Source organism: Triturus cristatus, chromosome 4_1, assembly GCF_964204655.1.
Source record: "Triturus cristatus chromosome 4_1, aTriCri1.1, whole genome shotgun sequence".
Lineage (NCBI taxonomy): Eukaryota > Metazoa > Chordata > Amphibia > Caudata > Salamandridae > Triturus > Triturus cristatus.
Window position 1 is genome coordinate 890,930,077 of NC_140585.1, and position 288,358 is coordinate 891,218,434.

The 288,358-nt window shown below is 46.9% G+C and overlaps 2 protein-coding genes across 10 annotated transcripts in view; both read left to right on the top strand.

The window, feature by feature from the left end:
- The first annotated feature begins 51,758 nt into the window (after window positions 1–51,758).
- Window positions 51,759–211,901, top strand: LOC146855740 (uncharacterized). 8 transcript variants are annotated; one of them, XR_014981381.1, is made up of 8 exons: window positions 51,759–51,904; window positions 81,828–82,190; window positions 139,501–139,803; window positions 146,364–146,666; window positions 180,542–180,631; window positions 210,254–210,279; window positions 210,855–211,035; window positions 211,222–211,588. XR_014981381.1 is itself a non-coding variant. In XM_085653649.1 (7 exons), exons 1-7 carry the CDS (start codon window positions 51,847–51,849, stop codon window positions 211,240–211,242), a joined length of 1,164 nt encoding a protein of 387 aa, XP_085509775.1. In that variant the 5' UTR covers window positions 51,759–51,846; the 3' UTR covers window positions 211,243–211,901. The 8 variants fall into 8 exon arrangements, 6 of the variants coding, with proteins under 6 accessions (XP_085509775.1, XP_085509776.1, XP_085509777.1 ...); XR_014981382.1 differs by having other exon boundaries at window positions 81,831–82,190; XM_085653649.1 differs by lacking the exon at window positions 210,855–211,035 and having other exon boundaries at window positions 211,222–211,901.
- Window positions 211,902–257,114: 45,213 nt separating this feature from the next.
- LOC146855741 (NACHT, LRR and PYD domains-containing protein 5-like) overlaps window positions 257,115–288,358 on the top strand; it is a 376,900-nt gene continuing 345,656 nt past the window's right edge. Inside the window, exon 1 of one of the 2 annotated variants that reach the window (XM_085653656.1) lies at window positions 257,115–257,320. The gene's annotated coding sequence lies outside the window, so the exon portion shown is untranslated. The remainder of the gene's footprint in view (window positions 257,321–288,358) is intronic. The other variant, XM_085653657.1, reaches the window with a different exon arrangement.

Sequence of the window (288,358 nt, forward strand, 5' to 3'; positions counted from 1 at the left end):
TTAGAGGAATTTCTGGAACACTATGGGGAAGGCAGACAAGCTTATCATGGCACATTAATTTTAGGGGATTTTAATACTCACCAATGCTGTCTTAACTGCATTTCCATGATGGAGCAAGGGGATCGTTTACCATCGACAAACCACTTTGAGCACACACCATCAGGCATTTTTATAGAGGGTCTCCTCCGAGCCTATCATTTTCATTGCTTACAACAAACAGACGTGCCCACTTTGGTCCCTACCTATGCAGGAAGCGGCAGCCCTAGTATTATTGACTACATCATACTCTCAGCACCATTAGCCTCGGTTGTGGAAAACCTTAGCGTCTCTTGGAACTGCTATAGCGACCATAACCCTCTTACATTCGGAGCTGTCTTTTTCTGCCGCTCTAAAAGGGCTGGCGGCTAGCCACATCTCTAACACAAACATTAGCACTAAAGATCAAGAGAACTCAGGCTGAAGTGGGAAAGGATTACCCTGGAAAGTTTCCTAGACAACCTGTATGCTGTCTGTGCCATAGAGATCCAAGCATGTATGGACTCGCATGATAGAGCTATTCTAGAGGCGTTTGACAAAATAACTAAGCAGATAGCATCTAACCTAACCATTGAGAGCAGGGTAAGATACCCGATGATCAAGAGGTGGTTTGGCGGCACATGTTCTGAGGCCCACAAGGAGTTAATGCAGGCTCTAAAGCAAAATCCGAGGGATGTAGCATCAGTCAGGAGTCGTAGGAAGGCTTACAAGCTCACAGTTCTGGAGAGGAAGAAGCAGATAAGAGGGCAGGCTTGGGAGGCCCTCGGTTAAGCAAGTGTCTTGGCTGACAGTGCCAAATTCTGGTCGATGGTCAATAGCCCTTTTTTCTCCGACACACCGAATTCTAACATAGACTGTACAATATCTGCTGAGCACTGGGTACAGGACTTTGGAAATATCTATAACTGCACTAATTTAGAAGAGCTTGGGGGACAAATGGTTATTGGTTTAGCTAGCACTCCTCTCCACTTCAGCGTAGACGAGGTTTATAAAGCCATCAACTCAACATCTGGAGTAAAGGTTCCAGGTCCTGACGGGGTGCCTGCAGACCTATATAAGGCCAACCCCACCGTCTGGGCAAAGATATTAGCTCATGTTTTTCATGCAGCTTGTTTCTGTGGCTTTCTTCCCTCGTGGGCAATGGTGGTTACCATCTCCATTTTTAAAAAGGGTGCACGGGATGACCCCGCCTATGATAGACCGATCTTGTTTTTAGATTCTGCTACTAAAATAATGGGGAAAGTGATATTGGATCATCTAACAGTGTGTCTTGATCATTTTAATGTTATCTCTGATTTACAGTATGGTTTTAGGCAGGGTAAAGGGACACTGGATCAATGCCTTAACCTGCATCTAGTGATTGGAAAGTACATTCTTGCTAAGAAGGGAGTTTTACATTTGGCTTTTATGGATTTAACATCAGCTTTTGATTGTGTAAATAGGTCTAAATTATGGTTGATTTTACGCAACATGGGCCCAGATATAGAATTGGTTGCTTTTTTATACACTGCCCACGAACAAACTATGGCCACGGTTAGATGTAATGAAGATGGCGGTCTGACAGGTTCCTGGGCAGTCAGGAGAGGGGTTCGACAGGAGTGCATCTTGGCCCCCTTGCTGTTTACGATTTATATGAACAAGTTTGGGGATTCTCTAATATCCAGCTGCAAAGACATCCCCAGGGCTGGCACCAAGATGATCCCTGCACTCCTGCATGCAGACAACACGGTCCTACTTGCCAGAACCGCTGTGGGCCTCCAACAATTTTTAAATGGTTTTATAGCTTTTATGGACTCATTAGACTTGACCACAAATTTAACTAAATCACACACTAAGTCTATAGGCTCCTGAAAGGCTGCCAAGGCGAAGTTTTTCCGCAAAGGGGCAGAGTTGACTAAAGTGCCCACTTTTCCATATTTAGGGGTACTATTAGATGAACAAGAGTCTTAGTGTGCACAGAGAACACTCAAAAAGAATGTTTTAGCTAGAGTGGCAGGGGCACTTTGCAAAAGGATTGGGGCCAAACCCTCTCCCTGCCCTGCTGAAGATCTATAAAGAAAAATGCATTCCCATGGCCACATATGGGTGTAATGTCTGGGGTCACAAGGATGTGAAAGATATCCAGGGGGCTGAGAGCAAATTTATGCGTAAACTCCTTGCAGTCCCGCCAGCCACTCCAGCATTTATTTTACACGAGGAATTGGGGGTGGGGTATATCGCTGACCAGAAAGCGGTTGCCCCACTGCTGCGTTGGCTGAGAATCTGGGCCTGTCCCACCTCAAAATTGAAATCAACTTATAATCTCGGACTGCACCATGCTTGAGGGGACTTTACACATTCCCTGGCTAAAATATATAATGCAACAGACAAAATGGTTTGGCTGTCCCACCCTGTACCTGAGCCCTGGGCCTTTGGGCTAAGTTGCCATCAGGGATATTAAACAGCTGTTCCTGGACAAACGGCAGGGGTGCAGGGAAGAGAAGGAGTTAGCCAAGCCCTCCTTGAGAAGGTTTGTCACACTGAGCCTGAGCCAACAGATACAACCGTACCTACTCCTTGTGAGCCAAGCGTATCATCGCTTTGAGCTGACCAGATTCTGTTTGAATTTGATCCCCTGGCTACTGGCTTTTCCTCAAGAATATGCGAAACCTGGCACACTAAAACCCTGCCCATGTGACAATTTTTCAGAGCAATACACCCTACATTTTATCTTCTTTTGTGACTACTATGACCCCTTGCGTAGAAAGTACATACTTTAGCTGCTCAGAGATTGCCAATTTGCCTAAATCAGGCCTGCACTATTATATCTGCAAATGGTGTCTTCTCCAATGGTCTGCTTTGGGGTGGCGAGCTTCCTAACAGGGGTCATTAGACACAGAAAAAAGTTGCCGTTGTAGTAGCCAGATTGTTTCTCCAGGTAGTGCTCAGGGCCTTACTACGCGTCAGTATGTGCACTATATGTTATAATACCTATAGCAATTCGTTTATGCTTAGCACTGTTGCACTTTACATAATGTATCCCTTGTGGTCCAAAACTTGATCCCCGGAACAATAACTCTGGCCGTTTTTATTGAGCTATAAAGATGTTCTTATTGTATTTATTTATGTGATTTAGGATTTATGAACTGAATGTACCTTGATGAAATGTTTTCTTTTTAAAATTGTCTGCTTTTATGGCTTTTAGTTACTGAATAAAGTACTTTTTGACCTTGACCTAGTAAAATCTATTTCTCCCAATAGAAAATAACTCATTATGTGTCAATGCTGCTCTCAATACAGCCTCCCTTACCTCTGCATTTTACTGAACAATTAAAACTGTACTAGTCTGATATGATCTCCTTGTAGACAATCCTTATGGACCCAGCCCATGACTCAGAGACGGCTATGTCTGACAGTGATATACACATTTCATGCACTCTGTCTTTACCTTTAGTATTTTGACGGTAACTCCAATGACTGAAAGGCTCTGCTTAATGGTAGTTCCCACTTTGGCATCAATACTATTCATCTTAAGTGACACGCGCAGTTCAAATTTCCTAGGGACATATTATCAAGCCTATATTGAAGCCCATGTTAGATGTGAAGGACATCTAACCTGAGCTTCAATTGGAATTCCATAGAGCATATTATCAAGCCCATTATCGCCGTTTTAGCGGCAGTTTTCTGCCGCTAAAGCGGCGATGATTTTATCGCCTGTCTTGATAATATGACCCCTAATTTTTTTCTTTAAGGAACCGGATAACTCTTAGGGCAGTCCCAGAGCTCTAATTGTGTTCCATCCAAAGAGGATACATTCTGTAGTACAGCTTCAGTAATTCAAACATCAATGTTTACACCCGCAGCAACAGCTGCCTCAGTTGTATTAATTTTAGTACATAGTTCAGCAAGGAAACCATTGGAACCATTTCTGGATTTGGCTTTTGTCTTTATCACCAGTCTTTCAAAAGAAGTAAAAGGGTAGCTAAGAAAAAGAGAGTGTGGAATGGGAGGCGGAGTTGTGATCCGTGCATTGGGAACACAGTAATGTTCATCCTTGGCGTGTGGAGTTTAGAAAAGGCACCATTATCAAATGCCCTTTCCTCATGTCATTGATGAGGGTGAATAAAGGAGCCCTGCACCTTACTATTGTCTTATCATGATTGCACACCATAGTCAAGCTATGTGATGCTATTCTACAGTGTACATACCTGTAATTTGTAATTTTGATTTAAGCTTGAAACATATTATCTGAACATTTATGTGAACTTCCGCTCATTTTTTCACTTGGAAAATAATAAATAGAAAGTTACAAAAATACGTCTGTGTTCCTCACAGCACCATGGTGGAGCCAACAACTGCTATAATTGTTTGGCTGCGGACTACAGCAGTACGGGACTCAAAGAGAACTAGGGTGTGCTTCTTTCTTTTCCAAAGTTCACTCAGGTAGTTAGGAAAGCAAATGTGCCCTGCCGGTGCCCTGCCTGTGCAGTATCCCTTGTTGCAAAAGAGACAAAACAAAATAACAAATAGGGAATTCAGTCCCCCGTTCATTTGCGTTTTCCTAGACTTCCTTGCTCTTTGCACCTAGATTGCCCACCACAGCATGCAGAAGCTGTATATCTGCAAATGAGCATAAAGGACTTTAGGTTCCCACTGAGTATGTTGTGATTTATAAACCTCTTCAATTCATAGGCTGTGCAATCCATGCACAGGCCGCACCCCATGTTGCTATTGAACATGCAGCAAACAACGGAGCTTTGTATGACTCACATAATTTGCTTATTTTACCTTTGCCTTTCATGTACCCCAAGGCGTAGCTTGAGTTAGTCTAGTGAAACTGCTTTGTGAACAAATCTGGTAAAACCACTGGTCTTCAAACTTCATATTGCCACTCCTCTGTCCTGATGATGTCACAACAGAATCTGTCAGGCCTGGTAGACGGCCATTTCCTAAATTTAGTGGCACCTTATACATGCTCTACTCCATGGTTGCGTTCAAGAATTGCAGAAGGACTCTGGACCACATGTACAAAGATTGCGGTTTGCTATTTCCCAATAGCAATTTTTTTGTGACTCGCTATACGGAAATCGCAAACAGCTATGTACAACAGTGTGAATCACACTGTTTGCAATTCCCAGTAGGTCTCAATTGACCTATCTCATTAACATTTATGAGGTAGGTCCCATTTTGCAACCCATTGGGAAGCACTAAAAATACGGAGATGGTAGCCTGCTGGGTGTCTGTGTTTTCTTTTAATTAAAGCAAATATATATTTTTGTAATGCATCCTGTTTTCCTTAAAGGAAAACAGGGTGCATTTCAGAAGGAAAAATAAAACGTTTTTGTTTATTAGGTCGAGCCTCGACAGCGCTAGCGCTGTCTGCAAGCCTTGTTGTATTTCTTCTGTGAGCTTTTGGCACACCTACCGATTGCCATTGGTTGTTTGTCCAGTCAACACAACTAATCAGAGGAAAGCAGTCAGCTTGTTTATTGCTTGTGCTCCCCTCTGCTAGACCTGAACGTGCCTCTTATCTAAGAAACTCTCGTAACCGAGTGAAATCGCAACACAACAGTGGGCACAGTTTACTTTTCATGGCTCTTCTATTTAATTTTCTCACCGTTGCATGTCGGGCAGTTTACGGAGAGGGACGTCTTTTCATGTAAGAGTGCGTTCTGTTTATTGGTCGCTTTTGGGTTTAGGTAGCAGGAATAGAATGTAAATTAAAAGAAATGCATCATTTATTAATGAACATTGGCCCAATTTAAGTTGCTGGCCGCATGTCATGCACAATGACATCCTTAACTTCATGACGAGGCCGTCTTATTGAACCAGACACCTGTGACTTCCGGCTGGCATTTCAGGCAGGCTCGTTCAAACAGTGAGGTGTGTTTTGGCCCCGACGTTGTTTAGTCTCTACATCAATGGTCTTGTGGACCATTTAGCTGAGGTAATTGACAGTGATGCCCCCAGGCTGGCCTCTGGCTGAGTGCCCGCTCTGATGTTTGCGGATGACACTCTGTTGTTATCTAAAACATCATCGGGCATTCAGCGTATCCTGGACGGCTTTGCAGTATTCTGCATTGCTCGAGGATTGGAGATAAACTTGGACAAAACCAAGTTTATGATTTTTAACCTCCCGAAGCAGACCCGTCCAAATCCTATTCTTAACGGGTCTGCGCTTGAGAGAGTTAAGACCTTTGTCTATCTCGGGATCAGCCTAACGGAGAACTTTGACTGGGATTCCCAAATTTCGAAATCAACGCTCAGGCTGTCCCAGATTATGGGGGGGATTAATAAAGTCCAACGAACTTCGGATTTCAAGCCGGCAGCTCTGCTATAGAAATATACCGATTAAAAGCCAGAACGGCCTCATTGTATGGAGCTGAACTCTGGGGCCATAAAAATATATCCAAACTCCTCAGGGTTGAGCAGGGTTTTATGAGAAGCCTTTTGGGTTTGCCGCTAAATACACCACTTATTCCTTTGCGATTTGACCTGGGGCTGGAACCAATTGAAGATTTAGTAGCTGTACGGCCCATGCTCTATTGGAAGAGACTCTGGTCAGTGCCTGAACTGGCGTCATACAGAGAGGAATTCCTAGAGGTCTGGGCTCTTATAAAAAATAAGAATATCTCGTGGTTACACCACATTAAGAACCTCAGCATACAGATTGGCCGGATTGAGTTTTGGGAGTCCCCGGAGGTGTCCTGTTTAGGGTTACCGAAACAGCAACTCATAAGTCAGCTGAGGGAACAGAAACTTCTTGCCCTACATCGATCAAGCACCCTGGGGAGACTTTCTCAAGAGTATCTCTTAGTAAAAGCTGACCCGCGAGCAGAAGTCTTTTTAGACGTAATTCATCCACCGCTTGCGAGGAAGCTTTATGTACAGCTAAAACATGGCAGCTTACCACTCAGGGCATTTACCCATAAATGGGCACAATCAGAAAACATTGCTTGCCCGGCATGTAATTACAACCGAGAAGATGTATGCCATGTTATGTTTTTCTGCCCCGCCTATCAATCGATAAGAAAACATTGGTTGATTCCATTATGTAGGAATCTTGGGTTTAGACATTGTATACAGGCATGTAGGGTCTTAACATATGATACTCATCCCCCTGTTGTTTTTGCTGTCTCCCGTTTTTTACTGGGTATGTGGCGAAGGAGGAAAAGTTTCGAGTAAATATAGCCACCCTTTTTTATTATTTACTCTCTGATAACTTTACAGTTTAATCTTTTTTTTAAACTCTATATCAACTTGCTGTTATTTATTGTTTTAATAATCTGTGCACTTCTGTATGTATTTTATTTGCACTTTTATGGTCTATGACCGAAATAAAGTTATCGAATGAAAAGAAATGCATCATTTATTAATGAACATTGGCCCAATTTAAGTTGCCGGCCGCATGTCATGCACAATGACATCCTTAACTTCATGACGAGGCCGTCTTATTGAACCAGACACCTGTGACTTCCGGCTGGCATTTCAGGCAGGCTCGTTCAAACACTGACCCTCAGTTGCTTCTCTCATAAACCATACGAACTTCTGATACCGCGTCCAAATGCCAGAGGCTTCCAATGATAATCGACAGACATCCTTGGGTCTCGTTTACCTTCCTGGAGCTGCGAGGTGCGTTCAAGCTGTTTTGCTTTGCAATTTACAAGCTCTGGCTGCTTGAAGCAAAGCTTTGAGAGAAATCTAGGCATCGCGGGGGACTTGTCCTCGAAGTGGGCCTCCCGGAAGTGGTGGTGAACAGCAGCTGCATGATCAGCCCACATACCCCCTTCATTTCCTGGCGCTCCCCCATCCATCGTGAGCAGACTTCCACCAAATACATTACCCGCTGGGCTGCAAATGGGTCATTCGGACGCCCATGGCAGGCGGACAAACAAGCCTTGTCAGCTGCTGTGTCTGGGTTTATTGGGGGCTGTTGAGAAAGAGGCACGCTGGTGATTCCCCCACACCCCGAAAAGCTAGACTTCAGACGTGGTGCTTATCTAACAAAACGGACACCTTATCTCGGCTGAGCTGGTGGCGTGCACCATGACAAGACCGCCCCCTTGAAACAGAAGAGCGTAGACTTCTGTCAGGAAAATGAGCGGATGGTGACTCGTTTCTGGCCCTAAAGCTCTGAGCCCTGCTTCCCGGCTCCATGTGACATGTCTGTACAGAGAGCAATCGGAATAGAGAGGGCCTTCAGCCCTTGTCTTTCCACAATCACCTTACTGATCAGTGTATACGTTCGTTAGGATCAGCCAAGCCTCACTACTTTCCATACTCACGCGCTGACATGCCTTTGGTGGCAGGCGCAGGCCTCGGTAAGTTTGCCCTGAAGCCCTGCCATAGCTGGCGGTGCTTCCCGTATGCTCTTGGATCCCAAGGCAGGGAGCGCACCTGGCTCGTGGCTTTGCTAGCCGGCTGGCAGTGGCAGCTTGCAGGTTAAGCCCTCCCCTGAGCCCTGCTTCCAGAATTCGGACACATTCATGATTGGAGCCCGTTTATACCAGCTGTTTCCTGCTGTTTCTGGGGCCCGGAGGTCCCGCGAGGGGACATAAACCCCTCAGAGGTTTGATGTGTTCTGACACTGTCAGCAGCAGGAAGGAGGTGTGGGGGTGGTACCAGGCTATCACCAGCTGCAAACCTGATGTTATATTTTACTCGAGCTTGCCGCCAATGACTGCCCCTTTCTCTGCAGCCTCTACATAGGCATTTAAAATATTTATTTGCAGATAAATCATTAAATCATGCCAACACGCTCAATTACAGTCATTTTGTGGGCGATTCACCTGTAATAAAACCTAACACAAAACCTAATGACTTGTCACAAAAAATATATAAAGCAAAAAAATGTGGCCGGTAATTCCATGTTCCTGCTTTTGTTGCATGTCCCACCTCTTTAAAATGCACAGTCAAAACAAAGAATTCCAGTCACTCTGAGTTCTGAGTACACTGCACTGATAGTTTATCATTGAATCATAACTGTAAGTCTACAGCCAGGGCGTATAAACAATGCTTTAGAAAGCTATTTAGCTGCACGGAGTTCTGCGGCTCGCATACCCGCCTGATCTACAAAACCTTAGCCTGCCAGCCTGAACACGGAGTGGGCATTTAGTGCTAACAACCTGATCCTGATAGCCGCATAATGGAGACAAACTAAAGTGTTGAGGAGTATACTTATTCCTATAACCCGCTGTGTTTAGTATGTCCACCTTGATTTCTCTGCACTCTGTACACACACATTCCAATTGCCGCATTCTCTACATTCCATACACACTCATTCTCATTGCACCATTTTCTTTAGTCTTGGTGCGCTCTCAATCCCTTTACACAACTCTGTACTGCATGTGAACAACCATTCACGTCTTCACAGTCTCTAGGGATAGACTTTCATTACCCCACTCTTTACAGTCTGTTACTTTCAATACCCACTCTTTACAGTCTGTTACTTTCATTACCCCACTCTTTACAGTCTGTTACTTTCATTACCCCACTCTTTACAGTCTGTTACTTTCAATACCCACTCTTTACAGTCTGTTACTTTCATTACCCCACTCTTTACAGTCTGTTACTTTCATTACCCCACTCTTTACAGTCTGTTACTTTCAATACCCACTCTTTACAGTCTGTTACTTTCATTACCCCACTCTTTACAGTCCGTTACTTTCATTACCCCACTCTTTACAGTCTGTTACTTTCATTACCCCACTCTTTACAGTCTGTTACTTTCAATACCCACTCTTTACAGTCTGTTACTTTCATTACCCCACTCTTTACAGTCTGTTACTTTCATTACCCCACTCTTTACAATCTGTTACTTTCATTACCCCACTCTTTACAGTCTGTTACTTTCATTACCCCACTCTTTACAGTCTGTTACTTTCATTACCCCACTCTTTGCAGTCTGTTACTTTCAATACCCACTCTTTACAGTCTGTTACTTTCATTACCCCACTCTTTACAGTCTGTTACTTTCAATACCCACTCTTTACAGTCTGTTACTTTCATTACCCCACTCTTTACAGTCTGTTACTTTCACTACCCCACTCTTTACAGTCTGTTACTTTCATTACCCCACTCTTTACAGTCTGTTACTTTCAATACCCACTCTTTACAGTCTGTTACTTTCATTACCCCACTCTTTACAGTCTGTTACTTTCATTACCCCACTCTTTACAATCTGTTACTTTCATTACCCCACTCTTTACAGTCTGTTACTTTCATTATCCCACTCTTTACAGTCTGTTACTTTCCTTACCCCACCCTTTACAGTCTGTACGCACTCAATACCAAGCATTGGTGCCTTGCAGCTGCTCCATTAAGTCCACCAGCGCCATCCTCTTCCGGTAGGGCTGGCAGCCATGAAATTAAATCTGACCATTTCTTGATCCTACCTAAAGACTGCAGTGCACCAGCCAAAGCTGTTCTTTACAACAGAAAGTTTGTTTCTTCGGGTGTCGTAGATGTGTCCAAAGTTCACAACATGCCTTTGGAGAGGCATCACCTGTTTGTAAAACATGTGAATGATGCCCTCCAGACAATAAAGGACAGTAAAAAGACTGCAAAATCGTTGGGCACCCTTCAGCACTACCAGCATTTCTAATCCTACCTGCGCCAGGCCTGCGGCCAGCGGAGCGCTTACTCTTTGAGAAAGTTTCACACCAAGAGCCAAAAAGACTCCTCTTAACAGATGCAATTTTCTTTTCAGTATGGGCAGCAGCAGCAGGCCACCATCAGAACACCGCGTAAAGGGCGAAGTGCCTCATTTAGTAGGACTAGTACCACGCTAGCGGCACCTGACTTCCCAGGGTATGTACCCCAAACATCCCATAGGAGGGAGGGTATAGGCTTTTAGGCCATACTGCTATGATATCACCCCATATCACTGGGTTCTGAATATAATCTGGTGAGGAAATGCAATAGATATTTTTCGCCAAACCACTGATGTAGTCCTTCAAAAAGGAGCAATATCTTCATCGGCAGGCTAAAACATGCTATTGAATCCGGGGCAAACTCGCAGACACACCGTGACTTTTATTTGAGGTTGTTCTTTGCAAAAAACTCAGGAATAGAACAGCATCCTAGATCTTCAGGCGCTCAATATGTGCATCAAACAGGAAAGGTTTACGGTGGTCAACCTCCTCGACATCATTTAGTCCTTCAAATCAATGGTGGGGAGTTCATGGCTTCAATGAACATGAAGGATACACATTTCCACATTTGCACCATCGAAGTACCTCTATTTCACTGTCTATGGCCATCCCTACCAGTTCAGGATGCTAACCTTTGGCCTCCTCCATGAGCGTTCACCACATGCCTAGCCCACGTGCAGTCCCCCTTCGACGTATGGGTGCTCCTTTCCATGAATGACTGACTTCTGAAGCCTTCCAGAAAGAACAGGCATCTTGGGTGGTCACCATTGCGTCTGCTACACATATTGGTCCTCACCCTCAGTGAAATAAAATCCATTCTCACTTCCAACATCCAACTACTATTCTTCAGAGCTTGATTCTTCATGGACCCTCTAAAGGCCCCACTTAAGAGCTAGAAGAAAGTCTTTTAGCTCTGGCTGAAGATCCACTCTGCAGAAAATCGCAATTCGAAAAATACAAGGTCCTGTTGAGCATGGTGGGATCATGCATTCTTTTGATCCCACAATTTCATTGTGGGATGTGGACACTCCAAAAATTGTCAACAAAGCCAGTGCAACAAATGTGTTTGGGCCACACAGAACGACAAGGAACGAGTGACATGGTGTTAGGACAGCACTCCCATTTTCACGCCACATTATAAACTCCACTACATACCACTCCCAAAACACAAAATACCATTCCACATAATTACACTACATGACACACAATCCCACTCCACATAATTCCAGTACACTCAATACCACATAATTACTATCCACATAATTCCATTGCACACCATGCCACATAATTCCAGTACACAAATCCACTCCACACCACACAATTTCACGCCACACTATTACACAACTAACTAATTTAATCCAACCCATATAATTCCACAACACACCACATACATACACTCCTAGCACATGAGCAAAAAACATTGCCATTTACAATGCCAATAGCTCCAATAAATACAAGACCTATTGGCAGTGGCGGCTCCTCTGCTAAGGCGGAGGACAGTTACCCCACTGCTTTTGAGCAGTGTCACTACAGGAAAAATAAAATGATAATAACTCCCAAGTTATTATTATTTGTTTTTTCCATGTTGCAGCAGCTTTGTGGGCGTGGTGAGCGGCACTGCTCTGCTCACAGAGCAGGGGAGGGGAGGAGTGGATTGGACTCCCTAAAGTGCGCATGAATGTTTGGCCGGCCCTCTGGGACCGGCCAAACATTCATGTGCACTTTGATTGTTCCGATGCAGGCTGAATTACATCCTGCATGGAGAACAAGCCCAGACTCCCATTCTCTGGCTGAGCGCCGATCCATGGTAAAAAGTACCTGCTTAAAACTATGAACGGGACAAAGATTGCAAATTTCCAAGCGCATGAAATTACATCCATCTGGTATCACAGGCTGTTACTCAGTCATCCCCATAAACACATTTATACGATGATGTTTCACATTAAAAACCATACATTGCAATGCAGTTTTAGTATACAACTCATAAACACAATACACTACATCTAATAACCAATAGATAGAAGTCTTTAATCACAAACAATAGAATTTCTTTTAAAAATAGTAGATTGAACACATTTTTATGACAGAGAATGACATGGAAGATCTCAATATTAAAAGTGATAGGAGGTAAGCTGTTTGAAGATTAGCAGTCACACCTCCATTCTTGTGGCCTAAAGTGCATGTAAAATCTTAAAGTGCATAATTGATCGGAAAGGGACTTTGTCACACTGGCAAAAATAACAATCTTAAGCAGAGACGCTTTCCATTGAGAAGACCAGGAAACAAGGTACCAAACCCATAGGGGAAATCAATATACCCACATGAAGGATGTTCTGGATTTGTGAATAAGTCGGGAGTGCCCACAAAGTTACTTTGATTCTTTCTACGTTTAAATAAAGGGATATTCAGTGCATTGTCCACAGACAGAGCATCCCACCGGACAGATTTAGAGATCCCAGCAGTTTCTTTGCACTAAATTGAAATCCTTGCATTCATCGAATCTTCTCATAAACACCATATGCCCAGTGCTACACGAAGAAGGAGGTTACATTAAGTCTAGGGAGGCCCAGCGGTCTTCCAATTAAGCAGTTTTTCACAGCCGACAAAGGTGTAATAGACATTGACCACAAATTCCTGCACCATACATTCAATTTTCAACACTCTTTGTCTTGTGTATGCAAATCATAGCATTGATCAATTCCCCCTAACTAAAAGCCACAAATGAAAACAGCGCCATCGCGGATTTTAAATCAAACCACAAACAAACTCCAGCCCCAGAGAAATAAAAGATATTACAGATTTCAAGCTGGTGGCATTCACATAAATAGGCTTTGATTTGGTATTCTTCAACTGATAGTGAACACCATGGACTTCTTGATAACGACTAAAAGCAAACTGCTGGAGTCCCTTCACTCTTCTAGAGATTAATACAGCGTTATATGTGGACAATAATAGTCATATAGGACCTACCTATATCGGTGATGAATCTTCTCCTGTCCAGCGTTACCCAGCTGATTTTTGATGGGTGGCAAAAGTACAAAGAATAAATAAAGATACCTTTGCATTCTGTATTTATCTATCTTGTGATGTTTACTGCACTTCAGAGACAGAGGTCAAATGTTAGACTATGTCTTCTGACAAATTGCTGCTTATTTTTTAACGTGGGAATTGGTTTTTAGGAACTCCTGCACTTTGCATTAAGATAAAGAAATTAAAGTGAATTATGTGACAACCTTGAGAGGTACAATGCATAAGAAAGGAAAGTTTGTAGGTTGTCAGGCATTTGTAGCACAGCAAAATGTAAATATTTGTAAATGAACAATACACATTTAGCATTTAGGAAAGCAACATTGAAGCACATTCTTTTTGTAATTTTGTGCGATGGGAACAAAGATTTTAATATGATCAGAAAAAATCAAGACACTTTACTTGGTGAAGCACAAATGATAAATATTCTCTGAAACCCACACATTATCAATTGTGTGCACTAAAGTTTTATTAGTAAAACTGCATCTCTGTGGAAATGTAGTTGCAATTTCAATAGAAAATGTACTGCCTGTAAATCACAGAGCAATACCACATGATGCTTTAGTTACATAAAAAATGTGCCCACCTCATATCCATTAAAGCTAGGTGAGTCGCGAAAGTTGCCATTCTAAAAATTGGGTCCTAATTCTAAATAGTTTGGGAAGCCCTACTCTAGATGATTAATGTATAATCAAAGCAGAACTCACCTGAACTGACCACACCATCGTACACTTAACCATCACCGACTCCCAGCACACAATCACCAGGCAGCAGATCTCTTCCCACCGCTACTGGAGCAAGGCCACCAAAACTCATTGGTCACAGACCCTCACCACCTCCCAACCCGAGGCCTCAACAGACCTTAACCAGGCCATCCAGAACTTCACTGCCTGGACCATCGACTGCACCGACAGAGTCACCCCACTGAAACCTACAAAAAGCAACAAGAGCTCCAAACATGCCAGCTGGTATACTCCAGAACTCAGGACCACCAAGCGCAACTGTCACCAACTGGAGAAGTGATGGCACACCACCAAGAATCCTGCTGACAGACTAGCTCACAAAACAGCCCTCACCAACTATCACCAGCACATCAAAGAAGCCAAGCAAGCAGTCATCACCACCCGCATCCACTCCGCTGCAAACCACACAAAGGAATTTTTCAAAATAGTCAAAGAATTATCCAACTTGACAGCCATAGTGAACACCATCCACCCCTCCCAAGCACTCTGTGACATGCTCTCAGACTACTTCCACAGCAAGATCACCAACATCTACAACAATTTCTGCATCTAGCCCGCCACCATCAACCCCAACAACCTCAAGTAACTAGCAAATACCAGCCAAACCATCACCACCTGGTCACCGCTCACTGCCTTGACCTCTTCAGCCATCATGTCTTCCATGAACTCCGTGGTGCCCACCGACCCCTGCACCCACCATCTCTACAGCCTTGCAATGAACCCAATCAGCATGCAACTCCCCAGCATCCTCAACACCTCCATCTCCACGCCAACCTTCCCGGACAGATGAAAACACGTAGACATCAGACCCCTCCTAAAGAAAGTCTCCACTGACCCCAACGATCTCAAAAATGATCATCCGATCTCCCTGCTCCCCTACTGGGCCACTGTTCTTGAGAAAGCCATCAACCAGCAGCTCACTAAATTCCTGGAACAAAACTATCTACAGGACACCTCCCAATCAGGAGTCCGTGCCAGCAACAGCACTGAGACCTCACTGATTGCTGCCGCAGACGACATCAGAACACTCCGCGACCTTGGAGAAATGGTGGCCCTGATCCTCCTCGATCTCTCCGCAGCTTTCAACACAGTCTCCTACAACACCTTCATCAACAGACTCTACAACATAGGCATATAGCAAGTCACCCTCAAGTGGATCACCTCTTTCCTTACAGAGTGCACACAGAGCATCTGACTGCTTCCCTGCACATCCACACCTAAAGACATCATATGTGGGGTACCAGCAGGATCACCCCTCAGCCCCACCCTGTTCAACATCTCCATGACCCCCTCGCAGATGTCGTCAGATTCCACTTACTCAACATAATCTCCTACGCAGATGACACTCAACTGATTCTCTCGCTCACCGAGTACCACGCCAACGCCAAAACCAACTTCTGCAACAATATGACCAGCACAGCCAAATGAATAAGAGACAACTGCCTCCAACTCAACCCTAACAAAACTGAAGTACTGATATTTGGGAAGAACACCTCCACATTGGACCATAGCTGGTGGCCTACAGAACTCGGACCCACACTTACCGACCATGCACACAACCTCGGCATCATCCTCAACAGCCAACTGACCATGAAACGACAAGTAACCGCTGTTGCCTCTTCCTGCTTCCACACACTTTGCATGCTCTGTAGAATCTTCAGATGGATCCCAAGCAACACCAGAAAGACCGTCACTCAGGCCCTCATCACCAGCCACCTCGACTACGACAACGCCCTCTAAGCCAGCATCTCCATCCAGCTCCTCAGAAGACTCCAGACCATACAGACTGCTGCAGCCAGACTCATCCCAGACCTCCCCAAATGAACCCACATCGCCCCACTCACTTAAGAGACCTTCACTGGTTCCCCATCCAGAGAAAATGCCAGTTCAAGATCCTCATGCACGCCTACAAAACCCTCCACAATCAAGGACCTGCCTACCTCAACCATCGACTGAACTTCCACCAACCCACTAGATACCTGCGCTCCTCTTCACTTTCCCTCGCACACACCCCCTGCATTCGCTGCACCCGCATCTGCGGCCGCTCCTTCTTCTACATCACATACAAGACCTGGAACAATCTCCCCTGCTGGCTGCGAATGCCCCCCTTGCTGGCAGACTTCAGAAAGAGACACAAGACTTAGCTCTTCGACAGAGACCCAATGCCCAGTTACCCCTGGGGGTGACAGATTTGCACTTTACAAATGCTGATTGATTGATTGAGAGAACCTCTCTTTTTTATGATGACAGTGGTACCATAAAGCCCCCATTAGAAGTATGACATCACCACTTAAGTGGGCTCAATCAAAATTACACTTTCTGTTAAGCCTCTTATGTCACTCACCATCATGCAGTGCACGGTAATGCTGTTGTTAGACCTGGCCCTTTTTACAGGTTTACCCCAAACCTTTTGCCTCCTAGTTTTCTGTTTTTGTTGGCTATGGGACTCTGGGCACTTAATTGCTGCTGATCAGTGCTAAAGTGCACATTCTTTGCTCTCTGTGTAAATTGTGATTATGATTGGTTCTCAATGATTGGCATATTTGATTTACTGGTAAGTCCCTTGTAAAGTGCACTAAGTGCGCCAGGGTCTGTAAATCAGATGCTACTAGTGGGCTTGCAGCACTGGTTGTGCCACCCACATGAGTAGCCCTGTAAATGTATCTCTAATCTGCCGCTGCAGTGTCTGTACACGCAGTTCTAACTGCCATGTTGGCCTGGCAAGTGCACCCACTTGCCGGGCCCTAACCTTCCCTTTTCATACATGTAAGGGACCCCTCATATAGGTACAAGGCAGCCCTGTGGTCAGAGTGCAGTGTATGGGAAAGGTAGGACATGTAGTAGTGTGTTACATGTCCTGATAGTGAAATACTGTGCATTTCTTTTTTCACTGTTAAAATGCTGTCTGTTCCATTGGCTAACATGGGAGCTGCCTTGTAACATCTTACAAGTGTAACTTGCCATTGGGACAAGATGAGAAATTGAGTTTTGGCTCTCTGAACTAGAGTAAAGGTGGTTTTTAAATTGTGTGTTTAAAATGACACTTTTAGAAAGTGGGTATTTGCTTGCTTTACCAATCTGTGTGCCTCTGCCTGTTTGTGTGTTCACCATCTGGTTTTGGAGTGACAGGAGCTGGGGATGTGCATTCACTCTAGGCAGTCACATGGGTAGGTGGTGAGGTGTGTTCTGCCTTGCCTGGGTGACTCATGAATAGGCTGTGTCTCCTTTGCACAATGCTGTCTCCATCCCCTGTGTTCACACGGGGCCAGGGAGGACAGAACTGGTTTGTCCTGAGCTTAGAGACTCTGACGCAAAGAGAACAATGGGAAATGAATGAATGAATCTGCATTTCTAAAGCGCATGGCTACCAGAAGGCCTCCCAGCGCTAGAAGCGGAGTCATCATAGAGTTGAAGACTGTCTTACGGAAACAGAAAGGTTTTCAGAAGTTTTCAAAAGGTCAAATAGTTATCCTCAAGACAAATATGATCAGGCAAATGGGGTATATGTATGAGACCTTATACCCCAGGACTTTAGACTACTTCTGTAAACAAGAGGACTCTGCCAAGAAGAAGAGCGGGAGATCTGTGTGACAAGCGCTACCTTTTCTGTGTGGGGGTGGGTTGGCCTGCAGTTGCTGCTTCTGTCTGTGGCAGAGGAAAAGGACTGACTCTTTTGGCACTGCTGTGCTATCCTGCTTGTGAAGAATCTCTAAGGGCTTGTGTGTGCTTACCTCCTGTTGGAAGTCTAAGGGAAATCAAAGACTTCAAGAAAGATCCTTGCTGGATTCCAAAGTAACCTACATGGAAGGAGAGCTGAAGAGCTGTGTGAGGAGCACTACCCCTTCTATGGTGTTAGGGGTGGATCCGCTTGCAGTTGCTGCTCCTGGCTGGAGCAGGAGGAGGACTGGACTGTTCTTCCCATTCGTTTTATAAAGTAGGCACGTGGTGAGCGCTTTCCCCTGGTGTCCTGGTCACTACAGAATTTTCTGTGGGTGAACCGGTGTGCCCCCAGAAGCGCACCCTGTCCAGTGCCTCCTGGGCACAAGTAGGCACCTGTTCTCGTAGCTGAGGCTCTGAGCAAATCGGCGCTCCCATCAGCTGTGTATCGTTTAGTGACCTGAGTTGATCTGCCAGGGCCACGCCCACGCCACAAGCCAAGCAAAGAAGAAACTCCTCGACCTGGAATTCTCATGCCGGTTCAGGGAATCCTGGGTGCTGACTATCGGACCACTGAGGCCACCTCTACAAAGTGAGGGAAGCCAAGCCTGGTCTGCATGCTCACATATGGAGGCCGCTGAACCAAGGTAAGACGGGAGTTGCTAAGGAGGCATTGCCGTGCTGAGTTGTCCTGGGACTGGCCGAGTCCCCTGGGGCGGTTGTGGGGAAATGGAGGCTGTTGTGCGGCTGCACTACTCAAATGTGAGCAGCTGTCTTTTCCTGATTTAGGCGTGGGAGACGCAGCAAGGTCACCCTTGGTGCCCGAAGGCAGGTGGGTGTGTTCCTGAGCACTCAGGGGATAGTTAATCTGGATTTGTGGCATTCTGGGTAAGTTTTCAACACAGGCACGCGGTTGGAAGTTTGCCACGGGTGGGGAAAGCCCTGCAATCTCAGAGTAAACCACCTCACAGGAGCACCGGTGCACAAGGCTCCGAGATTTCACAGATAGTCATTTGACATACCTTGGGCTCCCCCTTGCCGCACTGCTTTTCCAGGCCTCGAGGGTCTGGAATACCATATGGTGATTCATGTACAATGAAATGTGGAAATTTATCTATTCTGCTCCTAGTCTAAAAGTCTGCATTTTATGCCTTGATGTCATGGTTAAGGCTGGGCGGCAAACTCCGCTCCGCTGGTGGTTTGTGGAGTTTTGGGCACTGCAAAAACTCTGCAAGCCACCGCGTAGCAGAGTTTAGTACCACCCCAAGCCCTGAACACACCACCTAGACAAGCTACATTCAAGCTATAAAAAAGCAGCTTGAGAAGCAGAATTTAAATAATAAACGTACTGGCATTCAGAACGAAAAAGACACACAATTGATGGACGGAATGCAGAACAAATCAAAACAGTCACCCCGAGTCAAGAGATCTGGGTTAAATCTATCATTCTTTTGCTCACCATGCCACCCCAGTTTATACCTGGCCATATGCAAATCAGTCTTGACTCTGTGCCTCATGGGAACAGTCCAGCCCGAACTGCCAAGCCAGGTCCTCCCTGGACCGGAAACAAGCATCCTAGAACCAGTTTCGGGGTTTCACCCCTCTTCAGCCAGGATAGCTTGACTTCAGTGGCACCGTGAGCCCAGGACCCATGTCTCGGCATACCTGGCGCACTTAGGGCGAGAAAGCAAAAGACACACAATTGATGGACGGAATGCAGAACAAATCAAAACATTCACCCTCAGTCAAGAGATCTGGGTTAAATCCATAATTCTGTTGCTCACCATGCCACCCCAGTTTAGACCTGGCCATATGCAAATCAGTCTTCACCCTGTGCCTCATGGGAACAGTCCAGCCCGAACTGCCAAGCCAGGTCCTCCCTGAACTGGAAACAAGCATCCTAGGACCAGTTTCTGTGTTTCACCCCTTTTCAGCCAGGATAGATTGATTCCAGTGGCACAGTGAGACCAGGACCCACGTCTGGGCATACCTGGCGCACTTAGGGCGAGAAAGCAAAAGACACACAATTGATGGACGGAATGCAGAACAAATCAAAACATTCACCCCTAGTCAAGAGATCTGGGTTAAATCCAGCATTCTTTTGCTCACCATGCCACCCCACTTTTTGCATTTCGCATTCAGAATGAGGCTTGGAATGCAGCCACCTTCTTATTTAAATCCTGCTTCTCAAGCCTCTTTTTAGATATGCTTGAAGATTGCTTGTCTGGGTGTTTCAGGCGTCGTTTTGAAAGAGCACGTTCCTAAATACTGACTGTGCAGAAAGCTTGGGTTCAAGCGGTGCAGCGCAAGAGTTTGTCAGCGTCGAGGTAATATATCAATACGAGACCTGTAGAGCATTACAGCAGCCTCCATCAGCCTCAGAGTGGCAGTGTCTGCTCAGCTCCACACAGCATTTGTGCTTCTTGCTAGCTCCCTCAAATGTAGCGCTGCATTGCAGCAGCCTGCAAGACTATTGCCCAGTGCACTGTTTCTTCTCCTTTACTACCATCTGCTGCATGCAATGCAAATGGGATCTAGTGGCCTGCCCTGAGCCCTTCATTCTCCTCTGCAGAGCTGCTAAAAAATCCATCTTCTTGGCCACCTTCTCTTTCCACTGATGGATGGGATGCTGTGTCTTCAACTAAATCTGCAGTGGTCTCCAGTCAACTCTGATCAGCGTCCTGTTAAGATTAGAGAAATTAAGAGAATGTGTCCTCCGTGAGCCCCTTGACTTCTCCTCTACATATGGCTAGCATTGATCTGACCAGTGCCCTGTTAAGTGTTGTAGGTCTTGGCATTTCCAAACCAAACACCACTGTTTAAAAGTGGGTGAGTTTCTGTCCTTTAGCTTTTTACAGAATTTGCATGAGGTAAAGTTACTTTAATGGGGCATATTATCAAGGCCAGGTGATAAACTTATCGCCGCTTTAGTGTCCGTTTTCGGGCGTAAAGCGGCGATAACTTTATTGCCTAATCAGCAAGGACACGCTAGCGCGTGTTTTGCTGACATAGCCCCCGTTTCCAGCATGCCTAACTTTGCATCGCTAATGAGATGCAAAGTAGGCGTGGCTGTGAAACCAACCAGGGGAAATATCGCGAAGGCAGCTTCGCGATATTATCAAGGAAGGGTAGCGGTTTTTTAAATCGCGTTAAGTATGCCTTAACGCAGGAATTTAACTTCTGTTAAATTCCTGACTAAGGCATACTTAACAATGGGGGGTGGATTGTGTGGCTAAGACCACAGGCCCCTATCTTCAAGGGTATCGCCGTTTTCCATGGAATATCGCTGGAAAATCATCGATGTTCCATGAAAACATCACTATTGCTAGGATAATTATCGCCATTGCCCTGAGCGATTGCATGGCGATAATTATCTGCGATAGCGGGCGTTAAACATTTTAACGCTAAGAACGGCCAGCGATAATTATCGTTGGCCGTTGATAATATACCCCATAGTTAATACATGTATGTGTAGAAGATTAGCCATCTTGTGGTCACCAACCTCAAACCTGTAGCTGAAATCATATGTATTTGATGCAACAGCGACATCTAGTGATCAGTGTTATGAACTGCAGATAGAATAGGAGTTTGTGAATTTCTTTAGGGTGACATGAAATTGATCATTAATAAATAAATAAATATACTCCGCCCGCGGAACTCTGCGGAATTTTGCCGAGTTTTTCTGCAACTCTGCGTGATTCTGAGGAGTCACACTCCGTGAGCTCCGCCCAGGCCTAGTAATGGTTCATGTTGGTTTATACCTTTCAATGAGAGGATAAGGAGTATTGTTTTAGGGGCTACATAATATGTGTGCCATGATGATATTGTGATGACGTGTGAAACTTATATGTAGTTACCTATTTGCACTGCCTGTATTGTAATGACAACTGCCTAGTGGGCAAAGTAATTGTGATATATGTGTTTTATATACAATATATGAGATATTTTTATATACTACTGCGTGGAGTCTCTTTGGTGGTGTATTTATTGTGTCACTGGTGTGTGTGTTGCGCAAACGCTTACACATTGCCTCAGGTATAAGCCTGACTGCTCCTCCAAGCTACCAAGGGGGTGAGCAGGGTTTATCTTGTGTGTGTAACTCCCTCACCCTGACCAAAGTGGTGGGTTCTGCCTGGCTTAGGTGCATAACCTAGCCAACCAGAAACCCTATTTCCAACATTTGTTGTCAGCGGTGAGGATAGGACTTGCATTTGCACAGTAACACAGTGACTCATTGTTGCACCACAAATTCTGCACGTAGACCAGTATGCAACCTCATACATTTTTAAGTTTTTCTATTTTTGTGACACCTCTTGAAAGTCAGTCATGTCTCACCCAGCAGTTGTTGTGGCAGAAAGTGCATTTGAAATTGGGAAATTATATTCCTACACAATGTTAGACTTAAAGTAGTTTTGTAAGGATCTAGGTTAGGTTATCACCAGAGGAGCTCTGCCTGGAAGGGGGAGCTATGGGATGCCTTGATGGCTTTTTGAATAGCCAAAGCAAACTGGGAGGATTGAGGATGATGGCGCGGAGCTGGAAGAGAAAAACCCGCTAGGGGGTTTTGAAGCTCAGGCCTGGCAGCTATGTATCCTCTAGGAGTGCATCCCCAGAAGTTCTAGAGGACAGACAGAGAGCCAGGGAACATGAGTTCGAACTTGTAAGGCTTCAGATTAAAAAGTTTGAAATAGAACAAAAGCAACAAGAGAAAGGAAAGGAGAATGCCCTTGCCCCGAAAGAGAGGACCCTTGCTTTGGAGGAAAATAATTGCTTTTGTAACATGAGATAAGAAGGAGAGATTTGGAGCTGAAGCTGGGAGCCATGAGGGCAGACTCCAGCTCAGAGGGTGGCAGCAAAGAAGTGATGTCTAGTGCTAAGGGAGAAGTACACACGCCCAGAGAAATGGCACTTGACTTCAAGGAGGGGGTTGGCATACACCAGGGACTTCAAGTTTATGAGAAAGTTTCAGTCGTGTGCAGGGTCGCTGAGGTGGATTGGGGAACCGGCACAGGGGATCATATTCCTAGTAGAAGGAGGGACACTCTTCTAACTCTAGATGAGAGGTGCAGGGAGAGGGGTACCCCCATGGCAGAAGCCCTGTATGTGAGAATGGGGACCGCACAGAAGAGTGTGGGTTGAGTTACAGAAACACTGACTCACCAGTCTCTGGAGGGTAATGTGGGATACTTTTGCAAGGCACTGGATGGCGAGGTGAAGGGTAGCGTGTTTAACACATGTGAGGGGCTGAGTGACTCAGTTGTTGGAGAGCATATGTTCAGTCCCTGTTTTCCAGACCTATGCCAACACCCTGACTAACTTGCACTGGAGGCGGACCTTTTGGTGGTCTCCAGAAGGTCTGGAAAAGCTTTTGGGAATTATCCTGAAGGAGCTGGTTCAGGTTTTGCCTAACCAGGTGAGGTAGGGGAGGTTTGTAGCGACCCAGATAGGTCCCAGCTTAGTGGGATTGGTGAGGGGTCCCATATCCCATATCAGAGTAGAGGGACTGGGGGTGGGTTGAGTCCCAAGGTGCCCAGAACCCAGTCCCAGAGCCTGCTTGGTTTCATGAGTGAACGCCAGGCGGAGGACTAGTCTGTACAGGGAGGCCATCCCCTGAAGGGGATCCCAGGGAGTCAGGTGAGCTGAGTGCCGCTGCTGTCACAGGTGACCCACCAGTTCTGGTGTCTGACAGTACCACTCCAAGTGGGAAGGTGCATGAGTCCAGTGAAAGGGGTTAGGGGGGAGATAGTCCCCAGTGGGCGGACCAGTGGGTCAGGGATTGCCAGCTCAGAGGTCAGAGCACCCCAGTACTGACCCTGGTGAGGCCAATTCTGGCCTGGGGGTTCTTCATGCACTGTCAGGTGGACAGGAGGCTGAAGATCTGCTCCAGGCATACTCTTGTACAACTCATGAGGAGTGTGTTTCCCTTAAGGGTGTAGGTGTGCTCCCCCGGAAGTCCTGGCTTGCCAGGCACAGGTCCAGCCTAAGGGTACAGGTCCGTGGTTGGAGGGCCAAGCTCAGGGTGTCCCCCCTGACCTGGAGGAAAGGGCGACTACTAGCAGTGCCCCTACCGGTTTGTCTTCTGGGGTATCCCTCTGAGTGGGAGGGTGCAGAGCCCCAAGAGGATGGGCAGGGAGAGGGAAGCCGCAGCCCTGACCCCTATCCAGCCTAAGGGTACAGACACTAGGCTGGTGTATCAGTTGCAGTATAGCACTAGCTGATGGGAGAATTGTACAGGACACCTGCCACAGGTGCCCTTATAATTCTGGAATCTGGATTTGCGCAAGAGTGCCGTTTCAAGATGGCCGCCCCTCGCTGAGCTGGGCGAAATCGGCCCATTTTTGATGAATAAATGCCGATTTAACACTGCCATTTTTATTTTTTACATGAAGATGACGTTTAGCAAAAGGAAAGCGCTTTGAACAGTACCTTTTGGAGCCTGGTGCATTAAGTGTGGCTGAGATTCATTGTGGTGAACTGCTCCCCGGTGGCTGGTGTGCTTCTGACCCAGGAATTCCTGTCAGAGGGGTGGAGAGCAGCTTAGGAAAGGGTGAAGCTGAGGCCTAGGCCACTCCCACAGCTGGTTTTAGCTGCTGCACTCTGATTATTCAGGCTGTTTTCCTCATTTATCAATATTGTTCTAACAATATTGCTTTTGACTGCTCCTTTTTTGCTGCCTACATTTATTTCACTAATATTTATGGATGTAAAGCAGTCACACAGTATGTCTTCTAAACGAAAACAAAATGTTTCTCCACCACCAGTTAAATCTAAATTAGTGCATATTAATGAACCTTCATTATCAACTTCATTGGAGGAACTTCAAGCTGTGCGTTCTAATACTGATAATATTGAGACTGAGATAAAAAATGTACGTAAAGATATGGCTGGTCTTTCTATGAAGGTCTCTGACAACGTCATTAAAATTCAAGACAATAAAGTTAAAATTGACCATCTTATGCTCATTGCAGCCACAATTAGTCCATGAGTAAATTGCTATTAGATTTGGAGAATCGCAATAGACAATATACCTTGTGAATTTTTAATTTAATAGAAGATGTGGAAGGTAATGACTTCAGGGTCTATCTAGAAAACCTAATTCCTGGTCTTTTGCGTTTTAAGTTTCCCGAAAAATTTTAAATTGATAAGGCGCATAGAATCCCAACCCAAGACAAGATAAGCCTCGTCAAATGATTTTCAAAGTGTTACGTCATCACCGTCTAATTTTACTAAGAAAGGCTGCCAGAGATATCCCTTCGTTAATGGTCAATGGAAATAACATTTTCATCCATCAAGACTTTGCTAAAAAAACTGTCAATATTCGTAAAGGAGTTACAAACCTTGGTCCTAAGCTATGAAATGCTGGTTATAAATATGGTTTGTTTGATCTGTCTACTATGCGAATCTGGAAGGATGGATTTTCGAAATCTTTTCAACATTCTGAAGATCTTCTCTGTTTTCTGGATTTGCAGTCTCAGTCATCGATGGAAACAAATGAAGCTACCACATGAATTCATTGTTGCTTGATTTTTACTGCCAATATGTTTAATTGATTGGAGTAATCTTTTTGGGCATGTTAAGTGGCAAATTTTTGAAATGCGTGTGTGCGATTCAGAAGTTCTATATATGTTTCTATGCTGTTTGGTTATTATTTTTGGTGTCTGTTGGTGTCTTTTGTGTCTTTTATATATCAATTCTCGAGCTAATAGTCTTTTTCTAATCTATCTTTTTTACCTATTTTCTTCTCTACCTTTTTTCTTTTTTCAAAAAGTTAAGTGGTAATGGTATTATAATTGTTTCATTCAATTTTAAAGGCTTTAGGCACTCTGTTAAACGTACTAAAGGTTTAGATTATTTAGCGAGGTATAAAGTGGATATGTGTTTAATTCAGTTCTATCCTACATAAATAAAAAATGGGTTGGTAGTGTTATTTCATCTCCAGCTCTCAATAGGAAAAATGGGGTAGCAATTTTCTTTTGCAAAACAATTACGGGGCCGATTCCGATCCTGGAAAAACCGGGTACGAACCGTCGGTCGGATCGTTTTCTCCGTCCGACTCGTACCCGGGAAAAAAACATTACAAACATGCAAGTACGATTCGCACGGAAACACCATTTCAGTACGAATCGTAAAAAACACCGACCGACGAAAAAATACATACCAATGTGATCCGGGACAGCGCCGACGTGACGTCGGGACGCATTCAGGCGGCGTTTCACGAACCAGGAAGTACGATTCGAACCGACAGCAGTCCGGACGGCAATATTTTTATGGCACCCAAAAAGTGCCGGAAAAGCGAAGTACGCCGCAATGCGAGCGGAATTGGGGGCCCGGTACGTGCCGTACCCCCCCCAGCCCCCTGTATGTACGCGCCGAACAACCCCCCAGCCCCCGTATGTACGCGCCGAACAACCCCCCAGCCCCCCGTATGTACGCGCCGAACACCCCCCCAGGCCGCGGATGGACGCGCCATACCCCCAGCCCCCCCGCGGATGGACACGCCGTACACCTAGCCCCCCCTGCGGATGGATGCGCCATACCCCCAGCCCCCCCGTGTATGTACGGAGCGTACCCCCACCCCACCCATGTATGTCTGGTGCGGACCCCCACCCCACCCATGTATGTCCGGTGCTGACCCCCACCCCACCCCCCGTATGTATGGTGCGGACCCCCACCCCACCCCCATATGTCCGGTGCAAACCCCCACCCCACCCCCTGTATGTCCGGTGCGGACCCCCACCCCACCCCCTGTATGTCCGGTGCGGAACCCCACCCCACCCCCCGTATGTCCGGTGCGGACCCCCACCCCACCCCCGTATGTACGGTGCGGACCCCCAGCGCTACGCGTACATACGGGGGGCTGAGGGGTTCGCTCCGTACATACACAGGGGGCTGGGGGTACGGCGCGTCCATCCGCGGGGGGGCTAGGGGTATGGCGCATCCATCCGTGGGAGGCTGGGGGGACGGCGCGTACATACGGGGGGCTGGGGGGGACGGCGCGTACATACGGGGGGCTGGGGGGGGACGGCGCATATGCGAGCACATGTCTCCATGGTTGCTATTGAAGTTCACTCCGTGCGGTGTTTTTTCCATACGGTTGTACAATCGGACGGACGGGATGGATCGTACTTGCGCGCTTGGACTTCAGTTTTCCGATTCGTACGTAAAATCGTCCGGGGACGTGTCAGACACTTTTTCCGACCCGAGGACGTGTGGGGGAATTTTCCCAATGCGATTCGTATGTATTTTTTCCCATGCGAATCGTACTTGCCAATTTGTACGGTACTTGTACGATTCGGACGGAAAAAAATCCGGATCCGATTCGTACGGGGAAAATTTTTCCAGGATCGGAATCGGCCCCTACATGTTCAAATTTTGCATAAGCATTCTGAACCGTAGGTACTATAGGAAGGCTCGTTTTAAGGTATTGGGAGGTGCATGGGGGGTTTGGAGGGCTATCTCAAAGTTTTGCAGAATTCCCAAGGTAAACCAATATCTTCATTTATATAACTCCAGTTTATTCCCACAGATGGCAGCTGATAGGAATTTGCAGGTATGGGAAGATTGAGGAATTAAGACATTAGGGGATATAATGAGGGGAGATGAGATTTTGGGGTTTGAGTTGCTGCAGTGCAGTGTCGGTATTCCTTCAAAACATTGGTTGTTGTATGTTAAATTAGTATGTTGGCTGAAGGCATTAAGACCAAGGATATCATCGCTAGCTGAATTCCCCATTGTAGACCTGTTGGTTAAAGGGTGCAAGAAGATAAAAGATATTTATATTTTACTTAATGGAGAAATCCAAGATGATTTAGAAAAAACGGAATCTGCTCTGGCTATAAAATTGGGAAATCCCGACGTTGATTTGGATCTGGCCCTCCTTCTGAATAAGAAAATATTCCGCTCCACCAACTTGAGGGCACAGCATTACAAAACCTTGTTTAACCTATATCATACGCCCGCTAAGCTATATGCTTGGGGGGTAAAGGGAGATGATAGCTGCCCCAGATGTAAGGCTGGTCATGCAGATTTGCTCCATATGTTTTTCAATTGCGGGTCTTTGGTAGGAATTCAGAAGGAGGTAGAAAAATTCTGGGAGGGGCTGCTAGGCCAAAAAATCGATTTATCCCCTACCCTTATGGTATTAGGCATTGACGATAGGTTAAAATTGGGGAAAGCTGAGGAAACTCTGGTTTTCATCTCCGTTTCAGTACTTCGGATCTTAATCTCCGCAGGGTGGAAGGATACCGTAGCTCCCTCATTCCAAATGTGGCTTTCCAGACTACTGGGTATGCATAATATAGAGATCTCTCTGTATGCACAGAAAGGGAAGAAATTAGGGGATTTCGGGGAAAGTATCTGGGATCCGATTTCGAATTGGAGGGAGGCCAGAACTAGAGAGGAGGAGAGAATTTAGAATTTTAAAATGTTGTAAATAAATTGGATTTATGGTTCCTCTTCCCACTATAGTTGGCTTTAAGAAGACAAAGGATGTACGGTTATGGTATTATTTGAATTTCGAATTCTTACGCTGACGTTTTGATGCAATTCTATGTTAATATGTACAAACTGCAAATAAAAAATAAAAAAATAAAAAATAATAAAAAAGCATTCTGAATCGGAAGGTTTTTTTATTATAGCTAAGATCAAAATCGACAGTAAAGTTTTCAACCTAATTAATGTATATGGGCCCACTAATGATGACCTGGAATTTTGGTTAAGATTTACATCAGAGGTTCTAAATTTAGGCAATGTTCTTCTGATTATTGGAGGAGATTTTAATCTTATATCTGACCCTCTACTAGATAGAATATCTCAAGCTAAATTTCATCCTCCAAAGGCTTTTTTCACGCTTAAAGCATTTTTCAAAACTACCAAAATGGTTGATATTTGGCGTCTACATAATCCTACTGACAAACAATTTACTTTTGTCTCTCACCCTCATGACTCTTATTCTAGGTTGGATTATTTTTTAATTTCTTGTAATCTAATTTCCTCAATTTCTAATCCAGAAATTCAGAATACAGATATTTCTGACCATGCTTTAATCTCCTGTATTTTATGCAATGAGTACAAATGAGATAGTCATAATCGTTGGCGTATGAATACCAATATTGTTCTTAATGAAAAGAATGAACCTAGACTTTTATCGGCTATTAAAGATTTTTTTCATTTAATGATGATGGCTCCACATCTGTTATTAATCGTTGGGATGCATTTAAAGCATAGATAGGAGGTGAGGCTATCTCCATTTTGGCACATGAAAATAAGTTATTTAACACAACAATTGATGAATTGGGAAACCAGATAGCTAAATACGAACAACTATATATTACTTCTAATAAACTCCTATATAAAGAAAAATTACAGAAACTTCGTTATAAATGGAATTCTATTTTAAGTAATAGAGCTGGAGTACAAATTTATAGTAATAAAGCTAAATGTTGTTTTAGCGCAAATAGGTCTGGTAGGATGTTAGCTAACTACCTCTGTATTAAAAATGACTAAAATCAAATTAATGCTATTCATTCCCTAAATGGCTCAATTGCTTTATCCCATGATAAAATTCATGAAAGAATTCATGAATTATTATTCAGACTAATACAATAAGCCACCTTCTTGAGATACAGCTCTTATCGATAATTTTTTGAAAGGTTGTGGGTTACCTAAAATTTCACAAAGTGATGGAACTAAATTGAAACTCCCGATTACAATTGAGGAAATACTTTCAGCTATTAAATCCCTTAAGTTAAAGAAATCTCCAGGTCCGGATTGTATTTCCGCAGAATTTTCTAAAGAATTTTCATCACACCTCTCATCATATCTGCTTTCTTTATTTTCATAGTTTAGCGATACTGTGTCTATGTCCAGGTCGTTTTATGAAGCTCTGATTATTGTCCTCCCAAAACCAGATAAAGACCATTCATTGGTTATCAATTACCTTCATATTTCTTTAATAAACCAAGACTGTAAACTGTATGCTTAAATCCTTGCATCTAGGTTAGCTTCCATACTTTCTCCTATTAGCCATACTGGCTTTATGAAACAGAGACAGTCATCAAATAATATTAAACTATTATTTCACACAATTGAAACTGGAGCATTATTTCCTGTTCCTGCTGTAGTTCTAGAATTAGATGCGGGGAAGGCTTTTGATAAAATTCATTGGAAATACCTTTTTCGCTCCCTGTATGCATTCAATTTTGGATCCTTATTTATCCTTATGATTTCGGCACTCTACTATAGTCATTCTGCTAACCTTTCTATTAATGGTATACTTTCACAGAAGTTTTACCTTTTTTGAGGAACCAGTCAAGGTTGCCCATTATCTCCATTACTTTTTCTTATTGCAATCAAACCCTTGTTAACTGCTTTTAGAAAATGCTCCGAAGTTGAAGGCTTTCAAATAAACAATGTTACTATTAAAACGTCAACTTATGCTGATGATATTCTTTTATATATTGCAAATCCTGAATCTTCCATCCCTCCGTTGCTGAATCTAATTGGTGTTTTTTCTACAATTTCAGGTTATAAACTTAATTTTTTTCTGTTAAATGTTCATTGTTCACCTGATATGCTTACTAATAAAGAGATTCTTTAGCAAAAAGATAAACTTAAATACTTGGGTACATTATTTGCCAAAAACATTAAGCAAACTTTGTATCTAAATTTTGAGTCTACTTTGGCATATATTAAGGTCAAAATTCATAAATTGTCCTCTTTGTGATTATCTCGGTGGGGAAGAATAGATGCGGTTGAAATGATTTTGGCTCCTACATTGTTTAAGATTTTGTCAATGATTCCTGTTCAACTCCCTCTCAAATATTATTAAGATATAGACAAAGGTGCCGATCACAATCCGGTAAAAACCGGGTACGAACCGTCGGACGGAGCATATTCTCCGTCCGACGCGTACCCGGTCGTCAAAATATACAAACATGGAATTACGATTCGCACGGGTACACCATTACCGTACGAATCGTAAAAAAGACCGACCGAACAAAAAACACCTACCAATGCGATCCGGGAAAGCGCCGACCTGACGTCGGGACGCACGCAGCCAGCCATTCACGACCCAGGAATCACGATTCGCACCGACGTCACCCCGCACGGTGAATATTTTGCGGCACCCAAAAACTGCCGGAAAATCAGGACGACGCGAACAAGGACCACCAGTACGCGACGGACAGACGGCGACGCGAACAAGGAGGACCAGTACGTGACGGACACACAGGACGACGCCACCAAGGAGGACCCGTACGCGACAGGACGACGCGATCAAGGAGGACCCGTACGCGACAGGACGACGCGAGCAAGGAGTACCAGTACGCGACGGACAGACATGGACCCGAACCTACGAGTCATCCCTGCCCTCATAGCAGTACACCTCCTCTACAGGTTACGACGCAGACGCCGCAGAAGGTCAGAATAACTAAGGGAGGGGGGAAAGTGGGGTGGGGTGGGGGTGGCACTACCAGGGCAGGCCACAAAACAACCACATGAGTGACACACTACACATGGCCTGGACATACCTGACTCCCATGCCCTGGTCACCACGAGGGGGTGGGGGCGTGTCCTGATAATCCAGCGACCGCCACAACGGAAGTCCGTCACCACGCGAACCGGCAACACAACCAGACAGGTACGTCCCGTACCCACGCCTGAAGAGCGTGGGTACGAGTCGGACCACGCCCACACACGTCACCCCAACAATGGCGGGACGGATCGCACCCACGTGGCAAAGGCCTGGGTACGGGCCGCACAAACATCACATAGCGTGGGGACGGATATGTACGGACCCTACCCCCACCCCGTATGCAAGGAGCGTACCCCCCAGCCCAACAGTGCAAGTACGACCCGTACCCCCACCCGCGGACGTACGGAGCGTACCCCCAGCCCAACAGTTTAAGTACGACCCGTACCCCCACCCGCGGACGTACGGAGCGTACCCCCAGCCCAACAGTGTAAGTACGACCCGTACCCCCACCCGTGGACGTACGGAGCGTACCCCCAGCCCAACAGTGTAAGTACGACCCGTACCCCCACCCGCGGACGTACGGAGCGTACCCCCAGCCCAACAGTGTAAGTACGACCCGTACCCCCACCCGCGGACGTACGGAGCGTACCCCCAGCCCAACAGTGTAAGTACGACCCGTACCCCCACCCGCGTATGCATGGAGCGTACCCCCCATGCCAACAGTGTAAGTACGACTCGAACCCCCACCCACGAATGCAAGGAGCGTACCCCCCTGCCCAACAGTGTAAGTACGACCCGTACCCACACCCGCGGACGTACGGAGCGTACCCCCAGCCCAACAGTGTAAGTACGACCCGTACCCCCACCCGCGGACGTACGGAGCGTACCTCCAGCCCAACAGTGTAAGTACGACCCGTACCCCCACCCGCGGACGTACGGAGCGTACCCCCAGCCCAACAGTGTAAGTACGACCCGTACCCCCACCCGCGAATGCAAGGAGCGTACCCCCCTGCCCAACAGTGTAAGTACGACCCGTACCCCCACCCGCGTATGCATGGAGCGTACCCCCCATGCCAACAGTGTAAGTACGACTCGAACCCCCACCCACGAATGCAAGGAGCGTACCCCCCTGCCCAACAGTGTAAGTACGACCCGTACCCACACCCGCGGACGTACGGAGCGTACCCCCAGCCCAACAGTGTAAGTACGACCCGTACCCCCACCCGCGGACGTACGGAGCGTACCCCCAGCCCAACAGTGTAAGTACGACCCGTACCCCCACCCGCGAATGCAAGGAGCGTACCCCCCTGCCCAACAGTGTAAGTACGACCCGTACCCCCACCCGCGTATGCATGGAGCGTACCCCCCATGCCAACAGTGTAAGTACGACTCGAACCCCCACCCACGAATGCAAGGAGCGTACCCCCCTGCCCAACAGTGTAAGTACGACCCGTACCCACACCCGCGGACGTACGGAGCGTACCCCCAGCCCAACAGTGTAAGTACGACCCGTACCCCCACCCGCGGACGCACGGAGCGTACCCCCAGCCCAACAGTGTAAGTACGACCCGTACCCCCACCCGCGGACGTACGGAGCGTACCCCCCATGCCAACAGTGTAAGTACGACTCGAACCCCCACCCACGAATGCAAGGAGCGTACCCCCCTGCCCAACAGTGTAAGTACGACCCGTACCCACACCCGCGGACGTACGGAGCGTACCCCCACCACACCAGTGTCAGTAGACACGTACCCTCACCTCTAATGCAGTGTGCGTAACCCCACCGTGTATGTGCCAAGCGCACATATCCAGAAATCGGAGGTGTGTGTGCAGAGTCCACCCAGCAGTGTCCAGACCCAGGAGGGGTGGGTGGTGAGTCCTCCCAGCAGTGCCCAGAGACAGGAGGGGTGGGTGCAGAGACCTCCCAGCAGTGCCCTGAGACAGGAGGGGTGTGTGCAGAGTCCTCCCAGCAGTGTCCAGACCCAGGAGGGGTGGGTGGTGAGTCCTCCCAGCAGTGCCCAGAGACAGGAGGGGTGGGTGCAGAGTCCTCCCAGCAGTGTCCAGACCCAGGAGGGGTGGGTGCAGACACCTCCCAGCAGTGCCCAGAGACAGGAGGGGTGTGTGCAGAGTCCTCCCAGCAGTGTCCAGACCCAGGAGGGGTGGGTGGTGAGTCCTCCCAGCAGTGCCCAGAGACAGGAGGGGTGTGTGCAGAGTCCTCCCAGCAGTGTCCAGACCCAGGAGGGGTGGGTGGTGAGTCCTCCCAGCAGTGCCCAGAGACAGGAGGGGTGGGTGCAGAGTCCTCCCAGCAGTGTCCAGACCCAGGAGGGGTGGGTGCAGACACCTCCCAGCAGTGCCCAGAGACAGGAGGGGTGTGTGCAGAGTCCTCCCAGCAGTGTCCAGACCCAGGAGGGGTGGGTGGTGAGTCCTCCCAGCAGTGCCCAGAGACAGGAGGGGTGGGTGCAGAGTCCTCCCAGCAGTGTCCAGACCCAGGAGGGGTGGGTGCAGACACCTCCCAGCAGTGCCCAGAGACAGGAGGGGTGTGTGCAGAGTCCTCCCAGCAGTGTCCAGACCCAGGAGGGGTGGGTGGTGAGTCCTCCCAGCAGTGCCCAGAGACAGGAGGGGTGGGTGCAGAGACCTCCCAGCAGTGCCCTGAGACAGGAGGGGTGTGTGCAGAGTCCTCCCAGCAGTGTCCAGACCCAGGAGGGGTGGGTGCAGAGTCCTCCCAGCAGTGTCCACACCCAGGAGGGGTGTAACACATGTGTGTGATGCCACAATTACCCACATCCATACTGCCTACAAGGGAACATGTCCCCATGAACTCATGTCAACTGACTCCACACACAAGTACAGTGATCACCAAGGATGCCACGATTGTTGCAGGTGGAGACATGGCCATGCATGCATGGCCAAAGTAGAAGGGCTCCGTCACACACACAGCTCATGTACACACAGCTCTGCGCTAAACATTGGGAACACCCTGCAGGGAAGAAACTGGGTACACAGAGGAAGGAATACACCCTGGGACAATTGAACCATGCAGTAACTGCTGACATGACCTAAGGAAGTTAGCCAACACCTTGTGATGGCACACAGATCCTAGGGTGGCCCCAAAGAGCAGAACACTACTACAAATCCCACACACCCAAAGCCTTAAACACCACCCAAAACAATGTAGCAGCCCCACCAACACCAATACCACCATAGCAGGAGTGTGATAATGAAAAAAAAAATAAGCTTTAATCAGCATGAGCACAATGTCCGTGGATCAACGGCAGTTCAAAGTCAACAAAGGCCATAGGGCAGTCAATTATTCCCAGCTGCATGGGGGACACAGTGGGATGTGTGTCCCCTACCTTGCCTGCACAGTCAAATGCCATCGTCTTCCATACTGGTGAGGGCATCAGGGGGGGGGGAAGCAACAGGCACCGCAGGGACATCAGGGCAAAGGGGCGGCGTTGTGGGTGCAGGGATGGAGGACTCAACCACAGGGGGTGTGTCATGGCCAAAGGCGGAGGCCAGGATGGCACTACACACCTTAGCAAGGTCCTCCCGGGAGTCCCCTGCACCCGAAGTGACCTCAGGCCCCAAGGAGGGGGGGGGTTCAGAGGGATGGGTTGCAGCGCCACCGGGGGAGGGTGGAGACAGGGGGGGAGACTCAACCACCCTGACCGAGGACTTCCTTGACCGCTTGCGTGGTGGCGTAACTGTGGGGCTCAGGGACAGAGCGGCCATGAAGGAGTCCTTGGGGGAGATGTGGCCAGGAGAGCTGAGGGGAGGGGATTTGGAGGGAGTGGATTGTGTGGAATGCGGACTCCCACTCTGGCTGCGTGTCACACGTTTGCCCCCCGACCCAGTGGGTGTGCCTATCTCACCCTGTGTGTGCGTGTCAGGAGGAGTGCGGTGGACCTTCCCTGCTGGTGTGGTGCCTGTGTCTGTTGTGGTGGGTGCATGCCGACGTCTGGGTGTACGTGGGACAGGCATGGAAGTGGGAAGTGTGGATGGGGCAGGGGTAGGTGGGGGGAGGTCGCGCTGCAGGAGACCCACTGCTGCAGTCAGTGTGGAGTCTAGGGACCTCAGCAAGTTGCGTTGGTCAGCCTGCAAAGAATGAATGCCCTCCAAGAATGCCTCGATGTTGGTGAGGGTTTTCCCGTGGGAATGGAGGACATTCAGGATCGCAGCCTGACCAACCTGCATTTGCCGCTGGATGTCCATAGACTCAGCATTGGCGGCAGCAGTGGAGACAGGGGCAGGGGGTGCGGTGCCTGGCAGGAATGAGACATGCGGTGACCGGGCACGCTGGGAAGGGACACGAGCAAGTGGGAGGCGGTTGGTGGGAACTGAGGGGGCGGTGGCAGGTGTTGTTCCACTGTCAGCTGCTGGTGCAGCCTCCGCCAACCCTGAGACATCCTCCTCGGACCTGTCAGCTTCGTAGTCTGATGTGCCAGTCGACAGGTCCTCGGCCACACTATCCTCCGCCTCTGTCCCACTCGATGTGCCAGCCCCGATGTCACGGCTGCCACTGGTGCTCGGTCCCTCCGCCTGGTCCGTGTCCATGTCTCCCTCTGTGTCCCCCGACGATGCTGTGGGCAGGGTGGAGAGACAGAAATTAATCAGACACCTGTACACATCTGTCACATGAGTCCAATCTACATAGTCAACATTGCATAGCCTGAAGAGGCAGATCCCTAACATCTGCAAAACAAGGTACCGATGTAGGGCATGAAACACAGTTGGTTGAGCCACCATGCCACTGAAATACCATGGAGAGCATGAGACAATAGCTGATGACAGGAAACGGAGTCTGACATAGCACCCAGGCCCTGGGGACAATCCTGCACTGCCTCTGCACCACACAGCGTTTGTGAAAATACCTATGACCAGGGACAATATCCATGAACTTGAGACACATGCTGCATAGGTAATGCTGCAAACATGCCCAACATAACTCGGTCACTGCACCTTGCGTGTGTGTCCAGTAACATCACACACTGTCCAGACCCAGCAATTAGGAATCTGGATTTGACACATAGGCATTGCCCGCCCCAAGCAACCCCCACACGATGCTAATTGCTGAGACACAGGTGGCACCAACATCTCATAGTCTGGGTGATAAACACAGTGGCAGGCAAAAGGCTAGATTGGACGCAAAACAGCAAAGGTGCGCCTGTACAAATAATGAGGTACCAGTGCCCATCCTCAGATGAGTATAACAAGACACACAGGCACTGGCAACTGTGAGTATGAAGAGGGACAATCAGGTCAGGCTGCACAGTGGACACCTGTACATAATAGCACGTCTATATACATGGTGACAGGGGACAATGGCACAGAGCACAACCTACGCTGTAGACAGTGAGAGTGTCCACGTTGATGATGACACAAACAACACTGAGGATAAGGTGCCCCAGGGGACAGTATTGGGCACGCAACTACATGCTACTGAATGGCTGAATGGGAATGACTGCTACACACGTCACCATCCCTGCACTATGCGTAGCGCACACTCATGCACATCATGTCACAGGCCACTACATAGGACATGCGCGCTGTAAGGCATGACACATGAGAGACCAACTCCCATGTCTGGAGCCAGCATCAGTGCCAACTGACATGGAACCCACATGCAGTGAACTTGACAGTTCACAGGCAAGGTCCCACAACCTGTTACCCACCACCACCACCCATGATGCTACAGTCATTGTTCTCGTGGACAAAGCGCCAGCCTACATTACCTTGTGAAGGAGTGACTACACACAGACCAGGGAACACATTGCAAGGAGGGGAAGGGTGGCAGGGGCGCAGCGCTACACTTGGGCAAACTGGATGGGCACAGCACCTTTAAACCCTGCCAGTGAATTAATGCCACTGTGCCCTTACAAATGCCGGTGACACACAACAAACGCACATGTACCTACCCCCTTCCGCCTGCTGCATCGCCTGTAAGCGCCTCTCCAGGTCTGGAAAGACCACCGGCAGCACACGCCTGTGGAGGTGGGTCAGACGGCGGCGGCCGCGGTTCTTGTGGCTCTCAGGTGAGTCCCCCAGCAGGAGCCGTGCAATCCTCCGCGTCCAGCACCGGATATCCTGCCAGCGTTTCCTCACCTGGGACAGGCTCCGCCTCCGACCATCCACACGCCTCACGGCACTGACGGCGGTCAGCCAGATCTGCTCCTTGGCAGAGGCGCCTACCTGTGAGGAAGTACAAGTGACACCACATCAATACACCAGCCACATGTCACAGAGAGACATATGTGAACATAATAGCTGGTTACTACATGGCATGTAATGCAGACAACGCATTGCACCTCTGTCATAGGGACATCATCCTCTGGTGAGGGAAAAGGCAGTACGTGCCATAGTGGGTACTCAGGTGGAATGATGGCAATGTCACAATCAATGATCAAGGCTCACACTGTGCATCACACCCACCCCTCCTGTCTCAGGGCACTGCTGGGAGGACTCCACACCCACCCCTCCTGTCTCAGGGCACTGCTGTTAGTGATAGGTCCCCACCCCTCCTGTCTCAGGGCACTGCTGGGAGGACTCCACACCCACCCCTCCTGTCTCAGGGCACTGCTGTTAGTGATAGGTCCACACCCCTCCTGTCTCAGGGCACTGCTGGGAGGACTCCACACCCACCCCTCCTGTCTCAGGGCACTGCTGTTAGTGATAGGTCCCCACCCCTCCTGTCTCAGGGCACTGCTGTTAGTGATAGGTCCCCACCCCTCCTGTCTCAGGGCACTGCTGGGAGGACTCCACACCCACCCCTCCTGTCTCAGGGCACTGCTGTTAGTGATAGGTCCCCACCCCTCCTGTCTCAGGGCACTGCTGGGAGGACTCCACACCCACCCCTCCTGTCTCAGGGCACTGCTGTTAGTGATAGGTCCCCACCCCTCCTGTCTCAGGGCACTGCTGGGAGGACTCCACACCCACCCCTCCTGTCTCAGGGCACTGCTGTTAGTGATAGGTCCCCACCCCTCCTGTCTCAGGGCACTGCTGGGAGGACTCCACACCCACCCCTCCTGTCTCAGGGCACTGCTGGGAGGACTCCACACCCACCCCTCCTGTCTCAGGGCACTGCTGTTAGTGATAGGTCCCCACCCCTCCTGTCTCAGGGCACTGCTGGGAGGACTCCACACCCACCCCTCCTGTCTCAGGGCACTGCTGGGAGGACTCTGCACACACCCCTCCTGTCTCAGGGCACTGCTGGGAGACATCAGGCACCCCCCCCCTGGTACCCCCCCGACAGTACATGGCATGTGTGTCACACCGGGTCACAATGCCTGAAGACACAGTCACAACATAGGGACAGTCTGTGGCAGTGGCCTATGCACTCACCTGATACCCTGGTCGCCCATACAGCATGGGGTACTGTGGGAGGATCACATCCAGCAGAGCCATGTTCTCCTCCAGGGTGAATGGCTGTGTCCTCTCCACAGCCCTTGACATGGTTCCAGGGAATCAGTAGCAGCAGCTTGGTCGACAAATGCAAAGATGTGCAGGCAAGTAATCCCTCATGGGACCTGGCTGCCTTATATGTGGCCTTCTGCCCAGTCTCATGCACAGGAGTACAGAGTGATTGGTCACTCACATTTGCATCCTATGTTTCCACCAATCCCTTCAAACCTAGCAGTCTGTGGGTTCTCTATCGGTTTCATTCTCCTGCATGATGTCAGCCCCACAAACACATTGCAACAAAGTAGAAGAATTCCAACTGACTTCTGCTGTGCACCTTCCAGAACAAAATCGAAATTTGAACCTGGTCGCCATGACAACCAGCATGCATGTAGGCCTTAATACTTGTCCCCTATGTAATTAGGAGAATCACACACAGGTACGGTGCGTTTCCGGGCCCTAGGGCACCCCAAATGCATGGCAACGGCCCGTACATGCATGCCGACGTTCAAAATCACTATGGGTCTGCACGCGTATGCGTACACGTAGTGGTACGGACCGTACACACGCATGTACGCTCACTATCACTATGGGTCTGCACGCGTATGCGTACACGTAGTGGTACGGACCGTACAAATGCCTGTACGCTCACTATCACTATGGTTCTGCACGCGTATGCGTACTCGTCGTGGTACGGACCGTACAAATGCCTGTACGCTCACTATCACTATGGGTCTGTGTACCCGTAGTGATAGTGAGCGTACATGCGAGTGTACGGTCCGTACCACTACGTGTACGCATACGCGTGCAGAACCATAGTGATAGTGAGCGTAGATGCGAGTGTACGGTCCGTACCACTACGTGTACGCATACGCGTGCAGAACCATAGTGATAGTGAGCGTACAGGCATTTGTACGGTCCGTACCACAACGAGTACGCATACGCGTGCAGACCCATAGTGATAGTGAGCGCACAGGCATTTGTACGGTCCGTACCACTACGTGTACGCATACGCGTGCAGACCCATAGTGATAGTGAGCGTAGATGCGAGTGTACGGTCCGTACCACTACGTGTACGCATACGCGTGCAGAACCATAGTGATAGTGAGCGCACAGGCATTTGTACGGTCCGTACCACTACGTGTACGCATACGCGTGCAGACCCATAGTGATAGTGAGCGTAGATGCGAGTGTACGGTCCGTACCACTACGTGTACGCATACGCGTGCAGACCCATAGTGATAGTGAGCGTAGATGCGAGTGTACGGTCCGTACCACAACGAGTACGCATACGCGTGCAGAACCATAGTGATAGTGAGCGTACAGGCATTTGTACGGTCCGTACCACAACGAGTACGCATACGCGTGCAGACCCATAGTGAGAGGGCCGTACACTCGCATGTACGCTCACTATCACTATGGGTCTGCACGCGTATGCGTACTCGTTGTGGTACGGACCGTACAAATGCCTGTACGCTCGCCATCACGATGGGTACACATACGGCAGCACTCCCACAGTGATTGGGGAACATACACAGGCCCTCTTAGCAGCAGTACGCCGGTTTGTACACATCACTGTGGTGATAGTCGACACACAGGTAGGAATAGGGCGGACATACTTGTCCATGGATGGACATACTTGTCCAGGAATGGACATCAAGGCATCGTCTGTGCATTACTACATGTGTGGGGCACAGGTGTGACAGGCTGTGATGTGGAACATGCCTCCTGAGTGGAGGAGGCACCAGATGTATGATGAGATGTGTACAGGTGTACTGTGTGAGGGTGCAATGTGTGCCAGGCATGCCCTTGACTCCTTTGACATGTGTGCATGTCGTACTGCGCACTTGGGGTGAGCGTCACTGGCATGGCACGGACACCAACACACGGAAGTGTCCCATGATGCCCGGTACAGGGGTCATGACACCTGACTTGTCACTACCCACAGTGCACAATGTGACTATGTCATTTATGTGTCCGGGATTTACATCAGGTTGATGTTGTAGCACCCTCAAAAGATGCAGCCGTTGCAGCAACCAACATGTGTCTGTGTGTAGATTGTCATTGCACACTGTTCCGCACACCATGCCACATGTGGTATCTGATGTGAGGTGCACATGTATGCATGGGACACGGAGTAGCGTGACACGGCCATGTCAGCATCCTCACAAGGAATGTGTGGTGAGTCATGACATGTGCACCTTCATGGCAAGGTGTGTGGGCAGGCCTAGTGTAATGTCATGTGACCTGTGGCTCCGGTGTTCCGCTACCAGTCTCTACAATCGGCATCCTACTTCTGCTGATGTGTGTGTGTATGTCACTTCTGTCTTGCGTCGGGCTGTTCACTTGCACTGGGACACAGCTATTCCCATGGCGTGGCATGGGGAGGTTCTCAATCACCGTGTGTAGCTGGGTCTTGGAAGGAGTGTCACCTTGCATCCATACGTGTCCTGGGCATGTAGCACATGCCTGACTCCCTATGTGGCATGTGTGTATTGGCAGATTTACATGTGCTCAGTAGACATGAGTTGTTCTCGTAGTGCACTCACTCTTCCTTGTCACTTCCAAATTACTGCAGAGCGCCTCCTGTTGCCCGAAGAATTCCAGACTTGGCCACCATGCAGGAGAATGACAGGATCCGGCTCTACCGCTTCACCCAACCGTTGATTCTGGAGCTGACGGCGAGACTGGCACCACACCTGCAACCGCAGCACAGGTATCCTACGGCACTGACACCCCAGCTGAAGGTAATGGCTGCCCTACATTTCCTTGCCACGGGTACCTTCCAATATACCATAGCCCATGTTGGTGGCATGTCCCAGAGCATGTTCAGCGGTGTGCTGCATGATTTCTTGGAGGCCATGTTGATTCACCTGGATGACTTCATCAAGTTCCCAACCCCTGAACAGATGACTGAGGTCAAACGTGGTTTCTATGCCCTGGGAGGGATGCCCCATGTCATTGGGTCCATAGATGGGACACATGTAGGTTTGGTACCACCACACGCACGGGAGGTGGCGTACCGCAATCGGAAGCACTACCACTCCATCAATGCCCTTGTGGTGTGTCTGTCCAACATGGTGATTTCACATGTCTGTGCTCATTTTCCAGGATCAGCACACGATGCCTACATCATGAGGCGTAGCGGGATGCCTGATATGATGATGCAGCTGCGCAACGAACGTGCATGTGTTGTTGGTGGGTACAGTCTGTCTGTCCTGTATTCTGTTTGGCCGAGCAGCACTACCGCTTCGCCAGTTCTAACGATATCCATGTGCTTTCCATTTAGGGGACGCTGGCTATCCCAACATGCCTTGGCTGCTGACACCTCTCCGCAACCCCATCACGCCGGCCCAGCTCCGCTACAACACCGCCCATGGCCGGACAAGGCGAGTGATAGAGAGGACGTTTGGCATGCTGAAGAGCCGATTCCGGTGCCTCCACAAGACCGGCGGCGCACTCCCATATGCCCCGGCGAAGGTCTGCAAGATCTTCATGGTCTGCTGCATGCTGCACAACATGGCAGTTGAAAGAGCTGTGCCCCTCATCCTGGATCAAGATGACGAGGACCATCCACCCGTGGAGGACGAAGGGCTTGGCAATGGGGCTAGTGATGTGGAGGATGTGGAGCCTCAAGAGGACATCCGGACTCGGCTCATACGCGACTTCTTTGCTTAGTGGTGAGTACCAGGGTCTGAGTGTGCACGCATTGGTCCACGTGTGGCATGCGTTGTGATGTGTGTCTCCACCTGCATGTATGGCACGTGGGTCAGAGGTGTGTGTGGGTGTGTCACTGGAGTGATGGTGGCAGTGATGGTAGTATTTCCCCAGACATAATTGTGACCTAGCATGTTGTCATACATACATGTGTCGAGTACATGCACATGCAAGTGGCTGTGCTTCTTGTGGCTGACTTCTTGTGTGTCTCTCTTCCCCAGGTACCTGCGCATGCCGTTTGCTGGTTGCATTGTTGTGGCACTGCTATTCCTCATGGACATGGCATCGTGGGCTGACTCAGCGTTACAGGCACGGACACGTTTGGAAGTCTCCATGGGGTAAGGGATGCATCTGGGGTGTATTGGGTGTGGCAGTTGTTCACGATGTGTGCACACTGCCCCGGTCGGGGTTTGGGTCCTCTGCAGACATGTGGCATCCCCATGGGACACGACATGCAGCTGGGTACACCTGAATAGATGGGCTGCCTGGTTGTCAGTCATCAGTGATGGGATGGTGGATTGTGATGAAGGCATCAATGTGTGTGACACTGCCCTCGGACACATACGGTTAACATTGTCTTGACATGGCGTGGGACTTCCACATCAGCGGATGTATGGTGTATGGCAGGCTCTCCGTGAGCAGCTGTGGGTATTTAGCTATTATCCGACACTTGTGTGCCAGTTCCATGGCTATCACGCATTTGTGCTGCAGAGTGGGGTGCCAGTGTTGGAGCCACATGTTACTCCACATGATGTGTTCATGTGTACTTCAAGTTGCCTCTGCAATCCCAAACACATGACTATTAAAGATGTCCCTATGCCTCCAAGGTGCCTCTTCTCAGTCAATGCTGGTGTGTTGGCACGGTGCATCCTGCATGTCTGGCATGGTATTCCCTGATTGTGGCTATGTGTCAATGTGTCGAGTGGCAAGATGCAAGCTGTGTGTGTGTGCTGAGACTGTGTAATGGGCATGATGTCCATGACTGTGTGGGTATTGTGACATGTGCCATCCCCATGCATCCAACGTTGTCCATGACCCCATTCTCTGCATCCACCGGACTCAAGCTTGCAGGACATGGTTCTGCCACCTGTCTACACGTACCTGGGTGCCCCCCAGGACACGGGCCAGGATCCCTGACCTCTGCGCATGACTGTTGCTGTACTCAATGTGTCTGTCAGCAGGGTTGTTCGGCCACCCCCTCAGCTGGTTCTGACCATCACGGGTGTGTATGGTGCTCCATGTCTGTCTTGCCTAGAAAACTGTGACCCATGTGTCCTGTGCCAGACTCAGGCCCCAGGGTGTGGATGGTTGAAGTGAACAGATGACTCAGGCATGTTTAGACTGTACAAGACACATGTTAGGTAATAATGCTACCAGCAGGCATCAACTCATGATAGTGTGATTTATTATTGGGGGGGGGGGGCCAAGTGAGGGCCTTTCCGGGATTAGGGAATCCAAAGTTCAGTAGGGGAGTTGGTGTCCTTGCCATTGGAAATCCTCAGAGTCCATGCCACAGTCTTTGTCAACATTGGTCAGCCAGTGACCAGCAGGGCCATGTGGCAGAGAATGTCTCTTGATGCTGTGATGCTGTTGCTCCAGTGGGCCAGGTGCCAGGCCAGGTGTCCTGGGAGATGGTGATGTAGCAGCCACCCTCACGGTCCTTTCCGTGGACGACCCGGCTTCCTGCGGGGAACCTCAGCAGCAGGCCGTGACGACGTCTGGGATGCTCCGTCGGATGTTTCCTCCTCCTCCTCATGATCCCTCCCTGTGGGTGGTGATGTTCTCCGCCTTCTGGCACAGGGAGGGTCGGCCATGGTGTCGGCCATCCGACGGAGTTCAGCGTGAATCCCCTGGGACGCCGTCACTTGCTCAGCCTGTCTGTCCTCCATCCTCCGTTGGTGTAGCTGTAGACAGGCTATTAGCTCCGCATGTTGCTGGGCCTGCTGGACCTGCTGGACCTTGATCCCCTCGAGGACGGACACAACCTGGGCCATGCCCGTGGTGTCCTGCCGGTATGAGTCCAGGATGTTACGGACATGTGAAAATACCGGATCCCCAGCCAACTGGTCAGGCTCGCGCCTCCGCCGCTCTCCACTCCCACCACCCCTGCCCACTTGCGTCTGGCCTGCACTTGTGGGCACATGGGGTCTCCGGGACCCCTGAGGGGTGGCATTGGCGTTGTCGCCTGCCTCCTCCTGGGTGCCCGGGACACCGTGTCCCTCCTGGCGAGCCTGGCTGCATTGTGGTGTTGGGGCAGGGATCCTGGGTGTCTCCTGGGATGTGGCAGGAGTGGGGGTGGTGGTTGGCACGGTTGTACCTGACGCAGGTGCTGCAGGTGGTTGGACACCAGAGGGGCCAGGTCGGTCGGGGTCGTCCGCAGAGTGGTGAGAGTGGTCGCTGCCGGTGGGATCGGTCTCCTGCAGATCCGGGTCCTGTGAGTGTTCCCCCCCAGTGTTGGGGGGTGCAGCACGACGTTGACCTGTGTGTGAGAGAGACAATGTTACTTTTGATCCATGCAACATCCATGTTGCATCCGTTACAAAGTTGGCACATTTCCTCTTGGAATTAGGATCTGTCTTGCATTCCACTCACAGTGCACTTGTGCATGTGTGTGTCCCTTGGGCACCAATTTGGCCCCTTTAACTATGTGTGGCACAGTCTTACTTGCTGCGTCAAGTGTGACTGCAGTCAGCAGTGGAGTGTGCATGTGTGCCGAGCTATGCGTTTGCGCCTTCCTTGTAGCACTGTACATGTGCACATGGAGTGGATCCACACACTCATATGATGCAGGTGGCTGTCCTTGTGCTCGTGTACAGGTTGTGACATGGCCCTGCGTTTTGCCATGATGAAGAGGGGGGGTTCTGGCACTGGGCACCCTTGTCTACATGCACGCAGTCCACCTGCTGACGAGCAGACATTCCCACACACCAAAGGACTGATTTGCTCTCCCTGTGTCTCCCTCCTTCTCTGTCCCCCTCTCCCTCCCTCTCTGTCCCCCTCTCCCTCCCTCTGTGTCCCCCTCTCCCTCCCTCTGTGTCCCCCTCTCCCTCCCTCTGTGTCCCCCTCTCCCTCCCTCTGTGTGTCAGCCTCCTCCCTCTGTCCATCTTCCTGTGTCTCCCTCCCTCTCTGTCCCCCTCTCCCTCCCTCTGTGTCCCCCTCTCCCTCCCTCTGTGTGTCAGCCTCCTCCCTCTGTCCATCTTCCTGTGTCTCCCTCCCTCTGTGTCCCCCTCTCCCTCCCTCTGTGTGTCAGCCTCCTCCCTCTGTCCATCTTCCTGTGTCTCCCTCCCTCTCTGTCCCCCTCTCCCTCCCTCTCTGTCCCCCTCTCCCTCCCTCTGTGTGTCAGCCTCCTCCCTCTGTCCATCTTCCTGTGTCTCCCTCCCTCTCAGTCCCCCTCTCCCTCCCTCTGTGTCCCCCTCTCCCTCCCTCCGTGTGTCACCCTCTGTCACCTTGGCCCAGCTTCCTGGGCACACACTGTTAGCAGATCTTTGAGTGGCCCTTGGCCTGTTGATGTGAGTTTGTTTCTGATCTCCAGGCACCCATTTTGTCTGCTGTGTGTCTGTGCGCTGCTGCTGTGGTGGTGTGTGCTGCCACTCTTTCACACTGTTGGCTGTTCATTAGCTGCTGGCATGTGCAAAACAGTGCCTTCACCCCCATGTGTTGATGCAAGGCATCCGCCATTTGCTGGCAAGTCATTCCTGTGTTGGGACACAGTGTTTGTCTGGCTGTGACCTAGGCCATATGGGCAGAGGGCATTGTTGTCTGCTTTGGAGTCGCACTATGTGATTCTTGGTGCCCACACTCCCGCCATCCGGGTTACCGTGTCATGTGTTGTTGTCTTCTGTGGCCTGTGACTTGACATTGTCCAGCTGGGTGCATGGGGCATGGTGGCAGCAGTGGCATGTGCCTGCTCATGGAGTGTGGTTGAGTAATGCGATGGCTTGTGGTGTTTGCGTGCCTGTTATTAATTTTGGTTGTGGTTGCAGTTCCCCCCATGTGAGGTGCGTTGTTTGTGTACTCACCCGGGTCTCGGAGTCCTTCTACTCCTTCAACTGCCTCCACCGGCAGTATGGCCATCACCCTCTCCTCCCAGGGATGGTACTGTACGGGTCTGCGGGAGGGCCCTCCTCCGGTGGCGTTGGCCTGGTCGTGTTCCTCCTGTCTCTTGGCTCTGACCCTCCTCCGCAGATCGTACCACCTGTTCTGGCAATCCTGCTTGGTCCTCCTGGTGTCCGCAACAGCATTCACAGCATCGACGATGGTCTGCCACATGGCTGTTTTGGCTGCCTGGCTGGTGCTTCTGACCAATGTTCCAAAGATCTGTGGCTCGACTCTGAGGATTTGATCAACAAGGACCTCCAACTCTCGGTGACTGAACTTTGGATTCTTGGTAGTGGGCATGGTGAGGGGTGTGGGTGGGGATGGTGTGGGTGTGGGGGGTGTGTGGATGTTGGGGGGGGGTGTGGATGGTTGTGTGTGTGTGTGAATGTGATGAGAGGGTGTTTGTGAGGGTGGTCGTGTGAAGGTGTGCAAGTGTAAGATGTGGTGTCGCTTGTAGTCTGGTTCTGTGGTGTCTGGCAGCAGTGGGTCTGTTGCAAAGGCTCATGGTTTGTGTGTGTGGGCCCTTTTTATTGGTCCATGGGTGGGTGTGGCAGTGTTTGAATTTTGGGTGGGTGTGTTATAAGGAGTGGTGGTGTATTGGGCCTCTGTTTGTTTTTGACAGTTGCAGGTCAGTGATTGTGTTATTTTAGTGGTTGTTGGCCATGTTTAGTGGCTGTGTGCCTTGCGAATGGTGTATTGTTGAGTTGTTTTGTTTTGTCCTTGTTGTGTACGTGCGTTTTGAGCGTGTGTACGGTGTGTACATGGGCCATTTGGTTGTACGATTTGGTCCTTGTGTGTGGCTTTGTACGACTCGTACATGCGGTTGTGATGTTGGGGCATGGGGTGCGCTCCGTACTTAGAAGGTTGTGTTGGGGGTGCGCCAGGAACGTACTGGGGTGGGGGTACGACTGGAACGTACTGGGGTGTTCATAGACGGTGGTACGACACGTACAGGGGTGGGGGGGTGTACATAGACGGTGGTACGACACGTACTGGGGTGGGGGGGTGTACATAGACGGTGGTACGACACGTACTGGGGTGGGGGTACGACTGGAACGTACTGGGGTGTACATGGGCGGTGGTACGACACGTACAGGGGTGGGGGGGTGTACATAGACGGTGGTACGACACGTACAGGGGTGGGGGGGTGTACATAGACGGTGGTACGACACGTACAGGGGTGGGGGGGTGTACATAGACGGTGGTACGACACGTACAGGGGTGGGGGGGTGTACATAGACGGTGGTACGACACGTACAGGGGTGGGGGGGTGTACATAGACGGTGGTACGACACGTACAGGGGTGGGGGGGTGTACATTGACGGTGGTACGACACGTACTGGGGTGGGGGTACGACTGGAACGTACTGGGGTGTTCATAGACGGTGGTACGACACGTACAGGGGTGGGGGGGTGTACATAGACGGTGGTACGACACGTACTGGGGTGGGGGGGTGTACATAGACGGTGGTACGACACGTACAGGGGTGGGGGGTGTACATTGACGGTGGTACGACACGTACTGGGGTGGGGGTACGACTGGAACGTACTGGGGTGTACATGGGCGGTGGTACGACACGTACAGGGGTGGGGGGGTGTACATAGACGGTGGTACGACACGTACAGGGGTGGGGGGGTGTACATAGACGGTGGTACGACACGTACAGGGGTGGGGGGTGTACATTGACGGTGGTACGACACGTACAGGGGTGGGGGGTGTACATTGACGGTGGTACGACACGTACTGGGGTGGGGGTATGACTGGAACGTACTGGGGTGTTCATAGACGGTGGTACGACACGTACAGGGGTGGGGGGGTGTACATAGACGGTGGTACGACACGTACTGGGGTGGGGGTACGACTGGAACGTACTGGGGTGTACATGGGCGGTGGTACGACACGTACAGGGGTGGGGGGGTGTACATAGACGGTGGTACGACACGTACAGGGGTGGGGGGTGTACATTGACGGTGGTACGACACGTACTGGGGTGGGGGTACGACTGGAACGTACTGGGGTGTACATGGGCGGTGGTACGACACGTACAGGGGTGGGGGGGTGTACATAGACGGTGGTACGACACGTACAGGGGTGGGGGGGTGTACATAGACGGTGGTACGACACGTACAGGGGTGGGGGGTGTACATAGACGGTGGTACGACACGTACAGGGGTGGGGGGGTGTACATAGACGGTGGTACGACACGTACAGGGGTGGGGGGGTGTACATAGACGGTGGTACGACACGTACAGGGGTGGGGGGGTGTACATTGACGGTGGTACGACACGTACTGGGGTGGGGGTACGACTGGAACGTACTGGGGTGTTCATAGACGGTGGTACGACACGTACAGGGGTGGGGGGGTGTACATAGACGGTGGTACGACACGTACTGGGGTGGGGGTACGACTGGAACGTACTGGGGTGTACATAGACGGGTGGGGGTATACATATACGGGGGTACGTGTCGGACGTACGGGGGCTGGGGGGAGTGTTGGGCGCGTATGCGGGCACATGTCTCCATGGTTGCTATTGGTGTTCGGTGCGGACGGTGTTTTTTCCATACGGTTGTAGGCTCGGACGCACGGGATGGATCGTGATTCCTCGGTCGGACTTGGATTTTTACGTTTGTAAGGTAAATCGTCCGAGGACGTGTCGGACACATTTTCCGACCCGAGGACGTGTGGGGAATGATTCCCGGTGCGGGTCGTATGGACTTTTTACCATGCGAATCGTGATTGCCAGTTCGTACGGCACTTGGACGATTCGTACGGTAAAAAGACCCGATACGAGTCGCACGGGGGAATTTTTTACCGGATCGTGATCGGCACCAAAGTCTTGTCTAATTTTATTTGGAATAGTAAAATGCTACGGTTAAGCTACAAAAAATTGAAACTGTCTAAAATCAATGGAGGGTTTGGATTACCAAATTTTCTAAAATATCATAAAGCTTTTATTTTAAAACAAAGTATTTTATGCTTTCAAAATTTGGAGCATAATAATTCACCGGCATGGCTATGTATTGAGCAAAATTCTGTATCACCTTTTCCTCTAGCTGCTTTGCTTACATTGTCTAATTCTTCTGTTTTTAAAAAACATAAATCAGTAATATTGAAATCTGCTAGATTGATTTTACGTGATTTAGATTCTATTTTTCAATGTTCTATTTCTAATACATTGAGTTTATCACTATGTTATAACCCATCAGTAAAATTAGTTCGTCAAACAAATTTTTGGTATTCATGGATAAAAGCAGGCATTTTGTACTTTAAAGATATTTATCATAATAATAACTTTTTGAGTTTTGAAGACTTACAACAAAGATTTTATTTACAACCATCAGATACTGTTAAATATGAATTGCTTTGTAACTGTATTATTGATTCCTTCCTGAAAGGCTTTCCTTTTGCTGTTTATTCTAATTTAGAAGTGTATCTCCAAACAATCGTGCCCTCTCCCCATATAGTTTCATTACTATATAATAAAGTTAAATATTTCTGATGGAGATAATATCAATTTTCTTGCTACCTTTTGGAATACAGAATTACAGCTGTCCTTTCCTTTGGACTCATGGAGGAAGGCATGGTTGAATTCTATTTCAGGTTGGGTGCCTGTAAGATTATACCAAACTAACCGCTATATACTTTTTAATTGTTTATGGACCCCTTTAAAATTATATAATGCCAAACTTTCATCTTCTTCTAATTGCTGGAATTGTTCTTTAGACGTTGGATCATTAAGACCTATGTTATTTGATTGTCCCTCTGTTAAGAAGTTTGGGGATAAAGTTTGGCAAAGAATTTCTTGTATATTGAATATATTAGATACCTTGTCATATGAATTATTATTTGCAAAGCCTCTTCTCTCACTACTAAATTGTCTTTATTGAATAGCAATTTTTTTGATTTTTTAATGTCTGCAGCTGTGAAGTCAATTACTGCTATTTGGAAAGAATCTTCTTCTTTATCTGTTCATGCATGGAGAACCTGGATTATTTTTACAAGAAAAGGTGCTAATTTGAGTTTATCTAGTATTAATCATAATAATCCGAACTATTTACATTTTTGGAAACCAATTGTTGAATATTTATTGTTGAATCCATAATATGTACAAGTTTAATTATATCTTTGTGTAGTATGACTTTTTAGCTTCAGTAGCGCTGTAATCTATTCCTATTGCTGTATGCTGTTGTCCTTTTTATTTTTTATCTGCAGTGATATCATTTAGTTTTGTTGGTACTTTGTATTATACTCTTGAATTTCTTCATTATAAAATTAGAATGTTTATCTTTATTCATATTATAGTATTGGAATAATATTTGTACCTTTTTGGAGCACTTTTTTGTTCGTTACCTATTCTCGAAAAATCTAATAAAATATTTTGAACACATAATTCTGGAATCTGGGGAGGGTGCAGAGCCCCAGAGGGGAGAATAGGGTGTGGGAGAGACCACCCCAGTATTCTGTCCAGCCTCAGGGTACAGACCCTGGACTAGTGGGCCAGTATCAGGATGCCAACCCTGAACTGGCAGAAGGGAGAATGGACAAAGGGTGCCAGGTGCCACCCCCTCTCTCTGATGCCATATGGGCTAGAGAGCCCTGAGAGGCATGAGGTCTGGCTCTCATCACTGGCAGCTGTCAGTGGCTACTGTGACTTACTGTCCTGGTGTCAGAACTAGGGCGGTGCGCGGTCTAGGGCCCGCCTCACCTCCCTCGGTGTTGCTGTTCTTAGACATCAGCGACAAACAAGACTTATGCCTTTTTGTGCAAAGAAGTGCTGTGGACGTGCACATGGCGCTGTACTTACAACTCATTGGTGGTCTTGGTGTCATTATCGTGTGTAATGAAGATTCTGCTATTGTGTCTTCTTTTAATATGCTGCAAAAACGAACAGTATTCATGTCAGTATATTTTGCTGTTGCTTGTGTTTGTTTTTATTTTCTTTGCAGGTCGTGAAAACATCACCAAGAATACAACTCCCATGTTGCCTGGTGCGTGCTAGAGACGCGCAGACCTGAACGTCAGCGGACACGCACTTCCTTCCGTGCTCACTATTCAGTGTCCTCGCCCATGGAAGGATCGTGGCTCTCTGAGTTCCCTTTGAAGGTTGGTGAAAAAGGGGCCTTTGGTGAGTCCGTTTGCCTATCTTGAGGTTGGGGCCTCCTTGCTTATATTCTTAACGAGGCCGTTTGATGTTGAAGCGGTATTGGTGTTCTTTTCTCTGAATCGCTCGTAGCGGCCACGCCCCTTTTTATTCCGGTCAGCATTTCTTTCGGTTTGCGGTCTTTCGAACTGCCGCTTAATAGTCTAGAGACATTGTTTGGGCTTTGAAGAGTCTAGTTGAGAAAATAACATGTACAATTGGTGAAAGTTTACTTGATAACGCATTTTGGTGAATATCGTCATAGTCACTTTCCGTGTTTAAGGTGCTTTCACAAAATCTGAAGGTACTAAGTTCATGAAGGCATAAAAGCTCAATTATTCGGATTTACATTGTGATTCATGTGTAGTAATGCTCAAAACATTCAAACTAAGAAAGTGTTTAATATAAGGAGTGCATTTAAACGTCACGTTGCAGTACATGCAATTTTGTTTTCTTTTTCTTGTATGCATGGGTATTGGATGGGTTAAAGAGCCCTAATATGTGAATGAGAGGTTTTCTGTTTATTTATTGGCAAAGATAATTGTGTGAACATTCTCAATAATAATGCGAGATGCATTGTGATTTTTGATTTATATGGTAGCACAAATTGTTTAGGTATTGTATATTGTTTTTTGTTATAACCTTTTTTCTTTCAGATCTCCCTCCCTGCAGTTCCCTACCCAAAATTCCTTCCCCTCGCTTGATCACATCAATCCTCCGTTACACTTAAGGTCGGAGTTGGTGGTATCGAGAGGTGGGCCCCTCTGTTCATCGCTTGCAGATTCCGAGGAAGCCGCTACTCATGACACCTGGTGGACAGAGTTGCCCCTGGGAGGGAGACAGGAGTCAAACCCGGGGGTGGAGCGGGCCACACCACTGTGTTGGCCAGTAGGGTACTGTCTGCCTTCTAGAACACATCTGTGAGCAAAGTAAGTTTAGGTGCTGCACAGATGGGATCCACAGGTTAGGAGAAAAGTTCCCCAGGGGTTAGCTTAGTGGGCCCTGAGAGTATGGACAGAGGGATGTCTACGAAGCTGTGAAGTCTTTACCCTGAAGTCTTTTCCCCGCAGAATGTTACCATGCAGGTAAATACCATGCAAGTAAGTACTAAGCAAGCTTCATAGGTTGGGTACAGTCAAAGGGAGTTAAGGGATTTTTAGGGTTCGTCACAGGAAGAGGTAAAGAGAGGTAAGGGGGGAGGTAGAACTAAAGAAAAATAAGGGTTATTTAGGGTAAAGGGCAGAAAGAGGTAATACACACACACACACACACTCACATTCACATCTAAATGATTATATGTCGTCGTTATCATCATATATATTTATCTCTGATTCACAGAGTGATCTATTAAAAACATAAAATCGAGGCAATCTAAGCCAACAGAAACACACATCATAAAATAATTTTTAAAAACACAAGAAATCAATACGTATAAAACAACAATAATCAATAAATAAATATTAGACTGAACGGATGAATAATTGAAAAATACATCAAGGGTCACCACCCTATGGCTGACCTTGATTGTTTCTTATGTAAAATTTACAATAGAAGAACATATAAATTCATCATGCAACAGTGTGCTTGATTAAAACCTCTACCATTCAACAGAGGTTTAATAAAAACGTTCTTGGGGAAAATGAAAAACCCACAAAACACAGCAAAGTGTAATGTATCTTGTGAGCGAATACAGTCGCAACACTGGATCTTAAATTCTTAATAAGATTAAGCGAAACCTAGTTAACAGGTATCAGTGCTTGCTGCCATTAGCAAATATTAGACAGGCCTCTACATATGCTGCAGTCTTTAAGAGTACAAAGCCCCTAACTGTGCATTTGCGTAATTCCCCCCCTTCTCTATCTGCTACTCTAGATGAGATACAAGCCTGTTTGGGCCATGACATATCTTTCCTTGCTAGCTGCTCATGGCAAGAAAACAGAGCAGGGTGGCCTAAAGCAATGAACGTGGTCTTAACACAGTTAATCCATGGGATAGACAAGGCCTTATCTAGATTTAGACAACCTGATTACATTTCAGTTCCTTTTTCGTCCAGATAGAAATCCACTTAATCAGTGGGCGGAGAGCGAGGTTGTCAGAGAGATATGAAAGCCCAAGCTCTTGATGGGCGATATAAGAAGAGGTACCAGCAGATAAACGCAGCAAACCACTAGCTAATCGAATTTCCACCTGTTGCAAGGTGGAAAGCTCCTTATAATTCCAGATATCACTCCAGTAGCCTGCGAATGACATGCATTTGGCCCTGTATATTTGAAGCATGGCTTTTACCATCCTAGTTCCTAAATTAGAGGCAAAGTCAAAGACCAAAGCAGTTGCCCTACACAAAAGATTTTCCTTCCTAGTCAGAAGTGGTGCCCATGAGCCAGCACGGTAGTGCTGTACTCCTAGACAGGAGAAGGTATCCACTTTAGAAATGGCTCTACCTTGAACAAAAGACAATTAAGTCTTAAGGCCTGGGCAATATTTTTATTTTGCTGTAATCGGAGTAATTTCAGCAACTATGCATGACTCTTTTGATGCAAACTTACGCAACTACGCAAGCTTGAATAATTAAGAGTAATTTGGGGCAAAAAACCTACCTTGGGAGCACAAGAACAATGAACTAAGAGGGAGAGAGCGTCTATTAGCTACTGCTGTTTGTATCCTGTATCATTTAGTGCTATTTACGTAGCGCAAAATGCATCTTCGGGCCAATCCAACACCGTCTCCCACAGCACTCTCGCAGCCAGATTCCATGACGCCGGCATGCAAGGAAACGTCCTTGACTAGATCCGCTCCTTTCTCACTGGCAGAACCCAAAGATTCAGACTCCCACCCTTCCTCTCTGAACCCACAGAGAACAACTGCGGAGTACCCCAAGGATCCTCGCTCAGCACCACGCTCTTCAACATCTACATGGCCCCCCTCGTTAGACAGCATGGGCTCAGCATAGTATCCTACGATGACACCCAGCTCATCCTCTCCCTCACAAAGAACCCTGAAGACACCAGACTCAGCTTCCAGGAAGGCATGAAAGTCGTCGCAGCCTGGATGAACAACAGCTGCCTTAAGCTCAACTCGGGGAAGACAGAGGTCCTCATCCTTGGACCCTCCTCCGCTGCCTGGAACAACAACTGGTTGCCTTCCGCCCTCGGAAACCCACCCACTCCATCAGACCACCCCTGAAACCTCAGCATCATCCTAGACTCTTCCCTCACCATGACCCACCAGATCAACGCCGTCGCCTCCACCTGCTTCAACTCACTCCGCATTCTCCACAAGACCTTCAAGTGGATTCCCCCGAATGCAGAAAGACTGTCACCCATGCACTCGTAACCAGCAGACTGGACTATGGTAACACCCTCTACGCTGGAATCAACAAAACCCTGCTACACAAGCTCCAAACCATCCAGAACACCGCAGCCAGACTCGTCCCCGGAACCCCATGACGCGAGCACATGACCCAGCACCTACGAGACCTACACTGGCTCCCCATCGAGAAGAGAGCAACCTTCAAGCTACTCACTCACACCTACAAAATCCTCCACAACATCAGACCCAAATACCTCAATGAAAGAGTCTCCCTCTACGTACCCGAAAGGAACCTCCGCTCCGCCGACCTCGCCCTGGCAGAGACCCCACACATCCGCAGAACCAGAGCAGGCCGAAGAGCCGTCTCCTACGTCACAGCAAAGACCTGGAACAAGCTCCCAGCCAACATCAGATGCTCCCCCACTCTGCACACCTTCAGGAAGAGCCTCAAGACCTGGCTCTTCAAGTGATCTAGCAGCACCCCCCCCCGCGCCTTGAGTGGCGCGCTTTATAAACCCCTGATTGATTGATTGAATTTTGAGTGCAAGAGTGCATCTTGTGCTAAGAAAATAGAGCTAAATGCTGGATTATGCTTCTCACATAAATACACTTAATTTCTAGTGCTTTTGTGGTAAATACACTTGGGGTTATGCCCACCCCAAGTCTTAACAGACCTGACCCCAAGTCTTAACAGACCTGGGGTCTGCAACCATAACAAATTATTTTGAATAGTTAGTAGAGAGCTCCAGTGTGTCCATAAAACTAATAATGTTGTTTAACTGCCACTGTAAACTGAATGAATGCTGTTCTTCTCAATAACACTGCCTCTTCTACATACAGCATAGTAGATATAAAACAACTCCCAATGCATGATAAATCAATTCTATCTGCCTGTATGACCGATTCCGTATTATTAATGTAAAGGGTAAGTAAAAAAGGTACACGAATGCATCCTTGCCTTAAGTCACGTTTGAAAAGAAAGAACTCAGTAGACGAAACATTAATATCACATCTCACTACTGGAGACATATTAATGCGCAAATCCCATAAAAATATCAGTCAATCCCACTGCATTACGCGCTAACGGTCAACGCTTTCTAATGCCCGTGGTGTAAAGGTGCACGTGGAAAGCCATGAATGGTAACATCTGTTATTTTGTTTAAATCGGTCAAGGAACAAAGCATAACAAATCAATAGAATCCTAGGCAAACATAAGTGCTTTCTGGGTGAAAACCGTGATCCAAGACCCCTTCACCTACAGCTGTGAAAGATCTGCTGAGATGTTATGCCTCTAGAACCTCTGTGGATTAGTTAAGTGGCTGTTTTAAGTAGTCATGCCTGTTTACGAATCCGCATTCTCAGAGAGAGACAAATGCCACGTCCCCGGCGCCAGGCTCCTTTCTATTTACGTTGTAGTGGAAAGTAATATTATTTTGTCTTATCTGAAAAGTGCACGCTATAAGCAAATTCAACCCCAGTCTTAGACTGGTGGAGAGTGGACAGAGGAAACCAAATTATTTTGTACAAGCACAACGTTTCTTCTAATTTGGTTGCACCTTGAATGGGTTTTCTTAACCACAGTTTCCCCTTAGTGACATATTCGAGCGACTCATGTTTCTCCAACCACAAAGGCCTTCATAGGTTTTGTTAAATATTTGAAAAAAAAAACAAATGCTATCAACAGTGTTAAGTGTGCAGTGTTGTGAAAGAAATGGCGAAAAGCGCAGGGCCTGGTGTACTAAGTTATGGTCGCAAACCAGTATGTGATAATTGCACATGGAATGGTTTGCGAATAGATCTTCACTTTGGGCCAGATACATCAAGTATTTTTTGCCTTTGCAAACGGACGATTCGCAGAATTGGCCATTTGCGAATGCAAAAAAATGCCTTTCTGATGCAGCAAACCCTGTTTTGCGATTTGGTAACCTGTTACCAAATCGCAAAATGGGTTTGCGATTCGCTATTAGGAAGGGGCGTGTTTAGGGCGTCCCTTCCTAATACTGAATTGCATCGGTATGCATGAATGTTTTGCGACCGAAATGCGTTTGCAAAACATTCGCATTTTAACACCTACTTCAAGTAGGTGGTAACCAATTTGCAAATGAGAAGGGATCCCCAAAGGACCCCTTCCCCTTTGTGAAGTTTGTAAATGCATTTTCTAAGAGCAGGCAGTGGTCCCACGGGCCACTGCCTGCTCTTAGAAAATGAAAGGAAACGTTTTAATTTTCTCTTTTGTAAAGCATCCCCGGGCTGCTTTACAAAAAAAAAGATTGCTTTATTTAAAAGCAATCACGGACATGGTGGTCTGCTGACCCCAGCAGGCCACCATCCCGGTGATTTAGCCGATTCCTAGGGATCGCAAGTTGCGACCAACCTCATTAATATTCATGAGGTAGGCCATTTGCGATGCCCTAGGAATCGCAGAAAGTGTTAAACACACTTTCATGCATTCCATTTTGCAATTTTCTAATTGCGAATCGCAGGAATTCGCAATTATGAAATTATAAAATAGATTGTTGATGCATCTGGCCCTAAGTTTTGGGACTGAGGTACTAAACGCTTAATCAGAAAAAGTGCATTCACAGGAGGTCACAAAACGCCTGCGAGTGCCAGTAAAAACAAGAACTGAAGGCCTTAGAGGGACGGCAACAGGGCCGGACTGGGAACCAAAACCGGCCCTGGCATAGTGCTCAACCGTGCCCCTCCCCCCTGGGGTGGGTTGGGGGTGCCGCCAAGCTCTTTGCCAGGGCCTGTTTTCGTCCGATTTTGCTACAGGGTCGATTTTGCAGCTTTGCTGCAAAAACGGCCCTGCAACAAAAACGGCCTCCAGGGGCCCAAAACCGGCCCCCACTCGTGCGGCTCACCGAGGGATTGCCCGGTGCCCGCTACGGCCAGTCCGGCCCTGGACGACAAACCTCCATCCCTTGTGTTCACTTTGTTTTCAACTGGGCATTTTTATTAAACGTAGCCCGTCCTCTTTACCAAGTGTACTTGAAAGGTATGAGGTCCGGCAGAGCATTCATTGGTCCACTGTCTGCTTCCTCCGGCCCCTCTGGGCAGGTACTGATCAATGGTTTATGACTGCATTTGCAGTCTAGCACAATTGGGATCTTGCGCTCTAACTCACAAGTAGGAGGGGACACTAGAGGTGGGCGTAACTGGCGTAATTCTCTCTAGCATAATTTATCGTAATTACTTCAAAATTACTTGTAATTGTGCATATTTACACGAGAAGCGTAATCCAACATTTAGTGCTATTTTGTTCGTTCAAAATGTACCCTCACATCCAAAATGGGCCAGAGAATGCATTTTGCGATAAGAAAATAGCATTAAATGCCACAGGGCATGAAAATAAGTAGCCAGCAGCCGCTCGCTCTCTCTTAGATCAGTGCTCCTGTGCTCCTGTGGTAGGATTTTTGCCCCAAATTATTCTTAATTACTCAAATTAGCGTAATCACAAAATTATGGTAATTTTGCATCACAACAGTAATGTGCAATTACTGAAATTACTCCAATTACTCCGGCATAATTAACATTTTGCGCAGGCCTAGGGGACACCCCTTACATACCCCTTCCTCTTTGTGATTTGGAACGAGCCTCAAAAGATGTAAGTTGGAAATACTAATTCAACTCAAAGTTTAACTTTAGTAGACTGCAAGACAGCATTTTGGGATCACAAAGCATGTGATTTTGAGAATTACAGACTTTGCAACAACAAAAAACTGTTGAACCTTGTCACTGTGGTCTGTGCTGCTTTTTTACTACACTAAATCCGGTGTGTGAAAACACAAATCCGCCGCATACCAAGGAAACAATGGCCTTTGTTACCTCTTGTTTGCAAACATTAACAGATTTGACATTTCTAATACCGAATCTTCAGTTTGAAACATTTAGAAGCATATTTTGTCCGGTGAACTGAAAACTGCTATTATTGGTTCTCAGAGATACTTTTGAAGTGACTCAGAAAACGAAAGTCTTTTTGCCACAACCTCATACCCGCTTTCCCACCTTCCACCCCCAATATCTCTTTGCAGCCCCCATGAGTGCCCCCCCCCCCTTCATGGTTCAAAGAATTGTGTATCTGAGCACGAAATTGCCGGACACTGATGTGCAATGTGTGGTTACCCTGCATCTTAGCAGGTCTCAGAGATCAGTGTGCCGCAACCATCAACATGGAAGGAGCGTGTATTTCTCTCTTGCTGCTGCTAGAGCTGGCCCTCTCTGCAGGTATGGTTCCTATATGTGTTTTGTGAAAAAAGCCATAGACAATAGGTCCGAAGGGGACACCTTCTGTTCGAGTTCAAAGATGTATTTTTTTTAAGTCTTCAAAAGCTGAACAGCACTTATACAAATATTTCCCTATTTAAGGCCCAGGGGTTGTGAACGATCGCTCCACAGAGCTGGTATACTCCAGTACAATGTGCGAGTTCCTCATTCCCGGATGGGCCTGGCACAGTTTTGATGATCCGGATATAGGGTGGATATTTACGCCCCCAGTGAATATAGAGGAAGCAGGCGCGTGCCGGCTCCGACATGTTCACCGCCCCCCAAGCACAAAGGGTGGAGAGATGAAGGTGGAATGGAGACAGAAGACAGAAGAGCGCAGAGCCATAGGGATCCAAGGTGGAAAACCAAAAGGAAGGCCTTAAACAACCCATCCGAGGGAGTCTGAACTTTATGCCAGAGTTTACTTTTATTCCCGTTGAAGAGGTAAACTATAAATGTGGCTGAGATGTGATCATTCTGGACAGTGTAGCTCTAAGCACCAAGGAGCCAGGGTTCACTCCTGCAAGATTCGTTTGAGTAAACCTGAAGTTGCCGCAAATAGATGTGAACGCAGATGTGTGTGGGCTTAAGGGTGAATGTGGGAGTGAGACATATACTGCCGGTGGGGGAATTAGACCTAAGGCAGAACTCTTTTTTGTAACAATAGTAATGAATGCGTGTCGACTGCGAGATGTGTACGTGCACATAAATGTAGTGAATTCACACGTTTCATGTATTTACTTGTTTTAGGAATTGTGACGCAAAAGGTATGTTTTAAAGATAATTTCCCCCAAAAGACACTTACAATAGTGATTTAAATGCTTGGAATTTCCTTTGCTTCATGAGGTAACCGGGTAGTACTCCAGTTGAAAATTAATTATCCGGAGCAATCTGCATGCAATTATTTAAGTTGCATTGAGCATAACATATATATATATATATATATATATATATATTATATGCTTGTCCAATCAGGAGCTGAGGTGTTAATTGCCGCTCTGCCTTCGGTGACCGTGGCCCTGAGGTGGAGTACGGCTGGTGTCCCACTTGCCTCCAGGAGGAGACCGTCTGCCATATTTAGAGCTCTCCAGCAGGCAGTTGGCTGTCCTCCATGCCTTCAGTGTGTCGGCTGCTGTAGTGACTCGAATGAAGGCAGTGAAGCTTTGCAAAGCAGGAGCCAGCTTTCTTACACCCAATTGACAAACTGCCAAGTTGGAGTTTATTCTTGAAAAACAAAAAACAACGATCCTAATGCGCATGGCAGTCCCGGGCAGGTAAATCAAGCTGGTGCCCTGATGAACTAGTGCAGGGTGACTGACTGTCCTTCTGACCTGCGCCAGGCAGGTTGTCAGGTCAGAGATTTCTGATGGGGAGTCTGCTAAGGCTTTGCTGTACAATATCCAGCACTTCCACTGAATTTATTTAGATTGAAGAAATCCAGGTTTGACGGCAGAAGCACTGTTGAGTTATACTTGTGCTCTCACTCCACTAAACTCTGTATGAGACCCTGTGTCCTAATTCACACTAGTTGAACCTAAACTGGCATGGTACTCTTGCTGCACCTCACTGACAAGGCCCTCGATGTTAAAAGGGGCAAAGTTATATATTTTTGTTCCTGATTATAGCGGCTGTGGCCTGGCTGTTCAATCTTTAACATGCTTTGTGGGTCAGGACCAAGAATCAATCAATCAGTAGATTTGTCAAGTGCTTCATTTCACCCATGTGGGACTCCAGTCGCTGGCAGGGTCCAGTTGATTAGCCAAATAGCCAGGTTTTCAGGAACTTTCGGAACTCTGGAAGTGATGGGGAGGTTCCTAGATGAAACGATAGCTCATTCAATGTCTTTGCTGCTAGGTATTATAAGGAGCGACCTCCACATCTACTATGTCGGAGGGTTAGAGAAAGGGAAGCAGAAGTGTCTAGTGGGATGATGGAAGTTCAGGCGGAGGTTCAAGTAGGTGGGTCCGCAGTTGTGTAAGACCTTGTAATCATGGGCCCGGTGCTTGAACTAGCATCTTTTCTGTACAGGGAGCCAGTGGAGTAGTTCCCTGGGGGCGATGTTGGTTCGTCTTGGGAAATCCAAGATGAGTCTGGCTTAGGCGTTCTGTATTGTTGGTAGTCATCAGAGGAGGTGAGCTGTGATCCCTGCGTAGAGTGTTGCCATATTCCAGTCAGCTGGAAATGAGGGCCTGGGTGATGGTGTGTCTCGAGCTTTGTGGTAGGCATTTGAATATCTTATGAAGGATGCAGAGGATGAAGAAGCAGGAGGAGGAGATGAAGTTGACCTGAATCGTCATGGTTAGCTTATTGTCCGGAATGATACCTAGGTTCCAGCGTGGTCATGGGAGTAGGTGTAGGTCTGAGTTTTGAGGGCCACCAGGATGAATACCAGGAAGAGCTTTTGGTTCCAAAAATCAGCACCTCTGTCTTGTTTCTGTTGAGCTTCAGGTAGTTGTACTTCATCCAATTGGCGACGTCTGTCATGCAGTGGTGGTGTCTTTGAAGACGGAGAGGATGAGTTGTGTGTTGTCAGCATAGGATATGAAGTTGAGTCCATGGGTTTTGGTGATGCTGGCCAGAGGTGTCATATAAGTGTTGAAGAGGGTGCGGCTGAGCGAGGATTCTTAGGGTAGGGTGTTGACTTCTGCATGTTTCCAGTCTTCGGGGAAGGTGGCTGTGGCAATTGAGGTGTTGAACAAGGTGGTGAGAACTTGGCTGATTCTGGCTTTGCCTAGTTTGCCTAGTTTGAAGATGTTGTAAGGGCATGGGCCGGTTGGGGCCCCTGAGTAGACCAAGTTCATGATGGAGGCAGTGTCCTGTGAGAGAGAGCTGGCTCCATTCAGTTAGTTGGATGTCTGTGGTGGCAAGGGGTCGTTGTGTTGGTTGAAGAAGTTGTGGCCTTGGGCTGGGATTTGGAATTTCAGTAGATGTTGTGCAAGAAGATCGCAAGGTTGTCACAGAGTTCCTGTGAGGGGGTAATGTTGTTTGTTGCAGCTGGAGAATTCTTTGAGGATGTTGAAGAGGTCTTTGCTATTATTGGAACTTGATTTTATGCATGAGGCTAAGGCCTTTTACTTCAACTCTCAACTGTGGTAGAGATTGTGCACCATCTCCTTTCCGGTTGTTTACAGTGTAGTTTAGTGGTTCTGAAGTCTTCAGTGTACCAGCTAGCCTGCTTGGTGGACCTTCTGTAGGGGTTGTTGCTGATGGGAGAAACGTTGCTGGAGCAGTTGGTGATCCAATTGTTAACGTTTCTGACATTCTGGTCTTATGGAGGAGATGGAGGAGATGGGTGGGTGGTGTTGAGGGCGTTGATCCATGTATCCTTTGAGACTTTGCTCCAGCTGCGGCATTGGGCAGACTGGGGTGGGGAGGTCCATGAGCTGATGATCTTGAAGTGGACAATGGAGTGGTCGGTCCAGGTGAGTTCTGTGGTGTGGCTGTTCCTGATGCGGCTGCTGGACATAAAGACGGGGCCTATGGACAAGTTGGGTAAGTCCGATGTTCATACTGTTGAGGAGGTTGGTAATGTTGATGTCATTGTGGTTGTCGAGATGGAAATAGAGGTCGCCAAGAAAAATGTAGTTGTTGGAGTCTATGGTGAGGGGGCGATGAAATAGACAATGAAGTTGCAGATGGCTGAACGTGGTGCTGAAGAATGGAAGGCGAGGGTGCCTCTGATGGAGGTTTTGCTGTCTGTTTGGTGTCAGAAGTTGAGGTGTTTAATGGCTGGGGTAATGTCGTCATTTGTAATGCTGCTTTGGATGGATTCCTTGTGTATGATGGCGATCCATTCGCCAGGCTTGTTGATGCGGTTGTGGTGGGTGATCTTGTATCCTTCGGGTATTGCAGTGGTGATATCGGGCTAGGAAGTTGGAGTGAGCCAGGTCTCAGTGAGGAGGAGGACGTTTGGTGTGAGGGTGGAGACAAGGTCCCAAATCTCGGTGGTTTGTTTGCATAGTGAGCGTATGTTGAGAAGGGCACACGCAAGTTGTTTTTTTTGTTCAGGTGATGTCCGTGGTGTGTTCGGGGTGGGGCTGGTCAGTGGGCAGGTGTGTGTGCTGTTGCAGGTGAAGTGGCAGTTGGTGCAGGTGAAAGGACCTACTGTAGTGCATGGGTTGGTGCAGTATTTATTGTAGTGTCCTGGGTCGAGAGTGTATAGCTCTGCGATGATGTATCTGTGGAGGATGGGAGGGCTAGGGTACGTGGCACTAGGCACAGTCAAGGTGTGGATGGGCGCAGACAGGCTTGCCCTTGGTGTGCCAGCAGCACTCCTGCTGTGCATGCCTGCTGCGCAGTCACACTGCAGCCTGCATTAAGTAGGTGCTGGGTTGGGCAGTGCTTCTGTTGGAGGGACAATAGTGAGCGGAAACAATCAGGTGGGAAAGCCCAGGCAGTGACAGTCAGCCACGGCCCGTATATGGCTTGCCACCGGGCGGTGACGTGGGGCGGGGTAGGGGCAGGGTGGGGGGTTGTAAAATGCAGCATACGGACGATTTCAGGTAAGTAACGGAAAAAAAAACGAATTTTGTTGCGCGCGCTGCATCGCATTTGGCGATGGAGCGCGCGCAAGCAACGAAATTCATTTTATTGTTTATTTTATTGTTTATTGTATCCCCACCCCAGTCTGAAAATCCAACAAATCCAACACCTTCCGCCACCTAACCCAAGTCGTTGTAATGACTTGGGTTGTAATGGCATGCAATGTAACAATGCATTGTTGTAACAACTTCAGTTGTAAATGATGTGTTGTAAAGGTTGTTTCCTCCCTGCACCAATGCTAATAGTAACCTGAAAAACAAGTCAGTTTTTATGTCCACTCTTTGGGTGGCCTGGGTTCCTGTTATACATGAACAGCATTATAGTTTATTAAATCAAACGCAAGTCACTTTTTGTACATTGTGCATCCTGATGTCATGTATTTTGAGGTCCTCTTATATGTGATACTGAAGAAAAATAAGGGAAGTGAAATAACTACCTAGGATCACATTATTTGGTTAAGTGGGGAAGCTGGGATTAATGCCAGGTTTTCTTGTTTCACATTGTGCATTTCAGCCATTAGATGTATATGCTTTGCTTTATCTACACCCACTTTACCACCACTTCCCTTCCTCCCTTAAAACCCCAACCGCCACCCTGCAGTCATCAATGTGGCCCTCGTGCCAAAGTTTTTGGCCCCAGGGAAAATATCTGTGAGTATCCATGAATTTTGCGAGATCCCGCTTCAAGGATGCGCCAGGCAGCGACTGTTCTGAGGAAGCTGTGGGCAGTGATGCAGAGGCCTACATCGTCATTGAGGATGTCATTAATGAGGGGTTTGTGAAGTGAAGCTCTGCTTTGAAGATGCATCATGAACTGGTAGTTCCAAAGAGGCTGCGGGGCTGCAATGAGGAGTCCTGCATCTTTTTCGAGGATATAGTCGACAAGAGGCTTGCGATGCGAGGGCCTGCATCAGGATGCTTCACGCAGCAGTGGTTTCAAAAAGGCTGTGGGTTGTGATGCAAGGTTCAGTGTCGGGGATGCATCACAATGCAGAGGTTCTGATGCACAGCTGCAAAAAGATGTGTCGCTCTGCCTCAGTTCTGCCCACAGGACCACAGCTGGGCTGGCAGAGCACCTTCAGGTCCAGTTCCAAGGGCCTAGGACTGGGGGGGCACCACTTGGTGGGAAGGACTCAGAGCAGACTGAATCCACGTGCTGTGTTCACAGTGCTTGGTTGGAACCTTCTCTTTACCTGAGGCTATGATCCGGAGGCCAGCCAACTAGCCCTTGGAGCCACATTGGTAGTTCTGGGTTCAAGATGCAGGTCTAGTCTTTTCACTCAGCCAGCAGGGCAGCAGAGTAGAAGCCATTCTTGCAGAGCAGCACAGCAGTCCTTCTGAGTCTTCCACAGGTCCAGACTCCAGAGGTGTACTCAAGAGTTGGGTCTGCGGGTCCATTATTTATACCCTGTGCCCACTTTGATGTAGGAGAAGATTCTAAAGGTTTCCACCCCATGGGTGTCTGGAAATTCCTGCGTCCTTGCCCGGCCCCACCTTTTCTGGGGCCACAAAAGATTTGTGTCAAACCCTTTGTGAGTTTGCCCAGGCCTTTGTGATGTGCAAGTGTGGTAGGTGACAGCTCCTCCCCCTCATCAAGTCAGGGTTGGCCCATCCTTCCAACACCTATCTTCCCTTTGGCTCACTGTCTGAGACCAATTCACAAAGACCAACTGCCAGTTACACCTAGTCATGTGGCCCAGGATACAGGCACCAGGCACAAAATGGTCGGGACAAGAACATGGCAACTTTCCAAAAGTGTCATTCTCAGAATTTCAACCTAAAATCCGACTTTACCACTAAAGAGGCCTTTAAATTGCAATCCTTTAAACACCAAACCCGATATGCCTACCTGCTCCTAATTGAAAGTTATCACTTCTTTATTGAAATAAGTTAACCCAATGTTATACTATGGGATGAATCATCTGCACCACCACCAAAGATGAAACCACACCAATCACGGAACACCTGAACTTCCAACTCCAAACCGGTGACAATGCCACCATTAAAGGCACCCTCCCATACGGACCCTCAGGACCTCAAACCAGCCTCAGCAACGCCTTCACAGAATTCATTACCCGCTCGCCATCGAATAACAACACTACATCCTCCTGGGAAACCTCCACTTCCACCTGGACGACCCCACAGACACCAACTCAACTGACCTCCTAGAATAAATGGACAACTTTGAACTCACACAGCTGGTCTCAGACCACACACGCAGAGGAGGACACCCACTAGACCCCATCTTCACATTCAGCAACAAAGTCAAATACAGCCACACCACGGAACTCACCTTGTCCGATTACTCCAGCGTCCACTTCCACCATTGCTGGACCACCACGCAGCCCCCCCAACCACCACAGCATCCCCTTCCACAGCTGGGCCAAAGTCACTCAGCACCAATGGACCAATGCTCTCAGCATCACCCAGCCTGACATCTCCACAAACCAGAATTGAGTAGTAGAGAACTTCAACGACTGGATCAGCTGCGCAGCCAACTGATTCGCCCCCACCAAACAAGACAAAATGCACAGACCCACCAAATGAGCCAGCTGGTACATCCCAGAACTAAGCGTGTTGAAACACAGATGGAAACACCTAGAGCAAAGATGGTGCACCAGCAGAAGCGGCATCGAGAGAGCCACCTTCAAGTTGACCCTCAACACCTACCACCACCAACTCAGAGACATGAAAAGGGAGACCCAGGCAAACTGCATCAAGGCTTTACACAAAAAGAAGGGGGAGGAGGATAGCACCTTACTTCGACCTCTTCAGGGTAAATATCAACACACAGAAAGAAGTAAGGCTCCCGAAGTCACAAATTTTATTAAGTGATAATCTAAGGTAAAGGTGTTGCAAAGTACAATACTTTGTAAAAACGTCCCTCGCCCACAACGAATTGTGGCATGCTTCATCATAGGGCTGCTGCGACACCTCAGCACAGACCAACGCTTGAGGCGGAGCAATGGGTGGGGAAGACAGTACAAACAGAAAAGGAAAAAAGGATCCAAAAAAAATAGTGCAGATTATAAGTCTAAAACTAACTAAGGGATATCCTCGTAATAGTTTTATACCTGGACTCCCCTGTCCAGATTAAAAAGGTAATTCATACCCTAGGATGGTGGTGAAGTGAGTGTATTACCCAACACCCCTCCGTTCTGAATAAAGGTCGACATGTTTCTGCCAGAATCCGTGTCTCTACTGGCATTCATCAGAACTGTCGGACCCCTATTCTAAATTCCCTTACTGCCAATATATCACTGGTATAACGGATTTCTCCAGATTACTCCACCTGTACTTAGTGGTAAGGTCCAGTAAACATACTCCTATTAGGATCTGTAAATGGAAAGAATAAAACATACAAGTGAAAAGAGTTCTTGTAGAAATGCATAAACGAGCAACAAAGTGAATCAAGTGACTAAGTGCTATATTTGCTACCCTTATTTATTTATAACCCTTTTGGTGCAAAGTGGCTGTACTAATCATTATAACATCACCGCTAGTGAGGGAACAATGCCCTTTCTTGATAGTGATTCCACAAATGCAGGTATCAGAAAAGAAAGCAAATTGTGCCTATATTAAAACAGGTATAAACACACCTACTCGTATTATATAGGAAATAATGCCCACAACAGTAGTCATGCCAAGACCTTAAAAACTATGAGCTTAGGTGCCTGTGTCACACAAAACCACTCGGTGCATCTTACTGAGTTTCACTGCATATATCGCAAGAACTGGCACGAGGGAAGAGGGCGACCCCCTGTAGTCACACACTAGTTGGAGAAATTGTTGTTAGGTAGGCAACGTTAGATTCAGGCAAATGCTCTTTCTTCCATGTGCTGCACACATCCTGTCTCACATAGAACTATAGGGCTCTCGGGTGACAACCCTTACACAGGTACGGTAAAGCAGTCTTGGTTCCTCCCAGCCACTGGAATTGTCAACCGGCCTGTTTTAAGTATCGCGTTCACATCCTGTTGCCACAACTGAGTGCCCGTATTCAAGCCTCCCATACCCCTCCTTATGTTATCAAGGTTGGTGTGCCTTCACTATGTGGTCCCTCCTGGTGCCATGCAGGTACCCGGCTCCAAGCCGCGAGGGCCCTTGTATGCTGCCTAACTTCCCATCACGTATGCCACGGGGCGTGTGAGTGTGATGTCGCGCGCACAAGCCCCGTGACACACGCCCGCTGCGCACCAAATACACTCACTTCACCACCATCCTAGGGTATGAATGACCTTTTTAATCCTGATAGGGGAGTCAAGGAAGAAAACTATTATGAGGATATCCCATAGTTAGTTTTCTTTGATCCTTTTTTCCTTTCCTTTTCTGTGTGTTTGTATTGTCTTTCCCACCCTATTGCTCTACCTCAAGTGTTGGTCTGCAGGTAGGCGTCGCAGCAGCTGTATGATGCTGTAAGTGAGGGCAGTTTTTACAAAGTATTGTACTTTGCTATACCTTTATCTTAGATTATCACTTAATACAATTTCTTTCTGTGTGTTGATGAAACTGCATCAAGGCCATTGCCAACCTGACCAAGGAACTCTTCACCATCATCAGAAAGTTCACCTGCCCCCGAGAACTTGATCTCTGCCTCACAGGAACTCTGCAACGCTCTAGCAGAACACCTCCACACCAAGATAGCCACCATATACAGGAACTTTGCCCTCCAACCCACCGACCTCCTCAGCCTCCTCACCTCCATGAAGACTACCAGCAACCACCTGCGCACCACATGGGATCAACTCAGCACACCGAACACTACTGCCTTAATGAACTTTGTCCATTCAGGAGCACCCTCCAACTCATTCCCCCACCGACTCTTCAACCTCTGAAGTGACAAGATCAGCCACCAGCTTACCACCATCCGCAATGCCTCCATCACCACAGCCACCTTTCTCAAGACCAGGAAACACTCTGAGGTCAAACCCTTCCGCAAGCAACCCACTGCAGACCCCAGTGATCTCCAGAACTACTGCCCCATCTGCATGCTCCCGTTTCCCACTGAAGTCCTAGAGAAAGCCATGGACCTCCAACTCACTGAACACCTGGAGAGAAACAATCTGTTAGACCCATCCCAATCAGGATTCAGAGCCAACCACACCACGGAGACCGCCCTAATTGCCATGACAGACGACATCCTCACCCTACTTTAGCTCACTTGTGACTCTTATGTATCATGCTATGCTGAATAATGTGTTAGAGGCTGGCTTCATGTATAAGTTTGAGCTTCAAAGTTTTCAAGAAAGTGCAGCTGACGTGTTTGAAGGCTGCGGGGAAAATGTGGTACGGGGTTCAGTCCCATTTGGGGATATTGTATTATAGTAATTGGTCACCAGTGTGGAATTCATCTTGAACTCCGGAATGTTTACTGGACAGCCTTGCAAATCCCCTGAAGGACTCTGGAATGATGTTTTAGGGTAGATGGTGGAAGGGAGTAAGGATCTTCCTTTGGATACTTGAAGGATATTACTGATGGTTTAAGTTCTATCAGATATCTGCTCTAATCAGAAATCAGGGGTGGACGGATGCTGGAGTAAATTCTATGGAGAAGAATCTTCAGGATCCGTAACCAAGAAAGAAGGAGGTATCATGCTGGTATGGATATCTGGTGGCAGCTGCAGAAGAAACCATGAGACCCCGCTCATCTGGTCTGGGAAGGATGCTTGACAAGTGTGGAGTTGGAAGAGTCATGGCAAGTATCTATAAGCATGCTTTATTATCCCTCCCGCTGTCGGTGGCCGGTCGAGTAGCGCTGCTGAAAATGGTAGCGCTGCCGCGATTGCTTTATTTCTTCCGCACTTTACCGATCTGGATTCCGGCTTCCTTTTTTAAGACGCTCCGGGCGCTGATGACAGGGTTCATTTGGGGAATGGGCAGACGTCGGGTGGCGTTGGCCACTCTGATGAGACCGAGGTTGGAGGGGGGGCTGGCAGCTCCAGACTTTGAATGGTATTATTTGGCGGCGCAGCTGCAGTGGCTTACACAGGCCGTGGCACGCGAGTTCAGAGGCCCGGAGGGCCCACAGGGTATGATCATCCCTAGACATGTGCTGTCATTCATTATGTTACAGCAAAAACTCCAGTTAGACCAGCTCACACTCGAGGAGCACACGCTTCGGCTCTGCTGGATCCGCAGTCAGAAACGAACGGGCTTCGTGGCCCCATATGTCCCGGAAATTCCTCTGGGCATGTGTACGGCTCTCCCACATGGCGGAGACTGGTCGGCATTGGCGGGCTGGGAGGAATGTGGGGTTCACATGCTTGGGGATCTATATAGAGACGGGGTTTTATTGCCATTCCAAGAATTGCAGAGGGATTTTGACTTGCCGAGGGGGGACTATGTCCTTCATTCTGCCTTGGTGGCCGGGATTCGGAAACACTGGAGGGTGGGGCTGTCGGAACCCCCAACGTCCTTGGGATGCCAGTACGTCGTTATGGCGGCAGGCACCGCGAAGGCCATCACCTGTCTCTATGGGCGGCTGTCCACGGAAGGGCTCGCGCCCCTGGCGACCCTGCGGGAGAAATGGGAGGGGGACCTTGGTAGGCCTATCCCGGAGATGGCGTGGTTACAGCTGTTGCGGCGACCCTGGAAGGGCACACGCAACGCTAGATTTCAACTGGTCCAATTCTACACTCTCCACAGAGCCTACTTACCTCCGGCAAAGATTTTCAGGTATTTCGGAGGCTCCTCATCGGGCTGCCCTCGGTGTAATACGGAGGGGGCTGACTTTGGCCATATGTTCTGGTCCTGTCCGGGTCTGGGCTCTTACTGGGCGGATGTGGTGGCGTGTCTGAATCAAGTGATTGAGCGTGAGCTGGCAGTGGACATGGGAGCTTGCCTTCTGCTTTGGTTCCCGCACACCCCCCATACAAAAATCACGAGCAAATGTATCGATTTGGGGCTGATAATGGCAAAAAGGGAGCTTACCATGCACTGGAAGGCAAGAACGGGGCCGAGCATTCGGAGGTGGAAGGCGAGTTTCCTGGTTTGGGCGGGGACTGAAGGGACGCTTCACCTACAGTTGGCCAGGCGTGCTTCTAATGACAAGGCGCTAGATGCTGCTAGGGTGTGGGGAGCTTTGGTGGAGGAGCTTCGTTGCCCGGGGGAGCAGGAAGAGGAGGGTGGGGATAAGGCGCGCATGGCCCAGAATATGGGGAGTGAGGAGGGACCCACTGGGACTGCCGGGGAGACTGCTCAGGAGGAGGCCGCTTGAATATTTTCCGAGAGACATCGATATTTGTACAATTTCTTAAGATGTGCAGAGTAGTCGAGCCGCGGGGTGGTATGCATGTGGGTGGCAGCGTGCAGCCTTTGGTCCTTTTGAGAACACTGATGGGGCTCGTCCCATAATTCCGAGTTTGGCTCCCTGGCTGCGTGGGGCGCTATGCGTCTCGCCGGGAGGGGGGTCCGATGCGGGCACACTGACAGGGGGGGTGGGGGTAGAGAGGGGGCGGGGTGGGGTGTTAGGGACGACAATGCTGCGGAACTACTTTCTCCTGTACTGTCCTAAGTTGCCTAGTTCTCTTGCACAAGATTACTGTATGTAACGCTGATTTCATGCTGCAATAGTTGGGGAAAAAACCAATAAAAATTGTTTAAAAAAAAAAAAAAAAAAGCATGCTTTATTATGTGAGTAAATCCGCCACATTAAGGATAAACCACTTCTTCACTTTACACAGAGCTTATTAGACCCCAGCAAAGCTGGCTAAGATAAGAAGAGATAGGGAGTCCAAATGTAATGGGTGCAGAGCTTGAGAGGTGGATGATATTCACATGTTTGCCAGCTGCCCTGCCTTGGAAAGCTTCTGGAGGAATGCAGGTAAGACAATCTCTGACATCCTGGGATTGGAAATGGAGGTAAGACCCACTTTAATTTTGTTTGGTATGGTACAGCATGGATTTGGATCTGTGGGTCTTTCGAAGCCTCAAAGCCAGCTGATATTTTATTTGATCCTCATGGCTAGGAGGGAGATATGCAAAGTGTGGTGCCAACCCCTACCCCAACTTGGAAGGAGTGGTGAAACTCAGTGAGATATTTCAGGGAATTGGACAAGAAGATTTTTTGGAATGAGGAAAGTAGAGTCTGGTTCATTTTGGAATTTGTTGGAATCTGACAGAAAACCATGATGTCTGACGATTATACCGCGTGGTACCTTGGCGCAGACATTGACTGAAAATAGACCCAGATAAAAGCCAGGGGGCAGATGAGATTGGGAGGGTGTTTGCTTATTTGAAGTGATATGAGGACAAAACAAAAATGACATCCGCATCCTACTCAACAGAGGAGAATCTGCTGCCCTGATCCTCCTTGACCTCTCCACAGCCTTTGACACCGTCTCCCCCCACACACTCAGCAAACGACTACACCACATCAGAATCGAAGAAGAATCCCTTAGGTGGATGGCATCTTTCCTCAAGGGGCACACCCAGAGAATCCGCTTCCCCCTTCACCTCACAACCAAAAACGCACCATCTGCGGCATCCCTCAAGGTTCATCCCTCAGTGCTACCCTCTTCAACATCTACATGACGCCGCTAGCAGACATCGCCAGAGCCCGCAACATCAATATAACGCTGATGACACCCAGCTTGTCCTCTCGCTCTCAGCAGACTCCGCCACCACGAATTCCAGCTCCCAAAACTGCATGAAAAATATCTCCGCCGGGATGAAGAACAACTGATTGAAGCTCAACATGGACAAAACCAAAGTGTTGATTTTCAGCAGCCACACTTCCCCCTGGAATGGTTAGTGGCCATCAGAACTTGGACCCACCACCCCACCAAAAGACCATGCCCGGAACCTCAGCATCATCCTGGACAGTAAACTCTCCATAAAATGACAGGTCAACACCGTCTCCTCAGCCTTCTTCCACACTCTCTGCATGCTACACAGAATCTTCAAATGGCTCCCCATCAGCACCAGAAAAACAGTGATGAAGGCCCTCATCACCAGCTGTCTTAACTACAGCAACACACTCTATGCAGGCACCACCAGCAAACTCATGAGAAGACTCCAGATGATACAGAACACAACAGCCAGACTGATCCTCAACCAGCCCAAAAGGACACACATCACCCAGCACCTGAGAGACCTCCACTGGCTCCCAACACAGAAGCGATGCCGGTTCAAGCCACTGACCCAAGCCTACAAAGCCCTCCACAACCAGGGGCCTGTATACATGAACCATCGCCTAAACTGCCACCAACCAACCAGAAACCTCCGCTTTGCCTTCCTCGCCCTCGCACAGACTCCGCACAGCCACTGCTGCCACTTCAGAGAACACCCCTTCTCCCACCTCACTGCAAAGTCCTGGAACTCCCTCCCCCTCCCCCTCCGAACATCACCCTCACTGACAGACTTCAGGAAGAAACTCACAACCTGGATTTTAGACTGAATCCTGCAGCTCAGCGCCTGGATACCCTCACCGGTTATAAGCTGCGTGTTGGAGCCGGCCTCGTGGCGTGGTCCTGTTCCCCCTCGCTAAGCCGCACGAGGTCCCATGCACCTCAGGGCTCCTCCATTTTGGATTATACGTCACTCCACGTGACCACCTACTTGACCCCGCTCCACCCGGCCTCGGTCCCAGCGAGGCCCGACATCGAGGTGCCAACCCCTGGCCCGGGGGATACCACGTGAACCCTTCCCACTCCCGGCGGAGGGCAGTATCGATGGGACCCCCAACCGTCCTTCCACACCTAGGTGCGATCGCCCCACAGCTCTCTGGGGCCTGGCGCCTCTCCTGCTGGGCGTCTGGCCGCTCCCTACCCGGCCTCTCCGCCACCCCGGGCGCAAGGGTCCGGACATCAAAGGGCTCCAGTCCTATATCTGGGGCGACCCGGCAACAAGACAACAGTTGTATCCCGGAGTCGAGAGCCCTGCTGATCGGATCGCGGCTGACCCTACGGAGAAAGACTCGTCCTGAAACTACCCCCTGAGCCCTGCTGACGATGTCGCGGCTCCACCGTGCTTAAAGACCTTCACGAACCTTTGGGGCCCTGCTGACGCCATCGCGGCCCGACCTTGTTGAACTTGCCATCAGAGCCCAGCTGACCTCGTCGTGGCTCGACCGAAGCGGACCTACCACCGGAGCCCTGCTGACTGTGTCTCGGCTCGACCCAAGCGGAACTACCATCCGAGACCTGCAGACGCCGTCGCGGCTCTCCACGTCCGAGCTACTTTGAGGCCAGCACGCAAGGTCTGGCGCAGAGCCTCCCCGTACCTGGCTGGTACTGAGACTGACCCGCTACCCTACCCCCCTAAAGACATTGAGACTCTTCTTGGATCACTCGATCCCACTGTAAATATTGAATGTGCTACCTTTGATAAAGAACCAAGATAAGCAACTGATACAGAGTCCTGTGTGGTGGTGTTACTGGGCCTAGTACAATCTCAGGAGAAGGACCTCTCCTCGGAGGCTTCTCAGCGGCGCTCGGCTATAACTTTGCGGAAGGAAGGTGGCCGGAGCAGTCCCCCCGACTCCCCGGTGGTCCTCCCTCCAACATTTGGTGGCCAGCGACGGGATCCGAGCCAGACGCAATCGTACAAGCAAGTAACGCAACCACTACCTAACCAGACAGAAAGAAAGGAACCATGAACGACCAAGAAGCAACCATCGCCGCAACCTTCCAACTGGAAAAGCTGGAAGAATACACCCACAAAGAACTGAAACAATTCTGCAAGGACAAAGGGATCCCAACCACAGGATTGGGCACCAAGGAAGAAATGCAGAAAGCCCTGAAAACCTGGGCAGAATCCGAGACCACTCCACCTCGAGCCGAGGGAACCGCGGCCCGGGGCGGAAACCTGCCACCGACCATAACCCCGACAGATGGGGGACGAAGCATCCTGGAAGCCGGCCTGTCCCACGAGGAGATGCAAGAACGGGAGAGGGCCCGGACACACGAAATGGACCTCGCCCGACTCCGGCTGGACGGTGAACTCCTGCTGGCAGAGAAGAAACTAGCCTTGGAGCAACTCCGGCTTCAGGAGGAAATCGAAGAAAAAAAACGGCAGCGAGAACTAGAAGAGAAACAGCTAACCCTCGAGCACGAGAGGGGCCTCAAGGCACTCGAACTGAAATCCAAAACAGGGGAGACCGGCACCCCCGGGGCCAGGGACGCTCTGCCACTAACCGAGCCGAAGGTTCATATCCCGAAGGATGTCGTCAAAGAATACTACAAAAACGACGACATCCAGCAGTGGTTCCGAGCCTACGAGGTAGCCATGACCTCCCATCGGGTACCCCGGAAGGATTGGGGTGCCGGCCTATGGGGGAGGTTCCTCAGCGAGGGCCGGGATACCCTGCTGCAACTCCCCGACGCGGTGATGACCTCATACGACTCACACGCTACGGACTATCAGCAGAGATGTACCGGCAGCGCTTCCGGGACTGTAAGAAGCTCCCCGGTACCACATGGGTCGAATACGTGAACTTCTTCAGCCGGGCCTTTGAAGGGTGGATAAAAGGGAGCAAGGTCACCTCGTACAACGAACTGTTCGACCTCATTGTCTGGGAGCACCTCGCCAACAACTGCTTTGTGGAACTAAGGCAACACATCCTGGACAGTAAGCTGACCGAACCCCGGAAGCTCGCCGCCGAAGCCGACCGATGGGTCAACACCCGGGTCCCCCGGAACCCCGTGGGGGACTACCAACGGAGTACCACGGGACCTCCTCGCCAGCGGGGCGGAGGAGGGGGGTCCCACCGCAGTCGAGACTTCCCGACCGGGCCGCCGAGAAGCCCGCCACGAGGCCAAGCCGCCAACCACACGTCCCCGACCCTGGTCCGAAGGGGGACCCCCATCGCCAGGCCTGGACCCCGACCAACAGTGACCTGCTTCGGCTGCCAACAGACCGGCCACTATGCGAGCGACCCGGCCTGCCCTGTGAACCGGCGGAGCGGGACCGCTGGGCCCCCTCCCCGACAAATAGCCGCCGCAGCCCTGGGGGAAGGAGAGGAAGAGGAGGAAAACCGCGAGGACGGGTCCCCCGAGTGGGAACCAGCTGCCATGTCACTCGTATGCCTGGGCCCCCGAGAAATGGTGCCCCGGGCTGCCATCCCAAGCAACACCCAGAAGTACCAGCAGTGGGTCACCATCAATGGACAACGGGCCGAAGCTCTCCGGGACACTGGGGCCAGTGTGACCGCTGTCCGATGCCACCTGGTGACCCCCGAACAAATCCTGCCGCATGTCCTATGCCCTGTCCTGACCGCGGACAACACCGAAAGCATGTGCCGGATGGCCAGGATCCCCATCGAGTGGGGAGGAGTGTCAGGCACCCTCAAAGTAACTGTCCGTGACGATGCCCCGGTGGACTGCCTCGTGGGGAACGACCTAGAGAGCTCCCCCTGGGCCCAGGTGGAGCGCCGAGAGCATCTGGGGATGCTAGGGCTGCCCGAGTGGGCCTGCGCCACCACCCGATCCATGACCGCCCAACCTGCCGCTGCCGCGGCCCCCGACAAGCCTACGGGCCCAGAACCACCACCCTCCTCCGGCACGGAGGAACCTGACGATGAGGCCGGGCCATCCGAACTTCCTCCCGACGAGGCCGCCTCCCTCAGCGAGATCCCCGAGCTGGCCCAGTGGCGCCACGACGGGGGCCCCACCCGCGAACAATTCCAGCAAGAGCAAAAGGCCTGCCCGTCCCTCGAGGGGGCCCGACAGCAAGCGGCCACCCAGGCCTCGGGGGACACCACAGGAACCCACTGGATCTATTGGGACAATGACTTATTGTATAGCGAGCAGAAAGTCGCCGAACTGGGAGCCGGCCGGTTAGTTGGTGGTTCCCCTCCGATTCGGAGAGTTCCTCCTGAACTTGTCGCATGACGTGCCCCTCGCCGGACACCTCGGGCGAGACAAAACTTACAGCCGCCTAGTGACCCATTTCTATTGGCCCCGAATGCGGAGAGACGTGGACCATCACTGCCGGTCCTGCCAGACCTGCCAGGCTAGCGGAAAGACTGGGGGTCGAGTTAAGGCCCCCCTCCAACCATTTCCAGCCGTCCACACCCCTTTCGAACGAGTAGGGATCGACATCGTGGGGCCCCTCGACCCCCGGACCGCCCTGGGACACCGCTTCATCCTGGTACTGGTCGACCACGCCACCCGATACCCCGAGGCCATCCCACTCCGCACTGTGACAGCTCCAGTGGTGGGCCGGGCCCTGATGGGCATCTTCTCCAGAGTGGGGTTCCCCCGAGAAGTGGTGAGCGACAGGGGTACGAACTTTATTTCAAAATACATGAAATCCCTCTGGCAACAATGTGGGGTCACCTACAAATTCACCACCCCTTACCACCCCCAGGGGAACGGACTGGTCGAGCGGTTCAACAGAACCCTGAAGGGAATGATCAAGGGTCTGGAAGAGCCCCTGAGGAGGAGATGGGACGTCCTGCTGCCCTGCCTCCTGTTCGCCTATCTAGAGGTACCACAGAAATCCCTGGGCTTCAGCCCCTTCGAACTATTGTATGAGCACCCCGTCTGAGGGCCCCTCAGCCTGGTCAAGGAGGGCTGGGAGGCGAACGTCCAAGATGCCCCCCCCGACGTCTACCGGTACCTCCTGACCCTGCGGAACCAGACTCGGAAGTTCCGGGCCCTGGCAGAAGCCAACCTCGAAGCCAGCCAAGAAGACATGAAACGCTGGTATGACGAAAATGCCTCGACCATCGAGTTCGAGCCGGGCCAGCAAGTCTGGGTCATGTCGCCCGTGGACCCCTGCGCCCTGCAGGACAAGTGGACCGGGCCCTTCAAGGTGGTTGAGAGGAAAAGCCCCGTCACCTACCTGGTCGACAGGGAGTCCCCGAGGAACCCCCTCCGGGTCCTACACGCCAACCGGCTCAAGCCCCACTTTGCCCGAACTGAACTAAGCCTGCTGCTGGCTACCGACGACGGGGGCGAAAGCGACTCCGAGCCCCTACCAGACCTCCTGGGGTCCTCGGGCCAAGACGGCTCCTTGGAGGGCGTCCACCTCTCCGCCACCCTGACCCCAGAACAGCGCCATGACTGCCGGAAGCTGCTGCAACCCTTCGCTGCCCTCTTCTCTCTCACGCCCGGGGTGACCCCCTGGTGCGTCCACGACGTGGACACCGGGGACAGCCCCCCGGTGCGGCACCGCGCCTACAGAGTACCCGACCGAGTCCGAGCCTGCATACAGACCGAGGTCTCCAAGATGCTCGCCCTCGGAGTCATCGAGCCATCAGACAGCCCGTGGGCCGCGCACCTAGGACACCTCGGAGAAGTCCTGGCCGCTCTCCAAAGAGCCGGGCTCACAATTAAGGCCAGCAAATGCCAGATCGGTCAAGGATCTGTGACCTATCTGGGCCACCAGGTGGGGAGTGGCCAGGTGGCGCCCCTCCAGTTAAAGGTCGATGCCATCCAGGCGTGGAAGTGCCCCGCAACCCAAACCGCTGTCGGTGCCTTCTTAGGCCTCACAGGCTACTACCGGCGATTTATTAAAGATTTTGGCAGCATTGTGGGGCCCCTTACGGAGCTCACTTCCAAGAAACAGCCCAAGGCGGTGCACTGGACGCCCCGCTGTCAGACCGCTTTTGAAGCCCTCAAGGCGGCCATGTGTGCTGCCCCTGTGCTACAGGCCCCCTGACTACAGCAAGGAATTTGTGGTGCAGACCGATGCATCAGAGTACGGGGTCGGGGCGGTCCTCTCCCAGACGGACGCCGAGGGCCTCGACCGACCTGTGGCCTTTATCAGCCGCCGACTGCTGCCACGAGAACAGAGGTGGAGCACCATCGAGCGGGAAGCCTTCGCTGTGGTATGGGCTCTCAAGAAGCTCCGGCCCTACCTTTTCGGCACCCACTTCAGAGTCCAAACTGACCACCGGCCCTTGCGGTGGCTAATGCAAATGCGGGGCGAGAACCCCACGCTGTTGCGATGGTCCATCTCGCTGCAAGGGATGGACTTCACCGTGGAGCACCGGCCCGGCAACGACCACGCCAATGCTGACGGCCTGTCCAGATTCTTCCGCCTCGGCGAGGAGAACCCCCAAGGAGATGGGTGACTCTCCCTGCCTTCAGCTGGGGGGGACGCATGTTGGAGCCGGCCTCGTGGCGTGGTCCTGTTCCCCCTCGCTAAGCCGCACGAGGTCCCATGCACCTCAGGGCTCCTCCAGTTTGGATTATACGTCACTCCACGTGACCACCTACTTGACCCCGCTCCACCCGGCCTCGGTCCCAGCGAGGCCCGACATCGAGGCGCCAACCCCTGGCCCGGCGGATACCACGTGAACCCTTCCCACTCCCGGCGGAGGGCAGTATCGATGGGACCCCCAACCGTCCTTCCACACCTAGGTGCGATCGCCCCACAGCTCTCTGGGGCCTGGCGCCTCTCCTGCTGGGCGTCTGGCCGCTCCCTACCCGGCCTCTCCGCCACCCCGGGCGCAAGGGTCCGGACATCAAAGGGCTCCAGTCCTATATCTGGGGCGACCCGGCAACAAGACAACAGTTGTATCCCGGAGTCGAGAGCCCTGCTGATCGGATCGCGGATGACCCTACGGAGAAAGACTCATCCTGAAACTACCCCCTGAGCCCTGCTGACGACGTCGCGGCTCCACCGTGCTTAAAGACCTTCACGAACCTTTGGGGCCCTGCTGACGCCGTCGCGGCCCGACCTTGTTGAACTTGCCATCAGAGCCCAGCTGACCTCGTCGCGGCTCGACCGAAGCGGACCTACCACCGGAGCCCTGCTGACTGTGTCGCGGCTCGACCCAAGCGGAACTACCACCCGAGACCTGCAGACGCCGTCGCGGCTCTCTACGTCCGAGCTACTTTGAGGCCAGCACGCAAGGTCTGGCGCAAAGCCTCCCCGTACCTGGCTGGTACTGAGACTGACCCGCTACCCTACCCCCCTAAAGACATTGAGACTCTTCTTGGATCACTCGATCCCACTGTAAATATTGAATGTGCTACCTTTGATAAAGAACCAAGATAAGCAACTGATACAGAGTCCTGTGTGGTGGTGTTACTGGGCCTAGTACGATCTCAGGAGAAGGACCTCTCCTCGGAGGCTTCTCAGCGGCGCTCGGCTATAACTTTGCGGAAGGAAGGTGGCCGGAGCAGTCCCCCCGACTCCCCGGTGGTCCTCCCTCCAACACTGCGCTATACAAGTACCATGTGATTAATTGGCGGAGGCAGACCTTGCAGCAGTGCAAAACAGATTTAAGAGTTTATCACTACCAGGACATGTAAACGTTATAAGTACATGTCCAACTTTTTTTAATACAGTGCACCCTGCTCTATGGGCTACTTAGAGCCTTCTCTAGGGTGACTTGTGTGCAAAAAAGAAATGTTTAGGCCCTGCAAAATGTATTTTGCCAGGTCAAAATGGCAGTTCTAAACTGCACTCACAGGCTGCAATTGCAGGCCTGAGACATGTTTAAAAGGCTAATTAAGTGGATGGCACAATGAAGTCTGCAGGACCACTAGTAGCATTGGATTTACTAGCCCTGGGTACATGTGTTACCACTTTATTAGAGGCTTACAAGTAAATTAAATATGACAACTTGGTGTAAGCCAATGTTACTATTTTTAAAGGAGAGAGAACAAGTACTTTAGCACTCATTAGCAGCGGTAAAGTGCACAGAGTCCTAAAAACCAAACTGAACTGGTTCAGAAAGCAGGAGGGTGAAGGCAAAACATTTTGGGATGTCTCTGCAGAAAGGGCCATGTCCAACAGGTAGCCAGGACAAATACAGAGGTGCCACCAACCCCACCAGCCAATATCCATTACAAGTGTGAATCAACCCCAAGACACCAGCAGAAGTATCGGATGCTTTGTTTTTGGGTTTTTTGGCATGTCGAGGGGTTGATTTTGTGGATTACTCCAGTGAGGCACTGGGTGGCTGAGTGAAGGGCAGCAAAATAACTGAATGTCATCAAGCATCACTGGCTGTAGAAAGAAGTTGGCTACAAATCCTCCTGGTGGAGTTGAGACACTTGTAATTTCCTACAGGAAACATTTCCCTCAAGTTATTGCTACAAAAGAGGGTTTCATATGATTCGGAATAACAGGGTCCACTTACTTTGTCATACAAGGCTATTGAATTTTGGCTTATTTTTGTTTAAAATATCATATTGACACTAAAATGTGTGTGTTATCTTCACGTGGCATTAGATCCATTTACTATTAGCAGTTCTTGGGGAGGACTATATGAAGGTCAAATATGTCTTAACGTGTAAGAATCTTAAAATGGCGTACTTTCCTGTTCATATCACTATAGCAGCCAAGGTTCATGTTTCATTTTATGTACCTTATTGTAGGTAAGTGTATATTGGCAGGTATGTACCAGTTAGCATGGCAATAAGCCAACGTTATTTCTCAGCCCTGTCTCAAAAACATCTATTTCTGAGGTTGAGGTTGCCAAACTCAGCAGCGTTGAGCTAAGTGTTTGTGAGATCTTTGACCTAAAGTGCGTGGATGTCCCACTGGGTTCTTAGTGCGTTTCTCTGTATTTAACACATTAGTATTCTCAGAGTATGACAATGCCGCAAAGCTTGAATGCTTTAATGTGGCATATATGGGTGTTGGTCTGCTGAAAACCCAGCGAGATAGCTCTGAATCCGTGACTAGTGGAGGAAGAGAAGGGATACGGTTCGTGATAGCAAACTCTGAGGCAGAGTGTCTGCAAGAGGGGGCTCCTGTGGTGCAGAGGCGGTGCTCTCCGGGGAGATGAGTATTCAGATATTTTATGAATTGTAGGAGGTGTGAGGGAGGACGGATGACTTTCAAGTTGCACTATGATGTGACATGCAGCTAATGTTCTGCCTTCTGTCCAGCAGGGTCTCAGAGCGCCATCCGTGTGAGCCAGCCTGCTGCCCTCACTGGAATAAAGGGAGACTCGGCGGTTCTGATCTGCACGTGCCAGGGACGAAACATTGACACCTTCTCCTCACAGTGGGATCTCTATCGCAGGGACACGCACATACACACGTGGACTGCCACCGCGGTCAACAGTGACTCGAGAAGAGCAGACGAAAAAGAGAAAGCTTTTGTTTCCCAGCCTGGAAACCGTACGTCCCTCCTGGTGATCTCAGACCTTCAGGTCAGTGACGCTGGCACCTACATCTGCTCAATAAAGACCATTATACCACCACCCACACTGAATGGGAAAGGGAACGGAACCGCGCTTAGAGTCATCGGTGAGTATTAATGCCAAATACTACGTAGGGAGAACTGCAGTAAATGTAATATAATCTGCTTATGGGTATTGATATTTTTGTTAGTTCATACATTAGTTACGTTGCGTGTGTGTGTGTATTTGTGTGTATTGTGTAAAAAGTTAATGATGGCAACCCTCAAGGTAGCAGACCTAATTCAACTCCTCACAAATGTATTGTTAATGAGATAATACATTACACAAATCTTCTGTCCTTTTTCCCCTCCAGTCAAAGCAGTAGTACTGCAACATCATCTGTACTTGGTTCTGAACGAAATGACATTTCAGGCTCCAAAACAAGACACCCCGAATGCACTTGTGGCCGGCATTAATTGCGGGCGGGGGTACGTGGGAAGGGGGAGGTAAACTTAATAATTAATAAATAATTTTAAAAAACGTACCTGTCCGCGGGTCCCGCATTTTCATGGCTCGGGCTCCTGCTTCTGCTCTCCTCTCCTGCCTCCAGCAGGAACAGGAATCAGGCAGCCTCCCTCCCCTCACCTAAGCCAATCACAACGCTGCAATGGCAGTGTTGTGATTGGCGGGGACGTCGCCCAGCCAGGCGCCTATGGGGAGGCCATTTTCTCCATGTAGGCTACATTGCAGCCGGCATGGAGAAAGGCCAGAATGCGCATGACTGGTTTGGGTGGCCCCAGAGGGCACCAAACCAGTCATGCTCACTAAGGAGTGGGCACACCCCTCCTCCCCTGCCCAGCCCTGCTCGTAGAAAAGCCCCACCCACCCGCCTGCAACCAAACACTTCTGCTTTCTTGCAGTGCGAGAAGCAAGAACATTAAATGGTAGTTTTACCATTTTATGTTTCTGATTCTCGCGCTGCGAGAAAGCAGTGGGGTGATGCTCCTCCGTCCTAGTGGAGGAGCTGCCCAAATGTTCTTGAAGTTACAAAAGCACAACAACATAAAATCAACATCGAGAACACCCCACTGCTCCTGCTGGATGGAAGGTAAGTTCAAGGGTCTCAATGCATAATGGCGACTGGGGCAAAGGGCAAGATCCAATGGCATCTAGGCATCTGGGGCTCATTTCCTCGTACAGTACTTGAAGGGGCAATGCATGGAAGGGTAATCAGTTAAATCCCTATTCATAATTAGAGGTTGGAATGAAATTGTGTGGCCCCGTTCTTCTGGTTTTTGTGAGCAGTGAAGTGCCGCAATACACTGCTGGTCAGGGACATATTTCTCCATAGCTTGCTTTGCACCTTTACCTTTACCTTTGGCAATCATAGACTGCCGTAGGAGAGTAGGATTAGTGCAGGTGCACTTCTGATATAAGCTACCTATGAATGAGGGATACATTGCGATGTGCACCTACTACAAACTGTGGTACTCCTCGACTTTGGGAGTAGATGCATAAATCAGTTTGACCCACACAGTGTTACACATGTTCATCCAGGTTTCTGTCTTGAAGGCGATGTCGGGGTCGACGGAGTCGAGCAGGTCCCAGCTCTCCACGGCGTGTTTGTGGAGGTAGCATGTGTTGAGCAGGATACAGTTGAGATGCTCGGGTTCGATGTTCGTCAGTTGTGCAGTGGGTGTGGCTGGTACGCGGTGGCAGGCAAAGGTGCAGCTGCAGTTCCGGCAGGAAAATGGGCCTTGGGTGTTCATCGGAAATGTCTGGCAGCAGGCGGTGTATTGTCCAGACTTGAGTGTGTGGATGGTGCTGGTGTCATATCGGTGGATGGTCCAAGAACCAGGGTCAGTGGCGCTAGTTGCAGTCCAGGCATAAACAGGCTCAGAAGAGCTTGCCTTTGGCGTGCAAGCGGCGTGGCAGTGCAGCGAGCGCCATGAGTAATGTGAGGACAGCTGGGAGGTGGGAAAGCGGGAAGCGGTGCTGGAGGGGGGCAGGGCCACTGGGGACGAGCAGGGACACAGGAAAAGGTGCAAAAAGGAGAGAGGAGAAAGTGAAAAAAAAGCAAGCAAGAGAAAGAAAAGAAAAGAAAGCCAGAAGGCAGAGAGATAGAGGGGAAGAGTAGAGCAGAGAAGCTACTCACTGAACCACCAGGGATGAGGCAAAGGCGGGTGGAGGAGGGCATTGAAACACTGACCAGAGGGTCAGCAGCTATGTGGGAAGCAGCTACCAGGTGGAGCTGTGCAGGGAAGAGAGCAGTCCACTTACAATATCAGTAGTATAAGTGACAGAATATTCACCTGGCTCTTAGCCAATCACAGGAGTCTCTATTGTTTTGTGCTTGGGACATAGAGGAATGATTGATGACAAGGACTTTTTAAAATGTATTAAAACATTTCATATGGTGATTTTGCAAGAAACGTGGGCCCAAGACGTGATAGATCTTCCAGCACACTTGCGCTTTAGTAAGCCAGCGATTAAAACAAAAACATTGGGCTGTGCCGCTGGAGGGTTGGCCTGATATGTAGCAGTGGATCTTAACTCAGAATAGAGGAGATCAACATTGACCACCCTAATCTGCAAGCAGAAAAGGTCTGGGACTATAACTTACTTACCAAGTGCACTCCCCTTGTTGATTATTAATGTTTACATCCATCCACAGTAGGAAAGAAAGGAAGAAACCATTGAAACTTTACTGAGTTTTAGATCTATTCAATTTGCAATGAATCCAGTGCCTCACGTTCTTATGGCCAGGGATTTTAATCTGAACCTGCTCCAGGTGGTGTCCAGGGACCAAATAGCGGAAGCAATTGATCAGATATGGCATATTCCAGCATACAATCATTTAAACAGAGAAAAGATGCATGCGGGAAGCAATTTACGAGCAATATGGAGCATCTGGGCCTGAGAGCCCTGAGCGACCGGGTGGTAACGGCTCACTCAATGCATCAAATTCCACTCAATGCATTCCAAATCTGTCATAGACTACACCTTAGTGTATCTTCCTCTTTCATATGGTGATTAATTATGAATTGGGAAATTGGCTGGAAAGTGATCACCAACTGCAAATGATTAGACTAAAATTAAAATTTTCCTCGCACTAACAGGTTCCGCTAGACATTGGTTATCCCAAAATGACCAACTATTAAAAAAACTGCTGTGGTCGGTAGCATGCATCAACAAAATGGAACATCAATCCAGACTCCAATGGGAAAATTATGTGAAACAGCTTTTAATTCCTTCTATCAGAAGGCTCAATTTTCAAAGCTTTTATTGTAAAGTCAAGTTGTCTGCCATAAGGCAAGAACCACTACAGCCTCAGTATTACTGCGGCCCAGGAAAACATCTACCCAAGTAATAACAGCAAGAAAGAGGCTGAATCATGCTATAAGAAATAATTCAAATAATTCAAATTCGAGTGTACAGACTGAGGTCCTACCAAAACTAAGAATGCTATATAAAAAGCTGTATGGATCACAGCAAAACCAGAAGTAGATCAGTATTGGTGCAAAATCCTGCTTTCATCCAGGCGTAAGGATGTCAGATAATTTTGAAAATTAGGGAACCAAACTAACAGCTGGAAGACTCATCTTTCATCATCAACTGTTTCAGAAGCCTCCTATAGACATCATTTAGAGGAAATGTATGGGGGTGTGGTCACAACTAAGGCTTCCCCAAAAGCTGGCATCCAAAAGTGTTATGGGGTAGCTTCTCTCAAAATGTTTTCATCAGATGAGGTTAAAAAATCATCTGCAAGAGTCATGGAGATGGGGCCTGGGCCATAACGGTCTTCCACAGGTGCTTTATAAACAGAATGCGCAATTCTGGGCAGCTAAGTTGGCTATTTTATTCAATTATATACTCCATAACCAAGAAATGCCTGATAGCTGGATGGGATCAATTCTGGCCCCAGTACATTAAGCTGGTCAAACCTCTCTACCCTCTAATTATGGGTTGATTGCCTTACTGGATGGAGAGGCAAAGTTTTTTGCAAATTGCCTCCTTACCAAATTAACGACCTTGGTGGAGTCCAAGTCCCTGGTGCAGAGACACCAGACAGGATTTCTAAAGGAAATTGTTCTATCCACTAACATTCAGATGCTGGCTTTAACAATCGAACAAGCAAGGCTCCACTCAGCAAACCTCCACTTGTGTTATGTTGACTTTCACTCAGCATTTCGTGCAGAGAAATATCCTATGGGCAAAGTTGACAAACTGGGGAATTTCTCCTCTCCTCCTTTGAGCAATCCAACTATTGTATACGGGCACTTGGATAAGACTTAGGCTGGGCAACAGTTCAACAGTTTCCCAAAAAAAACCCTACAAGGAATGGTCTAAAACACAGCTGTGAATTGGCCCACCTTCTATTTAATTTATATCTTTCCAGTGTCACCCCTGCTCTGAACAGTGTTAATTCACATTCTCCGACTGTGGTTGGTTTTAAAGTCTCTCTTCTGCTGTACGCTGATGACATTGCCTTGATTAGTTATTCAAAGGTGGGGCTTCACTGCTTAATTATTAAAACTGATCAGTATGCTGCGGATCATGGGTTAAAAGTCAACTTAAATAAAACCAAAACCATGCTTGTTTCAAGGGAAAGAGCTTCTCCACCAACATTTTATATAGAAGGGCCAGCGCTGGAATCAGTATTAGAGTACAGATATTTGGGGGCGATTTTTAATGCCAGAGGCTAACTTAAGAATCAGTTTGCTGCAATTTTAAGAAGGAATAATTCATTAGTTGTTGAGTTTACCTTACTACGGAACTCTGTAAAAGGCTTGTCTCTTCAGCCACTCCTGCAAGTAATGGCTGCTAAACATGCCCCATCTTTGACGTATGGTGTGGAGCAGTGGCGTAGCAAGGGGGGGCAACCTGGGCGTCACAAGTCTTTGGGGCGGTGGCCTCCCCCGCTCTTATCTGCGGCTGCTGCGGGTCGCCAGCAACCCCCTCTCACCTGCCGCTGCGGCCACCTTGGGAATCGCCAGCAACCCCGCTTTTACATGCTGCCCCAAACAAAGGGACTGCCATGTGCGCCACATGGTCTAGTAATGCCACTGCTGTGGAGATATAAAAGGAAAAGCTATATCATAGACACCGTGATGGTAGGAACTTTTCGTCACCTGTTTAATTGCCCTCGACAGGCTTCTGCAGTCCAAATTCATTTCGAATTTGGCCTCAGGAGACAGAATATAAGCAGCCTTGGAGCATATTTGAAATTTTGCTCTAAATGAAAAAGTTATACAAGATCTAGGCTTAGTACAATTGTGTGGGAGGCAAAGCGTGATCCTAAAAATTCTTCAGCACATGAATATTTTGAATTGGCTGTATCCACCTTTAAGGCACAGAAACTGTGGGCTTTATCTCTTTCTCAAATTGCATTTAATAGAATCAAAAAGGTTTCATCTTTGATGGATAGAGAGCTGTTAGCAAATAGCACCCATGCATGGATGGTCATCGCTACATGTGGTCCCTTAATATTTCTAAATACCTGGGAGGCTTGAATGGACTAAATCCAAAATTAAAGCTTCCGCGATTCCGGGTTGGAAACTTCCAATTTCACTTTAATTCACCAGCTTGGAAGAGGTAGACTAAAGAAATTTCATGCTGTCTCTGTAGTTATTATACGGAAGACATTTGCCATATTGTCTGCTGCTGCCCAGCCCTAATGGAAGAGCGTAAGAGATTGTTGAGACAGTATTTTAACCATAACATTATACACACATGTTTGCAAGCAGTTACAGCTTGTCTTCAAGGAGAAGACCTGAGATTTACTGGTATTTCTTTTAAATATATGTCTACTGCTGAGAGCAAACTTGGAAAGTGCGAGCTGTAATGGCCGTTGATAGGGGCACAAGAAGACTGTATGAGGTATAGCCACAATGAGTTTGTTTTTATTTTGCAAAATGGGCTTTTTCTGATGTATGATTAAATATGATGGTTTTAACTATGATTAATATATAGTATTAGGATGAGAAAGGATTCCATCAAAGGCACATCACACTTTAATAATTATCTTGCTCAAACTAAATTGTGTCTAACCAATAACAGTGTCAGTAGCATACTCTATGTGCAATGGCATTAAACAAGGGCAACAAGGCTTATGATATGTAAAAATGGTAGATAGGTGCCCTTTTAATTAGCTTTGGAGCATGATTGAAAGCACTAAATATGTTGGTTTTATCCATGATTATTATTTAGTATCAGTATGACAAAGGTTTCCATCAAGGCACGTTGCACTTTATTGACTATTTTCACAGATCAAAATGTGGCTTAATCAACAACAGCATAAATAGGAAACCCTAGGGGCAATGGGTCTAAATACGTGCAATAAGAATAGATCCATGAAATGTAATAACTGTAGATTGGTGCCCTTATAACTTGTTCCTACCTTGAAGCTTTGAATCTATCATAAAGGTTTTGAATTGTTTCAAGATGTTATTGTAAAATGCCATTTATTCATGATGTGTTATATGGTGATTTAATTGTGTTATATTTTAAGTTTTATTTAACTGAACAATAAAGTATTCAATCATTCATTCAATTTGGTGTAAGTTTGTTCAGCGGTTTGGGCTATAGTCCTGTTCAAAACATTAAAAACCCCTATATACATAACATAGAGAAAACGCAATTTGGGATCCCCTTTTTTCTTGGCTCCCGCTTGATGAATCACCGCAAAACTTTCAACACAGCAGCTGAACTAGAAAGGGGATGTTTTATGGAAATTTCGTGAAGATTCGTCATGTGACGCCAAAGTTATTGGCAAAACAAAAAACACTTTTCCTATGGAAATTTTGGTCTTTACTATAGGAACACACATATTACCTACTGGCGTTAGGACCATATTTTCATAGAAATAGCGTTTATGACTTGCCTACATCTCCGGTGCCGTTTGACGACTCTTCACAACATTTTATAAAAAAAGTGTCATATTGGGTCTTGTGCGTGAAAAGTTTTTGGAGTATTCCGTCAAGCAGGGGCCAAGAAAAAGGGGATGGGTAAAAAAATAGTGTGTTTCCCATGTTAATTCCCTTAGACTGTTTAGACACGCCTGCATCCTGAACCTCTGAATGAAATTACAATTGCTGCAGGAAGCTAGCTTTTGGTTGACAGATTGTGCTTTTTGTTATTTGGTGTAAATTCAAATCAAATTTGTATATCTGCGATCGTGGATAATTCACAGCAAATTTGCAACAAATCAAGTATGCGTGCACCAAGAGTAATGCCGTGATTGGCTGGTTGCAACCTGAGCGGACAATTACAGCTGCCATTTTAGTTAATCCAAACAGTCCCCCGGGCCCAAATGAAATGGAAGAACCTGGCATAAGGGTCAGGTTGGATGTCTCCTGACCCCCTGGGAGGAACGTAGGGATCTTTCAGGGACCTCAGGTGTGTACAATATATCGCTAAAATGTTTTTTTTCGCGGGCAACATTTGCGAATTTCCTGCTATCATCAGTGCACCCCGTGTAATGTTGCTGGAAATTCCCGAATATCGGTGAATTAAAAAAAAATACATTTACAGCCCCACTCAGACAATGATGCACCCACTTACAGATCCATTCACAGACTCATGCACCCACTCACAGACTCATGCACCCACTCACAGACTCATGAATCCACTCACAGACTCATGCAACCACTCACGATCCCCTCACATACTCAGACACCCACTCACAGACTTATACACTGACTCACAGACTATTGCAATCACTCATAGACCCACTCTGAGACTTATGCATCCACTCACAACCTACTCAGAGACTCACACACCCACTCAGAGATCCCCTCAGATACTCATACACCTACTTATAGACACACTCAGAAACTCACACACCAACTCAGAGACTCATGCAGCCACCAACAGTCCCACTCAGAGACTCATGCACATACTCACAGACCCGCTCTAAGACTTATGCATCTACTCACAGACCCATTCAGAGACTCATGCACCCACCCAGAGATCCACTCAGATACTCACTCATCCACTCACAGACCCTCTCTGCAACTCATGTACCTACTCACCCACCCACTCAGACACTCATGCACCCACTCACAGACACCCTCAGACTCATGTACCCACTTACAGATCTACTCATGCACACACCCACTCAGAGATACACTCAGAGACTCACGTCCCCTCTCATAGACACACTCATAGACTAATGCATCACATACACCCACTCAGAGACTGATACACCAACTTACGGATCTACTCAGACACTCATGCACCCACTCACAGACCAACTCATAGAATAATTCACCCACTCACAGACACTTACAGACTCATGCACCCACTCACAGACCCACTGATACACTTATACTCACTCACAGAGCTGCTCAGAGACTCATGTAACCTCTTACAAACCCACTCACAGACTCAGGCACCCACTCACAGACCCATCCATAGACTCATGCACCCACTCACAGCCCACTGATACCCTTATGCACCTACTCACAGACCCACTCAGACACTCACTCACACACCCACTCACATTTGCACTCAAAGACTCATGTACCCATTCAAAGGACCCACTCAGAGGCTTATTCAACTACTCACAGACGCACTCAGAGACTCACACACCCACTCACAGTCCCACTCAGAGACTCAGGGACCCACTGATAGACCCAATGAGAAACTCATACACCCCCTCACAGTCAAACTCGGAGACCCATGCACCCACTCACAAACCAACTCAGAGACTCATGCACCCTCTCATACAGCCACTCAAGACCCACTGAGTAACTCATACACCCACTCAGAGACCCATGCACCCACTCACAGACCCACTCTGAGACCTATGCACCCACTCACACAACCACTCAGAGACTGACACCCACTCATGGTCCCTCTCAGAGACTCATGCACCCACTCACAGGCCCACTAAGACTTATACACCCACTTACAGACCCACTCAGAAACTCATGCACCCACTCACAGACCCACTAAGAGATTCATGCATCTACTCACTCAGCCACCCAGAGATTTAGACCCACTCATGGTCCCACTCAGAGACTCACACATCCACTTACAGACCCACTCAGAGACTCATGTGCTTACTCACAGACCCACTGATACACTTATACACTTATGTACCTATTCACAGACCCACTCATGTACCCACTCACAGATGCACTCAAAAACTCATGTGCCCACTCGTAGGCCCACTCAGAGACTTATGCACCCACTCACAGACCCACTCAGAAACTCATGCACCCACTCACAGACCCACTCACATACTCACACACTGACTCACATTCCCACTCAAAGACTCACACACCTACTCCCATATCTGCTCAGAGGCTCATGCACTCACTCAGAGGCTCATGACTCTCTCACAGACCCACTCAGAAAATGACACATCCACTCAGAGACCCTCTCAGGGACCCATGCACCCAGTAACAGATCCACTTAGTCATCCATGAACCCATTCACAGACCAACTCAGAGACTCATGCACCCACTCACAAGCCCACTAAAAACTTGCACACCCATTCAAAGAGCCACTGAGATACTCATATACCCACTCAGAGACTCATATACTCACTCAGAGTCCCACACACTCACTCACAGATGCATTCAAAGACTCATGCATCCACTCACAGATCCACTGAAACACTAATGAACCCACTCACAGTCCAAATCAGTCCCACACACTCACTTACAGACCCCCTCACCGACTCATGTCTCCACTCACAGACCCACTAAGAGACTCATGCACCCAGTCGCAGTCAGATACTCATGCACCCAGTAACAGACCCACTCAGAGACTCAAGCACCCACTCACATACCCTCTGAGAGACTCATGAGCCCACTCAGATACCCACTCACACACTCACTCACACACTCATGCACCCACTGACATACCCACTCAGTGATTCATGCATCTACTCACAGACCCACTCAAACATATGCACCCATTCACAAACCCACCCATACAATGATGCACCCCCTAAGAGACCCACTAAGACAATGATGCACCCACTCACAGACCTACTCAGAGACTCATGCACCCACTCACAAACCCACTCAGAAACTTGCACATCGATTCACAGACCCCCTGACACACTCATCATGAACCCACTCAGAGACTCATACATTCACTCAGATATGCACTCAGACACTCACATATAGTCTCATAGACCCAATGTAATTCTCACACACCGTGACAGAGCTTCTGAGAAAGTTATGCACCCACTGAGAGACCCACTCAAACTCTCATACATGCACTCACAGACACACTTATTTAGTTATGAATTTTGAATGCGCTGGTGGCTATTGAATGTCTGCTTTTGGTTTGAGAATTTGTGACGTATTCACGAATATCGTGACTTCATCCAAAATATTTTAAATTAAAAAAATATATATCTATAAAGTAAATGAACAACATTTTGGGCAATAGGGTGGCTCTGAGAAGAGCCTTTGTATTTATTGTTTGTTTATGACAGCTACACATAAGACCCATTGAAGGGTTTCAGGTTGCTGAGAAACACCCTGTTGCCTTCGTCTGTGAAGTGAACTCTATTACTTCTATAGATTCCATGCATGTCGAAATGCAGGTTGTAGTGGTAGATAGAGCCCATGTTATGGTCTCTGAGGAATGCAAAAACAGTTTTATTAACATGTTTCCTGGCTCTGTCAATCTGTTGGCACAATTGATTAGACCACTTCCATTTCTGTCTTTGGCATTTGCTGGAGTACACCAAGACAATGTGAGGGAAAAGTGTAATTAATAGTGCAAAGGTATCCTTCATTAGGATTTCCAGTCCTACCCCAGTCAGTGTGCCTAGGTCATTACCACCACAGTGAAAAGGGGCGAGGGTGAAAGCCCTACTTAAAAAGCCCTATCTGGACCCTGCAGATTTGGGCAACTACCGCCCCATATCTCTTCTGCCAGCTATAAGCAAGGTGGCAGAGAAACATGTCAACCTGACCCTCTTGCAGTTTCTTGAAACCCACAACCTGCTCCACTCTTCTCAAACCGGGTTCCGACCCCGCTGAAAAAACAAACCCGCATTACTGGCAGTAGTAGAGGAAAGTAGGAAACTTCTTGACTCAGGCGGCCATTCTACTCCTAGACCTGAGCGCCGCATTCGATACGGTGAATCATTCGATTCTGATCCGGCGGCTCAGGAGCATGGGAGTGGATGGCACGGCGCTTCACTGGCTATCCTCCTTCCTGGAGGGTAGAACCTTTCAGATCTTTGAAGAAAACATTGTATCCAAGCCCACCCACATGCTGAGTGGTGTGCCACAGGGCTCATCACTCAGCCCGACTCTTTTCAATGTCTATGTGTCCCCTCTAGCAGCCATAGTAGCCCCCCATGGAATCTGGATGATTACCTACGCTGACGACACACAATTGGTGGTGAGGCTAAATCAAGCAGACCTAAAAACCCATACCCTTTTTACCTGTCTAAAAGACCTCTCAAGCTGGATGGACGCCTCCCAGCTTAAGCTGAACGCAGGAAAAACTGAGATCATGATACTGGGCAATACTCTCAGTTTCAACCCGAGCTCTATGTGGCGCCCTAGCATGGGTCCAGCCCCGGTCCCGAAAGCAGAAATTAAGAGCCTCGGTGGTTGGACCAGGACCTGAGTCTTAGGACACAGGCTAGGAAAACGGCAGCCCTCTGCTATGGTCTACTTAGAATGGCCTGAAAGGTCCTGCCTCTCCTCCCCTTTGAGGCTAGGAGAGTATTGGTCCAATCACTTATTCTCTCGAGATTGGACTATGGGAATGCTCTGTACTTGGGTGCCCCATCTCAGCAGTCACGTAACTCCAATCAGTGCAGAACAGCGCCGCCAGACTTCTGACAGGAGCCACCAATAGACTATCAGCAAAACCCGCTCTCCGCTCCCTCCACTGGCTCCCGGTTCAGGAACGTATTAGATTGAAGGCTTTGTGCCTAGTACATAAGTCAATGCAGGGACTTGGCAGACCCATTAACTCCACCATGGTATGTCCATATAAAGCCAATAGGAATTTTCGATCAGACGATCTGTACATAGCAGAGATCCCCAGGATCAAGAGATCTAGAAGTGGCGGTAGGCTATTTTCCTACAATGCCTCTAAACTCTTGAACTCCCTACCTCTACACCTGCGCACAGTCTCTAATCACCTGGCTTTCCGGAAGCAATTAAAGACCATGCTGTTCCCTTAGCCCTTCTGTCCTCCCGTGTCAGTTACTAGCGCTGGGACGCCTCTGGGTAGCAATGCTCTCTATAAATGCCCTTCCATTCCATTCCATTCCAGTGCACAATCATGAGGTCAGGGGGTTGGGAATCCACAATGCTTTTAACCAAAGGCAGCAATTGTGCCCACTTCAACCCTCTATGACCAATCAAAGTAATGTCCACAATAGCCAAAAACAAGTCCCTGTCACTACCACTCTTTCTAGCAGACTCTCTGGCCCAAAAGACATAGCTGTGGCCCACAATCCACACGCTAACCATTTTGAAGTGAAGCAGCAGTAGCAGACAGGAGAAAGATTAATCAATCAACCAGGATTTATAAAGCACAGTGAATCACCCGATAGGGTATCCAGGTGCTTGTGGGCCCGGAGGCTCATTCGAGCAGTCAGATCTTGACGGCAATGCAGAATTCCAGAAGTGAGGGGATGGTCTGTTCTAGGTCTTTGCTGTGATGTGGGAGAATGAGTGTCCTCCACTTCTGCTTCGGTAGAGGCGGGGAATATGGGCAAGTGAAAGGGAGGTGGAGTGGAGTCTTCTCGATGGTTGGTGGAAGTTCAGACAGTGGTTATTGTAGGCGAGTCATTGGTTGTGTAGAGCCTTGTGTGCGTGGGTCAGCATCTTGAATTGGCATATGATCTGTATGTGGAGTCAGTGGAGATTCCTGAGGTGGGGTGTGATGTGGGTTTATCAGGGAAGGCTAAAACTAGAGCTGCATAGGACAGTTTGGAAAATGAAAGGCAGTTATAATGGAGGTGTGCTCCAGCTTTAAAAACAAAACCATAGTTGATTGGATGCTGTGAATATGCCGGTGAATAAAATTAGGTAGTGTCTTGAAAGGATAAGTAAATAGATCTATGATTGGTTCTGGTAAAGATAAAAAAAGTGTAAAGCAGACTTGGATACGTTTTTTATTGTGTACAGTAAACCACATCAGCTGCAGCTCATTTTGTAACTAGTATGGTCCTTCTAGAATGTGCTGTGAACTTGTGAACTACTTGTTCTAGTGGGTTGCACTGGAGACTGCGCTAAGAGTGTATTGGGGGAAGGGTGTTAAAGAGAGAGGTGTGTGTTTTTAGAAATTAGAGGTGTTTAGACCGATTTTTGCTTTATAAGGGTTTAATTTCCTAATGAGGGGTTGCTAATAAAGTGCACTGTAGTTTTAGAGTCATAAAACTAACATGTTAAATATTTTTTTGGTCTCCTATTTTTTTCGCGAATTTGTCACGTTGATTGTGACACAGTTGCAAATATGCATAAATACACAACCATATTTGACGTCTTTATAAAAGTGTATGAAAGGGTTAATACATACTAGCCATTCAGAAGTGGAGTAACAAAACTAAAAAATGAAAGATATGTTTTTGTTTGCTGCCTTCCATACTATCAGAGAGTGTAAACTTGAAGAGGTTGACATTAATGGTTGGTTTGGTGTTGAGTAGTGTGCCATTTTTAGGTCTCGCCTGAGCGAGCACGCATGCGCTGCCCTGCGGGGCTTTCAGTAAGGGCTTTAAACTCTGAACACACGCTTGTGCGTGTTCTGTTTCTCTCATCATCCGGTATTGGCCTTTGCATGTGTCTTTCTTAGAAAGATAGCATGCAATTGGCCAAAGGCAGGTGCATGTCCCGCCGTCTCTTTCCCCTGGCTAGGGAGCTCGGGACCGAGCAGCAGCTTGGCCGCGTGCCATCTGTTTTTAATTAGCAGCGGCGGCGCTCGGTGTGCCAGATGGAGGGTAGGCTGCATTCTAGTCTCAGGTTACTTTCAGGGCTACAGGAATCTACCCAGAGATGCTGGGATTCGATCTGCTAGCTCCTTTTACAACTTCAGTTCTGCCTTCTCTTCCTTATGTCCCTTTTGTTCAATCGCCGGCAACGTGTTCTAGTGCTGTCTTTGGGCACTTACCAAAACATATTGGTGGATGATATAACTGTGATCCTTCTTTAAAGGGTATCTTCGACATTCAGTGACGTTTTGTAACTATTTAATGAAAACTTGTTGGGGGCTGAAGCCTGCACGTAAATTCAAAAAATCATACTGTTTAAGAGCGGTTTGCAGTCCAACAAAATAGTTCCTAAGGAAAATATAGCCTGCTAGAGTCCGGCCCAGCTGGCACATTAAACAGTTTTTAAAGTGCACATAAAGGCAACTGGTAACCTGTCCGGGAGGGCGGCTAAGAAGCCATGTGTGTTTCAAACCTATGTCAGAGGCCAATTAAGTTAGGTTACATACACTTGCTTTGTAAATTCATCTCGGCCTAGCCTTCAGTTGCATATACATGCATTGCAAGAAATGCGTCTGACTCGTAGTGATAGTAAAGAGTAGTAGAGCGACTAAAGATTGGAGGAATTCATGTTCTGTTTTCTTTAAGATGAGAACTTTAAAAGGCAAGTATCACTGTGTTATTACGTTGCACTGAGTGGTATTACGTGGAGTGTAGTTTAATTAGACTCAGTAACGTGGTGACATCTTCTTCCTAATGGTGTTGAAAGAGTCTCGTAAGGTGGGAGATGCCACTTAGGGAAGAAAATGACAACTTACATTTTTCTTTTACCATAGTCGTTTTGTGCTGATGTAAAATGTCTGCCACAATTGAGTCAATAAACTTTGTAGCTCAGTGTGCAATTCCGGTATGATGTGGTGAAGCGGGGTTGCTTGTGCTTGACCTGTGTTATTTTTAGTGTTAGCAGCCCTCGCCCGCCTTTAACCCTTACTTCAACTCAGGGACTTAACGCATGATACCACTCAGTACCACATAATCACAAGGCACAATTACACTCTAGTCAATGCAACATAAACCCACTCCACATAATACCACTCGGTGCCACATAATTACACACCACATAATTACACTCTACTCAATGCAACATAAATACACTCCACATAATACCAATCAGTAGCACATAATTACATGTCACATAATTGCACTCTATTTAATGCAACATAAATAAATCCACATAATCACACTGTGCCACAGAATTACACACCACATAATTACACTCTACTCAATGCAACATAAATGCACTCCACATAATACCACTCAGTGTGACATAGTTACACGCCACATAATTACACTCTACTCAATGCAACATAAATACACCCCACATACAACTCAGTGCCACACAATTACAAGCCACATAATTACACTGTACTCAATGCAATATAAACACACTCCACATGATACCATTTAGTACCACATAATTAGACGCCACATAATTACGCTCTACTCAAAGCAACATAAATACATTCCACATAATACCACTCAGTGCCACATAATGATATGCTACCTAATTACACTGCACTCAATGTAACATACACTCCAAATAATACCACTCAGTGCCACATTATTACATGCCACATAATTACACACTACTCAATGCAACATAACACTCAACATAATACCACTCAGTACCACATAATTACATTGTATTCAATGCAGCATAAATACACTCCACATACCACTCAGTACCACATAATTACACACCACATAATTAAACTCTACTCAATGCCACATACACCCCACATAATACCACTCAGTTCCACATAATAACATGCCACATAATTACACTCTACTCAATGCAATATAAATACACTCCATATAATACCACTCAGTGCCACATAATTAAACACCACATAATTACACCCTACTCAATGCAACATAAATACACTCCACATAATACCACTCAGTACCACATAATTACACATCACATAATTACATTCTATTCAATGCAACCTAAATAAATACACTCCACATAATAACACTGTGCCACATAATTAGAAGCCACATATTTACACTTCACTCAATGCAACACAAATACACTCCACATAATACCACTCAGTGCCACAAAATTACACGCCACATAATGACACTCTATTCAATGCAACATAAATACATTTCATATAATAGCATTGTGCCACATAATTGCACGCCACATAATTACACTCTATTCAATGAAACATAAATACACTCCACATAATAGCACTCAGTGCCACATAATTACATGCCACATAATTACACTCTAGTCAATGCACCATAAATACACTCCACCTAATACCACTGTGCCACATAATTACATGCCACATATTTACACTCTACTCAATGCAACATTCACTCCACAAAATACCACTCAGTGCAACATAGTTACACGCCATGTAATTACACTATACTCAATGCAACATAAACACACTCCACATACCACTCAGTACCACACAATTACACGCCACATGATTACACTCTACTCAATGCAACATAAATAAACCCCACATACAGCTCAGTGCCACATAATTACATGCCACAATTACACTCTATTCAATGCAACATAAATACACTCCACATAATACCACTCAGTGCCACATAATTACACCCCACATATTTACACTCTACTCAATGCAACATAACTTCACTCAACATAAAACGACTCATTACCACATAATTACACGTCACTAAATTACACTGTTCTTTAAGATGAGAACTTTAAAAGGCAAGTGTTACTGTGATCCAGTTTAATCACAAGGCAAAATTACACTCTAGTCAATGCAACATAAATACACTCCACATAATACCACTCAGTAGCACATAATTACACGTCACATAATTGCACTCTATTTAATGCAACATACACTCCACATAATAACACTGTGTCACATAATTACATGCCACATAATTACACTCTACTCAATGCAACATAAATGCACTCCACATAATACCACTCAGTGTGACATAGTTACACACCACATAATTACACTCTACTCAATGAAACATAAATACACCCCACATAACACTCAGTGCCACACAATTAAAAGGCACAAAATTATTCTCTACTCAAAGCAACATGAACACACTCTACATGATGCCACTCAGTACCACATAATTAGACGCCACATAATTACACTCTACTCAATGCAACATAAATATACTCCACATAATACCACTCAGTGCCACATAAATATATGCTGCCTAATTATACTCCACTCAATGCAACATACACTCCAAATATTACCACTCAGTGCCACATAATTACACTCCACATAATTACAATCTACTGAATGCAACATACAATCCACATAATACCACTCAGTGAAACTGAATTACATGCCACATAATTACACTCTTTTCAATGCAACATAAATACACCCCACATAATACCACTCAGTGCCACGTAATAACTTAACATAATTATAGTATACTTAATGCAATACAAATACACTCCACAAATACCACTCAGTACCACATAATTACACACCATGTAATTACACTCTATGCAATGCAACATAAATACACTCAACATAATACCACTCAGTACCACATAATTACACGTCACATAATTACACTGTATTCAATGCAACATAAATACACTCCACATACCACTCAGTACCACATAATTACATGTTACATAATTACACTCTACTCAATGTCACATACACTCCAGATAATACCACTCAGTGCCACATAATAACATGCCACATAATTACTCTCCACTCAATGCGACATAAATGCACTTCGCATAATATCACTCAGTACCACGTAATAACACGCCACATAATTACACTCTACTCAATGCTATATAAATCACTCCACATACTACCACTCAGTACCACATAATTACACACCACGTAATTACACTCTACTCAATGCAACATAAATACACTCCACATAATATCACTCAGTACCACACAATCACATGTCACAATTACGCTCTATTCAATGCAACATAAATACACTCAACATAATACAACTCAGTACCACATAATTACACACCACATATTTACACTCTACTCAATGACACATACATACACTCAACATAATACCACTCAGTACCACATAATTACACATCACATAATTACACTCTAGTCAATGCAACATAAATACACTCCACATAATAACACTGTGCCACATAATTACAAGCCACATAATTACACTCTACTCAATGCAACATAAATACACTCCACATAATACCACTCAGTGCCACATAATTACATGCCACATAATTACACTCTATTCAATGCACCATAAATACACTCCACCTAATACCACTGTGCCACATAATTACACGCCACATATTTACACTCTACTCAATGCAACATACACTCCACAAAATACCACTCAGTGCGACATAGTTACACGTCATGTAATTACACTATACTCAATGCAAAATAAACACACTCCACATACCACTCAGTACCACATAATGTAAATTTTCCACAGCCTGATGAGCAGAAAATCTGGATTTTATTAAGGACACGGAGGCTAAGATTATGCAATCTCCTTTTATTGCCAGCTCACACAGCAGCAACAATGGGGACTTATACATTCACTTATGTACTCAGTAACTGCAAAACAACAATGGATTTAGGCCCAGATCTCTGTACAGGGGTGCATGTATATCATTGTTCTGTATTCTGTCCATCAATAGTTATTTTTGCATTCATTCAGCCACTTACATACTTATTTTTAAAGCACTAGAGGTACTAAAACAGACCAGTATATTCTGGCACACTTACTTAAACATGTGAAAGCACTTGTACAGGTACACTCATACACTCACTCAGATATGTAGGCAAATAGTGACACACCTTGTCATCCATCTAGACAAATAGGCCTTTAAACATTGGTGAGGCCTACTAGTACAGACCTTGTTTGTACACTCTCACTGCCAGGTCACTTAGCATGTAAAAGCCATTTGGCAAGTCTAAAATCCACATTTTAGTATACATAACTCTCCTTTGAGATATGCAGTAGGTATGCCATAAAGTAAAGTGCTTTGTGCTTAAAAGATTGAGAGATTTCCTTTTTAGTTTTAAGAACTTAGTCATGCACTTGCACACTCCTATGCCAAGCACTACATAGAGGACACCACCCATAATGAAACTGATATACACCTTTCCAAAGTACACAGCCTCTTTCTCACCCAGTCACAGAGTGATAGAGAAACATATACGTCAACTCACGTACTCAGAATCTACGGATCTATGCACCAGTATCAAAGGCATTTGGAGACATACCTACATATCCATCTATTCCCTAACACAGGTATTAAGGTATTTGTTCAGCCATATACATACACATCTAGAGAGCCATTGAAGTACTAAAATAGACAGCCACAAACCGGCACATTTCTTTAAACATCTCATGGCACTGCCATACCAGTACTCTTACACTCCTTCAGATATGTAGGCAAATAATGACACAACCACATCATCCACCTAGCCAAATAGTCCTTTAAACATGCGTGAGGCCTTCTAGTTCAGATCCTGTCTGTGTAATCTCAATGCCAGCTTAACTTAGCATGCAAAAGCCTTTTGGCAAGTCTTGTATCCACATTTTATTACACATAACTCTCCTCAGAGATATGCTATAGGTATGCCAATAAAGCATGATGCTTTGTGCTTAAAAGATTGGGAGGTATCCTTTTGAGTTTTAGGAACTTACTCATGCACTTGCAGACCCCTATGCCAAGCACTACATAGAGGATACTATCCATAATGCAACTGACATGCATGTTTCCAAAGCATACAGCCTCTCTCGACTTCACTCACATACTCAGAATCTACTTATCTATGTAGGAGCATGAAAGGTATTTTTAGACATACCTACATACCCCTATATCCCCTAACACAGGCACTGAGGTATTTGTTCAGACATTTACATACACATTTAGAGAGCCATTGGGGTACTCAAACAGACAGTCACATACCGGCACACTTATTTAAAGATGCCATCGAACAGGTGTACTCCTGCACTCACTCAGATATACAGCCAAGTAATGACACAACCAAGGGGCATATTCACAAGGAGCTATTGCCGAATTAACGGCACTTTATCGCAGCCAAAGTCGTGATAAATTTACCTCCCCATTCACAAGCTGGTGCTAACAGCCCACAGCACCAGTAAATCCATGATAGCAGCCACAAAAAACATCGCCACAGACGACCCGCGCAACTATCACTAATGAGATGCAGAGTGGGCATTTCCGTGCCAAAAGCCGCGACAACATCACACCTCAACATTCTCAACGACCAGCAGATCTGCGATAAAAGCACAAAACAGGCGATAAGGCGTGTTAGCACCAGGAAATCTACAGCTGCTCTGACCTGGTGTAAAGTCAGACGGCAGCCTGCACCACAAAAGGGAGCACAGCCCAGGGCCACATCGGAAGGGCAACAGATGCCATGGAGCCACCCATCATGCGGCCGGACACCCAAGAGGTCCACAACACCCTCTGACACAACCCCAGGACCCCAAGCCACTCCCGGAACACCCCCCCGGACCACCACAGATGCAGCGCAGACAAAGACAGACAAAGACAGCAGACCCCCAGGAAGCATACCAGCCGCACAGACCCAACCTCTGACACCACCACTGCAAGGACCACCTCCAACTGCCATCTTCCAGAGTTGATACGGTGGTCCTGACAGACCTACGGAGTTGCGCAGACCTCTCGTGGATGCCATCATTGGCCTGATACCCTGCTCAGCACTCCAGGTGCCAGTGACTCAGTGCACCGCAAGCCATTGTCCGTTAGTGATTGAGTTTTGTGCTGTGGAGAAGTTGCACAGCTATGTCACCTCATGCAGTGGGGAAGATCAGGGACTATGATGGGAAAGATATGTCAAGTGTGCATACGGGATATTGCACAGACAATGGGAGGGCAGGACTGCGGACGCAACTGTCACCTCAGGCAGTGTGGGAGACCTGGGACGCTGATGAGGAAGTTGATGCAGGTGTAACACACCTCACTGCATCTGCATCAGGACTAACCCGAAGGGACACAATCCTAGCAATTCCTTCACATAAGCGCGCTCATCTCGAGTGCCCTTACCTCAGTGCACTGCAACTTACTGAACCTCCTGACTGAATATTGGGTGACCTCTGTCCTTACTCCGGCTCCCTCCATGTTGCTGTGCAGTTGACTCTGTCATACATGTGTTTTCTGTTTCCGTTGCACTGGTGACCAATGTTCAAGTTGTTGCCAGCACCAAGCATTCCGTGGGGACTGGCTTACACTCACCCCACACACATCCAGCACAGGCGTCACTGTACATGTGGCCCTGCCAATAAAGGGGCCGGGCGCACGTGCCCATAGCAAGTTCGACATGATATCTACGTGTGTCCCTGTGGTCTTGTTGTATGCATGAGGGCCCTAGGCCCTAGGACATTACAGTTTGCTGTGTACATCGGATGCAGACATGTCACCACAGGCAGCGGGTTGGAGCTTTAACATCTAGCTTTGTCATCACCCACTCCATTCGTAAGGGGAGTGGCCAGGGCCATCGTACGCCACGCCAATATGGGTGTGTGACTGCTATTTGCGTGCCCCTGGGCGTGGTTCTTTACAGTGAATGTGCACATGCATGTGTCTCTATGGCAGTGTGGGTCTCCTTTGTGGGGTGTGGGTGGTCCCTGAGGGTGATAGACACCAACGTATGTGTTCTAGCTCACCTTCCATGGGTTCTGCACCCACCCCCACCGTTGGGCCACCTCCTTTTGGCGTTATGACACATGGCATTGGGGTGCCATGTGTGGGTGGGTGAAGTGTTGTGTGCCAGCTGTGCTTGCATGTGCTTCCTGCTCTGTGGTCTGTTGCAGGGGCTGTGTTCTCCTCTGAGTAGCTTGTCTGCCCTGGTCCTGGTGGTGGTAGCGTGGGATATCCATGGGCTGTTCTAGGGTGTCGGTGTCGACGGTGTAGTGGTCCTCTCCGGCATCACAGATGTGTTGTCTTCTGTGCTCTGCTGGAGGAGTTGTGTGCCCCTCTGCAATGTGAAGGGGAGCTGCATGTTGACATTGTGTTGACATGTATGTTAGCGCATTGTTCTGGTTTACATGCAGACTGTTTGGTAATGTACATTGTGAGGTGCTGGATTCTTCTGAAGGACAGTATAGATTTGGACTACATGACGGATGTGAGGTCGTACACGTACATTTCCATTTCACAGTTTCCTGCTCTGTTAGATGTGGTAGGCATGTTTCTGTGCATGTGCGGAGCCAGTTGTGTCCTCTGTTCTGCAGTGTCGGCTATGCACATTGTACCACGTTGTCGTCGATGTGGGTGTGCTGTTCTTGCTATGTGTGTGTGCTGCAGTGTGCCAAGGGGATGTGGGACATGATCCCGGGTAATTGTGGGTGTGCAGTGTGTTACTCTTCGTTGTGCATGTGTGTCATAGTGCCCATCTCCCCCCGTCCACCCAGTCCCTGTCTGTTACTTTCCATGTTGATGTTGTAAGGTCCTCTCGAGCTGTGTCTGTACTCCCTACTCCTTGCACCATATCCACACTGATAACTATGGCCTAGGTTTCCTCCAGCTACTCCTCTGGCGCTGGACTGCCACCTCCTGCCACCGTTGCTGCCTTCCTGTTGGCAGCGGGTTTGTACCTGGTTTAGGTTGTCACGTCCTGGCGGCGCCTCATGGCCTCCTCCGTTGGCCTCCTCGACACTCCGGCTGCATTCCCGGTAGTCTGCTTGTGGGCCAGTTGCTGGTAGTGTTCTGTCACCTCTGTGATGCTGGTTTTGTTTTCCTGCGGTCTGCACCCCGTCTTCCTCTCCCTTTTCTCCTTGGCCTTCCCCAAGCCCGTTGTTCCTTGCTGGTGGTCTGTGGGGGTTGTGGGGTTCGCGTTGTCCTCTGCGCTGGGTCAGCGTGTGTTGGAGCCGGCCTCGTGGCGTGGTCCTGTTCCCCCTCGCTAAAGCCGCACGAGGTCCCATGCACCTCGGGGCTCCTCCATTTTGGATTGTACGTGACTCTACGTAACCACCTACGTGACCCCGCTCCACCCGGCCTCGGTCCCAGCGAGGCCCGACATCAGGGCGCCAACCCCTGGCCAGGGGGATACCACGTGAACACCTCCCCACTCCCGGCGGAGGGCAGTATCGATGGGACCCCCAACCGTCCTTCCACACCTAGGTGTGATCGACCCACAGCTCTCTTGGGCCTGGCGCCTCTCCTGCTGGGCGTCTGGCCGCTCCCGACCCGGCCTCTCCGCCCCCCCGGGCGCAAGGGTCCGGACATCAAAGGGCTCCAGACCTATATCTGGGGCGACCCGGCAACAAGACGGCAGTTGTATCCCGGAGTCCAGAGCCCTGCTGATCGGATCGCGGCTGACCCTACGGAGAAAGACTCATCCTGAAACTACACTCTGAGCCCTGCTGACGACGTCGCGGCTCCATCGTTCTTAAAAGACCTTCACGAACCTTTGGGGCCCTGCTGACGCTGTCGCGGCCCGACCTTGTTGAACTTACCATCAGAGCCCAGCTGACCTTGTCGCGGCTCGACCGAAGCGGACCTACCACTGGAGCCCTGCTGACTGTGTCGCGGCTCGACCCAAGCGGAACTACCACCCGAGCCCTGCAGACACCGTCGCGGCTCCCCACGTCCGAGCTGCTTTGAGACCAGCACGCAAGGTCTGGCGCAGAGCCTCCCCGTACCAGGCTGGTACTAAGACTGTCCCGCTACCCTGTCCCTACAAAGACATTGAGACTCTTTCTGGATCACTCAATCCCACTGTAAATATTTAATGTGCTACCCTTGATAAAGTACCGAGATAAGCAACTAATACGAAGTCCTGTGTGGTGGTGTTACTGGGCCTAGTACGATCACAAGAGAAGGACCTCTCCTAGGAGGCTTCTCAGCGGCGCTCGGCTATAACTTTGCAGTAGGAAGGTGCCCCGGAGTGGTCCCCCCGACTCCCCGGTGGTCCTCCCTCCAACATTTGGTGGCCAGCGACGGGATCCGAGCCAGACGCAATCGTACAGGCAAGTAACGCACCCACTACCTAACCAGACGGAAAGAAGGGAACCATGAACGGCCAAGAAGCAACCGTGGCCGCAACCTTCCAGCCGGAAAGGCTGGAAGAATACACCCACAAAGAACTGAAACAATTCTGCAAGGACAAAGGGATCCCAACCACAGGATTGGGCACCAAGGAAGAAATGCAGAAAGCCCTGAAAGCCTGGGCAGAATCCGAGACCACTCCACCCCGAGCCGAAGGGACCTCGGCCCGGGACGGAAACCTGCCACCGACCATGACCCCGACAGATGGGGGGCGAAGCATCCCGGAAGCCGGCCTATCCCACGAAGAAATGCAAGAACGGGAGAGGGTCCGGACACACGAAATGGACCTCGCACGACTCCGGCTGGACGGTGAACTCCTGCTGGCGGAGAAGAAACTAGCCTTGGAGCAACTACGGCTGCAGGAGGAAATCGAAGAAAAGAAACGGCATCGAGAACTAGAAGAGAAACGGCTAACCCTCGAGCACGAGAGGGGCCTCAAGGAACTCGAACTAAAATCCAAAACGGGGGAGACCAGCACCCCCGGGGCACGGGACGCTCTGCCACTGACCGAACCAAAGGTTCATATCCCCAAGGATGTCGTCAAGGAATACTACAAAAACGACGACATCCAGGAGTGGTTCCGAGCCTACGAGGTAGCCATGACCTCCCATCGGGTACCCCGGAAGGATTGGGGTGCCGGTCTATGGGGGAGGTTCCTCAGCGAGGGCCGGGATACCCTGCTGCAACTCCCCGACGCGGTGATGACATCATACGACCACATGAAGGAAGCCCTACTCACACGCTACAGACTATCAGCCGAGATGTACCTCCAGCGCTTCCGGGACTGCAAGAAGCTCCCCGGTACCACATGGGTCGAATACGTGGACTTCTTCAGCCGGGCCTTTGAAGGGTGGATAAAAGGGAGCAAGGTCACCTCGTACAACGAACTGTTCGACCTCATTGTCTGGGAGCACCTCGCCAACAACTGCTTTGTGGAACTAAGGCAACACCTCCTGGACAGTAAGCTGACCGAGCCCCGGAAGCTCGCCGCCGAAGCCGACCGATGGGTCAACACCCGGGTCCCCCGGAACCCCATGGGGGACTACCAACGGAGTACCACGGGACCTCCTCGCCAGCGGGGCGGAGGAGGGGGGTCCCACCGCAGTCGAGAATTCCCGGCCGGGCCGCCCAGAAGCCCGCCACGAGGCCAAGCCGCCAACCACACGTCCCCGACCCTGGTCCGAAGAGGGACCCCCATCGCCAGGCCTGGACCCCGACCGACAGTGACCTTCTTCGGCTGCCAACAGACAGGCCACTATGCGAGCGACCCGGCCTGCTCCGTGAACCGACGGAACGGGACCGCTGGGCCCCCTCCCTGACAAATAGCCGCCGCAGCCCTGGGGGAAGGAGAGGAAGAGGAGGAAAACCGCGAGGGCGGATCCCCTGAGTGGGAACCAGCTGCCATGTCCCTCGTATGCCTGGGCCCCCGAGAAATGGTGCCCCGAGCTGCCATCCCAAGCAACACCCAGAAGTACCAGCAGTGGGTCACCATCAATGGACAACGGGCCGAAGCCCTCCGGGACACTGGGGCCAGTGTGACCGCTGTCCGCTGCCACCTGGTGACCTCCGAACAAATCCTGCCGCATGTCCTATGCCCTGTCCGGACCGCGGACAACACCGAAAGCATGTGCCGGATGGCCAGGATCCCCTTCGAGTGGGGAGGAGTGTCAGGCACTCTAAAAGTAACTGTCCGCGACGACGCCCCGGTGGACTGCCTCCTGGGGAACGACCTAGAGAGCTCCCCCTGGGCCCAGGTGGAGCGCCGAGAGCATCTGGGGATGCTAGGGCTGCCCGAGTGGGCCTGCGCCACCACCCGGTCCATGACCGCCCAACCAGCCGCTGCCGCGGCCCCCGACGAGCCTACGGGTCAAGAACTGCCACCCTCATCCGGCACGGAGGGACCTGACGATGAGGCCGGACTCTCCGAACTTTCCCCCGACGAGGCCGCCTCCCTCAGCGAGATCCCCGAGCTGGCCCAGTGGCGCCACGACGGGGGCCCCACCGGCGAACAATTCCAGCAAGAGCAGAAGGCCTGCCCATCCCTCGAGGGGGCCCGACAGCAAGCGGCCGCCCAGGCCTCGGGGGACCCCACGGGAACCCACTGGATCTATTGGGACAATGACTTATTGTATAGCGAGCAGAAAGTCGCCGAACTGGGAGCCGGCCGGGTGTTGGTGGTTCCCCTCCGATTCCGAGAGTTCCTCCTGAACCTGGCGCATGACGTGCCCCTCGCCGGACACCTCGGGCGAGACAAAACTTACAGCCGCCTAGTGACCCATTTCTACTGGCCCCGAATGCGGAGAGACGTGGACCATCACTGCCGGTCCTGCCCGACCTGCCAAGCTAGCGGAAAGACTGGGGGACGAGTCAAGGCCCCCCTCCAACCGTTTCCAGCCGTCCACACCCCGTTCGAACGAGTAGGGATCGACATCGTGGGGCCCCTCGACCCCCGAACCGCCCTGGGACACCGCTTCATCCTGGTACTGGTCGACCACGCCACCCGATACCCCGAGGCCATCCCACTCCGCACTGTGACAGCTCCAGTGGTGGGCCGGGCCCTGATGGGCATCTTCTCCAGGGTGGGGTTCCCCCGAGAAGTGGTGAGCGACAGGGGTACAAACTTTATTTCGAAGTACATGAGATCCCTCTGGCAACAATGTGGGGTCACCTACAAATTCACCACCCCTTACCACCCCCAGGGGAACGGACTGGTCGAGCGGTTCAACAGAACCTTGAAGGGGATGATCAAGGGCCTGGAGGAGCCCCTGAGGAGGAGATGGGACGTCCTGCTGCCCTGCCTCCTGTTCGCCTATCGAGAGGTACCACAGAAATCCCTGGGCTTCAGCCCCTTCGAACTATTGTATGGGCACCCCGTCCGAGGGCCCCTCAGCCTGGTCAAAGAGGGCTGGGAGGCGAACGTCCAAGATGCCCCCCCGACGTCTACCGGTACCTCCTGACCCTGCGGAACCAGACTCGGAAGTTCCGGGCCCTGGCAGAAGCCAACCTCGAAGCCAGCCAAGAAGACATGAAACGCTGGTATGACGAAAATGCCTCGACCATCGAGTTCGAGCCGGGCCAGCAAGTCTGGGTCATGTCGCCCATGGACCCCTGCGCCCTGCAGGACAAGTGGACCGGGCCCTTCAAGGTGGTCGAGAGGAAGAGCCCCGTCACCTACCTGGTCGACATGGAGTCCCCGAGGAACCCCCTCCGGGTCCTACACGCCAACCGGCTCAAGCCCCACTTTGCCCGAACTGAACTAAGCCTGCTGCTGGCTACCGACGATGGGGGCGAAAGGGACTCCGAGCCCCTACCAGACCTCCTGGGGTCCAAGTCCACCTCTCCGCCACCCTGACACCAGAACAGCGCCATGACTGGCGGAAGCTGCTGCAACCCTTCGCTGCCCTCTTCTCTCTCACGCCCGGGGTGACCCCCTGGTGCGTCCACGACGTGGACACCGGGGACAGCCCCCCTGTGCGACACCGCGCCTACAGAGTACCCGACCGAGTCCGAGCCTGCATACAGACCGAGGTCTCCAAGATGCTCGCCCTCGGAGTCATCGAGCCATCCGACAGCCCGTGGGCCAGCCCTGTGGTCTTGGTGCCGAAGGCCGCCGCCCCCGGCACCCCCCCGGAACTCAGATTTTGTGTAGACTACCGGGGCTTGAACGCAGTCACCAAGACCGACGCCCACCCCCTGCCACGGGCAGACGAGCTGATCGATCGCTTAGGGGCCGCCCGCTACCTAAGCACCTTTGATCTCACCGCTGGGTACTGGCAGATCAAGCTCACCCCCGGCGCCCAGGAACGATCCGCTTTTTCCACCCCCGATGGGCACTACCACTTTCGAGTGATGCCCTTCGGTATGAAGAACGCCCCAGCGACCTTCCAGAGGCTGGTGAACAAGGTCCTGGCCGGGCTAGAAGCTTTCAGCGCGGCCTACCTCGACGACATTGCCGTCTTCAGCAACCACTGGGCCGCGCACCTAGGACACCTCGGAGAAGTCCTGGCCGCTCTCCAAAGGGCCGGGCTCACGATTAAGGCCAGCAAGTGCCAGATCGGTCAAGGATCTGTGACCTATCCGGGCCACCAGGTGGGGAGTGGCCAGGTGGCGCCCCTCCAGTTAAAGGTCGATGCCATCCAGGCGTGGGAGCCCCCCGCACCCCAAACCGCTGTCCGGGCCTTCTTAGGCCTCACCGGCTACTACCGGCGATTTATTAAGGATTATGGCAGTATTGTGGGGCCCCTCACAGAGCTCACTTCCAAGAAACAGCCCAAGGCGGTGCACTGGACGCCCCGCTGTCAGACCGCTTTTGAAGCCCTCAAGGCGGCCATGTGTGCTGCCCCTGTGCTACAGGCCCCTGACTACAGTAAGAAATTTGTGGTTCAGACCGATGCCTCGGAGTATGGGGTCGGGGCGGTCCTCTCCCAGATGGTCACCGAGGGCCACGACCGACCTGTGGCCTTCATCAGCCGCCGACTGCTGCCACGAGAACAGAGGTGGAGCACCATTGAGCGGGAAGCCTTCGCCGTGGTATGGGCTCTCAAGAAGCTCCGGCCCTACCTTTTCGGCACCCACTTCAGAGTCCAAACTGACCACCGGCCCCTGCTGTGGCTAATGCAAATGCGGGGCGAGAACCCCAAGTTGTTGCGATGGTCCATCTCGCTGCAAGGGATGGACTTCACCGTGGAGCACCGGCCCGGCAACGACCACGCCAATGCAGACGGCCTGTCCAGATTCTTCCGCCTCGGCGAGGAGAACCCCCAAGGAGATGGGTGACTCTCCCTGCCTTCAGCTGGGGGGGGACGCGTGTTGGAGCCGGCCTCGTGGCGTGGTCCTGTTCCCCCTCGCTAAAGCCGCACGAGGTCCCATGCACCTCGGGGCTCCTCCATTTTGGATTGTACGTGACTCTACGTAACCACCTACGTGACCCCGCTCCACCCGGCCTCGGTCCCAGCGAGGCCCGACATCAGGGCGCCAACCCCTGGCCAGGGGGATACCACGTGAACACCTCCCCACTCCCGGCGGAGGGCAGTATCGATGGGACCCCCAACCGTCCTTCCACACCTAGGTGCGATCGCCCCACAGCTCTCTTGGGCCTGGCGCCTCTCCTGCTGGGCGTCTGGCCGCTCCCGACCCGGCCTCTCCGCCCCCCCGGGCGCAAGGGTCCGGACATCAAAGGGCTCCAGACCTATATCTGGGGCGACCCGGCAATAAGACGGCAGTTGTATCCCGGAGTCCAGAGCCCTGCTGATCGGATCGCGGCTGACCCTACGGAGAAAGACTCATCCTGAAACTACACTCTGAGCCCTGCTGATGACGTCACGGCTCCATCGTGCTTAAAAGACCTTCACGAACCTTTGGGGCCCTGCTGACGCTGTCGCGGCCCGACCTTGTTGAACTTACCATCAGAGCCCAGCTGACCTCGTCGCGGCTCGACCGAAGTGGACCTACCACCGGAGCCCTGCTGACTGTGTCGCGGCTCGACCCAAGCGGAACTACCACCCGAGCCCTGCAGACACCGTCGCGGCTCCCCACGTCCGAGCTGCTTTGAGACCAGCACGCAAGGTCTGGCGCAGAGCCTCCCCGTACCAGGCTGGTACTAAGACTGTCCCGCTACCCTGTCCCTACAAAGACATTGAGACTCTTTCTGGATCACTCGATCCCACTGTAAATATTTAATGTGCTACCCTTGATAAAGTACCGAGATAAGCAACTAATACGAAGTCCTGTGTGGTGGTGTTACTGGGCCTAGTACGATCACAAGAGAAGGACCTCTCCTAGGAGGCTTCTCAGCGGCACTCGACTATAACTTTGCGGTAGGAAGGTGCCCCGGAGTGGTCCCCCCGACTCCCCGGCGGTCCTCCCTCCAACAGCGTGCATCCATGTTGCTCCGTGCTTATGCTTGTTTCTGGTGTGTTGTTTCTGTGGTTTTTATGGTGCATTTTCCTGCAAGACGCCTGGGATTTGCAGGCCTGTGGCTGGTTTTCGCTACTTTTTGTACCGCGATTGGCCTCATTGCATGAATTTTTGAGTTTGCGTTTCGCATTTTTGCGGTGTGGCATTGATTTTCACGCTGGCATTTGACGCGTTATCTGGTGTCTATCGCATGCTACTGCCTAGTGGTAAATTCCACGTTGACACAGGGTTATTTTTCCGCGATGGGCTGCGATATTGAAAGTTGCGTTACGCTACTCTTGCGGTAGTTATCACACGTTCTTGTGAATATACCTCCTAGTCTCTAATCCAGACTAGTAGTCCTTTAAACATAGGTCGATACAAAGGAACACAATAATAGATATGGTAGCATACCCAGTGAGAGATTAATGCATACGATAACACAAAAAAGACATAAAGACATAAATATGAATATTAATAGATTAATGTAAGTTTTATCACAATAAATCAATTGCTTTTGTTTGTAATTAAATTTTGAAATATGTACTGTGTTTGTATACAATTAAAAGGTAAGTGTAGTTAGTTTTCAGGCATATTTTTCCAGTTAAGTACGGACAGCTAAAATGCCATTAAAAAGTCAGAGAAGATAAAGCAGAGGCAAGGATACTATCTCCTTACACCTGAGTAACAAAAGGTGTAAAATGCTGGCAGGAGAACAAAGACATTTTCTTAAAATAGTTTGTGGACAACTGGAAATGCTGCAAAATCAAGTATATAAAAACAAAGTTTGACATTAACTAAAAAAGGAGAAAAATTGAATGATCTTACAAGTAAAACAATCTAACAAAAAAGGGGACACTGTGACCTGGGGCTGATGCAGTTTAAGGTTATAGAAGGTAGAATGATCCGTATTAGAGTAATTCAGAATCTTATAAAAAAGTATGACGAACTGTAAAAGAAGAGAAGCAGTGAGACAAAAGGAACGTTATTTGAGGGGCTAGTCGATAATGCATTTGCTCTCAAGACAAAGCTATTTATTTTGATTCTAAATAGAATGAGGACACTGGATAAAATAGTGTTGCTTATGAGGAAAAGAAGCCAAAAGAAAAGAAGTAACTTTTTCATAGTTTCTAGCAGTGAATGGAAACATACTTCTAGTCTCGAGCCTTTCTTTAACAAAGAAAGCTACTTCCAAGAGAACAGTCGTGCATGCAGTTGAAGAATTTGGACGATGTTATGAGATGAAGGTAGTTGTATTCCTAAAGAGGGGATGGTACCTAGAAATTTAGAGGAAATGATAGCTGAAGAGGAACAGGGAAGGAGTAGACCGTCCCCTGTATATAAATGGAACTGTAGCAGTATTTGTAATGTTCAACAGGAATCTATTGATATATTGAGAGATTTCCTGCGTATATTTCCCTGCAGAAGTCTGAAGCAGAAAATAGCTAAGTTACAAGGATTAGATCCATGCAAAGTATACTAATTTACAGGGACACTCACTAGCCTGTCTATCAAAGAAAGTGTGCCAAAGCTCCTTTCATCATTTCAGAATGGTAGCTGTACACCATTCGGAAATGAAAACAATAGGTCGAAAACCCCTGCCCTGTGTTCAGGAGAAATGAATAGAGCTATTTTGCATGGTACAGGAGCAGAGGCAGAAAAAGTTTGTGATGATGTTCCGTTTTGTTTCTTTGGTCCTGAAGAGGGGTGTAGGGAAATGAAGAGTTGGTACCTGCAGGTGTAGCAGAACAGGACGCAGGTATTCCTGTTGATAACTTTCAAGAAATAATTAGAACGTTTAACACAGTCTGTTCAGAGAAACTGAACTGTGTTTGTATATGTTGCCGACACATTCACCACAAAACTCAAACTCGTTATGTGGTTGTGTCTTTAAAAACTGAAGAAGAGACTAGAGATAAGTGGCAGGAATTTGCAGCTTATTGGTAGAGCAATGCTTTGATTGTTCTACACAATAAATTATATGTAAGTACTGTTATGATATTTTGGCTAGCTCAAGCCATAACAAGTTACTAATAGTTTCGAATCCACTATAACTTCAAGATCTACATGTGTATGAATCAATTCTTAAGCAGCCTATACATCCATTCCAAACTATTGTCCGTCTGGAGCCAAAGACAGGGAAGTTACCTCCAACACAGTTACAGAAAGGTCTTAAAGGTAGAGTTGTGTACTTGCCATTAGATATCAAGCAGAATATTGAAACTGTAGCAGGGCAGAATGATTTTGAAGATGCACTTATTATTCCAGTCTATGGTATCCCTACCAAGAGTAAACAAATATGGCAAGAGTTAGTGGATTTTAGTAAAGTAGAAAAAATCAACATTATATCTGGTACAAAATAATATTGATTATAAAAATGTAGATGCTCTCCAAGATATAACGCATATGGAGGGTGACACATTTCTATCAAGAGGTCAGATTCAAAAGGTGGATGCATCCAGATCAGAAGAAAGTTATGAACATTACAGGGTCCACCCTCTGCATTCTAAAGAGATTATTGCTGATGCTATTGATCTCTTTCAAGTGTAAGCAGCAAGAGGAGGTCCCTTGGGCGTATGGGAGAAAAGTTTAGAAGCTCAGTGTTTTACACATCTCTTCCCCACACAAGTGGGTGGTAGGTATGATGACTGGCCTGTACAAATACCAGCAGCTGGACAGAGATCAACTACACTCAGAGGATCTTAGGTTTCACCAGTGTATTCTCTACATATTTAACCTTTGAGATTGACTTGTCAGAACTATCTTATGCAACACCAGATTTCAAGCCACGATGTCCTTCATCTGCAACAAATCTAATCCTCCTCTTGAAAAAGTAACTGATACCTTTTGGCATAAAGAGTACCTAGGTAGAGGTGCTCCACATAGTCACATGCTGTTATGAGTAAACGATGTGACAACATTTGGAGCATACAGTGATGACTGTGTTTTATCTTTCATACCGCAGTTTGTGACATGCCCCATTCCTAAAGATGGTGGTGGCAAGGGCTTGAGACAACAAGTTCTACAGTTTCAAACTCATAGATGTGGGAACTGCGGTTGATTAAAATGCAGATGCAAAGGAACATTTTACACAAGATGTCGTTTTGGATTCCCATTACCTGTCATCTCAGAAGGAAGACTCAACAGCATTTTGTCTGCAGTCAGACATACCCTGACAAGGAAATCACCATAAGATACATACACCTCAGGATAACAGAAGCTTCCAAGTATATTAATGACTACAGTGCTGTGATTTTGAACATGTGGACCGCAAATATGGATCTGCAATTTGTTGCAGACAATTTCATCGCTGTTGCATGTGACATGACTTCATATATAACAAAATCTGAGAAGACATGGATGAAAGAGATGAAAGAGATGTGGGATGAGATTTCTGCACAAACGAATCTTATGAAGAAATTATATAGTTTCCGTTTGAAAATGCTTTCCCACAGAGAAATAGGATCCTATAAATGCTCGGACAGATTGAGCTTAGCTAGTTTGTTCTCTAAGTCAAGAGGAATTGTGTGGGTAAGCCTAGGCCTTGCAAAGTCATAATAGATTGTTAAAGCCTTTCCCAGAAATACAGTACCTTGCAGATTTTGATCCCGAAAGTAGAGACATTCTGAAAACAAGCATGGGGGATACATACTACCCAAGAAGTAGTTTCCATCTTCAAAATATGTGTTTCTATGAAGTAATTCAGCACAATACATATAGAAGTAATCTAACTGAAAACATAGAAGAAGGAAGATTTGCAGTACTTGGATGTGCCATTGTTTGGTGAGACACAACAAAGGGAATCTCATTCAATACAGAAAGCTTAGTTGACAAACTCTGGTGAGAAGAGATTTTTTCTACTTGGCACTCTTGCAGTTGTTTAAGCCATGGCATGCTGAATCAGATTAACTTGGACACTATGACTCTTATGAAGACTTATTCAATGCTGTGAAACATACTATTGAGTGTTCAGTCATTTTAACCTATTTACAAATGATGAAAGATGAGATTGAACAGGAAGAAACCGTTCCTGCTGAGATAGTCAAGGAGAGTTCACAAAGCAGCCAAAGTTCAGCACCAGCACGTCCTGATCCTTTTGGAGAACTAATAATTCAAAATGAAGCAGCTATAGTTATGAATGAGGTGGAGAATGCAATGCACCAAGCAAGAGAGGAAGCTGTGGATTTCGAACACTTAATAGTACAACTGAAAAATTAACAAAATGGAATTTAAAATGAAGATATAATTGGGCATGGATTGCTCCATGCGAGGAAAAAGTGTGATTGTTCTTCATACAAACCAATATTACTAAACATCAGTGGTCAAGCTGGTACTGGAAAGGCGTCACTGGTTAAGACTACATAATCAAATTTAATATGTGAAGTAACAGCACAAACAGGAATAACTTCATATAATATTAAAGGAATTACAATACATCAACTACTGATGTTACCTGTTGAACATGACAATAAACTGGAATACCAGAAATTATCTGATGACACTTGTCATGAAGCAAAACGAGTATTGAAGAAACTGAAACTTTTAATCATCGATGAGGTTAAAATGGCATCCAACTTAATGCTTGCTTTCATACACTTAAGAATGTAGCAGATTGTAAAGCAAACTACCATGTACTCTGTTGAGGAAAGTATTTGATTGTATTTGGTGACCTACTACAACTTACCTTCATAAAAGGACAACTGGCTTTGAAAACATTTGTGCATAATGAAACAAGAAATTCTTTGGGGAGTATTGGCAATGAAAATATTTGGTTACACATTGAGTACAAGGAACTAGTGAAGAATATGCGTCAAGCAACTGTTGTAGAATATGGAGATATACTGAAGGGCATTAGAACAGGATTCCTGTCAAAAGAGGGGAAACATGCTTTGGAAACCTACCTTATCAAGAAACTATCTCATGTTACAGCAGAAGAACTAATGTACAATTTCATTGCAAAACAGAAATCTATAGTTTGTTTAATGCCAACACTTCAAGAGTGCTCCAACTTTAATGCACAATTACTACACATGGAGAAAGAAGAAATGTTAAAAATTACAGCTATTGGTAAAATGGAACATCAATGAGTCACAATACTTCTCACAGGCAAACTGCAAGCAAAATTTGATTCTGTGGAGAAGTCTGTACCAAAAACTGAAGGATTAGAAAAACCTTTACATGTGAGCAAAAACTGTCGATGTAATTTTGGGTCATAATTTAAATGTTGGGGAAGGGTTAGTAAACGGTGCAATGGGTAAAGTGATTGATTTAAGTAATTTCTCTAATAGAGATGAGATTGAATACTTGGCCATAAAATTTGATCAGAAGGATAATGTCAAACAGATTGGACGATGTGTTGTAGTATTTTTTCTAGTGAAAGACTTATATATGTGGCACCACAAGTTCCCAGTGTCTCTAGCGTATGCTGTAACCATCCATAAATCACAAGGTTTAATTGTAAATGCAGCTTTTGTTAATGTTGGAAGTGTTGTATTTAAAGAAGGAATGTCATATGTAGCATTTTTGTGAGTTATGACATTGTCCAGTTTGTTCTTGATTGACTTTGATGAGAAGAAAGTTAGGGCTGATGCAAGCTGTGTAAGAGAATACAATCAGTTAAGAAGTCTATACACGCCTCATTTAGGCTAGTAACCTGTTTATGAGTAACAAATAATCTGTCCGAAGCAGAAGATTACAAAACAGTCTACAGATGTCCAGGAAAACAAAGGACAGAAGGAATATTCAGAGGGTGTTAAGAAGAGAAAACAGGAAAATGACAGACATATTGTAGGTTACCAGTTGGAAAACAGTTCAGGTGTCGACTTCTATGCAAATCTGTTTCATTGACCACATCTAGTGAACCAAATTCAACAAAAACCAGATAAGAGATTGTGTTCTTCACTGTGTCACTTGCTCCAACATTTACTGACTAACAGAACTGTGATACTTAGACATTACTTGGCCTATCGGGGGTAATGTCTTTAAAACCTCTTCAAAATTAAACAGTCCTTTTATCTTCCACAAAGGAGTTAATACCACATCTAACTACTACACTGTCTAATTAAAGTGTGAAACTGAATGGACGTAATCCAATTATACCAGCCTTAAGTTGAAAGCAAAAGTAGCCTTTGCAACTGAAAAATGACCCCTTTTGTTTCATCAATCAAACTTCTATGTACCATTTGTGCAAAAAAACGACAGTATGGGATTTTGTCTATATGGACCATCAGCATGTTAAAGATCATTTGGCCTACCAGGGGTGATATTTTCAAAAGGATCTCCAAAATTGAAGAGTGCTTTATATTATTTGGAATATTGTACCAGCTATTATAATTTAAGAAATATTTTTAACCTGTGTTTGTTTAGATTACTGTAGTAACTCCGGAAAAAGCAACTAATTAATGAATAGTAGTGAGTGCAATGCATAGTGACACTTAATTGCAGGGATCTACCGTGCAGCTTTGTTTTTGTTTTTTACAATCCATTTATTGGTTTTTCCCCACTGTTCGAGGATGATGCTTCATACCGACCACCATTTACTATGAAGAAGTATGAAAGCTGAGAACGGTAAAAAGGGAGGATTATATTTTACTACATTGTAATATACTGTTACAGTATAAGTAGTGTGTATTGTTATGTTTCTGTAATTTTGAAGATTAAATGCAAATATATCTTTATATTCTTTTTCAATAGCAGCTGCAGTGGAATGGCGTTTGATGTCTCAAAACACTTTTTCTACCACATACATATTGCTTAGAGATATCCCTGGCGAGTGTTTTTAAACATAAAGTGCTCTTGCCATTGCTTCTCATTAGTTTCTTTTGCCTATTTTGTACTTAAAACTTTCAGCGTAATAAGTAGATTTAAAGTCACACAATAACTCACTCAATCATTCAGGCTCTTACTCATGCAGGTACTCATTCAAACAGTCACACCCCATAGAGTCTTTCACACAACCAGTTACTCAGTCATACATCAACTCACATACCTAATATTTCACTCATAGAGTAGATCACATCCCACTTATTCACTAAACACCTACTGATACCCACTCACTCATCCATGCAGCTACTCACACACCCACTTATTTATCAATACAACCACTCACACAGACACTATCCCACTCATACAGCCACTCATGCACTCTCTCATTCACTTTTACTCATATAAGCACTTCCACTCACTCACTTATACAGCCACTCATATACACACTCACTCACCCATACAGTTACTCACAGACCCTCTCATTCAACCATACAGTCACTAACTCACTTACTCGCTCACCCATACAGCTGCTCACACAGATACTCATTCACTCATACATCCACTCATATATGCAGTCACTCACTGATACAGCCACTAACATACCCACTGCCTCATCCATACACTCACTCATACAACTATTCAGTCACCCATTCAACCACTTACACAACCACTTACAGAACCACTCACTCTCCAGTATGGCTGCTCATATATCCACTCACTCATTCATTCAGCCAATCACACACCCAGACAGCCACTCATGCACCCACTCTCTCACCCATATAGCCACTCACATAGGCACTAACTCACCCATACCGTCACTCACATTTCTCTCCTAAATGGCCACTCAGACAACCACTCACACATGCATACAACCACTTACCTTAGCATTCACTGACTCATACAGCCACTCACACAGGCACTCACTTACCCATACAGTCACTCACATAACCACTCACAATTCCATATGACTGCTCACACATCACTCACTCATCCATACAGCCACTCACACGGGCACTAACTAACCCATACAGTCTCTCACACAACCATTTACTCTCACATATGGCTGCTCACACTATCACTTACTCATGCATAAATCTACTCACACTAGTCTCTCACACAACCATTTACTCTCACATATGGCCGCTCACACTATCATTTACTCATGCCTAAATCTACTCACACTAGCACCTACTCACAGCCACTCACACAGGCACTCACCCATACAGCCACTCACATAACCATTCACTTACCCATACAGCCACTCACACAACTACTTACTCATCAATACATTTACTCACACATCTATTCACTCAACCAAACAACCACTCATACAGGCACCAACTCATCCACACAGTCAATCATGCACGCTCTCAGTCACTCACATAAACATTCACTCACTGATACCATATAGCCATTCACATACCCACTCACTCACCTATACAGTTACTTGCATACCTTTTCACTCACCCATGTAGCCACTAACACATGCACTCACTTACCTATATACACACTCTCATCTAACCATTATAACTCCTCACACACCCACTCACTCACCAACACAGTTACTCACACAGCCACTCACTCACCTATACAGTCACTCAAACACCCACTCACTCACCCATAAAGTCACAGATATACCCACGTGTTCACCTATCCAGCTTCACATACACTCACCCATACAACCACTCATACAACCACTCACTCACCCATACACCCACTCACACAGCCACTTACTCACCCATACAGTCACTGACATTAACACTCACTCACCCATACAACCATTCACACAGGCATTCACTTACCTATACAGTCACTCATACAACTATTTACTCGCCCATACAGCTACTCACACAACCACTCACTCTCTCATATGGCTGCTCACACATCATGCAGACATCTATACAGCCACTCACATAGGTACCTACTCACCCATACAATCACTCACACAACTATTCCCTCTCCCATATGGCCACTCACACAACCACTCACTCAAGCATGCAACCCTCACACTAGCACTCACTCATTCATATAGCCACTCACACAGGCTTTCACTCACCCATCTAACCACTCACACAACCACTCATTCTCCCATTTGGCTGCTCACATATCACTTACTCATCCATACAGCCACTCACAGATCCACTCATTCAACCAACCACTCACACAGGCACTAATCCATCCATGCAGCCAATCATGTGTCCTCTCATTCACTCATATAAGCACTCACATACTCACTCACTTATACAGTCTTTCACACACTCACTCACCTATAGTTACTTGCACACCCTTTCACTCACCCATATACCCACCCACACATCCACACCTCACAAATACAGCTCTTCACACACCCACTCACTCGTAGTTACTCACACACCCACTCATTCACACAGTCACTAACACATGCATTTAGTGACCCATACACCACTGATGCACTCACTCACCCATACAGCCACTGACACATCCATTCACTCATCCATATTCCACTTATGTACCGTCACTCACTAAAAGAGCTGCTCACATAGCCACTCACTCACCCATGCAGCTCCTCACACCCCCCCTCACTCATACATACAAGGAACTAATACAGTGACTTACCCACACATACAGTCTCTCACACATCAACTCACTCACCCATACACCCACTCACACAGCCACTCACTCACCCATAAAGCCACTCACACTAGCACTCACTCACCAAAATAACAATTCACCTATATCGCCACTCACACAACCATTCACTCACCCATACAACCTCTCACACCCCCACTCAATTTCCCAAATGGCCACTCACATAGCCACTCACTCACCCATACAACCACTCACACTAGCATCCACTCACTCATACAGCCACTGACACAGGCACTCATTCACCCATCAAGCCACTCACAGAACCACACACTCTCCCATATGGCAACTCACACACCCACTCACTCAACCAAATAGCCACTCACACATGCACTTACTCACCCATACAGCCACTCAAAAACCCTAACACTCACTCATACAAGCACTCACACACTCACTCACTCATACAACCACTCACACACCCACTCACTCACCCATACAATTACTCACACACCTTCTCACTTACCCATATAGCCACAGTTAATCATTTTTAACTATAAAAGGTGGTTCTGACAAGAACCTTTTTCCCCCTTCATTTTTTCTGGAACTGTGTTTTTTTTTAATAACATTTTGTATTTTTTTAAATTTTATATCAAACAAAATAGCAACAAGGGAGGTAAAACAGTGTAACCAGAAACACAAAAACTGGGATAAATTATTTTAAAAAATGAGCAAGTATTTTGCGTTACTGTTGCTAAGTTGGCATTGACAGACTGCTCACCTGCTGTCAGCTTAGTGTTGTAGTCAGGGCAATGTGTGCAGATATACCTTAATTCTGGTGCAATTTGAGGACGATGTCTCTCCACTTCGTATGGCACTCTCTCACCAGAAAGAGATGGTACAGCCCTGGATTTAGATTGCCCCTCTCCATCTCTCTTCTTTTGTGCCTTATTCAAGCTATTCCTGTGCTAGGTTTTCAAGTGGTACGGCATACTAGTTGTACCACATTAATACTTCTTGCTTGTTACTCTTGAGAGGGTCTTCTCGCACAAACTGCATTTAACAAACTTTGCTACAGCCTTGGATTCTCCAGATGGGATTGCATAAAAATCCCAGGCAAAATTTTGCCTTTTGGGTGCAGGCCCCTCATCACCAGAGCCTTCCTCTTGTTCCTCCTGCTCCTGCTCCTCTGGTTGCTGTGGCACCTCCTGCTGGTCACTGCCTCCTGTTGCCATTTTAGATGGTAAAAAATGGCCCAAAAAAGCCCCATCCACAGTTCTGTACTAGAAATATAGGGCAGCTCCAAAGAATGATCAAAACATTAATTGAAAGATTCAAGAAGAGAGAAATGGGTGGGAACTTCCGTAGAAGAATAATGAAAACTGTCTTCTCCAATCAATTCTCTTTCTTACATAGTCACATGAACGTCGCGAATACCGACGTCATCGCAAATACCGTTGTCGTTGCAAAGACGGAAAATACAATTAAAAAGTGCTTTACATTCAAAATTATTACAAAAATGGAAGGTTAAATACTATATTAGTAAACAGATATTGTCAAACATTAATTACAAAATGTTTATATATGTGTTTTACAACTTTTGAAAAATACACAGTCTTCGCGACTTCTTCGCGAATCCTGAATACACATATCGCGATAATTTGTTACGAATTCCCAATGGATTTGTGACAAATAAAAAATGTAGAAACAAAAACACAGTTATTAATCTACTGAAATAAATGACAAGGTGTGACACAGAGAAATACATAAATAGCTGAACCATTAAGCAGGTGTAGTGTATAATATGAAGTAGACATTTGCACAATGACAAAATAGTAATGAATTTGCCAATACAAAGAAAGGTAGATGAGTATACATTTTCCAGAAGACTGTGGACTCTTATTAATATATATATATATATATATGTATACATACATATATATATATACACAACAGAGTAGAAATTCAGGGAAAAGATTGCTCGAGCCCACACGTTCAAGTTTGCAGGTACGTTTATTTTACAGTTGCAGACAAGGACGACGCGTTTCGACCATGTCCGTGGTCTTGGTCACATGACCTCCGCCTCCATTACAAGTTTATTTAAAAGTACAGATGACTTGTAAAATCATGGACATAAAGAAAATACATGTTCAATGCACATAAATAACAATGGTGCTAAATGTATTTAATACAAAAACAAAAGACCACACCAGGAGCAGATTTCATAATGTATGTGTGTATTTGCTAGATAGTGTTTTGATTGTGCAAACACCTTGTAATAACGTTGCTGGGTTGAAAAGCAAGTGGATGGTATATATGTGTACTGCTTTTTAATGTAGCCTATATACGGTCAGCCACTACGTTCTAAAAGTAGTGAGTGTCGGGTCTAGTGCCCCAATCCTGAAATGTAGATGAGCAGAGTAATGAGTGATTTGGCCCCATTGAATTTAGTCAATGTAGGGTAATAAGGCTGCCAGTGAGAGGCAATATCATGATGAAAGTGAGGGTCTAGTGCCCTATGACATGCAACAAAAAGTGATTAAAGGAGTGAGGGGAGGATATCCGCCAAGTTCTCCTGTGCCCATAATCAGAACACGAACGTGATGTTGAAGATTGGTCCTCTGCTGAACTCTCCTGTAATAATCCAAGAGACATAGTGTAATTAGCGACATACAAGATACAGCCTTATGTCATACAATTTGAAAACATTTTGTTTACATGATGAGATACTATCCCACTAACCAGCCAAAGGATAGAGGTTCTATGATCTCTGTTAATGTGGTACTAAAGACAAAAAGTGATTAAAAACAAGGGAAAGGGGGGAAGAGGTGGGACGTTAGTGACCCAAGGCAGGTTGTCAGAGTGAAAATATAAAATCCAGAATCTATAAGAGTGTATACAATTCCTCGTCCTGGTTGAGGCCATCTGGGAATTTGCTGCCTGTTAGCAGGATAAAACGTGACTCGCGTTTGTGTAATGCTGCAGTTTGATTCCCTCCCCATGGTTTGGGGTTGACAGTATCCAGTGCAAAGAATCTGGCTTTAGTCCAGTCGGCCCCATGCTCCTTAGAGAAGTGTCTGGCTGTGCTGTAGCTTTGGTCGTGGTTGGTAATAGCTCGCCAGTGTTCCAGAATGCGCTTTTTTACTGGAAAGGTTGTTGACCCAACAAACCGGAGGTCGCAGGGACACACGATGGCATACACTACAAAGTCTGTGCTGCAAGTTATCAGTTTGGAATTCTCCATAGTGTGCGTGTTCTCTCTAGGGTTACCTCAGATACGTTGTTACTGTGTTTGCAGGCTTTGCATTTTCTGCATTTGCGAAAACCCTTGCCTACCTTAAGCTAGTTGTTTTCTTTAGGCTGGAGGTGACTGTGTACCAGCATATCTTTCAGTGATGCACTTCTTCTGTATGTAATGGATGGTTCTACACTGAATTCGTTCCTCAGAATGGGGTCTTGTCTGACGATATCCCATCTATTCCTGAGAATTCTACGTATTTGACTGGATTGGCTGCAGTATCTGGTAATGAACCTGATGGGTTATTTTGTAGTGTTTACATGAGTTCTTCTAGGTTTCACTTTGTTCAGAACCTGATCCCTTGTCTGGTTTTCAACCCATTTTTCTGCCTGGAGTAGTGCTTTCCTGGAGTACCCTCTCTCTCTGAATCTCTCTTTCATCTCTTGTTTGGTATTTTCATAGGATAGGGGGTGCTACAGTTGCACTTTGCCCGCAAGAATTCGCTGTAAGGGATTCCCCATCTAAAACTGGGAGGGTGGGAACTGGCGGTGTGCAGGATGGAATTTCCTGCTGTCTTCTTTCTAAACTGGTTAGTACTTAGTCTCTCATTTCCGACGGTGAGCTTCAAATCAAGAAAATCAATAGATCTCTGACTGTAGTGCCTCGTAAATTTCAGGTTCACATCATTCAGATTCAAACAGTCAATAAACAGATTCAATTCAATTTCAGACCCCCGCCACACAAAGAAAATGTCATCGATGTACCTCAGCCATTTTGATACATTGAAAATCCAGTGTTCTGTTTGGTCTTTCCAGAGCACCTGCTTCTCCCACCAGCCCATTATAAGGTTGGCATAGCTAGGGGTGAAGAAGGTGCCCATGGAAGTCCCCTGCAATTGCTTATAGTGCACATTTTCAAAGATAAAAACATTTTCTTTGAGGCATGTTGTAACCATATCCAATAACATAAGTGTATGTTCCAAAAATTCAGCCTTACGTGTTTTAAGAAATAATTGGCAAGCCTTCAACCCATCATCATGCCTGATGCTCGTATAGAGCGCCTCAACATCTAAGCACACCAACCAATCTTTATCCCCAAGAATTACATCTTTGGTCTTTTGCAGGAAATCTGTAGTGTCCCTCACATAAGACGTGAGATTTTTTAACAAAGGGAAATAAGAAGTGGTCAACATATCTACTGGTATTTACCATGAGGCTGTCCTTAGAGAACACAAAGGGTCTTCCTGGTGGATTGGTAGCATTCTTGTGGATCTTCCGGAGGAGATATAGCGTGGGTGTGGTGGGATTCTCGTTCTTGAGAAATTGTTTCTCATCCCATGTCAAAAGTCCCCGTTTGTGCCAGGTCTGTAGTTTTTTGTGATAAGTATTTATAAATTACCTACTGGCGGTCACCATTAGGTAGTTATAGTTAGGACTTAGTTTCCATAGGAAAAGCGTTTTTTGATTTGCCAATATCTTTGGCGTCGTTTGACAAATCTTCGTGAAATTTTCCAAAAAATAGTGCCAAACCGCTCAATTTGTGTGTTGAAAGTTTTGGGGTGATTCGTCAAGCGGGGGCCGAGAAAAAAGGGGGGTCCCAAAACACGTTTTCTCCATGTTATTTTCCATAGGAACTTTATTACAGGCTACAGCGCGACCTGCTGAACAGAATTACACCAAATTGGCAACAAGATAGATCTTGGTTTAGAGTGCGCCTTTTTTGTGAAATTGTGTAAATCCGTTCAGTAGTTCCTGAGAAATTTAAAAAAGAATATATCAATATCTGAGCACCGATGAGGGTTCGTGAACCCTCCCAGGCATGAACTTCACTCTGATTGGCTGCCAACACTTCAAACTAGGAAGTGTTGGCAGCCAATCGGTAACCGATTCACAAGAAAAAGGGTGAAACAAAGATATAAAGCATGAAAAGGGGGCAGGGTACAAACACCCTGACCCCCTAGGCCTGCTAAGGGGGTCGCCCAAAAAAGTATAATTTTTTTTTAAAAATCAGCCGAATTCACGCTGGGGTCACAAATCCGGCCGAGAAAAGTTAAAAAAAACAAATGTATTTAAGCCCCCTGATAGGGCAGGTTCAGTGGGCATGCCTAATTATGTGGTGGGGGCCTCTGTAGCTCCTGTGACCACCACCTCCCCGGGGCACTAAATATTGAAATTGGGGGTTCATTATGGACCCCCAAGCCCCGGGGACCACCACCTCCCCGGGACTTTGAAAATAAAGGGAAGAGGCCGTGCGGCCCTCCTCCTGGAGCCCTCAATGGGCCTGGGGACCGCCAACCCCCAGGGTGCAATGTCCCGCGGTGCCCACCCCTGGGATATTGCTGTTTGCTATAACAGGAGAGGAGCACGGGTCCCGCCCTGCCATAGCAAACCCTGCTTTGCTTCATTGAAGCGAGAGCAGGAAAACCTGCTCTCGCTTCAATGAAGCAAAGCAGATTGCTTTTGAGCAAGGGGAGCTGCATGGTAGCAGCTCCCCTTGCTTATAAGCAATGCTGGCTCCCACAGGAGGCGGGGAGCCGGCGGGACCGTGGGGGCACTGGGTCTCCCCCCACGGTCCCAATCACAGAGGCCAGGCCCTGGGGAATGGGGTCTCCAGGGCTAAAAGTTGCCCGGGAAGGGGGGCCACGTGGCCCCCCTCCCCTCTAACATATATATATATATATATATATATATATTTTTTAACCAAAACGAAATGCCGGCCCTAGGGGATGGGGTCCCCTTGGCCATAATTGGCCTGAGGGTGGGAGCCACGCAGCCCCCTCCACATAAATAAATAAAAATATTTTTTTAAAGTCTGGCTATGCCCCGGGGAATTGGGTCCCTGGGGCCTAAATTGGCCTCAGGAGGGGGGCCACGCTGCCCCCTTCCTGCTTTTTTCTTTTTATAAATACGGTTCAGGCCCTGGGGGATGGGGTCCCCAGGGCCCAAAAAATGTAAAAGAAGGGGGCCACACAGCCCCCCTTGTAAAAATAAATTGAAAAAAAAACCAGCATCTCGCCAGAGGCCAGGCCCCCTTTCTCCACCACTCGGCAAACGTGCCCCCTGGCATGTTGTTCGATGGGGAAATAATTCCCCTTGAATATTGAGGGTCCCTGGGGCCAACTAGCCCACCAGGTACTTCCAATATGTGCCACAGAGCTGTGTTGCAGAGAGGTGGTCCGAGGCCATGCCCCTTTTTAACGCGCTTCTTGGCGCACTGTTTGTGGGGCAATGAGGTCCTCTTGTGTCCTGAGGACCTCAGGACACAAGTGGACTTCATCCCCCAAGCAGCAGTGTACCAAGAGGCGTGTTAGCAGAGTGGTGTAAAAGGGGGCGTATCCTCGGACCACCTCTCTGCAATCCAGCTCTGTGGTGCATATTGGAGGTACCAATTCCCCATCTAACAATGCGCCAGGGGGCGTGTTTGCAAAGTTGGTGGAGAAAGGGGGCGTGGCCTTTGTCTACCTCTCAGCAATCCCACTGTGTGGGGCTTACTAGAGGTAAGAGGTAGGCTTGCTGGCCCCTAAAGGCCCCCCAGCAGCAAAGGAGACTTCAAGCCCCAACCAAGAGCGCGCCAGGGAGCGCACTTGTAGAGTGGTGGACAAAGGGGGTGTGGCCTGGTACAAGTACTTACCAATGCTACAGTGTGGGACTTACTGGAGGGAATAGGAGGGGATGTTGGCCCCCAAGGATGTCCTCGGGGGCCAACTACCCCTCTTGGTACCTCCAGTAAGTCCCACTTAGTGGGATTGCTCAGACATCTTCGGATGCCACACCCCCTTTCTTCACCACTCTGCAAACGTCCCTCCTTGCAGACTACGGGATGGGGACTGAAGTACAATTTAGTCCTGAGGGAGTTTGGGGGCCAAGAGGCCCTCCTGGTACCTCCTGTAAGTGCTATGCAGCGGAATTCCTGAATGCTGGTCGGAGGCCCAGCACCCTTTCTCCATCACTCTGCAAACGTGACTACTACTTAAAGAAGCATCTTTCTGCACCTCTGACTTAGAGGTAGTTTTAATCCCCTGCCCTATTATGTACTAGGGCCTTACAGAGGAGGTCATGCTAATCATAAGGGTACCCCAATGCATAGTGTTCCCTAGTGTATGTAGGTGTTTTCACTGTATTCTAAGTGTCTTTTAGCATAGCACTGGCTCTAGGCCTGGTTAGTCAGAGTCAGTTACCACCAGTACCCGTCAGCAAAAAGTTGGTGGCACAGGAGGACTTTCTGCTCCTCTGTTGGTTCCTTCTGCACATCTCTTGCTTCTTCCTGCACTTTTCTTCGTCTTTCTGGACTTCTGTTGCCTCTTTCTGCATTTGTCTTGCTTCTTTCTGTGCCTTTGTTCCTCTTTCTTCACATGTAGGTAGGTCACTCCCCCTCCGCATAGCACCGCCTGTGCATCCTGTCCCTGCCCCAGCTGCCGCTGCTGAGGAAAGTTGAGGCCCTCCTCCACCCGCAGGCTACCACCTGCACCTCATCCCTGGTGGCCAGTGATAGGCCTTAGGTCTGTGCTATTGTTCATTGTACTGCCCGTATCGTTTTCTCTTTTGCTGTCTGTGACTGCTGTTGTCTGTCTTCCCCCTGTGCCTGTATTTTCCCCTGTACCCTTCTTTCCATCTGTTCCCATTGTCACCCCCGTGATTCTGTGCCCATTTTTCCTTCTGTGCCCCTGTGATTCTGTGCTCGGTTTTTTGTTTCTGTGCCCCCGTGATCTGTGCCCGGTTTTCCTTCTATGCCCCCGTGATCTGTGCCCGTTTTTCCTTCTGTGCGCCCCGTGATCTGTGCCCGGTTTTCCTTCTGCGCCCCCGAGATTCTGTGCCCGTTTTTCCTTCTGTGCCCCCCGTGATTCTGTGCCCGTTTTTCCTTCTGTGAACCCCATGATCTGTGCCCGGTTTTCCTTCTGTTCCCCCGTGATTCTGTGCCCATTTTTTCTTCTGTGACCCCGTGATTCTGTGCCTGTTTTTCCTTCTGTGCCCCCCCGTGATTCTGTGCCCTTGCCTTCCGTGCGTTCACCATTCCCGTTCCCGCCGCTGTGTCCCCTGCGGCCCCGCCTACTTGACTGCCCATTTGCTGCCCCTACCTCCCGCCTCCCGCCTCCCAGCTGCTCCTCCCTCCCACCTCCCCATATATGGCGGCCCCTGCGCGGTGAGGAGAGCGACCCTTGACCTTGTTAGGTAGGTCGCTCCCCCTCCGCAGAGCGCCACCTGTGCGTCCTGTCCCTGCCCCAGCTGCTGCTGCTGAGGAAAGTTGAGGGCCTCCTCCACACGCAGGCTACCACCTGCGCCTCATCCCTGGTGGCCAGTGGTAGGGCTAAGGTCTATACTATTGTTCATTGTACTGCCCGTATCGTTTTCTCTTTTGCTGTCTGTGACTGCTGTTGTCTGTCTTCCCCCTGTGCCTGTATTTTCCCCTGTACCCTTCTTTCCTTCTGTTCCCATTGTCACCCCCGTGATTCTGTACCCGTTTTTCCTTCTGTGCCCCCGTGATCTGTGCCCGGTTTTCCTTCTGTGCCCCCATGATCTGTGCCCGTTTTTCCTTCTGTGCCCCCTGTGATCTGTGCCCGGTTTTCCTTCTGTGCCCCCATGATTCTGTGCCCATTTTTCGTTCTGTGCCCCCGTGATCTGTGCCCGGTGTTCCTTCTGTGCCCCCGTGATCTGTGCCCGGTTTTCCATCTGTGCCCCCGTGATTCTGTTCCCGTTTTTCCTTCTGTGCCCCCCGTGATTCTGTGCCCGTTTTTTCTTCTGTGACCACCGTGATTCTGTGCCCTTGCTTTCTGTGCCGTTCACCGCACCCGTTCCCGGCGCTGCGTTTCCTGCGGCCCCGCCCCCCTGACTCCCCATTCGCTGCTCCTACCTCCCGCATCCCAGCTGCTCCTCCCTCCCAACTCCCCATATATGGCGGCTGCTGTGAAGTGGGCGCTCCGCTGGCGCGCCAAAGGCGTAACTAAGGCAAGCCCGTCTGCGCCCATCCGCAACTGGACCGCGTGCAGTGCCAGGACCCCGCAAACGCCATGACGCCCGCCTTTGCCACGACTCCAGCACCCTCCATGCACTCAATGCCGGACGATCACGACCCTGCTGCCTGGCCGCCCGAAGCGCACCCAAGGACCCTTCTCCTGCCGGAACTCTAGCTTCACCAGCATCCGGCCCGCCTACCCACCTACCAAAGAACCAAACAACCTCAGATGCATCCTTCTCAACACCTGCTCCGCACGCAAACACGCCGTGGAACTCTGGGACCTACTGGACTCCAATACCCCAGACGTCGCCTTCCTGACGGAGACCTGGCTGAACCCCTCCTCAGCACCCGACATCGCCATTGCCATCCCGGAAGGCGATAAGATCACCCGCAGGGACCGCACCAATGGAGCAGGAGGAGGAATCGCCATTGTCCACAGGAACACTCTGAAAGTCTCAACCAACACCGACGACACCCTCAGCACCGCCAAACACCTGCACTTCCAGATCCACACCGATCCCAACACCACCCTCAGAGGAACCCTCATCTACAGACCCCCCGGACCACGAGCACAGTTCAGCGACTCCATCACCGACCTCATGGGCACACACGCCCTCGCCTCCACGGACTACATCGGAGGCGGACCACTTGCATGAGTCTCCCGATATTCTACTTGTAAAAACGAACCTTTATTTTAAAATTGTGCTTTTAAAAATTTTGTTAAATTACAGCTGATTTTAGTGTTGTACATTGGGGAGAACAGAGCTGTGTTCAATGCTCTGAAGCGCGCCTCTTTCCTCTACACTTCCGCTTTGCTGAGCGCCAGGTCAGCATTCTAGTGGCTGTACCAAGGTGTCTACTTCCTCCCCACTTTGCTTCAAAAGCGCGTGATGACGTGACCGCGCAGCATTGATTAAATCGGAGGCGGACCACTTGCGTGAGTCTCCCGATATTCTACTTGTAAAAACGAATCTTTATTTTAAAATTGTGCTTTTAAAAATTGTGTTGAATTACAGCTGATTTTAGTGTTGTACACTGGGGGGAACAGAGCTGTGTTCAATGCTCTGAAGCGCGCCTCCTTCCTCTACACTTCCGCTTTGCTGAGCGCCAGGTCAGCATTCTAGTGGCTGTACCAAGGCGTCTCCTTCCTCCCCACTTTGTTTCAAAAGCGCGTGATGACGCGACCGCGCAGCATTGATTAAGATCGGAGGCGGACCACTTGCGTGAGTCTCCCGATATTCTACTTGTAAAAACGAACCTTTATTTTTAAAATTGTAATTTTAAAAATTGTGTTGAATTACAGCTGATTTTAGTGTTGTACACTGGAGGGAACAGAGCTGTGTTCAATGCTCTGAAGTGCGCCTCTTTCCTCTACATTTCCGCTTTGCTGAGCGCCAGGTCAGCATTCTAGTGTCTGTACCAAGGCGTCTCCTTCCTCCCCACTTTGCTTCAAAAGCGCGTGATGACGGGACCGCGCCCGTCTGTGCCCGTCCGCGCCCGACAGGGCCCCGGGGCCGGAACCCCTGCATCTTCCCCCTCTTGGCATTACCACTACTCATCCTACCAGCTCAGACAGTTCAATAGAACCCCTGACACCCTCTGTATGCATTCCATTGCTCCCGAAGAGTTCCACGGACACTGTCCACATTGCCATCTCACTCTTACAACTGTCCGTTTTGAACCCCCTACTCGCTCTGAACACTTCAGAATTATTTTATTAAACTGTAGATCCCTCCCTAAACACTCTACAGAGATCTGGATGCTCCTGACAGACTTAGATCCAGACGTTCTATTCCTGACGGAAACTTGGCTGAACACCAGCTCAGAACCTGATATCATTCAAACCCTCCCCCAAGGATTTGCCATTCAAAGAGCAGACCATTTAATAGGCAGGGGTGGAGGGATAGCAGTTATCCATAAAGACAATTATGCCTGCCGTCTGCTCGGTAATCCAGCCTCTGACTGCGAAAACGCCCATTTTATCATAGAATTTTCCCCCCTCATATCTTTTTCCGGGATCCTTGTCTATCGTCCCCCTGGGCCGCTAGGTTCCTTTCACCAATCTATTTTGGAGGTTGCATCTCATCTAGCAAGCTCTGCACCCAACCTGACTGTACTCGGTGATTTCAACCTACACTTTGATGCGAAATCTGCCGCTAACGCAACCGAGCTCACCAAGGACCTCACAATGCTCCAACTAATCCCTAGAATCACACTTACCACTCACGTGAAAGGCCACCTTCTAGACCAGGTGTTCTCTAGTTTAGAAAACCTTCATGGGTCAGATCCCTCTCCTCTTCCATGGACAGACCACTCACTGATTGACCTCTCCTGGTCCCCGCAAAATATTAAACCCCCCATACTTTCTTCCTGGACACTCGGTCGCCACTGGTCTAAGCTTCCCCTAGAGGAATTGATCCAAGCGCTGGAACAAACTAAACCCAAACCCAATCCTTGCCCTATTACAGCAAATGATGATTTTCATAACTGGATAGACCAATCATTGGACTTAGTCCTTCCCAAAACAAAACTCAAAAAGATAGAAGGACCTCACAACTCTCCCTGGTTCACCCCTAACCTTCGTGTCCTAAAACAACAATGTAAAATCAAGGAAAGACAATGGAGGAAAGATTTCCTCCCGTCAAACAAAACTGAATATAGATCAGCTATTCGCAAATATAAAGCTGAGATTAAAATAGCTCAATCATCTTATTATGAAGAAAGGATTCTAAAAGCTCAGAACTCGCCCAGGGAAACCTTCATCATAATTAATAAACTTCTCAAACTTCCTGCTCCCTGTATAACACTAGACCCCACTGGGCAACGCTGCAATAAATTAGCGCAATTCTTCAATGATAAGGTCAAAGCAATCGTTGAATACCTTCCTTAGAGGAACACCGTCCCAGAGCTCCTATCAAGTCGGCCCTATCTAACACTATGCCCATTCTTGAATCCTTCCCCCCCCGTCCCTGTTGGCCTCCATAAAGAGCGGATCTCCCAGGGACTCAGCCCCCTGAATATTCTGAAACAGGCAATTACTACCCTAGCCCCCAACATGCTCCAACTGATCAATACGTCGCTCAGTTCCGGAATAGTCCCCCCGAATTGGAAAAAAGCTATGGTCAGGGCCCTTCTAAAAAAACCTAGCCTTGATCCTACCGAACTAGGCAACTACCGCCCAATATCCCTCCTCCCTGGAATTAGCAAAGTGACAGAAAAATTTGTCAATCTTATTCTATCTGATTTTCTCGAATCACACAATCTCCTTCACCCATCACAAACTGGATTTCGCCCCCATCAGAGCACGGAATCCGCTCTATTAGCAGTCACAGAGGAATGTAAAAAAATCCTTGACGTGGGAGGCTCCACAGCGATTATTCTCCTCGACCTAAGCGCGGCATTTGACACCGTAAACCATTCAACTCCTATCCAGCGCCTAAGGAAAGTTGGTGTTACGGGCACCGCTCTACAATGGCTCCGCTCCTTCTTAGAAGGAAGAACTTTCCAGGTCTTCGAGAAAAATAATATGTCCCATCCAGTTCTTCTACCTAGCGGGGTCCCACAGGGCTCCTCGCTTAGCCCGACACTTTTCAATGTATACATGTCCCCCCTGGCTGACATCGTAGCCCCCTCAGGAATCCGCATAGTGACCTATGCGGATGACACACAACTAGTGGTGGCCCTTAATCTCCTGGATCCTAACGCTAATAAACTCCATTCTTGCCCGGAAGAAATCTCCAAATGGATGGACCTATCCCAGCTCAAACTAAATGGGGGTAAAATGGAGATTATGGTATTAGGGAACCCACGCTGCTTCCAGTCCCACCTCATGTGGCCTTCCATCATGGGCCCCCCTCCCTCCCCCAAAACCGAGATCAAGAGTCTGGGTATTTGGTTGGACCAGGACCTGAGCTTTAGGACTCTGGCCAGGAAGACTGCAGCTACTTGCTTCAGGTTGCTCAGAATGGCACGTAAAATTCTCCCCCTCCTGCCCCCCCCAGCAAAAAAGATCATGGTACTATCCCTCATTCTTTCAAGGCTGGACTATGGGAACGCTCTTTATCTGGGCTCCCCTGCATCTGTTATTTCCAAACTTCAATTAGTCCAGAACTGCGCAGCCAGATTACTTACAGGATCCTCGATTAGACAATCGGCCAAGCCCTCAATCCAATCTCTCCATTGGCTCCCCGTGTTGGAACGCATCAAGTTCAAATCTCTGTGTATTGCGCACAAACCGCTGCTTGGGACTGGCCCTCCCATTAATTCAACCCTCATCAGCCTCTATAAATCCAATAGGGAACTTAGATCTGACAATTTACATCTCGCAAAAGTCCCAAGAATAAAAAGGTCCAGAAGCGGTGGGTTGCTCTTCTCCTATATTGCCTCCAAACTCTGGAATTCCCTCCCACTCCAACTTCGCACAAATCTCAATCACATGGCCTTCCGCAAACAACTAAAGACTCTGTTATTTCCTTAGTCCGCACCTGCTCTTGATCAAATCTATAGCGCTGGGACACTCCCGGGTAGCCATGCGCTCTACAAATGTCTTTTCATTCATTCATTCATTCATTCCACCCTGATCGACAACCTTGCCAACCTCGGACTCAGACAACTCATCACTACACCCACCCACTCCACCAGCCACATGGTTGACCCCATCTTCTCTGCAAGCTCCCACGTCTTCTTCAACCACACCACGAGCTCCACTGGACCGATCACCGCTGCATACACTTCAACTTCCGGAAACCCAACACGCACCACCGCAACCAACAGATGCTGCGACGCTGCTGGAGCAAAGTCACCGAAGACCAGCTCGCAACCTTAAACAGTGGATCAACAACTGTGCCAACACCCTCGCCCCGCTAAAGAAGCCCTCCAACACCTACACTAGCAAGAAAGCCAGCTGGTTCACCGAGGACCTCCAGGCCTCCAAGCGAACCTGCCAAAAACTCGAGAAAAACTGGATCCGTGAACAAACACCGGAAAGCTACACAGCCCACAAGAACGCCACCCGCAGACACCACCACCTCATCAGATCCGCCAAAAGGACCTCCTTCAAAGACCACCTAGACAACAACGCACCCAACAGCAAAGAGCTCTTCAACATCGTGAAGGAACTCTCCAACACCAACGACATCTCACCTTCGCAAGACCTGTGCGACTTGCTTGCCATCTTCTTCCATCGCAAGATCGCAGACATCCACGACAGCTTCAACGCCGTCACCACCCCGGCAACCACTGAGACCCCCGCTCCCACGACCAACACCCGCACCAACCGCCTGATCACCTGGACCAACATCAACGATGACGACACCATCAAGATCATGAACACCGTCCACTCCGGATGCTCGGAAGACCCCTGCCCACACCACATCTTCAACAAAGCCAGCAGAACCATCGTACCCCATCTCCGGAAAACCATCAACATCTCCTTCGAGACAACAACCTTCCTGGAGAGCTGGCAGCACGCAGAGATCAATGCCTTACTCAAGAAACCCAAGCGGACCCAATGACCTCAAGAACTTCTGACCCATCTCCCTGCTCCCGTTCCCGGTGAAGATCATCGAAAAGGTCGTCAACAAACAACTGACCAGCTTCCTCGAGGAGAACAGATTCCTGGACCCGTCCCAGTCCGGGTTCTGCAGCAACCACAGCACTGAAACTGCCCTCATCGCCACCACCGATGACATCAGGACCGTGCTAGACAACGGAGAAACTGTGGCCCTCATCCTCCTGGACCTGTCAGCCACCTTCGACACAGTCTGCCACTGCACACTGCGAACACGCCTCTACGTCGCCGGAATCCAAGAGAAGGCCCTGGACTGGACCTCCTCCTTCCTCTCCGGCAGAATACAGAGCGTCCGCCTCCCCCTTTCCACTCGGAAGCCACCGAGATCATCTGTGTACCCCAAGGCTCATCCCTCAGCACAACGTTGTTCAACGTCTACATGGCACCACTCGCCCACATCGCACGACGGCACGACCTCAACATCATCTCCTATGCCGACGACACCCATCTGATCCTCTCCCTCACCAAGGATCCCCACACCGCCACAACCAACCTCCACGAAGGAATGAAGGCTGTCGCCGAATGGATGAGGAACAGCCAACTGAAGCTGAACTCGGACAAGATGGAGGTCCTCATCCTCGGATCCACCCCCACGACCTGGGATGACTCCTGGTGGCCGACTGCACTAGGAACACCCCCAACACCCACCGACCACGCACGCAACCTAGGGTTCATCCTTGACTCTACCCTCTCCATGACGAAGCAGGTCAACGCCGTCTCCTCATCCTGCTTCAACACCCTCCGCATGCTTCGCAGGATCTTCAAGTGGATCCCCACCGAAACAAGAAGGACGGTCACCCAGGCCCTCGTCAGCAGTAGACTGGACTACGAAAACGCACTCTACACAGGAGCCCCGGCCAAACTCCTGAAACGGCTTCAACGCATCCAGAACGCCTCCGCACGCCTGATCCTCGACATCTCTCGCCGCAGCCACATCACACCTCACCTGAGAGACCTGCACTGGCTCCCTGTCAACAAGAGGATAACCTTCAAACTCCTCACCCAAGCACACAAGGCACTCCACAACACCGGACCAACGTACCTCAACAGCCAACTCAGCCTCTATACCCCCACACGCCAGCTCCACTTCACAGACCGCGCCCTCACCTCCATCCCCCGCATCCGAAGAGTGACAGCCGGTGGCAGATCATTCTCCCACCTTGTCGCCAAGACATGGAACACCCTCCCCGTCCGCCTACGGGAGACCGAAGACCTTCTGACCTTCAGAAGACTTCTCAAGACCTGGCTCTTTGAACAGTAGCAGCTCCCCCCCCCCCCCCCCCCCCCCCAGCGCCTTGAGACCCTCGTGGATATGTGGATATGTAGTGCGCTTCACAAATGCCATGATTGATTGATTGATGTACTACCTCTGTAGGCATAGTTAGAAATTAGCATTTAAAAAACCTTTGAAATTCACTGAAAAAAACATAGGTTTCAGGGACGCTGTAGTTAGAAATTAGCATTTTAAAAACCTTTGAAATTCACTGAAAAAAACGGGTTTCAGGGCCGTTACAGTTAGTTGGACATTTCACTCGTACAAAACCAATGAAATTCGGCCGTTATAGTTAGTTCAGCTAATTTTTGTGGATATGTAGCTGTGAAAGGATAGCAGCCAAATGACTCTTGTAGTCACAACTTTCTCAAGCAGGGTACCACAGGGACATCTCTCTCTTTGCTAGCCCTGGAGCCTCAGGTGCAGTCCAGACTTTGGTGCAGCCTCTTTTTGCCAGGTCAAGGAAACAACAGGGCAGTCCTTCTTCGGTCTGCTGTCCAGTGCAGACATGATTTGAGGTGTTGGTACAAGGGGTGCCACTTTCATTCCAAGAACTTGCCTTCAGGGATGCAGTACAACTAGCCAATGGACTACCAGGTCCTCTCCCGCCTGACAACAACTCCTTGCAAAATGTGGCATCTAGCTGTCCCTGAATGCAACAGTCTGCCTTCTACCAAGATGGCAGAACCCTTTTCTTTGTGGGTTGTGCTCAATAGCCCACCCTCGAGGTGGGCTACATGCCCACAGGAAATCTAGTTTGGCAACTCTTTCCCTCTCTCTGTCCCCAGTGCCAACCTGCCTACCAGAACAAAAGAGCTGCCCTTCTCGTGTGTGTCCACCATTTGCCCTTCAAAAGTGGTTTCCCCTTTGAAGTTTGCCTTTTGGGCTCATGCACTGTTTGGCCTTCCTGCCAGGTAGATGCAACACTTCTTCCAATGATAAGCCTTTTATGTTTCTTCCTGGGAGCCGTTCATATCTTGCTACAGGAGAGCAGAAGGCTATGTTATGGCAGCAACCTTAAACGGCCACTGGAAAACTTAGGACCACAGAGTGGCAACTTTGTAAAATCAATATTTACTTATAAGTTATATTAAATTCGACTTGGGCATCAAGTTGGGTTCAATGTAACGATTATTTTGATACCTTGAAGTACCACCTTTGGTAGTTGCATTCAAAAATGAGCACAGCTTAATTGTTAGCATTTTACCCTGCAGCTTCAAAGGGGCTACCAGCCTTTCTACAGTAAAACCAATAATTTGGAGTTTTTACAGTTAGGACACATAAAAACACACGCTCCACTTTTTAATATACTACACTATGCCTTAAGGCTCAATAGGCCTGCCTTACAATATTAAAATGGAAGTTCTCGACTTTGTCAGTGTTTTAAATAGCAAAGTCGAGATAGCAGTTCTAACACTGCTCTTCCAGCTAGCAACAGCAGGCAGGGAGTCATGCTTGCTTTCTCACACTTATGGTGGCACAATATGTATTGCAATCCATGTTGAGCACCTTAACTTACAGACCTTGGGTACTTCTAGTACCATATAGAAGGAACTTATAAATAAGTTAACATGCCAATTGTGGATGAAGCAATCAGGCATACGTTTTAAGGGTCAGAGCACTGGCACTTAGGCCTGTTTGACAGGACCCAGTTCTCTCTCAGAGTTAAAAAAAAAAACAGCAGCATCAATCCAAAACTTAGGGGGTGATGATGCAAAAAGAGCCCTTTCCTTACAGATATAATGTCTTAATTATAACGATCTCCTACGTACCTGACACTGTTTCTAAGCTCCCTGACACACCTTTTCTGACATGGCCTCTCCTCGATTGCTCCAATTTGCCTTTATTGATATTAAAATGACAAGTATAATCTGATCTTCATTTTAATATCTGAGCTTTTTGTAATGACTATGGGTTGGTGGCATCAATCGTCCAGGAAAAGAAGATTTCCACAACAGGTCGGGCTGGAGGGAATAAAACGTCCTCATACTGTTAAAAAAATACTCTTCCTGTCATAGCATCAATGATAAAATATTTATTGATTGTAAACAATTCAAGCCGAGAAACATTTTCTAAACAGAACATTGTAAGGTGCGATGACGCCTAGAAGATCTATTTGATGGGTATTCACAAAGGTTGACCAGTTCTTCTTCTCTGCAGCCCCTCCAAAGGTTTTACTATCATTGTCTTCTTCTGAAGAGCCAACCCTAGCAGTGCTGGTGACGTGTACTTTGGGTGAGTTCTATCCAGAATCTGCAGATGTCACACTGACCTCAACATGTGGCGAATACCAAGGTTTTGAAAACCACACAGTGCCAAACCTCGATGGGACCTACAGTGCAACACACAGTGCCCTGCTGAACATCACAGGCTGCAGAAACGTGACCGAGGTGGCCTGTTCCATAAAGCATGATACAGGAGAGTGGAGGACGACCAGGCAGATCTCAGGCATGAAGAACAAAGGTATGAGCCATAGTTTAAGCAATCGGTTCCTCTTGTTAAGCATTTTCCTGAACGCAAAATAAGGACTCTACTCATTCTACTGTGCAAGGGATTACTTTTTAATAACACGTTTGATAGTCTCATTAAAATTAGGTTTGTACGTAAATTTCTTTTTTAAAGATAGATCGCAAAAATCTTGGAAAAGCACATTTTACGATGAAGTATTTATTTTTGCTATGCTGGGTGCATCAATCTCTTCGGGGTTACTGTAATGAGGTGCTTTTGTAGGGCAGACTGGAAGCCCTTCCGTGATACTGGAGAAGTTGGCGACAAGTAGGAGACAGAGAAGTTGATTACAAGCGCCCCATGTAATCTAGATCACCATGGAAAAAATCAAAATGGGTGTTAATTATCGAACCCAATGAATTCCGAACCCATGCGGTGCCAGATTCCTTTTCTGACCTGATTGAATACCTCCCAGCAGTACTTGCAATCAGGCCTAAAATAGGGGAAAGCAGACCAGAAGCAGGAATAACCTGCTCTACCATTACACAAAGTAAGCAATTACCAACAATCCTGCTTTCACTTAAACTGGCTTTCAGTGTGATGAGGATGGGCATCTCACAGAAATATGCAGATTTACAAATAATTACAAAAATGAGTGCTGGTGCCCAACCTTTTCTTAGGATGCTGCTGCCCCCTTCCCCCACCCACTGGCATGGCCCACCGCCAGGGGGCAGTAAATCCTACAAATCTCCATGTGTAGTGACCAAGGCTGTGTTCGGGGTGGGGCTGATTGCATTCAGCACATTGAAGTGTTTATGATCAATGCACAGTCTGGCACTATATTTTCAATTACTAAGACGCACTTTGTAATTCTTCCACGAGGTGGTGCGAAGTTCTCATATATCGCTGATTCAATACGTTACATCTCCAAGAATATTCAAAAAGGAATCATTTAAAGGCAAGATTTCATCAATCATTCAATAATTTGCGAAAGGGAGAGAAAAACCAAGTAACAGTGCTAAGGAGTCACTGTACAATGCAGGAGGACTGGGAACAAAAATATAGGTATAGAAATACCTCCCAAGTCAATACTATATGTTGACAACGTGGGAAGAAAACAGGCAGAAAGAGCCGTAATTTTCACCGCTGCTCCTGCTGCCCACGCTGAAGGGGACTCCAAACCCCACAACCCACCTGCTACCAGTTTCCCAGGAGGGAGGAGCTGCTACCGAGCACAAAAGCGCCAGTCATCAGGCGGCATGGGATGCCGTACTTTTCGCTGCTGCTCACGCTGAAGGGGACTCTGAAGGGGACTCCAAACCCCACAACCCACCAGCTACCAGTTTCCCAGGAGGGAGGAGCTGCTACAGGGCACAAAAGCACCACAGTCATCCCGTGGTGTGGGACGCACGCGGGCTGCACCCAGGCAGAGCCCGGGCCAAGGTCGGGCCCGTCCTTGCCAGGAAGAGGCAGGGCAGGGCTACCCCCCTTGCATCTGGTATTTTTAAATTCAACTGCAGGTCGTCACTTGTTTTTGAAGCCCTGAAGAAGTCCTCCGGGACGAAACACGTCTGCTACGCTGTATGTGTCTTTTACATATGTAAAGAGAAGAAGAACCCAATAAAGAAACAATTTTGAAACGACACCTGCTGAATGGACAGACATATTTTATGATCTTAAATAACTTTGTGGAGTGCTGGATCACAGTGATTTGTTGATAAATTGTAGGGTTCTTGATCCTAAGGGGGTTTAGGGGTATTTAACCTCATGATCCTTGGCACCCGAAGAACATCAATATTTTTGACCGGATTAAGTGATTTGGTGCAATCAGTTTCTGCCTTATACCCCGTCTTTTGTGCATTGAGAAAGAGCATATCTGTAAAGAGAGTGATCCTCTATCAGGTAGATGCTATACGTTATTTTGATGTGCAATTTTAGGGTACAAATTATTAATGCAAATTAGTAATTTGAATGATGCATATGACCAATCGATGAATTAATGACTTTGCACTAAAGCAATATGTTTATTTCATATAGAACTGTGAGACATATTTACAAGCCCCTCCCTAAACGCCACCGGTGCGTCACTTTTTCTGATGCTACTTTGGCATTGCTCATATTTACAAGGTGCGTTAAGTCACTTAACGTGGCTTAACGCCGCCTTGTAAAAATGCCCCTTACCGCAGTAGTCTGCTGCAGCAAAGGGGCGGGCAATGGGTGTTGCTGTGGGCATGCCACCGAAACACCCATTCGTTTTTGATGTTGCCCTGTATTTTGCAAGGCTGGGGCATGGCGATACGAGGATACATTATCAATTTCTCCTCAGATCTTTCTCTTTTTATGTGTGCTGCATTTTACAGCACCCATAGGAACAGCAAATCGCCTTTAAAGATTGTTTATATGCAGGAAGGTGTCCCTTCTTGCACATGACCAATCTCCCCTGCAGCACAGGCACCCTTGCAACATGGTGTAAGAGTACCTGCACTGGTACTAGGCAGCTTTTTTAGTGCAGCTATTGGAAAGGAAGGGGTACGCAATATTTGTATACATACGGCGCATCCCTGCATTTTGATAATGTTGGAGCGCAGTGTTGTCATATTTGGTGTTACACAGCAGACACCACCACCTCATCAGATCCGCCAAAAGGACCTCCTTCAAAGACCGCCTAGATAACAACACACACAACAGCAAAGAGCTCTTCAACATCGTGAAGGAACTCTCCAACACCAACGACATCTCACCTTCGCAAGACCTGTGCGACTTGCTTGCCATCTTCTTCCATCGCAAGATCGCAGACATCCACGACAGCTTCAACACCGTCACCACCCCGGCAACCACTGAGACCCCCGCTCCCACGACCAACATCCGCACCAGCCGCCTGATCGCCTGGACCAACATCAACGATGACGACACCATCAAGATCATGAACACCGTCCAATCCGGATGCTCGGAAGACCCCTGCCCACACCACATCTTCAACAAAGCCAGCAGCACCATCGTACCCATCTCCGGAAAACCATCAACATCTCCTTCGAGACAGCAACCTTCCTGGAGAGCTGGAAGCACGCAGAGATCAATGCCTTACTCAAGAAACCCAAGGCGCACCCAAGGACCTCAAGAACTTCTGACCCATCTCCCTGCTCCCGTTCCCGGCGAACATCGAAAAGGCCGTCAACAAACAACTGACCAGCTTCCTCGAGGAGAACAGATTCCTGGACCCGTCCCAGTCCGGGTTCTGCAGCAACCACAGCACTGAAACTGCCCTCATCTCCACCACCAATGACATCAGGACCGTGCTAGACAACGGAGAAACTGTGGCCCTCATCCTTCTGGACCTGTCAGGCACCTTCGACACAGTCTGCCACCGCACACTGCGAACACACCTCTACGACGCCGGAATCCAAGAGAAGGCCCTGGACTGGACCTTCTCCTTCCTCTCCGGCAGAACACAGAGCGTCCGCCTCCCCCCTTCCGCTCCGAAGCCACCGAGATCATCTGCGTACCCCAAGGCTCATCCCTCAGCACAACGTTGTTCAATGTCTACATGGCACCACTCGCCCACATCACACGACGGCACGACCTCAACATCATCTCCTATGCCGACGACACCCAGCTGATCCTCTCCCTCACCAAGGATCCCCACACCGCCAAAACCAACCTCCACGAAGGAATGAAGGCCATCGCCGACTGGATGAGGAACAGCCAAATGAAGCTGAACTCAGACAAGATGGAGGTCCTCATCCTCGGATCCACCCCCTCGACCTGGGACGACTCCTGGTGGCCGACTGCACTAGGAACACCCCCAACACCCACCGACCACGCACGCAACCTAGGGGTCATCCTCGACCCTACCCTCTCCACGACGAAGCAGGTCAACGCCGTCTCCTCATCCTGCTTCAACACCCTCCACATGCTTCGCAGGATCTTCAAGTGGATCCCCACCGAAACAAGAAGGACGGTCACCCAGGCCCTCATCAGCAGTAGACTGGACTACGAAAACGCACTCTACACAGGAGCCCCGGCCAAACTCCTGAAACGGCTTCAACGCATCCAGAACGCCTCCGCACGCCTGATCCTCCACATCCCTCGTCGCAGCCACATCACACCCCACCTGAGAGACCTGCACTGGCTCCCTGTCAACAAGAGGATAACCTTCAAACTCCTCACCCAAGCACACAAGGCACTCCACAACACCGGACCAACGTACCTCAACAGCCGACTCAGCCTCTACACCCCCACACGCCAGCTCCGCTTCACAGACCGCGCCCTCACCTCCGTCCCCCACATCCGAAGAGTGACAGCCGGTGGCAGATCATTCTCCCACCTCGTCGCCAAGACATGGAACACCCTCCACGTCCGCCTACGGGAGACCGAAGACCTTCTGACCTTCAGAAGACTTCTCAAGACCTGGCTCTTCGAACAGTAGCAGCTCCCCCCACCCCAGCGCCTTGAGACTCTCGTGGATATGTAGTGTGCTTCACAAATGCCATGATTGATTGATTGATGTACTACCTCTGTAGGCATAGTTAGAAATTAGCATTTAAAAAACCTTTGAAACTCACTGAAAAAACCATAGGTTTCAGGGACGCTGTAGTTAGAAATTAGCATTTTAAAAACCTTTGAAATTCACTGAAAAAAACAGGTTTCAGGGCCGTTACAGTTAGTTGGACATTTCACTCGTACAAAACCAGTGAAATTCGGCCGTTATAGTTAGTTCAGCTAATTTTTGTGGATCTGTAGCTGTGAAAGGATAGCAGCCAAATGACTCTTGTAGTCACAACTTTCTCAAGCAGGGTACCACAGGGACATCTCTCTCTTTGCTAGCCCTGGAGCCTCAGGTGCAGTCCAGACTTTGGTGCAGCCTCTTTTTGCCAGGTCAAGGAAACAACAGGGCAGTCCTTCTTCGGTCTGCTGTCCAGTGCAGACATGATTTGAGGTGTTGGTACAAGGGGTGCCACTTTCATTCCAAGAACTTGCCTTCAGGGATGCAGTACAACTAGCCAATGGACTACCAGGTCCTCTACCGCCTGACAACAACTCCTTGCAAAATGTGGCATCTAGCTGTCCCTGAATGCAACAGTCTGCCTTCTACCAAGATGGCAGAACCCTTTTCTTCGTGGGTTATGCTCAATAGCCCACCCTCAAGGTGGGTTACATGCCCACAGGAAAGCTAGTTTGGCAACTCCTTCCCTCTCTCTGTCCCCAGTGCCAACCTGCCTACCAGAACAAAAGAGCTGCCCTTCTCGTGTGTGTCCACCATTTGCCCTTCAAAAGTGGTTTCCCCTTTGAAGTTTGCCTTTTGGGCTCATGCACTGTTTGGCCTTCCTGCCAGGTAGATGTAACACTTCTTCCAATGATAAGCCTTTTATGTTTCTTCCTGGGAGCCGTTCATATCTCGCTACAGGAGAGCAGAAGGCTATGTTATGGCAGCAACCTTAAATGGCCAATGGAAAACTTAGGACCACAGAGTGGCAACTGTGTAAAATAAACATTTATTTATAAGTTATATTAAATTCGACTTGGGCATCAAGTTGGGTTCAATGTAACGATTATGTTGATACCTTGAAGTACCACCTTTGGTAGTTGCATTCAAAAATGAGCACAGCTTAATTGTTAGCATTTTACCCTGCAGCTTCAAAGGGGCTACCAGCCTTTCTACAGTAAAACCAATAATTTGGAGTTTTTACAGTTAGAACACATAAAAACACACGTTCCACTTTTTAATATACTACACTATGCCTTAAGGCTCAATAGGCCTGCCTTACAATATTAAAATGGAAGTTCTCGACTTTGTCAGTGTTTTAAATAGCAAAGTCGAGATAGCAGTTCTAACACTGCTCTTCCAGCTAGCAACAGCAGGCAGGGAGTCATGCTTGCTTTCTCACACTTATGGTGGCACAATATGTATTGCAATCCATGTTGAGCACCTTAACTTACAGACCTTGGGTACTTCTAGTACCATATAGAAGGAACTTATAAATAAGTTAACATGCCAATTGTGGATGAAGCAATCAGGCATACGTTTTAAGGGTCAGAGCACTGGCACTTAGGCCTGTTTGACAGGACCCAGTTCTCTCTCAGAGTTAAAAAAAACAGCAGCATCAATCCAAAACTTAGGGGGTGATGAAGCAAAAAGAGCCCTTTCCTTACAGATATAATGTATTAATTATAACGATCTCCTACGTACCTGACACTGTTTCTAAGCTCCCTGACACACCTTTTCTGACATGGCCTCTCCTCGATTGCTCCAATTTGCCTTTATTGATATTAAAATGACAAGTATAATCTGATCTTCATTTTAATATCTGAGCTTTTTGTAATGACTATGGGTTGGTGGCATCAATCGCCCAGGAAAAGAAGATTTCCACAACAGGTCGGGCTGGAGGGAATAAAACGTCCTCATACTGTTAAAAAAATACTCTTCCTGTCATCGCATCAATGATAAAATATTTATTGATAGTAAACAATTCAAGCCGAGAAATATTTACTAAGCAGAACATTGTAAAGTGCGATGACGCCTAGAAGATCCATGTGATGCATATTCACAAAGGTTGACCAGTTCTTCTTCTCTGCAGCCCCTCCAAAGGTTTTACTATCATTGTCTTCTTCTGAAGAGCCAACCCTAGCAGTGCTGGTGACGTGTACTTTGGGTGAGTTCTATCCAGAATCTGCAGATGTCTCACTGACCTCAACATGTGGCGAATACCAAGGTTTTGAAAACCACACAGTGCCAAACCTCGATGGGACCTACAGTGCAACACACAGTGCCCTGCTGAACATCACAGGCTGCAGAAACGTGACCGAGGTGGCCTGTTCCATAAAGCATGATACAGGAGAGTGGAGGACGACCAGGCAGATCTCAGGCGTGAAGAACAAAGGTATGAGCCATAGTTTAAGCAATCGGTTCCTCTTTTTAAGCATTTTCCTGAACGCAAAATAAGGACCCTACTCATTCTACTGTGCAAGGGATCACTTTTTAATGACACGTTTGATAGTCTCATTAAAATTAGGTTTGTACGTGAATTTCTTTTTTAAAGATAGATCGCAAAAATCTTGGAAAAGCACATTTTACGATGAAGTATTTATTTTTGCTATGCTGGGTGCATCAATCTCTTCGGGGTTACTGTCATGAGGTGCTTTTGTAGGGCAGACTGGAAGCCCTTCCGTGATACTGGAGAAGTTGGCGACAAGTAGGAGACAGAGAAGTTGATTACAAGCGCCCCATGTAATCTAGATCACCATGGAAAAAATCAAAATGGGTGTTAATTATCGAACCCAATAAATTCCGAACCCATGCGTTGCCAGATTCTTTTTCTGACCTGATTGAATACCTCCCAGCAGCACTTGCAATCAGGCCTAAAATAGGGGAACGCAGACCAGAAGCAGGAATAACCTGCTCTACCATTACACAAAGTAAGCCAGTCAGTCAGTCAGAAAAACTTTATTCGATTGTAAAAGGACAATCATAAAAGTATACACATAAAAAAGTCATTACAATTCATTGAATAATATCATATAACAAGTCATAAAAAATTAATTTAAATTTTTTTATAATTTCCAAAGACTGCTAAAAAGAGATACATTTATACAGTTATCCTCTTTCTAATAAGTATCACTTTCTTCAAATACAGTGTAATTGTTGCAACACAGAGGTGATTATCCAAACGTTGGATATCATACATAGCCGGGCGGCATTGCCGATGCCCGATCTCCCTTAAAAACGGCAATAAAACAACTCTCCTGATTTGATGGTAAAATTTACAAAATAGGACAACATGCATTGTACTTTGGGGAGAAATTTCATCACAGGGGCAGGGAGACAGTACATGAGACCAAACATTAACTATTGGGAAGCTAACCAATCTATGAAACAGTCCAAACCTAAAACGGGTTAATAAAAATCTGTCATAGTTACCCGGAACATGAAGCAAGTAGGGTTGAAGGTTAAAAGATGTTAAAATTAATTGATGTTGTAAGACGGTGGGTTTTAAGGCCTCAGCAGCATTTCTTATTGATTCTAAAAAGATCAGACCCTCTTTTGAGCTCCTTCCGTGAAATTGCTGAAATAGTAAGAGGATTTAAAAAATAATCCAACTTACCAATATCAGTTAAAAACCTTCGTACATAGTTCAGCCACGGTATCCTCATGTGTCCATCCAGTTTTAAAACTTCTAACAATATATCTCTATTAAGCTTGGGTTCTTCATTTGTCCACACCCTATGCCATAATAGTACGGGTTCTAACTTAATGAGATCCGATATAAAGGAGAGTCCCAATTCTGCATGGCAATTATAGTTAGAGGAACTCTTAGGGACTGCAAGGATAAATTTCAGGAAGGAGTTCTCCAGCACCTGGAGCTGGGTAGTGTCCACAAAACCCCAAATTCCACTGCCATACATTGCACCAGAGACACATTTGGCCTTATAGATTTTAATTAATTCCATAGGTGGTCTGGTGCCTAATTTCCTCGTAAAGGATCTAAGGGCAGCGGTCGAACGGTTCATTACTTGTTTTTTTGCTAATATTGCCTTGCCCCATACGTCCTTCCAGGTAAACAAGATACCCAGATAGGAGAATTGCTTGGTATGAATCAACTGCTGACCCTCAATGAAAATGGCCTTCTTAGTTTTTACCTTTCTACCACAGTGCATGATGAATGTTTTTGCAATATTAACTCGTAAGCCCAAATCTTTCATAAAGAGGGCAAAACAATCCACCACGCGCTGTAGACCCACTTGGGTACGGGACATTAGTATGGCATCGTCCGCGTACATTAAAAGCGGAATTGGACGACCAGCTACATAAGGGGGATCAAAACTCTTATTGCACAGTGCTTTCTCCAGCCCGTTTATATACAAATTAAAAAGGAGTGGGGCCAGGACACAACCCTGCCTGACCCCACTCCTGATTGGAATTTTGCCCGTGCATTCTCTCTTGCGTCCATAACGAACGCGAGCAGATGCATCACTATAAAAACATTTAAGAAAATAAATAATGTTTTCTTCAACCCCAATTTCTTCCAATAATATCCATAGTTTAGAGTGTATCACACAGTCGCAAGCGGCTGAGAGGTCAACAAAAGCCACAAACAAGTTCTCCCTCTTAGCCCTAGTATACTTCCCAGTCAACATCAGAAAATGTAGGCCCTGTTTCACTGTTCCTAATCCAGAGCGAAAACCGTATTGCAGGTCGGATAAAATTGAAATTTGCTCAGCCCACGAGAGTAGACGATCCAGAATAACTCGTCCAGCTATTTTAGTATAAGAATCTAAAAGGGAAATGGGTCTATAACAACCCGGGTCATGTCTATCCCCCTTTTTGTAAATTGGAACTATTATGGACTCCACCCAAGTGGGCAATAAGTCCATCCTGCAACTGGCATTTAGCACCTGGACCAGAAGGGGGGCCCACAGAGGTGTGGCTATCTTAAATACATCTATAGGCACACCGTCTGGGCCAGGGGCCTTCCCGCCCTTACTTGCATGTATGGCTTTTTCGACCTCTTTCAAAGAAAACTGCATATTTCCTAAAGAAGAGTAATCCATAGGATTACAAGAGGAACAAAACATACTGTCTCCCTCATACACTTTAGAGAAGTGATCAATCCATTTGTCCTCAGGGATAGCTATCTCTATAGAGGGACAAATCTCTTCACTAAGAAGGGGATTTCTGATGATCTTCCAAAAACTTGCGCAATCATTGCTAACCGATGCCTGATGCAGCGCTTCCCAGGATTCTTTCCTTAGCTCATCTTTTCTATCTTTTACAGCTAATTTATATTCTTTCCTGGCTCTACGTAAGTATTCCGCACACCTAGGATGATTATGCAATGTTTTCTTTAAATAAGAGTATGCTCTGGTGCACCTAGAGTTAAACCAGCCACCCCTCGGTACATTGTTATTCTTGCATTTTCTCGTTAAAGAGGTTCTAATTTCGTTACAGATTATCGAAAATGATGCAAGTATTTTTTCTGGAATAGCATCCTCTGATAGACAAGTTGAAATCTCCGAAGCACATTTATTAATTACAGTATTGAGTACGTTAGTTTTATCCACCTTATCCCATTTGAGCGTATAGCCATTGGTTCTTCCAATGGCCACATTTTCCCACAATTTATCTCTATCTATACTATTTTTTGGGGCAGACTTCTTTGGGATTAAAATAACTAAACATAGCGGAAAGTGATCACTTAAAACAATATCAGATACGTTGAAATTAACAATGCTTACGGCATGTCTAATTGTAATTAATGCAAAATCGATGGTCGAAGAACAACCTCGACCGTTAAATGCTGGAGGAAGAGAAAAAGGGTTTGTGCAGATTTCGTTTATAAAACCCAAATCTAGTTGTCCTATTAATTCATTAAAATGTTCTCCCAAGGGAGAGTGATTAAAATGCAACCGACTTACTCCATCTTCTCGCCCTATAATACATCTTTTGTCAATCGTCATATTGCACAAAGTACAATTAAAGTCTCCCAAGAGAAGAGTCATCATATTATACCCCAAAAAAATTTCTTGTAGGGACACTGTTTTAACCAATTTATTGAGCGTAATAGGAACTTCCCCTAGGGGAATATTATTATATAAATTAAGCAAGGCGATCGGGGTAGCTGAATTTAAAACCAGTATCAGAAGTTGAAAGTAGGAGTCCTTAACTGGCTCCATTATCTTTGTTAACTGTAATTTATTTGATACATAAATTGTCAGGCCTTCTTTGGCTCTTCCATGTATAGTATCCACTGCTGGAGTATGAAACGTTTTAAACCCATTTATATGGACTGGATCCCTAGTCCATGTTTCTTGTAGGCAGATGAGATCTTGCTGATAGATAAAATCTTGCCAGAAGGGATTACCAATTTTGGATTTAATTCCAGCAATATTCCATGAACATACATTACATGTTAGAGTACCAAGCGGAGGACAGATAGAGGGAACCAAAGTAGGATCTACCTTCAGAGGCAATAAACTACACTCACTCGTCTCCTCTAATCCATCGACCACCACCACATCCCCCCCGTATAACCATCAATTCCAAATGAAGAGTTAACTACACTTATTCCATCACTGGTATTATCCAATGGGTCAAAAGGCATCATAGCAACCATAACAACAGTCAAAGTGCTTTGAAGAGGATAGATTTGCTGTCAGTCATTGTTGTCTAACCCACTGAGAGTGTCAAAACGGTTAGATGTTGGAATACCGTATCTCCCACCCTCGAAACGCCCCCAAGTAGGTAATTGAGGACAATAACCCCGCATCCTTTCCTGCCATGGGGACGAATAAAAGAAATCAAGAGGAACAATATTAACATGGTCTGTGAGAAGTTGGCTAGAATAACATCTCTCAAGAATATCATTAACCAAAGAGGGGGACCGGAATGAAAGAATCACGCAGTCCCCTCTCAGTGATTTAGAAGATGAACCAATCCAACCAACTCTTCTAGCCATCTTGAAATGCGAAAATAAAGCACTATTTGACCCAAATTTTACTGACAGGAAATAAAGAGATTTATTCCTCAAAGTTGACCAGTGTTCATAGACATTTGGGGGAAGGGGTGGAACATTAGCTAGCACCACAGTATATGGTAAGGCCTCCGGGGGCAAGTTTATAATAGGTAAACTGGGTGTGATAATGGCCTCCCTGGTGTCAACAGCTGTTCTTATAACGGTTGGAGAGTTATTTTGGACAGCTTTAGAAGGTCCTGGTACGTCTATTCCAACCAAATTGGTACCTTTTAACCTGGTTGATTTCTCCTGCACACTACTTTCAATCACCTGATGAACTTTTTTAAGATTGCCTTTCGTCACAGGCAGAGGTTTTTGTGGTACAATAACATTACCCTGTGTAACCTGTAGTTTACCCATGGCTTGTACTTCCATGTTGTTGACCCTAACTTCAATATTCAATAGTTTTACCATGATAGGTTCCATGAGAGCCATTAGCAGGTTCTCCATTTTCCCCCAGAAGCCCTCCCCTGTTAACGGGTCACTCATACTAGTGTTAGAAGGGGCAACTAATGATTTATTATTATCCTTTTTCCCTTCTTCCACAATAGGTTTACTAGTATTTTTACGTGGTTTATAAGGTCCCTTTCCCTTAGCATTTCTCAGGTGTGACCCTTCCTTATTGCAATGGTTTTGCTTACACTTCGCCTTCTGGCCTCTAGTTGTCATTCGTGGAGTATCATTATTAATATTTTGTACGGATCCAGAGATTGTAATTGGACTTGAAAGTGGAGCTAATCCCACCTCTACTATAGGACTCTCAAGCAGAGAGTGCTCAGATAGTTGGTTACTAGAAAAGATAACAGGAGACAAAGATAACCTAGATTCTATAGGCATATGATCTAATTGTGCCTGTTGCAGGGGATTTACGCTGTCCCCGGTTACTTGTAGTGGTCGAGCTTCAGGAAGGCCAATAAAAGATGGAACTATTAGTGACTCCTGTGAGTTTGTTGTAAGAATCGATGCATTAATGGCAGAAAGAGGGGGAAGCATACCTACTGGAAGTGAGAGGCGCCTTTCAGTGCTTTCGACAGCTGATGCAACCACCCGATTGTTTTTTGTAGCATACGATCAATTGCTGACAAACTAGGAAGAGGAGTATTGACAGCAGTTTTAGTTTTGGAGTCATTATGAACTTGAACAAACGTATGCTTTCCCATATCTAAGGCGGTTCAATTATGACAGCAGCTGCCTCAAAAAATAAAATAAATAAAAACAACACAATATAATAATATAAAAAGAAAATATCACGTGAAAAAACAAAAATACACAAATAGGATAAGAACAAGTAAACAAAATCCCAAAAGGACACTTTAAATAAAATGTTTGCTTGTATTCTGTGCTACAACCAATAGTTGTGGCCCTGCCATGCCGCGGCCTGCCCCGGACGGCCACAGACGGCCCGCCCTTTGCCCGGGCTTAGCCCGGCGTTGCCCGCGCGCGGTCCCGCGATGCGGGGGACTGAGTTCCTTTTCAAGCGCCTCCAGGCGCGGATGTTGTTGTGTCAGCTTCCGGGTGTGGGGAGCCGGGGAGTCTGGGAGTTGCAGTCTCCCTCCGCACAGCGGCCGCAGGGGGATCAAACGCGGCGGAGGGAGGGAGACTCGAGCAGCAATAGTGGCGCCAAAGACGAAGGGAACCACAAAGGTAGGCACAAAGTTCCCTGGTTCAAGTTAGCACGCTTGCGAGCACCCGCTCCACCGGGGACTGAGTTCTTTTTCAAGCGCCTCCAGGCACGGATGTTGTTGTGTCAGCTTCCGGGTGTGGGGAGCCGGGAAGTCTGGGAGTTGCAGTCTCCCTCTGCACAGCGGCTGCAGGGGGATCAAACGTGGCGGCGGGAGGGAGACTCGAGCAGCAATAGTGGCGCCAAAGACGAAGGGAACCACAAAGGTAGGCACAAAGTTCCCTGGTTCAAGTTAGCACGCTTGCGAGCACCCGCTCCACCGGGGACTGAGTTCTTTTTCAAGCGCCTCCAGGCGCGGATGTTGTTGTGTCAGCTTCTGGGTGTGGGGAGCCGGGGAGTCTGGGAGTTGCAGTCTCCCTCCGCACAGCGGCCGCAGGGGGATCAAACGCGGTGGCGGGAGGGAGACTCGAGCAGCAATAGTGGCTCCAAAGACGAAGGGAACCACAAAGGTAGGCACAAAGTTCCCTGGTTCAAGTTAGCACGCTTGCGAGCACCCGCTCCACCGGGGACTGAGTTCTTTTTCAAGCGCCTCCAGGCGCGGATGTTGTTGTGTCAGCTTCCGGGTGTGGGGAGCCGGGGAGTCTGGGAGTTGCAGTCTCCCTCCGCACAGCGGCCGCAGGGGGATCAAACGCAGCGGCGGGAGGGGGACTCGAGCAGCAATAGTGGCGCCAAAGACGAAGGGAACCACAAAGGTAGGCACAAAGTTCCCTGGTTCAAGTTAGCACACTTGCGAGCAGACCAGAAGCAGGAATAACCTGCTCTACCATTACACAAAGTAAGCAATTACCAACAATCCTGCTTTCACTTAAACTGGCTTTCAGTGTGATGAGGATGGGCATCTCACAGAAATATGCAGATTTACAAATAATTACAAAAATGAGTGCTGGTGCCCAACCTTTTCTTAGGATGCTGCTGCCCCCTTCCCCCACTGGCATGGCCCACCGCCACGGGGCAGTAAATCCTACAAATCTCCATGAGTAGTGACCAAGGCTGTGTTCGGGGTGGGGCTGATTGCATTCAGCACATTGAAGTGTTTATGATCAATGCACAGTCTGGCACTATATTTTCAATTACTGACGCACTTTGTAATTCTCCCACAAGGTGGTGCGAAGTTCTCATATATCGCTGATGTAATATGTTACATCTCCAAGAATATTCAAAAAGGAATCATTTAAAGGCAAGATTTCATCAATCATTCAATAATTTGCGAAAGGGAGAGAAAAACCAAGTAACAGTGCTAAGGAGTCACTGTACAATGCAGGAGGACTGAGAACGAAAATATAGGTATAGAAATACCTCACAAGTCAATACTACATGTTGACAACGTGGGGAGAAAACAGGCAGAAAGAGCATATCTGTAAAGAGAGTGATCCTCTATCAGGTAGATGCTATACGTTATTTTGATGTGCAATTTTAGGGTACAAATAATTAATGCAAATTAGTAATTTTAATGATGCATATGACCAATCGATGAATTAATGACTTTGCACTAAAGCAATATGTGGTATTGCTCATATTTACAAGGTGCGTTATGTCACTTAACGTGGCTTAACGCCACCTTGTAAAAATGCCCTTTACCGCAGTAGTCTGCTGCAGCAAAGGGGCGGGCAAAGGGTGTTGCTGTGGGTATGCCACCGAAACACCCATTCGTTTTTGATGTTGCCCTATATTTTGCAAGGCTGGGGCATGGCGATACGAGGAGAAATTATCAATTTCTCATCAGATCTTTCTCTTTTTATGTGTGCTGCATTTTACAGCACACATAGGAACAGCAAATCGCCTTTAAAGATTGTTTATATGCAGGAAGGTGTCCCTTCTTGCACATAAACAATCTCCCCTGCAGCACAGGCACCCTTACAACATGGTGTAAGAGTACCTGCACTGGTACTAGGCAGCTTTTTAGTGCAGCTAATGGAAAGGCAGGGGTACGCAATATTTGTATACATACGGTGCATCCCTGCATTTTTATAATGTTGGAGCGCAGTGTTGCCATATTTGGTGTTACACAGCACTTCGACATTTTCTTGTTCATGTCCCCTTGGGATTAATAATGTAGTATAGTTGTGCCAAATGTTTGTGTGAGACACTATTTATTTTAAAAAGGATACAGTTTGTGGTGTTTTGCTCATCCTACTGATTTCCACCTCCCAATTAGTTACCCGCTGGAAGTCTTCTCTCTACATTTTCAGCGGAATAAGAGGAGCAGGGATCCCTCAAGGCTCTCTCATATCACCCATGCTTTTTGACCTCTACATGAAGCCATTACCGGCAAAAATCTATGAATTTCAGCCCCAAACACATTGGAAATTCACAAATGTTCAGTTGCCTCAGATCCGTTGATCAGTGGATGACATGGAGCCATCTCACATTGAATGCTTCAAAAATGGAAATATACACATGTGGTGATTGCAAAAAAAGATGATCCACTCTGCACCTGGCCTGATGATCTGGGACCACCTCCTAAAGTATCTAAGGAAGTAAGAAACCTTGGAATTACCATGGACTCAAAGCTATCAATGACTGCCCAAGTGGACAAATTAGCGAGATCAAGCGTTGTTACTATGAAAACTTAGCGACGTATCTTCCCCCACCTTGGATTTCCACACAAGGTCCAGGCTACTATCTCTCTTGTCCTGTCTAAACTTGATTACCCCAATGACCTCTACCACTGATCCCATTATCAGCTATGAAAAGACTACAACGGGTGCAGAACTCTGCTGTCAGACTACTCCTACATGTACAGCCACAAGCCCACAATCTCCCCTGCCTTGAGGGCCCGACATTGGTTACCAGTTGGCAGAAGACCCACATTCAACCTGCTTTGTATCACCCAAAAAAGCAATACATGGAAAAGTACTTTTCATCAGGAATAAAATCACCAAATACATTCAACAAAGCAACCTTCACTCCAGATTGGCACCTTGCGTCAAAATCCCCCCATACAAAAAAACCCATACAAAAACAAAACCAGAAGTGGCACATCCTTTTCTGAACAATTTGAGAATTGTTTAGGAGGGTAAGAGACTGTGCCATGTTTGACATCCTTTGTATTTGAAATTTGTGCACATACTGAGCAATTTTGGCATTTGTAGTGGCTGAAAATCGAGGGTAAACTTGGATCTCTTTACTATCAATGCCTGTTTAGAACTGTTTATTGGCATCTTCTTACCCGGATTACTTCATTTGCTTGTGTCTTCTGAGTGATTCCTTTTATTGGATTGGGTGGATTTGCTATGCTTACTCTGAAGTACTTCGGCTTCGCCCATTGTTTTCACAACCCTTTTCTTTTTTTTCACATTTCCACCTTTTCAATGTCTCTAGTGTGTGCTTTTTATGATCGAGCATGGACTGTCACTGGCACACTCCATATCTCTGCACAGTGACTCTGCCTGTTTCTGTATGTGCCAGACACTGGTCTTGCGCTTTCTACATGAAGCTTATCTGTTACTGAGAGGTGTTAATATTGAATAAGGGATTTACCAGCATTAGCTTCTATTTAGCTGTGCTCCTCGGCTTAGCTTTTCAGCAAGCGTCGCCTTCTCATAGATCTTTCCTCTTCGCCTCCTACAGCTCAGTGGGTCTCATACACCGGCATAGAAAGAGGACTTCTTGTTTTCTCTTCTACAGTGAGCTACTCTTCGTTCTTCAGTCATCAGTATAGAAAGGGGACTTTTCCTTGTCATTCCACCCTGCAACATCATTTTTCCGCTGGAAGTTTTTAACCCTTGGACTGATAGTATCTTCTAAACTTATAGAAGGCTTAAGAGCAAAAAGCTTTTATTAAGGATTTTTGTTAGATTTCTTGCACATTTTGGTTTCCTTTCACATGGGATTTTCGGGTACCATTTCGGGTGCCAGTGTTCTTGTTCTATGTTGTTTTCTTGTTGGTTTTGTTTCTACCCTTGTTTGTTCTTTCTATCCATATCCATCATTTGATTTGTGATATCACTATGCAAAAAGTAACTCTGCCCCTTTTTTCTTATCCTCACCTTGTGATCCCATTCTTCCATGAGAGAAGTGAAAAAAAGTGTTTATGAATTATTTGAAAGTTTTCGGTCCAAATCTATCTCTTGAGAAGAAAATGTTCATATTAGTACACTTTCTTGGTGCAGAGGGACAACCTTGTTTTAGAGAATATACCATAAGTAATGGAGGGGAGGGTGAAACTTCTATGAATGTATTGGAAATGCCCATTAAGAAATTGGATCTACATTTTCTTCTCAAAGATTAGATCACTATACAACAATTTTATTTTGGCAAAAGAAAGCAAGATGCTGAAGAGTCTGTTGAGGATTATGTTACAGCAGCTCTTTGGAAATTGGACTCATCATGTAACTTTGAGGAAAACAGTCATGAGCGATCAGTTTAGGCTAGAACATAAGTGTGATAAGATACAGGAAGAGTTTTGATCAAAAAATGATTACTCTTAAATGAAGTGTTATGTATAGCTATAAATATTGAACATGCGATGCTTTGCATAAGGGAGTTATAAAAAACTCAAGAGCCTACTTCTGCCATTCAAGCTATTGTGATGAAAGAAAAGAAACAATCTGTTGCAATTTCCAAGGGTAAAAATACCTGTCACAGATGTGGAAAACCTAATCACTTGGCTAACTCCAAGGACTGTCCCACTTTACAAGCTGTATAAGTGAAAGCTGAGTAGTAAGAGGGGACACTACACCAAGTGTTGCAATTATCTGTGGTAAAGGAGAAGATTTATGAAGTTGTGTCTCTAGTATACAGTGTGAACACCCTTCGGATGTGAGTGTTTGAATGGTACAGCACTGTTCATGATGATGGACTTGGGTGCAAGACTTTTGTTGGATTCTGATGTTGATTATGCTCATCATTTTGAAGGGCTTGTGGAAATCTGTTCCTCAGATGTCACTCTGTTCTGGAGGGAAGACCATAGGATTGGTTGGTTATTTTGTGACTGACATAGAGCTTTGAGGGAATCATGCCTCTGGGAAGATATATGCTTCTGTTAAGGGGGATAAAGGGCAGAGCTAGCCTCATCAAAAACTTATAGGGATATATTTAGATCCTAATTCTGCCCCTAAGTACAGATTGGGGTAATTGATACAGTGCTGGATGGGTGTACTCAAGAGGTTCCTGAGTTTTTTTCCTAACAAAATAGGATGTGTGCAAGGTTACATGCATTGCATACAATTGAAAGATTAAGCAAAACCAGTAGCCTGTTAAGTCAGGAATGTACCTTTTAGCTTGCAAGGAGCTGTAAAAAAGGAGTTGGAATGTCTAAAAGGTGAGGGGATAAATGAAACAGTGAACTCTTTGCAGTAGGTGGCTCCATTCATTGTGGCATAACGCCTGTGTGGATTTGAGACCTCTCAACAAGGAGGTAACAGTAAATAAATTTTGCTTGCCGAATATTATGGATATGATAAGTTTATTGGGGATGCTAAGTTTTTTACTATGCTTGACTTGACATCTGCATATCACCAGGTGCATCTGAGTGACGACTCTAAGGACCGGCCTTCATTTATCACACCATTTTAGGTGTTTCGCATCACCCAGATGCTTTTTGGCCTTTTCTCTGCAGCCTCTGTGTTTCAGAGATTTATGACTGAAGTACTTAGGAATGAGGAAGGGGTCATATTTTTTCAAGATGACGTTTTTATATTTAGTAGTACTTGCGAGGAACACTTTGACAAAATCAGGAAATTTCTTAAGAGATTCAATAAGAAGGAGATTACATTGAAAGCTAGCAAATGTAAGTTATTTTGTCCTAAAATTACATATTTAGGACACATCATCACTGGAGAGTGTGAAAAACTAAAACCAGTTTAGTTGATAACATTGTGACCTTTGCAAATCCACTGAAACAGGAAAATATGCAGGCATTTCTTGGCATGGTTGAATTTAATGCTGGATTTATCACACATTTGCCATTCTTGCACCATTCGCAACCATTTTAGAAAAGGTGCTCAGTTCATGTGGAGTGATGAATGTCAGAAGGAATTATTGATTTGCAAGCAAGTGTGCTTTCAGCACAATCCTTGAAGAGTTTCATTCCTGGTTTTCCTTGTTGTGTGATCACAGATGCCAGTGTCAAGGGTCTTGGGTCTGAGTTAAAACAGCTTCAAAATGTTGTAGAGTTTCCTATTGCATTTGCCTGCAGATCATTGAGGGGGGCTGAAAAGAAATATTCCACTATTGAAAAGGAGGCCCTGTCTGTGTATTAGGCAAATTGAAAGTTCAGATTGTTTTTGTGGAGTCTAAATTTGAAGTAAGGTCAGGCCATAAACTTTTGCAGGATATTTTTGGTAAGAAGGGTCTGGGTTCTATTACTTCTCGTATCTGTAAGTGGTTAGTGGCATTACAAGGTTATCATTTTGAAGTGTCATACTTGTCAGCCATGGATAACAAAACAACTTTTTGCTTGTCAAAATGAGTGGTGGACGCCCTGGAACCTGATGGAGATAGTTGCTCCTAGTGCTTGAAAGATGATGTCAAGATTCGTAATGTCACCTTGGGTGTGTGTCTGAGGAGTAGTGGTTCCTTGAAATAGAAAAAGATGATGCTTTGAAAGCTGTGTGTGAAGCCATAACGGACAGTAAGAAAGTGTCAGTGCTAATGAGAAATTGCCAGAATTCGCAAAGTTTTGAATGAACTTTCTGTCAACAATATTTACTTCTTAGGTATAGAAGGCTTGTTCTTCCTGTTGGGGTAAAATTGTGATTACTCATGAAGGTCAAAAAGGGATTTACAAAGATACGGAGAGGTTTTGTTGCTGCTATTGGCGGCAAGGCATGGATGTTATGGTCGAGAGAATGGAAAGAGATTGTTTTGAGCATAGGTTGAGTGACAAATCACTGAAATAAGGACATTTCCTATGGTTTGTCAGGAGATATCCAATAAGGTTTGGAATTAAATTTGGCATTGTGGAACATGTTGGTGTGGGGAACTCAACTAGGTATGTACTACTGCAGATGGATATGCTCTCTAGATGGTTGGAAGTGTGGGTTACTAGGAATGTTACGTAATCAGCGGTAATGAAGTTTTTGTCTGATGTGTTTTCTAGGGAGAGCAATCCCAAGTGTATCCTCACAGATAATGGGGTACAGATGACATCTAAAGAGATGGAGAGGTTTCTTCTTGAGAGATGTAAACATCACAAAATGTATGCATTGTACCACCCTGAAACCAGTGATATGTTGGGAAGGTTTGAATAGTACACTGAAAGAAACCATACACTTGGCAAAGTACCAAGGTGTCAGCTGGGTGGAAACGGTGAAAAAAAGAGTGGAATAGTATAGATTTACTCCTCATACCACTACTGGCTCTGTTGTGTATGACCTAACCTGAGGGCTTGCTGTCCCAACCGCTTCCGGACACCCCCACATAATTTGTCAGTCATTAGACCAGCTAGCTCTACAGTGCCACTACCACCCCCTGTTTTCTACAGTGGTGTAGGTGGTTTCTGGCATCCACTGAACATGACAACCCTGATTCCTCAAGGATCGTGGAAAACAGTACAGTACTTTTCGCTCAGTTACTTATGCTTACTTATTCTCAGAGAGTACACAAGAAGGCAATCAGGATGTTTCAATAAGTATTTATTGGTCCAGCGTTAGTCTTGTGTAAAACATATTTGCTGCGACAATCAGGAGACAGAAGCATACAAAAGAGATGGCAAGTACCAATATAGTAAATAGTAGATACATTTCTACTATAGTGCTTATAAGATGAACATGAGCAGCTCAGATAAAAATAGTAGCACTTGCATATTTCTAAAATGCACACCCTAAGTAATTTGCCTAAATGTTCAAAGCCTAGATCTGTATGTGTAGTATGAACATGCATATATGTAGTCAAACAACCCCTAGGGAAGAACCAGCCCCCTCACCTGGTGGTTGAGAATGAAGGACCCAGTCTCTGCTTCGAGAATGACACCCTGCAAGGGATGTCAGACCGCTGCGTGTTGAAGATTCAGCATGCATGACCCCGTGTCAGCTTGGAAGGAATTTTCCTCAAATTTGAAGGGGGAAATAAGGGTCTTATATACTAGAGTGGTCACTCCAGGGTTTCTTCTAGATTCAATGTGTTTTTAAAACAATCCCGAATGCTTTGGAAACAATCATAAATGTTTTGAAAACAATCATAAATGTTTTTCCAACCAAATGCGATCATAAACAACTGGCTGTTGGCCAAGGATGAAAACAAGTGACCCTTATACAGAGTAATTATGCTGTGCCTAAGGGCATGTTTATGTATGTCAGGTACAGATATTAGGATAGAATGCTAAGAGCCTGGTGTCGAAGAGACAGGAGCAAGCCACTAGGTAAAATGTTACCTGTTTCAGAACCAGTTATTTTGAAAAGGGGAAAGACAATTTCTGAATTTGTTCCCAGCGCACGGTGAGCCAGATTTAGATTAGAAGTCCTGGCTGGTAGACATAACATTATCACTGCCTGCTACAGCAGGGGACAAACACTGCAATACCTCGCATAGCAAGTTAAGTGTGCATAGATGAAACTCCTCGCTGCCAACAGCTGTTGTGGAGGTAGATGGTGCTGAATTCCATACCTCGGTGCCAATGCTGGAGTTGAAATTCAATTCAGTTGTGAAAGGCACCTGCGGTTCCTCGAGGAAGGCATGCGTCAAGATGGGAATACGCTGGGGACAGAGTCATGCATGGGACCGAAAGGGTTCCAGCCTGGTGTCTAAGTCCGCTGGCGTCTCTGTGTCAGATGTCAGACAGATGTCTAACTCGCATTCTCCTCCGCAGAACAGGCATCGGAAGACAGGTACGATGTAGTCATCAGATTGGTCTGAAGGGTAAGAACCAAGAAGCACTTAGTTCTCATAGGCGAAGTGCACCCAGATGTTGTACCATGCACTCACAGTAATATCTCTCCAGGCGAGCTTTTGCTACCTCGCTGGCAATCTCGCTGGCGGATGGGCCGTCCATTGTGCAGCAGGTAGACGATAATCAGGATTCCAGCTACAGCGAGCAGGATCAGAGGTAGACCCCCGAAAATGCTTCCAAATACAGAGTGTATAAAGTTAGGAATAACTCCAAGGATTGTCTGGAAGGTGTTAAGGAATCCTGACCCTGTGGTCTTAAATAGGTGTACAATGCCGTTCGTATCTGACATATTAAAGATACGTCCCACCATTTCCATTACATGTAGGTGGCAGTCGGTAGGAATTAGTGCTTGTATCTCGGTCGAGATCCTTGCAATTTGGAGTTCAAAGGTTTCTCGAGCGGAGGTTTAACAGCACGGTTTGTTGTAAAAGCATGGCTTTCATTCTGCTCTAAGTATCAAACTGTATAAAAGAAACATTCAGTGAAGGCCATACTAGCGCCTCCCTGACTGTATTTGTCGGAGAAAACAATGCTTCCATACAGCAAGTAACCCTGGTGTTCACAGTGACCAGATATGCGATGCCTGGCAGCATGCCACAGCAACCTTGATCGCTCAGCATCAAGTAACTCCCATTCGAAAGTAGCTCAAACGCTGGCATGATCACGGCAGCTGGTGTTCCTTTCATGTGGCAAGACAGATTTGAAACTGAACCATTAGATGCTCCTTGCAAAACGATATCTTGGCATATGAGAGAACCGCTTAAAGCGTCCTTGCAGTTGGTACCACTAAGAAACACTTCTCGATCCCCATTCCGGCATCGAAATCTATATGGTACATCACAAGATTTCCTAAAGTAAAGCTAAGTATTGTTTTTACCTCTGCAAGTGTTGAGGTTTCTAGCCAATCTAGGCACAACTTCCCAACACTATAGGATGTCACTACCCCTGGATGTTCTCTCTGTACATAACGTGGGTCTGGCCTATGCATGCTGAGTCCCTCGCTGATATGTAGGGACCGTTTATGACATGTGTTTGTGTCTAAGGGCCAAAACACCCACTCCTTCCAATTTGGGTCTGATCTATTGTACTTTAGTATGTCACCAACTTTTGCCCATTCCTTTATTGAAGAATTCTGCCACCCATGTGTTGGTGTAGGTAACCTTCTAGAAAATGAGTCTGGATCTGTAGTATTAAATCCTGAAAGGTATGCAAATGTTCTGTGCAAACGCATGTGAACTGGTTTTTGGTGGTGTTGGGCAATGTTCTCACTAATGGTACTCAAAAACATTCCTAGGTGAAATGGATTTGTGCAGGAATTGATGACCAAAATGTTGGTAACAGTACAATTTGTCATAGTCTGAAGAACCCTCTAACATTTCATTATTAGAAAATGCAGCAGTTTTCTCTAAATCAGACAACATGTTATTTACTGTTTCAGTGTCCCAATCATCAGAAATTGTACAGGAAGTAATGATATCATTCAATGATATTTTAAATACATGATTAATTTATAAAAGTTCTGTCGGTCCAAATATGTTGAAATCAATCTTATCCCATACTATACCATCAGGTATAGGAACTGCTGTAATGTTCACAGATGACAAGTCTCTTTGTTCACGGTGTGATGATGGATGTGGCTTCAGTAGGATGTTGACCTTTTCTGCTGTGGAACTTCATTGAAGATAGTGTCCATTGATAAGCATACGAAAAGTCAAAACTAAGCCTAGCCATAAAAGAAAAACTGTATCCCAGAAATTACCCAGAGTTCAATCCAAGGTGATGCCAGGTATGTCTTTTGAAGAAAGAGAAAAAGTTCTTGGCTTGTTGCTTGAATGGTGTTTTGTCAGCGTCGTTTCTGGTTTGCTTGGTTCCAGAGAAAACGTATCAAAGTTAATGAATTAGCCAGAAGCAGTTCGATTTATTGTTGGAATTGCATCGGGATTAGTTGAAATGTTATGTTCCTTTTGACGAGGCAAGTTGATGTAGATGTCTGTATTCGGTCGAATTACAACTTGTAAATTATTCTGATTTTCATTTTGAATTCGAACGTTTGGTTCAAGTGGAACAAGTTCCATGGCATTGTTGCTTAGTTCTTCATTCCTTACAGGTGGCTCTCCAAACGTGATGAGTCTTTCTGTTTGAACTTCTTGAATTGTAGCTAGAGGAGGACGTCTGCTACATTGGAGTCCACTAGGCCTACTGTTTAGTATGGGCCACATAGTGTGGTTTGATTAAGTCAATTGAGACAAATCTTTTCTCCTTTTGTCTGGCAAGAGGCGGGAGCAGCACAGTTCTTGTTCCGTGTACTGCAAGGACTGGTACAGGTTTTCTGTAAGAGGGTCCAAATTCCTTTTTGTCTGCTATTTTCTCTCTGACCAGATCCCTGACTTTTGGGATCCAGACAGGTCTTGCCGTGACGACCTTGACTTCCTCAGTGGTGGTCTGCTTCAGATGGACATTGCTTAGTTTTGTCCTTGATTCTTTTAGATCCTGTAAAACAGCCAAACGATCATGGATATTAAATGGTTTTTCATCCGCCACTGCGCCTTTACAATCAAGATCAGGTACTCACATTCATGTCCTAAAGATGACCTCATATGGAGTGACACATCCTAGTGAGTTTCTTGGCTGGTTGTTTAATACCCGCTGGACCCCATAAAGATGTGTGTGACCCAACTACTGCCCTTGCCTAATACCCTAGCTGTTAAAGATTGCTTTAAGTCCCATTTTGTCTCTCTACAACCAAATTTCTCTCGGGATGGTACAGGGATGAGAACCGCAATGCTACACCCATTCCTTCCATGGCCTCTTTGTATGCCCGAGAGCTAAACGCAGGGCTGCGGTCAGAGTGTAACGTGCTGACTGCGTATGTACCGATAAAGAATCTAAAATCTTTTATAACATTTAGAGCAGCAGCCGAACGCTGAGGTCATACCCATAGGAATCTTGAGCATGAATCCACTGCTACCATGATATATCTGTAAACCCCGTCCGTTTGTAACGGGCCGCAGTTGTCCAAGTACACACATGCGAGAGATTTGTCTGATATCAGTAATGGCATCTGTGCCAGGCGTGCAATGGTGGAACCTTTCATCTGCTGGCAGATGTCGCATTTCAAGACATAGTCTTTAGTTTGCTTAGATAACCCTGGCGACCAATAGTGTTGTTTCAGTAAAGAAATAGTCGCTGTAACTCCTGTGTGCGCAGAGCCCAAACCCTCGTGTGCAGCTAATATTAAACCTTGCCTATGATCCATATTTGATATTACTCTATCCCCCACTCCAGGAATCTGAGCATATGGAATGTTTTGTGCATCTAACTTGTAGGAGTACTTGAGTGGAAATTTTTTAGGTACTGCTGTGCTGCCTTTGCGTGATGCGATGACAGCTACCATTATTTCTCCGTCTATTCTCGTCTTTGAACGAGCCAGCGCAGATACGGAAGCTGTGCGTACAGCCCCCATTGCGGCTTCATCAGCCAATGAATTCCCTTCAACGTGAACGCCATGACGTTGATGATTCAGTGAATGGATCACGTGAGTCCTCGGTAGCTCGGATTTCAATTATGCTACCTGTTCCCATAACATTTTGTGTTTAATTGTGCCACCTTTTGCATCTTTAAACCCGTTTTGTTCCCAATGCTGTAAGTACTCATTGCATGACTGAACACAGTAAAAAAGAATCACACACAATTAGTGTGGGGAATTCTCGATCCGTATTTACAAGTGCCAGTATCAGTGCTTTTAATTCTGCCAACTGAGCCGTGCAGTCTCCTAGAGATTGCGTTTTTGTGCAGCTAGGATGGAACTTGCCATCACGCAGGCGACCTTTAACGATAGCACACGCCGAAAAATAATGCTGCCTACTTCCTATCGCCGGTTCAGCAGATCCGTCAGTATAAATAATATATTCATACTGATTTAGAGGCAAGATTTCATTTGGTAGAGGATATTCTTGTTCGTATTGCAGAAATGCCTGTGTTTTTTAAACTGGGATCAAATCTGTATTCAACATCTGTTGCAGTAAGAGAATTAGCCCATTGTATCCATCTTGGATGGAACGCTTTCGCATTTGGGATGCTGGCTTTTGTAACAGCTTCCAAAGCTGGTACCCGAGTTACAACAATAATGCGTTTCCCCTGAGCCAGTGCTCTTTCTCTTGCTACAGCAGTCTGAACAGCTGTCAGAATGTTTTCTGTTGATTGAAACGCATTTCTGCATTTGTGTACAGGTGTGATTTATAAGCGATTGGTATAGTTTCTCCTTCATTAAAGGTCAAGTAAGTGTACCTGCTTTGACCCACAATTATTCGTATCACCAAGTGGCATACGTGGACGTGTGTTTGGAAGTGTTTGGAAGCAATCATGTCTTCCTGGAGTAAACAAAGAATATTTGTATGTTCTTGTGCCCAATCTCTGGCTGAAAAGTCAGGTTTGATTAATTCATAGAAAGGTTTTACCCTATGTACATAATCCAAAATGTATGTCCTGACAAAGTTTAGGAATCCTAGTATTGATTGTAAATTTTTCAATAATTTTGGAGGCTGGAGCAGCGCACACTTTTCTAAAAAGTTAGCTGCCAGACTTTTGCCTTCACTTGACAGCTCATATCCCAAAAATAGGACATTGAGGTAAAGTTGAATTTGTAGCCGTCTGCGGCAAATTCCATAATAATGGTGCTTACCCTGGTCAAGTGCCTCTCTAAGTCGTTGTCTGTCAGATAAATATCATCCACATAGGACAACGCTTCTTCATCAAATTTGTGAAGTAACTCTGTTACTCTTGCTGAAAATATACCGGGGCTAATCTTGTACCCTTGGGCTAGTCGACAAAATTGTCGTTGGGACTCTAACGCACTGAATGCGGTCAGATAACTGCTTTCAGGCGCTATATTTTGGCAGAAAAATCTATTTGAGATATCAAGTGTGGTTTAGTACTTTTTGCGCACAATGTTATTCATTAATGAGGCACTATGTGCATTTTGGACAGCAAATGTCTTTGTGCATGAGTTTAAATGTCTATAATCTAAAACTAGACGATATGTATGATCATGTTTAGAGACGGGAAACAAAGGATTGTTCATTGAGGAGGTACATTTTTCAATGACCCCCAGGTATTCAAGTTGATCTAAGATCTCCCTGACCTGTTTTTTAGCTTCTTGCTTTATTGAATATGGCCTCTGAGCATTAGGTGAAACTTTTAACGGAATCACGTGGTAAGTTGAGGAGTTCTCATCTCACCCTGCATGATTTTTGTATAATGCAGAAGCTTGGGCTACTGCCCACTCCTGCGCATATGTATGTTTAAGGTGAATAGGAACATGATCGGAAAATGCAGGAAAAATTATACTTTCTCCCCTGGGGAACTTCATTATGAATGCAGGCAGCCAATCTTGTTCTGCTAACAGGATGTCATAACCAGATGATAAGTTCTTACAAAAAAAGACCTTTTATTTTCCTGGGCTTGTCCCCCTCCAACTGGAGTGTTATTTCATATAACTTATGTGGGACGCTCACCCTGGTGTCTGGTTTTTCCACCATGATGTATTCATTCAACTCTGTTGTCACCAGAAATTCCTTCAGGTTCAGGCGAGCTATTGTTACTTCTTTCGCACTGTCTAGCATCGTCAGAGCCCATTCCCCATTCAGAAGTTGTGTCCTCAGAATTCTGGGAATGTCTGATTTTTAGACCAGCAACTTTCTTTTTCTTAAATTGAGGTTTTGGATTTTGCTTATCTTCTTTTTTAGAAGTAAAGTCTTGAGCGTGCTGCTTGTCTCGGGACTGTGTGCACTCCTCTCTATTTTCTGACCGTCCTTCTTTTTCAGAGCTTTTCTTAAAGCTCTGAAAGGAACAAGAGGAACGTGTATCAGTATCCTGATACCTTTCAGGCTTCCTAATATTGGCCCTATTCCTGAGGTTGTACCTCTTTTCAGAGTGCTCCTGTTGAGGAGACCTACCTCGGGACTGAGATCTCTTGTCTTTTGAGTCTTCTTTTTTACTATCCCACTTCTTTTTAGAAGAAGTAGGTGCTTGTTTAAAATTGCCCTTCTCAGGACTGCCCTGTAGTTGAGGTTTCAAAGCTTTTCCCCCCAAACTGTCTCTGCCTAATTCTGCATATGCAGTTTCAATTATTTTGGGTAGGTCAGCCTCCCGTTCTAGTGGAGAGAACTCCCTTAGGCGTTGGCAGATTGCCACTGATGCTGCTTCCCCTTTAATGTTAGCTAGTATTATGGCTGATACCTGGTCATAGTTGTTTAACAACTTCATCCCTAAGTTTAGGGCAGGTTCTGCTCCATAGTCGTTTTGTATTTGTCTTAATACATCTGGTACTACTGCTAATGAAGGGATACCATGAGTTCTGGTATACATGGCAGCAAATACTGTACCCCAAGAGGTGCAATCCTCTAACTGTGGTGTAATCCCCATGGGCAAACAGATTGTTAACATTCTGTGTTTTTCAAATGGTGTGGTATTTGGGAATACTGCTTCTAACTGGGTTATTTTCTGAGCTACCCAGAAAGGAATTTGTTCATGTTTTGTGGGCATTTTGCCCATTACCGCGTGTAATGTTTGTGGAGTAATTTCAGTACCTGCGCTCTGTGTCGGAGCTGGATTTGGTGTAATTACTGTTTGTTGGACTGCTAGAGTCCTCAAGACGAAGTGTGTAATGTTTCTGTAGAGTTTTATCAACTCTTTGTGTTGAACAAGTAGTTCATCCTGTGGCATTGTGTCAATGTCTGGATGTGGTGCATAGGTCGCTAATACCGGCCATGTTGCTCCTGGAATCCCTAAAGGACGAAGCCTTGCTCTTGATTTTATGTGGGGTAGGGCGCCATTGAACCAGAAAATATGTTCCTGGAAATTAAGCGGAATTTCAGTCTCCTCAAAAGGAGTGTAGACCGCTGGAGTGTCATCATGTATGTAATAATGATAAGTTTTTGTTACAGCATCGGCTGCTGGGAATTTAACCCATGAGTAGAATACCTCTGTTTTGAAATCTTTGTGTGCTTCTATCACAAATATTACTACACCTCCTCTCGGAGATAAACCATGTTTGACAAGTTTAACTGTCAGAGTTTGTCTTACCTTGGTTGCAATTTGTATTGCATCTGCATCTACCTCACCAGACTGATTAAGTCCGTTTAGGTCTCCCTCTTGTTCAACGATTGTGTTTGGAACACGGAATGACTGTTTTAAGGAAGTTATGTAATGGTTTTTATGCAAAGGTTTTATGCACAATTTTGGGAATATTTCCTTCCAGCTTGAATAACCAACAGCCAATACATAGGATATCTCGCCTACTCAGCTGTGGCAGAGTTTTTCCCACCTACTCCAGACGTCACTGGATTTTGTAAGTAGGGTCTCTGAGAATAAGCACGACTGAGCTACTTGGATTCTACTGTTGAGTAAGTGCGCCATGTATGTACCACGTTGGGTAAACCATGTTTGACACGTGTGCCGTTAGACCACGTTGGGCGCCATGTAGTGTAGTCCTCATAGTACCCTGTCATGCAGGACCTACACTGTTTACAGATAACATATACTGTGTGCTTTGTGGCAAACTGAGTCGGTACACCCCCACCACATATGTTGGCCTATGGTTTGCATTAGCTAGCTCACAGTGCCACTAGAATCTCCTGCTATCAGAGAGATTAGTTTTTGGCAACCTCAGAACACAATAACCTCAGACTCGTGGAAACAATATACTACTTTTCACCCAGTCAATTGTGCTTGCTTGTTTTGCTCTCAGAGAGATACAGAGAAGGAACAGTTGAGCGTGTTTACAATAAGAATTTATTGTACCGTTGTTCTTCTCATATAAAATAAATGCGCTGTTACAACTGTAACACAGTAGCTGAGATATAGAACCAGCAGTACAGTGAATAAAAAGAAATAGTATTATTCTACCATTTTGCAATAGTCACGAACATATACAGGAATATTAAATGCATTTATAAAATAAAGTGCGTACTCCTAAGATGCCTGTCTAGATGTACCTGAGTATACCTAGCATGTGAGTAGGCGCGAAAGAGCTAATGAGCCTCAGAGCCTAATAGCCTAGAATATAAGAGCCTAGAATCCTGCTAGTATTTAGTCGAACCCCCATACCTGAATAGTGAGTGTGTGGGACTTCGTCCTGGACTTGAGTTGGACACCCCACAAGGGATGGTCAGATCACTGTCAGCTGGAGCGATGGCATGCCGGAGCCGCAGCGTCTCTGGTCAGTGTGGTGGCCTTGAAGTCTCGGTTCCCTCCTGCTTACTGATAGCAAGAGGTGCTGTATTTATACAATCTATGTACGTGTGTTACCCATTGTTTAGTATGAGGATGACGTTGGGGATTAAACCTTTGTGTGTAGATAGGAGAGGTGAAGTATGACCCCCGGAGAGTGTACTCATAAATTATTCACATGTGCTAAGGATGACGTCTTAGCAATATCGATCGGGAAAATCCCACCCTCGGCATGGAACTAGGTGAAAGGTTTAGTCCATAAAAGGCTACAGTCCTTATAAGGCGTTATGTCCACACAAGGCAGTCTGTCCTTATTTGGAGTTATGTCCTTATATGGCTCGTTCATATGAAATGACGGGGAGATGATGTAGGGAAAGTGTACGATGTTCTCTAAACCTATGTCAGGGTACCGATATGAAATATAGCACCATCTCTGCATCCTTCGTCCACCTAGACGGGGAAGTGCGTCCACTCATTAAAACTCATGTAGACTGCCCAGACACGATGCAATCCCAGACCATTGCATGATTTTATCTGGAATAGAAATCCAGAGGTCTTTTTGATATTTTGAATTGTGGTAATATTTTCAAACTACTTCAATCGATGGGTAACCTCGGTGACGTCAGATCGCAAGACATCATATCCATAGAATTCATTGCTCCTGGACTCAACCAGCTTATTAAACAACCAAGGTAACTTGGAGATCCTCCGATCTGGCCCTGAAATTGTGAGACACATTGACATCTCTAGACAGTGTGGAATTACTATTACTCCATTAAGAGAACTTAGATATCTGTATGTTCTCGAAAATCTCTCCAAAAAAGTCAAAATATCAACTCAGCTCAGATTGGCCTATTCATTCCTTAGAGATGCACTAGGCAAAACTCCCTCCCCTGCATTTAGCAACTTAGTAGTCGCTATGAAAGGCCAACAGCAGGCTAAGTGGTGGCAGATAATTGAGGCTGGCTGTCAGACTCTCTTAACTCCACCAGGCTGCCATGCTGACAAAACTGCCCCCTTATACATTCTTCTGATCAGGTTCTTAGAATATGTTCCTGGAATAGCAACGGTCTGGCAAACAAATTGGGGGACTTGGAAACCCTTCATTATCTTCTCTCCTTCCAAACTGTCCTACAAGAGCCCTGGGCACAGAAAGTATGCCATTTGGAGGGTTATTCAAGCTATTTCATCCCTGCAATTAAACATTGAAAGTACGGCCAAAGTAGGGAGGACTGGCCATATATGTATCAACTGCCAGTGCAATTGAGACACAGAAACATGACAGCAATGATGCTGGGCAACAAGTAGTATATGTATATGTATCTCTTAATACTACAAATGGCCAAGTTAAAAGATTCAGCCTGGTAAATATATACATCCAAACTTTAGTTCAAGGACAGAGGTCTCTGGTAAGCTGATTGATATCATTTTAGGCCTCAAATAGGAGAAGTCTAGCAATGGCATCATGATAACGGGTGACTTCAACATGTGGCTAATGAGTGGGGTACCTGCAATGGAGATCACTGAGGCACAAGATGCAGACCACCTAAGGATCCCCCCGGGTGGTACAATGAAGACAAAAGAGGATGGTTCCTACAAGGGCACCTTGAACATCTTGGTCTTAGAACCATAAATGGCCGAATACCACCATACAAACCTCCTGGTCTCTCATATATATAGCAACCTCTGGGGCTTCTTTAATTGACTGCACCTATGTCAGTTTGCCCTTATTGAATATTATATCCTCCTTTGGCTTTCAGGATAAACTCGACAGTGATCACCGATCTCTGAGCCCATCGGAACCATGTGGGATTCCCCAAAGGATTAAACGCCGACCCTCATCATCCTAATACGGCGGTCAGACTTTAAACCTACCATGTTGGGCTTAAAGCCTCCGACTGCTGGTCGGAGGCTTTACGCCCGATCGTAATCGGGTCCAAGGTCTTCAATAGTAAACCAAGGTTGGCCTGTAAAGCCTTCTGGATACCACCTTAGCTTTTTCAATCAGGAATGACCTGAATATCAATAAAAAGAAAAACAATATCCTCGTGGCCTGAGAGACTAAAATGCAAAAACTGTCATGGGTTCTGGATCAAGAAAGGTTGGAGTGCAGCAAAAGCTATAAGTATCTTGGAATCCACTTTAATAACAATGGGAGATAATGTGACCAATTTAATTAAATCAAAAAGAAGGGCATTGCACTTTCTATTACTCCCAGGTCCCTTACACAAAACTAAAAGGCCCCACGTTTACACCCATCCTCCAGGTGGCTCAAGCAAAGATTCTCCCAACTTTAGCTTACAAAAGTGAGGTGCTTAAAGGATGTGATGCTGCAGCTCTGGACAGGGTGCTTCTTAAGAACTATAGAACAATTTTTCAGCCTCCTTACTACACTTCTCCAGGTCAAGTAAGGCTGGAGTTTGGGATCTCTAGGCAGGTCTTGGCTCGGAAGGCGGTCTTTGCAATAAGTTTTCAAAAACTTAGGTCTGCAAACAAAGACTCACTGGGCCACCGTTTCTGGCTAGAGTTAGAATTAATGCCAAAGTCCCTGCCAAGGTCCTACCTGTCCGAGGCTTTGAGTTCACTTGGTTTAGCCTGGGGCCTTGGCATTAGCTGCCAGAAATTTGAAAGCGTGGCAAAATCTGTGTTAAACACCTCTCATTGCAAGAGGACAAGGCTTGCCTCACTCAGCGTAAACAAAGCTGGTTAATGCTGCACACCTACAAATGCTTCAAACAGAAACATTATCTAACCAAGCTCTACTGCAATCGGCAAAAAGTACAGTTTATGAAACTCAGGATGGGGGTAATTCTGAATCCAACTTATTACCTAGTATGGAAAAGACATGAGGAACAGACAAAGTGCCAGCTATGTAAACAACACAAAGAAGATATAATTCATGTACTATGCCTGTGTTCATCCCTAATGGATGGCAGGAGGGTGCTGTTACGAAGGAGGTGGATTGCTCGGGGGTTCGAGATCCAGCTGGGAGGCAGCGCTGGCTTGTTTTGATACATCAGACATTATCCTAAATTGTGCCTTGGTAAAATACCTTCATTGTTTTTTTATAAAATGTGAAGGTGTCAGCTCTAGGAGCTGAAGAGATGGGAAGGGATTAGGCATAAAAGAAATGGGTCCTGCCCTTCTTACAGTATACTACCCGGACTGACCCTAAGGCTCTTTAATGTAAAGATTACTAGGTGAATTGTAGATATATCATTTGGCTTGATCTTTCAGACATACAGACTTTGCAAAAACTGAGTCTAGCACCAATCTCTTAAGCCCCTATTTTAGTGTAAGCACTTTGCACTTTACCGTTTTTCGTGAAAACAGCCTAAAGTATCTTTTAACTATCCTAGCTTAAATGGTATGTACACCAACTCTCTGCTCAGGTTTTGTAATTTAGCTATGGCTTCCAGTTTCTGCCTTGTTTCAGACATGTATTTTTTACATGACAATATTTTATTGTGTTTTTAGTTGTCTGCTTGTTTTGGGCTGATTACAAATTGCTATCTATATGTATGAGCATGAATTTGGGGTAGGATAAGTTCAATAAGGATTATGGTTATTTTTTACTAAACAGCCCATCCCTTTTGTTTATCTTCTTGCTTTACCCCTTGATTTAAAGATGTGATTGTAAAACTGTTTAATGTGTATTTTTCACATATTTTATATTGTATTTTATTCTTTGTATTGCAAAGGATTTTATAATCAAGTAATAAAGAAATATATATATATGTATATATATATATATATATATATATATATATATATACATAAATATATATTCACTGAAAAAAACATAGGTTTCAGGCACGTTACAGTTAGAAATTAGCATTTACAAAATCCTTAGAAATTCACTGAAAAAAATATGGGTTTTAGGGAAAGTTATAGTTAGTTGGACATTTCATTTGTACAAAAACAGAGAAATTCCCCCGTTATAGTTAGTTCAGCTAACTATAACTCCCGCCTCCGCAATGCACTGCTGATGACATCATATATTACATCACTCATGACATGGTCAGTGACATCACTGATGACATCACTGATGAATCGGCGGAATTTCCTACCCTCGGACCGATACTCCCGGCCCATTTCAGCCCGGTTTGCCTCGACTGGATTACCCTTCACGGAATTGTTCTGCGGCTTGGCTTCGCTGTCCGGCACTACCAGTGTGCCTCCTTTCGAACCCTTGGTCCCTTACCCTTGGTCAGGAACTCCCGACCTGTAATCACACAGGTACCCCTTCCCAATTGCTTTCCGTAATCCTTCCAACTGCATCCCCGTATAAGGGTTTTAATTTTAATTCTAATTTTCACTTCTGATTTATTGTACCTTAGGTCAGCTATACCTGACCTTGCTCCTGTATGAGCCCGGTCTCATCGATCCGGCCAACTGGCCTTGCCCCCGCGACCAGTTGCTGAGATCCCCATGGTAATTTTTGACGGTCGCTTTGTTTTCACTGACTCGCCGCAGCACATACGTTGCGTACACAATTGCGACCACTTTCTCTCCTCGCTCCATGCACTCACAATTAAATCGCTAAAAGGATCCCACATCACTCTTGATCATACCTCACTCCACGCATGACTCCCACTTTTCCATCAATTTCGATACTGCTGCCGGCCCCCCAAGCATGCCGCAGGTCCATTTCTAGTCACTTTATGTCCCCTTCTAGTGCGGTGAATTCCACACGCACTTACTCCACGCCTGCATGATATTCCTTCTGATTATACGGATTATACGGAATTAGTACACAGGCCCCTATAGTGCGTTGAACCCCACACGCACTCCATTGTCTGCATGATATTCCTTCTGATTATACGGAATCATAACATGGGCCACTATATTCTTTCCTAGCACCCCGCTCGTGGCGCCTACTCACCACCGGTCGCATGCATATTGTTCGGCGTGCTAACTTGTTTCTAAAACTCTATTTCTCTTCTTCCTTCATACCTACTCTTTCCCTTTTATCTTCACAGGCAATTTCTTATGCTCAGGCTAGCAAATTATTCTTGTCCTGATGATGATCCTATTATTCTAGACAGGATCGAAACGTCGTCGACCCATGTTAACAACTTGCACATTAAGCCAGTGTGTTAAAAAAGTGCAATTGTTGTTAATCTAAAAGCTTTTACATTGGATCTGTAACAAAGCTCATTACTTCTTGCCTGAAATGCCCCTTTGTATGTAATTGTTTTACATGTATTGTCTTTTCCTTTTTTTCCCCAAAGGATACAGGACTGTGTCCCACCATTAGTATGTCATTTTAATCGTTATTTCTTCATTCAAGAAATAAATAGGGTTGTCCGGCTGGACATCCCAAAATACAATATAGTTTCGATTCTGTACTATATTTATCCTAAGTGTATTCTCTCTCTTTCCAAGGACCACTGTTTCTTTTATAACATTTCCTTTCCTGGGAGCAGGCGTTGGTTCATATTTCGTCAGCAGGCAGGTCGCTGACTTGCGATACACCCTCTCGTTCAGGAGCACCGTGGAGAGACCAGCACTCTGTGGACTATTGCATGAACTGCAAAACATGGCGCGCCCCCAGCGGTACAGATTGCCATTAAGGTTTGAGATGCGGCAAGGGGAGAGAGGAGGCGATATCCATCACCTGAGTTAAGGGGCTGACAATAGACTTTGATTCATCCTGCTGGGCACCTGAGCTGGCGTGTGGCCCATAACCAGCCAGTTGGGACATCACTTGATGTTGGGAGCAATGCTGTCACTGTACAGACACTCTGTGTGGACTACACTTACCAGCATGCATCTGCCCGGCGAGGTGTGAGCGCGAGGGGCCAGCACACCTTCCATTGGAGGAGGAGCGCGATGTCATTAAAATGGGAGCGGTCTAATTCACAGCTGCATCTCGTTTGATCCCCTGAGAGAGCGCGGAGTTCATGGAACCGGCACTGAAGAGAGCCATTGGAGGCTTGAAACGCGTCTGCCTGAGCGTTTCAGGGACTAACAGCACTACGCGCCTTTTAAATCATTAAAGCTACTTGTCAGTAACCCTGGAGTTGTATCGTGCCTTTCCTTTCCTGGGAGCAGGCGTTGGTTCATATTTCGTCAGCAAGCAGGTCGCTGACTTGCGATACACCCTCTCGTTCAGGAGCACCGTGGAGAGACCAGCACTCTGTGGAGTATTGCATGAACTGCAAAACACGGCGCCCCCCCAGCGGTACAGATTGCCATTAAGGTTTGAGATTCGGCGAGGGGAGAGAGGAGGCGATATCCATCACCTGAGTTAAGGGGCTGACAATAGACTTTGATTCATCCTGCTGGGCACCTGAGCTGGCGTGTGGCCCATAACCAGCCAGTTGGGACATCACTTGATGTTGGGAGCAATGCTGTCACTGTACAGACACTCTGTGTGGACTACACTTACCAGCATGCATCTTCTCGGCAAGGTGTGAGCGCGAGGGGCCAGCACTCCTTCCATTGGAGGAGGAGCGCGATGTCATTAAAATGGGAGCGGTCTAATTCACAGCTGCATCTTGTTTGATCCCCTGAGAGAGCGCGGAGTTCATAGAACCGGCACTGAAGAGAGCCATTGGAGGCTTGAAACGCGTCTGCCTGAGCGTTTCAGGGACTAACAGCACTACGCGCCTTTTAAATCATTAAAGCTACTTGTCAGTAACCCCGGAGTTGTATCGTGCCTTTCCTTTCCTGGGAGCAGGCGTTGGTTCATATTTCGTCAGCAAGCAGGTCGCTGACTTGCGATACACCCTCTCGTTCAGGAGCACCGTGGAGAGACCAGCACTCTGTGGACTATTGCATGAACTGCAAAACACGGCGCCCCCCCCAGCGGTACAGATTGCCATTAAGGTTTGAGATGCGGCGAGGAGAGAGAGGAGGCGATATCCATCGCCTGAGTTAAGGGGCTGACAATAGACTTTGATTCATCCTGCTGGGCACCTGAGCTGGCGTGTGGCCCATAACCAGCCAGTTGGGACATCACTTGATGTTGGGAGCAATGCTGTCACTGTACAGACACTCTGTGTGGACTACACTTACCAGCATGCATCTGCTCGGTGAGGTGTGAGCGCGAGGAGCCAGCACACCTTCCATTGGAGGAGGAGCGCGATGTCATTAAAATGGGAGCGGTCTAATTCACAGCTGCATCTCGTTTGATCCCCTGAGAGAGCGCGGAGTTCATGGAACCGGCACTGAAGAGAGCCATTGGAGGCTTGAAACGCGTCTGCCTGAGCGTTTCAGGGACTAACAGCACTACGCGCCTTTTAAATCATTAAAGCTACTTGGTGCCTTTCCTTTCCTGGGAGCAGGCGTTGGTTCATATATATATATATATATATATATATGGGCAACACGAGAGGGGTGTTGGCATGCACTCCACTTTGATGAGTTTTATTGAGTCATTCAGCGAGTATGCCACTTGGATGAGAGAACTATTGAGCCTTTGAGTATAATACAATGGACTACCAGGACCATGATGCCCCTGTTGACGCCCACATGGGCGGGACTCTATATTCAATAAAGCATTGTTCTTTCAGTACCGCTTCCTGCCTCATTACCTGCCAGTGATCAAGGGCTCGAGGGAGCCCGAAACGCGTATGGCTTTGAAGTGCGTGCTGCACTCTCTCCTGTGAAGCCGCCTACGATACTTTGTGCGGAATCCTGAGTTGTGTGATATCTTCTTTGGGCAACCTTGCGTACTTGATATATATATATATATATATATATATATATATATATATATATATTCGGTTTAGGTGTGAGCTTTGGGAACATAGCTCGCTTTGTGTGCGTTTTGAAGTATTTGTTGAACAGTAGGTATTTAAGGTCCCGTTTGAAACTGAAATAAAAGGGGTTGCAGCGGAAATCTTTAGGGGGTGAGTTCCAGATCCTAGGTGCATTTCCAGAGAATGTGAGTGCCTGGGAGGATTTTTTTCAGCTTGAGAGGTATGAGAAGAAGTGAGTTAAAGCTTCTCAGAGTCTTGACTCTTCCTGCTTTCGAAAATTTGGTATCTAGATTGTATGAAGGAATTTGTGGGTGATGCAGGTAGTCTTGTAGATGCGTCTTCCTTTGATGGGAAGCCTAATTAAGGTTCTTGGGGGCCTGTGAGATGTGCTAGAGCCATTTAAAACCTGTTATGAGCCTGGCAGCCAAGTTGAGAACTGTTCTTTTCAGAGTTCCTGTGAAGATGGCTTTGCCATAATGCAGTTTTATAAGAACTAGAGATTGCCCTACCATCACAAAGTTATCAGAGGGAGTAAAAGGTTTGATTTTCTTGAGGTGTTTTTGTGTGTAAAGCACTACTTTGGATGAGTTGTTTATGTCTTTATGGAGTTGGATAGTGTGAGAGAACAGTTTAGGTCATCCAGATTCTTGAGCCAATCTTCCATTGGTAGAGGGTTATTTTTAGGGGAGAAAAGTAGTAGTTCAGTGTTGTTGGGGTTCAACTTTATGTGGCTGATGTTAAGCCAAGTTTGTATCTTGATTAGTGTGGTGTTCAGATGTAGGATGTCACTGGGTGATTTAATTTTGTAGTAGAGTTGGGTCTCCTCAAGTGATATTTGACCACTGCTTGGTTCAGGATAACAGTAAGGAGTTCTATGAAGAGATTGAAAAGGGACGTAGAGAGAATTGAGCCTTGTGGTATACCATGTGGAACTAATGTAGGCTTTGAGAGACAGTTGTTGATTTGTATTTGTTGCTTGCGATTTTGAAGGTAAGATGTAAACAATCTTAGGACTATGGCAATAATAAGCCACGTTGGTGGGCGGCAAGTCTTGTGAGAGCTCGCGGGCAATTGGCAAATCTCGTTACTGCTTGCCGGCAACTGGCATATCTCCCCAGCGCTTACAAGCACTCGCAAAAACCTGGCTCAAGCACGCCAACCAAAAATATATTCCGCTGTGAGCTGGAATTTATCTGGGAACTCTGCAGAACGTGGAATTGCTGAATCCTGCAAATTCTGTGAGCGTAGAATTTTACATGCAATCCTAGTTTCCGTGGAAAAATGCCAACTTTCTAAAAGTAGCGTTTTCAGAGTAATAAGTTAAAATCTGACTTTACAGCTAGAAAAGAAGTTAAAATTAAAATGTAAATGGGTGAAAGAAGTATTTATCTGTTTCCAAACTAAAGATTTTACCTATTAAGTGTAATAAGGTGACCCAGTGTTAGTTTATAGGAGAGCTAGCCTTGCTACAGTGAAAAACTCCTTTTTCACTGTCAGGACTAAGTCTGGGCGGTGAACTCCGCTCTGTTCACGGAGTTTGCAGAGTTTTCCGCACTCTGTGTTATGCGGAGCTCGCAGAGTTTTAAAAATCTCCGCTCCGCATAGTGGAGCAGAGTTTTTTCCCTCACTCGCGTTCATCAATGTCAAGTTGGTGAGCGCAAGCGAGTAAAATCCACCTCCCGGCAAGATTTTTCCACGTTCGCGATTGTCAACATTAAGTTGGCGAGTGGGAGCATGGAAAATCAACCTCCCAGCAAGATTTCTCAACGCAGGGGGTCACATTTCTCATTGCGAGTGGTGGCGTATGCTCGCGACCGCTCGAGTTCAGAAACTGTCCATTTGCGTTGAGAAAGCTGCCGTTCGAGTAAAATTCTATTCGAGTAGCAGAAAGGTAGCAGCGCCCGCTTGCGCTGTGCATGGTGCCGTTTGCGATGATTGCACAGTGCGGACAAGCACCAGGTGCTGAAAATCACAGCGAATGGCATTTATCTAAAGAAACTCTGCCGCTTGTGGAGCTCCCAGTAGCGCCGTGGAGGTTTTTTAGCACTTTTCGGAGTTCTCCGCGATCTCCGCCCAGGCTTAGTCAAGGCATAAAAATGCAAACACACATGTTCTACTTTTCGAAAACTATGCACTCATCGCTAAGAGTCTTGTGGGGCCCTCCTTAAGGGTGACTTATAGGTATTAAAAAGGAAAGTTATGGTTTGCCAAGTCAAAATTGCAGTTTAAAACTGCACTACAGGCTGCAGTGGCAGGCCTGAAACATGTTTTGCAGAGCTATTTTGTGGGTGGCACAATGAGTGCTGCAGCCCGCTGGTAGCATTTAATTTACAGGCCCTGGGCACATGTAGTGTCATATACTAGGAACTTTACTAGTACATTAAATGTATTAATCGGTGTAGGCCAATTTTACAATGTTTTCAAGGGAGAGAACAAGCATGTTACCACTGGTTAGCAGAGGTAAAGTGCCAAGAGTCCTAAAACCCAACAAAAATGGGTTCAGCATAGGAAGGCAAAAACATGGGGTAACCATGCAAAAAGGGCTGAGTCCAACATGAACAATTCATAAGTCAATAGACCAGAGGAGTAGGGATTATTGACAATGATGGATGATACAGACCGCGATGTCAAGAAGCCATCTAGAACGAAACTTCTTCATCCCCTAAAGTTACACTGGGGATGTGAGTCTGTCAAATTAATTTGGGCTCATGGCTCTATGAACTGGCTGAAAACAGTTCAGATATGCTGTAAATGGCATTGACTCAATGTCTTATTTTTATCCTTTCTCCTTCTGCAGGCCAAAGGCATCGGATTCCATCAGAATGCCTGATAAAAGCCGGAATTCTTGCAGTATTTGTGCTTATTGTATGTTTGATCTTCACGTCATGTAAGTATTGCTTGCTGTGTATAGTGTTTCATGGACATCAGAGTAGATAATATGGCCTTCGTCTTTACCCTTACCGTTAGAAAAGATGTGATCATCTAGGGATGTTCTCTGTAGCTGTAGGTGGCTTAGGATTGCAAGTACTTCTGCTCTGTTGCAGTTTGGAGCATCTATTTACTGATTAATTCAGACATTCAGAATCATATTTTGATGGCAGTTCAGAGTTACCCTGAACCCCGACAGCAATAGCACCAGCAAGTATTTATGTCTCATATGGAGCACTTGCTAGAGAACAGATTTCGAAAAGGAATAAGACAGAGTGGTGTCAGTCCAGAGGTACGCAACTAGAATAAATCATGGTAGGGACCACAGTTCATACAAGAAGTGACTCAAGATGTTGTATTTGTAAATAGATTGATGGAAAAGAGTGAGCAATTTGGGAATGCCTTATAGTCAGGTCCAGAAGGGAAAACACATGGTATAAAAGACTCCATTCTTAGTTTTTCAGTGGGAGGTTATTATTTGATATTAGAAAGCATGAGGCACTGGAATAACACGAAAATATATTATTTGCAAAGGTTATAGAGGGTAGTCAGTGTATAAAACAACCAAGTACTGGAAATGAAATAACTAATGAATCTATGGAAGCCATGGTAACTGTCGAAGAAAAGGAAAAAGTGGAGACCAGAAGGGGTAATGTGTAAACAATGAAGACGATCAGGCACACATAATGGGCCAGGGATTCCTTATCTACCACCATAACTCTAACTTTACATGCCTGTTCTAAAAACAAGATCCCAGAATGCATCACAAAGACTGCACCAATCTACAAATCCAGCAAAGAGTGTATGTCCAAAGGATATGACGGAAAAAAGGCTCCTTACGGACTCTTCTTGATGGGTTTGCTTTGCTGAGACAGCTCCCAACTGCAAATCACTTTCGTGTGACAAATGTGTCTTATTCCTTTTCTGAAAGAAAGAGCAACAATTCTCAACAGGTATTATTACGCTAGACAATTAAATTTGTATGTCCAAGACATCAGACCGGAGGGAAAAAGGAAGACTCTTGAAGAATGTTTAAAGAATGTATTTAGGTCAAAACATCATTTAAGCGTCATTCGTAGAAACAAGAGAAAGCAAATTTACAGTTGTATCAGCACTGTAGAAATACATATTTGAAGCAAAAAACAATAACAACCCAAATTGCACTTGGTGCTGGATGTGAAGGTGAAGGTGGCGACACAAGTGACAATTGTGAAAACAGCGACGGCGGCGCAAGAGAAGTGACAAGTAATGTACAGTGAGAGCAAATTGTATAAAATACTGTGGTAGAGGAAATAAATTGATTATTCTTTGTAATTCAAGACAATCATTTTGAAAGGAGAAAACCACAGGAGAAATGTTGCGCGATTAATGGCGCTGAACGGTCGACGGCGTTTCGATCCTCTATGTTAGGATCATCTTCAGGACCGGGTTGTTCGATTTAAAAACGGTGCTGTACAGGGGGCAAGAACAGAAGGGCGTAAGGACAGAGAGGGGGGAAGGTATGAGGAGAGTGAAAAGACCGCAGTGGGCCCGAGTACAAGGCGAGTTGTATTTGAAAACAGCAAGGTGAAAGGGAGAAGAAGAGGAAAAGGCATGGCGGTGTTGGGAAATTAATAATTTGGAATTAACCTGAGGGGGCGTCGGACAAGAACGTAGAGGGGTCCGCATCAGTGGGAGAACGTAGTTTGCTGCAATTAAGGTGACAGAAAGGTAAAATTAGGGTGAAGGAAGGATGAGCGGGGGACAAGGTTCAAAACGAACCGGCGTGAGGGTTACCTGGGGGTGGAAGAGGTTGCGTCAAGTTTAAGTAGAGACGCGGGGCGCGTCTGTGGATGAACGTCGCCGGGCGGTCAAAGGATCTTCGGGGCTTAGCCAGGTCCCGTCAGAGGTACTCCTAAATAAAAAGGCCAATAAGAAGCGATCCGGTGACAGGATGTAGTGAACCAAACTGGAGGCCAAAACAAGTAACGGAGCACTTACTGGGAATGCGGAATGAATCCGAGGCATGTCAGGGGCGTGTGCAGCTTGTCTTCGTGTGGCGATTCGAATGAGGTGGCCTTCGCGGGGAAGTGATTAAGGGAGACCGGGTGGGATCACGTGAGCGCGACTAGGGGGCGGGGCTAACTGGCCGAGTGAGACAGCCCGGTGGAAGACTAGAAAGCGGAAAAAGGGAAGAGGGACGCGCGGGAAGGTAAAGGTACAACTCAGAGAAGACAGACTATGATAGAAAAAATCAATAAAGGATAGTCATGTGGAAAAAACATTTGGAGACAATAATTGAAAGATAGTCATGTGGAAAAACATTTGGAGACAATGATTAATTACACAATGCACTGTATTAATGAAAGTAATTATACATTGTGATTCGGGGTAAAAGGAGGAGAAAAAAGGGGGGGGGAGGGGGGGAACAATGAACACGTATCTCAGTAATGGAAGTTAGTAACAGGGGTGTGCAGAGTCAGGACAAGGTTCAGAGTAGAATGGTGCTATTCCATTCATCAAGTGTGTTCAGGCCAGCATGGACTGAGTTACAAGTGGAAATCCATTTACATTCGCATTTATTGAGGAGTGCTTTGATGTCGCCCCCTCTCAGCGGTAGTGTGGGTTGCTCTATTACTTGCCAAATCATATCAGTTTCGCAGTGGTTTTTGAGAATGTAATGTGCAACCAGGGGCGCAGTAGGGACCTTGCAGTGGATTCTACTTTTATGTTGGATAATCCTTTGTTTGACCATTTGGGTGGTTTGTCCGATGTAAGTGAGGTTGCAAGGGCAGCGGATGGCATAAATCACATTTTGAGATTTGCAGTTGGTGAAAGCTTTGAGTTTATAGGTGAGATTGTTGGTTTTAAACTCTTTAGTATTGACTGTAAGGTCGCAGACAATGCAAGACAAACATTTGTAGTGTCCGATGGCAGGAGGTAGGCCCCAAATGGACGTGATGGTGTTTCTTTTGGGGTCTGTAGTGGGCCATGTAATGGCATGTACCAGATGGGTAGCCAGATTACTCCCTCGTTGGTAGGAAAACAGTGGAGGCTGGTCAAAGGTTTCAAAGGGTTGAAGTAACTTCCAGTTACGCTTGATGATCTTATTGACTTCGTTGCTGCAGGGACTGAATTTAGAGACAAATGGAATCCTCGTCATAGTTTTTTTGGGTTGTGGCATGAGTAAATGTTCTCGGTGGCAGTACCAAGCTCTCTTGCGGGCTTTGGTAACGAGGCGTTTAGGGTAGCCCCTATCGAGGAGTTTCTGGATGAGAATGTCTGATTCTCTGAAGTAATCTTTGCGCCACTTACAGTTCCGGCGGATCCGTAGGAATTGCCCATATGGGAGGCCATCTCGGAGACTGCGGGGATGATAGCTGGAATATTGAAGTAAAGTGTTTCTTTCAGTAGGTTTCCTGTATAGACATGTGCCAATTTTGTCATCTTCCGCGTGTATTAGGACATCCAAGAAGGGCAGGTCATTGGATTTGGACTCATGGGTGAATGTGAGATGGGCCTGAGAATGATTGAGCCATTGAATAAAGTTCTCAAGAGTCTGGGCTGAACCTTTCCAGAGGAGGAGGACATCGTCAATGTAGCGACGCCAAAGGGTAATTTGAGTGATAAAGGGGTTTCTTGTGCTGAGAATGAGGGTCATTTCCAGATTGTGGACGAACAGGATGGCAAAATTAGGGGCGAAACAAGCACCCATGGAAACTCCCTTGATTTGGAGGTAGAAAGTATCACGATACAGAAAATAGTTATTTTCTAAAGCCACTTGAAGTAGATCCATGATGAATTCCGTGGGAATTAAGGTGGGTCTTGGTCTGGATTCAAGTAAAGTTTTGATGACCTGTAGTCCCTCTTTGTGGGGAATGTTGGTATAGAGGGATTCAATGTCTAACCCCACCATCAGGTCAGTTTTGGTGTCAAAAGGCCGGTCCTCTATGGTGCAAATGAGGTCCATGGTGTCTTTAATGTATGTTTCAGTAGATGGGACAAATTATTTTATGATGGCGTCAATGTATTTACCCAGAGGCTCGAGAATGGAACCACAACCCGAGACGATGGGGCGTCCTGGTGGGTTGATATTGTCTTTATGGATCTTGGGGAGGATGTATAAGACTGGCGTCCTGGGGTTGGGATTGTTGAGGAACAAGTACTCTTTCTGGGAGATAATATTCTGTGATTTGGCTTGTTCAGTGAGGATATTGATTTTGTTGCGAAGGTCTGGTAAGGGGTCCTTGGTGAGGGGTTGATAATGAAGAGTATTGGATAGTTGTCTTTTGATTTCAGTGTCATATTTCTCAATGTTCATGACAACAATACCTCCACCTTTGTCTGCTGGTTTGATTATAAGATCAGTTTGTTTCTTTAAGTTGAGTAGAGCTTGTTTTTCTGACAATGGTAAGTTGTAAGGAACAAATTCGAAGCTATGTTGGAGGATCATGATTTCACGAAGAACAGCTCGTTCAAACGTAAGGATTTCCGGAGGCATGCAGGAGGAAGGGGGATTGAAGGTGGATGGAGGGTGAAAGCGGGGTGCGGTGGGAACAGGGGTTTGAGGTTTGTCAGAGAAAAATTGTTTGAGTCTGATTCTTCTGAAGAATAGTAATAGACTCGATTGTAGATCCAAGAAGTTGGTGCGTTCGGTGGGCACGAAACTCAGGCCTCGACTCAGAAGGGTGGTCTCATCGTGCGACAGGATGTGGTTAGAAAGATTGAAGATGGGTATGGATGTGGGGTCCAAGGAGGCCCGGACAGGTGTTTGTTCAGTAACTTGGTTGTTCACCATTGGTAGTACCTGTTGCGTGTTTGTCTTTCTCCTGAGAATGGAGGTTGGTACTGACGGTTGCCCCGTGGTCGGGAGGGTGGACGCCCCTGGCTGCGGCCGCGTCCTAAAAAACCTTGTGGTAAAAGTGGAGGGGGTCTGTTGGTGGTCGTTGAAGAGCTAGGTCCCTCACCTGGGTGTGAATCTTCAAGTGAGGTATTGGAGGAGTCAGAGAAGGTAATCTGTTGGTTATTACGGTATCGACCCCAATTGCGAGTCCTGGGAGGGATGTAAGGAGTGTTGAAGAATTCGTCGCGTAGATATGGGTATGTTTTTTCAACGTTGTAGAATTTGATATCTTTCTGAATCTTGGTAACTTTTTTGTTGAGTTCAAAGGTGTTGAAGGTAGTGATAGTAAGGTAGATTTTTTCTAGGAGGTTTTTTGCATCTGTGAGAGATGAATCAGCTAGTATTAATTGTTCCAATTCTGCAATTTCTTCTAATTCTTTGCGGCTATGTTCGATAGCTGTGTCGATGCCTAGCACCATCCAGTGGCGTGAGCAGGTGGTAGCTAGATGGCTGAAACCAGTACGGAATTTTGGGTCATTGACAAATATGGCTGGAGTATTTCTGATTTGTAAACCAACTGGGATCACACCTGATTTAAGGTATTCTGTGAGCATACAGGCGTGAAGATCAGTTCTGATTTGTTTTTTCTTAAGTTTTTCAAGTTTGTCTAACAGGATACGGGAGGTATTGGGGGGGGTTGTGGCTGAGGTAGTGTTCACTGGAGGGCCAGAGAGGAGAGAAGGGCCCCCAATTAGACGTTGGATGTAGTCTTCTGTGTATGTAAGAGTCTCCCTTGACATTCTAAATGCCAAAAAATTGGCAGAAGAGAAAAGGCAAAATAAATTTGTCCGAAAGTAAGATCCTAGCAGGAATCAACTCTCGCAGCTATGCAGCTGCTCACAATCTTGTATATAACAACAGGAGTATAACCCATATACCACGTTGAGAGGTGGGTAGGTATGAAAGAAAGAGCAACAATTCTCAACAGGTATTATTACGCTAGACAATTAAATTTGTATGTCCAAGACATCAGACCGGAGGGAAAAAGGAAGACTCTTGAAGAATGTTTAAAGAATGTATTTAGGTCAAAACATCATTTAAGCGTCATTCGTAGAAACAAGAGAAAGCAAATTTACAGTTGTATCAGCACTGTAGAAATACATATTTGAAGCAAAAAACAATAACAACCCAAATTGCACTTGGTGCTGGATGTGAAGGTGAAGGTGGCGACACAAGTGACAATTGTGAAAACAGCGACGGCGGCGCAAGAGAAGTGACAAGTAATGTACAGTGAGAGCAAATTGTATAAAATACTGTGGTAGAGGAAATAAATTGATTATTCTTTGTAATTCAAGACAATCATTTTGAAAGGAGAAAACCACAGGAGAAATGTTGCGCGATTAATGGCGCTGAACGGTCGACGGCGTTTCGATCCTCTATGTTAGGATCATCTTCAGGACCGGGTTGTTCGATTTAAAAACGGTGCTGTACAGGGGGCAAGAACAGAAGGGCGTAAGGACAGAGAGGGGGGAAGGTATGAGGAGAGTGAAAAGACCGCAGTGGGCCCGAGTACAAGGCGAGTTGTATTTGAAAACAGCAAGGTGAAAGGGAGAAGAAGAGGAAAAGGCATGGCGGTGTTGGGAAATTAATAATTTGGAATTAACCTGAGGGGGCGTCGGACAAGAACGTAGAGGGGTCCGCATCAGTGGGAGAACGTAGTTTGCTGCAATTAAGGTGACAGAAAGGTAAAATTAGGGTGAAGGAAGGATGAGCGGGGGACAAGGTTCAAAACGAACCGGCGTGAGGGTTACCTGGGGGTGGAAGAGGTTGCGTCAAGTTTAAGTAGAGACGCGGGGCGCGTCTGTGGATGAACGTCGCCGGGCGGTCAAAGGATCTTCGGGGCTTAGCCAGGTCCCGTCAGAGGTACTCCTAAATAAAAAGGCCAATAAGAAGCGATCCGGTGACAGGATGTAGTGAACCAAACTGGAGGCCAAAACAAGTAACGGAGCACTTACTGGGAATGCGGAATGAATCCGAGGCATGTCAGGGGCGTGTGCAGCTTGTCTTCGTGTGGCGATTCGAATGAGGTGGCCTTCGCGGGGAAGTGATTAAGGGAGACCGGGTGGGATCACGTGAGCGCGACTAGGGGGCGGGGCTAACTGGCCGAGTGAGACAGCCCGGTGGAAGACTAGAAAGCGGAAAAAGGGAAGAGGGACGCGCGGGAAGGTAAAGGTACAACTCAGAGAAGACAGACTATGATAGAAAAAATCAATAAAGGATAGTCATGTGGAAAAAACATTTGGAGACAATAATTGAAAGATAGTCATGTGGAAAAACATTTGGAGACAATGATTAATTACACAATGCACTGTATTAATGAAAGTAATTATACATTGTGATTCGGGGTAAAAGGAGGAGAAAAAAGGGGGGGGAGGGGGGGAACAATGAACACGTATCTCAGTAATGGAAGTTAGTAACAGGGGTGTGCAGAGTCAGGACAAGGTTCAGAGTAGAATGGTGCTATTCCATTCATCAAGTGTGTTCAGGCCAGCATGGACTGAGTTACAAGTGGAAATCCATTTACATTCGCATTTATTGAGGAGTGCTTTGATGTCGCCCCCTCTCAGCGGTAGTGTGGGTTGCTCTATTACTTGCCAAATCATATCAGTTTCGCAGTGGTTTTTGAGAATGTAATGTGCAACCAGGGGCGCAGTAGGGACCTTGCAGTGGATTCTACTTTTATGTTGGATAATCCTTTGTTTGACCATTTGGGTGGTTTGTCCGATGTAAGTGAGGTTGCAAGGGCAGCGGATGGCATAAATCACATTTTGAGATTTGCAGTTGGTGAATGCTTTGAGTTTATAAGTGAGATTGTTGGTTTTAAACTCTTTAGTATTGACTGTAAGGTCGCAGACAATGCAAGACAAACATTTGTAGTGTCCGATGGCAGGAGGTAGGCCCCAAATGGACGTGATGGTGTTTCTTTTGGGGTCTGTAGTGGGCCATGTAATGGCATGTACCAGATGGGTAGCCAGATTACTCCCTCGTTGGTATGAAAACAGTGGAGGCTGGTCAAAGGTTTCAAAGGGTTGAAGTAACTTCCAGTTACGCTTGATGATCTTATTGACTTCGTTGCTGCAGGGACTGAATTTAGAGACAAATGGAATCCTCGTCATAGTTTTTTTGGGTTGTGGCATGAGTAAATGTTCTCGGTGGCAGTACCAAGCTCTCTTGCGGGCTTTGGTAACGAGGCGTTTAGGGTAGCCCCTATCGAGGAGTTTCTGGATGAGAATGTCTGATTCTCTGAAGTAATCTTTGCGCCACTTACAGTTCCGGCGGATCCGTAGGAATTGCCCATATGGGAGGCCATCTCGGAGACTGCGGGGATGATAGCTGGAATATTGAAGTAAAGTGTTTCTTTCAGTAGGTTTCCTGTATAGACATGTGCCAATTTTGTCATCTTCCGCGTGTATTAGGACATCCAAGAAGGGCAGGTCATTGGATTTGGACTCATGGGTGAATGTGAGATGGGCCTGAGAATGATTGAGCCATTGAATAAAGTTCTCAAGAGTCTGGGCTGAACCTTTCCAGAGGAGGAGGACATCGTCAATGTAGCGACGCCAAAGGGTAATTTGAGTGATAAAGGGGTTTCTTGTGCTGAGAATCAGGGTCATTTCCAGATTGTGGACGAACAGGATGGCAAAATTAGGGGCGAAACAAGCACCCATGGAAACTCCCTTGATTTGGAGGTAGAAAGTATCACGATACAGAAAATAGTTATTTTCTAAAGCCACTTGAAGTAGATCCATGATGAATTCCGTGGGAATTAAGGTGGGTCTTGGTCTGGATTCAAGTAAAGTTTTGATGACCTGTAGTCCCTCTTTGTGGGGAATGTTGGTATAGAGAGATTCAATGTCTAACCCCACCATCAGGTCAGTTTTGGTGTCAAAAGGCCGGTCCTCTATGGTGTTATTCCTTTTCTGGACATTCTCTGGCCTGATTTGCTCATATTTCCTTGTCATCGCTCTTCTGTTCACAACTATACTCTGACACGTGTAATGTTTCTAATAAACTAAGTTTGATTGTCATATTATGTTGATCATGCATGAAAAGGTTATTGGTTAAAAACTTTATAAAAAGTGTTTGAAAGACGAGCATTTGTTTTGTAGGCATACCTTTGACAAAAGACCTTGCAATTACAGTTTCAGGATATTTAACAAGGGCATACAGGTTATTTGCAGATCAACACAACTCTATATATTGATTTTCTCTAACAGCAGATGCCGTAAAACAAACTTTAGAATTCCAAACCTAGCGCCTCTTTGAGCAGTGCGTCCTGGACTATATATTTCACTTGTTTCTGCATTGACTCATTAATTGATAAGCTTTTCAGCATATATCTTGATTGGCATTTTCTATTTTCATTTTTGGTATGAAAGTTACCTTATTCTTTCTCTTTCCTTGTTCATCAACAATGCTGTGTATTGTTAATTAAAAGTTATTAATTTCATAACACATGGACCAAGACTGTTTCAAGGTTAAATATTGCTGAATATAATGAGATTCTGAAACCCCATACTTCCTGATCTTGTGTTAAAATACATGACACTTACATAAATTTGCAAAGATTCTTTCAGCTGTGGAAAGAAAGAATCAACATAATGGTGCCGAACACGATCCTGTAAAAACCGGGTACGAACCGTCGGACGGAGCAAATTCTCCGTCCGACGCGTACCCGGTCGTCAAAATGTACAAACATGGAATTACGATTCGCACGGAAACACCATTTCCGTACGAATCGTACAAAACCCCGACCGACGAAAATAAACATACAAATGCGATCCGGGAAAGCGCCGACGTGACGTCGGGATGCACGCAGCCTGCCATTCACGAACCAGGAATTACGATTCGCACCGACGTCATCCCGCACGGTGAATATTTTCCGGCTACCAAAAACTGCCGGGAAATCAGGACGACACGAACAAGGAGTACCTGTACGCAACGGACAGACATGGACCCGAACCTACGTGTCATCCCGGCCCTCATAGCAGTCGGCCTCCTCTACAGGTTCCGACGCAGACGCCGCAGAAGGTCAGAACAACTAAGGGAGGGGGGAAGGGGGGGAAAGTGGGGGGGGCAGGACCAGGGGCAGGCCACAAAACCACCACCAATGTCACACAGCACACATGCCCTGGACATACCTGACCCCCATGCCCTGATCACCACGAGGGGGTGGGGGCGTGTCCAGCAAAGCCAGCGTCCGCCACAAAGGAAGTGCCTGACGACGTGAACCGGCAACACAACTATACAGGTACGTCCCGTACCCACGCCTTAAGAGCGTGGGTACGAGTCGTACCACGCCCACGCGTACATCACCCCAACAATGGCGGGACGGCTGTACCCACGTGGCAAAGGCCTGGGTACGGGTCGCACAAGCATCACATAGCGTGGGTACGGATATGTACGGACCGTACCCCCACCACCGTATGCATGGAGCGTACCCCCCACCCCAACAGTGTAAGTACGACCTGTACCCTCACCCGCGTAGGTATTGGGCGTACCCCCACCCCAACAGTGTAAGTACGACCCGTACCCTCACCCGTGGATGTATACGTCCCACCCCAACAGTGTAAGTATGACCCGTACCCTCACCCGCGTACGTATGGAGCGTACCCCCACCCCAACAGTGTAAGTACGACCCGTACCCCCACCCGCGTACGTATGGAGCGTACCTCCACCCCAACAGTGTAAGTACGACCCGTACCCTCACCCGCGTACGTATGGAGCGTACCCCCACCCCAACAGTGTAAGTACGACCCGTACCCTCACCCGCGTACGTATGGAGCGTACCTCCACCCCAACAGTGTAAGTACGACCCGTTCCCTCACCCACGTACGTATGGAGCGCACCCCCACCCCAACAGTGTAAGTACGACCCATACCCCCACCCGCGTACGTATGGAGCGTACCTCCACCCCAACAGTGTAAGTACGACCCGTACCCTCACCCGCGTACGTATGGAGCGTACCCCCCACCCCAACAGTGTAAGTACGACCCGTACCCCCACCCGCGTACGTATGGAGCGTACCTCCACCCCAACAGTGTAAGTATGACCCGTACCCTCACCCGCGTACGTATGGAGCGTACCCCCCACCCCAACAGTGTAAGTACGACCCGTACCCCCACCCGAGTATGTATGGAGCGTACCTCCACCCCAACAGTGTAAGTACGACCCGTACCCTCACCCTTGTACGTATGGAGCGTACCCCCCACCCCAACAGTGTAAGTACGACCCGTACCCCCACCCGCGTACGTATGGAGCGTACCTCCACCCCAACAGTGTAAGTATGACCCATACCCTCACCCGCGTATGTATGGAGCGTACCCCCACCCCAACAGTGTAAGTACGACCCGTACCCTCACCCACGTACGTATGGAGCGTACCTCCCACCCCAACAGTGTAAGTACGACCCGTACCCCCATGGAGCGAACCCACACACGTGTATGGACTAAGCGTACAAATTGGTAAATAGGAGGGGTGTGTGCCTATCACTCCCAGCAGTGCCCAGAGTCAGGAGGGGTGTGTGCAGAGTCCTCCCAGCAGTGCCCAGAGTCAGGAGGGGTGGGTGCCTATCACTCCCAGCAGTGCCCAGAGGCAGGAGGGGTGTGTGCAGAGTCCTCCCAGCAGTGCCCAGAGGCAGGAGGGGTGTGTGCAGAGTCCTCCCAGCAGTGCCCAGAGGCAGGAGGGGTGGGTGCCTATCACTCCCAGCAGTGCCCAGAGACAGGAGGGGTGGGTGCCTATCACTCCCAGCAGTGCCCAGAGTCAGGAGGGGTGTGTGCAGAGTCCTCCCAGCACTGCCCAGAGTCAGGAGGGGTGTGTGCAGAGTCCTCCCAGCAGTGCCCAGAGGCAGGAGGGGTGTGTGCAGAGTCCTCCCAGCAGTGCCCAGAGGCAGGAGGGGTGGGTGCCTATCACTCCCAGCAGTGCCCAGAGTCAGGAGGGGTGTGTGCAGAGTCCTCCCAGCAGTGCCCAGAGTCAGGAGGGGTGTGTGCAGGGTCCTCCCAGCAGTGCCCAGATGCAGGAGGGGTGTGTGCAGAGTCCTCCCAGCAGCGCCCAGAGGCAGGAGGGGTGTGTGCAGAGTCCTCCCAGCAGTGCCCAGAGGCAGGAGGGGTGGGTGCCTATCATTCCCAGCAGTGCCCAGAGTCAGGAGGGGTGTGTGCAGAGTCCTCCCAGCAGTGCCCAGAGTCAGGAGGGGTGTGTGCAGAGTCCTCCCAGCAGTGCCCAGAGGCAGGAGGGGTGTGTGCAGAGTCCTCCCAGCAGTGCCCAGAGTCAGGAGGGGTGGGTGCCTATCACTCCCAGCAGTGCCCAGAGACAGGAGGGGTGGGTGCCTATCACTCCCAGCAGTGCCCAGAGACAGGAGGGGTGTGTGCAGAGTCCTCCCAGCAGTGCCCAGAGACAGGTGGGGTGGGTGCCTATCACTCCCAGCAGTGCCCAGACACAGGAGGGGTGTGTGCAGAGTCCTCCCAGCAGTACCCAGAGTCAGGAGGGGTGTGTGCAGAGTCCTCCCAGCAGTGCCCAGAGTCAGGAGGGGTGTGTGCAGAATCCTCCCAGCAGTGCCCAGAGGCAGGAGGGGTGTGTGCAGAGTCCTCCCAGCAGTGCCCAGAGTCAGGAGGGGTGGGTGCCTATCACTCCCAGCAGTGCCCAGAGACAGGAGGGGTGTGTGCAGAGTCCTCCCAGCAGTGCCCAGAGTCAGGAGGGGTGTGTGCAGAGTCCTCCCAGCAGTGCCCAGAGGCAGGAGGGGTGGGTGCCTATCACTCCCAGCAGTGCCAAGAGACAGGAGGGGTGAGTGCCTATCACTCCCGGCAGTGCCCAGAGTCAGGAGCGGTGTGTGCAGAGTCCTCCCAGCAGTGCCCAGAGTCAGGAGGGGTGTGTGCAGAGTCCTCCCAGCAGTGCCCAGAGTCAGGAGGGGTCTGTGCCTAACACTCACAGCAGTGCCCAGAGACAGGAGGGGTGGGTGCCTATCACTCCCAGCAGTGCCCAGAGTCAGGAGGGGTGTGTGCAGAGTCCTCCCAGCAGTGCCCAGAGTCAGGAGGGGTGTGTGCAGAGTCCTCCCAGCAGTGCCCAGAGGCAGGAGGGGTGGGTGCCTATAACTCCCAGCAGTGCCCAGACACAGGAGAGATGGGTGCAGAGTCCTCCCAGCAGTGCCCAGAGTCAGGAGGGGTGGGTGCCTATCACTCCTAGCAGTGCCCAGAGTCAGGAGGGGTGTGTGCAGAGTCCTTCCAGCAGTGCCCAGAGGCAGGAGGGGTGTGTGCAGAGTCCTCCCAGCAGTGCCCAGAGGCAGGAGGGGTGTGTGCAGAGTCCTCCCAGCAGTGCCCAGAGTCAGGACGGGTGTGTGCAGAGTCCTCCCAGCAGTGCCCAGAGTCAGGAGGGGTGTGTGCAGAGTCCTCCCAGCAGTGCCCAGAGGCAGGAGGGGTGTGTGCAGAGTCCTCCCAGCAGTGCCCAGAGACAGGAGGGGTGTGTGCAGAGTCCTCCCAGCAGTGCCCAGAGTCAGGAGGGGTGGGTGCCTAACACTCCCAGCAGTGCCCAGAGACAGGAGGGGTGTGTGCAGAGTCCTCCCAGCAGTGCCCAGAGACAGGAGGGGTGGGTGCCTATCACTCCCAGCAGTGCCCAGAGACAGGAGGGGTGTGTGCAGAGTCCTCCCAGCAGTGCCCAGAGTCAGGAGGGGTGTGTGCAGAGTCCTCCCAGCAGTGCCCAGAGTCAGGAGGGGTGTGTGCAGAGTCCTCCCAGCAGTGCCCAGAGGCAGGAGGGGTGTGTGCAGAGTCCTCCCAGCAGTGCCCAGAGGCAGGAGGGGTGGGTGCCTATCACTCCCAGCAGTGCCCAGAGACAGGAGGGGTGGGTGCCTATCACTCCCAGCAGTGCCCAGAGACAGGAGGGGTGTGTGCAGAGTCCTCCCAGCAGTGCCCAGAGGCAGGAGGGGTGTGTGCAGAGTCCTCCCAGCAGTGCCCAGAGTCAGGAGGGGTGTGTGCCTAACACTCACAGCAGTGCCCATGAAACGCAAAGGGTGGAGTAGCCACAGATACCATGCCCACAAATTTCAGTCAGGTGCACAAAGACCCTGCAGTACATGTACCACATGTGTGCGAGGCTGGGAGTATACGCATGCATAGCGCAGAAAAGAAAACATGTACACATGAAGTCATGTCAATAGTCCACATACACAAGTACAATGACTACCAAGAATGCCACGAATGATGCAGGTGGAGACATCGCTCAGCAAGCATGTGCAAAGTAGAAGGAGTCCGTCACACACCCAGCTAATGTACACACAGCTCTGCGCTAAATATTGGGAACACCCTGCAGGGAAGATGTCAGGGTACACAGAGGAAGGAATACACCTTTGGACAATTTCACCATGCAGCAACTGCTTACATGAACACAGAAACCTAGGTAACACCGTGTGATGGCACACAGATCCCAGGGTCCCCCCTAAGACCAGCACACTACTACATTTCCCACACAACCAACACATGATCACCACCCAAAATCATGTAGCAGCCCCACCAACAGCAATATCAGAAAAGCAGTAGTGTTCAAAGGAAACAAAAATGGCTTTAATCAGCATGATCAAAAATTGTATGTTCGTAGAAAGTTCAATATTTACAAAGCCCATAGGGCAGTCCAGAAGTCACAGCTGGATGGGGGACACAGTGGGATGCGTGTCCCCTAGCTTGCCTGCACAGTTACATTCCGTCGTCTTTCACAGGGGTGAGGGCATCATGTGGGGGGGAAGAAACAGGCACCGCAGGGACAGGAGGGTGAAGGGTAGGCATCGTGGGTGCAGGGATGGAGGACTCCACCACAGGGGGTGGGGCAGGGCCAAAGGTGGAAGCCAGGATCTCGCTGCACACCTTAGCAAGGTCCTCCAGGGAATCCCCTGCACCCGAAGGAACCACAGGCCCCAAGGAGGGGGGGGGGGTCAGAGGGATGGGTCGCAGCGCCACTGAAGGAGGGTGTAGACAGGGGGGGGGGAATCAACCACCCTGACCGAGGACTTCCTTGACCGCTTGCGTGGTGGCGTCACTGTGGGGCTCAGGGACAGAGCGGCCACGAAGGAGTCTTTGGGGGAGATGTGGCCAGGAGAGCTGAGGGGAGGGGATTTGGAGGGAGTGGATTGGGTGGAATGCGGACTCCCACTCTGGCTGCGTGTCACACGTTTGCCCCCCGACCCAGTGGGTGTGCCTACTTCACCCTGTGTGTGCGTGTCAGGAGGTGTGCGGTGGACCTTCCCTGCTGGTGTGGTGCCTGTGTGTGTTGTGGTGGGTGCATGCTGACGTCTGGGTGTACGTGGGACAGGCATGGGAGTGGGAAGTGTGGATGGGGCAGGGGTAGGGGGTGGGACGTAGCGCTGCAGGAGACCCACTGCTGCAGTCAGTGTCGAGTCTATCGACCTCAGCAAGCTGCGTTGGTCAGCCTGTGATGAATGAATGCCCTCCAAGTATGCCTCCATGTTGTGCAGCACTTGGCTGTGGCCATGGAGGACATTAAGGATCGCAGCCTGACCAAAATGCAACTGCCGCTGGATGTCCACAGACTCGGCATTGGCGGCAGCAGTGGAGACGGGGGCAGGGGGTGCGGTGCCTGGCAGGAAGGAGACATGTGGTGACCGGGCACGTTGGGAAGGGACACGATCAAGTGGGAGGCGGCTGATGGCAATGGAGGGGGCGGGGCGAGATGTAGTGCCGCTGTCAGCTGCTGGTGCAGCCGCCGCCCACTCGGAGAGATCATCCTCGGACCCTTCAGCTTCATACTCTGTTGTGCCAGTCGACAGGTTCCCGGCTTCACTCTCCTCCGCCTCAGTCCCACTTGATGTGCCAGCCCCGATGTCACCGCTGGCACTGGTGCTCGGTCCCTCTGCTCCGTCTGTGCCCATGTCTCCCTCCGTGTCCCCCAACAATGCTGTGGGCAGGGTGAAGAGACAGAAATTAATCATACACCTGTATACATATGTCACATGAGTCCAATCTACATAGGTCACAGTGCATAGCCTGAAACAAAAGAACAGTTACATCTACAAAACAAGGTACATATGTAGGGCATGCAAGACACAGTTGTTTGACCCACCATGCCACGGAAAAACTATGGAGAGCATGACACAATAGCAGATGAGATGGAATGGAATTTTGACTGAGGAGCAAGGCCCTGGGGACAATCCAGCACTGCATCTGCACCACACAGCGTGGCAGGAAATAGGGATGAGCAGGGACCATATCCAGGAACAAGAGGCACATGCAGCATAGGTTATACTGAAAACATGCCCACCATGACTGGCCCACTGCACCTTGAGTACATGTCCAGACAAACATCACACACTGGCCAGTCCTAGCAAGGAAATATCAGGTTGTGACATGAAGGCCATGCCCGCACCACCCACCCCCTACATGAGACTATTATTTGGAGACACGGGAAGCACTTACATCCCTTAGTCTGGGTGAAATACACATGGGATGCAACAAATCAAGGTTGCACACAAAATACCCAAGGTGCGCCTGTCCAAATAATCATGTACAAATGGGCATCATCAGATGATTGTAACAAGACACACAGGCAATGTCCACCGTGAGTATGAACAAGGAAAATCAGGTCAGGCTGTACAGTGGACACTTGTACTAAATTTCACGTCAATATACATTTGGCCAGGGGACAATGGCACAGAGCACAACCTATGCTGTAGACACAGAGACTGTCAACATATTCGGATTACACACATGATACCTAGGAAAATATGCCCCTGGGGACAGTAGTGGCCACACAACTCCATGCTCCTGAATGGGAATGACTGCAACACACGCTACCATCCCCGCACTATGCGTACCGCACACTCATGCACATCATGTCACAGGCCACCACATATGACATGCGTGCTGTAAGGCCTCACACCTGAGAGACTAACTCCCATGTCTGGACTCAGCATTAGTGCCAACTGACATGGAACCCACAAGACCAGAACTGGACAGGGCACAGGCAAGGTCCCAAAACCTGTTACACACCACCCCCACACATGATGCTGCAGGCATTGTACACGTGGAGAAGGTGCCAGGCTACATAACCTTGTGACGGAGTGACTTCACACAGACCAGGGAACACATTGCAAGGAGGGGAAGGGAGGCAGGAGAGCACTGCAATACTGTGGGTAACAGGATCTGCACAGCACCATTAAACCCTGGCAGTGCATCCATGGAACAGTGCACTTACAAATGCTGGTGAAACACAACAAACACACATGTACCTACCCCCTTCCTGCTGCTGCATCTCCTGTAAGCGCCTGTCCAAGTCTGGAAATACCACCGCCAGCACACGCTTGTGGATGTGGGAGAAACGGCGGCGCCCGCGGTTCTTATGGCTCTCAGGTGAGTCCCCCAGCAGGACCCGTGCGATCCTCCGCGTCCAGCACCGGATATCCTGCCAGCATTTCCTCACCTGGGACAGGCGCCGCTTCCGACCATCCGCACTCCTCACGGCACTGACGGCGGTCAGCCAGATCTGCTCCTTGGCAGAGGCGCCTACCTGTGAGGATGAACAAGTGACACTACATCAATACACCTGCAACATGTCACAGAGACACATATGAGAACAAATTAGCTGGTTACAACAAGGCATGTCATGCAGCCAATGCATTGCACCTTTGCCATAGGGACATACTCCTCTGGGGAAGGGCAAAAGCAGTACGTGCCAGTGAAAGTACACAGGTGGAATGAGGGCAAAGACACAATCAATTATAAAGGCTCACACTGTGCATCACACCCACCCCTCCTGACTATGGGCACTGCTGGGAGGACTCTGCACACACCCCTCCTGACTCTGGGCACTGCTGGGAGGACTCTGCACCCACCCCTCCTGTCTCTGGGCACTGCTGGGAGTGATAGGCACCCACCCCTCTTGTCTCTGGGCACTGCTGGGAGTGATAGGCACCCACCCCTCCTGACTCTGGGCACTGCTGGGAGGACTCTGCACACACCCCTCCTGTCTCTGGGCACTGCTGGGAGGACTCTGCACACACCCCTCCTGTCTCTGGGCACTGCTGGGAGTGATAGGCACCCACCCCTCCTGTCTCTGGGCACTGCTGGGCGTGATAGGCACCCACCCCTCCTGCCTCTGGGCACTGCTGGGAGACATCAGGCATTCCCCCCCCCCCCCGGGACCCCCCCTACAGTACATAGCATGTGTGTCACACCTGGACACAATGGCAGAAGTCACAGTCTCAAAAAAAGGGACACAGTCTGTGCTAGTAGCTCTGCACTCACCTGATACCCTGGTCGCCCATACAGCAGGGGGTACTGTGGGAGGATCACATCCAGCAATACCAGGTTCTCCTCCAGGGTGAATGGCTGTGACCTCTCCACAGACCTTGACATGGTTCCAGGGAATCAGGAGCAGCAGCAGTGTGGTAGAATCGAAATATGTGCAGGCAAGTGCTCCCTCATGGGACCTGGCTGCCTTATATCTGCCTTGCTGGCCTGTTTCATGCACAGGAGTACAGAGTGGTTGGTCACTCACCTTTGCATCCTATGTTTCCTCCAATCCCTTCAAACCTAGCACAGTCAGTGGGTTCTTATTGTGTTTTTTTCTTCAGCATGATGTCAACCCCACAAACACATTGCAACAAAGTAGATTAATTCCAACTGACTTCTGCTGTGCACCTTCCAGAACAAATTCAAACTTAAAACTTGGTCTCCATGACAACCAGCATGCATGTAGGCCTTAATACTTGTCCCTCATGTGTCCCCTATGTAAAATTGAGCTTCACCCACAGGTACGGTGCGTTCCGGGCCCCTAGGGCACCCCAAATGCATAGCAATGGCCCGTACACGCGTGCGTACGTTCACTATCACTATGGGTGTCCTCGCGTATGAGTACTCGTACTGGTACGGCCCGTACACACGCCTGTACGTTCACTATCACTACGAGTACGCATACGCGAGAACACCCATAGTGGTACGGACCATACACACGCCTGTACGTTCACTATCACTATGAGTACGCATACGCGAGAACACCCATAGTGGTACGGACCGTACACACGCCTGTACGTTCACTATCACCATGAGTGTCCTCGCGTATGCGTACTCGCAGTGGTACGGCCCGTACACACGCCTGTACGTTCACTATCACTACGAGTACGCATACGCGAGAACACCCATAGTGGTATGGACCGTACACATGCCTGTACGTTCACTATCACTACGAGTACGCATACGCGAGGACACCCATAGTGGTACGGACCGTACACACGCCTGTACGTTCACTATCACTATGAGTACGCATACGCGAGGACACCCATGGTGATAGTGAACGTACAGGCGTGTGTATGGTCCGTACCACTATGGGTGTTCTCGCATATGCGTACTCGTAGTGATAGTGAACGTACAGGCGTGTGTACGGTCCGTACCACTATGGGTGTTCTCGCGTATGCGTACCCGTAGTGATAGTGAACGTACAGGCGTGTGTATGCGCCGAACCACTATGCGTGTTCTTGCGTATGCGTACTCGTAGTGATAGTGAACGTACAGGCGTGTGTACGGTCCGTACCACTATGGGTGTTCTCGCATATGCGTACTCGTAGTCATAGTGAACGTACAGGCGTGTGTACGGGCCGTACCACTATGGGTGTTCTCGCGTATGCGTACTCGTAGTGATAGTGAACGTACAGGCGTGTGTACGGGCCGTACCACTATGGGTGTTCTCGCGTATGCGTACTCGTAGTGATAGTGAACGTACAGGCGTGTGTACGGGCCGTACCAGTACGAGTATGCATACGCGAGGACACCCATAGTGATAGTGAGCGTACAGGCGTGTGTACGGGCCGTACCACTGCGAGTACGCATACGCGAGGACACCCATGGTGATAGTGAACGTACGCACGCCTGTACGGGCCGTACCACTATGGGTGTTCTTGCGTATGCGTACTTACTGACTGTACACATGCCTGTACGCTCACCATCACTATGGGTACACATACGGCAGCACTCCCATAGTGATATGGGAACGTACACAGGCCCTCTTAGCAGCAGGACGGTGGTTTTCACACATCACAGTGGTGACAGGCAGCACACAGGAAGGAATAGGGCTGACATACTTGTCCATGGATGGACATCAAGGCATTGTCTGGGCAGTACTACATGTGTGGGGCACAGGTGTGACAGGCTGTGATGTGGCACATTACTCCTGAGTCGAGAAGGCACCAGATGTATGATGAGATGTGTACAGATGTAATGTGTGACGGTGCAATGTGTGCCAGGCATGCCCTTGACTCCATTGACATGTGTGCATGTCGTACTGCACACTTGGGATGAGCGTCACTGGCATGGCACGGACACCAACACACGGAAGTGTCCCCTGATGCCCGGTACAGGGGTTACCACACCTGACATATCACTACCCACGGTGCACGATGTGACTATGTCATGTATATGTGGGGGGTTCCCATTAGGTTGATGTTGGAGCACCCTCAAAAGCTGCAGCTGTTGCAGCAACCAACATGTGTCTGTGTGTAGATTGACATTGCACACTGTTCCGCACACCATGCCACATGTGGTATCGGATGTGAGGTGAGTATGTATGCATGGGACACGGAGTAGCGTAACAAGGACATGTCTGCATCCTCTCTATGAATGTGTGGTGAGTCATGACATGTACACCTTCATGGCAAGGTGTGTGGGCTGTCCTAGTGTAATGTCATGCGACCTGTGGCTCTAGTGTTCCGCTACCAGTCTAGGCAATCGACATCCTACTTCTGCTGATGTGTGGATGTATGTCACTCCTGTGTTGCGTCTGGCTGTTCACTTGCACTGGGACACAGCTAATCCCATGCCATGGCATGTGGAGGTTCAGAATCTCCGTGTGTAGCTGGGTCTTGGTAGGAGTGTCACCTGGCAGCCATACGTGTCCAGGGCATGTGGCACATACCTGACTCCGTATGTAGCATATGTGTATAGACAGATTAACATGTGCTCAGTACAAAATAATTGTTGTTGTGGTGCACTCACTCTTCCTTGTCACTTCCAAATTACTGCAGAGCGCCGCCTCTTCCCCGAGCAATTCCGGACTTGGCTGCCATGCGGGAGAATGACTGTATCCGGTGCTACGGCTTCCCCCAACGGTTGATTCTGGATTTGACGGCAAGACTGGCACCACACCTGCAACCGCTGCACAGGTATCCTACGGCACTGACACCCAAGCTGAAGGTAATGGCAGCCCTACATTTTCTAGCCACGGGTACCTTTCAAAATACCATAGCTCATGTTGGTGGCATGTCCCAGAGCATGTTCTGCCGTGTGCTGCATGATTTCTTAGAGGCCATGTTGCTTCACCTGGATGACTTCATCCATTTTCCTACCCCTGAAATGTTGACTGGGGTCAAGCGTGGATTCTATGCCCTGGGAGGGATGCCCCATGTCATTGGGTCCATAGATGGGCCACATGTTGCTTTGGTACCACCACAGGCACAGGAGGTAGCGTACCGGAATCGCAAGCACTACCACTCCATCAATGCCCTTGTGGTGTGTCTGTCCAACATGGTGATTTCACATGTCTGTACTCGTTTTCCAGGATCAGCACACGATGCCTACATCATGAGGCGTAGCAGGGTGCCTGAAATGATGACGCAGCTGCGCAACGAACGAGCATGTGTTGTTGGTGGGTACAGTCTGTCTGTCCTGTATTTTGCTTAGACTTCCAGCACGACCGCTTCTCCTGTCCTGCTTATGTCCATGTGCTTTCCATGTAGGGGACGCTGGCTATCCCAACATGCCATGGCTGATCACACCTCTCCGCAACCCCATCACGCCGGCCCAGCTGCGCTACAACACCGCCCATGGCCGGACAAGGCGAGTGATAAAGAGGACGTTTGGCCTCCTGAAGAGCCGATTCAGGTGCCTACACAAGACCGGCGGCGCCCTCCCATATGCCCCGGCGAAGGTCTGCAAAATCTTCATGGTCTGCTGCATGCTGCACAACATGGCAGTTGAGAAAGCTGTGCCACTCATCCTGGATCAGGATGACGAGGACCATCCACCCGTGGAGGACGAAGGTCTTGGCAATGGGGCTAGTGATGTGGAGGATGTGGAGCCGCAAGAGGACATCCGGACTCGGCTCATACGCGACTTCTTTGCTTAGTGGTGAGTACCAGTGTCTGAGTGTGCACGCATTGGTCCCCGTGTGGCATGTGTTGTGATGTGTGTCTCCACATGCATGTATGGCACGTGAGTCAGAGGTGTGTGTGGGTGTGTCACTGGAGTGATGGTGCCAGTGATGGTTGTATTTCCCCAGTCATAATTGTGACCTAGCATGTTGTCATCCATACATGTGTCGAGTAAATGCACATGCAAGTGGCTGTGCTTTTTGTGGCTGACTTCTTGTGTGTCTCTCTTCCCCAGGTACTTGTGCATGCCGTCTGCTGCTTGCATTGTTGTGGCACTGCTATTCCTCATGGACACGTCATCGTGTGCTGACTCAGCGTTACAGGCACGGACACGTTTGGAAGTCTCCTTAGGGTAAGGGATGCATCAGGGGTGTATTGGGTGTGGCAGTTGTTCACGATGTATGCACACTGCTCCTGTCGATGTTTGGTTCCTCTGCAGACATGTTGCATCACCATGGTACACATGACATGCAGCTGGGTACACCTGAATAGATGGTCAGACTAGTTGACAGTCATCTGTGATGGGATAGTGGATTGTGATGATGGCATCAATGTGTGTAACACTGCCCTCGGACACATACGGTTTGCATTGGCTTGACATGGTGTGGGACTTCCACATCAGAGGATCAATGGTGTATGGCAGCCTCTCCGTGAGCAGCAGGGGGTGTTTAGCTGTTAGCCGACACTTGTGTGCCAGTTCCATGGCTACCACACATTTGTGCTGCAGAAGGGGGGTGCCAGTGTTGGACCCACATGTTACTCCACATGACCTGTGTATGTGTACTCCGAGTTGCCTCTGCATTCCCGAATACATGACCAATAAAGGTGTCCCTATGCCTCCAAGGTGCCTCTTCTCAGTCAATGCTGGTGTGTTGCCACGGTGCATCCGGCATGTCTGGCATGGTTTTCCCTGATAGTGGCTATGTGTCTATGTGTCGAGTAGCAAGATGCAAGCTGTGTGTGTGGGATGAGACTGTGTATTGTGCATGATGTCCATGACTGTGTGGGTATTGTGACATGTGCCATCCCCATGCATCCAACGTTGGCCAGGCCCCATTATCTGCATCCACCGGACTCAAGCTTGCAGGACATGGTTCTGCCACCTGTCTACACATACCTGGGTGCCCCCCAGGACACTGGACATGATCCCTGACCTCTGCGCATGACTGTTGCTGTACTCAATATGTCTGTCGGCACGGTTGTGCGGCCACCCCCTCAGCTGGTTGGGCCCATCATGGGTGTGTATGGTGCTCCATGTCTGTCTTGCCTAATACACTGTGACCCGTGTGTCCTGTGCCAGACTCAGGCCCCAGGGTGTGGATGGTTGAAGTCAAAAGAGAACTCAGGCATGTTTAGACTTTACAAGACACATGTAAGGTAATAATGCAACCAGCAGGCATCTTCTCTTCATGGTGTGACTTTTTATTTTAGTGGGGGGGTATGACATGAGGGGCTTTCCGGGTGTTTGGAAACCAAAGTTCAGTAGGGGAGTTGGTGTCCTTGCCATTGGAAATCCTCAGAGTCCATGCCACAGTCTTTGTCAACATTGGTCAGACAGTGACCAGCAAGGCCATGTGGCAGAGAATGTCTTTTGATGCTGTGCTGCTGTTGCTCCAGTGGGCCAGGTGCCAGGCCAGGTGTCCTGGGAGATGGTGCTGTAGCGCCGACCCTCACGGTCTTTTCCGTGGACGACCCGCCCTCCTGCGGGGACCCTCAGAAGCAGGCCGTGACGATGTTTGGGATGCTCCATCGGATGTTTCCTCCTCCTCCTCCTGATCCCTCCCTGTGGGTGGTGATGTTCTACGCCTTCTGGCACAGGGAGGGTTGCCCATGTTGTCGGCCATCCGACGGAGTGTACTGTGAATTCCCGTGAACACCGTCACAAGCTCAGCCTGTCTGTCCTCCATCCTCCGTTGGTGTTGCAGTAGACAGGCATGTAGCTCCGCATGTTGCTGGGCCTGCTGGGTCTTGATCCCCTCGAGGACGGACACAACCTGGGCCATGCCCGTGGTGTCCTGCCGGTATGTGTCCAGGATGTTTCGGACATGGGAATATACCGGATCCCCAGGCAACTGGTCAGGCTGGCGCCTCCGCCGTCCTCCACTCCCACCACCCCTGCGCACTTGCACCTGGCCTGCCCTTGTGGGCACATCGGGTCTCCGGGACCCCTGAGGGGTGGCATTGGCATTGTCGCCTGCCTCCTCCTGGGTGCCCGGGACACCGTGTCCCTCCTGGCCAGCCTGGCTGCTTTGTGGTGGTGGGGCAGGGATCCTGGGTGTCTCCTGGGATGTGGCAGGAGTGGGGGTGGTTGTTGGCCCCGTTGTACCTGACGCAGGTGCTGCAGGTCGTTGGACACCAGAGGGGCCAGGTTGGTCGGGGTCGTCCACAGAGTGGTGAGAGTCGTCGCTGCCGGTGGGATCGGCCTCCCGCAGAGCCGGGTCCTGTGAGTCTTCCCCCCCAGTGTTGGGGGGTGAACCACGAGGTTGACCTGTGTGTGAGAGAGACAATGTTAATTTTGTTCCATGCAACATCCATGTTTCATTAGTTTCAAAGTTGGAACATTTCTTCTGGGAATTTGGATCTGTCTTGCATTCCACTCACAGTGCACTTGTGCATGGGTGTGTCCCTTGGGCACAGCTTTGGCGACTTTAACTATGTGTGGCACAGTCTTACTTGCTGCGTCAAGTGTGACTGCAGTCAGCAGTGGAGTGGGCAGGTGTGGCGAGCCGTGCATTGGCGCCTTCCGTGTTGCACTGTACGTGTTCACATGAAGTTGTTCCACACACTTCAATGATGCAGGTAGCTGTCGTTGCGCTCGTGCACAGGTTGTGACATGGCCCTGTGTTTTGCCATGGAGGAGAGGGGGGGTGCTGGCACTGGCCACCCTTGTCTACATGCACGCAGTCCACCTGCTGACGAGCAGACATTCCCACACACCACAAGGCTGATTTGCTCTCCCTGTGTCTCCCTCCCTCTCTGTCCCCCTCTCCCTCCCTCTCTGTCCCCCTCTCCCTCCCTCTGTGTGTCAGCCTCCTCCCTCTGTCCGTCTCCCTGTGTCTCCCTCCCTCTCTGTCCCCCTCTCCCTCCCTCTCTGTCCCCCTCTCCCTCCCTCTGTGTGTCAGCCTCCTCCCTCTGTCCGTCTCCCTGTGTCTCCCTCCCTCTCTGTCCCCCTCTCCCTCCCTCTCTGTCCCCCTCTCCCTCCCTCTGTGTGTCAGCCTCCTCCCTCTGTCCGTCTCCATGTGTCTCCCTCCCTCTCTGTCCCCCTCTCCCTCCCTCTCTGTCCCACTCTTCCTCCCTCTGTGTGTCACCCTCTGTCACCTCAGCCCAGCTTCCTGGGCACACACTGTTAGCAGTTCTTTGAATGGCCCTTGGATTGTTGCTGTGAGTTTGTTTCTGATCTCCAGGCACCCATTGGGTGTAGTGTGTGTGTCTGCGCTGCTGCTGTGGTGGTGTGTGCTGCCACTCTTTCACAGTGTTGGCTGTTCATTAGCTGCTGTCATGTGCAAAACAGTGCCTTCACCCCCATGTGTTAATGCAAGGCGTCCGCCATTTGCTGGCGAGTCTTTCCTGTGTGGGGACACACTGTTTGTCTGGCTGTGACCTAGGCCATATGGGCAGAGGGCATTGTTGTCTGCTTCTGAGTTGCACTATGTGATTTTTGGGGCCCACCCTCCCGCCATCCGGGTTACCGTGTCATGTGTTGGTGTCTTCTGTGGCCTGTGACTTGACATTGTCCAGCTGGGTGCATGGGGCATGGTGGCGCCAGTGGCATGAGCGTGCTCATGGAGTGTGGTTGAGTCATGCGATAGCTTGGGGTGGTTGCGTGCCTGTTTGTGAGTTTGGTTGTGGATGACGTTCCCCCCATGTGAGGTGCGTTGTTTGTGTACTCACCCGGGTCTCGGAGTCCTCCTAATCCTTCGCCTGCCTCCACCGGCAGTATGGCCATCACCCTCTCCTCCCAGGGATGGTAGTGTACGGATCTGCGGGACGGCCCTCCTCCAGTGACGTTGGCCTGGTTGTGTTCATCCGTCATCTTGGCTCGGACCCTCCTCCGCAGATCGTACCACCTGGCTTGGCATTCCTGCTTGTTCCTTCTGGTGTCCGCAACAGCATTCACAGCATCGACGATGGTCTGCCACATGGCTGTTTTTTCTGAAATGCTGGTCTGTCTGACCAATGTTCCAAAGAGGTGTGGCTCGACTCTGAGGATTTCATCGACAAGGACCTCCAACTCTCGGTTACTGAACTTTGGATTCTTGTTAGTGGGCATGGTGAGGGGTAAGGGTGTGGATGGTGGGGGGGGTGTGTGTGGATGGTTGTGGGTGTGGTTGTGCAGGTGTGTGTGTGAATGTGATGAGGGGGTGTTTGTGAAGGTGGTTGTGTGAAGGTGTGCAAGTGTAAGGTGTGGTAAAGCTTCTAGTATGGTGCTGTAGGTTGTCTGTGGGGTCTGGCAGCAGTGAGTCTGTTGCAAAGGCTCATGGTTTGTGTGTGTGGGCCCTTTTTATTGGTCCATTGGTGGGTGTGGCTGTGTTTGAAGTTTGGGGTGGTGTGTTATAAGGAGTGGTGGTGTTTTGGGCCTCTGTTTGTTTTTGGCAGTTGCAGGTCAGTGAATGTGTTGTTTTAGTGGTTGTTGGACATGTTTAGTGGCTTTGTGCCATTCGAATGGTGTATTCTTGTGTTGTTTTGGTTTGTCCTGGTTGTGTACGTGCGTTTTTAGCGTGTGTACGGGGTGTACATGGGCCATTTTGTTGTACAGTGCTGTCCTTGTGTGTGGCTTGGTACGACTCGTACATGCAGTTGTGATGTTGGGGCCTGGGGTGCGCTCCCTACTTAGGATGTTGTGGTGGGGGTACGACTCTAACGTACACGGGTGTACATACACGGGTGGGTGTACGACTCTAATGTACACGGGTGTACATACACGGGGGGTATGACACGTACAGGGGTGTACATACACGGGGGTACGACACGTACAGGGGTGTACATACACGGAGGGGTACGACACGTACAGGGGTGTACATACACGAGGGGCTACGACACGTACACGGGTGTACATACACGGGGGGTACGACACGTACAGGGGTGTACATACACGGGGGGTACGACACGTACACGGGTGTACATACACGGGTGGGGGTATGACTCTAATGTACACGGGTGTACATACACGGGGGGTACGACACGTACACGGGTGTACATACACGGGGGGTACGACACGTACACGGGTGTACATACACGGGGGGTACGACACGTACAGGGGTGTACATACACGGAGGGGTACGACACGTACAGGAGTGTACATACACGGGGGTACGCCACGTACACGGGTGTACATACACGGGGGTACGACACGTACAGGGGTGTACATACACGGGGGGTAGGACACGAACACGGGTGTACATACACGGGGGGTACGACACATACAGGGGTGTACATACACGGAGGGGTACGACACGTACAGGGGTGTACATACACGGGGGTACGACACGTACAGGGGTGTACATACACGGAGGGGTACGACACGTACAGGGGTGTACATACACGGGGGTACGACACGTACACGGGTGTACATACACGGGTGGGGTACGACTCTAATGTACACGGGTGTACATACACTGGGGGTAGGACACGTACACGGGTGTACATACACGGGGGGTTCAACACGTACACGGGTGTACATACACGGAGGGGTACGTCACGTACAGGGGTGTACATACACGGGGGTACGACACGTACAGGGGTGTACATACACGGGGGTACGACACGTACACGGGTGTACATACACGGGTGGGGGTACGACTCTAATGTACACGGGTGTACATACACGGGGGTAGGACACGTACACGGGTGTACATACACGGGGGTTCGACACGTACACGGGTGTACATACACGGAGGGGTACGACACGTACAGGGGTGTACATACACGGGGGTACGACACGTACAGGGGTGTACATACACGGAGGGGTACAACACGTACACGGGTGTACATACACGGGGGGTATGACACGTACAGGGGTGTACATACACGGAGGGGTACGACACGTACAGGGGTGTACATACACGTGTGGCTACGACACGTACACGGGTGTACATACACGGGGGTACGACACGTACAGGGGTGTACATATATGGGGGGTATGACACGTACACGGGTGTACATACACGGGTGGGGGTACGACTCTAATGTACACGGGTGTACATACACGGGGGTAGGACACGTACACGGGTGTACATACACGGGGGTACGACACGTACACGGGTGTACATACACGGGGGGTATGACACGTACAGGGGTGTACATACACGGGGGTACGACACGTACACGGGTGTACATACACGGGGGTAGGACACGTACACGGGTGTACATACACGGGGGGTACGACACGTACAGGGGTGTACATACACGGAGGGGTACGACACGTACAGGGGTGTACATACACGGGGGTACGACACGTACACGGGTGTACATACATGGGTGGGGTACGACTCTAATGTACACGGGTGTACATACACGGGGGGTAGGACACGTACACAGGTGTACATACACGGGGGTTCGACACGTACGTATGGGGGCTGGGGGGGTCGGCGCGTACGTACGGGGGCTGGGGGGGTCGGCGCATACGTACGGGGGCTGGGGGGGTCGGCGCGTACGTACGGGGGCTGGGGGGGGTCGGCGCGTATGCGGGCACATGTCTCCATGGTTGCTATGGGTGTTCGGTGCGGATGGTGTTTTTTCCATACGGTTGTAACTTCTGACGCACGGGATGGATCGTGATTCCGCGGTCGGACTTCACTTTTCACATTTGTACGGTGATTCGTCCGAGGACGTGTCGGACACTTTTTCCGACCCGAGGACGTGTGGGGAATGATTCCCAATGCGATTCGTATGGTCTTTTTCCCATGCGAATCGTAATTGGCAGTTTGTACGGCACTTGTACGATTCGTACGGTAAAAAGACCGGATACGAGTCGTACGGGGAAGTTTTTTACCGGATCGTAATTGGCACCAATATGTTTTGCAGGAGTAGAAATTCTGCAAATGGAGTAATTGCAGATTTAATTTTATGCCAAATAAGTGAAATAGCAAATTCATTTTTGGGGGGGATGGGGGGGGGTCATCTACAAATGCCTCTAAACCTGATTTTTGAAGAAGCATGCCCCTTTCTTCTTTCTTCCTAGTTTTTTGTGGGATGATTTAATTGCTGAAATAATTTGCCAAAAGTATTTAATTTAGCATTTCATGAACTGCAAAATGTAAAATATGTCTGATGATGTTCATGGTGATTTCTTTTTTTCAGTGAAAAATATTTGGCCTGGATAAAAAGTTTGTCATTTTATAAATTGAAAATTTGTAAATGTTGCCCACTAACTTCAAAATAAACGTGAAAAATAAAATAGATACCTGAGAAAAGCAGGTGGGTGTCTGAAAGGTTTGCAGTTTGCACTAGTTCCATGGTAGTCGTTTAGATGGTAGTAGACAAACATGGCTTAAAATTGTTGAATAATGTTGTCGCCAATGTCAATTCACGCCACTAACCTACTGTATCATATTGTGTTTTTGCAGATAATGTGTGCGGTGAAAAACAAAAGGTAACTAGTATAAAATGTCAACTTTCTATATCAACCTTTGTTGAAGTAATAACATAAGTGCTTGTGGCATCATGTACCAAGCGCCAACAAATATTTACTTTGAGGTGAAAATAATTGCCATAGGGTAATTTTATTGGAGTATTTTATAAAATCCTGTTGGAGAATCTATTTCACAAACCAGTTGTTTTGCATGATAATCTCTTACTACATACAGTGTTAGAAATAACAAATGTCAATACAATCAATACTTACTATATTTATTTAAACATATTTTGTTGTCATCGACTAACCAGGTAAAACACTGTATTCACATTGTGCTAGAACAGTGCTAGAACAGTGTTGAATACCAACATGCGATGTGAGGCTGTAGTATAACTCTTCTTTAGCAAATAGTTCTTGAATTACTGTTGTGTTTTAGAGAATTGAAACAAAAGACACATTTTACAGATCCATCAAAATATAGCACATTTGAATGAGACTTAAATAGATAGATTGCCTAAAATCACCCAATCTGTAATAAGGAGCTGAACTGACAGGAGTTCAACCCTGACATAATGTTTCTTTACATATGGCAGGATGACTTGACCTTACGCTGAGGATCTGTAGCTTAAGTAAGGAGGAAATACATTTTGAGGCAAGCCTACTCTGTTTATTAATGAAGAAGCAGCTGACATGGCTATACCACCAGATGGCACCACATGCTGAAGCTACCATGTTTTTGTACCCCTGGAGGATATTTTTTTAACTTTGAAACAGGTGATTATGCTGCATGGAACACCGTATAAAATTATTGACCATGACCCAGCAAAACATCTGACATTCCTGCCCTACAGCTGTCCTTGTTGAAAGCACTCTTTCTTAGGCATGTTTAAAAAATCTCTAAGGCAAAAACCTCAGCCATCTATTTCAGTAAGTCTTATATTTGTGCCTTGTTTGGTGCAGGAGGAGCAAACATCGATGTGAAGCCCTGAAGGTGATGAAGTCCTGTATCCTTCAGGTGGGAGTCAGCTAAATCATCCAGCGATTCTAGCCGAGAACACGGCAGCCGCACATTATAGAGAAGTGATATCACCATGCTCGTGAACACTGCCTTCCAAATTCATGGACAATAAGGAACTTAAAACCTACCCTTACAGCGCTTTCAAGGACATGATGATGCCAACTATGTCTAGAAATTGTTCCATCAGCCATTTTTTAGTTCGTCAATCACTTACAGATGCTATTCACTTCTGTCTGATTATTGTTCTTTTCACTATTTTAACAAGAATTTTTCTTCAGAATTCTGAGATTAAACTCTGAGTTCACGTTTTTTTAAGTTGCTTTATTGAGGGGAACCCTCTTATCCCTCCGTTCCTTTAACATTATCCTTCCTCTTTAACATCTTTTTACCATGCACTTGCATTACTTACAAGTAATTATTTTATTGTGAATTTATAAATCAGTACAGATTTAGTGAAATAAGCAGGGACTAAATAAAATCAAAGTTAAAACTGCAAAAGATATAAAAATCTTATCTTTAGTAAAATCCCTGAGAATGTTGTATCTCAAAGTAATTGACCCTAAAGTAAAATGTCACCCTCCACATCTAACTTTGGCCTTATAAAATAATCATTTGAATTTGTCATCAATGTGAAATTGTTACCTGTAGTCTCATCTTCCTTTAGAAGTGGCATGTAAGATAATTCAATATCTCCCTACCTCTCTGTCTCCTATTCTGTCTGTGTAGTCCTCCCTATCTTTCTTTCTGCATAAGTATCTGTATACCTTACTGCCTGTTATGCCAACTGGCATGTAATGCAGCAACAAAGGACCGCCACTTCTGTCTCTCTTGGGTAAATTTCTGTATGGTGCCCAAGCTGTGGTTCTTCGGGGTCTTCATTTTTGTTTCTATGGTTCATCTTCAGATGTTCTTTGGCCTGCCTCTCTTCCATTTGTCTTCTGTGATTCAGTGGAGAGCTGCTTTTGTGTCGGCGTCTTGCTCTTTTCTGATGGTTTGTTCTATCCATCTCCATCTTTTTTTTCATAATGATGGTGTCTGTGCTCTTTTACTTGTATCTAGTGAGCAATTCCTGGTTGGAGATGGTTTGCAGCCAGATAACATGCAAGATTCTACTCAGGTTACTGGTGTGGAAGGTTCACAACTTGGGAATGTTACTTTTTGTCATTCACCTTCATTCTGATCCATACAAGAGTGTGAACAGAACACATTTCTGGAAAGGCCTCAACTTGGTGTTGGTGCTGTACTGAGATGACCTCCACCCAGTGGCAGTCGCCACACATAAAGGTTAGTGAGGCGGGTGGAGGAAGTGCTCGGGGGGGTCGTGCGGGTGGGGGGTGTTAGAAATGTAGAAATGTAGAAATAATAGATTTTTAAAAAACGTACCTTTAGCCACCAGTCGCCTCCAGCGTCGCAGCGCTCCGCCTCTCCTCTTCCTTGGTCCCAGCAGCCCCTGGGACAGACTCTCATCCAATCCCCGTGCTGCAGAGCCGCACATGGGTTGGCCTGAGTGGGCTAGAAAGATGATCTTCTCAGGCCAAGGAGTCTGTGGGGGTTTCTCAAGCCCGGCTGCTGAATGCAGCCGGGCTGCAGAAACCTTAGTGCACATGTGTGTTTTGGTCAGCCTGAGACTGCCGGCCAAACACACATGAGCACTTAGGGAGTGGAGTGCACGTAGCACTCCTCCTCCTTCCTCCCATGACTCGGTCTACCCCTCCCTACAGCGCTGGCTAAGAGCGGGCAAATGCAAAATAAAACGATGCAAGAACATCGTTTTATTTTACTTTTGCTGGCTCTGAGCCAGGCAGTGGGGTGACGATCCTCTGCCATTGCAAAGGAGGTGCCACTGCCTCCACACATTGTTTATCATCCTTGATCATTCGACTCTTGATCTACCTACCTGCTCCTTTATCATGTCTGATCGTACTGCTTAGGTAGGTGAAATTTTCAGCCATGGCTAGGTCTCCTCTATCCACCTTGATTAGTGTAAGGTTTGGGTTGTTGAGTGACATGACTTCTGATTTCTTTTTGCTGATCTTCAGGCCCACTAGATGTGCATTAGCTGGTGTGTATGAGAGAGCAAGGCTAGGTCATACACATAATTAAGGTCCTCCAGTGTAGACAATAAGGTTTGTCTGATGCCTCTGGGTTGGTCTTCAGTTGTGCGATGCATCACCCAGTCAATGACTAAGTTGAAGAGCAAAGCTGACATCATGCAGCCCTGTTTTACACCAGTCTTCACTTTGAAGCTATACTCTCTATCTCCCACCTTGCATGTAAAATATTCATAGAACTCTTGACGAGTCGAACTTGCTGCCTCAGTATGCCATAAGCTCTCAGTATATGCCAGAGCCGGTCACTTCGATACTGTCAAAGTCTTTCTGAAAATCAATACATTTTATGTATAGTTGTTTCTGCAACTTTGTGTACTGTTCTATGACTTTGCAGAGAGTAAGGCTCTGATCAACACACCCTCTGCCCTTGCGGAACCCACCCTGTTGGTTTTTTAGCTACTAGTTTACCACATCAGAAATGTGCTGTATAGTGTGCTGTATAGAGATGATCACAAGCATTTTACTCGGGATTGGCAAAAGGAGCCCTGGCAGTTGTTACAGGCTATTTAGTACTCCCTTGTTTGGAATCGTGACGATGATGCCTTGATTGCAGTCACCTGGTGCTTTCTTTCCCTCTCACATCGATGCAAACAGTGGTTGGAGGATCTTGGCTGATGTTTCAGGGCCTGCCTTGAACAATTCTGCATTCAGGTTGTCTTGGCCATGAGCTTTTCCGTTCTTGAGATATTGGCTGACAGTGATGATTTCTTCTTTCTGTGGTGGGGCAGTGTTCACATCCAAGTCTGTCTCTTCTTCTTAAATGTCCACTTTGCTTCTTACTACTGGTCTGTTGAAGGCACCTTCGAAGTGCGTGGTCCAGCAGTCTTCCTGCTCTTGGTCTGTTGTGAGTTATCTACTTTTGCTTTTCCATGATAGGGGTGTTGTATGTTGTACGAGAAATACCATGACTAACTTTGTGATCTTGAAGACCTTTCCCTGTTCTCTTCTAGTGGCTGCCTCTCTGTTTGTTGGGTAAGGTTATCCATGTACACCCACTTGTCTGCTTTTGACAATCTTTTGACTGCTCTGTTTGCTTCTATGTACTGTTGCCTGTACTTCTCCTGCAGCCTCTCAGATTTGACCTCTACGAGTGTCATTTTTGCTGCCCTCTTGTCTTCAACAGTTGCTATGTGTCCTGTCTTATCCATTCTTTCCTCTGCCTTCTCTTGGTTCCCAAGCATGTTTCACTGCTCTGCACATATATTGAAGAGATCTTTGCCATTTTCTTGTTGACTGTGTCTGCATCTGGCTCAGGCTAATCTTTCATGTCTACCAGGAATTGAACCTATTTGTGATTTGTAAGATGAATGCCTTCTGGGTCTTGGGGTCCTATAATTTTGCCACATCAATGTGCAGTCATCCTGATGTTTTGCATTCTATTTTTCTGAGCTTCAGCTTCACATGAGCGGTCTCTAAATGGTGATCACTGACAAAATCCACTCCCCTCCTAAATCTGACATCTTGCAGTGAGCCTCTCCATGTGCCGCTTATCATCGGGTGGTTAATCTGGTTTCTGTCTGTGCGTTTGGGTGATCACCAAGCTGGTTTATGAATATGATGGTGGTGGAAGATCACCCCTCCGATGATCAAATCATTTGTGGTGCACAATTCCACTAGTCTTTCTCCATTATCATTTATTGCTCCAAAACCTTCCATTCCCATGGCTCTGTCATGGTTTGTGTTGTCATTTCTCACCTTTAGCATTCAGGCCTTCCTATCACAATCTTCAAGTCCTGGTTCGGCACCGCTTAAAGCTCAGCTTGCATTTGTTAATAGAATATGTCCTTGACAATTTGTTTTTCTTCATCATTTGTTGGAGCATAACACTAGGTAGTGATGGTATTGATGTCTCTGCTTTTTAGCCTGGCTGTCAAGAGTCTGCGATTGACTGGCTTCCACTTAACTGGCTTCCACTTAATTAGGCATTTCTATGTCCTCTTGTTCAGTATGATGGCTACTCCTTTGTGATGTTAGTCATTGTCCTTTCTAGAGTACAGTACCATCTCTTCTGTGGTGTTGTTCATTCTGCCAGCTCACCTGTGTCATACATAGTCTGTATGTTCCAGGATCCAGTTTTGGTCTTGAACTTGGCACTTAGAACTTCTGTCATCCTGTCAGTAGTTGTCACGACTCGATCGCGGTAAACACTGACGGCTTCCCAGAGACGGCGCTACCAGGAAGTAGAGCGCTCCCTGAAAGAACTACAGTTCCCTACATGCTTAGCGTCATCACATTCCACGTGATCAACGCTACGCACGAACCCAGATATAGGAGTTCCTCGCTGATTCAGTGGGGCCGTTGATTCGAGCTCCGGATGGCGTTTGGATTCTGCAGACTCTGGAGATCCTTCCGGGGGTTACGTCTTCCCTGCGTTGAGCGGTACCGTGAGTACACGCCACTTTGGCCTCGTCTTGAGGGAGGAGAGCAGGCTTGTCGAGGGTTCCTCTGTTGGAGAGACCGCAGCCCCGCATCTCATGCAGAGGGACAGTAAAGAGCCTCATCCTCTTTCGCAGATTACTGTATCTTGTTCAGCCTATGTCTTTGCTGCTGGTTTCTCCGTTGGGGAGATTGCTGTTGAGCATCTCGTGCGGAGAAACTTAGACCTGTGCTTTTGTCGTTGGTGGAAGCGGCAGGTCTGCTCTATATTGTCATATGCTGCTATCGCTCCTCTGTTGGTGAGAATGCCGGCTGGCGTCTCGTGCAGGGGAGCGTGTTGAACGCTAAATAGCTGGATTGCAAGTACTTTCTCTGTTGGCGAGCCAGTACTTTGTGGGCTCTTGCAGAGAAAGACTATATACATACGGGAGACGTTTATTCCGTATTCGCTAGTGCTCAAACTCCCAGGGTACTAGGATGGGAACCTCCAACTAACCTCGGATTTTCCAAAACATCAACTTTGATAAACCCTTGCACTGATTGCCTCAGGGGCGAACACAATCGTATCTCCATACTATTGGGAGTATCATTATGTCCATAAATGATTATGCATGTCCGGTGAAAAAGAACCTTGATTTAAGTTGTTCGTTGTGTTTATTCTTTCACTAGGAGAGAGAGTCATTGGAGGGTGGGACGATAGTCGATCGTCTGCACTTATCTACTAACCGTCCTCACCCGGGGGAAGGTTTTATGAAAAGGAAACTATGGCAATGAATAGTCAGACCTAATATGTACCTAGGAGATTAATTTACTGTATATTTTCTCTTCTGTCTCATAGAAGTTGGGTCGAACGTGTGCAGTCACCCCCCACCTCTCTTCCAGTCTCAGCTTTCAACCTTTTCTTTCAGGTAGGGAGAGTGGTCCCTAAAAGATGAGCACGAGGTAGAGGGAAGGAGCAGGGAAAAGGGGGTGTGGTGGATGGTCAGGTGGGATTAATTGTTGTTCTTATGTTTCCTCAGGTCTCCCTCCCTGCAGTTCCCATCCTTTCCTTCCCCCACTTAACTATCCCACCAGTCCGAGTTTATTGCTCTTCGGACTTGGGGCAGTTTAGAGGTGGACCCCTTTTGAGCATCGGCACAATCCCGAGGACTTCGTCTGGCAGAACCTGACAGTAGTTTCCTTGCAGCTTTGACTACTGTCAACCATGCCTGGTTCTTGCAGAGCCTCTGAAGATCTCTTGTGCCCAGAAGACCTAGAGGTTCTTGCTACTGTGTCCATAACAAATGCTTTTTAAAGAACAGGGTTGTTAGCCTTGTCCCCAAACCCTAACATGGAGAACTAATAGATTGTGCTTCATCTGGTCTCTACCCTTTCACCTTTCGTCTGGCTGAGTGACCCTGCCAGGAGCCTAATCTCCCACCAGCATAGCTCTCCAGGTCACTGAGACACCCAAGCCCCTAGACACTTCAAGATAGCGATCCTCAAAGAAGTGCCTGTATAACCTCGTTCTGAAAAAATATATATCTTGCCATGTGGTGCTCCCAAAGGGGTTAGGATACTTCCAAAAATGATATTAAGCAAACATTTTCAAACAGTTTCAATAGATAGCACATCCAAAACCTTTATGGAATCAAGCACTGGCCTAGATACAAATGTCTACATGCCCTTTTAACAAACAGTAATGGAAATAAGATAATTGAGTTGTAAGTTAAGTCAACAACACAGCCACTAAATAGTGACTTATATGGGATATTCCCCTTCGCTCTTCCCTTTCTGGATTTCCCAAGGCCAGGAGAGTTTAATGACATGCTCCACTGCATTGAAAAATGGCTGGAGTGCAAATTCCATATTGCGTGGAGCTCCGCAACCCCATCCATCTGCCTCTGTAGTTCCCGAGAATCTTGCATGGGCTAAGGAGCAGAAAATCCTGTGAGGTCACCTCTCTCCCCTAAGACCAACAAGCAAAGCCCCTAAGACTTGGAGGCCCCACCACCCCATGTGCCATGATAGCTCCCCAGATCTGCCCAAGGGATGCAGTGTGGAAAAGCCTGCGAAGACATCTACTGCACTCCTTGCACACTTCCCGGCATTGCAAAATAACAGTCTAAAAGGCACATGCATCAAAGCTATTTGCGATCGCAAAAGGCGCGAATCGCAAAAATCGGCCGTTTGCGATCGCAAAAATAGCTTTTGCGATGCATGAAACAACTTGCCACTCGCAATTTAAGAAATCGCAAATTATTGTGATTTCTTAAATAGCGATTGCATTTAAGGAATCCCTAATTGAGATTCCTTAAATGCAATGCATTACAGTCTCCAAAATAGCGATTTCGCTATTAGCGTGAGCAAATTACCATGAGGCTGGACCTCATGGTAATTTGCGAAAACTTAGAAAAATGCACTTATTTGCATTTTAATAAGTTTCATGTTGCCCACACACATGCCCTTAGAGCATGTGTGTATGCAACATTTGTGCAGAGTGAACATACATGGGTGCAACAGGGTGTCATTTTGACACCCTTGCACCATGGAAATTGCGGGAGCAATTTGCGAGTACCTACTGGTACTCGCAAATTGCTCCCGCAATCTCTAATTCATTCCTATGGGCCTGGAGGCCCATAGGAATGAATGGGAAGACATTCCTTAATTGCGACTCGCAATTTGCTAGTCGCAATTAAGGAATTTGTGGGAATCGCTATTTCTTTAGCGATTCCTACATGCATAGGGTTTTGCTATTCCTTAATTGCGATTCCTTAATAATCGCTATTAAGGAATCGCAAAACCCTATGATGATGCATGTGCCTGTAAGTGTCTCTCTTTTACTGCACTACTCACCTGAGAAATGGGGCAGCTGTGACTAACTAGCCTGTCTGTTCCACCGGTGAAACTGACAGAGCAGCTGATAAATAGTCAAGCCTATAGCAGTATAACACTGATGCATGTTGGACTGGTGAACACTTAATGAGGAGCACCAGACTGCTCATCCAATATTCACCAGCTCCTCATGAAGTGGCCATACAGCTAACAGCTGGCCATAAGTGTCTTGCGTGAGCCTACCATTTCCCCCCAGAAAGGGTTACAAAACATAGAAATTCGTAGGCTTGAACAAAAAAAAGGAAAACATTTCTACAGGTGCCTGGTCCTCTCTTGGAGTCTGTAGCAAATGAAAAGAAACACCTTCTGGGCATGTAGAACCATGCAGGAAGAGTACCAAAAGTTCTATTTGGGTTTGCTCTGCCCATGCCGAGTAAAGAAATAAAGTGGTATATCCTCCAACCATGCATTTAGGCAACAGGTACAATGTCATAGGCAGTAAAATAGTACTGATATGTCACAAAGAAATCAAATTAAAATAAAAATCTAATACGTTTGACTAGTCATTTATTTTGTTTTAGCAAATGTAAAAATTCTGTAGATATAGTTGTTATATAGGTTATTTTTTATTTTGACACTGTTATGTAATTTGGTATATAAATTGGTGTGTGTTGCATTATAACCAGAAGAACATTTTCAAAATGAATGCAGAAGGTTCTGAAAGGTAAAAGAAGCGCAATGAAAGAAAAGTTAGTTACAAATAGTAGTATTACACAATAAGGAAAATATGTATGAAAGTATATATTTGTGAATTATGAGTTTTTACAGTTTGAGTGTAGTATATATTTAGTCGGTCAGTCAAATCAAATTTATTCAGCTGAGCATGCAGCCATAAAATTACAAAATATAACAATATAACAGTATAAAACAGACACAAGACATGAAAATACCTTTGCATATTTGATTATTGATGATCTGGGTAGCCTGCCGTAACATCTATAGAAAAACAATTTAAATAAAGTGCTGTCTGCTTAATCAGGGTGCATGGAATGTTTCGAATATATTTAGTATGTATGAACTAGTGATGCAAGGATGTTAGTTATAATAGGGTGGGAATACTTAATTATATACAAATTTGTGCAAAACAATTGAGTTAGCAAATGGTTGTTTAGTATGTCTAGAAAGGTTGCTGTTATGAGAAAGTGCAGGTTCAAAGCAAATTTTTTAAGGCACGGTGATTGTTAGTAATTAGTAGTTTCTAGTTTGCTAGCAAGAGGATTGTATGGAAAATTTGATAACAACCTGGTAGAAGCAGTGGAATGTACACAACAGGTCAGTGTGTTTTTTGCATCTTTAAGAAATCCTATGTGAGTGCATGGTTTTACTTTGTCACATAAAAAAGGCATACTCCAAAAATGTTTTAGCATTCCAGCAAGGTAGTACAATATGAGTGGGCAAGTGTGAATAGTGGGTAACATTGTTATTTATGTCAGGCTAATGCATCCAAACACAACTCGCTTTGTCAACAAATGCCCATGACTCAGCATTTAAAATAATGTTGTGCTAGCAAAGTAAAAGCATCAAATGACACACATTGACTCTTAACTGTGATGTCATCTCTGCAGCATAACAAAAAGACTACCAGCTGTTCGATTATCAAAACCTAATGACTTAATAGTAACACAAATGGGACACTGTAACCATCTATAAAATGTCATCCCTTGGATCGACAGGCTATCCAAGCAAAGGTAAACACATGAAAGCCCACGGCTAAAAAGGATGACGCAAAGCCTACGTTTTCTGTGCCTATAATTATTGAACATTGATTACTTGAGGTCATCCAACACCTTTAGCTGTCTGTTGCCAGACCTAGTAATCTCAGGTAATTCTGTAACGTCCCTGCAAATTTAGTATATCGGATTATGTTTCATCCTTATATGGGTATACTTTATTTACATTTACCTATAAGGTAAGTGTAATCATTATACCAGTGTCCCCTCATTATAGTGGCTTAGGCACAATGATTTATAGTCTGGGTTTTGATAACTTCCTTAAATTTATAGATTTGCGGTACATATTTTGTCAATTAGTTATTGGTTAAAACATTTATAGGACAGCAGTGTTCCATTTTAACCAATATTTAAAAATTAATTGGACATCTCATAACTTTATATCTTTATACATAGAGTGTGGTGAATAAATGCCCTCACCTTTATACATACCATCTTATCTGAAAATCTACCAAATGTTTTAATTTTATTGATTTGGAAGTTGACAGTCCTACCTTTTGTCTTAAATCCCCAGTTGGCTTCCAGTAAACAACATTGGACAGGTTTCTGGCAATTCATACCGAACTCTATAAAATCTTATTTGCAATCCCCTGTGTCACCTGCACCAAACTCTGTGACTGCCACTGTTCATTTCCTTCCTTTCTTGTGCTCTCACCCATTACTAGGAGCATTGGTGTGCACTTTAGGACCGGAATAGGGGAATCAACCAAGTCAACTTACATTGCTTTCACCAAAAAAACATCTTTCTTAATAATAATGAGCAGAGTTATCTACTAAACAAGTCTCTCGATTAGTCTGCCCCAATACTCACTTATTCCACTTGACAAGGTCTTCCACCTTTGCCACACAAATACTCTTTAACGCCCGGGCACCTAAGTGACATGCCCAGATCAGTTTCATTTCCTTGAAGCAACATGCATCTAAAAACTCCTGATCCTTGCATACATATTCAATAAACAGCCCAATGATTTATCAAGTTGTCAACCCTTCAGCCTACTCACCCCGTTCATTAAAACTGCTTTCGCTGTAACCTGTTGGCAGTTGCACTCCCATCACCCAAGACAGCCTTCAAATCGTCCTTGATGTCACTCGAAAGAGATCATACATTTAAAGTTTTTTTTTTACATATGCATGAACACACACACACCATTGTATAAACACATATCAAATCAAATCCTTCATCCTCCCCTGCTCCCCCTTGGCCACCCTCCAAAGGTTCATGCCAATCGGTACCTTCATAATCACTTTTTCTGTGAAATTAGGTATTCCTCAATAAACCTTTTACTATTAGAAATACACGTTTTGATCAGAATACTCACAAGTGTGAATCTGATTTGTTCAACGAAAAAGAATAATTGTTCCAGGATTTGTATTGCTAAGTCTTCTGTACACAAAAAAATGCAGTCAAAGAAAGGTAAACAGTTATCCCTACAGAAGTGAAAATGTTTCATCATAATCACATAGCGCTCTGTCACAAATCTACACAACAGATGCCCTCTCATATTTACACCAGACCAGAGTTATGTGTACAATCAGCAGTAAAGTAAACTCGGAGAGGTCAAAAGCAGTCAATTTAAGAGGCTTTTGCGCAATTGGAATTCAAAACTGATTGCTGGTGTACAGCTTTAGAGATGAATCTCAGGGATGTATTAACTTCAAAAATCTCTGAGTTTATGCATATTTTTCTGACAGTTAAGCTCGGAAACACAGGGCTGTAATTGCCTCATTGTGCTTCAGACTGTAGTCAGCCTTTGATGCGATCTTTCAGAGTGCACGAGCACGAGCCACGAGCAGGAGGCGAGTGCAGGGTGAGGAGCGAGGAGTGGGGTGACGGTCCTGTCCCACCCTTGGTGTCTAGGCATGCGCCCCACCTGCTGCCCACTTGCCACCCACACCATCCTCTACATCTATGCCAATCCTTCCGACCTCTCGGCCTCTCGATCTACTCGCTTCTCGATCCTTTCCGGTCCATACCGACCTCTCGAGCTCTCGATCTACTCGCTTCTCGATCCTTTCTGGTCCATACCGGCCTATCCGCCAGCAAGGAGGCAACGGAGGATGGAATGAAGTAAGAAGGGAGCAGCGTCAAGACAGTGGCAGTTCAACAGGGAGTTCCGTAGCAGCCCTCTGCTCCAGTCCCCCGCCCCTGATCCATCTTCCTCTCTCCTTCCAGGTTGGAGTGCAAACAGGGGAGGCTGCCAAAAGGGCCTGCACAAAATGAGGGGGCTTGCTCAGAACTCGGCACTGGGGCACAAGGGCTCTGATAAACACAAACTGCAAAAGAACTTCCAAACTGTCAAACTCCCAAAAGCAGTCGGCAGTGGACATCATACAGCAAACACTATTGTAAACAGCAGCACCCAGGACCCACAAGCAAGCCACCGGCAGGGCCAACAGTCGGCCAGCAGCGAGCCTTCACGCGCAAGCCGCTGAAAGGAAAAGCTGGGAGCACATTTGCTCTTCAACAGACACCATGACAGGGGCACAACTTGAAACAAATTGGTAGGTTCTTGACAGGGGCTCTTGACAGGGGCAACGGGGGGGGGGGGGGTACAGAGCCAGGAGCCAGAGCCAGGACTCCGAGTGCAGAGCTTAGAGACCAGTGGCCCGAGGTGTAACCAATGGCACTGCCTCAGCACTACACCTCTCACACCTACCCTGCCCTGCACCAACCATCTCAATAATTGTACACTACTTGCTCAAACGTGCATACTCAGATACGCAAGCAGTTTAGGTCGCTTTCCTCACCCTTGTCCTGAGGAGGCCGAGATGTTTCATTTGGCCGAAACGCACCCGCGTCGACAGATTTTGCTAAGAGGAGTCTGATGAGAAAATTATTTGATTTGTTCTTTGAAGTATTCACGCACAATTTTTTGATTAGGGTTCGGTACATTTTATAGAGCCAATTGTGCAAATAAGACTTCCTCCAAGTGTATTACCTATAGGCTATAGGTGAACACTTTTTTTCTAAACGATTTGGGTGTAAGGAACTGGATATTATTGTCTTTATTATTTACTACACGTCTTTGCCATTTTTGTGCTATTTTGTATATAAGCTTTGTATATATGTGCAAAAATATGTTTTGTATGACAAAAATTCTTTCTAAAATTGGATGAAGTAATTTTGGATTACGTTAATTAAATTATGTAATCCTGGGATCTTTGGTATGTGATTGTTTCTTCTGTTGAAATGTATGTTTATGAATAATAGGACTATGTACTACCAATAGAGGAATATTTAGCCTTCTATTGAGAATTCATTTTTTCTATATTTCTTCCTCCTGGTCATTTTTTCAATTTTGCTACTTGCTCAAACGTGCATACTCAGATACGCAAGCACCATGCACGGAAGTCACCAGGGCCGGACTGGGAACCACAACCAGCCCTGGCAAAGTGCTCGGCCGGCCCCCTCCCTCCAGGAGGGTGGTGCCGCCGAGCTCTTTGCCAGGGCTGATTTTCGGCCGATTTTCTTACAGGGCCGATTTTGCAGCTATGCTGCAACAATTGCCCTGTAACAAAAACGGCCCCCAGGGGCCCAAAACTGGCCCCCACCCGTGCGGCGCACCGGGGGATTGCCCGGTGCCCGCTACGGCCTGTCCGGCCCTGGAAGTCACTGGCAATAACTCAATAAGCCAACAAGACACCAATAAGGTGACAACACCTCAAGCATGAGAACAGGAAAAGTAAGAGGGCCCATCGTAATGCTTAAAAAGACCAAAAGGACAAACGGCACCAACAGTACCACAAGAATTACGGTTTCCCACAAAGGCACCTATAACACCCTTAAAGCCAGCCGCACTAAAAAAACAGCGCAGTCGTCAAAACAAAGCTCAGAATGCCATAAGCCATTGCCAAGTGAAACAGAAAAGCTTATTAGTATTGAGGGTGCGACTGAAAGCAAGTCTCTGTACCCACCAACCAATCATCTACACCAAATTTGCGTTCCTGAAGGACCTTGGCCCAGTGCTCTACTCCAAAAACGAGGACACCATGGGTCACCAATGCCCCTTACAATCAGAGGGTCCTGCCTACTTTCTGGGGTCTCCACCCTTAGCTGGGGCGCACCAAACTGTGGTCGACAGTCCACCAGAAAAGGACAGAATAACTCCAAATGGAAATGGAAACCCAGAGGCTAACAGAGATCTAGGGGGCACCACTGACAAAGCAGCCGAGAGCAAAAAAAGCCCAAGAAGAGTTACATTGACCAACAGGGACACCCCCCAACTTAACAAACTGCAACAAGAAGCAATGATCAAGCACCCCCCCAGGTTCAATCACAGGAGAGGTCAAAGGCTCATGTAGCCCCTCCCATATCGTCAATATAGAACAGGCAGAATAATTCCAACACACCATGCCCCAAAATCAGCTCTCCCCAACAGCCAACGTATGCATCGGCCGCTGCTGCTCCAACTACACACCGGCACACAGTACTATTGACAAATCTCGATTCTATCAATTAAATGAAGACTGGCTAAGTAGTGACTGCGACATGTCATATCTTGCAACCCAGGAGTGGGAGGAATTGGTAGCCTCCTATATACTACAGCCCACCCCCGGTCCCAACCAATCGGCACCATCCAGCAAAAACAGCACAGAGAAAACTCAACATACAAACACCATCTGGGCTACCCTACTGAACACTAGGCAGCTCTCCTTGACCGCCTTACAATACAAGTGAGACAAGCTCCATATGCAACTCATGGTCCTTCACACCCTAGCAGACTTCATCTCTGGGATTGACGAGAAACTTGCAGATCTCAATGGCGTAATAGAACAAGGGCAAGCAGCCGCTGAAGCCACTCTAACTGCACAAACTGATTGCACATGTGCACCAATACTGGAGAAATTAGCCACCCTTCTGACTATGCTGGGAGGCATGATTACACACTTCAAACTGAATTTAAATTAAATAACACCGCCCATCCTACTCCTGCAAACAAGGAACCAGGGGAAGGCGCACTTGGCCAGAGCACCAGGCCTGGCAGGTCCCTAAATAAAAGTGACCTCTACACAGTTTCAAACCACGAGCAACAAACGTTTGTCTCTCCAATTCTACCTCAACGAAAGACCTGGAATCCAGAGCCAAACATTGCACAAGCCAGACGCAGGCAAAGAAGAAAAGGAAACAAGAAGAGCGAGATCACAGGTTACTTCTGGGTGGGCACTTCCACAGGGGCATCGCCTGACTCAAAGCAGAGCATTCATCAACTAGGTCCACTCCATCTCTCCGACAACACAACAAACACTGGAGAAGGGATCTACTCGGAGACATCACTGTACGCATCAAATATCATACCACACAAGGAAGGAGAGACAGCCACCGTGACACCAGACGCCAGGGGTCCAAACGACACCCTTGACAGAGTAGCCAGTTGAACACTAGAAGAACTAAGCACTACAAGCTCCATCAAGAGCGCAAAACGCCCAACACCCCTTAACACAACAGCAATTCTGATCCAAATCGCGCTAGATCAGAACTTTCAAACAAGAGGGGAAGCAACTGAACCCTTTAGGCTAACCGCCTTGATAACAACAACTGGACCTGTCGCAAATCAGGCAACCACCACATTGGACCCACTCAGAGACTCCGACCAAAGAAGACCAATAGAGAAGCTTGAAAATAGTAACAATCCAACCAGCGGTCAGACAGTCATCTACCTCCTTGAAACCTGCACTCCTACCCCTCCTCCTCAATTGGCACCACAACTCACACCGATACACCCAAGGGGTGAGCCAGCTAATGACCAAAGAGTAACTGACACCATAATAGTTCTGCCTGAATACAAATAAAGAGGGAGAGGAGATATTCTAAATAGGGGCAACATATTGAGACGTTTCCAAACAATAAAGAGCTTGGAAACCCTGCACTAAACCAACCTAATATCAATTGAATTCTTCCAGGTCGATGACCCCCAAGGTCTAGAGGCAACCACAACAACTTGGATAACAAACGAGACAGCCAATAAGGTTCAGAAAGAAGCAAATATATTCCAACAATGGGGGATAAGACTATACCCCTTCAACAAACCCAGCTACCCAAATCCCTGCTAATTGGAAATACTTCTAGAGCTCGACCACAGGCCCAACACACCACCAGATCAATACTAAAGGGTGCAAGAAGCACCTCCCTGTGAACATACACAGAAACAACAGCCCAAGGGGGAGATATGAATCAAACAAGCTAAAGGAAGAAGCAGCTGACAAAAATTGGAGTCGCCTAGCACGAACAATCAATGTTGACCAGACACAATGACAGATAAATAACTACACCCAGCACTAACTCAAAAGAGCCCAGACTGATCCGCAAGTGCATCTGGGGCATCAATGGCCTAGAAAGCAAAGCAAAAGACTCACAGCTCTTGTATTACCTCTAGGCTTTCGATCTCATACTCCTTCCAGAATCCTTGGAGTAACAAGCTATAGAGCTACAGGGGTTCATGTACCAACTGGTCCCCAGAAAGAAGGGGGCAAGATAGGCCCCCGACTGGGCAGCCTGATAATGTATGCATCAATTCCAACAACGGGAATCATCAAACCACTGAAGGCCAACATATCGGCTCCTAGCGAAATCCAGGCAAAAAGTACAACAATCACGTTCAACACAGGAGAATAGCCTATTATAATCATGAATGTCTACTAACACCCGAGGCACAAAATCAAGGGTGCAAAACAACTGATTAAAGATCTATCAAGGATCTCAGAAGAAGGTCACACAGACAACAACATATTAGCAGGAGATTTTAATCTTCACCTTCTGGGTACCACAAGTGACGATGACCTGCTACATGACTTAACTGAGTAATAGAAAATTCCAATTCAGGGTCAATGTCACTTAAACAAATAAAAACCAAAGGAAATGATGAACAGAGTATTGAACATTGCAAGCACTCCCCCCCAGTCAACTGATCTGGGATTAATCCATCACCGTTCTTTAGCCCACTTTGCCACCCCAGTTCAGACATGGCCATATGCAAATCAGTCTGACCCTGTGCCTCATGGGAACAGTCCAACCCGAACTGCCAAGCCATGTCTTCCCTGGACCGGAAACAAGCTTCCTAGGACCGGTTTCTGGCATTTCAGCCGTCTTCAGCCAGGCTTGCTTGAATCCAGTGGCAAAGTGAGCAAGGGACTCACGTCTGAGCATACCCTGCCAACTTATGGCGAACAAAGCAAAAACCAAAGGAAATGATGAACGGAGTGTTGAACATTGCAAGCACTCACCCCCAGTCAACTGATCTGGGTTTAATCCATCACCGTTCTTTAGCCCACTTTGCCACCCCAGTTCAGACATGGCCATATGCAAATCAGTCTGACCCTGTGCCTCATGGGAACAGTCCAGCCCGAACTGCCAAGCCATGTCTTCCCTGGACCGGAAACAAGCTTCCTAGGATCGGTTTCTGGCATTTCAGCCGTCTTCAGCCAGGCTTGCTTGAATCCAGTGGCAAAGTGAGCAAGGGACTCACGTCTGAGCATACCCTGCCAACTTATGGCGAACAAAGCAAAAACCAAAGGAAATGATGAACGGAGTGTTGAACATTGCAAGCACTCCCCCCCAGTCAACTGATCTGGGTTTAATCCATCACCGTTCTTTAGCCCACTTTGCCACCCCAGTTCAGACATGGCCATATGCAAATCAGTCTGACCCTGTGCCTCATGGGAACAGTCCAGCCCGAACTGCCAAGCCATGTCTTCCCTGGACCGGAAACAAGCTTCCTAGGACCGGTTTCTGGCATTTCAGCCGTCTTCAGCCAGGCTTGCTTGAATCCAGTGGCAAAGTGAGCAAGGGACTCACGTCTGAGCATACCCTGCCAACTTATGGCGAACAAAGCAAAAACCAAAGGAAATGATGAACGGAGTGTTGAACATTGCAAGCACTCACCCCCAGTCAACTGATCGGGGTTTAATCCATCACCGTTCTTTAGCCCACTCTGCCACCCCAGTTCAGACATGGCCATATGCAAATCAGTCTGACCCTGTGCCTCATGGGAACAGTCCAGCCCGAACTGCCAAGCCATGTCTTCCCTGGACCGGAAACAAGCTTCCTAGGACCGGTTTCTGGCATTTCAGCCGTCTTCAGCCAGGCTTGCTTGAATCCAGTGGCAAAGTGAGCAAGGGACTCACGTCTGAGCATACCCTGCCAACTTATGGCGAACAAAGCAAAAACCAAAGGAAATGATGAACGGAGTGTTGAACATTGCAAGCACTCACCCCCAGTCAACTGATCTGGGTTTAATCCATCACCGTTCTTTAGCCCACTTTGCCACCCCAGTTCAGACATGGCCATATGCAAATCAGTCTGACCCTGTGCCTCATGGGAACAGTCCAGCCCGAACTGCCAAGCCATGTCTTGCCTGGACCGGAAACAAGCTTCCTAGGACCGGTTTCTGGCATTTCAGCCGTCTTCAGCCAGGCTTGCTTGAATCCAGTGGCAAAGTGAGCAAGGGACTCACGTCTGAGCATACCCTGCCAACTTATGGCGAACAAAGCCAAAAACCAAAGGAAATGATGAACGGAGTGTTGAACATTGCAAGCACTCACCCCCAGTCAACTGATCTGGGTTTAATCCATCACCGTTTTTTAGCCCACTTTGCCACCCCAGTTCAGACATGGCCATATGCAAATCAGTCTGACCCTGTGGCTCATGGGAACAGTCCAGCCCGAACTGCCAAGCCATGTCTTCCCTGGACCGGAAACAAGCTTCCTAGGACCGGTTTCTGGCATTTCAGCCGTCTACAGCCAGGCTTGCTTGAATCCAGTGGCAAAGTGAGCAAGGGACTCACGTCTGAGCATACCCTGCCAACTTATGGCGAACAGAGCAAAAACCAAAGGAAATGATGAACGGAGCGTTGAACATTGCAAGCACTCACCCCCAGTCAACTGATCTGGGTTTAATCCATCACCGTTCTTTAGCCCACTTTGCCACCCCAGTTCAGACATGGCCATATGCAAATCAGTCTGACCCTGTGCCTCATGGGAACAGTCCAGCCCGAACTGCCAAGCCATGCGGTTTCTGGCATTTCAGCCGTCTTCAGCCAGGTTTGCTTGAATCCAGTGGCAAAGTGAGCAAGGGACTCACGTCTGAGCATACCCTGCCAACTTATGGCGAACAAAGCAAAAACCAAAGGAAATGATGAACGGAGTGTTGAACATTGCAAGCACTCACCCCCAGTCAACTGATCCGGGTTTAATCCATCACCGTTCTTTAGCCCACTTTGCCACCTGCCTACAGGGCAACAAGGGCAATGCAAATAACTACAGTCTTGTCAACCTGATCGACAACGTGGCCAAATACTACACAGGAGTAATCCTGGAAGAAATTACCTCCTGGGCTTCAGACAAATCCATTATAGCAACAAACCAGACGGGCTTCTACAAATGGGAACAAGTACCAACGTTATGGCCCTATCATTACTGATTCACACCATTAAGGAAGCAAAGCGATCACTATTCTTATGCTTCATCGATTACAGCTCAGCATGCGATCGTGTCAACGGTGCATGGTTATGTCAGCAGCTAAAAGGATGGGACAGCCTCCAAGCCCTTTTAAACTGGTTAATCTTATTCCACATGGACACTTGGGTCAAAATCAAGCTGGGAGCCAGAACGCAACATTGCAGGTGCATCAATGCCACCAAAGGGCTAAAAAAAGGGTGCACACTAGCTCCCACCCTGTTTGATCTCTTTATGGCGGACCCACCCGCAACATTGGAGAAAACCATACCACAGGTTCCGAAACTTGGAAGCATGACTCTTTCCAACCTCCTCTACGCAGACGACCTGGTCTTAATAAGCCTAACGCCAATCAGACTAAAGCACCTACTGCACACTACTCATGCGTTCTCACAAGAGAATGCTCTACAAATCAAACTAATCAAAACGAAGATAGTGTCAATAAATTACACTAAAAAGAAAAAACTGCACTGGCATGTGGACCCACATTACTTAGAATCAGTAACTGAATAAAAGTACTTTGGAGTCTTACTAGACAGCAAAGGCTCCTACAAGCCACAGGTGGAAGCCCTGCGGCGGAAAGGTATTACATCAACATTAGCCATGAAGCCCTTAAAGAAGCAATATCAGGCCTGACTTTAGATCCTCTACGCTAGGGCCTCCAGACAAAATTACTTTCAATTTTAACCTATAGAAGTGAGTCAATGCGAGGGAGGGACGCAACAACTCTGGATAAAATCATCGCCAACGCCAACAGAATGATCTTCCACCTCCCAAACCACACTTCCCCAGCATAATTATGGCTAGAATTTGGCCTACAGACACAGACCATGGCCAGAAGGAGAGCGATCTTAAAATGCTGGCACAAGTTCAGGAGAGCAGAGCAGGGCACACTAAAGTCACACCTGTGGGCTGAATTGTCATCACGGGAAAACTCATCAGCCAGAGAGTACCTTCAAGACTCCATACTGGAATTCGACCTGACTAACCTATTGGAGACTCCTGCAACCCATTTGAGCTTCAAAAAAGACAGCAATGAAAGTCACAAAAATTATCCCTTGATTGAAGACAAAGCAACACTGTCAGTAAGGGCCTACAGCTGGTTTGCAGTTAACGATTACACAGACGTCAAACCACAGCCATATTTGAGTGCAGGATTCAATATAACAGTGAAGGAGAAATTCTTTAGACATCGCCTGGGCATCCTTCCGATTCCCCCTCTCCTACATCCCTGGAAGAGGAGACCTAGAGCCGAACTCTGCCGCCTGTGCAGCAAAGGAAGGGAAGATCTTTTGTACATAATATGCATCTGCCCAAGCCTACTGGATGTCCAACGCTCAATGCTTCGTCCCATCTTTTATCAAAAACGCATTCAGTCCTGTAGGCAGCAGTGAAGTCTTGCTGCGACCCAACTGCCGCCCTTTTAAATTGTTGCTTCATAAGACTCAACATAGTAGAAAGGAGACTGGCCATATAGTCATCTTGCAACAAAACAGCAAGCGAGTAAAACAACAAATTGACCATGTGCATCTTAACTCCAATTGGCACACTCTCCTACTCTGAACCAAGACAGGCTGCTATAACTACTGTAAAATCTTCGAGAACACTCTCACTTTATGCAATAGGCACGTCGCACTTTCACCCAGCAAACCTCTTAATGCTGTCAAAATCAACAAACTACACAAGTGCCCATTGGCCACTAAGCCAAAGGTCAATTTTGTACAGTAATCTTTGCAATTTATTACTCGCACCACTCAAGCTCCCACCGGATACTCAGCTGCCTGGAAGCTGCAGCCTCTACGGACGTACTACCAAGGCCTGGAACAACACCAGTAAACCAGGGAAGTTTCGTTGGAGTATGCCACTAGAGAAATTTCTTGAAAAGGTGATGAAAGATCACTCAGTTTTGACTTAGAGCAATTCACAAATGAGTACATTCCCATGATTTCTTCACATCGATGTTACACCCGAATGATCCTGGGATGCCTGCTGCTGCTGATAGTGATATTTATTTTATTGTTTGATTAATTAAAATCATTACAGGGAGACGCGCGAGCGCGGGGAGACGCGCGAGCGCGCGATCCAAGATGGCCGCCGCGTAAGAGTCTACGCGCGTTTTCGGCCCGTTTTTGACATTTTAAACGACGATTCCTGTCAGAAAAAGGCCCTGGAGTAGGTCGCTGTGACTATAAAGCTCTCACCTGCACTGTGGAGCAATTTCAAGCATCTCTGCACGGCGGAAGTGGGTTTTTTCGCTGCCTGGTTCCTGCTCCCTGCTCAGCATTCAGGTACAGCCAGACTTTCAGTCAAGGGGGCGGAGCAAGCTTGTAGGAAAGGGCCTGGCTTGGGCCTAACCACTCCGCCAGCCCATTTTAGCTGCTGCACCAGTCATTCCTTGGTGTTTTACACAGCTTTCATTTCCTCCTTCATTATTTTGTGTCTGCAATTATATTTTTGACTCTTTTTACTTCAAAATGGAAAATAAGAGTTCTGTTAATAAAAGGAAGCAGCAAGTTTCTCCTCCTCCTGCTAAATCAAAAGTAGTGGAGTCTTCTGAACCTTCACTGTCTTTAATATTGGAGGAAATTCAGGCGCTTCGAGTCAATACAGATACCATTGCCTCTGAAGTAAAAAATGTGCGTAAAGATATGGCCAGCCTTTCAATGAATATATCAGATAATTCCATCAAAATAAACGATAATAAGGTTAAACTTGACTCATTTACTCCACTGGTGGCAAAAATTTCTCCTATGTGCTCAACATTATTGGATTTGGAGAATCGTAACAGACAATATAATCTACGCATATTTAATCTTCCTGAAAATGTTGAGGGGGATAACTGCAGATTATATTTGGAGAATTTATTACCTGGTCTTCTACAAATTAAATTCTCAGAAAGGTTTGAAATTGATAAAGCCCACAGGACTCCCTCACACAGGAACCCTCAACACACAAAACCGCGACAAATTATTTTTAAAGTTCTTCGACACCACCATTTGGTTCTAATCAGAAAAGCAGCTAGAGAAATCCCTTCTTTGATGGTCAATGGGAATAAAATATTTATTCATCAAGACTATGCCAAAGAAACTGTTTCAATTCGCAAAGAATTCACTGCTCTTCGCCCGCAACTTCGCAGTTTAGGCTATAAATATGGTCTTTTTGATCCATCAACGATGCGCATTTGGAAGGATAATTTTTCGAAATCTTTTCAACGTCCAGAAGATTTGAAGCATTTTTTGGATCAACAGTCTCTGCACTCTATGGATACCAATGACTCTGCTACTTGATTTTTGCCGGTTGTGTTTTTCTTTCTGACACAGTTATGAAATTTCTCTTTATTGGGCTCCAGCGGTTTCGGTCATGCTTGTACAGCGTGTGTGCGTTTCACATTTCACATTTATGTCTCCTGTTTGTCTTTTTTCCATGTTTTTTTATTTTCTCCTTTCCTTCTTCTTTTTATGGAGCTACCTGTTTCTCATTTTCTTGATCCTCTTTTATCTTTCATTTCTTATACTCTTTTTTCCTTTCTTCTGTTATGGCTAATATCCATGATATTAAAGTAATTTCATTAAATGTTAAAGGTTTGTGCCATCCAGTTAAACGTACAAAAATTTTAGATTACCTTGGAAGTTGCAAAGCTGATGTTTGTTTTATACAAGAGACTCATATAGATGATAACATTTTAGATTATATGCAGAAGAAATGGGTAGATACTATTGTCTCTTCTCCTGCCAATGGTAAAAAAAATGGTGTAGCTATTCTCTTTGCAAAAAAGCTACACTGTCAAATTTTGAGTAAATCTTCTGATAAGGATGGTAGATATATACTCGTTAAAATTAAAGTTCATGACTCAGTTCTATTTTTATTAAATGTTTATGGTCCTACCGCAGATGATCATATTTTTTGGCCTAATCTTACAACAGAGGTTCTAAAGATTGGTAATGTTCCTTTAATTGTCGGAGGTGATTTTAATGTCATTTTTGACCCCTTATTAGATAGATCATCTCTTACCAAGTTTCGTCCTTCTAAGGTATATTTTGCTTTCAAATCATTTATTCAAACTACTAAATTAGTTGACATTTGGAGGTTACATTTTCCTACAGAAAAATGTTACACATTTTTTTCTAACCCTCATAAGTCCAACTCTAGAATTGATTGCTTATTGGTTTCCAGGCACCTAATTGGTTCAATAACTGCTCCTAATATTGATAACATTGATATCTCAGACCATGCGATGATTTATTTGGTTTTGAACTTGGAGTCAACTTATACTAAACAATCTAGATGGCGAATGAACACTGGTATAATTCTGAATGAGTATAACAAGCCCAAACTTTTAACTGCTATTCAAGAATATTTCATACTTAATCCAGACGGGTCTACTTTTATGATAAATAGATGGGATGCTTTCAAAGCTTATATTAGGGGCGTAACAATATCTATTATGGCTCATGAAAATAAAACCTTTCATGCTACTGTGAAAAACTTACAAAAGCAAATTGCGAAATTTGAACGACTTTTTATTACTTCCAACAATCCTAAATATAAATTTAAACTACAAAAATTACGTTATGAATTTAATTCAATCCTTAGCAAAAGGGCAGGTATTCAAATTTCTAATGCTAAAGCTAGATTTAGTTTTAATGCCAATAGATCCGGTAAACTATTAGCTAATTATTTGCCCATAAAAAAAGATAAAACTCAAATCAACTCAATTCTTGGTCCTCATGGTAATATTGCTCTCTCTCACAATGAAATTGTTAAGGAATTTATGGATTTCTACTCGGCATTATATAATAAACCAGATTTTCTGGAAGTTTCCTTATTGGACTCCTTTTTAAAATCATGTAAATTACCCAAGATTTCACAATCTAATCAAATTAGACTTGATGCTCCTATTACCTAAGATGAAATCCTATCAGCTATAAAATCTCTTAAAAAGAACAAATCTCCGGGTCCTGATGGGATCCCTGCGGAATTCTACAAAGAATTTCAGTCACATCTTTTACCACTTTTGCACCAACTTTTTACGTTTTTTGGATCCACTGGAACTACTTCTGGTTCTTTTAGAGAAGCTTTAATTATTGTACTCCCAAAACCAGATAAAGATCCCACCAGAATGTCTAATTACCGTCCCATATCTTTAATTAACCAAGACTGTAAATTATATGCTAAAATACTTGCTACTAGATTGGGCCCCATATTAGATTCTATTATACACCCTGACCAATCTGGTTTTATGAAGAATAGATACTCTGCTAATAATACGAGAACTTTGCTACATATTATTGAACAAAGTCCCACTTTATCAATGCCATCTGGAATTTTAGCCTTAGATGCTGAAAAAGCATTCGGTAAACTCCATTGGCAATTTTTATTCCATACGTTGTCCTCATTTAATTTTGGAGATTCCTTTATTCGTATGATTTCAGCTTTATATTTTGCCCCTACTGCTCGTCTATTTATTAATGGCCAAATTTCAACTCAATTTTCGCTTTTTAGAGGTACAAGACAAGGTTGTCCTCTTTCTCCGCTCTTATTTTTAATTGGCATTGAACCTTTTCTTAACCTAATCAGAAATTGTGACCATATTAAAGGAATCACTATTAAGGATGTTACTGTTAAGACCCTTGCCTATGCGGATGATGTGCTTTTATTTGTTAGTGACCCTATATCTTCTTTTCCCTCATTAATGGATATTATAACAAAGTATTCTGCAGTTTCTGGATACACTTTAAATACTAACAAAACTGAATTCTTTCCCTTAAATGTTTATTGCACTCCTGATATGCTTCCCATGCAGGAAATTATTTGGCAAAAGAAAAAGTTAAAATATCTTGGAATTTATTTTCCTCTTCCATCAAATCGACAATTAATTTAAATTGTGATTTTATCCTAAACTATATTAAGGACAAAACGTCTAAATGGTCTGCATTACATCTTTCATGGTGGGGTAGGATGGATTCTCTTAAAATGACTATAGCTCCTAAAATATTCTATACCCTTGCCATGGCTCCTACTCAATTTCCATTAAAGTTTTATAAAGATGTTGATAAACTTTTGTCAAAATTTTTATGGAACAACAAACCTATTTCTTATAAAAAATTAAAAGTTCCTAAACGTAATGCTGGATTTGGTATCCCGGACTTTTTTCTTTATCATAAAGCTTTTATTTTAAAACAAAGTTCATTATGGTTTAATTGCTCCTTTTTGAATAATTCTCCTACGTGGCTTCGCATTGAGAAATCAATTGCGAATCCATTTCCTTTACCTACTTTGGTGTCCATGCATAATAATGCTCCATTTATTCAAAAGTCAGTTATTATTAAATCCACTAAAATGTTATTTAATGATCTTGATTTAATTTTTCTTTTTCCCATGAATAACACTGTTGAATTATCATTATGGTATAGTAATGTTATTAAATTGAACAGGAAAGTTAATTTCTGGTTCTCATGGATTAAGGCTGGCATTTTTTACCTTAAAGATGTCTATTCCAATAATACGTTTATTTCTTTTGAAACATTGCAAACAAGTTTTGGTTTATTTAAATCTGATCTTGTTAAGTATCAATATTTGTGCAATTCAATTTTAGACTCCTTTCCTAATGCCATTCCTGCTAATGTTACAGCTGACTTAGCAATTTATATTCAAACAGTTTCAAAATCATCTCATAGGGTTTCTATTTTATATAAAAAAATATCTGATACTTTAGGTAGCAATATAGAGATGATTTCCACTTTTTGGAATAATGAACTTTCTCTTTCCTTGTCCGCTGACACATGGAAAGATATTTGGCTTAATAGTATATCTGGGTGGTTGCCTGTTTCGATCTACCAAACTAATTCTTATATTCTTTATAATCGTTTATGGACTCCATCACGTTTGTTCCAAGCTAAACTTCTCCCCTCTCCTGATTGTTGGCATTGTAAATCACACCCTGGCTCATTACAACACATGCTTTTTGATTGCCCATTGGTTTTTAAATTTTGGTCTGAAGTTTGGGAGATCATTAAGAAGATTTTTAAATTTCAAATTGATCTTTCCTATCAGTTAATAATCTGTAAATCTGCTATTCTTCTACAAAATTTACATGATTTAGAGAGTAAGCTTTTTAATTTTCTTATTTCGGCTGCTTTAAAATCCATTACTTTTTGTTGGAAAGATGTCTCTATATTATCTGTTAATGCTTGGTGGTCATGGGTTATTCTTTCTAGAAGAGGTGCTCAATTATCTGTGAAGGGGATCACTCATAATATTTTCTCTTATCAATCTTTTTGGTTACCTGTTGATGCATATTTATCCATTTAATGTTGTATGAATAATTTTAATTCAAATTTGAACTTACTATGATTAGTCTTATTATGGCTTATAGTAGCTCTGTTTGCATTTTCTACGTTAATTGTTATATTTGTTCTTTCCCTCCCCCTCCTCCTACCCTCCCTTTTGGTATTTTTTGATTATGTATTTTCTCATTACCTAAGATAATTTTTTTTTTTCTCTTTATCAGGTTGATTATGATGATATACAATGTTATTTAGGTATTATTGCTTAATCATAATATTTTATGTCCTGTCTATTTTTTTAGTTGTATTTGAACAAAAATTCAATAAAATATTTTGAACACAAAAAAAATCATTACAATCACATAAATAAGAAAATACCATTTTAAAACATTTCCCTGGATGCTGCTAGCACAAACCTATTGCTGCGGATAGGTTTTGCACCATAGCTCAAACAAGTAGTAAAAAAACATTCTTGTCATTTTGGTAAATCCAGTTTCACTTGTTATATCTTCAGATATTGTGTTCTGCCAGATTTATTTGAACATTTCAACATTTTCAAACACATATTATTTGAGCATATGTGCTCATCTATTCTAGGTTCTGTCTAACTTTAACGTATACAATTCTGTCAGGTACTGGAGATTTCTGTACCTTTTCCTCAGTCCTTTCAAGAAAATACCGGAATGCGTATGTTCTCATACAAAAGTGTTGTAGGTAATTTTGAGCACCAAACATTGAGGGGGGACCACAATATGATGTATTTCTGTGGCACAATACAAAGACCATCAGTCAGCAGCATGAGAGGAGATGTTTACTGCTTAATGCTTTATATGGATCGGTAAATAGTATTTATTTTTATTTGCATAAGTTACTAAAAACAATTGCATCACAGATAACATAATAAAAAAAACATGATTTTAAAACATAAAAGGAGTGCATTAGCTAAAAAGCTCCAATTGCTTTTATGACTAGTTAAAAGGTTTTTACTTAAAATGTTGCGGCAGACCCTGCCATCAAAGTTTGAGAAAGGTAAGGTGGTTTCAGGTAATGTCCAAGAACACACGTGTTTCCCAGAGGCTGACCCACCTTTTAGCAGCATGTATTTGGACCAAGTGCCAGTTCTCTAATAAAGTGCATGTGCTCTGTGCGATAGCCTAAAGCTTATATTTTGTGTTAGCAGCGCCCCTTTATTCCTTAGGTCAGACCCCCAAGGCCAAAACGTAGGGGTGCCAAGTGGCGACACTCTATGCTTGCATGGGCAAAAGCAGAAAGCTTGGCACTCCGTGGAGAAGATACCATGGGTATACATAAAATTCCAATAGCAGCAAACTGGGATGCGATACTGACTGAATTAACACAAATGCACAGCGCTATCAGTGGCTATACACACACACCTGATCTGGCAGATCAGGAAGATGCGCATTAGCAACAAAACGAACACTGATATGGCAGGCAGGATAAGAACAGTGGGCATTTGCTGCATACATACCCTCTGACAATGTTAAAGAGCAAGTCAATATCAAAGTGAGCCTCGCACAAATTGATATCGGAAGGCAGCTGAGGTGGGGCGTCGGGAGGAACTCTCAAGGCCTGTCAGCTAACACCTGTTATGATTTATGTTGTCCCTGTTACGTTATTACCCACCTCCCAAATGCAAGGTGCTATCATGATTATAACTAGTTATAGAAATGATAGGCACAGATCTCTTGAATTAAAGAAAATGTATAAGGCTCTGACAATGCAGGCATGTCTCTTATGACTAGTCGCTATGTACTAATGCCCATCATACTGAAGAACATGGGAAATACCTGTCAATCTTTACACAGTGACCATCTGTTATCTTTTGACCTGTTGTATATATAACAATGAATCTGTATAATGCAATACATGTAAAACCTACTGTCAAAATACTGGAAAAAACAATAAAAACCGATTAAATAAAAAAAAAGTAGGGGTGCCAACACGCAGCCTTGTTTCAGACCCTCGGCGGTGCGGATTTTAGCAGATAGAGATGTAGGGCCTGTTTTCACTCACACCTAGGTGTCAGAATAGAGAGAAACTATGCCCTCAGGAGAGGTGAAGGATTTTCCTAGCTTGCCAGTGTCTTCCAGAGGGTGTGTCTGTTGACCTTGTCGAATGCTGGGGTGAAATCATTAAAATAGCAGAACAGTGGGGGTTGATTCTGTTGGGTTGTTTGATGGCTAAGTGCGGATAATGCTGTTAAATTTTCAGTAGTGGCAGCTCCTGCGTGAAAACCAGTTTGGTAAGAGGGGAGCAACTCGTTTTCTTCTGCCCAGCTTTCCAGTTTTTTCAGAAGTGATTCAGCAAATGCTTTAGCTTCCAGATCTAATAATGCTATTAGGCAATAATTGCTCAGTTTTAGGGTGTCTACTTTCTTAAAAATTGGGCATAATATTGATCCTTGCCAGGCTTCCGGAGTTTTGCCCAGGGTGTAGGCGGTATTCAAGAGAGGACTTAGTAGCCCTGCCCAATCCTTAGAGGCACATGGGAAGATCCCGGCTGGGAGCCCGTTTGGTCCAGAAGCTCTGCTGGCCTTCATTGCCTTTATTAGCTTTGCAATTTCTGAAGGTGAGGTTAGGTCTTCGTCTTCTTCTGATTTTGCCAGAGAAGACGGCTTAGAGTGTGTGTGCTTGTTGTGAGAAACAATCTGCTGACATAGTTCTCGAAGTCCAGTGCTAAATACCCATTTGCCCGTGATGTCCCAAGTTATTTTAGGTTGTTCACATACCTCCAAAAATTGGCTAGAGATCTTTCTTTGAGCATAGTGAAGATTTCTTTCTATTCTTCCTCCTGTTGGGTTGATTTCAAGGCCCAGATAGCTTTTTGTGTGTGGATTTTCTGTGCTTTTTTTTAAAGTTTCTAAATTTCTGGACATCGAGTTGAGCTTCCACCGGCGAGTGCTACTCCTTAGGTTCTTCCGCATGGGGTTGATGTTCCATTGAGGTAGAAGTTTCTTTAGCTGGTATTGTGTCTGCAATGAGCGCTTTGGGAGTGCCTTTTGCCCCTGAAGTGATTCTACGATGGCTCATGGAATCCCAGTTTGTAAGCAGGAGCTCGCCTGGTTGGTCCATGTGCCGGAGTCTCCCTTTGCGGAGCCATTTGCCCACCTGAGGTGAAAGGAAGGGTTCCCACTTAATTATTGTGACCAAAGTATGGGTTTCAGCTCCTGTCGAAAGACCCAGCTCCTGGCCACTGTCTGCAGTCAGATGATTCAGATCTAGACGTATAAGTAAAGGATTATGATCGCTTTCTTCGCAGTTTATTATGGTGAGACTCCAAAGACGAGTTGCCAAGTGATGTGACATAAAAATGTAGTTAGTTTTGGAAATGTTCTTAAATGTGTGTCGCCTCTTGATGGCAGAGCACTTCTAAATCTGATCTGCTGACTGTAAGCCGAATGATGTGAGAAGGTCGTTGAGTTCTTCTTGTCTTTGCTCTTTTGGAGAACGTTGCAGTAGCTGCCAAGGGATTTAATGTTAAAGTCCCCCGCCAGAATAATGTCTTAGGCAGGATGGATTCAATGATACCTTTTATGCTAGAACACAGGGAGCTCATGGCGGGAGCTCTTTCTGTTTTGCGAGGGTTGAAGTAGCAGTTGATAAAGAGCAAAGGGAGGACCTTCTTACCAATTTTTAGACCTTCTGTGGAAAAGGTTTTCAGAGCCCTATGGGTTTGTAAAGGTGGGGAATGCGAGATTATAGCTGATTGCTTAAGGAAAGTAGAGAGACCCCCTGAAGGCCGTCCAAAGAGGCTTGTTTGCACTGCTGATTGAAACACTTTATGGAATCCATATATTACAGTGGGGTTCAGTGACCACGTCTCCTGAAGACATAAAATGACGTGACGTGTGAGTAATTTACGACCAACGTGGGATTGTAACGTTGAAGCCAAACCCGCCACAATCCAGGAGAGGATAGAAAGCTGTTTATTTGTTGCCTGCTTTCTCGGCTGTAGGCACAACTGGGCTAAAGAGGAGGGTGATTCCATTTTGCTAGGTGGAAGGATTAAAGTTTCTGCCCCTGGAACATGTCGGCAGAGTTCTTCCCTCGTGGTGGTTCGCTGTAGTTTGGCAACTGATAGTCCTATCCTTGGTCCCGCAGTGCTTTATATGTAATTGATGGGATATCATTTTGGGACAAAACCACCCCTACATTCACTCACTCTTTCTACAGAATCATTCACAACTTTCAAAGTAAATCCTCCCATATCATTATTTTTTTAAAGACCCATATCCTGCTCTTCACAATATTTATTTGAGAGATATTGATGTCTCAAAAAGAGGATAAAGCCTGCAGAATTCATTGGCCTTGGTCAAACATGATAACATTGTCAGCATAAAGTAAAGCATGCAATGGTCATCCACCTAAAACCAAGGAAAATGTCTAGGTTTGCAAAATATAGCAAGTGGATCATAAACATACAAGGAAAAAAGCAGGAGTGCCAGAATGCACTCCTGCTTTAAACCATTTACACCCAAGCCCTGCAAGTTCTAACACTGTGTTTTAGGGTGTAAGACAGTTAAAATCCTCAAGACTCTTTGGATGTTCAGGGCAAGCAGTTTATGCCAATGCTAATCTATCCCCTTTATTGAAAGCAGTAGAACAAGCAATATAAGTGACTTAAACTGTCTACCGTTTACATTTTGGACACTTTCCCAGAGTCATTTTGAGGGCTGTTAAATTTTCTTACGTTTAGGACACAGCAGGGAAAAAATGTTGCTCTATAGGCAGGAAATTACTTTCATAAAATCACTTTCGAAGTGATACCATGGCACATGTTTTCTTTAAGTCATCTAAAGGTGTGATTTGTCAATAGTTATTTGGGTTGTGTTTGACACAATTGTATGCAAAGGCATTAAAATCTGACCTATCAATACACACTATCTGTAAAGGAGAGCCAAAATTATACCCCAAGTGTCAGGATATTTTTCATCATTGAGATGAGGATTTCATCTGGTCTTTGTGTATTTTACTTTCACATTCATTTGATTAAATCTTCGATAAAACAGGTATGTCAACAACATTTGATGTCACTCCACTTACGAATTGTGGACTAATGGGCAAAGAACCAATATTTGCAGAATATAATTGTTTGATATTGTCTGTCCAGATGAAGCCAGATATTGGCACATTCTATCTGGTTATCTTCATTCCCGTTTTACTGGCTACAAGATAACAACATTTACAAGAGGTCCAATCTTGAGATGCCTCGTGCACTATGTGCCAACATTTAGAATCTTGAAGCTGACATCGAAGGGTTGTATGCCAGAATTTTATTAGCAAACCTATTGTCTCACCAAAATAGTGTGCCCAAAATATAGTTTACAAAAAAATTGTCCCTATGGGTGTGGTTTTGCTTGTAATGATATTTAGGAGACAATGTTTCTGTCAGACAATATTTTGGTCATGATATTCTGAGACAATACTACGTTGGGCACTTTCCTGGTTACATAAGGCTTTTAGCTAGCAATCTGTCACATTCAAAGACCCAAGAAAGTATTAAATATTGAAGGTGCATGAATTTATTTATCTACTTGTGTTCTCCAACTCCATATATTTTTACATTCTGCATAGCTGTAGGAAAAAGCAACAATAATTTCAATATCTACTGCTGTACACGCTAGTCTTTGAGAGGCCATTCTAAACTTTCTCGAGTCCTGGATATAGCTTAATTTAAATTGATTTACATACTTTGTCACATAGCAGAGATCAATATGCTGTACTCTTTGTGGGAGCCACTAGAGGCTCTCCTGCCCTCGGATTGCCTAGCATCTTCATACAACCTCAACGAATACTTTAAGGAAGCATCATATACCTTGGTAGCAGTAATGGTCATCTAGGTCACATCATGAAACAAAGTAGAGACCGTATATTTTATAGTGGAACTGGAACTGATAATTAAATTAAGTTTCCATTCTATTACGATTACAGAGAATATCTCCATCAATTCTAGCATTCTGTATGACTCCCCTTACTTCTAACAAACTACTCAATAGAAGATTGCTCCTAGCATCAGGTTTCCTATTTGCAAGTACAGGTTTTGGGTTGTTCCAGATGTCCTCTTGTTGTTTGCATTCTATAATGGAAACAGCATAATTTGATTTGTTTGAATTCAAGCCTACACCAATCAAGACTTTTGATTTCACATCATTCAATATGTGATTCCTGATTTATTATATTGCTTCAACAAAGAGATCGCTATTGAGTGGCTGATGTAAAATGTAAATGTTGAAAAACAACACTACATTTCATGCAGCAGCACACGAGGAATACAAATGTACCACATTCCTCATAACTCCTGGCCCACCGTTCCTGATAGGATGATAATCCCAGTGCGCTTCTTATTCAACAGAATTGTAGCATCCTTCCGAAAAACCACTAGTTGACTTCATGGTGGGCCTGATAATAGCATAACAATAATCTATTGTAAAACACTCAAAAACCAAGTTTATTGCAAACACAGAATTGCTACTCCACTTTTAACTATATAATATTCCTTTTTAACAATGCAATACAGACCTACTGCGTTAAAGCTTCCAAGACTTAGAACTTCATTGAATATTATTCTGGTCAACTTTGTTCTGCATGATATTTCCCAAAAGAGCAGCCCTTTTGTAAGACTGAGTGTCTTTCTCTTTCAAGAGTAGCACTGGAGAGAGGTGCTCCCAACATAGGCATTACAATATTAAGAATATTGCCACCTGCTATCAGTGCAGATTCTTAACTAACAATAAAGGTTGGAACATGAGGAACACCATTTATAGCCAACTTTTTTGATGGAGGGAGGGTATTTGAACCTCAATTTCTTGGTATGGACCTTTGGTTGTCGACTTGAAGCGTTCAGAGTGAGCTAACATCGAAAATACATTTCAAATACAGTGAAATTGAGGTGGTTTCACAATGATGACAGAGAGGATGGCATTCAACCATAAAGGTTTATTTTTCAAAATTTTAGCCAAATCAGCAACATTAGCAATGGGTAAGAAAGTATATTAATACAGCCAAAATATTTAGATGCTCGCATATTCTAAATGTAAGTATTATGAAATAAAGAATAGTAACAATCAATATATAAAGTAAGCAAATTGTCAAAATTATGTTATCTATAAAGAAACTCACAATATTTTAATAAAGAAATGATAGAGAGTTGGGGATTTCTAAAGAGGAAGAGAAGAAGGTGTCAGCATTTTGTGAACCTTAGTAGAAGTTCAGAGGAAATGAAAGAGTGTCTAGCATGAAGCTTTCCACTCAGGGGAAGCCCAACAGAGAGGTCTGCTCTCTTCTAAGTCGGGTAGGATTATCTCTAACAAACTACAAAACACTTATACAGCACAATTCAAGGTTCTAGAACATACATGTCTCGTTCCCACAGTGCAAGACCAATCCCATGGCATCATTTGCCGGGAGCCAGTAAACTCCCTAAACTCCCATTATCACACAAACGAAGCATACATCCGCTTGTCATTGAGAGTTGTGTCTTCCTGGTGAACCAGCTACAGGAGTGTCCCTTCACTGTCATCACTTCATGTCTCCAGCCAGTTTTTTTTCTCAGGACTCAATAACAGTCTAATACATAACCTAATAACATACCTGCAGAAGTAAAAAAACACAGCATTCTGGAAAACCTTAAAGTCTTCGGTCGACCGTAGCAAGGATAGTATAATTCTCAAGCAGGGGTTTAGGATACACAAGACAGACACCTGAACATTGTAGAGGAAAAGATCAAGACAAACTCTGTGGACCTGACCAGGTTGGGTTTGCGAGCATGAAACAGAATAGCGTAATGCCTGCAAAGACAAAACTATACAAACAAGATTTATATTGAACAATAAACAATGAGAAGGCAAGATGACAGTAAAACAGAAGCATGAAAAACAAACTATCTTAAATGATGGTGTATATGTTCCTTGGAAAGTGATCTTTTTCTAAGATGAAATCATTGTAAAAAAGGGTCGGAACAGTTATTCTTACATTTAGGAACATGCCCAGCAGCTCTTATGGGAAAAGAGTGCTGGGTACGTGTCTTTACAAAAGGCACCAAGCCTCAGAATCCAACTGGCTTCTCAGTAATAATAATCAAGACCACAACAATCACAAGAGAGAACAAAAGGGAACTGAGCAAGGAACACTAAAAACAGGAATTGAGCTGAGGATAAAGCAGGACTGGATTCAAGAACAAGGACAGGACTGAAGTCAAGGTCTGAAATAGGAAATAGGAATATAACCCAAGAAAGGGAACAGTGATAGTACTCACACAAGGAACACAGGGTAAGGAATAAGAATCCAAGCCTCAGAATCTGCTAACCAACAAGCAATGACCACACGGGACCTACACGAGTACTGCCTAGTGACTGAATTACTTGATTTTGACAGAAGAGATCAATGAAATCCAGCTGCCTAAAATTGGAAAGTTGTCTTCTGGCCGAAGAGCTGGAGAATGATTACTGTGCCCTGCACACAACAATATACTTAATCCAGCTCCTTATCAACCATTCTCTGTCCAAACACTGGTGTATTAGGGTTAAGTAAAATATGAAGACTTTTGAAGACACCAACGGAACCTAGTGGAAGCACACAACTTCTGCCCAGCAAATGCTGTATTCATGGTCATGTGGGCAGAGTCAAGGGCCCTCTCACAGAAGTGCTTAGGAAAACTTTCTTTCTGCTAATCACATTAGTTCTGGAGAAATATTGAGAAAAAGATGTGTCTGTGTTTGTGTGTGTGCTATTACTGTTGCACTTCTAATGTCAATGGGAGGGGAGTTGGGCACTTTGCTCATGTCCTCCTCTGCTGGCAGGATTACAAACACCCTGCTTCAGAATACACCATTTTGGATTTCCCTGTAACTAATCCACCTCTCACACTTACAATGTCTCTTTAATTGTTTAGTACCCCCTTGCAGCCAAAAATGAAATATATCAGTGGACACGGTTTATAGCCTTTTAGCCTGCCATAGTAGGCTAACCTGGCAATTGAAGGTCCGCTCCAGCGTTATACCAGTTTATATAGGATGTTCTGCTCCATTGTCTTCAATTCAGCTCTCAACTTTCCAATGTTCTAATTATTGTTAAAGTGATGATTCTTTTTCACCCACCGCACTGTACTGTATTTCTCTTCTTTCCTCCTTGGTCCCTGTCTTCACATCATGCCCAGTTCTTAAGGGAGGGCAGGCATGCCAGTCCCTCCAAAGGTAGCCCTGTGGCCCTTGCAAGGCCCATTGACAAGGAGAACAATATATTTTGTTATGTTTCTTAATGATTCATGTGGACCACAGCCGCACTTTCTCAGCCTAATTGTCTATCTTTTATGAAAAACACCAATGCCTTGGGCTACTTGAAGTGCCTAGAGACAGGTGTGAAGTCAGTGGGGATGGCTGTTACCATGCACATGAGGAAGGCAGGTGTACCTGTGTCACTTCTACCAAGTCAAAAGAGGCTTGCAAGCTCCCAGCACACTGTACTTAAGAGATAACATACATATGGCAGAAATAACATGATAGGATCTTGCCATCCCAAGGAAAGTAATTGAAAATGTGCAATTGTGATTTATATCATAGTAGTAGCTAGTTTCATTTTCTACCTGCACTTGACACTTTTCTTAGCGTGCAGCCCTATATGAAAAAAAAAACACATGCAATGCCGCGCTTTGACTGTTTTGAAGACCTTTGCCAAGTTTCACTAATACAATAAAGATACAGCATGGGCAGGAGCAGTGCAAGCTCCCATTATACAAAGAACAGCACTGGTAGCTCCTCTGTGGCAGCTCTGGAAACACCTGCAGCCATTGTCCTGCTCTCCAGAGGTACTCGCTGAAGGCTGAACCTGCTAATATGATTAGAAGGAACTTATGGCCAAGACACTGCACTTTTGGGGCAGCAGTGACTGTGCATTTTTTTTTCCCAACAAATTATCTTTTTATGTCACATGATTAGATAGAAATGGCTTATAGCACTTCTGTTGCGCCTCGGGTCCTAAGCAGAAAAGATAATCCAGTGGGCTAATGCACTTGCTGCTGTGTGTTCATATATACTGTGGCCTGCTAAATAAATTCAAATCATGATACTCTGCCTTTCATTTTTGGCACAAGAATGGACCAGCAAACGCTGTAAAGAAGCTTGTAAGTCCTGCCATCAGTAAAAAAAAATCGGTACTGCTTAGTGTCCGAGAACTGGATAAACACTGCACGTATTTGAGCTTCAAATAAATGAATCTTTTGGGGCATTTTGAAAGGTAGAGCACAAATCCCACTAATATTATTAGCTATGAATTAACTCGCTGCTGTGGATGTGGAAGTCCTGAAAAACACTAGGTCCACAGTTTTCATGCCGCGTAGCTCCACAGGGCCGTGAACATGATCAACCATTCTAGAAACTTGACAAGAGGAAATGGTGATGGGGTGCAGATATAAGAAATGGAGGAGGGTGATTAGAGGAGAGCGCGAGGGTAGAAAAGATGAAGGGAAGGAAAAAGAAGGACAACATAAAAGAGTGGTAAAGAAAGAGGTGGATGAAATAAGAGTAATGGAGTGAGTAGAAGGCAAGAGAAGAACTATCATGAGGACTGATTAGAGAGGAGCATGAGGGTGAAGCATTTCATAAACTAGACAAAGGGACAAAGTTAGTGTTAGAGATGAATGAAGGACTTCCACACGCCCACCCAGGAAGAACCGCGTGTACGGAACCAGCTCATGCTTTATTTTTAGTAACAAAATGGTTACCACACAGGCAGTATTAGTGAAGGTAAGGTTAACAGAAGAGGGAGAGGTGCGCAGGGTCAATGCTGAGGAGGAAAGAGAGGATGGTGAAGGCAGAAGAGAGAGGGGAGGGTTATAGGTAGAAGAAGGAGAGGGAATGGAGGAGGAGGTGGCGCCAAGGTTAGGGAGAAGAGTTAGGAACAGAGAGGGAGGTGGATACGCAATGAGAGCATGGTGAGGTGGAGAGAGGAAAGTGAGGAGGAAAGAGAGGAGGGTGAGCTGAGAGAAAGATTAAACTGAGGCAGAGAGAGGAAGCCAAGGTAGGGAAATAGAATGGTGATGTGGAGAAAGAGGATGGTGAGGCAGAGAAAGAGGAGGATGAATTGAAGAGAAAAGAAGGTCATGTGAGAGGAAGCAGAGGGTTGGGTGGGCTGGAGAGCAGGGGGAAGCAAAAATAATGGAGGTTGAGGTCGAGAGAGATAGAGAGAAGTGATAAAGCCGGAGTCTTATCTATCTTACCATCACCAAGAATCCTCACAGGTCACCAGGAGCTTTCTATCTGCTAAATAGTGTAAAGGGGAGAAAATGCAATTTTATCATCAAGCAAAACAAATTTGGAACTTCAAAAGATTACTGACTCTGAATTTCAAATTTTAGGGGCTTATTACAAAGCCAAAAATAATTGCACATACAAGCACCTCATCACGAGGTTAAGGAAATAAATGGGCACTAATACAAAAAATATCCTACGCAGGAGTCTCATCCGACTCAGAATAAGAAGAATAGTTATCTCCAGAAGCATTAGGCAACCAATTACTGCTCTATTCTCTATGTTAGAAGCCATCAACCTAAAAAGAAAAATCAGTTAGTCTTTTCTTTCTTTAAAATCTTTATTTCGGTTTGCAACAAACCATAAAAGTACATGTAATAAAAAAACACAAGTTTGAGACACATTAATTAAAACACATATCAGATAAAATGCCAAAAGTGCAAAAATATTGTATGTTCCATGCAGTAAAGTCAGGAAGGGAATGACACATTCATCACAGATTACCATTAACGGTCCATACAATCTCTTAACTTAATACTCAACTTCAAAAATTCTGTAATTTGGAGAATACTTTCACTATGCAGAAGTTGTAAATACATTAATGCTGGTCTGATTTGAGTAAAGTTAAGTTTTATTAAAAGGGTTACCAGGTAGCGCTTACGTGGATATTCATAAAACCTACATAAAAATATAAAGTGCAGCATGTCCTGCCGAGACTTTCCGTCGCAGCCGCAGGGTGCTGCACATTTATTAAAAATATCCGTTTTAGGCCTAATCAACAGATGATGAAAAAGATTTAACCTAAACCTTGTTAACAAGAACTTTTCATGAGAGGTCAGTGAGCCCAGCAAATACGGCTCCGTAGTTGCACATGTTTTCAGCATGACAAATTTTCTCACACTTTGTCTCTGAAGCTCCATTCCATCCCTCTGGATCTTCTTATCCATGAGGAAGGCCCGTTTAATTAGCTCCAGATCCCCCTTTACAATCTGACTTGGATGTTCAAACAAGTCCAAACGGCCAAGCCTTGCAAAGCTAGAGTTCAAGTATTTTAACCATGGGGTGCCCATTGCCTTATCCTGAGACAAATAGTCCAGCACAATCAGATGTGTCAGTGGTATATCCTGATTCAACCACAGTTTTAGCCAGCAGGTCAACGGGCGTAGGGAGAAAGTGTCACTTAAATATTGCATCCCCAGTTCTTCATGTACTACCAGATTCGACGTGCCCACAGGGACACACAGGAGACGCTTCATAAAAAAGTTTTCAGCAATCTGCAGTTGCTCACCGGTAACATACCCCCATATTTCACTACCATAGGCAGCGATTGCCACTGATTTTGCGTTATAAAGTTTCAGCATAGCACTGGTAGATTTTTTCCCCAGTTTCGATGCAAAATTAAAGATGGAAGCATTAATCCTGGCCAATTCCCCTTTCTTTTTTGCAAGCTGAGGGCCCCAATTAAGTTTAGTATCAAAAAGGACCCCAAGATACGAAAACGTTTTTGATATGGGGATTACTACTTCATCAATTTTAAAAGAGAAGTTCCTTCTTGGTTGTTGGCTAACTTGCATCACAAATGATTTCGAATTATTGACCAGGAGGTCTCTATCCGTCATGAATAGTTTAAAAGCATTTAGTAGAGCTTGAAGACCCCTCTCAGTTCTAGAGATTAAAACCGCATCATCTGCGTATAAAAGTACGGGAATTCCCCGGCTGCCAACTCTAGGGCAGTCAGCTGGTACTTTCTGCAACACACTATCCAACTCATTAATATAAAAATTAAAAAGGAAGGGGTCCAGGATACATACTTGGCGGACACCCTTACCTATGTCAAAATTATTTGTTGTGCTCAAGTCTTGAGAATATCTCACGTTTGCTCTAGTGTTACTATGTAAATCAACAGGGAAGTCCACAATTCCACTATCTACACCCTGCGCCCTCATGGACTGCCACAGCGTTCCCCTGTTTACACAGTCGAAAGCTGAGGACAAGTCCATGAAGGCGAGATGGACGGTACCCCTTCGAGCAACAGTGTACTTACTTAATATTAAAAAAAGGTTAAGGCACTGTGTTACTGTTGAGCGACCACTACAGAAACCATACTGGGCTATGGGCATAATATTGGTTTCTGATGCCCAATCTGAAATTCTCTGCAGTAGGATTCTGCCTACAATTTTAACCATAGAGTCTATTAATGAAATAGGTCTATAACAATGTGGGCTGCCTTTGTCCCCCTTCTTGAAGACCGGGACAATCGTAGAGACCCCCCCCCCCCCCATGATTGAGGGCAACCTGTTTTTACAGCAGCATTGAAGACAGACTCTAAAATGGGTGCCCAGAAACTTGGCTCGGACTTAAATAAGTCTGGGGGAATCCCGTCAGGACCGGGAGCTTTCCCAGCTGTTAGGCCCAGTATGCCCTCAGTAACCTCTCCTACATCAAAAACAAGTAATCCACCATAACTACAGGGGGTAAGATCAGAATTTGCGTCCGTCTGGCAGCAGTATAATTGCTTAAAGTGTGCTTCCCACTCCTCCTTTGAAATGTGGCATTCCAGACCGTCACCCGGCTCTTGAGCAAGGAAAGGTTTCTTCATTAACGCCCAGAATTTAGAGCTACACCGCAAAGTGGTGGGATCAAGAATCTCACTCCATGCCTTATTTCTTAAGGTTTCCTTGCGATTGCCAATGGTAGATTTGTATTCTTTCCGACACCATTGAACTGTCGCCCTTACTCTTGGTTTAACCGCTAAAGCCGGCCTTAAATTACGTGCTGCTTTAGAACAGTCATGGTTAAACCATTTTGGACCCACAGTCTCTACCTTCCTTGCTGGGGCCGACAACAACTGGGACACCTTAAACGATAAATTTTTTGAAAAGCACTAAGGACCTTAGTCGGCTGTGACCCTTCTTGAGTGCAGACCGTAATTTCATCTGCACAGGAGGCTTTAATATCTTTACATAACAGATCTGGGGTGATCTTAGACCATTTTAAGCGACGTCTCCCATCGATTGTGCTAAACCTCCCAGTGCTATTATTCCATCCTTCTTTAACTACCCAAGGACCCTTTAAGTGGACAGTGAGCGGGTTGTGATCACTAAATTCACTATCTTCAATAATAAAAGAGTCCACAAAGGACTGCATGGAGGAGGTGATTAGTATATAATCAATAAAAGATCCCCTCCCATGCCCCTTGAAGGTCGGGGTCACAAAACTCTTAGTGGGGTCCGTCAATGCCATAGTCAGCATTAAATCCAGGTCATTCAGCAGATCATTACAAAGTTCCCCCTCAGTTGTGTGTTCCAAATGGAGACCCTCTAGGCGTGCACACTGTAAATCCAAAATACTCTTCAAAAGGAGGTCGCCACAAGGGTGAACATTAAAATCCCCCATAATCATAAGGTTGTGGAGACAATCCTTCAAAGAGGTAGTAATATAAGCGTTCAATGCAAGTATCTGACTAAAAACTGAGCATGCATTGACAGCATTATGAAAATTGACCAGACCGACCGTACAGTTTTCTCCAGTTAAAATTAAACCAATAATTCCAGAATTACATGTTATAACTCTACGTATTTTACAAGATAATGCAACCGAAATGAACGTAACCATTCCCCCCTTAGATCTACCCCTGGTTGTTGCCGTTGCAGGGACATAAAATGCCTTATAACCTTCGAGGAAATAATCACATTCAACCGACCAGGTCTCCTGCAGACAGATAATCTGATACTGCTTAATATACCTAGTCCAGTTGTCATCCTTCATTTTAGCACCCAGTCCCGCAATATTCCAGGAAATTACATTGTTTTCACTAGATTTTGCCGGTGTAATCTCCATATATCCTACTTCTGCCAAACTCTCGTTTCCGTGGTCCCCGAATTCCTCATGTCAGTCATATGCCTCCAGACCTGAGAGTGAATCGAATCTATTCTGTATAGCAACATTGAACCCATTCATACAATGGCTATCAGCATTGTACAAATATGCCCCTTCAGGAACCGGAGGCTGGATAGATATTAAGGGACTAATTTTTCTGGGATTAGGAGGGACTTTATTTAAGTGAGTATAAAAATAACCAAGTGGGCGTACACATACACTGTTTGCATCATAAACTAAGGAAGCCGCTCTTAATAGGACTGTTGTAACGTGTTGGGGATGTTTAAAATTTATAATGATGCAATCCCCACTAGATGTCTTTCTGGACGGGCCAATCCAGTTCACCCTTCTCGTTGACAATATTTGATCAGAGTATGTGATTGGGAAGCCACATCTGGTATTTAACCATGATACAGTTTTATTTTTCAATGAATCATGGGATTCCCATAGGACTGAACAGGATGACAGTCACTAGGCGGGACATTTGTTAATACAGCGACATAAGGTGCACAATCAGGAGGCAAATTAATGTAACAACTTCTTTTTACTTGGGTGGTATCCGGCTTACCCCCTGGACCTGATATGGCCTGTTTCTTCTGGACAATTGGTGGTGTATGATCAGGTGAGGCAGTTTCAGTTATATTTAATTGCTGGCTAGTTTGCTGAGTGTTCATTCTACCAGTTCCCTGCCCCTCTCCCACAGAACCCTTGCCAGAGCCTTAGGTCTACCAGCCGAGGCTGAAGCCAAGTGTGTAGGTATCAATCCACCTAGTCTATTAACTTCTAGGGCGACGCTGTCCAATTTAGATGTCAAGGGTTTCATCACCTCTTCTATCTTTGCCTCTATCTTGGCTTCTATAGTGTGAATCAAAAGGGCAAATTGCTCCGGATTTATATTTATACCACCAGTATTATTACCTTCATACAAATTAATTCCATTAGGGATGCTATTGGGAGCGGATTGAACTATTTCTATTATTTTTTACTGTATTTCCCCCCGCGTTTGAGTTGTGACTTTCTGCAAGTTCTAACTGGTCTAGAGGCAGGCGGTGACTGCTCTGTAGCCTCGATAGGTATATCGGGTAGATCTTCGTGCAGTTCAGCATGAACCTGTACTTCAGCTGTTATAACAGCCCTATTGCCCACGTCTGGGATATTCGGGATATTAACCCCAACTGAGGGCACCTCTAAGGGGGGAATATCTACATCTGACACAGGTTGGCTCCCTCGCCCTAGCGAGGCCCTACGATCATTGTTAATTTGATTCACCCTTTTTACCAAATAGTTGTCCATGATGCCAATTTTAAATTTAGACATCGTCCAGATTTGTTTTTACACTGGGATAATGTATGGATAAACAGGACAAAACTAACAAACTGTGAATACACTTTATACTAATAGAAAGGTTGAATGTCTCACTTGGTGAAATAAGTCCTTTTGACACGCGACCAAAGTCTATGGCCCACCCCAGCCTCCTCCGGCCTCCTCCGGCCTGAGAGGGCCCACCCTTTGCCCGGGCTTAGCCCCGGGCACTCCCGCACGCTCCCGCAACGCGGGAAATGGCCTTTGCTTTTAAGCGCCACCTGGCGCGGTATTGCGGAATGCGACTTCCGGTCCCCGAGGCAGGGCAGCTGGGTAATGTAGTTTTGGCCCCCTCGCTCTCCCCCACTCAGCGGCAGAACTCCGATTCTTCAAGGTGCAGCGGCGGAGGGAGAGCGGTTCCCAAAGCACGGGGCAGGCAGCAAGAATACAATCCTTCAGGTTCTGCAATAAGTAGATCTTGGAATACGTCCCCTCTCCACCGAAAATGGCCTTTGCTTTTAAGCGCCACCTGGCGCGGTATTGCGGAATGCGACTTCCGGTCCCCGAGGCAGGGGCAGCTGAGTAATGTAGTTTTGGCCTCCTCGCTCTCCCCCACTCAGCGGCAGCACTCCGATTCTCCAAGGTGCAGCGGCGGAGGGAGAGCGGTTCCCAAAGCACGGGGCAGGCAGCAAGAATACAATCCTTCAGGTTCTGCAATAAGTAGATCTTGGAATACGTCCCCAGTTAGTCTATCCCTACTCTATCTCTAAGGTGACATCCCAACTTAGCATTCCCCCCTCCCCCCCTAGGCAAGAGAGTAAAAGGTATCAGAAGCGAAGACTTCCTTAGAAGTGCACTCGCTTTGCTCAATCAGTAGCCAAGCTACAGAGCTCGTTCTAAGATGCTCCTTCTAGCTTCACATCTAATCCTCAACTGCTCAACCAACGGGGCACTGTCCCTAATTCAAAATTTCAAAATTGTAGAACACACCCACCGTCACACCTCTTCAGCCAGGGCTTCCTCCGATACTTTACCGCTGAAACTCGTACTTCATCCAAAAACGTTTAACTTGACCTTGGGTCTCAGGCACCTTCTCCGCTGAAAATATCATCCCTGAATTCCAGTATACTCCCCAGTTGGCTTCTCCTATCATCCTAACTCCTAAAACAAAGGGTTAGTCTTCCTAATGAGCTATTTGTCCTTACACCTGCAACAGAAACATAGGAACGAGAAACTTTCCACTCTCTGAGATCTGCTGACTCTCTCAAGACCCAGAGCCTTTTCAAGGGAACCAGTTTTCGGCCTACAGTATTCAGCTGATATAAGAACAAATAGGCCTTTCTCTAAAACGTATCTGCAATCAGGCCTTTACACATTTTAAACACACATTTCTAGAGTCATACTATAAGCATTGATACTCATTAAATTGCATACATGAATAAGCAAATCTACGCGTGCAGACTCTAATATGGTGCACGTTTAAACCTAATGCATCACATTATATGTGGACTAATTCGTTATGCATTATCTAACATACATTTTCGAGTAGACATTACATTGAACTTGGTGAATGACTTGATTACATTTCTAGTCACACCAATATAAGCTGCTTTTAGTACTACATTTCTAAATCACACGTTAATAAGTTCCCACTAAATATATGGATGCGGACTACCAGTGATTATAATGCACCCCTACAAATTCAGAATTACATGGCGCTCTATCAGAAGTACGAAGGGGGGAGAAAGGACAGTGTGGCAGAGAGAAAGCAGTGTGAGGCAGAGAGAATGGAAAGTGAGGCAGAGAGAAGAAGAGATGAAGAACATGCATACAAACCCCTAGATATACAGGGCAAAGTCATGCATACTAGTTTAAATTATATGGGCCCGATTCACATAGGTAAACTTAGACCTGAAGTCTAACTTTAGACCTGAAGCTTAAACTTAAACTCCAGGTCTAAACTTAGACTTCAGGTGTAAAGGTAAGCTTTAGGTTTAAACTTAGACTTTAGATCTAAACTGAGACTTCAGGTCTAAAGTTATGCTTTAGGTCTAAACTTAGACTTCATGTCTAAAGTTAGACTTCAGGTCTAAATTTACCTTTGTGAATCGGGTCCATAGATTTTAAACTAGTATGCACGACTCTGCCAGTAGACAGAGTATGCAGCTCTGTTGCCTACAAAGACCCTTCAGCAAGCACTGACCCAGATCGCACACACCTGGGAGATTCTGAATCCAGGACCCCAGTCTGCTTCACATCCTCCACACGCTTTCAGGTCCCTTTCATCTCCCGGCTGCAACCCTTCTGTAATGAAGAGGGACAGGTTCTTCATAAAAAAATTCCACGTTTAATCCATATCCTAAACACCACTAGCATGGAGCATGCCATATCTTCATATTCCTGCTGGAGGGCTTAAAGCAATCAACACACCACCTTCGCACACTTTTCTGCCTTGTGAAGCAGTCCCTTGATCTCTATGTAGCGTATTACAAATGTTCAATAAACAAATATATTTTTCTGCTTCAGATCTGCTTTCCCTGTATATTTAGGACTTAGTTTTGGACTGGAAGCTACTAGCACCAGTTGTATTTCCATTTACACCACCTTTAACTGGTGACAGCGCACAAGGACCCTACAGGAGACAAGTCATGATAAGTAGAGTCCACAACAAAAAGAAAAGGTTCTAGCAGGACCACTCTGTCTCAACTTCCTATGGACCACAATTGTTATTGGATATGTTTCACCATTTTTTCGTACAATGTTTGGATGCTTATAAATAGATATCTCCAACTGATAAACCGGGTCAGGCAGGCCTGTAGGGCAATCTGGCAGCACCCGATGAGCTGTTTCACATAGTGTTGGTCGATTTGTTTAGTGTTCATAGATCTTGTATTTTTGTATCTTGTATCTTGTATTTTTGTAGTATTTTTGTGGATCTGCTTTATGGTCTGGTGGGAGGGTTTTGGCTGTTGATTTCCTCGATGTTACCATAAACATTTCCTGCAGCATGATCACACGCATGCAGTGTCCCATATCTTGTAAACCAGACATAAACAATGTCTTTACAAGTTCAAAACGGCCCGATTTGCACACGTGGGCAACTTTGTCAGCTTTAGGGGCCCTATTTATTTTGGTGTCCCCTATTTTCCGTCCCAGTCCGCCCCTGTTGACATGGACTCAGATCATGGCAGATACACATTACGCCGTCATCGGCTGCTGAAACCCCGGCGGTGAAGGCACCTGGCTTTTATATGGCCAGGTAAACATTAGGCATTTGAATGAGGAACAGGAGCTCACGCATTCGTAAGGGTGAGGCGGAGGATGCCGCAATGGAAAGTGGGAACAGCTCGACTACTGAGGAGGCTGCATTTATGACACGCTTTAAGCAGTCACGTAAACCTCAGAGTCCAATTAAACGTTTTATGGTGAACTCTCCGGTGTTTGTAAGGCAGGCGGAAGATTCAGAATGGGCGCAGCTCTGCTGCTGAGCAAAGTGAACGAGGGAGGCACCTTCGAAAGTATTTTAAAATTTGAATATAAACTAGTGGGACCTGTCTACCCAGCTCAGCAGGCACCTGAAAAGGGCCCGGAAGAATGTGCAGGCGGCTGCGGACGCACTAGCTTCAGTGTTTAATGTTACCAGGCGGGTGTACCGTGAGGGGCGACAGGCACTGGGCTCCGAGACACATACAGACCGGGCAGAGAGAGGAATGGCTGCCAGGCCAGGGCCCCGGGCCTTTGCCACGACAGCACTAAGGTGCTCCTGGTCGGTAGGTGTTTAGATTCTTTCTACGAGTAGCCCTGCTTCCGAGTTTAATGAGACTGACGTTTGTGGACACGATATAATTTAAAAAATTAAGCTTTTCTCAGGTTGTTTTCATAAAGGGAGCCGACCCTGAAAATGGTATTGAACTTGTCACGCAAGGAGAACTGTGCAATATAATCATTCTGATAACAAAGTATAGATGCGCAGACAAACAGAGAAGGGAGTGCGCATGTTATATAGAGTTGGAGATGTTTGCGGCGCCGGTTATGTAAAGTTTGCAGCAGTGTGAAAAATGGGGCATAACCCAGAGACGTTTTAAGGCATGGGCAAAGAGGGCTCTGGCCCAGGGCCCCAGCCTTTCAGGGGGCCCCCTGATAAAGCCAGCTATGTTCTGTAGAGAGTCTTGCTCTGCTGACTTTGAATCATTTTGGAACAGATTGTTGGAAATAGCGTTTATCTAACATTTATTTTTAATGTGTGAGAGCCTATTACAGACATTTTACAGACAAAATGTGTTTATGTTCCATGCAACATCGATATAAAAAGTTTCTTTTAGATCAATACAGGACCTCTCATATAAGAAATGGGAGGGTGTGACAAAGAATATTTGCATTAATATTAGTGACCTGCAGCTGTGTTACAATACTGAAAACACACATCACTATCCCTGAAAATCAGATGCACACAGACATTTAGAATGTGACCAAAGAGGGCATGAAAGAGCTGGAACTGGATCATAAAGTCAAAGCTGTTTCAAACAGGGGCCCCTCAAAATATATTTGGCCCAGGGCCCCCGAAATCCTTAAAACGTCCCTGGCATAACCACTTTGTTCCATTGCGCCTTGAATGTAATCCACACGAGTTTGCATGATTGGTAATAAAGTACGATCTTCTACACTTTTCAGATGTGAAAAAGCACATTTTGTAAAAAAAATCGTTTTTCATTTTATAAGTAAGTACGGCCCAAAATAAATGGGCTTCCTTTCCACAAAAATTGGTAATGCTGTCTATTAAACAAAAAGCCCTATTAAAATGTACAAACATTTGAAAGCAATAGATCTGTCGTATTTAGTTGCAATGGTTTCTTTGATGTTTGCCCTGAAAAAATGAGTAATGCAAGCAATATACCTGCTGGTGTTTCAGCATGTGCGTCAAGAGATGTTTGAGCTTAGGATCTCAGATTTCCTGGCATGGGTCATGGCTCCCTGAGACTGCGGGGTTGGTCGGATTCCGGCTGTGGGATCTAATTGGCATCTCTACTTTGAATAATGTTTGGAGGGATTGAATTGTATTGTAATTGCATTTATATAGCGCTTATTACCCCTGACGAGGCGTCAAAGCGCTTTTTCGGCGAGTAACAGCCTACTCCGGAACCCATAAAGGATCAGTGGTGAATTAGTATAATGAAATATAAAAGTAATTTGAGTGGTGGATATTTTAGTCAGTTATTTGAGTTGAGAAGGATAGTGGAGGGATAGAAGAGGGAAATGGTTTGCATTTATATAGCGCTTGCTACCCCTGACGAGGTATTGAGATATTTCAGCGAGTAGAATGCTACTCCGTAACCCATAAAGGATTTGTGGTGAATTAGTATAGTGAGATATGAAAGTAATTTGAGTGGTGGATATGTTAGTCAGTTATTTGGATAGAGAAGGGTAGGTGAGGGATAGAAGAGGAAAAGGTTTGCATTTATATAGTGCTTGCTCCCCTGATGAGGTGTTGAAATACTCTGGAACCCAAACAGGATTAGTGGAAATTAGTCAGTCAGACAGTCATACAGCTTTATTCAATCTCTTTAAAATGGATCATAAAAGCACAAGTTATCTAAAAATTGCAACACAATATATACACAATATATACACATATATACACATTTAAAATAAGAATTAAACAGTTGCAGTGATCCGTGTAAATTCATGTAAAAAACGTTTATGAAAAAAGCTGTTCTGAATTTAAAATTAATTAATTAGTTGTTGCTACTAAAATGTCGTCTCACCTTTTTCCTCTTCCTAAGACAAGCCCACAAAAATGAGGCAACTGAACAGCATACAAATGGATCCGGTAGAGTTTTTAAAAAGAACATGGCCACCCGGCACTGCCTAAAATTGTGGTACCTCAGGATTGGGAGTATGAATGTTTTCCTTTCCTCTGTATAGGTCTTGCAAACTAATACAATATGTAGATCTGACTGTACTGCGTAGTTGTTACAGGGACAGGGTAAGAGGTCTGCTAATTTATATTTATTTTGGGGGTATCCCAGGAGTAGCGGGATCATGTTCATATGGAAACACAAAAGGATAAATCTGTGTTGCACATTATTTATGCATGATAAATACTGAAAACCTTCCCCCGATCTTGGTGGTACCGCATCATAAAGAATGGAGGAATGATGAATACGTTTCTTTTCTCTTCGGGCATACTTTGATCTCTTAATGTGGAAATTAGTATAGGCAAATATGCAATTAATTTGAGTTGTGGACATGTTAGTCCGTTATTTGGATTAAAAAGGAATGGTGAAGGGGTAAAAGAGGGAAGGGTCTAGAATTGTTTTTGTTTTTGGAGTTTATACTGGTAGGAGGGGGTTTGGGATGGGTAAAGGGGAGGTGAGTTAGTATAGGGAAATATGAAATTAATTTGAGTGGTGGACATGTTAAGTCTGTTTTTGAGATTGAAAAGGAATAGTGGAGGGATAGAAGAGGGAAGGAGGGATAAAAGAGGGAAGGCTCTAAACCCCTTTTTTTTTAGTTCATAGCAGTGGGGGTGGGTTGGGATGGGTAAAGGGGTGGTGGAGGGGGAAGAGTCAAAGGTAAGGGTTTAGAAAGGCTTGTTTGGAGATCTGAATAGTAAAAGAGGTAGGAAATGATTCAAGGATGGGTAGAGGTGGAAAGAGTCTAGAAAGGGTTATTTTGGGGATCGTAATAGTGGTATGGGGTTTGGGATGTATGAGAGAGTGGAGGCAGAGGTTATATTGATAGAGGTATAGGATGAGAAATAGGGTAGTGCATTGGAAAGAGTAGTAGAATGAGGTTTGAGATGAGTTAGAGAGTTGAGGAGAGGATATATTGAGAGCGGTATAGGGTGAGAAATAGGGTTGTGCATTGGATATGCTGAATTCAAAGAAAATAAACAAATATATTGATACATAAGAACATGCATTTAATAAACTCTGACTTTCAAGTTTTGTACTTTAAATTAATTTATTTGTTTTTTATTTTTTGTAATTCAATAGTGAAGCAATTTTAGATAAATAGTTATGATAAAAGATTTACTTATTTATGCAGTCACTTATATACATAATAAAAACATAGTATAATGTAACTATCAGTAAGATGTACATCTGTTAAGCAGAACTAACAAATATCTCTTTTTTTTAAAAGCATAATTATTATACATGTTTATACAAAGCAATACACATATATAAGTACATATCTTCAGTCCAAATAAATGCTTATATACGAGGGATATGCTGTATATTTATGTTTGTGCATGGTGGCTATGTAGTGAAGAGCCATTTCTTGATTAGTTTTCTGAAGATAAGATGGTTATCCGTGGATCTTATGTTGGGGGTAAAGAGTTCCACAGTTTGGCTGCTTGAACAGAGAAGGATGTGCCACCCATGGTTCTTTTCTTGTACGTTGGGATTTTGAGGTGAGGTGCTACTCTAGAGCATAGGTTCCTTTGTTAAATGTATTTTGTGATTGTATTCCTGTTGAAGAGTGGTCCGGTTCCATGTATTGCTTTGTGAGTGATACAAAGCAGCTTGAACATGGATCTTCTGGCAACCAGTAACCAAAGCAGTGCTTTCCAGGCAGGGGAGTTATGGTCTTGTGGTTTTATATGTAAGAATAGTTGGCAGCCGAGTTCTGAATTCATTGTAGCCTTTTCATAGTTGTAAAGGTGATCCGTGGTAGAGGGATGGCCATATGTGCTCATTTCAAGCTTTAGCAGACAAATGTATCCTTCAATCCTCTCAGTTTTATCGCTATCTGCAACTGAGGCATGCCTTGGAATACAACAAAGATAGGCTGTTGGCACTCCCAGAATTTAATCTGCTTGAATGTAAGTTGGTCACTTATTGTTAGACCTGGTCCTTGTGACAGGTTTATCCACAAACATTTTGTCTTTTGCTTCCTATTTTTCTCACCCTGTTTTTGTTGGCTATAGGATTATGGGCACTTTACTACTGCAGACCAGTGCTAAAGTGCATATGCTCTCTGTAAATATATGACATGATTGGTTATCCATGAATGGCATGTTTGATTTACTGGTAAGTCCCAAATAAAGTGCACAGTGTGTGCCAGGGCCTGTAAATCAAATGCTTCTAGTGGGCCTGCAGCACTGATTGTGCCACCCACACAAGTAACCCTATAAGGTGTCTCAGACCTACCACTGTAGTGTCTGCACGTACAGTTTTAAACTGCCATGTTGCCCTGGCAAGTGCACCTACTTGTCAGGCCCCAATCATCTCTTTTCTTACATGTAAGGCACCCCTGAGTTAGGCCCAAGATATCCCTATGGGCAGGGTGCAGTGTAAGTGAAAGGTAGGACATGTACTGGTGTGTATGACATGTCCTAATAGTGAAATACTGTGTATTTTGTTTTTCACTGTTGAAAGGCTATCTGTCCCATAAGCTAACATGGGAGTTGGCTTTATAACATCTCACAAGTATAACTTTCCATAGGGACAAGCTAAAGAAATGAAGCTAGGCTCTCCGAACTCAGAATTTATTAACGCACCTTTTGGTGAAGGTGGTTTTTAAACCATGTTTCAAAATGCCACTTTTAAAAAGTGGGCATTTTCTTACTTTACTTTCCTGTGCGCCTCTGACTGTTTATGTATTCAGCGTCTGGTGTTGGAGTGACAGGAGCTGAGGATTTGCATCCACTCTAGACAGTCACTGGGGGGTTTGAGGTGTGTCCTGCATTGACAGGGTGATTGTTGGACCCGGCCTCGTGGCGTGGTCCTGACTTCCCGGGGATTGGGCCCGTTCCCTGCCCTAGCCTCCACGAGCTACCCGTGCGGCCCGCACGAGGTCACCTACGCCTCGAGGCTCCGCCATTTTGTCACCTGCCACGTGACCCTGCACACCAGCCCTCATGACTCCGCTCAACCCGGCCTCGGCCCCAGCAAGGCCCAGACATTGAGGCACCAAGAACTGGCCAGGGGGTGTCACGTGAACACCTCATCGCCCTGGCGGAGGGCGGTATCGATGGGACCCCCAACCGTCCCCACACACCGAGGTGCGATCGGCCTCCAGCTCTCCTGGGCCGGACGCTGCTCCTGCTGGGCGTCTGGCCGCTCTCAACCCGGCCTCTCCGCCCCCCCGGGCGCAAGAGTCCGGACATCAAAGGGCTCCAGACCTATATCTGGGGCGACCCCGCCACAGACCGGCAGTTGTATCCCGGAGTCGAGAGCCCTGCTGATTGAATCGCGGCCGACCCTTCGGAGAAGAACTCTTGCGTGAAACCACCACGAGCCCTGCAGACTGCGTCGCGGCTCCTTCTTGCTGAAACCTTGAAGCCCCCCCGGAACATCGGGGCCCTGCTGACGCTGTCGCGGCCCAACCTCGCTGAAACCTCCCTCGGAGCCCTGCTGACGACGTCGCGGCTCGAGCTGAGCAGAAACCATCTTGAGAGCCCTGCTGACCTGATCGTGGCTCTCCACGAACTGAACGCCAGAGCCCTGCTGACGCCGTCGCGGCTCGACCCCTCCGAGATCCGGAGGTCCTCCAGCTTGAGGATAAGAACTGGGCCCCAGGTACCCTCGTACCAAGCTCCTGCCAAAGACTGTCCCGCTACCCCTTCCCTTCTAAAGAGACACTGAGACTTTTGCGGATCCCTCGATCCCCTTTTTGTGTAAATATTGAACCCGTAACCTTTTAAAGTGCTGATAAAGAATTGCTCATCTTGAGACAACCTCCTTGAGTCCGGTGTGGTGGTGTTACTGTGCTAGTACATAATAGGAGAAGGATCTCTCAGGAGGCTTCTCTGCAGCGCTCGGCTACTTCCTACAGTGTGGGGGCCCCCCCTGAGTGGTCTCGCCGACTCCTCGGTGTCCGCCTTCCAACATTTGGTGGCCAGCGACGGGATCCGAGCCGAACGCAGTACGTACCAGCCAGTAACCCACTAGCTACCCATCCAGACAAACAGAAGTCATGAGCAACCAAGAAAATAACGCGACCACGGAGTTCCAGCCCGAACGGTTGGAGGAATATACGCACAAGGAATTGAAACAGTTCTGCAAGGACAAAGGCATTGCAACCACCGGCCTAGGTACCAAAGAGGAGATGCAGAAAGCCCTGAGGACCTGGCGGGAGGCCGAGGCAGGCCACTCCCAGGAAGAAGGCCCCCTGCCCCTGACGGAGGCCACATCAACCGCACTGACTCCGGCAACCGGAGGAAGAAAGAGCCTAGAAACCGGCCTCTCCGAAGAAGAGATACGAGAGCGGGAGAAGGTCCGGAACCACGAACTAGAGCTCGCACGACTGCGGCTGGACGGCGAACTCCAGCTGGCGGAAAAAAAACTGGCCGTAGAGCAGCTACGGCTACAAGAGGAGATAGAAGAGAAGAGACGGCACGAGAGTTGGAGGAAAAAAGACTGACCCTTGAGCACGAGCGAAGTCTCAAAGAGCTCGAAATCAAGGCAAAGAACGGGGGGACCGACACCCCCAGTAATAGAGACACCCTACCGCCTGCCGAGGCCAAGGTACATATCCCGAAAGAGGTCGTCAAGGAGTACTATAAGAATGACAACATCCAACAATGGTTCAAGGCATACGAGGTGGCCATGACCTCTCATCGGGTGCCCCGAAAGGACTGGGGCGCCGGCCTGTGGGGTCGGTTCCTGAGTGAGGGTCGAGACACACTGCTCCAGCTGCCGGAGGAGGTGATGACCTCCTACGACCACATGAAGGAGGCCCTGCTCACCCGCTACGGGCTAACCGCGGAAATGTACCGCCAGCGGTTCAGAGACTGCAAAAAGATCCCGGGTACTACCTGGGTGGAATATGTGGACTTTTTTAGCCGGGCCCTAGAAGGATGGATCAAGGGTAGCAAAGTCACCACCTACGGGCAGCTGGTCGACCTCATTGTTTGGGAACATCTCTCCAACAATTGCTTCGTGGAGCTAAGACAACACCTCCTCGACAGCAAGATGACCGACCCACGAAAACTCGCCGTCGAGGCCGATCGATGGGTCAACACCCGAGTCCCCCGGAACTCGATGGGGGAGTACCAGAGGAACCCCACCGGACCCCCCCGCCAACGCGGTGGAGGGGGAGGGCCGAACAGGAACCGGGACCCCCCCGCCGGGGCCCCCAGGAGCCCACCTCGAGGGCCACCGCAGCAACCCCTCTCCCCGAGCCTAGCCCGAAGGGGGGCGACCCCGGCCAGAACCGGACCACGGCCCCCAGTAACATGCTACGGCTGCCAACAAACCGGACACTATGCCAGCGACCCGGTCTGCCCCCTGAACCGAAGAAGCGGGGCCGGCGGGCCCCCGCCCCGACAGCTGGCGGCCGCCGCCCTGGGGGAAGGAGAAGAAGAAGAAGAAACCCTCGACCGAGGAACCACCGAATGGGAGCCGGCAGCCATGTCCCTGGTCTGCCTGGGCAGCCGAGAAATGGTGCCCCGCACCCCCATCCCAAGCAACACCCAGAAGTACAGGCAGCAGGTCACCGTCAATGGACAACGGGCCGAAGCCCTTCGTGACACCGGCGCCAGCGTCACCGCTGTCCGCTGCCACCTGGTGACCCCCGAACAGATCCTACCCAATGTGCTGTGCCCCGTCCGGACGGCCGACAACAGCGAAAGCCTGTGTCAGATGGCCCTGGTCCCCTTCGAGTGGGGAGGGGTGACAGGCCTGCTAAAGGTGACGGTCCGCGACGACGCACCAGTAGACTGCCTCCTGGGGAACGACCTGGAGAGTTCCCCCTGGGCCCAAGTGGAGCGACGAGAGCACCTCCGAATGCTGGGACTATCCGAATGGGCCTGCGCCATCACCCGGTCCATGACCGCCCGGGCCCCCCGCTCGTCCTCGGCCCCCGGGGCCGCCCAGCCCGAGGGGCTCGCACCACCCCCCGCCTGCAGCGAGGGGGAGGCGGACACCGACCCTGGACCTATTGAATCCTCCCCCGAGGAGATTGCTTCCCTGGGTGCCCTACCAGAACTTGCACAATGGCGCCACGAAGGGGGCCCCACCCGTGAGCAGTTCCAGCAAGAACAGCAGTCCTGTCCCTCTCTCGAAGGGGTCCGACAACAAGCGTCCGCACAAGCCAACGGGGACCAGACCGGCACCCACTGGGTCTACTGGGCCGAGGGCCTGTTGTACAGTGAGCAAAAAGTGGCAGAACTCGGGGCCAGCAGCGTGTTGGTGGTCCCCCTCCGCTTCCGGGAGTTCCTTCTCAACCTGGCACATGACGTACCCCTCGCCGGACACTTAGGGCAAGACAAAACTTACAGCCGTCTGGTGACCCACTTCTACTGGCCCCGGATGCGGAGAGACGTGGACAAACACTGCCGGTCCTGCCAGACCTGCCAAGCCAGCGGGAAGACGGGGGGTCGGGTCAAGGCCCCCCTCCAGCCCTTTCCAGCCGTCAGCACCCCGTTCGAACGGGTCGGAATCGACATCGTGGGGCCCCTGGACCCCCAGACCGCCCTGGGCCACCGCTTCATCCTGGTCCTCGTGGACCACGCCACCAGGTACCCGGAGGCGGTCCCGCTAAGAACTGTAACGGCCCCCGTGGTAGGCCGGGCCTTGATGGGGATCTTCTCCCGAGTGGGATTTCCCCGCGAAGTGGTGAGCGACAGGGGCACGAACTTCATCTCCAAGTACATGCGGTCCCTGTGGCAGCAGTGCGGGGTCACGTACAAATTCACAACCCCCTATCACCCTCAGGGGAACGGATTGGTCGAGCGGTTCAACAGAACCTTAAAGGGAATGATCCAGGGCCTGGAAGAGCCCCTAAGGCGGAGATGGGATGTCCTGCTGCCGTGCCTCCTGTTTGCCTATCGGGAGGTCCCGCAGAAGTCCCTGGGGTTCAGCCCGTTTGAACTATTGTATGGACATCCGGTCCGCGGACCGCTCCGCCTGGTCAAGGAGGGCTGGGAGACGAAGCTCCAAGGCGCCCCTCCTGACGTCTACCGATACCTCCTGACCCTACGAAACCAGACCCGCAAGTTCCGAGCCATGGCCGAAGCCAACCTCGAGGCCAGCCAGGAGGACATGAAGCGGTGGTACGATCGGAACACCTCTACCATCGAGTTCGAGCCAGGCCAGAGAGTCTGGGTCATGGCCCCTGTTGAGCCCTGCGCCCTCCAGGACAAGTGGACCGGGCCCTTCAAGGTGGTGGAGAAGAAAAGCCCCGTCACCTACCTAGTCGACCTGGAGTCCCCCCGGAACCCCCTCCGGGTTCTACATGCTAACAGGCTCAAACCCCACTTTGCCCGGACCGAACTGAGCCTGCTGCTGGCGACCGACGAGGGGGGCGAGGACGACTCCGAGCCCCTACCCGACCTCTTGCAGTCCAACGTCCACGACGGATCCATCAAAGGTGTCCAACTCGCCTCTTCCCTGACCCCGGAGTTACGATTCTGTGTAGACTACCGAGCCCTGAATGCTGTGACCAAGACGGACGCCCATCCTATACCCCGGGCCGACGAACTCATCGACCGCTTGGGGGCCGCCCGCTACCTGAGCACGCTGGACCTCACCGCCGGGTACTGGCAGATCCAGCTCACCCCCGGCGCCCGAGAAAGATCCGCCTTTTCTACCCCTGATGGGCATTACCACTTTCGGGTGATGCCCTTCGGCATGAAGAACGCCCCGGCCACTTTTCAGAGACTTGTAAACAAGGTTCTGGCCGGGCTCAAGGCCTTCAGCGCGGCCTACTTGGATGACATTGCCGTGTACAGCAACCACTGGGCTGAGCACCTCATTCACCTCAAAGCCGTCCTGGCCGCCCTCCAACGGGCCGGGCTCACGATCAAGGCCAGCAAATGCCAGATCGGCCAAGGATCAGTGACCTACCTGGGCCATCAAGTGGGAAGCGGTCAGGTGGCCCCTCTCCAGCCAAAAGTCGATGCCATCCAGGCATGGGAACCCCCCACTACCCAGACCGCTGTGCGGGCCTTCCTGGGCCTCACTGGATACTACCGGCGGTTCATCCGGGACTATGGGAGCATTGTTGGGCCTCTCACAGAGCTCACCTCGAAGAAACAACCCAAGAAGGTGCACTGGACTCCTCGCTGCCAGTCAGCTTTCGAAACTCTCAAGGCAGCGATGTGCACTGCCCCTGTACTCCAGGCCCCTGACTACAGTAAGGAGTTCATCGTGCAGACAGACGCCTCCGAATATGGGATCGGGCCGTCCTGTCTCAGGTTGATGAGAAGGGACTCGACCGCCCGGTGGCCTTCATCAGCCGACGGCTGCTGCCCCGGGAGCAACGATGGAGCACCATCGAGCGCGAGGCCTTCGCCGTAGTGTGGGCCCTTAAGAAGCTCCGGCCCTATCTCTTCGGTACCCACTTTCGGGTCCAGACCGACCACCGGCCCTTGCGGTGGTTAATGCAAATGAGAGGCGAGAATCCCAAGCTGCTGCGGTGGTCCATTGCCCTGCAAGGGATGGACTTTTCAGTTGAACACCGACCGGCAATGACCACGCCAACGCGGACGGCCTGTCCAGCTTCTTCCGCCTTGACGAGGAGAATCCCCAAGGAGATGGGTGACTCTCTCCGCCTTCGGCTGGGGGGGACGCCTGTTGGACCCGGCCTCGTGGCGTGGTCCTGACTTCCCGGGGATTGGGCCCGTTCCCCGCCCTAGCCTCCACGAGCTACCCGTGCGGCCCGCACGAGGTCACCTATGCCTCGAGGCTCCGCCATTTTGTCACCTGCCACGTGACCCTGCACACCAGCCCTCATGACTCCGCTCAACCCGGCCTCGGCCCCAGCAAGGCCCAGACATTGAGGCACCAAGAACTGGCCAGCTGGTGTCACGTGAACACCTCATCGCCCTGGCGGAGGGCGGTATCGATGGGACCCCCAACCGTCCCCACACACCGAGGTGCGATCGGCCTCCAGCTCTCCTGGGCCGGGCGCCTCTCCTGCTGGGCGTCTGGCCGCTCTCAACCCGGCCTCTCCGCCCCCCCGGGCGCAAGAGTCCGGATATCAAAGGGCTCCAGACCTATATCTGGGGCGACCCCGCCACAGACCGGCAGTTGTATCCCGGAGTCGAGAGCCCTGCTGATTGAATCGCGGCCGACCCTTCGGAGAAGAACTCTTGCGTGAAACCACCACGAGCCCTGCAGACTGCGTCGCGGCTCCTTCTTGCTGAAACCTTGAAGCCCCCCCGGAACATCGGGGCCCTGCTGACGCTGTCGCGGCCCAACCTCGCTGAAACCTCCCTCGGAGCCCTGCTGACGACGTCGCGGCTCGAGCTGAGCAGAAACCATCTTGAGAGCCCTGCTGACCTGATCGCGGCTCTCCACGAACTGAACGCCAGAGCCCTGCTGACGCCGTTGCGGCTCGACCCCTCCGAGATCCGGAGGTCCTCCAGCTTGAGGATAAGAACTGGGCCCCAGGTACCCTCGTACCAAGCTCCTGCCAAAGACTGTCCCGCTACCCCTTCCCTTCTAAAGAGACACTGAGACTTTTGCGGATCCCTCGATCCCCTTTTTGTGTAAATATTGAACCCGTAACCTTTTAAAGTGCTGATAAAGAATTGCTCATCTTGAGACAACGTCCTTGAGTCCGGTGTGGTGGTGTTACTGTGCTAGTACATAATAGGAGAAGGATCTCTCAGGAGGCTTCTCTGCAGCGCTCGGCTACTTCGTACAGTGTGGGGGCCCCCCCTGGGTGGTCTCGCCGACTCCTCGGGGTCCGCCTTCCAACAGTGATCATCGCTGGTCTGAATAGACCTGGTCTGCATTTAGAGTGGTGGGAGAAGTTTCACTTGCACCTGAATAGGCTGTGTATCCTTGCACAATGCTGTCTCCACCCCCCATGTTCATGTTGCACCAGGGAGGACAGGACTGCTTTGGACTGGGTTCAAAGAACCTTGCCATAAAGAGAACAATGACAATTTGGGATATAGGTATTAGACCTAATGACCCAGACTTTAAATTACTTCCAGGAACCAGAGGACCCGCCAAGAAGAAAAGCGGAAGGACTGTGTGAGGAGCACTGCCTTTTCTGTGTGAGGGGTGGGCTGTCCTACAGTTGCTGCTTCTGACTAGGGTGGAGGAAAATGACTGACTCTTTTTACCCTGCTGTGGTATCCTGCTTTGGAAGAAATCTCCAAGAGCCTCTGCGTGCTGGCCTCCTGATTCAGAAGACTCAGGGACATCAAAATCTTCATTCTGTGTGCTACGCTTTACTTTGAATTTCTGGTACTTCACAAGACCTGTTGGTGTTGTTCTAAACTACCTTGCGCTGCTGGGGGAGTTTGTGTGCCTTTCCAGAAATCACTGAGCGATTTATTGGCTTTACAAAAGCCTTCCAGGGCTTGTCTCGTTGGAAAACCCCCTTGAGCTGCTGAGAGGGAGTTCCTGCGCTTCTGGTACTTCACAAGACCTGTTGGTGTTGTTCTAAACTACCTTGCGCTGCTGGGGGAGTTTGTGTGCCTTTCCAGAAATCACTGAGCGATTTATTGGTTTTACAAAAGCCTTCCAGGGCGTGTCTCGTTGGAAAACCCCCTTGAGCTGCTGAGAGGGAGTTCCTGCGCTGTCCCGGAGTCCACAAGCTAATCATTTGCTTTGCGGGGCAGAGTAGCTGTGGGAAAAAGGAGACGCCACAGCACCTCCCGACGCAGACTGTGCGGGGTAAAGGTCGCCTGATCACCTGGAGAACGCAGAAGCTGGCTGTGGGGGCCACTACCGTAGTTGGGCCTCGTGGCAGAAGGCGGCAGACATCAAAGCACGGAGCTGCCCAAAGCTGTTAGGTCTCTAGGGAGCCCCATCGTGGGAAATGACGCACGGCTGACCGCCCACTGAGGAGCCGCCACAGTGCCCCTCAGCGCGGCCCATTGTCAGCCACCGCAGCAGCCGGATGGGGAAGCGCCCTCCAACCCAGCACTGCCCAGTTCAAGCCCCAGGCCCGCCCATCACCGAGCGGAGCATCGCGTGCTATGGTAGTCTGGAAGTCCAGGAAAGGAAGAGCACAGGAAGCATCCTCCCGACCCAGGTGCTTTCCTCGAGAAATCTAGGCCAGTTTTATCAAGCGGGGAAGGGAACACTCGACGGAGGTCCCGCTCAGCCCCCTTTGTCCAACGCAGTCAGGCCCACCCCATTCCTCTCAGGTTGGAGGGGGAGATAACACCTGCTGATCCGATACCCTGTGGTTAATCTTGTAACACTCGGTGCAGTAAGTGTCCAGAGAAGTGGTGCTGGACCTCTGCAGCCTAGCAGAAATTACGGTGATGCTCTCCGTATAAACTACACTGTTATGTCTCATGACAACTGTCTACTCAGCAGTTAATATTTACGTGTATTTGGCAGTACCATATCAAGTATTGTAGGAGTGCAGGGAAGCTGCACCCTATATGTTCACAATGATGTTGAGTGAGCTAAGCTCTGCCTATAACGAATGCCCTGATGTACTTAGGTATGTTCAGATAGTATGAGATGCACAGGAATGGTGCTTATCATAATGTGTTCATGACATGTGCCCTTATAGGTGCTTTAGTGCAGTAATTGTATTTATGACGATTTTCTTATGGCAAAGTGATTCATGATCTACGCTTTATAGTGACTGTTGGCAAAGGGATTATTGATTTATGTGATTGTGGTCTATGGTTCTTATATATAATATAGTGATATTTTTATATAACTTTGTGGGGAGTCTCTTTTTGGTGTGCCTAGTGTGTCACTGATGTGTGTGTGTTGTGCAAACGCTTTACACATTGCCTCTGGGATAAGACTGACTGCTCTGCCAAGCTACCAAGGGGGTGAACTGGGGTTCTCTTGGGTGTGTAACTCTCTTACCCTGACTAGAGTGGTGGGTTCTGCTTGGCTGAGGTGCAGGGCTTTAAGTGGGCTGGCAGTTTTTAAAAGGGGGCCTCGAAACAGGTCTCTATCGGGCTCTGTTTTATGCCCTACCACAGGCGATCTGTTTTTTTTCCAGATTGCAGTGACAGCAGGCACATCAATGTGCGCATGCTCATTTTGAAAGTTAGCAAAAGACACACAATTGATGGACAAATCAAAACATTCACCCCCAGTCAAGAGATCTGGGTTAAATCCATCATTCTTTTGCTCACCATGCCAAACCAGTTTAGACCTGGCCATATGCAAATCAGTCTTGACCCTGTGCCTCACGGGAACAGTCCAGACAAAACTGCCAAGCCAGGTCCTCTCTGGACCGGAAACAAGAATCCTAGGAGCGGTTTTAGGGTTTTACCCCTCTTCAGCCAGGATAGTTTGATTCCAGTGGCACAGTGAGCCCGGGACCCACGTCTGGGCATGCCCAGCGCACTTAGGGCGAGAAAGCAAAAGAAACACAATTGATGGACGGAATGCATTTTGAAAGTTAGGCATTATGTCATGCCAGGTGGGTGTTTTAGGGGAAGGGAAATCCTTTAAAGAGAGTAATTTTCTCTTTGGATTTTCCTTCTCTTTTTGAAATGCAGGAGCAGCAACATTGTCGTGGTGTCACCAGGGCTATAAGTGGGCCGGGTCCTGCCGGTGCTCAGGACCGGCAGTTCTCAAATGCAGATGCTGAGATGAGTACCTATCGGGCTCTCCATTTTCACCCTCACCCTCAGGGTGAAAAAAACATCTCAACTCTGCAGCAGTACCACTGCTCAAAGCCTTTGATGTAACTTCAAAAAGACTTGTTTTAGTTCTTTTGCAGTCTCATTTCAGAACTGAATCATTTTCAATAATATAAACAACAAAGCCATAGCTGCTGCTTATTTATCTTAAGCAACTAACAACCATTGACAAAGCCTATAGTCCTGACTTGTTGTAGGTATGATGTTACATGTTGTATCATATATCTGGATGCAATGACAGAAACAGCAAAATACCAGCCGGGCGGCACACTATGCTAAGGACAGGTTTTTAGCTTACGTGTTTTTAAACCATGCCCTTTTTACATTGACCACACCCCTTTGAGAGACCCCCCCCCCCAGTTTTTTTCATCCTACTTAAAGCCCTGCTTAGAGGCGTACCCTAGCAAACCAGAAACCCCATTTCTAACACTAATGAAGTGGGAGGAGGGGGGCGGCATATCTAGACTTTATAAATCTCTGGCCATAACTGCGCATAACCTCCTGGGAGCACTGAGGTCAAGGTGGGAGGAAGATGTGGGAAACCTTGAGGATGATGAATGGGCAGAGGCAAAAATGTTATAGAGGGTACTTGCGATCACTATCCATCTCCGCTTGGTTCAATTCAAGTATTTCCACAGGATTTACTTTTCTCCCAAGCGCATCTGGCATAAGGGTTGAGCTTCTGGCTCGGCAAGTCTGTGGTGTGGGTCCACCCTGAGCACCCACTATTACACCATCTGGACTTGTCCTGGGGCACAGGTGCAGTGACTGGCAGTTAATAGACGCATGGAGCAGGTGGTGGGCTTCCCTCTGGCATTAGATCCCAAAATAATATTGCTGGGGATTATGGAATCAGTGGGCAATTCCAGAGCAGTCTGTTCCCTTCTTGTGACGGCTTATATTGTTTCTAAGAGGGATCTTGCTAGACACTGGACGGACATGCAGACCCCGTCTATCCATAAGTGGATTCCAGAAATGGACTCCTGGGCGGTACTGGAGAGGCTGGTGTATAAGGCACAATGGTGTAACACAGAAGTATGAACGAATATAGATGGTGTAGACTGTGGATTGGGACTCAGATTAGTTGACTTTATGGTCATTGCCTGATGCACAGTGTCCCCACCATGGTGGTGTTGATTTTTAATATTCTTGTAACTGTATTTGATTTTCAGTATTCTGTAAGCACTGCTTGGTGCTTATCTGTGGCTCACCGGCGTGAGTTTGGAGTTTTTATTAAAGTTGTCGATAAAATAAAACTTAATAAAATGTGTTATAAAAAAATCTCAGATTCCACACTCGACAGTTGGGGCACTAGGCAGGACTCTCTGCTTTCCCCATTACTTTTTATCCTGCCCTAGCCATGGAGCCATTTCCATTCAGCTGCATAACAAAGGGGATGCGTGTGGGTATCCCCTTAGAAGACAGAAGGGATGTGATTTCCCTCTACGCAAACGATATGATGCTGTTCCTTAGAGATGTTACGTATTGCATTATGCAGGTATTGCATTGGACCTCGAGTCCTTCCATAAAGTTTTGGGCCTATTGGAAAATTGGCTCAAATCCTGCCTTCCCTCTCTTCACTCGATGGTTCTACACTTGGGAGGTGGCAGGCTCCAATAACAGTAGCTACTTGTCGTTACTGAGGCATAGATATTCACCAAACGACAGAGACTTGCTGAGTGGTAATATGACTCTCACTATTGCGGCCATGGGGCGTCAGGTGTCATTTTGAAAGACATTCTGCTATCGCTGACGGGCAGAATTGTCAGTGCTAAAATGGAGAAGCTCCGTTGCCTACTTTATTGCTTCATTAACTTGCTGATATACCACACTATGAACGTTTTCTGAACCCTAGATGTTCTAGTAGGAGCAATGTTCTTGCAAAAGGAGGGGTATTAGCTAAACTCCGTCGGCCAATCGAAGTGGGCGACCCAGGAGTGCCAAACTTTGAGCACTACTTTCTAGCTTCACAACTGCAATGGCTTTGCAGCTGGGCATTTGCCTGGAAGATACTGCGACCATAGCAGTGTCATGGCTGACGCCCAGAGTATTCCAGAGTTTCTGATTGGTGAGCCCGCCATTTCCCCTAGCTGCGGATGGCTCACATTGGCTATCATTGAGTCCACTTACTAACTTCCTTTATGCACCTGCCTTTCCTCTCCAAGCCTTGTTAGATGAGGACATCAAAGCGGCCCTTGCTGGCCTTAGATAAGGCTCACCCTCGTGCTGGAAATACTGGGGGAGCTCTTCCAAGAGGGTCAAACGCCTAATGTCCCTCGAAGAGCTCAATCAGCAGTACTTTATACGACAGAGCCAGTTTCTCACCTATGAAGCCCTACTTTTATGCTGCGGCTCTACTGGTGTATAACAACCGATGAACTGCTGCCACACGACGTAATGAAAACGATTTATGCAATGGTCAGGGTGCATCATCTCTCTCTTACTGTTTCTTAAAGCTCTTTCCGGTTGATCACATAAGTTCTGGTGACAGCTCTATTGTTGAGAGAGACCAAAAAAGAGAACGGAAAGAAAACCTCATAACGGGCTAGCAAATGGAAAATCAAGAAATTACAGTTACTAGCAGCAAAATAAATAAATTAATATAAACAAGCAAGGCATGCAGAGGGGACAAGGAATTGGACAGGTGGGAGGCAAGAGGGGACATGACTGCATGGGTCTTCCTTCTTAGGGATCAAAGAAAACCTAAGAAATAAAGGGACAAAAAGTGAGAAAAAAACATTAATAACCAGCACTGGCAAAGCCAGTAGGTTTAGCATTGAGAAACCTGCAATATCTTTGCAAACATATAAATAAACTTCAAAAGTTTAAAAGTGATAGACAGTAAACACAATACCAGCTAAAGGAGACTGCACATGTTTGCAAAACAACAAGTAAAACTGACACATTACAAAAATAAATAAATAAAATTAAAGCAGAAATGACACCAGTTATTAGCCTACCATCCTTGGCACTGAAGTGGAATACTTTCTAGGTGGATGCGCACATGTGCAACAGCAAAATGCTGCCACCAACTGAAAAGAGAACCTATAGCTGAGGTGGGCGAATCCATTGACTCATGCTTTAGGTTGTGGTGGGAGGAAGTAAAATCAAATTCACATTTGAACAGATCAGAGGATGATGAGAGTTCGCTGAAAATCCCCTTTATGTATTTATATATGCATCTTTTTTTCTTATAATTGTTGGGGAAAGTACGAGACAGGCATAACAGCTAAAGGTGTCTCTAGTCCAGAATGCAAAAGTGATTATATGGATACAACTATTCCAGATCAACTCAAACAACTGACTATAGATCAACCCCCTGTATTGACCAGTTGGCCCAAGTAAGGTAGAAAGACATAAATTAGTGTGATGAGGTTCTGTGCTGACTCAAGCGGGAGACAGGAGAGCACGGAATGCTTTCAGTACAGAACTAATATATTTATGCTAATTCGCTTTCCTGGAGCGGGAGCCCTTATACTGGACTACTAGTGCCTTTAAAAAGGCGCAGCCACCCTTGTGAAGAAGAATCAGTTTAGGCTCAGATTAGACAATCTGCATAAACTAGCAGATGAAAGGAGCAAGGTATGGGCTATATGTAAGCCAAATGAACGAACAGTATGGGTCATTCAGGGTGTTACTCGATGGAGAACGATGTATGAGCAGGCACCGTTTTTGGGATGCGGCTAGAGCAGCGATTCTCAAAGTACGGCTCGGGGGCCGCTTGCGGCCCTCTTGACCTTTACATGTGGCCCCCTGGTGAACGGCAGCATGAGCTGCTGTTTAGTTGCTGAGCACTAATAATCAGAAAAAAATGTTAAATAAACGGGCAAGCATTTATTAACCTGCAAATAAATGCTTGCCCATTTATTTCACATTTGTTTAGACCTGTTTACACATTCCCTGACCCACCCAGACCCCCTATCACCACCCTGCTGGCATCAGTGCAGCCCTCGGTCACATCACAAACTGTACTTTGCGGCCCCTGGCAAATGTTTGCGAGTACCCTTGGGCTAGAGGGTAAGAGGGTGCCTGTACTGGGCCTGCGACTGAGGTGACGTCTGCAGCAAGAATCAGAGCGTGAAAAAGCAGCCTAAAGAAGTCAAGAGCGCTTGACAGGCATAGAGAACAGTCCCGTAGGAAGCAGGCTGCTATCACTGGAGGAGGGGCTCTATGAAAGATATGTTTCAAGCCAATTTCTGAAGTTCTGACTTCAGTCCGATTCGACTTTCGACTCCAGGCTCTGTTGAGGGCAGTGTAAGACACAGCAGCTTTATCTTCATTAATATCTTTACTGACTGCTCTGTACTGTGCTGCTGCTCAGAAACTGGTGTAAAGTTTTTTTTTGTTGAGTTTTATATAGCGCAAACTAGACCGAAAGATATCGGGTATCAGAGCGCTTTACATAGCACCAGTTTCGTTACATGAGGACACATTCATTTTTGTTAGGCACGGGTAGATTAAGTGATTTGCCCAGAATCACGGAATGTTGAGCGTCGTTGCCGAGACTCGAGCCCGGTTCCCCAGCTTCGACTTCGACCGCTCTAGTCGTAAGGCTACATCCTCTCCCCTGTTAATACAATGTTTAGCCCAGTGCCCAAACAGCAGCTAAACAACTTGAATCATGGGGAAGCTGGAGGCCTATGGTACATTTCCAGCTCTTTGAGACATTTCCCTTGGCTTGATGTGGGCAAGCTGAGCCGAAGCCCATGTGCAAGAAGCTCTCATTAAAGAAATGCATTCTATAAATATCATCATGGTAAATATATGTTGAGTTAAAATGGTACATATACTCTTTTCTATACACACCAACCTTGATGATATAGCAGTGGTCGATTTTCTGCAGTTGCTATTGTAGTTGGATATAAATAACTGAATCTACTGGTAAAGCACCTGGTGCTCTTATGTCAATTTCTTTAGCACCATGATATCTAAGTGGAATTCTCCTCTGTAATTAACATAAGATGACATTGCACACTTCCCTGCAGTGATCTGAGGCTAATAAATGAAACTCTCATTTATTAGAATTTTTGATTGTACCAGTGACTTACAGTACACTGAGGCCCTTGAGTAATGATGCTGCTTGGTGACTATGCAAGAACTGGCAATGGGCAAACCTGTATTGTTTGGGGAACCTGGGTACTGGTATATATCAAAACTACGGGGTTCCCTAAAGCATGTTCACATTCATATATATAATGTATTCTGTATAATAAGCTACTGGGCTATTTTTTAATAAGCTTCTAGGCATCACTTTTTGTTTAACAGTATATCATTTTTATTTTGTATAACCTAAATGGAACTCAAAGTTACCATAATTACAGGTGACATGATAATAATCCGAACAATTATACCAAAGTGTGAACATAACAATACTTTTGCACACTTTAGGCAAAACACACCACAGTTCAACACAACAGAACAGAACCACATCAAACAACATTACACAGTTTCATAGTAGCTGATGGTTAAATTCACATACATTTCCATCGTCTAAATTGTTTCTTGGCACTGCAAGTTATTTACTATGGGCACCAATGTTTCTGTCCCACTTTGTGTTGAAATTTTTTATTGAATTTTACAATGAGAGTACATCATGAGAATAAGGATAATAAAGCAGTAAACAATTGGTAATAAATAGATAAAAGAATCTGGAGAGGTAAAAAAGTAACAGTGGCTACATGATGTTTGTTGTTGAATAAAGCATATAAATATGAGATATATAAATAAGTATATTGCGTATAAATAATTGCACTATTTGCACATTCTTGCAGCTTTCATATGAGCACACAGTGACTTTCGAGAAACACACAGGTCACAACACCCTGTAACTCTGAAGAAAGCATTCTAAATATGTGGCACGCTGCCCTGACAAAATGAACAGAGCAGAAATACTTCACTTTATTGAGATCTTGATGTTTATTTAACACTCAAATAACAAGTAATATTCAAAGGTAGTGCACAAAAGTGGAATCATGCATAGATGTGTTAACAGATGCGTTGTCATACTGCTCAGTAAGGTCTTGCCCAGTGGAATTTTTCCTTTTGATATGAGCAATGTGGAAAAGAATATAAAATTAACCAATTTTGTGTGATTAATGAACATGGATGAGTCGTCAGCAATATAAATGCACTGTATTTATTATAATAAAGCTCTAAAGTTGACATAACTAACCCTGAAATCCACTCGCAATGCTGTACACTGCACATTTTAAGCATGGTTTCTCATTTCTCAGTCTGTTCAGATTGTGTCAAAATGTGTCTTTCAATCTTTCATAAAAGGTCTATAATTCAACTAGTTTTACGGTCCTGTTGAGCTGTACTTTAAAATCTATTTCTTTTATTGTGTTCCTGGTGTTCCTGGAGGACGGAGCAGAGCTTGACCATATCTGTACATGGTCATTAACTCTGCTAAAGAAGGCTATATAGTTTTAGGAATAAATAACCTTTTTTTAGCACTCTCTTAAGTAAATACATTTGACCATTAAGTCCTCATTAAATTAGCAACAAAAGCACAATTGCTTTTGTTGCTAATTTACTGAGGACCTAATGGTCAAATGTATTTACTTGAGAGAGTGCTAGAAAAGGTTCTTTAATATATACATGTTGTAGCAAATTAGTTTTCTAATTTGCAAACAGCACATTCTGGTAGTAGGATGTTTGAACTAGGCCTGGGCCAAAATTCCGTTCCGTTCGTGGAAATTGCGATAATTTGGCTTTTTTGTGTTCCGCGGAAAGCGCGAAAATGTCAACATTTCCGCATTCCGAAGCTTAGCGATAATTTGTTTCTTGCTCGCACTGTAAAATAATACATTCTCGCGTGCGTGCGATCGCCTTACCTGAATCCCCGCGTTCGCCGACAAGTTTTCCCGATCCGGTCGCGTTCTCCACGAGATGTTGGATTGTTGGTAGTCATTTGCGCTGTCTCGCGACAGTTCGCGCCCGCAGTAACGTCATGCGTCGCGCGATCAAGTCTTTCTTCTCGCGATCATGCACCGCGAGACAAGTGAAAACAAGATGGCCACGCCCGCGAGCAACCACATGGGTAAGTTGGCGAGCCGCGACCACGCAGAAAATACCGCGAACGGGCGGGAAAAAAACTTCCGCATCTTCGCGATATTTCCGCGTGTTTGCGGAGATTTTTAACATTTTTGCGATAATTTGCAAAAGTGAATTTCGCAAATTCCGCCCACCCCTAGTTTGAACCAATACAGCACCTCAACCTGATTAGATATATTCACACATGATTTGATGGACAACAATACAGCAGTATTTGAAGTACGGTAAACTTCCCTAGGGGGAACCACTACTACCTTGTTTTGAAGTGATTATAGTTTTAGGAATGCCTTTGTTTTTGCTGTAGGGCCTAATATGGATTATTCAATAATAGTAGAGTACAACTTATTTTTCATGTGATGTTATTTCTGTTTTACTATTGGAAATTATAATGTATCATTTGTTTCACACCACATTGACAGTATGATTTATCTGTTTGAAAAAGTATATACCACACAGTATTTGAAATATGAGACAGGACATTCTTGGCTTCCATTAAAGAGCAGACTCAGTGTTAGTCTGCGTAACTGCTCTGTACTCAGGACTTTTTCCTTGCTGTCATTGAAGGCAGGCTTCTTATTGACTTTATGCTCAGAAATCTTTCATGATTTTCTCTTGCCTGTAAAAAATGAGCAGTTCCTAGGACAATTTGCTCTTTGACTCATTAGCTACCTTGTTCTAGACAGTATTGGGTTCTGGCTATTAAATAGAGTAGGGCTCAGTTTTTATTGCCTATGCTACTTCATAGTTGTTTGGATTTTGAGTATTTGAATTGAGCTAACTATTTACTTTTTGACTCCTGTAATAAGTTTTACTTGAACCTTGTCCTGTGTGGATTTTCAATTATGAATTTTCCTGTGTGGATTTTTCACTGTGGGTTTTCTTGTAATTGTATTATTTAATGCTTAGGGCCCTCTTCCTTTGGGACTCGCACAATACCCCAGTCTGTCCAATTAGCCCCTTTAATGGCAAAAAGGTTCAACAGCACCAATGCTTTGCTGCAAGTTATTTTTCTGCCTTAGCATTCATGGTTGCTGTGTGCTCCAAGAATTTCATATGCATTTCTTACACTAAAGGTCACATTGGAAACATTGGTCCACAGCCTCCAAAATCGAATACAGAAGCGCTATCAAGCTCTACAAAGCCGCAATTAAATCCACCCAGGCCACCTTCTTTGAAGGAAAGATTGCGGCAGCAGCTAACTCAGCGAAGGAAACATACCGCATAGTTCGGCTCCTCACCAAAATCCAGGACCCTCCCCCCCCTCCTGACCCTGAAGGTGTGAGATGCAATCAAATGGCCAACTTCTTCTCCGCAAAAATTGACAAAATACTCAACTCACTCCCCGCACCCTCTGCTTCTCTCCATCCTATTGCATCCCCCCGTCTGCCGGAGGCTCCCTGCCTGCGAGCCTTTGATCAGATCTAGACGGAAGCTTTTTTAGAAACCCTGAAAGCTGTAAAAAGTGGCTCACCAGCGGACCCTGCTCCCATCAGTAAGATGAAACTGGTCGCCCCCACCATTGCCCAACCCTTCACCTATCTAATAAACGCCTCCTTCAGGAGTGGCACCGTGCCAGCCAACTGGAAAAAGGCTACGGTCAAAGCCCTCCTAAAGAAACCCCACCTGGACCCTCTAGACCCCTCCAACTTCAGGCCGATTTCACTCCTCCCAGGGATTAGTAAAGTGGCTGAACGAATAGCAAACAAACAGCTATCCTCCTTTTTGGAGTCCAATCACTTACTACGCGACTCCCAGACCGGCTTTAGACCGGGCCAAGGCACCGACACCGCCTTGCTCGCAGTTGTCGAAGAGGCGAGAGCCATCATAGACGCAGGAGGATCAGTGGCAGTGATCCTCCTCGATCTAAGTGCCGCCTTCGACACGGTGGACCATTCCATCTTGGTCCACCGGCTGAGCCAACTGGGAATCACTGACTAGGCCCTCGCATGGATTAAATCCTTCCTCGAGGGAAGATCATTCCAGGTTTCAGACGGCTTCTCCACGTCCAAACCCCTGCCTATGCAGTGTGGGGTCCCTCAGGGCTCCTCCCTTAGCCCCACACTTTTTAATGTCTATATGGCCCCCCTCGAAGACATCATCACTCCCTTCGGTGTCAAGTCAGTGATGTACGCTGACGACACCCAGTTGGTTGTGTCCATTAACCACTCCGACTCTAGCTTAGGAAACCTGGCCAGTTGCCTAGAAGGGATCTCACAATGGATGTCGGACTCTAGACTCAAGCTCAACGGCGACAAATCCGAAATTCTCCTACTGGGCAATCAACACAAATTACCCGTAAACCTTTCCTGGCCAGCCTGCATGGGCACCTACCCTACTCCCAAAACAGAAGTCAAAAGTCTAGGCATCTGGCTTGACCAGGACCTTAACTTCAAAACCCAGGCCAGGAAAACATCAGGGACCTGCTTCGGCCTAATCCGTATGGCCCGTAAGATTCTCCACCTGATCCCTTTCCATTCCAGGAAACTACTGATGCAGGGACTGGTCAACTCAAGACTTGATTATGGTAACATCCTATACTTGGGAGCCCCTGCATCAGTCACTCAAAAACTCCAGGTGGCCCAAAACGCCGCAGCTAGAGTCCTCACGGGAACCAAAGCACGGAATTCGGCGAAACCTGCCCTCAAGAGCCTACATTGGCTCCCAGTAAAAGAGCGCATTACGTTCAAAACGCTCTGCATAGCGCACACAATTCTGCAAGATAAAGGCCCCCCAATACTCAGATCCCTGATGAAACCTCACAAAGCTAGCCGTCATCTAAGATCTGATTCACTTGTACTGGCATCCATCCCGAGAATAAAAAAGGCAAGATCGGGCGGCCGCAGGTTCGCCTATAACACGCCTAAACTATGGAACTCCCTCCCATTACCCATGAGGAGTGAGCAGAATTTACTAGCATTCCGAAAAAAATTAAAAACCTGGCTCTTCCCCTAAACATTTCCCTGCACCGACCCCACTGGGAATAAACTAAGTCCTCTTAGCGCTGGGATGCCCAAGGGTAGCTATGCGCTCTATAAATCCACATCCAAATCCAAATCCAAATCCATATAATGTCACAGTAAAGATGTGAAAGTGTCATTCAGCAGGCAGCGCCTGTTATGTTGGGAAAGTGCTCCATATTATCCTCCCTTACTGCATGTGGGTGCCTCAGCCTGATGTACTCCTGGTGATGAACAAGATTCCCCAAATCATAATCTATGTTGGATACATCAGGTTGTTTTCCAGTGTCTTGAACACAGATCCTCTGGCATCAATGTCCCTGCCAAAGGGAGACCACCATCCTGTCTTCAGTAGGTGTATACAAGCAGGAACAGGACACCATTGAGTCTAATACATTTGCGAAGACGTGTCAGGTGTTGCAGATATCCTAATTGAACTGGGGAGTCTGGGTCGTTTGCATAGAAGCTGCAGGAGTCTTACCTGGAGCTGCTGGAACCTTGCTAGAAGCTGGGGGAGGAGTGGCAGAAGCTGCAGCAGTCTAGGCAACACTGGACACTGTGTGTCAGGGACACCTGACAATAGCGCTTTGACAGGGATATACAACCCTAGTGGACCAGAGTTTGCTGGATGCAGCTGATAAAATGTGAAAATCAAAGTTTTCAGCCACTTCTTGTTCTTTTTCTGTTTGTACTAACAAATGTGGAGGTCAAAGATCTCAAAAGGCTTGAGCAGAGATGTATGGAAGATTGAATGCTTGTTCCATTGAGATGGCAACTTTAAATTCATGCCGACTATGTTTATAATGTGGAGCCCTGGGCGAGGACCCGTAGATCTGGGAAAAGACGTGCTTTGAGTCAGAAGTTGTAACTTCATTGTGGCCAACCATGCTCTATGATCTGGTATCAGAGGCCTGCTTTTCTTCAGTAATTACGACTAATTAGAGTTAATAGGCTTGTTAAGCATTCTTCACACGGTTAAAATAATTGTTAAGTATTCAGTGAATCAGCACCATTGACTTCCTGGGATAAAATATCCTCTGTTTGCTTTTATAAATAAAGATGAGGAGTTTTGTAGGATGGATGCGCATTACTTTATTCAATTATTTCATGCTTGAACCTATAATCTCTGCTGTGGTATGTTGTCTCATTTGCCAACATGAGTTTCATAGTTGTGCAGGTACATCTTACTCCTGGCAAATGCTGTTGAATAAACAATAGAACATATTCTTCTAAAATAAAATGTACAATGTAATTTCTATCAGTCATACTCAGTGAATGCCTGAGAAAAGGTTCATTTCACTGCAAATGAGAGGCTTGTATTCACATCACTAAAAGTCCCATTAAACACTTGCGTATAAGTGAAAAAAAAGTGTCCAGTGACTGAATGACCTACCCACATTATAATGGAGGAATAAGTAGATCACACAAGGCGGTCAGATTGTGTCATTTGCTGTGCTGTGTATATTGCTTGTAAATGATACTGATCTATGAGTCACAATTATTTTGAATGCTCAATGTTGACTTTAGAAATCAATAGCCCGAATTTTTAAAGAAAGGTGGCCCGTAAATTATTCTGTAATTTTTTTTTTCTGGGAAGCACCCAAACACTTGATTATAACTATATTGTCAGTTTCAATAAATTCTGCACTCCGAAATCTTAGTTGTCACCTTTTAGATGCTCCTTGTGATAAAGCTATAATGGTCGAGGAATAGTGGTCCTCTGATACCTGATAATGCCTAATGTTTTTTGTTGAAAGAATACGCTGGAAAATATACATTGTAAGAAATAATATGCATGCCATGAAAGATAGCTCTGCGACAATTTGGTCAGTGTATGATCAAGAAGCTAGGTGATTTTTTTTTTATTAAGAACGAGCATTAAATTACTGTTGTCTGGTTGCTATGTTACTTGTGGTCTTCTTGCCATGGTCAGTCATACCATGGATATCTTGCAAACCACCATGGTGTGATGAAAGTTAAATACAATGGGCTGTCACATGAGTTATGGTTTACATGCATATATCATTAAGTTATGTATTTTGTTCACATGTTGGTAGGAAAATAGATCGACTTAGCTGGTCATATGACGGCGCAGTCACAATGTTTGACTTATGTAATCTAAGATGGAAAGGGCTAGTATTAGGCGTTTCTGACAGGGTAATGTGGAAAAAATGTTGTATTACAGGAAGTGACAAAGTATCACCCAAAAAAGATTATAAATATCCCCTAAATAATCAGGAAGTTAAACCAGGGACTGTTTGACACAATTCATCCTGTGAGAGCCATGCAACAATATTATTAGAAAAGGAGATTAATTTTTATATTTATATATATATAAGGAGGATGCCAATTAATGACACATGCACATAATATGTAATTTGTGTGGCAGCCTAATGTACCTGATACTCCTCACAACATGGTGGTTTGCAATATACTGCAGTGACTCCGGCTTACATGCCACACAGACCGCAGTGACACGGTAGCCACACCGAAATGCGGTAAAAAACTATGCACCATCGTGGTCTTTTCTAATATCATCTTCAATCAACATATGTATTCTAATCATACTATTTAAATATTATCTACTTAATACATTTGCATAATATCATTCTTACCAGCATCAATCTCCTGTTCCTGTTGGATTACCCCCTCAAGGAAATCTGTGCTCACTTTGCTCTTATTCAATGTGTATGGCCGCCTGCAGGCTGCCACCTTAGTAACTGATTTCTATTCCGTTTCTCCTATACGAATCGAAATAAGGTAACGTTCTAACTTAATAGCAACCACTAAACTTCTGGATCACATACTAGTTACAATGCTTCCGGTGTTTAATGGCATGTTTAATATTCCCTATGGTGCGGTTTTCCTCTTTATTGTGTACCCCGGACCTATGATTATCAGGTATCAAATAAGTGCTATTCTTGGACCAAAATTGTTTTATGACACCATATGTTAGGAATACCTCAAAAAATATGTCTGCTATATTTGCCATTTGACCATAACCATAGAAATGAACACAGCTTAGTTTTAAGAGCTCAGCGTTTTTGCAAACAACGACATAAGTATAATCACCAGAGGACCTCCCACATATATATATGCATGAGAGTTCACCACACACCTGCATTCTTTCATGTATGAGCATTTTCATGAACCTTTAGTGAGGTGTAAACAGGTTATTTATTTGCAGTGACATACATACTTTGCAAGAGTGCCTCACAGATACAGTGTGTGTGTGTGTAAACATTACACTGTAGTTATTTGGTTTAGAACAAGTGTATACATTATTCAACAACAGTTGCGTTGAGAAGACCCAGCCTATACCTGTATAATAGTGAAACAGGTTAGGCCACATACAACTATACAGATTATTGGATCAAGCTGGAAATAATTAAAATAAGCAATGTACATCCACGCCACGAAGCACCATATCTTAATTAATATAACTAAATAGAGGATATTATATTCAAGCATTTAAACAGTAATGCCTACCAACTAACTATTGTACTGTGACCATCCCGGTCCGGGTACCCCAAGTACCACAAGGATGCTATTACGAAAGACCAAGGGGCATATGTATCAAGCCCTTTTCCCGTTCGCAAACGGGCCGATTCTCAGAATCGGCCCGTTTGCGAACGGGAAAAGGCCTTTTGGGATGTATCATCCCAAAAGGGCATCACAAATTAGAGAATCACAAAATTTGCGATTCTCTATTTTGTGATTGCATTTAAGGAATCGCAACTTGCGATTCCTTAAATGCAATGTATGAAGCCTAGAAAAAGTGCAATTTGGCCGTAAGGAATCGCAAATTACCACCAACTTCAAGTTGGTGGTAAATTGCGATTTCTTTGAAAAATTCACTTTTTGGCATTTTTCAAAGTGCCATGTAACGCACAGACATGCCCTTAGGGCATGTATGTGCGCCACTTGTGCACACATACACATTTCAGGGGTGCCACAGGGTGTCCTTTTGACACCCTGGCACCCTTGAAATTGCATTCTCATTTTGTGATTCTCAAATTGCGAATCGCAAAATGAGAATGTCTTCCCATTCATTCCTATGGGACTCCTAGCCCAGAGGAATGAAAGAGAAGGTATTCCTTTATTGCGATTAGCAATTTGCTAATTGCAATTAAGGAATGCCAAGGAATCGCAAAACATTTGCGAATTTTTTATTACATCCCGTTTTGCGATTCTCAAATAGCGATTCCCTAAAAATCGCTATTTGGGAATCGCAAAAATGGAAGTTGATATATATGTCCCTAAGTAATATATCCAAGAATTCAAAAACTTGTGGTTGTAAGTTTCATATTAACCCCTTGAGTGCCCATGACGAGATGGTCTCGTCATGGGCCGCGGTTGTGCTGTGCCCATGACGAGACTATCTCGTCATGAACCCCGCCCTCCTAATGAAACGCCCGGCACAGGGCGTGGAAAGGGCGGGGCACTCAAGGGGTTAAAATGTTTTGGTGATTGTTTGTATTATTTGATAATGTGCTATTTTGTTTAGGGCACCACAGAACACCCCTGGATGTAAAATCGCACGGCAAAAAGAAGGATGATGTGCATTGTCCAAAAAAGAGCTAACTCTTGATGATGATCGAATTGTAAAGTTATATATAAGGGCTTCTGATCTGATGAGCGTAGTCCATTGGCTTTGTTTTTCCTGAAAGAAAGAACAAAAGTGGTTGTTAGAGGGTCTTGTTGCTTGTTTAGGCTTTCCATCTGACCATCAGTTTATGTCTGGTAGATGGTAGGAAAACAGATTACTAGTTGTAAAATCCACCACAATTCTTTTAAAAATGAGAAGTTCATTTGTATCATTGATTGGCAGTGATATCAGCCACGGCCCATGGAGGTATGAGCGGTTGGTCCAGGTTCCAGGGGGGGGGGGGGAAATTTGACAGATGATCAAGAGGGATAATTAAATAAATAATACATTTTTTCTCGTTGTCATCTGTCGAAAAGAGGGCCCAATTTCATGCAATTATTGCTGCTTCACTTGACTTAATTGTAGGCCGAGTGTTGAATTGACCACTGTCAAGCATTTAAATATTATGTTGCATTTGTTGGATCCCACTTAAAGTGCTTGACTTCCCCCTTGTCTATTAATCTTTCGAGAAAGGGAATCTTGGGCCTTCATTGTAATGCTACATCCCTGGCAAAACTCTCACATTAGTCGAGTTGCCTAATTCCTCCTCATTGTCCATACTTCTTTGATCAAAGAAGTATGGACAATGAGGAGGAATTAGGCAACTAATGTGAGAGTTGCGGATTTTGCAACAACGTCTGTCTCAACCTTTTGGGAATATTAGACACCGGGATCGGAGAGAAATATAATATTGTGGTGAGCCTTTGCCCCACTATGGTCACTATCATATGAATTGTGATTTTTTGGAGCGCCATTAATTTTGATTGTTGTTCTGGACTATATGCCTTTGTTCCCAATTTTTTGGGGTCATCAGTACGCATAAGAACTCACGTCCTGAAGATGGTCTTATAGATGCCTTTACAAAAAAGACCAAAACATTGACAAACCGACCGATTTTTTTTGTCATTATTGTCTCAGGAATCTTTCATTGTCTCTGAGGGCTGATATTGAGGTGCAATTCATAACTAAGCAGGAGTAAGACAGAACTACTCATGCAAAGGCGTTGTGGAAGGGGCCAGGAGCCGTCTCCCTGCTCGAGTAGCCTGCCCTGTTTGTAAACGATACGTAGTCATTAGAGGCATCCCCGTGGCTACCTGCACCATCATGCACAGCCCACGCAGAAGGAGCTCAATGAACAGACGAGGGTGGAATATTTTTAAAGTATGCAGTGAGGCTGCCAAACATGTTTAAAAAAAAAAACAAAAAAACCCGTAGTTGAGTCTGTGTCAACCCCAAGCCAGACAGACCGGTCTTCCGGGAAGTGCTGAAGATGAAACTATATCTGAAAGGGAGGGCCGTGCCCAGACCTCATTTCTTTAACCAGTCCGTGCACCGAGGGAACTTCCAAGTGTTACCTGTTGGTGCTCTCTGCCCCACCCCTCCAGAGCGACGGTGGCTGTGCAGTCTGGGCACCAGTTTCTCTCCATTGCCTCGGAGGGTGCAAGGGCTCCATTGGGCCTCATTACAGGAGCCGATGCAAAGGAGTAGCCTCTCCAATTTTGGAATTATTAACTTATATTCTTTCTCATCTTTGCACCCTGTTTCTTGTGGTTGATCAAAAAGGGTCTTGTTCCAGAAAGGGGGTCACTGAGGCCAGGCCCTTCAATGGAATGCCAGT

What these genes read in the sequence shown, in the direction of transcription:
- LOC146855740 (XM_085653649.1), top strand. Translation starts at nt 51,847, where the DNA reads ATGGAAGGATCGTGGCTCTCTGAGTTCCCTTTGAAGGTTGGTGAAAAA. An exon ending in AACCGCGCTTAGAGTCATCG is followed by an intron (nt 82,191 to 139,500) that starts GTGAGTATTAAT and finishes TCTTCTCTGCAG; the next exon opens with CCCCTCCAAAGGTTTTACTA. An exon ending in ATGTTTGATCTTCACGTCAT is followed by an intron (nt 180,632 to 210,253) that starts GTAAGTATTGCT and finishes GTGTTTTTGCAG; the next exon opens with ATAATGTGTGCGGTGAAAAA.